The sequence below is a fragment of the Vidua chalybeata genome, chromosome 3 (genome assembly GCF_026979565.1).
Source record: "Vidua chalybeata isolate OUT-0048 chromosome 3, bVidCha1 merged haplotype, whole genome shotgun sequence".
In the NCBI taxonomy this organism is placed as follows: Eukaryota; Metazoa; Chordata; class Aves; order Passeriformes; family Viduidae; genus Vidua; species Vidua chalybeata.
The window spans coordinates 77,058,584-77,286,566 of record NC_071532.1 but is presented as its reverse complement, the minus strand read 5'-3'; the positions used below and the strand labels follow the sequence as shown (position 1 = coordinate 77,286,566).

At 40.5% G+C, this 227,983-nt stretch overlaps 5 protein-coding genes across 12 annotated transcripts; 3 read left to right on the top strand and 2 right to left on the bottom strand.

The window, feature by feature from the left end:
- Nucleotides 1-1,475: 1,475 nt before the first annotated feature.
- Nucleotides 1,476-85,055, top strand: ANKRD6 (ankyrin repeat domain 6). 7 transcript variants are annotated; one of them, XM_053939676.1, is made up of 18 exons: nt 1,476-1,600; nt 1,693-1,825; nt 42,238-42,373; nt 62,184-62,282; nt 64,657-64,995; nt 69,132-69,230; nt 69,740-69,838; nt 73,101-73,199; nt 74,119-74,217; nt 75,783-75,881; nt 76,118-76,195; nt 77,004-77,108; nt 77,365-77,502; nt 77,732-77,908; nt 79,867-80,019; nt 80,572-80,685; nt 82,413-82,755; nt 83,820-85,055. In XM_053939676.1, the coding sequence occupies exons 5-18, from the start codon at nt 64,702-64,704 to the stop codon at nt 84,377-84,379; spliced, it is 2,457 nt and encodes an 818-aa protein (XP_053795651.1). In that variant the 5' UTR covers nt 1,476-1,600; nt 1,693-1,825; nt 42,238-42,373; nt 62,184-62,282; nt 64,657-64,701; the 3' UTR covers nt 84,380-85,055. The 7 variants fall into 7 exon arrangements, with proteins under 7 accessions (XP_053795651.1, XP_053795649.1, XP_053795652.1 ...); XM_053939674.1 differs by having other exon boundaries at nt 42,232-42,373; XM_053939677.1 differs by lacking the exon at nt 64,657-64,995 and adding an exon at nt 53,466-53,722 and having other exon boundaries at nt 42,232-42,373.
- Nucleotides 85,056-87,932: 2,877 nt separating this feature from the next.
- Nucleotides 87,933-89,642, bottom strand: LYRM2 (LYR motif containing 2). The gene is made up of 3 exons (XM_053939682.1): nt 89,563-89,642; nt 89,276-89,416; nt 87,933-88,336 (listed from the first exon to the last, which is right to left on the bottom strand). Exons 1-3 carry the CDS (start codon nt 89,605-89,607, stop codon nt 88,256-88,258), a joined length of 267 nt encoding a protein of 88 aa, XP_053795657.1. The 5' UTR covers nt 89,608-89,642; the 3' UTR covers nt 87,933-88,255.
- A 121-nt stretch (nt 89,643-89,763) lies between these two features.
- MDN1 (midasin AAA ATPase 1) lies at nt 89,764-183,901 on the bottom strand. The gene is made up of 102 exons (XM_053939683.1): nt 183,800-183,901; nt 176,226-176,452; nt 174,485-174,709; nt 173,096-173,203; nt 172,824-173,016; nt 170,678-170,890; nt 169,358-169,489; nt 167,788-167,891; nt 165,948-166,062; nt 164,229-164,422; nt 163,144-163,225; nt 162,359-162,454; nt 161,212-161,324; nt 160,527-160,675; nt 160,374-160,434; nt 159,667-159,878; nt 158,075-158,178; nt 156,942-157,086; nt 156,138-156,234; nt 154,849-154,962; nt 154,073-154,220; nt 153,797-153,907; nt 152,833-152,984; nt 152,192-152,370; nt 151,612-151,820; nt 150,404-150,550; nt 149,516-149,657; nt 149,254-149,388; nt 149,039-149,177; nt 147,958-148,096; nt 147,734-147,864; nt 147,103-147,247; nt 145,869-145,998; nt 145,072-145,302; nt 144,151-144,348; nt 142,511-142,719; nt 141,854-141,976; nt 140,742-140,939; nt 140,543-140,650; nt 139,788-139,976; nt 138,914-139,003; nt 138,562-138,822; nt 138,150-138,420; nt 137,646-137,805; nt 137,231-137,347; nt 135,863-136,071; nt 135,378-135,523; nt 134,702-134,904; nt 133,365-133,585; nt 132,241-132,354; nt 131,321-131,453; nt 130,539-130,648; nt 129,755-129,888; nt 128,988-129,148; nt 128,534-128,654; nt 127,189-127,399; nt 126,816-127,047; nt 125,830-125,956; nt 124,745-124,915; nt 124,389-124,603; nt 123,908-124,289; nt 123,616-123,725; nt 121,835-122,531; nt 120,728-120,889; nt 119,768-120,041; nt 118,575-118,810; nt 117,830-117,925; nt 117,503-117,597; nt 116,705-116,829; nt 115,449-115,595; nt 115,064-115,173; nt 114,545-114,618; nt 114,158-114,353; nt 112,533-112,689; nt 112,231-112,377; nt 111,685-111,811; nt 110,687-110,792; nt 109,536-109,651; nt 108,025-108,504; nt 107,277-107,503; nt 106,778-106,924; nt 106,382-106,554; nt 105,852-106,013; nt 105,580-105,721; nt 105,171-105,308; nt 104,766-104,941; nt 104,361-104,504; nt 103,576-103,708; nt 102,629-102,957; nt 100,965-101,126; nt 100,488-100,589; nt 100,136-100,337; nt 99,528-99,698; nt 97,903-98,060; nt 96,343-96,432; nt 95,852-95,967; nt 95,051-95,225; nt 94,351-94,424; nt 94,146-94,260; nt 93,428-93,491; nt 92,080-92,222; nt 89,764-90,726 (listed from the first exon to the last, which is right to left on the bottom strand). The coding sequence occupies exons 1-102, from the start codon at nt 183,899-183,901 to the stop codon at nt 90,538-90,540; spliced, it is 16,725 nt and encodes a 5,574-aa protein (XP_053795658.1). The 3' UTR covers nt 89,764-90,537.
- A 412-nt stretch (nt 183,902-184,313) lies between these two features.
- CASP8AP2 (caspase 8 associated protein 2) lies at nt 184,314-204,876 on the top strand. 2 transcript variants are annotated; one of them, XM_053938162.1, is made up of 10 exons: nt 184,314-184,492; nt 185,818-185,893; nt 186,973-187,053; nt 188,822-188,922; nt 190,087-190,161; nt 191,355-191,470; nt 192,799-195,302; nt 196,292-199,214; nt 200,756-200,855; nt 202,169-204,876. In XM_053938162.1, exons 2-10 carry the CDS (start codon nt 185,845-185,847, stop codon nt 202,223-202,225), a joined length of 6,006 nt encoding a protein of 2,001 aa, XP_053794137.1. In that variant the 5' UTR covers nt 184,314-184,492; nt 185,818-185,844; the 3' UTR covers nt 202,226-204,876. The 2 variants fall into 2 exon arrangements, with proteins under 2 accessions (XP_053794137.1, XP_053794138.1); XM_053938163.1 differs by lacking the exon at nt 190,087-190,161.
- A 1,644-nt stretch (nt 204,877-206,520) lies between these two features.
- Nucleotides 206,521-213,347, top strand: GJA10 (gap junction protein alpha 10). Its single transcript, XM_053937523.1, has 4 exons — nt 206,521-207,736; nt 211,781-212,316; nt 212,416-212,629; nt 212,789-213,347. Exons 2-4 carry the CDS (start codon nt 211,797-211,799, stop codon nt 213,345-213,347), a joined length of 1,293 nt encoding a protein of 430 aa, XP_053793498.1. The 5' UTR covers nt 206,521-207,736; nt 211,781-211,796.
- Nucleotides 213,348-227,983: the final 14,636 nt, after the last annotated feature.

Genomic DNA, 227,983 nt, shown 5'->3' with positions numbered 1-227,983 from the left:
TGAAAAAGGCATAAATAGAATAGTCTGAAAAACATTCAAAAGAATATATTAGTGACGTAACTAGGAAGTTCCCGTGATACTTCAATGTTCAGTTTGTTTAGGGCATCAGTTCATTTAGGGCATCAGTTCATTTAGGGCATTTTGAGAATGCCTTCAAGCTAGAGAAACAGATCTCACAGCCTGTGAGATCAAGCATTGTATGGGGAACAGCTGCTTGTTTTCTGTTTTCTTATTCTTCTCCCAATCTGACTTTTATCATTTTACTCAGCCTACTCATACAAACTCCTTTTTGCTCTACCAGTGTCCAGATGGTCCTGTCCAACTTGCCTCCCTACCAGTTTGTGAATTACTGACATTCACCCATAATTGCCCACACAAACACATGACTTGGGTGAGCAGAAGGTCCCAGTGATATTGTGATGGCTGGAGGGGTGGGTGAGGCATTAAGCAGGCAGTCAGCTTTCAAGGTGTCCCTCTCTGACCTTCAGTTCAGACTTCAAAGCCCGTTGACTGGCTCCCTGCTGGAGGGAAGGGCATCTGGCCTGCCTGAAATTGGGGAAATTTTATTGTGTCCGGTTCTGGGCTCCTCGGTACAAGAGGGACATGTAGCTCCTATGGGTCCAGTGGAGGGCAACAAGGGTGATTGGGAGACTCTGTTATGAGGAAAGGCTGAGAGAGCTGAGCCTGGTTGCCAGAGATGTGACTGAAGGGAGACCCCATTACTGTGTATAAATATCTCAAGGGAGGTTACCAAGAAGATGGAGCCAGGCTCTTCTTGGTGGTCTCAATCACTCGGATATGAGGCAACAGGCAGAAACTGATGCATGGGAACTTATATACTGTGCAGATGACCACGCACTGGAACAGATTTCACAGAGACTGTGGAAGTTCCCTCACTGGAGGGTTGTCTGGACGCAGTCTTGTTCCACGTGCTTTGGGACAACGCTGGTAAACCAGGAGATTTGACCAAGCGAGCCGCTGTTCCCTTCCAACCTGACCCACTCTGACTCTGTGGTTTTGTAGTGCTTTTGCTCCCACGCAAATTATTATGAGCTTCCATAATTAAGCTGCAAAGGAGCTTCGGTCCAGGAGAGCGTCCAGCCCGCGTGGAGCCTCGCTCCGGCCAGAGCCCTGCGCTCCCGGGCTGCGGGGCCCGGGGCTCCGTCCCGCTGGGCGCTGCCCGCCCGCCGCGGCCGCTCGGTGTCGCCCTCGCAGCGGGCACGGCGGCGGCGGCGGCGGCGCCTCCCCCGGGGCAGCCCCGGCCCGGCGGCGGAGGCGCCGCTGGAGGGGCAGTGCCGAGCCCGGCCCGGCGGGAGCGGTGCCGCGGGGCAGCGCAGGTGAGCGCGGCGCCGAGCCGCGCCCCCGCCGCGGTTGCGTGTGGCTGCGGCGGGCCGGGGGAGCGCGGAGGGGCGGCGGGGGCCGGGCGGGGCGGGGTCGCTCCTGGAGGGACCGCACAGGTGATGGCGGAGGTGGCGGGGCTGTAGCTGGGGACGACAGCGGAGAAGCCAGTGCCCCGGACCGGAGTCGTGAAAGTGCTCCCTTCTTCTAGCCCGGGGAGGGACCCCCCTGTAGGGCAGAGACGGACCCGCCGGGATGCCACGTAGGTACAGGAGCCTGTGTCGACGTAGAGGTTCGATTGCAGGTGTGGGGGTGAAAACGAGGAGTCTTAACGCTCTTGTTTCAACTTTTAAGGCCGCGTCTGATGAGAAATGGAAATCTGGCTCAAAGTCATCTTTCCTGTTGTTGACATCACCTGAAAACTCCACTGGAAATATTTCCACTAGTTTGCTGCAAACATCGCTCCCCCCCGAGGTCTCAACACCTTGTGAGTACACACTGGCTGCTGGTAGAGCTCTGATTGTGGAAATCCTTGGCTACGGCATGTAATTGTTCTGCAGTGTTCTTATTATTGCAAGCATTAATAAAGAGCTTATCGTGCCCTGGGGTGTTGTATGTATTACAGCATAGACCGTGCTGTAGACTGTGCTCTGTTTTTTTTTAAAAGGCATGACCAGTATCTTCATATTTTTATAATTATATGTGAAGCGATTATTTGGGTTTCTGCTTGGTATTTCTGCAATGCACATGACCAAAAGGACATGTTGTCTGCTACTGAATACATTTTGTTCACAGGGAAAACATTGAGAGAGTTAGAAAGTAGCTTGCTGGTAGTTGGATCAGTGAATCTTTGCCCCATGAGTTGTTTAAATGAACTTAGAATGTCCTACCAATGTTAAAGGAGTAATTGGGAAGATCGGTAAGTCTGCCTCTGTCCAAAGACAGAAAAATTTAATCATGTCTTAACTCTTATGCAGCATTGGTTAGGCATGGATCAGATCCCCTGGTAGAACTGTTTGAGTCTATGGTTTATTCTGAGGAGAATGTTATTTACTTTCTTTCAAGGTGATGTGTCAGTCTGCACAGCTAGTTTTATAACAACTTATTTTGGCAGGCTCAAGTTTCAAGTATTGTGTAATCTTCATTCTCTAGATAGTTGGAAAACAAACTGTTTCTGGAGATGTGTGATTACATGTAAGAGCTGCAGTTGCATTGCAGACCACAAGACATGGTGTAATGACTGTCCTCCAGAACTTCATAACAATTTCCGAGCAGAAAATACTCAAAAATAGTTAATTAAACTGCATGTAGCAAAACCTGCAGCTGAGTGGCTACGTGAAGTATTTACATGCCGGTATGTAGATGATGTATGCCTGTTTGTCCATGAGGACCTATTAGTCTGCAAGGGTAAATGGGAATTGTGTAGCAGAAGTAGTAATGTCACTGCTTTTCTCCCTTTTTTTTTTGTTTGAAAATAAACTAATAAAATTTAAAAAGGGGTTTTGTGGTAGTATTCAGTTGGAAAGTTTTCACTTTCCCCTGCTCCTTAATATTTACCCAGACAGTGCTACCAACCTCATACAGGAGACTGGCTTTGAACACAAGAAATGAAATAGCCAGTAAATGATTGGTAAAAATAAAATGAAAACCTCCTGATCATGCAGGTGCTTTCCTTCAAGATTTTTTCACAGTGGTCTTTTCTTTTTTGAGGAACAGAAATTGTGAGAAGTTGTCTGCACTAATGGGGTTCCCATGTTGGCTGATACGATGTAGTTGCAGGGCATCTTGCCCTGTCACAGGTGGCATGTTCTGGAGATCGGATTATCAAATTTATCATGTTCTTGGACTAGGTGAGATGAATGATACCTTAGTAAATCAGGTGCTTGTAGGGTGTGGTGATGAGCAATTGAGCCTCAAGCTGCGTTTCTCCATGTGTCTTTAGCTTCACCTCTGTTTGACTTAGCCAGTGAGTCATTTTGTGATGTAAAAGAAAAAGACCTTACAGTCCCTTACTCACTAAGTCTGTATAACAGGATGAATACTGCTTATTCGTTTGGATAGGTGGTGTACCAATGAACATTTTTAAAGCACTTTCAGGTTCTTAAATTAATTACACTGACAACGGTATTTATTCTCATTAGTTTCAAATGTGCACTTTCTCTTTTTCCCTCAAGAGTTAGGACTTTGGATGAACTTGCAGCCAACTCACAGTTGTATCTTTTTTTAGAGATATATCAGTACAACAGGTCGCTGGTGGAAGTATTTTATTTAAAATCACAAATGAGGTGCCATATTTTATTGGAAGGATTGATCTAGGGAGATATTTGTCAAAGACATAAATTAGTTGTAATTGCTTTGGGCAAATAAAAATTTGAAATAAGTATTTTTAGTGACTTTTGTTTATTCAGGAATTAAATATGTAACTTCCTTAAAAATGATCCAGCCAAAAATAGAAGGTGCAGAGCTGCACTTCAGAAAGACCTTAATTCATAACAGCAAGGGGCTAATTTTCTTACCTGCCTCCTGTCCAGCTATTTTTGATCCCAAAAATCTCCAGAATAGTTTCTGAAGTACAATACTAGAAATATTCTTGCATACCATTGCTATTCTTGCATACTTGTGAACCCTTTAGAAACAGCTTAGTTACTTCTCACTTGGCTACTCTACTCCCTGTTAGCAGGTGCTGCTGAAGAATAGTTTGTTACAGTTCATTGACAGCAGTTGTGAGCATTGTGAAATCCTGAAATACCCCATGTCTTGCTGTGACCTGTCCCTGAATTATGTGTACTGGTCTCTTTCTAAACTTTTTCCACTCCTTTTGTTTGTATTTGGTTTATCTCATGCTGCCATTCAGAAGACTGCTAGATTTGTGAAGGCAGGTGTTCCGAATTTAGGAAGTCAGAATAAATGCGTAGAGTCCTTGCTTATTTGTTGCATAGCTTTCAAACACGAGTGTTGGGATGTTCCCCGTGACTGGGATGTTCTCTGTGTATTGCTTCCTTTGACAGGTTGTGCATGGCATGTTTTGTATTCAAAGTGCTGCTGGTTTGGCCAGACAGGTATTTTTCTTGTCGTCTGGAAAATACTGAGGTTGAGCTGGAGATGTGAAGGTGTTGAGAATGAAGCAGGAAGGATACTGTTGGTGTGCAGCAGTTTGATACCTAGTCAAGAATGCTATCAGAAAAACCAAATATGAAATGAGTGTCAATTTAGGACACGTTTTTGAGAGGTGTGTGATAAATGAAGCATTAAGGCTGCACAGGACTTTGAGGCTAAAAGCAATATTATAATAATAAGCAATATAGCTTATTACCACTAATCGTTAGTTGGGTATATCCTGTTGCCATAAATCAATCCCCATTGGATGGCCTAATGGACACAGTACAACAGCTTGAATTCTTGCATTATCCAGTTGTGGAGAGGTTGTCTTGCTAGCCTCACTGGTGTACTTCTGATGCAATATCAAATGCATAGGTAGCTCATGATATCATGCAGGGCTGCAGATTACTGGCTTGCTCTTGCACTGTTTTACTTTTGATCCTTTGGCAGTAATCCTGAAATTAAAGGTCCTTGGAATGAACAGGAAGATGCTTTCTACCAGCCAGCACTCTTGTCTTCCAGCTGTCTCCTCTGTGGCTCTCTCCTTCCCACTCTCCATACCCACTCCTGCTCCTCCAAACCCTAGGTGCATCTCAGCCAAGCCACAGCCATGAGGGGCAATCTGGCTAGGATTAGGGATGGGATTTGGGCACATCTGTGGCAAGTGGTGGATGCCAGCTAGATGGAGCATACTGGGGCTACAGGGTAGCTGGGGTGTGATGTGCTGAGTGTAGGTACCCTGGTGGGTTTGCCATAATCCTGAAGAAAAATTTATATACTCCTATGCCAAAAAAAGCCTAGGCTTTTTAATCTTATGTTGTGATCAAAAGCATTTGTGGAGTACTCTTCAAATCAATAAATCATACCTCCTTCAAATCCTGCATTTGAGCAAGCTGCTTCTAATAGCCTATCCCTTACTCTCTCATGATTTGTCACCTTCCCCAGCTAAGCACAATCCACTCTGTGAAGTGAACCACTGTAGATACAGGTTTTGTGTGCATGTCTTGGCATGCTGTTGGACAAAAGCATTTTCATTTGCATGATGAAAAATGCATTTGGAATTGATGGAAATGAGTTCCTTAAGGGTGTGCATCTTCATTGTGTCTGCATTGCAGTGGCATAATTTCCTTTTCCAGTTTGAGATGCCAATTGCTTTAAGCCAGTCAGGAATATTTTCTGTTGGTTTTAACAGCATCTGCAATGTGACATCTTAGGAAGAACTGTTGCTAGATCTATTATTGTGCCAATACCATTCTGAATTAAAGTGCCCTAAATTGTCTTGGTTGGGTCAGTCACTGAGGAAAAGTGCCAGCCTTATAAAATAAGAAAGCACCATGAATGTATGGTAATTATATATGAGCTTAATATTTGAATAACTTTTTAATAGTGGTCACAGTGAATCCTTTCAGGTATGTTTTACTTCTGTTCAGAGTTTGATGTCTGTCTGTGCAACAGATGCAGAAATTGCAGCTGGTTCAGAGTCCTGGGCGGGATGTGATCTTTTCACAGTATCACTGCTGTTGCAAGTAATTGCACTAATAATTGCCAGGCAGATCTGTTGCTTGACTCAGATTTTTAGTGGTTTGTAAAGCTTACATATGAGTAATTTTCCTTCATTTTCTGTCTGAGCACTTTTGGGATTTGACAATGTCTGGCTGAAGTATTTCAAGAGGATTATGGGGTGGAGGGAAGGGGGTGTGTCTTTCTTCTGGCTGCAGAATTATCTGCCTGACATCTACAGTTTTTCATTGATGTTATTGTTCTGGTTTGATTCCAGATTTTAAAAGTGCAGCACTGTCTTACCAGTTTGTTTTTTCCAGACTTTGCAGCAGCTTCTGTATTCTTGCAACTATGAGTTGTTCTTTTTTCCCAGCTTTTCTGTTAAATCCAGTCATACTCTTTCCATGTGCTCTTTTTTTCATTATTATTTTTAAGTTTATGGTGGTTTTTAATGTTTATTTTTAAGCTTATGGTGTAAGTATTGCTGTGAATGGCAGACTCAGGTGTGGAGTGAGCTTAAACATGAGTTTGAAGTATAGTATTTTATTAATGAACAGTCAACTACCAAGTTGGATTCTCTTCTTTCCCTGTAAGACTACACTTAATCAGTTTGGAGAAGCCAGGGTTTAAGAAATCCTGACCTGGCATGCACTGGGTGAGGCTGTCATCCATTTCACTTATTCCCTGGTGTCTTGACAGACAAGTGGAGGTGAGTAGCTTCATTACCAGCATGCCTGATAAAGCAGAACTGGATTTGGGGATGAATGAGGACAGCTCAGTAAAGAGAGGGTGTTAATGTTAGCTGTCTTAGTTGCTGCTAGCCTCAAAATAAGCAGGATGAAATTTAATTTATTTAAATTCTAATGATGTAAAGAGTTTTCAAAAACTTACCAAGTGACATAGATGTTTTTGGCATAGTTGGAATAACAGAGTGCCTAACATTAGCAGCTTCTCTGTGTGACCATTTTTACAAAGCATACTTTGGTTGAAGGCAGTGAGAGGTGGATTTCTCTTGCTGACTAGGACAGGACTGTCTGTCTGGGGAGATTTCTTTCAGCTCTTCCATTTCTGTAGCAAGGAGCTGAGCAAGTCCCATGGCTGCAGGAATGATGAGCCCAGTTTGGAGCTGTGGGTAAATGGTTTCATGGTCAGCCTGGCCAATTCTCATCTCTAAGTTGGCTGAGTTTCATTTGCAGGGAGATATGACATTTATTCTCTTTAATGCCTTTCACTCTTGTAGGGCATCCATATCAGTGACTCTGAGGAGAGAACACAAGTGAACTGGAAACAACCTGAGAAAATCAGAGAAGACAGCAAATGAGAAACACAGCTTGAAATTTGCTATTTGATAAGAAGAGCTATTTCTTCACTTGCTTTATGCTTGATATATTCTGGTTTAATCTGATGTCTTCTAGTATTTTTCCAACCTGATTTCCTTCTACTTAATTATCCTACCTTTGGTTGTCTTATATTCTCCTTCCTTGAAACTTTTCTAGTTTTGCTAAACCTTTTTAAAGAGGAGAAGGCCAGACTTAAAACTTCTAAGATGCAATTGAGTTTCTTAGATGATTGAATAAAGGTGGGTTTGGTTGTACTCTCTGCAGTAATAATTTTTTAGCACCCTTCCTGCTTTTTAACTGTGCTGATGCTTTCATAAGAACAGTCCACTGTCAATCCAGGATTTCATTCCTGAATTATCCCAAGCCCATCATTATGCATATGAAGTTGAGGTGTTTTTTCCCAGCACGAATACCAGACTGTGTTTAAATGGTATTGAAATCTACCAGCCATTTTTAACAGTTGTAATCTTTCCTTGTCCCCTTGTGATTCATTAGTGGGTATAATGAACACAATGTATGCTTAATGCAGATGGCTTTGGGGCTGCAGGCTTAGTGTCCTTCTCTTGGGAAGACTGACCTTGTACTGTTTATTTCCTGTCTGACTGGTTCTCTATACAGATGAGGCCTTTTCCTGTTATCCCATGACTGCCTAGTTTTATAATACTGGAACTTCTTTTGTGTTGTTTGTTTTTTTTTTTTTTTTCCCTATTAAGCAGCCTTCCTTCCTTTGGAGGGAATCTTTGGGGATTGGACATGAGTTACTGAGGAATAACTTGACATCAGTGTAACTGTGGTAACAGGCTATGTGTCCACTCACCACCAATGTGAAGTAGCTTAATTTAAACATCCATCTCGTGTCCAAACATCAACAGTCACATCCATCTAATCTATATTGCAATCATATCCCAGCTTGCTTCATAAAATTTTAAGTTTCAGTATTCTGTTTGGATTTAGTTTAGGTAAAGACAGCCCTGGTGTATTACGGTAACTCACTTCTCCTCATTCTTCCTACTTGTCAGAACAGGTTGACTGTTTCTATATTTAGCTCTGCTTTGTTTATTCATCCTTTCTCAATAAGAATTTTACACTTTGTTTACCTGGAAGCAAGATGGGTCCCAGTGGGAAAGTGAATGGCAGAATTAAAAGAGTGGTATGAATACTTGTACTAAGTGGCACACCATATCAATAAATCAAATTTGTAAGTATAAGCTCTGGTCCTTGGCAGAGTCTCTTCATAAAAAACCCGAATATTTTAAGAAATTGTTCCCAGATTCACAGTCTCCATACAAGAATAATTTAGGTTTAAAAAAGCAAACCCATTTTTTTTGCTGCCTCTTTTCTGTTCCCCTTATCTCTGCCCACCAACACATGGTTGAGAAATTTAAGAGCCAATTTCTGGGTTCCATATGCTCTCAGAGAATTTAACCTTTCATGTCTATAACTGCAGACATGCATATACAAATGAGGAGGATGTTGCTGCTTCATTTACTAGAACTGTGACAGTTTTGCTTCTTTTTGTTTGTAATCCTGAAAGTAGGATACTTGGCATGGGAGACAGAAACAGAAACTTACTCAAAATCAAGCATACAGAATTTCGATACATGTATTTACAGCTTTTAAGAATAATTTTTTTGAAAAGTTGTAGTAAAATGAATTTGCTTACATATTGTACATGGGTTTGTACATGCAGAAGTGTCTGAATATACTTACATGGGGTGAGCTGGTTTTGGTGAGCAGACACACCAAGAAAACAGGTAAGGGTGCATTCAGAAGAACTGAGCACAGCACTTGAAAGAAAAAACAAACCAACATTTTAAAAGTTTATTTGTTCTCCTCACAATTTGAAATTAAGACTCTCTCTTTGACTAGGCTGAAATAAGTGCTGAGCTACTCAGGAGGCTGTGGTGTAAAGCTAGTTTTGTCTGGGAGCCATTCTCAGTCTCTGCCAGACATGGAATAAAGAGTGTCAGTGAAACTGAGAACTTGCCCTGTGTTTCAGTCCTGTGTAACTCTCATGAAACACACGGATACTCTGCCTTAGTAGAAAAAGCACTAAATGTGTTTTTCAAGTAAGCTAAGCCAGGGAAGGTTGTCAGAGGAGAGTGCCACTATGATGGAATTTCTCAGCACACTAGTAAATATGTGCTACAGTGTTTCACATTAAGATGAAGGATTTTTCTGTCATTCTAGGGAGCTGTATTCTTGTCATCATCCCCAAAATACTGAGATTTTGGAAAGCATTAACTGTATAGGCAGTGTCTTAGTTTGATGGTTATTACACTGTAAATTTTAATATAGCAGCAAGCATCTGTTGTATGTCTGTCCTTTTTACCTGTAAAAAGCAAACTGACTTTCAGTTGATCAGTTGTCATGATTCAAATTTTGAGTATGGGTATCCATTCTTCTGCTAACAAAAGTTTTTCATGGTTTGTATATGTTAAGCTTAGCTCAAAATATATATGGTGTTTCAGGGAAAACAGAGTCAGGCAAAAGTGTAATGCAAAAGTTAGTAGATTTTACCAAGTACCATTTGAAAATCACTTCCCTTATGCTCTGCAAGTGGGATTTTCAGGCCTTGCTTAATTAAGGTTCAAGAATAAAGTGATACTGAAATAATGACTATTTTAAAAATTCCCATGATTTGTACTCAAATAACAGTATGGTCCACAGAGAGGTAAGAATCAACAAATTGTGTGTAGCAAAATAATGATTAATTTACTGTATTAAGTCTCAGAAGGGTAGAACTGAAAAACAAAACTTTCAACTAGTTTTTGCATTATTAGATAGTTTATAGATGGATGCTTATTATCCTGTTTTTTTTTTAATTGAATTTTATGTCATATTTTGTATCAGTAATGCTAGATCAAAACTTGATTTCTCTGCTTCTGTGGCTGATCTCATTCAGTTTGATGATTGTTTATGTGAATAAGACCCAAAGAATGTGGCTTTGTATGAAAAATATCCTCCCAGAGGGAGCTGTAGTAGGCTCACACTTAATATAAAGGGGAAAAAGACAGAAATGAATGTTTATGTTTCCTTGTCTTGTTGTACAATGATTTTCAGTGAAGTTTCATATTCTGTGAAATTAAATCTGTAGCCAAGATAATATGATCTTGGACAATTTTTATACTTCAGCATGCAAGTCTGTGCTGTTGAAACAATAGGCTGAGTGTTTTTAGGTGCAGATAGCCTGACTAAAATAACGTGTTGCCAAAGAAGTTGCAGTGCATTTTTGATAATGTTGAGCAGAGAGATAATTGTGAACTCTGCATGGTGTGTTACAGTCATGGGAGCAGTTAACATGATAAAGAAAACCTCAGCTTTCTCTCTGTTTACAAAACTGGCCTTTCTGGAAGGACTGGAAAACAAGAATACAAATATATAATCTGGTTGCATTCTTTTTCTACCCCTCCTTTTTGCCTCCCTGTGTTGAGCCAAAAATAAGTGAGGAGACTAACTGTAAGAAAACAGCACTAGAGTCAGTCCTCCTTTTGCTTAGTTTTCTCTTTCTGTTTTATACCCCACTGGGAGCTGGTGGTTGTGTGGCAACTGCAGCTCCCCTGATTAGGTGTGATTCAGTCCTGTAGTGCTGAGAGAGCAGAACTCTGCTGTTAACTCCTCCTTACTCACACTGCAGTACCTGCAAATCCAGAGATGGAGTAGCACAGTTCAGGAGTCAAGTTTGATCCCATCTGCACTGAAACACCAATGCGTGTTTCCACCATATTAGGCCATTGCTGTGATTGTAAGGTAATGAAGACATCCTTGACCTTTTCCCAGTTTAATTTTCCCATTTTATCTTCATTCTGTGCCACTTCTAAAAGTTCTGCATTGTTCCCCAATTTCATCTTCCCCCGTCTTTTGTCCTAGTACTTTTGTATCATTGATTAGAGAATTATCTGATTTTCTTTGATCTGTTCCTCATCCCCTACAAATCTGTTGTTTTGCTAGTTGTGGTCCTATCAGTGGTTAATAAGTGCTGAATCAACACTTAGAGCCCAAAAGAGATGTGAACAGAGCAAAAGGTTTTTTGACAATCCTTTAAGAAACAATTTGTGAGAGATTGGAAAAGGATATGTGTCCCTCTTCCATACCTTGCCAGGCCATCTTTATAGATCACATTGATTGTCGTGACACATTTTCTGAGGCTTTTTAAAGGCTTTATGTTCAGTATTTTCTTCCTCATCCTATCCTCTAGCTTTTACCTGTCTCAGTTTCCAATCTTATTTTTCCTGCTTTCACTTCAACTCTAGTACTGTTTTGGGTCTTGGGGCATGTTTTTCCATCTCTGCTTTCAACACTCTCTGTGTTCCAACATCAGTAGCTTATGGGCTTTTCAGGTTGTGCTTCTAGCTTTGCTAGGCTTCCAGTCCTTATCAGTGTGCTGGTTTTTGATAACAATGGTCCACTGCGTTCCTTGGTAGGAGTGATGGTTAAGGAATGTCTATTTATATCTTACTGGACAGGAACTGCCACCTCCTTGAGATTTTTATTGTGTTTTTCTTGTATGTTGTAAAAGTGAAAATGGAATCCCTTTCAAAAGGGCATCCTCAAATATAAGAGGCACAGGGGTGCTGAGCTTCATAAGTGTAGGGAAGGAGATGGCCATGAGGAAAATCCTGCCTGTTTCCAGGAATATGATGTCCCTCTAGCATGATCCTACTCTTCCCTGTTTCTCTGTCATCAGGTTTGGGATTTTTTTGCTTCTTATTTCTCTTTAGGACCTGGGCAGCCTTTGTGGGCAGAAAATGTAAAATGTTCTTCACGTCTTAACGCAATCTTGTACGAGCTGGCCTCTTGTAAAGTATGAAGGAGACTCATATATGCTGATATTTCAGAATATTCACTAACTATAAAGCAGATACACTGACCTGCATAATCCTTTTCAGTACTCAAAATAGACCAAAGCATCTGTTTTGACTGAAGACAAATAAAAAATCTAGGGAGACTGAAATGGATATAACAAATAGCATCATCCTCCATGGTTCCTGTTAGTGGCTGTCCAAGGAGGTGCTTGCACTAAGGGATCCTGACTTTACCAAGGTGCTGTAGGTAAGCCCATGTAGTGACACATTTCCAGGTTTTCCTTTCTTTCAGGCTGTGGGAAGTATCCACAAGCATTAAGAGGCTGAGTGTCTTTAAAGGCAGTTTCAGTTCCCAGAGAGATGGCTTCTACTGCTGGATTGCTCCTTTGGGTTCCTGCAGTGCCTGTGAGCACACAGGGGAAAGGAGGGGGATCAGGGAGCAGTGAGGGGGAGTGGGGGTCATTTGTGTTCACTTTGCACTCTCAGCTCTCTGTACTTGACACGAGTACAAATATTTCTGGATTATGAATCTGTGACTTCTTGTGCAAGCCATGAGGGCAGAGTCTGCACTGGGAGCTGAGGTTCTGTCCTACAGGAGGAGAAGCTTTCAAGAAATGCAGTCTCTGTAGCATAGTTTCTTGAAACACCTAAAATTATATTAGTGGTGATCCTTTTAATCTGTACAAAGAGCCTGCTGGTGAGGGAGATTTTTATTTTACCTGGTTGGGTATTGCATTTCAGTGCAGCAGATGGCATGTGTATGACAAGTGCCCTTTGGTAAGAGTAAACACAGCAAGAAATACACCCCAACCCCCTGGCACTTTCTTAGGCCTTTTATAACATCAAAGCACCCTTGTGCAATGCTCATTTCAGTCACCTGATGCAAGAGCCAAGGTTTTGTGATAGCTACTTTATTCTGTTGTTCCTATCTTAGTACAGCTGGCAAGATTCTCAAGATCCAGGGAAGAGCAATGTGATATTCAAGGTGAGATGTGTTAATTGAGCTGTAGCCTGAGCTGAGAGAGATTAACTTCAGTTGCTTGTCCTGGAATTATTTTGTGACAATGCATAGCTTTTTAAAATTAACTGAGATCCTAGTTTGCAATATAAGTAGGATAGGATGGAAACATGATTTTGTTTATTTTGGGATTGGTGGGGAGGCATTCCTCATTAATCAAATGCTGAGTTGAGACTATTGCTCTGCATGGCTTGCACAGAACAAATGAAGGAGGACATTTGGGAACTGGGCTGTTCAGTTGGGTTGGAACAAAAGAGCGCTGGGGTAGGGAATCACTTTTGTTATCTGACTGAGATTTCCACCAGTGAACTTCTGCATGGAGTGGGGAAAAGTCTTCTGTAGAACTTCCAAAGAAGCAAGTAATAAAGATAGCACAGAGGATGCCCTGATAGCAATGAGAGATCCTTCAGCTCCATGTCTGCCAGTGGTCGAGGCAAGAGGATCAGAATTTCCATAGTTTTGTTTGCATGACCTGTTTGGAGATTGCTCACAAACATTGCCTATACAGATACAGCTGTGAAGGGCAACTTGACCTCATTGTATTACAACTTTATAGGGGAATTTAGATTACTTTTTGCAGTTACTGTTTCTTATGGTAGCCTTCCTTCCAGAATAACTTAGGGAGAGTCTGTGTCTGTGTGAATCAAACTCTGTCCCTGACTATTGATAATGGTGAGTGCATTAAACATCAAAGTCTTTTTTCTGTGGGGAATCAAGTCCCTAGTCTGGTCCCCCAAGTCCAGAGCCTGCTTTATTGGTATGGCATATCCCTTTGGCCACCTTAGGTCAGCTGTCCTGGCCATGCTCCCTCCTGGCTTCTTGTCCCCCTCCTCACTGGTAAAGCAGGAGACACTGAAAGGGCCTGGACTCAGGGTAAGCACTGCTGAGCCACAACTAAAACATCAGTGTGATACCTACATTGTTCTCATACTAAATCCAAAACACAGCACTGAACCAGCTACTAAGAAAATTTGGGCAGGGCATGAAATGGACTGGTGCAGCTGAAGGCTTTGTGCAGATACTTCTTCAAACCAATGTCATTCACTCACTGCCAGGACTGTCTTCAGACTGTGTTTGCATACACTAAACTTATGCCTGGATTCTCGTTGTAGCATCTGAGTCAGCAAATGTGTCCTCTGTATTCAGCCCAGTATGTTTTAATGGAAAAAAAGTATTGTACCAAAACTGCTGCTGTCATTGTTGTGCAGTCTGTCCCAGCATGTGGCTTTTCTCAAGTGTAACTCTCCTTCTCACCCCAAAATCTACAATTGTGAAAGTCTTACTGGCCTGCCACCACATGAAAGAACCCAAGTGGCATTTTTAATGAGAATTGCTTCAGAATTCCTGGCTTGATTTATGAGGTAAAGAAAAAAATAATCACAGAAACATTATCCTCTTACCTGTTAAAATTTTTTTCTTCAACTTTATGGTGATAGAAGTGTAACTTTTTGCAAATGGAATACCCAAATGTTTACCTGTTTTCCACTTAGAAACATAGACTGTCTTTGCTTAAATGCAAGACAGTTTGAGAGAAAGGGAAGTGGAAAGGACTAGAGGTCTTTGTTCTAAGTTGTGGAATAAATAAACATTCAGGACCTCAGCAGTAGATGTTTGCTGAAAACTTTTCCCGTAACTTGTCTTTGAGAAATAAAGCTGAAAAGTTTTTTAGCAGTTTGCTGTACTGTTCTAAGGAGGTTTTTGTGACTTGTACAAAGCGAGACAAATATGGCAGCAGGTCTTTGCTTTTGGTTTCCTTTCATCAGCCCACCAGTATTAATGTATGCACTTCTTTCTTTTGGACAGAAAGAAGTCTATGTGACAGCCACAGAAATAAAGCAAGTACAATCATTCTGCACTATTTATGCATTCATAATCATAATTCATAAGCATGTTCACAGGTATAGAAATCCATTCCAACCCATGCTGAGGTCACCAGTTACAGTAGGTGCCCTAATTCTTATCAACATCTTCACTGCCTTTCATAAAGTGTCAAACCTATTCCCATTTATGGTGCACTTAGCCACTAGATGTAATTTCTCACTATTCAGTAACACCTCCCTCTCCTTTTTCCCTCCTCTAAAAAAAAAAAGAAAGCTTGACTCCCAACATTGCTCTCATGTCTTACAAATATGTGTGAAAGTCTGTGGCAAGAAGCTGACTCTGTTCCTCACCACTAGCCAGTCCTCTTCTGCTGCCTTGCATGCTTGTGTCTTCCAGCACTAATTCCTGTAATTCAGGTGCTGGAGGAGGTGTGTACTGTAGTTTTAAACACCCTTGAGTGCAAGTCGTGTGGGTCATTAGCATAGGCAAGTGCTATGAGAGAACACAGAGGCAAGGGGTACTGCTGGATATTTGGTTTCCCATGGCTTTTATTTAAAAAGGAAATTAAACATGAAAAACCGTAAGAAGTGAATGCTGTGGTGTAAACCTTAAAGAGGTTAAACAATTTAAACCTTAAACTGAGTATTTGCTGCTGTGTGGGAGACATGGCCTGTGTGGTGCACAGGACAAGCAGGGACTGGACAAGGCTCTGGAGAGGTAAGAGTGCACTTTTGTGTGGAAGCCATGACCTGGAACCCAAGAGCAGGCTCGCACCATCGGCAGAAACGCTTGACTAATTCTGGCAGTTCCTGCTCTCTCTCGGATTTGCTTTGCAGCTTTAGTGTTACGTTAACTCCTCCTTGGTGTTACATTAATCCAGGGCAAACAAGTTCCTTTGGTTTCTTGTTGCATTCCCAAACAAACACATTCATCAAAACTAGGATAACTTTCTGCACATACATCACTTTTACTGTGTTCTTTTGCATGCATTTACTCTGCACACAAGTCTGAAGAATATGTTCCAGGATTTTTGTTTCCTTGTTTTAATACCTATCTCTGTAAGTACTGTACTGAGGGCTTAGATCTCCAGGGAAGTTTGTTTACACTGCACTAGCAATGATCAGTTCACATGAGTTTAAATCCAAGGAATGAAACAATAACAACATAAATAATGGCATTATTATTATTATTATTATTATTATTATTATTATTATTATTATTTTGTCCCTTGTATGGTCCAGAGCAGAACTGTGTCTGAAAATGCAGAGAAAGTATTCTTTGAGAGGAGACTGGCACTCTTTTGCAAAGATTGCCCAGATGCCAGGTCCAGTACTGGAATAAGACATTTCTTGCCCATATTGGTTCTGCTGACTTTGTTTCAATCTCTTAAATTGTTTTTATAAGCTTTGAATCAGAGCAAGAAAGAGCAATATTCTTCTCATAAAAATGGTAGTAAAGCTTCCTGCTGCTTTTGAAGTGAATTTCTGTGTATCCTTATCCCAGCATGTCTGTCAGTAAACTAACATGGAGTCTAGCAAGAAGGAAACTTCTCAAATAGAACTTTTCCTAACCAGATGGAAATACAAATCTGTTATTCTCAATCTCCAAACCTTGTTTATGTAAGATCTCAGATGCCTTGTAAGAGAACAGCTACAAGTCTGTTGATGCAAAATTGCAAGTATTGTGTGTAAATAGTTTGTCAGTATTACTGGAGGTACCAAAACAGAAAAAGTAAAAAGAAAACTGCTTAGCAAGGGGATAGTCCTGCTCTGCTTGATGCTTCTGGCAGAAGTTGTGCTGTGTAGGACAGGAACAGGATCGATTTCAGACTCTTCATTTCTTTACCCTCTGCTGCTTCCTGCTGAACTACCTTTTTTTTTCCCCCAGTAGCCTGAAACACATTCCAGAAATGTCTGTGTGAGGTAAAAGAGTAAGAGTGCCAAGGCTACTGATGAATAAGAGACTTTGTGATGAATCTTGTAAAATTGGACCTTTTCATTCAGAGAATAGCTCTCAATTACTGAGTCTTTTGTTGCCTTCTTTTGAATTGCCAGGGAGGGGAGGAGATGTCAAGTGTTGTCCTGCAACACTTCCCTCTAGCATACCTGAATTACCAGAGGGGTGAATTGCTTTGACAGGGAGGGGGTGGGTGGGGGAAAATGCAGAGGAAGTTGACTCAGTTTGTTAAATCTGAAGATGCATCAATTGTATTACCTCACTTCTGAAACTACACAGTTTTGGGATATTTAATTTTATGTCAGAAGTTTGATTTTGAACTTGCTGATCCAAGCTGAGAGATGACAATGAAAACTTTCAGCTTTAAAATCACCACTTTTTAAGCAGATATTCACATCTTACTGACACCCAGTTCCTTGGAATAAATCTGTAAGATTAATTTTTTTTTCTATTCTAAACTGTTTTGCAATAATATTATTATTCTAAGATTTGGTTTATTTGTTGATACTTCAGCTTGGAGCTTCCTACAAGGAGAATTTGGATTGCATGTATATTTTATCCAGGCTATGTCAGAACCCCAAACATACATTCTTTTCCTGCGTAGGGTTTTCCTGTAGTAAGAGCTGGAGAACTATGGCAGTTTCTATCTTAACAAGGTGGTGTGCAGTGTGTGGTCAGGGCTGCAGCAGCTGTGTCCCAGGAGTGCACCTTGGTGAAGTTAACCCTCATACCTTAAATGGTAGCATCTGACTGCTAATAGACAATAGTAATATGTAAACTTAGATGTGTGAGCTGTCACTTCAAGAAGGGGCACTTGGTGCAATGGAGGAACTGCCTTCTAGTTCGACAGGAATCCTTCCTTGTGAAAGCTTGCAGTTAGCAGAATTGAGTCTCACAGACTTGTCTCCAAACCCTTAGTTCTTCATTTGGTCTGACAGGGTATCATACACATGTCTTTGAAATTAATCCATTCTTTGAAATTCCTGTGATGCTTCTTAGCTTAAACACCTTGAGAGAGAGAAGTGTCTTTAAACAGTTCCATATTTTCCCATATAATTATTGTAGGAGCTCCTGTTGTCTCCATTTGCAATGTTTCCTTCTCTCCCAAGCTGAAGTGGGCAGCTCTGCTGCAGCAAACACTGTAGCATCCTTTCAGCATTGCTGCCAGAGCCATCAGTTTCCAGCTTCAAGGGAGGTGCCCTGTCTCCACAGATACTTCCAGCTTTTCCTTGGCTGCTGGTGCATTGGCTTGGCAGCCACTCTTGTCCGGGAGAGCTTTTTAGAGACTCCAGTGCTTATTTTTGTATGGAAATCTTCTGGACACAATGTCTAACTCAGGAGGTAGGCAGCTGCTTTCCACACTGCACCAGGCTCTATGTTTCACTTCTTTATTGTGTACAAGGGCTTTGGCTTGGAAGCCTGTGCTTCCTCTCTGTGCTGCTTGTTCTTCTGAACAGTTGCAGCAGTCAGCATCCCTTCAGATCTCAGGGGGAGACCTTGGAATGCAGTGGCAAACATCCAAATGTTTTCAGTGTTGGGGGAATGCCCTGGCAGGGTGATTGTTGAGGATCACTGCAAGATAGCTAGATGGGGCTACTTCCCTCCATCACCAGGCAGGCAAGAAAAGAGAGAAACCAGAAGTGGGTACAAGTTTCAAGAGGAAGGCAGCCTCTTCTCCCTGTGCCTGTGAGGGAAGCACCCTGATAGCCCATGCCACCAGCTGCACCTGATGCAGAGCTGCACTGATGGCTCTTCCCTTCTCCCTGCAGTCTGAAGATATCAGATGGGCTCTCTGCTCTCCCTGATGGTTTTGTTGTGGTAGGGCACCCCACAAACACAGTCCTTCTGAAGAGCTTCCCACATTTATGGGGATAGAGCAGGCCAGCCAGACTCACACACCACAGAGGAGTGAGTAGTATATGATGAACTTGCTCCTGATTTCTAATGTGAAACCTTGCTCGCTGATGTACGGGGAAAAGACAAGCACATGCTTCTTTTAGAAATGCTTTCTGTGACCAGTTTTGTCCTCCACACTGCAAAAAATGGTATTAAGGGCATAAATAATTTTTAAGGGAATGAATCCTTTCATAAACCAACATTGCTGCTTTTGCCCACATAAGAAAATTCACTGTGGAGTCTGTTCTTCTAGCTGGGGAGCACAGCACTGACCCTTGCAGAAAATGAAGCTGTAGACACATGGTTCCCTGCAAGTGTGCTGAGATAGCCTTTTCTCTTGTGCCAGCAGGTGACAGTCTCCCCTCCCAGCAAAGGGACTTCATCAGTCTTAATTCTTTAACATTACTGTAAAAGTGAGGCTCTATTCTTAAGGCAAGATGGAAAAGCTGGTATCCTCAGTTTTCTTCAGAAATTTCCTTGGTTTTTTTTTTTTATGACCTCATAGAAGCTACTGATTCAAGTCAGAAAATACTGAATATTGTGAAAATTGCAATGTGTACTTGCCCAAGAGAATTTGTGGCTGTATATTACACTTTCTCCAGAATGGTGTGGAGAGGAGGAATTTTCTGTCCATTCTGAAGATTTGGGTGTTTGGTTTTGTAAACCAAAAAACTAGGTTGTTGCCTAGTGTTGTTGCTACGGATCTCCAAGATGTAGGGTCCAGGACTGAACATGTTTTGCAGGATGTTGCTCTCTCATCATTGCCCTGCTCTCTCTAACCCCAGCTTGCCACTTCCTCCTTCATTTAATGAAGACAAAGGGTTCTTTATTGTATAATAGTCAAAATGTAATATGATAGTGTTGCAGGAGAGCTGGTGGAATGGTACCAGGTGTTTGGTGTTTTCTGTTTCAGGGAGATCTGCAGCTGTAAGAATGGCTTCTGTCTTACTCAGTCCCTGTGCAAGAAAGGAAGGCAGGTTGAGAATATTTTGTGGTGTAGCACCATCTGTGCAGCCACGAGCCTTTCTGGGGGCTGCAAGTCGATGTGGATGGTATTTCTCACCACATGTGAGATGCTCTGAGTAGGCAAACCAAATAGATGTGAAAACCCATACAGAATCTCCAAAAGATCCAATTTTAAATCACATTTTTTCATGAGGGAAGTTTGGGCAGATCTGTTCTTGTATAAAGGCATTGGGATTGTTTTGTCCCTGGCCTCTTGTAGAAGAAGCAGCTGAGGTTTCCTTACAGAATGTGCTTTTAGTTAGCTGGTTCTGATCATCTGTCGTAGATATTCCTGCTGTTTCTGTTTTACTTTCTGTTGTGCTCCAGGTGAGCCAGCACATATTACAGTATTGTCTTTCCTGATGGGCATATGAATACAGCAGGACTGATAAATTGTTTCAGAACTGCTTCTTGAAAGACACATCCATCACTTCGTGGACAAATTCAATAACTAGAACATGCTTTCTTCATTTTTGAACATATGTCTCAGGAAATGTGTTATCCTATGTGTTATCCCACAAACACATTGTTCTTTGGAAGTACTACTGACTGTGCTTATTAATGCACAGTGAAAATCTCTTACAAAGAGAACTTGAATAGCCTGTATGGAAAAGTACCTTAATTCTCCTGTCTTTAAAGATTAGTTTCATTTTGCAGCTTCTCTCCCAACAACAAGTTTAAAATAAGATGCTTATTTATAAGTTGTCTTGGACAATTAAGCCATTGAGGCAGTCTCAAAATGAGTTAATAGCAGTAGCAGCCTCCTGTTCTCTCTGAGAAGGACATGTAACTTTTTCTTCTACTAAATTGTATATCAGAATTTAAAAAAGGTTTCTTGTAAATATTCCCTTGCTGAAGAAGTGTTCAACCCACCACTGGATCCAATTATATTCCCATATGAAACCATCCTTTGACCCACTAGTATCTTGTATTTTTTCTGGCAAGTAGAATACATACAACATAAGCCCTGAAACTGAATTCATACTAAAGTAATTGTACAAATTAATTTATTTTAGAAGTGGCAAAGTCTTTCCATATTCTCCCAGTATATATGCTGATTAATATTTTATAATCTCACTCATACCACATAATAGTTGGGTTTGGAATGGGATGCCTGGAGAGCTGTGGAAGCTGCACACTTCGTGTGCTGCAACAGTGCTTTCAAACCTGAAGGAAACTAAATCAGGTCCTCATGCACCACGCTTTCCTGATTGAAGAAACCACTTTTGGCTCAGTAGCTTTCAATTGTACTGCTGATCTCCCAACAGTAGTACACTGCTATTGATTTCACCTTGAGTAATCATTTCACTGCTGTCCTTACATCATTACCATGTTTTTGTCCTTCGCCCTTGACTGAGCTTTTGAGCAATGAGCATCTGGTGAAGGTGATGACAATGATGAAAATGTAACCATTGAGGAAAAAAAAGCTGCCAAGGACGTTTGCACCAAGAGGTTTGTGTTGGGTATTCAGCTTCATAGGTGAAGCAGCAAAATCTTGTCAGGAGGTCATTCATTTTGAGAGTAATTGGACAGGACGTTGCAGGTTTTCATCTCGTGTTCTGAAGAGTGGTCATGCTGGTCAAAATGTCAAGCTAGTAAAAAGTCATCTCTTGATTTTTCTTTTAAGAAGAGATCAGCCAGGTCTACAGCCTGTCCTGTGTGTTTCTTTACCTACTGTATGCTGACATCATTTGGATCTAGCTGCTGCTGAAATAAAAGGCCATTTTGCCACATGTGTTCACCTGCCTAAAAAGCTACCGTAAGCGGAGAAGAAAGAGAGAAATACTTTGATTCCATCTGTTAGGATGGACTAACTGCCAGGTTAGGAGGGCTGTTCAGACCCATGTGGGCATGTGAGAACTGAATAATTGTAATGTCCAGTTTCTTTTGCAGCCCCTCAAGGAAAGTGTTTGTGATTATTTGCTGTAAGATACAGATCAGAAGCAATGTGTGCATTAGGATTTGGGAACCATCGCATTATCCTAGTGTAAGAGGAGAAAAAAGAGCCTGGGTAAATTTCCACATGTTAAGGGGCACCTATTATCTGTAGCATAGATACCATGAACTATTTTAAAAAGGTACCTCTTGAAAGCAAATTGCTGAATTTCTCTTTTTAGTTGGTGGATGAGAAAGCCATTACCCTCTTGTACAGCTTTTGCTCCAGTATCCTGCATAGTCATTTTGCTGAGCAGTGGAAGGCACAGAAGGAAGGAGGGTCACTGCATGCTATGAAACCTCTCCTGCAGCCCTGCAGTAATAGGTTCCTTTTTTCTGGCCTGTGTAATACCTGACAGCTGCCCCTCGTGCCATGTTTGCACAAGGATCATTTCTGCAGTGTATTTGGCCCCAGTTTGTGCTCTGGCTGAATTAGACCAAGCCAAACCAATATATAACAGCTTTTTCTCCTGGTTGGATTGACCCTAGGAGTAAACCCTTCCCCGAGGCTATGTCTGGTTTTATATATGTGCTGGGTCAAGGTATTAACTGTTAGTCAAAGTTGCTGGCTTGTTCACTGTTCATTAAATATAAAGCAGACAAGCTAACACTGAATCGACTGCTCCAAAGCTGTGTTAATGTTTTCCTTCCTGACACAGGTGGGGACCTGACCTCTTTGCCTCTTACCAGTGGTTTTGTGTACAAGAAGCTTAACTTGTCTTTCAAATCTCGCTTGTCAGTAGAAACAGCTGTGTTATGAAATACGGAAGCTCATCTCATCAGTAAAGGAAAGTACTCTTTTGCCCTGTAACACAGTACATAACAGGGCAATGTGGAAGTGCAATCCCTCTGCCTAACAGAAATACATAAGTCAACTCTGAAACTCTACCTGATGTCATTTACTGACCCTTGGAGCCTTTCTCACCTTCTGAGCATATCCCCTAGGCAATTTGGGAGCTGCCCAGTGCATTAAACGACATCTGAGATGCTTTGTGTTCCCAAGCAGTGCAGCTGCTTTTGTGGATGCAGTGAGAGCTGTACTCCAGTTTATAACTCCTTTACCCTGTGGGGGTAACAGCAGCTTTTGATCCTGAGCACCTGCAGCTCTGAGATACTTCCAGCCTTGCCCCTTCACTTCTGTTCAGAGGTGATGGTACCACTCTGTAACTCAGCTGGTGGGTTGGGAGGATTCCCTACGGAGGTTGCATCTGCTCTGTAACTCCTCTACCCAGAGCAGCACGACTCCTTGTGACCGCTATGCTCTGCTTTTGTCACAGTGGTCCTTGCTGTGCCAGAAAGCATCCAAATGAGACCTTCCACCCTTCTTTGGCTTTCTCAGGGTACATGAATTGCATCCTTGAGAGCAGTAATAAATGTGAATTTGAATATTGCTTTTTAACTTTTGTCTTCCTTTCCCAGTGTTTCGATTAAGGCAAATTAAAAATTAATCACATAGCAGCCTGTATTCTAAGGTCATGCAAGTTAGCAGTTTGAATTCATTGAATATGATGGGGGCATAAAGATAAAATGAGAGGTTTCAGGGGGTCTTACAATACTAATTCTTTAGGGATGAGCAAAATAGCAGACTGAGATTTGCTAGATTCAGAGGGATCCTGGGATAATCAAACCATCCACAGGTCTGGAATCCTGTACAGTGAGATCCTAGATAAATATCCAGACATATAGACAATTAGATATTCCATTGTCATTTCTTTGTCAGTGCAAAAAATACCCGATTACCCAAATGGGGACAAAATGTCATGTACACTTTCATGAGTATGACCATATCTGCTCTAAGTATCCTCTGCTTACTTTAATTCTGGCTGGAGATTTGTGTCTGGTTTCACCCTCTGCAAGGTGGGATATTGGCACCACCAAGTACCTTTTTGAACAGCTAAATGAAATGTTACCTTTTTTGAAAAAAAAAATAGGCAGTCTTCTTAATAATAATAATAATAATAATAATAATAATAATAATAATAATAATAATAATGTATTTTTATAAAGTATCTTATGTAATTTTCTAAAATCAAAGCACGGGGCCTAAATAGCTGAGCTTCATTAAGCAGATGAAATGAAAAAAGAGAAGCATCTGGCAGAAGAATGGAGGGCAGTGTAAAAATAGAGGCATATGGTTGTTTGAGTAGCATTAGTAATTTCTGAAATTACATTGCCTATGAACCTCTGCTCCATTCAAAGTAGAAGACTGATCCAACAAAGCCAGTTTTCAGGACATTCACACAGTGTTCCTTTCTTCCTGAAAATAAGTGGCTGAAGCTTGGGGAAATCAGAGGTACCTTTTGGCCAGCAGAAATTTTTGCCACATGGATGATTTTATAATGTACCCTAAAAAAGTCTTCAGAAAACAAATCAGTGTTTTTTTTATTTTTATTTTTTTAATATGCTGTTTTCCTAAACATGTGCCCTGATTCATTGTGTAAAAGGATCCTGGAGAATATTCCTTAAATAAACACACCCCTTGTTTGTACATATTTATTTGTATAGACTGTATGAAGAGTCTGGCTTGCTTTGTGCTGGGCTGTGGAGATTTTGCTGTAACATGACTTAAAGGAAACAGGTATTTCAGAAACATTAAGGATTTTTCAAACTTTCAATCTTGAGTTAGAGTCCGTTTCAAACTTCTGTTGTAAACTCCTTGTTTCAGGGTGGTTTTTTTTTTGTTGGTTTATTTGGGGGTGTTTGTTTATTTTTGAATTCCTTTGTTTTTTCCTTCTCCTCCCTTACATCATTTCCCCCTACTCTCTACTGTCATTATGTTCCTTCTAAGAAATTTAGCTGGGTGTAGATGGTAGTCCATTCTTGCAGTACCACTGGTATGTCTCAGTAAATCTGGAATCAATGTCTCAAAAGCTTGTAAACCACAAGTGTAAGAAAATTAAATGATTCTCTCAACAGCACAGAGAAAGCCTCTGAGACTGGAATATAGATACATATTCTGGTCACATCACCGGACCGTGCTTCTTCTGTGTCTACTTGCTGTTTTGTCTGTCTGACCTTTTAATCTTTCTCATCCCATTGCTCTCCTAATTTGAGTCTTCTCAAACAGTCCAGGTTGCTTCAGGCCTGGCCACTCTGGAAGTGCTTTGGTGTACGTGTTCATCTGGCTCTCCATAATGCTTTCCATCATGGTTATAACATAGGCAGGACGCTGCTTCTTCTGGTATCATACATATGCTCAATAATAATATCGTGGGATATGGATATGCTGCTTATTAAGAAAGACTTCAGAGTGTATAACTGCTGTTGTCTATGGAGAATAGGGTCTTCAGGATTATTTCTGATTTATGTAATTGTGGACACCATTATATTTAGAGATTGAATGTTACCTGAAGTAGAGAAAGTCTTTTTGACAGTTTGTTGAAAATCCCCTGGTGTCTCTAACTGTACTGGACAAGTGATGTGGTGCAGCCAGTAGGGGATTATGCTAAATGGGAAATGCACATTTTGCTTTAATAGTCAAAGTGCAAGAACACCTTATTCCACTGTAAGAAGAAAGGCAATTGGCAGCTTGCTAAAGGAGGTTTTCATATTTTTGAGATTTTAATAGTGGTAAATACAATGCTCCTGTATGCTGAATGCTTCTAGTTGTGAAATAAAAGTCACACTAAAATGAGTTTTCCCACATAAAGGTGATTAAAATTTATTTCTGAAACGGAAAAGCTGTTTAGCTCTGTAGAAAGTGGTGAGACCTGTGCTGGTATGGAGTAAACACTGGAGAGGTTCAGCACTGGGACTGTTTCATCTCACTCAGTTTCCCATTAACAACTGCAAGTGCTCAGCTTTTCATGTACATTTTTAAAGTAATTTGGTTAGCAAAAATGAGATGATGTAGAAGTTGCTTCTCTCAGAAAACTCACTGGTGAGTTTTACTGTAGTTTAATATGGTCTAGTGGTCACATTCAAAGTGAATAAAGTAAGAAATATACATTATCAGTTTTCATACTTCATTTAGTCCTATTTTTGAGGTGAAGAGATTGGGGGGAACATGAGTAACTCTGATAAGTTCTTTATCAAGCTATGCTAAAATAATTAAACATGGGCTACTTTACAACAACATCACTTTATTTTTTATGTCAGTTTAATAAAGTTGGTTTTAAATCACAATCTAAGTCACACTGACGTATCTTATTCAATCAAAAGAGCCTTTGATTCTTCCTTTGCCTGCTAGAACCAACAGTTCTCTAGCCACTACTAACATGTCCAGCCTGAGAGGTACGTTTTGTCCTTCAGCACTGTATTCTTTATTTCCATTTAGGTTTTGGTTCACTGTGTCTAACAAGTGGTTTCCTCCAGTATTCCTGCTTAGTCAGTTCATTCCTATTTTTGCATTTTTAGAGTTGATTTTTCCTGTGTAAATGTGGAAGTTTGCACTTTATTGATTGCATCCTCTTTGTTCCTGACCATTTCTGCAATTTGAAATGACTTTGAAAAGTGACCTCTCTCTAAAGAACTTGAAACTTTCCCCATTCTGATGTTAGAGACAGATTTCACAAGTGTCATGTCTGTTTCCTTGATCCCAAATGGGACTGTTGAACAAAACTGGACCCAGCATATGCATATTAGGAGCCTATCAGAAATTTCAGGACAATTTAATAAAGAAACTTTCAGAGATGACTGCTGAGCTATTGATTTTCTACACCGCTGGGGCACCTAGCTTGCATCCATAGGTTGTATTTTCTTAGTTCATGTGTCAGTGTCAAAAGCCTTACTGAATTCAAGATACATACACTGCTCTTCTTTTTGCCTACTGAGAGGTTACCCTGTCAAAAAGGAATATTGCATCAGACATAATTTTTGATGATTTTTGTGCTGTTAGAGATTTTTTATATTACTTTCATTCTTGTATTCTACTTGTGGCTGCTTAACCATCTATTTCTGGGTGGTAAGGGCAGGGTGGCAGTTTGTAATTCTTTTAAGTTTTCTTCTTTTCACCTGACAATCTTCACCTTCCTTTGTAGAATTTGTCTATTTTCTCTCTTCTCAGCAAGTTTATAAATAAAAACCTAAACAGGTGTGGGACATTGGTTGAGCATTTTAATTGATAATATTTTCCAGAATGTCCTGACCTCCCCCTTATTTTCTCTTATGGGCTTTCCTAGGTATAACAAGACAAGGCAGGAAAATGAGCAGGTATATTGGCTTAGCTGGACCAAAAAGCTCCTCCTCCTGGCCTCACACAGTGGCCAGAAGTGTATGGCTAGGGGCGAGAAGGAAGGACAACTGTCTCTCCCTTGACTCCATATGATCCTTCAATATCTATATCATTCCTTTTCTGGCTAAGATGGGGTTGGGTAACAGTGACCTAAGCTTGATTTCCTAAATTCCATAAATGAATGTTTGTGCTAGTTTCTGAAGGTAAAACAGTTCTTTTGCTACAACGTAATTGTTGCTGGATATTTAAATAATAAATGCTTATATAGTCATCAGAACTTTCTGGTAATTTTTCCTGATGTTACCCTATGACTGCTGTAGCTGCACTGTTCTTTTATTCTAAACTGTGGCATGACTTTGGAAAGGGTACCTGGCCTAGGGAATTAAGGCACCTAGTTATATATTGTGTGAGAATTGAATGACTGTAGCACTATTTTGGGGATATGAACATGGTTGCTGGTTAAGCAGCATTGTTTATATTTTAAATGAAAACAGTAAGCAGCTTTTAGGGAAGAGTGATGAAAGAAGGAGACAGACTTTGATGAAACAATAGGAGAGAAATATAAGGTGCAGGATACGTTGGGTGAACATATTGAAATCATGGTGCTTTGAGCTGAAGAGCTGTAAATCTGTGTAAATTTTAGAGATTAGTCCTTGAGATGTGAGTGTTAGAGTTACTTGTGTGTTTTATGAAGCTGATGATTGGGCAGATTAGGCTCTGCAAACACCTCACCAGGTCTAGGAATCCAACCCAATGCTTTATTTGCTTGTATCTTGCTTTCATCTGTGAATGAAAGAAGAAAACTATATAATTTTATTTCAGTGTTGCTTGTAGCGAGTCTGAAAGGGTCTGCTGTTTCCCTTGGTTGCTTTACTTTTCATTTTAGCAGTGTTTCAAACACCACTGTCTTCTCTGGATGTGTTGGAGGTCTCCATGGAGAGCCAGCATGGTCAGGATGGGCAATATCCAGCTCTAGGCTGCAGACTGGTATGATGCAGGAAACACTTTGGCAATTGTACTGAAGTGATGCATCTTCCTGAACATAATCCAAAACAAAACAAAATAACAGAAAGAAATTTTCCTTTCCTTTGGCACTTTTGCTGTAATGCTTACTCTGACATCACCTTTCCAGTCATTCATGTGGCATTCCAGGAGAGGCAAGACATGAATTCTAATACAAGTAATAAACAGGAGCTTTCCTTCTCCTCAAATAAATATGTAATTTAATATTGCAGGGACAGAGGATATGTTTTCTTTGGCAGGTAATTTTTAAGAGTCTTCCACACAATTTTTATGCTAAAACACTTAAGTTCTGTTACAGAGGGACATCCTTGCTCAGGCAAGAAAGGCAATCTTGTCATTCTCCTTGGGTTTGAAACAAGTTAGAAAGTAGATGAGGGAGGGAGGTTTACAGAGGCTCTCCCAGATTCCACGAGCAGGGAAATGTTTTGCACTAGCAGTGCATTTGGATGGGCACAGAAGAGGCCTGTGCTGCTTCAGAGGAGGCAGGAACATCCTATAGGGAAGAGAGGAAAGCAGGCTCCCAGCTCAAGGGATGTGAAGGCAAGGCTGTGCCATGGAGCTGTGCTGACTCCTGTTTTCTGATGCTCTGTCTCTGTCCTGCATGAGCACCACCAGTCATGTGGGGACCAGTGCCAGAACAAAATGTGGCCTCATCTGAGTTGCTTACAGGTGAGGAATAAGTGTGTTGGCCCATAATGTTGTTTACTCTGTTTAAATTTGTTAATGCATAATAATGTGAGAATTTAGCAAGGAATCCCATTCCTCCCCACTTCCCTCTGCATTGAGGCTGCTGCTCGTATTGTTTCCTTTCTTCTTTTCCTTCTTTCTCTTTTAATGTTCACCAGAAATGTGGAATAATGGAGTTTTACACTGCTGCAGCAAGTGTAGCACCTGCCATGTGAAATCTCTCCTTTTCTCTTTGAGTGAAAGCTTTAAGCAACACTTCTCCCAGGCAGAGATTAAGGCCTTGGAATTCCTGTCTGGGGTGGACATTTGATTAATACAGGGTCCTTTTATTGTCACCCTGCCTTTCTGCTCTTCCTCATTAGAAATCAGTGACTCTTCCCCAATTCATTCATGACACAGAGAAAAGAATGTCTAATGATACATATGAATACAGAAAATATATGGCATGCATTCAGCTAGTAAAACGAGCTATTTTCCCACATGGGGAGGGGATTAGGCAGGGGGGCATTTGTCTCCTGCAGCTGCTGGTAGAAGCCTCTGACAGATGGCAGTGCAATATATATATATATATATATATAGATATAGATATAGATATAGATATAGATATATATAGATATAGATATTGATATATATGCACATGCATGTACGTGCACACACAAGTAGGAGAAAGAAACACAGTTGCTGTTCATAGGTAATTTTGTTTTGTGTTTGTTTCAGTGAAGGGATCTGGTGGCCTGGAGTTGTGGGGGGTTTTGCCTTTGAAGGCTGGAAATAGTTTTGCTCCTGCAAGCTGCTGTTTCCATTAGCACTTGACAGCACTGTTGGATGGGGGAGGATTTATTTGCTGGGGATTATCCAGGGAGGCACTCCAAGGAGGGGTGTGGGGGTGTGTTTTGGCCGCAGCATGGTGCTCTGGGGACATAATCCTTCCCGTAAGGAATTGCACAATTTACAGAGATAGAAATGGGTATGTTGATAGTCCTCTCTAACCCTTTTAGCCCTTATCTCCAAGGTTTTCTCCACTTTTTAGTGATGTAGTCCTTCCAGACACAGACAGGGTGAATATGTGCATCAGTTCACCTGGGATTAGGGTTCCACAAGTGCTTTTCTGCTGTCCTCTCCCTGCTGCCCCCGAGCTGAGCAGCTGCAGGTCATGCCAGGGCTGGTATCTGGGGCTTGCTGCAGTTCCCTTCAGCCTGGTTGGGAGCACAAGCACAAGATCTGTGGTGCAAAGCCAAACCAAAGCCAAGCTCTCTTGGACTCATGCTTATCCTGTGCCAGGGCAGTGTAGAGGCTGCTGATGCAAAGAGAGGTGGGAGTTGCCTGGAGGAGACGTTTCAGGTCCAGCTGTTACTGGAGGGGATTTGATGGGGAGCAGAAGCTTTCTTCTGAAATGGCAGGATGGTTATGAGCAGTCTCACTGTTGGTGAGACCAGTGTGGTCAGGGCTTGCCTTACCCCTGGAGCTTGGGGCTGCAGGGTTTGGAGCTGGCTACAGCCTAGCTATAGGGATACATGCCCAGAGCAAAGGTGCCCAGAGCAGCAGGGTTACCAGGTTCAGTGTGATAGGTGGTGTTACAGAACAGAAGGAGGAGGGGAAAATCACCGTAGGTATCTATAAATCATAATGCAGAGTGTAGAAAGTAATGTGAATAAAACCATAAATATATAAATATTTTTGATATATATAAATGTATCATATATATATATATATAATTGGTAAGGAAAGTTTTGCTTTGCTCACCTTCTTGGTCTCCATGCTCAGCCCTGGTGGTCTTGTAGTTATGTCATTCAAGTTTCTGACAGAAATAAGGATCAAAAAAAAAGCCCCCAGCAACTGTAGTTCAAGATGAGTTCAGGTGAAATGAACATGAATGAGGCAAATGTACTTGGACAGGTGCTTTGTGAGTGCTTTCTCAATGGAAGATACTTGTCTGTCCACTGCTGTGGAGGTTCTGCCTTCAAAGTGTACTGGATCCGCTCCAAACCATGAGGTGGCAGTGGCCAGAATGTGCCTTCCTTTATCTTTCAGTTGGTTTTACTTCTGTTTTTAATGTTTCAGCATAGTAATTATCCCAGCACCTCCCTGAGAAGCTTATTCTACTGCTGTATAAATTGACCTGGTTAATAACTGTTTCAGTAGTAATTTTTTTAATGCATTGTTACGTGGGTACCTGAAACTGTCAGCTTTCTTTGGTAGTGGTGCTACAGTTCAAGGACCCAGACCTAAGACCTCATAGAGGTGTTTCCACAAGCACCTGTTCACTTTGTTTATGGAGGTATGTCTCCAGCACAGAATGAGCTTCATTCGTGCAGCTCTGGCAAATGAGCTGTGACACACTCTTAGTGATGATGCTGCTGCAAGTAATCAGCTAGAGGTTACTTTCCTGAATGAAATGCATTTAAATGGCGGGGAAGGAGAAGACTCTGGTTTATTTAGATTGCTTTTCCCCATGATATTTGAATACTGCAGTATGTAATATGAACAGTTATATACAAAGATTTTTTTCTTCATACGATACCATAAATCAAGAGAGAGTTTTAAAAAACCCAAATTACTTTTACTGAACTTTGCCTTTTCCCCTGAAGAGCCCAGGAGCTTAGAGCTGAATGCTTCAAATGAACATATTGCTCTATTTATGCTGAATAAAACTGTAGATTTTTATGCTGGATAATGTATCTCTGAGGCAAATATCATCACCTGATTTAGAGTCAGCCCTCTTTGTTTATGTTTTCATTCCCAGATCAGTGCTAAAGGAATAGTTACAAAACTGTTCATCAGAGGTTTTAATAAACATATTTGAATAGTTGCAGAGCGATTAAGATGTAATAACATGTTTGAGATATGTTTGAGGAATAACCTAGTGCTATACTAGCTGTTACAGAGCAGCTGTGTGTTTCTTCTCCTTACCAAAGAGGTGATAAATTAGGGTGTTTCACTGTGCAAACTCCATCCTTTTTCTTAGGTTCAGCTTCCTTTAAATTGACAAGAATGGGAAAATAAATATGATGAAAATAGGTATAATCACTCAAAATTCTTCATTCAGAGTGCATGAATATAAATTGGGGGTGCATGAATATAAATTGGGGGCACAGGGGTCAGTTTGGAAAAACAGAACATAAATTTACTCTGTAGTCTGTTTGTAACAGGCTCAAATGGTACCTGTTTAAAAAGAGAGAGCCTCTGAAGGAGCTGAGGCAGCAATGGCAGCACTCGCTCGCTCGCTGGCTTGTGCATGCAGGCGTGTACGGCTGCTTGTTTTTCAGACAATTGTGCCAGCGCTGTAAGAGCTCTTGTTTGACACGCCACCACTTGAGTGCACTGAGACTGGGCTGCTTGTTTCATCCCAGCATCTGGTGAGATTAAGTATTAGTGCTGCTGTTTAATGAACAGTGTGTGGATGTGCATGAGTATTCGGGGTTGTTTTTGTTTCCTCTGGTTTGTAGCCGACGGAGCTGTAGGGATGAACAAAGCCTTCCAGGCTGCCTACTACACAGATTAATTTACAGCTGCCAGTTTATATTAGTTGTTCTATTTATTCTGCTTCAGTGCTTTTTTGAGGAAAGGAGTATTTCTTAGTCAATTGTCTGGCAAAGAGAAAGGAATTCAAGAAATGTGAAGCAAACAAATTCGCGGTAATTAGACAAGCTTTTGGCAGATGAACTGTTTGCTCCCTTTTCTTATGATATTATGTTACACGGAAGGACTGAAGTTTGAAAACAGAATTTAAGTTGACATCTGAACTTTGTCTTTACTCTCCTGTTCTCTGCGTTGGTGATGCCGAGGCTTGATGAATGGCAGCTATAACCACGTCTCTTGTCTGCCTACTTAACGTAGCCCTACAGCAGGTTTTGACAGGCAGAGCAGCTTATGTCTCTTGTCTCTGCAGCTTTTATGATGCTGTAGATTTATCAGGAACCTCTAATGCTCTTTTTTTTTTTTGTTTCCCTGTAACTCTCCTTCTCTCTGTCTCTGTTTGCACTGGGTCCTGTTGCTGTGTGCTGACCACCTGATGCAGCCAGGGACTGCTGCTCTTTCTGCTGGAGATGTCCAAAGCTGTGCACAGCCCTGCACGCCCTGAGAGGCAGCTCTGTGCATTAGGTGGTTATCAGTGAGGGCACAAGAGAAATAGCCGAGAGTTTATCCAAGAGCCTTATGGAAATGTCTGAATATTGATAAGGCAGACTGACTGATGTCTTGTCTGTTTTCTAAAATAATTGCTTTGGAGGACTCAAGTAGTTCAGAAGGGGATTAGCTGGTTTACTTAGAGCAGGATCAGGCACACTGGGGCATGTGCTCTTCTTCCCCACCCTCAGTGGAGCCAGTCATTTGTTGCCCAAATTACAGAGCGTAAGATCAGACTGGGCTAAATACAATCTGGAATGATCCTGCACGGAGGGTTCCTTCTCCTGCTTCCCTCTGCTGGGTTGCAGGGTGGGGAATAATGCATTGTTGGCCTCTTTGGAAATCAAGTGGAAGCTAGGAAGACAAGAGACACCCCAGGTGCTAAGAAGAGACCTGTGGGGAACCGGAGCTGCTGCTCTCAGGACCCCCCAGCATCAGGGGAGCTCATTCTCCACTGAGGTGTCCCTGATGAACTCTCAGCTCTGAGCGAAGGCAAGGAAGTGAAGTCTCTGTAATTCACTCGTAAACCTTGGCAGGTAGCAATTAGAGTATCTTGTGTGCTTGGATGAAAGTGTCTAATGAGAGATCTATCATTTACAGAGGCATATGTACATATATATTTTTTTCCTCATGCTTTTTTTTTTTTTTTCCTCCTGAGAAGGTGGTTTTGCACAACTATTTTGCTTGATAGTAGGTGATTAGTAGCAGGCATGACACCAGTACTGTGATCTTTGCTTTCTTCTGTCTTGATTGGACTTTGACTTCGGAGGTTGCAGGTGTCTGTGACGATGGTGCAGGTGTTTGCTGTGCAATGTGCAGCTTCATTTGAGAAATGCTTTCTAGTCCTCTTTTGATCTTTATCCTTTTGAAGGTCTTTGAATTGATTTGGAAATACCCTTTAATGAATGTTTTTCTTTTAACTGTTTCATATCAGATGTTTCAAGTATATGTGTGCTCCATCAATATGAATTTTATTTGTTGACTGTGTCAAAAGTTACTTGATATGTCCTATATGAAACATTTCAAAACCTTGTTAGCTAATCATGTTGTTTTTAAGATTGTGTAGCAAAGTGGAGCTGGTACTGGATTTCTTCAAAGTATACTTTGACATACAATGGGTACTTAGAGTTAAACATAAAATTAAAAAAAACCCTTCTAAATGCACCAAACCCCAAAACAATCAGTGAGTTATCAGAAAGCAAAATGTTACATGTGGATTTTTTTTCTTATAACAGTCTTTAAAGTGGTTCAGAATAATTATTACAACCCACTATTTTTCATCATTTTAATTGAAGTATCATTCCCTCTATAAACAGCTCTGCACAATATTGAGAAGTAGCAGTTGTATTGTATAAAAAATACACCAAACAATTCACTGCTTTTTAATACTTTTCTTTGTCCTGAATAGACATTTGTGAAAATATAGTACTTTTTGGTTACAAAGTAGGACTGTCAATTTTTACTGCAAAATTTATATTTTGTTGCAAGTGATTGTGTCTTTATTACCAGAGGTGCCAAGCTTTCACATTTTTATAATTACATGTAAAATTAGTTCTTAAAATTACATCAGTTCCTCCCAATGCCTCACTTACATGCCAGTTAAATCTGCTGCTCAAAAAAACTCTTAAGGAATCTTCTTTCTGGACATAAAATCTCAGGGCACGTTGGGTCATTTTCATAAGGTATGAAGCTGAGTGAAATGTTTCTTTTTTTTTCTGTTGCAGTTGTGGGAGGTTTTATTCCTGGGTTGAAATGGCAAAACATCAGTCCAGCCCATTTAGCTGCTGGTAGGGATTAGATGTTCAGAATTATTTGCTCTGTGGCTGGGGTGGGTTTACAAGTGTGCTGCTTTGCTTTGGTCACATCCAGTTCCTCTGCCATGGACTGCAGCTGGTGACAGCCTGGGTGGCTCTTGGCTGCTGCACTTCTCCTTCTTAATGACATGAGAGCCCAAATATGGGATACTCTTATGTAATATTTTCAGGCAGTATTTTCCTTCTTGATTTTGATACAAACAAGAAGACCAATCAAATGGTTTTTACCTTAATTTGTGGAAAAATATATGGACATTTAAATTGCTTTGCTATTAAATCACTGGTTTTTGTTTATGGAGTCACTTTCAGTAATTCCATATGGTTCTATTTTGTCAAGGAAAATTTATTTCTTGTTTTTTATCATATGCATTGTTTTATGTTACAGTTGAATAAAGAATCAAATTTCTTCATTACTACATGCCATACAGCAATCCTGAGTAGATGAGAGAGAACTAGAGTATATCTCAGTACCTGGCTTCTTTATTCCATGTAGTTTGTGCTGCTTTGGTAGGCATCTAAAATCATCACACTTGTTTTGATTATTATTAGAAGTGGAAAAGTCTGACAAAACTGCAGAGATACTTGGTTTGTTTTTTTTTTTCTCTTTCTCTTTCATTCTGCAAAAACATTTATCTGTTTTTTTCTATTACATCACCTAAGTCAACAGAGGCTTCATCCTTGTCTGTGTGTGAAAGGGAAATTGCCCTCCTGTGCAGATGAGCAGGGAACAGGAATCAGACAGTATCTCTGTTAAGCTTCTTTAAACGTTTAGTAAGAGTTTAGAGTAAAACCTTTGACAAATGTTGTGGTTGAAGACCTTCACATGAAATGATGGTATGGGTTTCCTGGTTTTCTTTCATGTGCATGAATGACTTAACAAAAATAATGGCTGTTGACTGTATTATAGAAATATATATTCAGAGTGTACATAATTAATAAGACCTTGAAAATAATTGGTGTGTATAAAAACTCACAGAACCCCACAAAAAGACTTTAAATTACATATATTATTTTCCTTTGAACATTTTCCTTTCAGCTCCTGACATTTTTTTTCTTTCCTTCTGCTGTTTCTATTGGAGCTTATTCTTAAGAGCACAAATAAAGCAGAAGGTGACTGGGATATTTTTAGGGTTTTTTAAAGATACCCAGGTTGTAGATATCCAGTTGTGTTAGCTGCTTTTGAACCTTTTGCCCTTTTTATTTGTGCCACAGATGGGAAGCAGGCAGTGTGCTGAGCAGGTATGCAGTCAGCAGCACAGCAGGTGTGCCTTCTGACAGACCTGCCTTGCCTGTCCACATGAACCTGTGCATCTGCTCTGAGCTAGGTTCTTATGCAAAGACTGGAAATGGTCAGTAGTGGCAGTACAGTGGGAACCACTGAATCCCATATTTGGGATTTCAATATCCAGAATTGAAATGGGACTAATCTAGTGCCCTCACAAACATACACAAAAAGTATGCTTTTAGTTTAAATTAGGTGAGGAAAAATAGTTCCTGTATTTGCTAATATATTTTAAACATGATTATTTGGAATGAATGTGAGAAAGTGAACAGGTCATTTTGCCAAGTCTTTCAGGTGTTAGTTGAAATATCAGACTACTCAAATTTGGACATTTGACTCTTAAACCAACCTGTCTGCCTGAGACTGTCTTTTAGGGAATGGAAAGAGGCATTTTTCCTCTGAAGGGATGTTTAGAATCTTCAAAATAAGTGCCTAGTGTAGACTGCCTTCTGTTTCTTTCTCCATAAGCATGCTGTGCAGTCATTGAAGAGAAAGGGTCTGGGCTACCTGTGGATATGTATCCCCAGTTCCTTGATTCTCCTGAAGGGTGGTGGTGAGGGAGAGAGGTGGGGCAGTGTGGCCAGCAGATTCTTCTGCAGGAAAAATCTAACAGCCTGTTCATTTGTTTGAATTAATTCCTACACATGGTGGTCCTAAAACTCCCCATCTTTAGAGAAAGCTAAGTGACATTTCATAGGCTGTCATTCTGTTATCTAAAGAGCTCTTCTGTTTTCATGTGGAGGGCACCTCATTCCCACGGTCATAGTGCTCCAGAGCCCTTTGTTCATCTTTGCCTCTCTTTTTGCCCCCTTTAGATGGAGGGGCATAAATCTCTTTGAAACATCCAGCTAAAATGTCAGGGTCCTTAACAAAACAGTGACATAGGTTCTTGTGCTCATCATGAAACTTTTAAACAGAGAACAAATAAATAGCCAGTGAGTTCATAAATGTAAAGATTTGTTTTCCTGCAAGAACCATAATGATTCTCTGGTGCCTGTGCCTTGCAACCTGTCACAATATCTGGTTTTAATGTGTGTGCCCTACAGTGGCTTTGCAGGTAGCTGAATTGTCCTTCCTTTGGCATCCCTAACTTTACATGGACTAAGTTCTATCTGCTTAAACTTCCCCTCTACTGTTTCTTCCCTTTTTCATTTGATTTTCTTCTGAAAAGCAGTAAAGAAACTAGCAAAAGAGAGGGAAGTAAGATATAATGGAGAAATGCCATAGTTCAGTTGAACCCATACTTGAAATAAGAGCTGTTCCTTTTACAATTCATATTTTGGAGTTGTATTGCAGGGTGGAAATCCCTGTTTACCTCAAAGAGCCTACATGGATTTTAATAACAAACACTGCACCTAGCAGAAAGAATTCTTCAGCATGCTGTGTTATAGATTGAGATCCACAGACTAAATATTCCAAGATCCAAAAAAGTAGCCTAGAGATTTAAAGCTGTTTGTAAATATGAACAATAATAAACCTTGTAGCTCTCTGGGTATCAGGAGTTGGAGTGAAATAATCAAAGTTAAGAGCAAATTCCCTGTGATATAATAAGGTCAAAGATCATACTTATTTTCTTCTTAAGGTTTTGCATATGTAAGGTTAGATATGGTGAAGGTGGCACCAGGAATGGCTTTGCTGCTTTAATGACACCAAAATGAATGGTGGTTAAAAGGTTCTGGGAATCCTGTAGCCTCAGATGGGAGCTAAGGGCTATAATGACAGTTCAGAAGAGTCTAGAAACAATCTTTAGCTCATTCTCTAAGAAGACAGAAGCCTTAACATAGCAAAATATTTTCTCTAAAGGATGGCTAGGTTATTGTTACATATGAGGTTTGCACCATCTAAGTAGAGGTGTGTGAAAATTAGAGGTAATATCCCTTTGTGGTCAGTGGAAGGGGCAAGAAAGCAGCTGGAATGCTCCTGTGCCTGCATTATAGTTGTTTGCCTTTCTCCATCCACGGTAGAAGGAAATTTAACTAAATCAAAACTTTTCCAATATTTAAGTTATCCAGCAAAGTGTATCCAGCATGTTGACTATTGCAAAGCTTTGTGAGGGACTTGTGGGTTCTGTGTTAACCTCCTGTTAAGAGAAAGAAATGGAGGGAGTGACTAATGTATTGCCTGTAAATAGTATAAAATAATGAGTGGGAGGAGCAGGGAATTGCAGAGAATTGGTTGAAGTCTCCAGGGTTTTGTCTTTCCCTTCCCCCTTGCACCTGGGTGGATCAATAGAAAGGGAGAGCAGTTGTGTAATGGCTTTTTTGCCCATCACTGTGTGCTGTTAGTTTGACACATGCAATTTACTTGGAAAAGCTTAAGTAGCCTTAATAACAGAAAGTCCCAGCAGAGCTGACACTAATGGTCTCCCCCGTTGTCAGTCTCAACAGAGAGATTAAGAACTGAATGAACAAAGAGACCCAATTACTGTCTCCCCCCTCTGGATGCTGCTGCATGAAAACAGGTGTGAGCTGTGGCTCTCTGCACAGACTCGGTCTCTCCGCCATGCCCTGGTGTGAGAGGGGTTTTTACTGTGCTCTCAGTTTACTGCCATTACTGAGGGCTGCTGCAACATCACCCAGTCCAGCTTTTTTTGCACTAAGAGTGAAGCCCAGTCATGCCCTGATAACGCACATTATTGAGCACCCTTCAGACATGCACCATCCAGTACACTGCGCTAAACCCAGCCCAGCTATGTCTACCATTTTTTCTACTCAGTGTTTCACAGCCAAATCATCTTTTCTTGGCCCAGGCTCTCAGGCAGGTAGCAGAGTGCAGCTCTGCAGGGTGTGCAGCCAGAGACAAACATGTCCCCACTGGACTGGACTTGCAGGAAGGTCTCAAAGGAAACAGAACATCTGTTTCTGCTTTTATCCAGAGCTTGGAGCAACTTGGTTAATAACAAAATATGAGCACTGTCTGTGAATGGCTACACACTACCCTTTATGAGTGTTGTTCCTCAAATATTAAGCACAGTGCCAGCTCTCTTTTGCCTCCCTTCACTAGGACAGGTTTGTGCAGTCAATCCAATATTCAGTTTAAAAAAATTGCTGCTGTGTGTGCTATAATTTTGTGTCTGTTTTTTTATGGCTAATATGTGGAAGGCTTTAATTGCAACTCATTCCTCAGTAAGGCTGGCCTTTTTTCAGGAATTTTTATCTTCTTCTGTTTCTCTAGCATGGCAGACCAAAGATTTCTCACCATTAGGAGATAAAAACATGTGTTTCAAGAGGACTCCAGGTGGGCTTTACCAACATAGGGTTTGATCGATGATGATGGACTGATTTTGAAAAATAATGTACCCCACCTTATTCAGTCTCAGTATTGAGGAAAAACATCATCTTTCAGTGAACAGCTGATTTTTGAAGATACTATCCTGTTGACAAACTGTTAAACCAAACCTGTCTCCCCTGGATTTAGAAGATTAAAACCTAGATAATAATTACAGCATCAGTATCAACATTGTCTAGCCTTGTCAGTCTTTGCTTTATAGCTCATTGTATTTTCCAACATCACTTAAAATACTTTGCCAAGTACACCAGGTGAATGGTGGAGCTCAACATATTTATATTTCAAAGGCAGTGAAATAGGTGCTTTGCATTTTATTAATTGACTGTAAGTATATGAACATTTAACTGATGTATATGAACATATTTCATTGATGGTTCTAGAGAGGAACAATTGCTCTTGTACAATATAATAACTAATATTTATGCTGCTAAAATATACCTAATATGCATGAAAAATAGAGGGTTTGGCTAAAACCAGGTTTGTACAGCTTTGTGTGTTTTTCTCTGTGCATACAGCATACAAAGGAGCACTGCACATCAAATGAATGCAATATTTAATCTAAAGTGAAATGCTTAACACTCATAGCAGCAGTTCAAAGATGAGGACAGCTTTATTAGTGTTTTAGAGTCACGCTTTCTTAAACTAGAATTCTTGTCTTACTGTGGATAATTAAAGTTTTGTTGTTGATCTCCAGCGATTAAATTGGCTCCCTTATATAGCACAGTTACAGTGTTGGTTCTTTAAGTGATTTGTGCATACATCAAAAATTGCAGGGAGGGGGAAAAAACTGTTAATAATCTTTATAAACAAAGACTTGCATGACTGATAAAAACAGAGGAGTATATAAACTTCCTATTCCTGCCGAAACAAAATTTGAAATACCGCCTCCTTAATGGACTGGAGCGCATTTTGGGAAATATCTCTGTATTCCTTAAATCATATGCACTAAGCAAATATGACAGTTTATAAAGAAGTACTAATTTATTATAAATATTTACTCTACAGCCCCAGTGATGTTTTTGACAGTATGGGCTTGTCCCTGGGAGATTCCCTTTTTTCTCCCTCCAGTTCTCTCTCAGTGTAGGAACTCAGCAATTGTTTTGAAGAGAATACTGGCAAAAGAAGCTTTTTCATTGCTTGTACTCTCTTCTCCTTTCTTAGAAGCCTTTCATTCTTCAGCAAAGGCAGAAGTTCTTTGCCTGCCCTCCTTTGCTAACCCTTCCACTTGCCCTGATGATCATGTACAATCTCATACCATTTCACTGCTTTTTCAGCTCTTATTATCCACCCTCATGTCTCATTCCTCTGGTTTTGCAAGCAGCATCTGAACCTATTCCATCATGAAAGAAGACCAGACCATCACCAATTACATTTGCTCTTCCAGATACCTTCTGCAATTCTCTTCTCCCCCTTACTGCTCAATGTGCTGTCAGTAGTTGTTGGTGGTACAGTGACTTTTCCAGTCCAGCTTTGCACATTTCATTCTGGGCAGTGTCTTTCCTGACCTCTTCCTCCTCAAAGGTTACAATGTGCGCTTCCTCCTCAGCCTCACATCAGCTGTCATCTCTTGGCAGTCTCTGATGTTCTTGAAATCCTGCCCATGCTTTTGTTCTCTGATCTCATCCAGGACATTGGGTAGCATGCCTGGGCTCTTAAACTGTTCACGGCATTGCTGCTGGATCCCTCCTGCACTCTCTGCCACTCTGTCCAATTGCTGCTGTTTGATTTTCCTCACAAATACAGAACAGGGATCTATTTCACCTTTTGGACCCTTTGAGTTTCAGATTGTGAGTAGTCTTTAACAAATAATGTGTAAATTAGGAGCATGTTACGTTAATTTCACACCGCAGATACTATTTGCCAGATAGACTATTTGTATTGATATGGAGTGACTTCTGTTAGCATGCAGTTTTCAAAGAGTACAGGTAAGAGATAAGATACCCAAGTGAAATCACACTAGCTGTGTCCCCAATGAACCTACTGAGGTGAACAGAATGACACAGCTAATCAAATTATCTTCAATTAGACTTAATTATGTTTTGCATGAATGTTTGTGGTTTGTTTTTGTTTGGTTTTGTTTGTTTGTTTTTTTTTAAGAACCTTCTATTTTTCCAGTTTGTACATGAAATTATAAGAGCACATAACCTATGGAACTTTTACCACCTCTGAAACATTTTAGGAACCTGATTTCAGAGTATACCATTTATTCCTAAACTGAAGTAGCATATAAGTTCACCCAAGCTGTAAGAAGGGATGATCTCTGCAGATGTCTGTCCAAGTTCCATTTCTTGATTCTCACTTTAGGGTTATGTCTTTTTGCACATCATCTTGAATGTGACTGTTGATAGTCTACCTGTAGTTTAAATACAGTTTATTTATTTGGTTATTTATATTTCAATTGGTATTTCCAATTAAAATGAAACAGCAAGGTATATTCACAGGTCAGTGACATTGTCATTGACAACATAGTCAGTAAAACAGTACCAAAAGGTCAAGTCACAGACATAACTAGTGCTTATTTTTCCAATGCCTGTATGGTTTTGTACTTAAACACATCTGCTTATCTGAATGTATTAGGAAAAAGGATAGCAAAAGCAGCTAAATTATGTGTTGATTTTAATTAGTAGGAAAGAGGGATGGTAAGGTCTTCCAACAGCATTTTCTAATTGAAGTCACTGAACTGGCATTTCAGCAATGATTTCTGCTTCAGAGATCAAGACAGGTTATTTATCCTTAGCAGTTTTCAGCTTTCTAAAGTTCATGCAGGCCAAGTGACTTCCATCATTCATGAACACTGTTGTGAACTTGTCCCTTTCCTGATTTTATTGATTTGTCACGTGGTTTCTGGGAAGAAATTAAGGTCTCTGTTGCATTTTCTTCATCCTTACAAAGCAGTGAGAGCTGCACAATTTTATTTTCAGAGGTCAGTTAGTGGGAGCCAAACTGGACAGCTGTGGTTGGAACTTGTTTATAATGGGAAGTGGGTGTATAAACCTCAGGAGGAAACGCCTGGGTTTGCCCAGGTGTATGCAGGCAGCTGAGTACTGCAGAAAACACTGGTATTAAATTTCTGTGTTTCTCTGTCTGCTGTGATTCTCCATTTATGATGTGTTTCTCCTCACCCAGGAGCAGTGTATACAGACTTGCTGTTGTTGTCAACACTGGAAAGACTGAAGCTGGCATCTCCATAGTCCTTCTCCAGAGGTTGCCTTGCAAGACACAGCTATAAAATGTTCATCAGAAAAAACTGAACTGTAGATCTTTAAGAGTGAGTAAAAAACAAATGCGACCTTTCCGAATTTTTGTCTAAAATGTATAAAAATAATGCCATGGATTTTGTGTTTTAGAAATACATTCCAGCTCGTGGGTAACTAGGGATTGTGAAGAGCTTGGGCTGAACCTGTGGCACTGGGTTATGGTATTTATGTTACACTGCTGTGTTCTTTGGGGTGTGTGGTTCCTTGCCTCCTCTGCTGTCCTTGTGCACCTCTGTTGAGCTCCGTTTTTGAGGACCAGTGGCTTGAGGAGTGTCAAACATGCCATGGAAATGGGATTTCCCTGAGGAGGAGGCTAGTTTAGCTAGCTTGAATTCTTCAAGATAAAGTCACAGACTGTCCCCCTAGGAAGCCCCATCCTCTGCGCAAGGAGGGGCTTTCCATGCACCAAAGTGTTTCATTGTTTCTGGAAAACAAGGCGCTCTCAGTGCTGGAGGACTAGCTGGTCTTGTGGGATCACTGACTAGGGCTTAGAAAATTAGACCCGAGAGTGTGATGTGATTTCTGAAGTCCATGCAGAAGATAGTTCATTACTGAGATTGGTACTTTCTGCACTGGTTCATTTTTGTATTTCTTTTCCAATCTGAGTGTTTTCCCATGGTAAGTTATAGTGCTTGCTTCAGATGATTACTCCAGCTCTTTGGTCCCACTGTCCTCAGCTTCCATGATGGACACCTCTGATTGAAGAGGTGAGTGAGTTATTTGAGAACTATGAACTGTCAGTGTCCAAGGAGAGTCTTTTCCCTCATAAAGCATCCCTCATTATCATGCTATCACCAGTGCACTTTCTGGTCTCACCAGAGATTTTTCCATTGAGATAATCCCTGCACAGCTGTCTACTGTCACCCTTGCAAGCCAACAAGAAAGCACGATCAGCTATGCTATCAGCATGAAGATATCTTCAAGTCACTAGCACAATAAGTAAAGCAACAAAAAATGTAATCTGGTGTGATGCATACAGCCCATAGAATGTGTCCAAAACACCTTATTTTTTTAGCTTTATTTTTAAAGTTATTTTTATCACCCAGACTTGTTTTTCTCAAAGATTTGACTTATTTAGGTACTTTGTATTGTGGGATGCTGCTAATGAAAGTAGTTGCTTTATTCCTGAGGGGACTGCGGCATGTTGTAAAACGGGATGTAACAATCCTTTAATAAAATACAAAAGGGTTTCCAGGTAGATACATTTTCTGTTGCTGCCTGAAATGTTTGTGCGTTTTGGTTCTGCAAGTTATTACTGCTTCTGCCCCTCCTGCTTGTGTAACTGCAGAGAAATGAGTGTTAAAACAGGACCATTGGGCTCGTCACACTCCATTGTGTTCTTCTTGGTGACCCCGGTTTATGAAAAATAGAAACAGCATTTAACCCTCAATTCACTAATGGGGTGGTGGGACAGAAAGGACCTCTAAGCAGTGTGGGAGGGTGGAATAGGGAGGAAATGCAGGAACTTCAAAAGGAGAAAAAATCCACAGGGATTTAGCTTCACTAGGTCCAAAATCAAGAGGATTAAACTCCACTGAGTTGAGTGGCAAAGCACTACACTGTAAGAATGGATCTCTGATTCCTGCAAGGCAGAGGATTATTGTTTAAGCTGCAGAAATAAATCTGAGAATTTGGAGTGTGCTGGGAAGTGAATTTGATCTGTCTGATGCAGTTGCAAGGAAAGGCAAAGCCCAGTTCCAGGGCTCTGGGATGCAGAAGTTGATCTGTAGAGGAGATCAGAGGGAATTATTAACTGTGTGGTCGTCATGACCTGAAGGGTTAACTGGCCTAAAGGACCGTGGGGGGGTTTCAGGGATTCTGTAGTACAGAAGTGCTCCCAGGGGAAGACCAGGAAAGTAACAGGCAGAGTCTCACATCAATGATGAGCCTTGTCACGAAGCTGGGAGTCAGCCAGACATCCCTAATGAGGGGCAAAGAGTTTGTCTAGAAGATCTTGTGGAAAGTTCGTGCGGGGAGCTCAACCTGTGTAGGAAAACCACAAGCAGCGCAGGAGATAAGCAGAGGATAAAGCTCCAGTTTGGGTAAGAAGTAAGTCCTTTCTATGGCACAGAGACTTTAGAGGGTGTACAACACAGTCACCTCAGCAGCCAAGAGGTGCTGTTAATTTCTGGTTTTCAGCTGGACTGGGAGAACCAGTAGATGATGATGATGATTTCTCACATCTCAGACCACTGTTTCCTGTTCTTGCAGTTGGAACAGCCAATGGCAGTTGTTGGACCTTATTTTCTCAGTATGTTTTCCCTTTTTTCCACCTTTCCCACTTCTTTCACCTTTTCAGATGATAAGTTCCTTGGTTTTCTACTTCTGGATGGTATCTCAGGATGCCTCTGGACACCCAGCTGCCCTTCAAAGATGCTGACTGCTCTTCTCAAGGATGCTGCTGTCCCCCAGGCTCACAGTCCAGCAGGCATTTCCTCCTTCAGCACACATATTCTGCTCAGTATTTGTCTCCTTGCAACCAGGTTGCACTTCAGGGCTGCTCACATCAAGAGCCCTCTGCAAATATTCTGTATAGTTTTGCGTACCAAGCCTCAAAAGAACTATGTCAGTGGATTAACGAGCAGATAGCTGGAATAAGTTATCTAGAGGGGAGTAGCAAAGAAACTCCAGTGTTTTATCTAGACAAGAAAGCAGTGGAAGAAATGGAAGAAGGGAAGGGGACAGGGTGATCTTCCATGCTTCATTGTGTTTGTCAAATATAGGAGATAAATATGAGGTATGATTTTGATAAACCAGCTTATTTTGTGGGGAAGAGAATGTTGTAATTGTCTGGGGTGCAGTACTGACAGTACTGAAATCTCTGTTCATTGCCCCAGTTTCTGTGCCTTTACATGCCTTCACATGGTAGTCCAGTCAAATTGCTGAGACTGCTGACAAATGCATCCTTTGATATGTGTTGGAATAATTTTGTCATTTATGAACATCTTTGCACTACAATTGGAGTAGAGACCTTCTGTGGGTGTCATGTGGGATCCTGCACAGCCAGGAAACAGCAGTTTTGGTAGCTGACTTGACCTGGCTACCAAAGCAGAATTGAGCCCATGGTCTCAAGAGGAAAAGCTTTGCCACCTTCAGCTGCTGCTGCAGGTGTAACCCAAAACACTGAGCACCACGGGAGGTGTGCAGCATGGAGTCTTTGTGTACTGCATCAGAAAGTCTTTGCTGTCTTTGTCCTAAACTCATGGATAGGATAAAGTCGCTGAACCTACACTTTTCTCTCCTTATTATGATCTCCTCAGAGGTGATTTAAATTTGCTCCCGAGTTCTTTCACGTCTTTTGCAAAGTCTGCTGAGGTCAGAGAGAGCCCTCTGGCAGACTCAGCAAGTTTGGGATCTTCCCTAAAGTGGTTCCCTGTGTGAATCAGATGCAGCTAATTTATCTCATCAATAATGTTTTTTTCTTGGGAGTTACAGCCAGTTTCTCAACAGCAGCACTGGGACATCAGTGCATGGGTTTAGGAAATGAGAATTACTGTCCTAGCTGTGCTGACTGGTGGGGTGATTCTGTGCAAAAAAATGTGACCTCCACGTCTGCTTCCCAGCTGTGTTCAGTTTCTCTCACTTGCTTGTTTTCCAGGGTATGCCAAATCCCTGGATATTTGTGCTTCCTCTTGCTGTTGCAGTACCCTGTGGTGGGAGGCAACCGGAAAAATTGTGATCTCTTGATGATCATGGTGTGCACCATAACAGGGGCACACAACTCTCTGGGGGTTGCAATGGTCATATTCAGCACTTCCATCCATGCTTGTCTGAGTACATCTTTCTCCCACCCTGGCCTCTCCATCCCTAAGATTTCATCCACTGGCTTTCAGCTTGAGCCTTGTTAAGCTTTTAATTGACACACTGCCTGCCAGACTCTTGCTCTCATGCCAGAAGGCAAGCAAAATTGAGGGATATTGTGCCAATATCCAAACATCTCATGTACTCGCTTTGTCTCCATGATTCAGTGCTGAGCTAGGTGGCTCTGGTTCACCTACCTCTCCACATCTCCCAGTGCTCTCCCAAGACATCAGCTGTGAGGGTACAGGAGGGGCTGCATCATCGCTGCTGGCAGCTCCTAACTCATGTTTTTCTTGAAGAGGAGGAACATCTCCAGTGCTCTTTTGCCAGCTGAAAAATATTTTGAAGCTGGTAAATGTGTTCTTTTCTTCTCTCCTGTATCAGCCAGAGCATTTCCTGATCACTGCCTGGCTCCACATCTTTAATAGTGTGTATAAAAGATAGGATCGAGCTCAAATAGGAGTTTGTGCCTTGATGCTGGTTGGCATTAGATTACTGTAGTGGTGTTTTCTGGCCTTGAAAAAAAAATCTGTAAGTGTAGGAATTAGTTTTTTCTTGAAATTTTCTGGAGTGTCTTTTGCAGTATTAACCTGGGTTACTGTTATATGCTGTCTGGGAGGGTGTGGGGCTGCTTGTGCTAGTAAGGAAAAGGGTTCAGGTCATACATGGGCAGGAGGAGACCTCTGCACCAGCACTCTGCCATGGCAGCAGCAGGGTCCCCAAACTGAATGACAGATACTGTCCATGCTGAACATAATCTGAACCCTTGCAGCAGAGGACATGCTTTGGGATCAGAAAAGGAAGAACAGCAGAGAAGGAGAGGGAGTTGGTTGTGGAAAGGGTTATGGCACTTTCTGCTCACAGTGAGTTCTTGCAGTCAATTTAATTGGGTCCTGCACAGAAGGTGACAGTGAGGGACAGTTCTCCCTTCCAGAAGCCCCACTGTGTGTGACAGTAACATAAAATCCCACTCTCCCATGAGCACAGCCATGTGTCTGCTTCGTTCCCAAGGTTAGGCTCTGGCACTTCTGTTAAACAGCAGTCAGCTGGAAAGATCTCCTAACTGGTTTTATGCAAATGGGAGCAGATATGTCATGCATGTGTGTTTGCACACTGGCACTGTCCCCTATCAAACAATAGATATTGTTTTGTCATGTAAATAGTGCTCAACTGACAGGGCTTTCTGGGAGTTGAGCTTGCTTGTACTGAGTGGTTTTGACATGTGTGTATGCAGGTGCTGAAAGAGTGGGGAGTAGCAAAGCTGTGGAACTTCAATGAGATAAGTCAAATAAAGCCCCCAAATCGTGTTATATAGAAAGTGGTAAGTATATAACTTGTGTGTTGCATAAGGGAGGTCAGGCTACACGGCAGAGAGGTAAAACAATTGTTCTTGTACAAGATTAGTTATGTCTGAGCAATGACTTGAAACTGCCTCTGATCTTCATCACTGGTCTCCTTGTGCCCGTGCCTCTCTCCAAGAGCATTCTGCCTGGCAGGTGCAGCTCTGGAGGCTGGTTTTGATGGTACCACGGCATAGCCTGAGAACTGCCAGGCAGCTGAGGATTTACACTGAGTGCAGCCAGCAGTGGAGGTGGACTGGACAAAGCAGCTGGGGAAGCTGTCGCTGTCTGTGCGCGTTGGTCACCAAGCAGGGCTGGCTGTCGGTCCGGCTGCAGGCGGCCACCTGCAGCGGAGCAGTGACATCAGTCAGTCTGCTCTGGTTGTGGTGGGAAGCCTGATGAGCAACTGTCATGCAGATGCTCCCTGGGAGGCTGCTAAATAGTCATTGTTGAAGTAATTACTAGCAACAAGTGGGGAAAAAAAAAAAAAGAAAAAAAACAGCTCAGAAAATGTTTTCAGATGTCCCAGACAGTGGTGATACTTAGGGTGATGAATCTGCAACTATCCGTATGAAAACTGAATGATTGTACTTGCCACAATAAAATATGTAATGAAAACAGTAAAATCCACTCCCACCCCTCCTCCCCGAGACTCAAAGTCTATGTAGATGCCCAGTTCAAAATGTTGGTTGGTATAAAACCTAACTCCAAAAATAGTATTGATGATGTTGTAAAGGAAAGAAGAAAAGTGTGAATCAAAAGGACATTGTTCTCGACCTGGTGGGGGGCTTTACTGTTTTCCAGATGAAGCTTCTGCTGGCTTTCACAATTACACCTTTGACTGATTTTTAATTGTCTTTTGGGGCAGGAAGGGGTGAGAGGCAGTGTCCTCCCTTTAGCAAAATACATATTTTTCCTGAATAGTTTATACTGGATCCATGATGAAACTAAAGAAAAGTCACTGAAAGGGAAGCAGTGCTGCATGTCTTGGACAAACCCTTTTAAAGTCAGCTGAAAGAAATGGCAGATATATCAGCATCCTGCAGTAAATGATAAATGAGTTCCAGGAAACCCACTCTTTCTAATGCAATAATCCACTCTGCTGAATAATGCTGTTATTCTAAAGTGAATACGATTTTAGTGTTTACGTCATATTTTATGTATGACAAACTGCTTTGCAAAAAGGCTGGACAAGAAAAAGAGCACTTTATAGATTTTATACTGTTATGTACTAATAAAAAAGGAACCCATTTTGCTGTGAGAGTCAAGCAAAGAAGAGATGAGCAGTAATTAGATGTAGGAAATTTTCTTAGAAAGACTATTATTATGAATTAGTAGCTTTTATCTACTCTCCCATAACAAAATGGTCAAGTTCCATATCTTAATATTGGGGTATTCCAAAATAATTTAGATTAATTTTATTCCATTGTTTATGTTGAATAAAATAAAGCTACGAGATGCTGAGATTTTTTTTCTTGGACCATAGGCTCCCCAGGGCAGTGGTCACAGCCCCAAGCCTGCCAGAGTTCAAGGAGTATTTGGACAATGCTCTCAGGCACATGGTGGGATTTTTGGGGCCATCTTGTGCAGAGCCAGGAGTTGGACTCAGTGATCTTTGTGGATCCCTTCCAACTCAGGAAATTCTGTTATTCTATGATTCTATTCAGCATAATTCTATTTTGTGATTCTATTCAGCATATTTTCTGGTGATAAACTAAAAAAGAGAATTTGGGATCCCTTGCAGAAAACTGTGGTTCCCTTCTTCTTTCTTTCCCCTTTCATCTTGTGCCTCAGCACACATGGAAACTTTGTGTTAGCTATATAAGCATTCTTTTATTCAAATACTAATTTAACTTAGTGATTGCATTGAGAATGACCTGTGCTCTGGCATGTCATCTTTGCCATTTAGCACAGGGAACTTCTTAAAATTGATTAGCTCATAGCTCCTAAATCTTTCATAGTTTTGGCTTTTTTCTCTTCCCTCAGCAAGGAAGCTGCTGGCTTTAACCCTTTGCATGAATTTAGGAGAGTCTATCGCTTAGCCTTTCAGTAGCTGTGATGTTTGATGTTTCCTGGACTGTCCTTTGGCTTTTGAAAATCATCATTCCTGTGCTTTTTTTGTCACTGACGTGCAAGCACTACGGCCACTGAAGCAGCCTGGCAGCAGTTTGGAGGGGAGGGAGCTGGGGAGGGGAAAAGAGCAGAGAGTGTTTTTTGCCAGCTATGCCAGTTGCACGGGAGAGAGGACAGAGCTGGGAGCTTTACAACCCTGCCACCGAGCAGCCAGCTGCCCACCCACAGGCTGCTGTGGCACCCCAGACAGACAGACAGACAGACAGACAGACATCTCCTAAGTGTCCGTGGGGCAGTGTGGCTCAGTGAGCTGAGCATAATCCGTGGGGATGCAGCTGGACCTCAGTGCCCGGGGATGGTGCCTCGCAGCTGCCGACTGGGAACACTAATCCACAGCCAGCCTGTCCTTTTCCACACTCCACCGATGGGGTGAGCACGTTCTCCTTGGAAGGGATTGACCCACAGCAAAGCAACTGAACCTGTGGCATCAAATCTGGCCGGTTTCCTTGGAGAGGCTTGGGAAGTAGGTGTTGCTTTCCCAGCCCGCCCCAGGTAAGTAATCTGATATTAAACAAAGAAGCACAGAGATGGCTGTTTTTCATTTACAAACATGTTAAAGCAAAATATTTTTTGTTGCTGTTGTTTTGAAGGCATAAGGTCTGAATATTCTCGTGTTCTGTGCCTCCCTTGAGCTTCTGGATCTTGGGGGTGATAATGAGGGATTTAATTCTGGGCAGCAGGTGCTGGCAGCAGGGATGCGATGCAGTGCCTGTAATCGTGTTGTCGGGTTCATTTTGCACCATCTGGGTGTGAAAGGAGTAGTCAAGCTTCTAATTGCAGTCCTTGGGCATCTGGTACCTTCCTCCTGCTGCTGGGGCTGCAGACGTGGTCAAGGAAAGACACTCTGTGTGTCTGAGGCACATAGAGAGTTAAAGCTGGGGGAGCGATGCCACTGCCAGTGTAGCCACTGGGCTGGGGATGGGTCCCTGGGGAGGGGAGTGAGAAGGCTGTTCCCACTTCCACTGTTCACCCATCACTTTTTTCTACCAGCTCAGGAGGAAAGGAAAGTTGGTCTTTCAGTTGTCTGGGCTTCCTGTTCTAAATGGATGCGCTTTTCAGAATTGCAGATAATCCCAGCTGAGGAGATGTAAAGCAGATGTGGGCACAGGGAATGTGACCTGTTGTTTGAGCAGGAGCCAGGCTCATGCTGTGACTGCCCTCTGGGAACAGGACCAACACCTGCTGGAGACCTGGGCAAAGTGGGAGATACCCCTAAAAGACCAATAGCAGAATCAGCTCCTTGCTGTGCTTTTATGTATGATCCAAGTGGTGGAAAAGGCAAGAAGGCAAACTCCATGATAGCAGTGATGTAGTCACAGTCCATCACTCCAGTGTGGCAGGGCATGGCAGGAGGAGGCTCATGATCTCAGTGTGCTGCAGTAATGGGAAAACAGTGTGAGAGAGGGAGAACAATTCAGCTAGGGAGTATGATTTCCAGCATTTACCTTGCATAGGTTATCCAGACTTTTCCAGCCCTACATTGTTGAGGTATTACTGTCTTTCTAGTGGTGTGGCTAAGATGTGATGAGCATCTGTGGTTTCTGCAAACTTGCTCAGAAATATCAGTGTATCAGGAAAATGTCTCCATTGAGACTGAGATTTTTGTAGTGAATATGCAAATCTGTCAGTGACAATGATGTCACTGCATTGTTTTGTTTTTGTTGGTTTTTTTTTTTTTTTTAATTTAAGAGGTAAGAAAACCAAGTAGGTTCTGACCAGAAATGTTTTAAGATGTCAGTGTATTGTACATGCCTCCAGCCAAAGCGTTGCAGCCAGCTTAGGGGTAAGGCTGGGGGCAAACAAGTGATGGCACAATTCACCTGGAAACTACCACTGCCCAGGCAGGGGCTGGCACAGAAACACACCATCCTCTGCCTGAAAATCTCCCTGTTGTAAGGTGTGCCCTGCACTGTGTACTGGTCACAGAGGGGAGCTGTGGGGTGTGCTCCTGGGTTGTGGCAGCTCCACTTTGGGATGTGATGGGAGAGTCAGGGATGTGTTGTGAGCAGGGAGCCGGGATCATTGGTAGGTGATGGGAGGTATGGAGGGAGGGTGGGTGTTCCGCTTGCTTTGGGAGCACCACTGGAAACCAAATACTTGAGTAGGTAAGACTGAAACTTGCATTGTTTGTCACAGATCAAATTACTAAGTGTAGGCCATTTGTGTTTCTTGGCACTTTTTAAATGGTTTCTACTATAATGTGTACAACACTCTGCCAGAGGAGCAGGGTATGATGTGCTAGTGAAGGACATGAGGGTTTTTTCTTCCATCTTCCCTATTTTCCATTTTACCAGGGTACAAACCGTGTCCATCACACTGAGGGTGTGGGTGAAGCCAGCCCAGTGGCACAGGGTACAGCACCACTCCTCTGTTGTCCTATGTTATGCTGACTTTGAGGCTGAGAAACTCTTTGTCTGGTTTCTCTAAATAAATGTGCAGCTATTTCCATGTTGCTCCAAACATGTTTGCACTTAGAAAGGAAGAGAAAGGTGAGGAAAAGCTAACTTGAATCTTTTACCTGGAAATAGTATTGCCTAATGCTTATACTTAGAAATCAAAAGTCAGTTACCTGGAGTTTTTACTGGCTTTGGCATAATTTTTATCGACCTCAGAGAAAGCCCTTTTCTATGCTTTCAAGGGCCTTTTTCTAAGATGCATGTAATATTCTTCTGCATATTGTTCACCTCAAAGGGTGTTATAAGAATTAAAGCTCATAAAACATTCTAAGATTTGTTAATACAAATCACCTTAGGAGTGCAAATTAAATTATGTTGCTGTCTACTACTAAAAATTAACCTACAGTTTTAGATATATCTGTTCTGAGATGGATTTAAAGGATAACATAAGGGTGAAAGACATTGTATTCCAGTATTGATCTCCAAGATCATCTGGACCCTGTACCTATTACTCTTCGACTGTGCAGAGTGTTGTGTACTGGTGGCTGTTAAGGAGCAGTGCAGTGATATTTCAAGAGAGGAGGACAGATAATTTGTAAATACACTGGATATCTTGAAGGTGTTTTTCCTGTACTGAAACAATTAAATACTAAAGTGAGAAAAGCACAAATAAAGCTGAAATCTTCCCAAACTGGGCAGGTTCTGGATCCCACAGCTCAAAGTGATCAGTGGATACATTTTCTGTAATTATAGCAGAAAACTCTTTTCAGCTCTGATGGCTCGTTGGATGGGTCAGTGAAGCCTGGGAAGACAAACATACAGTTTGCATGATGAGTGCTAAATCTGAATTGTTTCTGGGGTCAGTGGGGAATGATGTCAGCTTGCGGGGGAGAACATAATTTCTCAGTGACAACAAAGATGAGCAGGTTGTGATCTTTCCCAGCAGTGTCCTTGGGATGGTTCAGGGGAGGCTGTGAAGCATTTTATACTTGTGAGGGAACAGTCAGCTGCCTTTAATTGCTGAGTGCACTCAATCCTTCCAGGGCAGAGGTTTGTATATTTATATCAGCAGCCAGTAACTATAACCTATTCTTGTTCCTTTGGCCAGCAGTAGTTAACCCGTCCTTGGCTAATTAAAGACCGGGAAACCTGGTGGGGGGAGAGAGGATGAAAGGGGACCACACAAACAGAAGTTAGGCTGAAAGAGAGTTAAGCTCTCAGAAAGTTTAAGGATTTTTGTCCCAGCCAAGGGGAATGAGGGCACATTGAAAATGTGCTACTGTCTTCACCTTGTAACAGAAGTACAATGTCTTCAGGAGGTTCTGAGGAGTTTTTGTGATCCCCTCCCAAGCCAATGTGAAGATGAACGCTCAGGGAGGAGCTGCTGTGTTTCTGAAAGCTGGCTGACAGCAGTGCTGTTTTCTGATCCATAGGTCCAATGGATGGCATAGCAATAGCATCTCTGTCCAGGGAGCTGGAATCCTTCCTCGCCTGCCTGCACGCTGCTTGAACTGATCCCAAGCCTTTGTTTTTGGACTGAAGAAACCTGAAAACCTTTCTCTCCTAATTCATGAGCCAGCAGGATGTGGTCGCCGTGCTTTCGGAACGCCTGCTTGTAGCCGCCTACAAAGGCCAAGTGGAGAATGTGGTGCAGCTTATCAACAGGGGTGCCAAGGTAGCAGTTACCAAGGTAACGAGAGAAAAACGCTTTGCAAAAGCCCTGGGAACTAATGTAATGCTTCTAGACCATTGTCTGTGAAAATGCCCTCCTAGCTTCACCAATTTGAATGTGACTGAAGTTAGTGTTCAGATTTCCTTAAAGTTTGCACTTAATAGCTCACGCAAATTTGCAATATAGTGCACGTCTTGTGTTTATACCCTTTGCAGTGGGTGCAGCTGTGATGAACACTTAGCTCTTGCAAACAGTGTGTCGACAGAGGGGAGCAACATTTTTCAAAGCATGCATTGACTTCTGAATGCTGTGTGACCAGATGAATGGAGCGATTCATCACTGTCAAGTGAAGGCGGTTCAGGGCACCCATCTCCCTGGGTGAGGGGATGGGGAAAAGCCACCTCTTGTGGCAGGGTAAAGGGATGCAGAAAGTTTCTTGCTGCTGAAATCTCTTGGTGCAGCAGCCTCACTTACAGCCAACCTCTTCATTGATTTGTTTTATGTAGTCCCTCAGTCAGTTCCAAACTTGGGAGCTGCAAATTGTGTTGCCCATACCTTTGAGAAAAGTCAGAGTCAAAGGATTTCTGCTTAGATACAAGTGAGTTCAAACTGATATTCACCTATTCCTAATGCTCAACATGTTATAAATAATACTATCTTAGAAAAGATGAGATTTAATTGCCTGTTGCAGAGAAGGTTTGATCAGCAGAAAACCTTAAAAAGAACTAGGTAAGTCAAATCTTTAGAACTGTAACATAAAATGTGGGGTGTGCTGTTTTGATGAACTGTTGTTCTCCATTCTATCTACTTTTATTTGTGTTTCCATATTGGTTTTGAACATTACATATATATGGAAGTTCGTATTTACAGATAGAAAGCACATTGGATAAAAAGAGGAAAAGACAGAATGCTTATCTGTCAGTGACAGTTGTTTTCAGTCCCTTCACAGTGTTTGAGTTGTAGATAATACTTCTTTTGAAAGTTGGAGTGATCCAAGCACAACCGGTGTTTGTAAGTTTTGTTTGCCAAAATGAGTAGCCTCTTGCTGGTACATACAAGGCACAGATGTAATAAGCATGAACCGTCCCATGTAGACAGCTCTTGGGTTCTGTTGTCCAAGCAGCTCTGTAGCTGATGAACAACTCTTAAAGGTAGTCAGTAATAGACCAGGAAATACTGACTTAAACATACCTGAATGGCAGCTCAGGGTTTTGTGGTTGTGTTTGCTTTTGTTTGTTTGTTTTTTGTTTTTTTTTTTTTTTAAGATTATGAGCTTTGAGGCTGCTGAGGGACCTCTACTAATTACAATAAAAAACAAATAGTGTAAATTTGACTTTGAAATCCAAAATCAGGTTGATTTGATATATGCAGATTTCCTAGAGTTGACAAGCTTTTCTTTCCTATATGACATAGGTGGCTCCCTTGCTTTGTTGTTCTGCTCTGTGTGGAAAATCAAAGCAAAGCTCATTTGGCAGCAAAATTGTGGCCAGGTGCAAAGTGCTGGTGTTTCTGTGGAGCCATGTTCTTGCCAACCATGCTGGAGAGCTTTGAGCTCTGAGGCCATCCTTGTAGCTCACCAGGTACTACAGCACTGTAGTTACTCTTTCCTAGAAGTTGTGGGTCATCCCTGTGGAGCCCAGAGAGGGAAGATGACAAAAGCTGGCCCTCTTGTCCTTCTGGATGCATCCCAGCACACCGACAGACAGTACAGATGAGGTACTTGGGTAGCCTGGTGACAAGCCCTGCTCAGAAGAGATGAAGTCAGATCTGCAAGACTGTGGAGGAGTGCACACAGAGGAGCAGGGACTGTCTCAGAGCAGCAGGCAAGGCTGTATGTAAGGGGTGTTTGGAAGGCACACAGACTGTTACTCCTCCCACACTGTCAGGCAGAGAGGGCTGAGCTCAGTGCAAACCAAGAGCTGTAAGACCAACCTGGTGCTCTCACCAGAGCCCATCCATTCAAGCTCCATGATGTCCAGGTGTACACAGTGTGGGATTTGCATCTGGCTGTCACCCAGGCAGCCAGCTGCATAGGGAGAGCATGTGCATATTTGCCTATGGCTGTATAAACATACCCTGGAATAGCTTGGCTTGCTAATCTGATGACACACAAAGGCTGGAAGGAGAAAGATCTGTTTAAAGTAAAGCACAAGGTTGTCACAAGAGCAAGGATGTATAAATTAGACTCAAGTGTATTGAAACTGGAAATCTGGAGGGTTTTTTTAGCCATCGCCGCAACAGGTTCTTGTGCAGTCTTCTACTAAGCAGAACAAACACAAAAGAAGAACAACTTTCAGGACAGAGGTTCTTAATTTTATAGTGGAAATTAGATGGCAGAATTTTTGTAGTGCAGTTAAAGAGACCAAGCTTTCAGATAAATGGAAACCCAGAACCCTCTTCTCTCCCAAGATAAAACTCATTGCACAATGAAGCATAAAAAGAAATATATCCATGTGCCTGCCTTAGATCTGGTTTACCTGTATGTCTTCTGCTTTCATTAGTAGTTTTCAGTTTGTTCTGCCTAATTATAAATTACAGGGGTTTGCTTCCAAAAAAGAAAAAAAATGGATTTAGTGCTAGTCAACCAAACTTACTGCAGAATTCTCTGGGTTTTATTGGAAGAATATACATCGAGACAAAGCTCTTTGGAGAGAAAGAAAAAGTTCCCCCATCTCATCAGGCTTTAAATATCTTTCTGATCTGTATCTGTAGGCACAGACCAATTGTTGTGAATAACACAGCAGAGTCACAGATTAAAGTGTCCAGGATCTAGAGATAAATGCTAGAGTTCCTTATTCAAAAAGGATTAATTGAGCATAGCCCAAGAAAAATGAAGGATATTCTCTGTAGCAAACCAATTACTAGTAAACGCCTTGTAGCTGACTTGTCCAGTTCTGGTTTTGTCCTGTATGTAAGGTCATATGATGTGGTTAATTGTTGCTTCAGTAAACAACAATTCAGCTGCAAAGTAGTATTTCATTTTTGCCACTTTTGAGTAGATGATTTCAGAAAAAAAGAGGAAGAATGTGAAAGAAACAAAATCCAATGGAGAATACACATACATATGTCCAGGTGCTGACTTCAGCATTACGGTGAGGATGCACTTGGTTCATTTTGACAGCATTACTAGCAAGGCATCTGTGCACGTGAAGTTGGTATGGAAATGTGCATCTCCTCTGACTCCAGTGAGGGACCCTCAGGCTCATTCCAGATTTGGGGTCTTTTGAAATATGTAAAGAGGAGCTGATGGTGCTAGGTCACACAGCCCCAGGTGATGGCAATCTGACATCAGGGAGCCCACAGAGGGCTGGTGGCACTGTGTGGCACATGCATTGGGCACTCGTTGTGGTGCTGAACCTCTGCCACCAGCCACGTGGGGTTGTGGCCCAGGGCAGGTGTGGTGCTCAGCAGAGGCTTTGTGGCTTTGTTCTTCTCAAAGGGCACCTGCTTGACCAGGGTGCTCTGTCACTGTTCTGCCTGATGTGACAAAGAGATAATTTCCATTTTTACACCTTTTTGTCTGACATTCTTCACAGGTGTGAAATGTGTAGCTGATTCCCTTATGAAAAGGGCAAAAAATACCCTGAACAACCAGTCATACTTGCCAGCTGATCCTACAAGCAGGTACCCTTATCAAGTACTTTGGTGAATAAGCTGCAAAAACTGGAAAACTAAGAACTTAAGCCTTTTCTTCCAAGCAAGAAAGCTAGTCCCTTCTTTCAATTCTTTTTTAGAGCTCTCTTTCAGTGAAATTATTGACAGCTGCATCTTTGGCACAAAAGCCCTGGGACTTATTGCTGAGCTGATGTGCCTTGCTGTCCTCCCAGGATGTTGTTGTCCTTTTCCTGAGGGTATTGGGTTTGCATGGCCAGGTTTTGGTAGAGGGAAGGACTATGGGTGTACTTTCTGTGAGAAGCTGCCAAAAGCTTCCCCAGGTCTGGCAGAGCCACTGCCAGGTGGCCCCAAGATGGATGTGCTGCTGGTCAAGGCTTGGCCAGTCAGAAATGGTGGTAACCCCTCTGGGATAACATATTTAAGAAGGAAAAAAAAAAAAGTTACAGATAAGATGTAATTATAGCCAGGGAACAGCCGTGAGAATATGTGAGAGGAACAACTCTGCAGACACCAAGGTCAGTGGAGGAGGAGGTGCTTCAGATGGTGAAGCTGAGATTCCCCTGCAGCCAGTGGAGGCAGACCCATACTAGAGCAGAGGGATGCCTGAAAGACACCTGTGAATCCATGAGAAACTTGTGCTGGAGCAGGCTCCTGCACTGATCATACCTACAAAATTGAATTCTGCAGAGAATGGATGATCATTCAGAAAGAAAGCCCTAAAGAAATGCAAAAGGTAGTGCTTCTGTTTTCATTCAGTAATTGTTTGATTTAACTTCTGAAGTAGTTCATGTTATGAACACACCATATGGCAACACTTTTGTAATGCTGGGGTACTTCAAGTCTTAACTTCAGAGCATGTTGAGTTCTTTAAAGCAGCCTCTCTTTTTCTTCTTTTTTAAGCAAAGAGAGAAACAAAAAAACAAATGTGTTTTGGTGCTTTCACATTTTTGCACTCCTTCAGTTTGAAAAGCTATTTGTGTCTGTTTTAAACAATAAATAAAGATAAATTAAAAGGGACTAACAAACACTTAGGAACTTGCTGAATGCTTGTTGAGGTCAATGAGAAGCTTTCTGCTGACTTGAGTGAGCAGGTTATTCATGGAGAACAGTCCAACAAATTACCAGCATGAACAATGTGACAGGGCTTGGATTTTGCTTTCAGGCTTTCCAATAAAATGCAGACAGGCATGTTTTTTCTGAGTGCAGAATGGATGAATAAATAACAGTCCTTGTGCATCACAAGAGTAGGGTGAGATGGAGAACTGGATGTACCTGCAGAAAAGTACCTACACATACATAAACACAAGGACAGATCATGCTTATGGTGCTGAGCCCCCCGGTATGGGTTTGGTTGTGCAGTGCATGAACATTGGCAGCAGTGCTGGGAGGATTCTGCTTTAAGTGGTGTGTATCGACAGCTGCCCGTCAGTGTCTGGAAGTTAGAGTGCAGATTTAATGCAAACAAAAATCTACCCTTGCCTTTCACTGCTGAAGTTCGTGTGGCTGTTTGTAGTGCTTGGCTGTGACCCCATACACCCCGCAGCTACAGCAGTGTGCCACGGTGGCTGCAAGTTGCAGCCTTAGTCCAATAGGTCCCATTTATTTTGTCAATAAGTCCGTGACACAGGGCCATTTGTATGATTTGTTGCCTGATGAAGCAATTGTTTACATTTGAATAGAAGTCCAAATTGCTTTTTTTTTTACATATGAATGACTGCTTTATTGGTTCATTAATCCCAAGTTGTAGCAATGTCTCATTTGTATTTGTAATAACCCCCAAAACATTAACAGTTCATATTTGGCAAGGCTCACAAGCTTCTAAGTCAGTAATCTGCATGTGGAACAGTCCCTGGATTTGGTGTTGTGTCCTTGAAGTGAGCATCTAGGAGACACTCTGGTTTGTATGTTTTCTTTCCCCCCAGGTCCCTTGTGTGTATTCAGATAAACCCTCTCTTTACTGCTGCGTTGAGTGCAGAATGTCTTTCTGGAGGAGACACACAGAGACAGTTTTGTCTGTCTGCCTTCATCTCTCTGCACCCTATATATTTTGTGTAGGATGAATTGCTGTGAGAGAAAAACTTGGTGGGTTGGTGGTTTGACTTAAGGAAGGCAAGAGCAGCCCTGACTTGCTGGTGTGGCGTGGACTTGTTCAGTGTTTTTCTCCAAAGCTTGCTCTGCTCCAAATTTGTCATCACAGCATGAGGGGCACCCAAATTGCCTTGTCTCTTCCTCACAGTTTGTTCTGGATTGGTGTGTGTATGTACATCCATACCTGTGTGTATGTGTATTTGTGTGGGGATTTGGTGGTTTTCCAGGTGTTTGCATTACCTGCACTGGAACAAGTGTCCAGCTGTACCACCCATCTCTGCTCTCATTTTGATGTTGCTGGGAAGAAAAAGAAAATCTGGCATTGCTGGTTCTTGCAGGGTTGTGATTAATCTTGAGATGGTCAGTGCTCTTCCAAAAGCCTGAGCCTCTAATCAGTGTAATATGCTGGAATTGATCTTCCTTCCCAGTCTCCTTTCCTGGTTAGTGTCATAGTTTTTGTTTATAGTGTCCCTTTAAAGTAGGAAGAACTCAAGGACTGCATGTGTGCAGAAACTCTGGTTCCTGAAGGACTGTCTTTAGGGTTTTCCAGTAGGTGAGATGACTCTCAACCTATATTTCTGGATAGAGAATCTGAAACACATGAACACTCTGGAATAAAAATGATGCTTTAGTCTTCCAGCTCAACCTTGCCAGCAGGCATAGCTCATGTGACAATTGCCCAGGAAGGTGTATTTGGTGAGGAAAATATGTCCCTTGTATTCAAATAAACTCCTATTCTGCTTTCTTAGCTTACTTTTAACACAGTACCTTTAACTGCATGTCAGCATTTTTTGTAGTGGTTAGAGCTGGTTATCTTATCAGAAAGTTTCCCTGCTGGAAAATATATTCATGTTGTTGACGCTTTCCTTTTAAAGCACATGAGCTGGCTTCAGGTTGGGTTTGTTTGGAATTTTTCCTTCTCCATGCACAGATTGCTATAAATTGTTTTCATGGTGTATTAATAACCTTCCAGGAAGTGAGATAGATGCCTGGATTAGGTGATTAATTTATTGTCATTAAGGAATGTAGAAAGTCAGGACCTGTAAATCTGAATGTGCTGATTCACAGCACATATTCATAATCCAAACATACTGTTCATTGTTGGAAATGATTTGTCAGTTTGGTATTAAAAAAAAATTATTTTATTCTTTTTTTTCTCCTTTCTCTATTTCTTTTTATTCCTCTATTACCTGGGGATTTTATGCCCTCTGCTATTGAGCTAGCTGGAACAGCAGCATACCCCTGGCTCTTCTCCAGGCTGATGGAGAAGGAAGTGTGGTCAGTGCAGGTCAATGCCCTTCGATACAGGGACAGGATTTTAGGGACCTGTGGCCAGATAGAGCCAGAGGCACCCAGGCAGGAGGCTGGATGGTGTCCAGGGGCAGTGGTGACAACAAAAATGAGCCCTTCCCACGCCTTTAGCAGGACAAGAATGGAAGTTTCTCTCACGGGAGTGGACTGCTGCTGCCAGCAGGGGACAACATTCAGGTTTTGAGAGATCCATGTGTCGTAGTGTGAGTGAGGATTTTGTCCTCAGATCTGTCCCTTTAAGTCAATAATGTAGGACAATTGATCAACACTTTGTGTTTCTGAAGCACAGCACAACTAATCAGTAATGGCACAACAAACATTTTGCCCTCAGCCATTCTGTTGATTCCAACAGTGTTTTTCCTTTTTGCACTGAAAAGGCCAAGTTAACAAGGCATTACCAGGTATGTGGGTATGGGGTTTGCTGTATGAAAACAATCTTGTCTTGAGCTTGGTTTATTACATACTTGGAAGTAATTTTCTTAGTGAAGAAGTTGCTTAAAACCTCAGAGAGCCAGTGGTTGCCTTCAGTGTACTTCAAGCCACTAGTCAGACAGCTCTTGAAGTGTTTGCCCCTTCTGTGGTTGATGTGTTAGGGCTGTTTATGTTCCTTTGCAGGATAAATCATTGGGTGGAAAAATAGACAACAGCACTGATAGTGAAGATATATAATAAATACAGGTGAAGAGTCACGTGACTTTTAATGTGACCCTCACAAAATGCCTAGCAGAGAAAACAGCATTCTTTGGGAAGATACTTTGTGAATTTAGCAATTGTTGGAATCCTGTTTCATTTACTGCCATTAAATAACCTGCAGTGAACAGTTTTAGTGTTGTTGTTTCACAGATCTTAAGGTGTTTCACTCACTTTGAGATTTTACTGAGAGAGGGATAAAAATAAGTATGTCTAAAAAAAACTGGCAGATCTTTAGCAAAATGAAGTTGATTGTCATACACATGAAGTTCCTTGGAATGACTACATGCCTTCCATTCCTTTTCAGGGGAGCATCTGTCATGTGCAAGAGCTCAGTAATTCTTATCTCTGTTGCAAAGACAGTGCCCATTACAATATATGAATTAGCCAGTTATTGCAAGTTGGCTGTATAGAGGGAAGGTGAAAGTAGTTGATAGTTCCATGCTCCAGAGGGACAGAAACAAGAGAGTCATGAATTCTGCTTAGGCATGGACACAGAGCCAGATCTGAATCTGTAAGGAAGGACCCTTATATGAATATAGTATCCCTTCTGTAGAGTGTCATCAAGATAAACTGAAATGTTGCAGAAGGTGGAGGAGAAGTTTTCAGCTTTCACAAAACCAAGGTAAAGCCTTTGTCACAATAATACATGCCAGTTGCTACTATTGCAGGTGAGGTACAGACAGAAGAATGATGAAAAGGAGATGAAACTCTTATTTAACTACCATGCATAAAAATTCATCTTAAGGTATTATAATTTTCTTCTCATTCATAGCATGGCCGGACCCCCCTGCATCTTGCTGCCTACAAGGGTCATCTCCACGTTGTCCAGGTTTTGTTGAAGGCAGGTTGTGATCTGGATATTCAGGATGATGTAAGTAGATACAACCTTCTAACTTGGGGTGGAGGGGAAAAGGTGACTTGCAAATTACAGTAGACATTCACTTCTTTGAAGTAGGATTAAATGGAAACAAAACCTGTCTATTTTCTAGTTCAGAGATGGAACCTCTATTAGAGATGCAAAAGTGTATGGGAAACAATGTAAAATGTGGTGGTTTTCAGTGCATAGCTTAGTCCTCTTGTTCAAGCTGTGGAGCTTTATAAGAGCTCTGCTTGTGCCAGGCGGGTGCGAGAGTCGTCATCTGCTGCTTCTGGTAGAAATGCACTAGGAGTTCATTGTGGGAACCCGCTGGAGGACATCAGGTAGGGGACACAACCCATTTTTGGGTTTGCCTGAAGTGGGAGATGCTTTCTGAGTAGAGACATCCCTCAGCGTGCAGAACAGCTGCCCATAGCACAGTGCTGTGCCATGGGGAGATCATCCTGATGGCACTACCCTTCATGTGGGGGTGGTCACATCTCTGAGGTTCTTGTGTGGTGAGGCAGCAGCACAAAAGCCAGCTTTGAATTTAGCACACGGTAGTTTGTGTTCGTTTGGTAAAATACATAAGTTGCTGGAATTTCTTGGGTTTCTGTAAGAGTAGTTCTAATCTAGGACTGGGCTTTAAGGTGCTTTGGAGTGACAGGTAACGTGGTTTTCGTTCCCTCACTGGTGAAAATGTGTGTGTGCTGAAATGTGCAATAGCAGTTGAATAATCATGATTTCTTCAAATTAATTGCTAACTTTTAGCAATTAAAGACTTAAAGAAGTCACGCTGGATGAAGTTTGAAGTAGAGTTGCTTTTGTTCTCCCTGTAATATATAAGGTGGAGAGTCTTCAAAGGCCATAGAGGTCCAAGGGTGTTAGTAGTGGCACCTGTATGACTAGTAGAAGGACCCTGGAAATGTCTAGGTGCCTTTTAAAAATGCCTTTGGGCATTTGTTTGTGTCTAGAGAGTTAAAAGTCTATAGCAACTGGAAAACTGGTTTCTTTCTCTGCGTGAATAGCTGATTCCCTGGGAGACATGAGCAGTCTACCTGACGAGCTTGGCACTGGGGTACTGATGTGGCCAGGTTTCTGCAGGGAAATTTTTTTTTCCAGGAAGAAAATTTGTTCCTGCGCTCTTTATTCTTTCCCTTTGCCCATGTGTGAAATGGAGCAGATTTGCAAGTGCAATGGGAGAATCAGTTTATTCAGATGTATCCTGGCTATGCTTTTTTACTTCTCCCAGCAGAAATGGTTCATTAGGTATTTAAGACAAAATTGTAGATACTTTACGAACACAGCCAGTTTTCCTGAGAAAAGAAAACTGCTGCTTTAAGAAAGCAAGAGTTTCCACTGATTTGGTCAAATTGAGTTTCTGTGGAAACTGTTTTTTGAATAAGTCTGATTCATTTGTTTTAATCATCTCTTTTATTCATAAGTCTATGCTGTTTATTTGTAAATGTGATAGCCATGATAGAAAATCAGTAAATCAGTGTTTAGCATCATTTCAGTTCAGTGAAGAGTCTTGCACTTGTAGAAATACTCAGCTCATAGAAGACTTATTGTCGTATGAGCTTCTCAGGGGCTTTGTTCACAACAATTGGATACTGCTTCTAAATGTGATGATTAATATGGGCATTAAGAATATGCCCATATTAATATGCATACTGGATTCATAGATACTTTTTCTTTAAAATGTATTTTGATGTGTAGCTCTGTATTTAGTAGTAGTAGTAATTTGGTTGGGGTTGAGGAGAGCCTCAGGAGTTTCTGAAATTCAAAGGGTATGTTTGGATTTGTCTTGTAGAAGCAGAAGTCTAAAACTCCAAATGAAGATTTTTGCTTGCAATAGGTATTAACTAAACTATTTCTGCTTTCCTTTTACATAGGTCTTCAAAGAAGGTTCTCTGCTTTTGGCTTCTCTTTGTATAACTCATTTTTACAGTTTATGCCCCACAGAATATGTTTGTAGTCTCTTCTAGTTGCAATCTATTGATTATGCTTTCAGTCACTTTTACTGTGTGCAGTGAAGGCATCTTAGTTTCAAGTGTTGATTAACATCTGTATGTTTCATTGCTGTTTTCCAGGAATACAAATTTAGGTTCAGATATGAAAACACCTGTGAGAGTGGGGAGTATTATATTTAATTGAAAAGCAAATTATTTTGTTGATTTTGGTCTATGGCATTGTTGTGATAGCACACAAAAATCCAAAACGATGACCTACATTTTATTTTTTAAAATAACAAGAGAAACCTAAACACTTCATTTTTGAATTTTGATCAAATTCAAGAACAAGTTTTAATTTGCCAGATGATAAGCAGAAATTTAAAAGCTGCTAATTGTTGTGGAGAGATTAAAATGCTCCCTTTCATGTTCCACAGATATATTCCCTAAACACAGTAAGAGCCTTAAGAATTAGTTGAAGAATGACCTCCAGTGGCCTGGAGTGGGATTATTATGAATTTCAGCCGGTGGAGTCCAGCTCTGTAGAATATGCCACTCCAGGAGCTGACTCCTTCCTTCTCCCTGCCAATACTGACAACTCTTACTGGGATCCCAGTGCCATCTCTGAGTGGTCAATGAGTGTCCATACAGCACACACCTCAGAAATAGTCCAGGAGAAAATTGTCCCGGTGAAGGAAATCAAGGATGAAAAAAATAAGAGAAACCAGAAGAGAAAGGCTAGGAAGGAACCTAGAAGATCAGACAGAGAGAAGGAGGTCAGAACTCTTGTGCATCACCCTGCCCTGCGCCTGACGGCCGTGCCGGTGCATGCTGCGAACCCCTGGTGCGGCGCTGCGGCGTGGCCGAGCTCCCCATAGCGCTGCATGGCTGCATGGCCCGCTTGCGCTCCCTGCTCTGCATCCCCTCTCCTGCCCTGTCTGCACCCCTGGGAATCTAGCTGGGAAAACAAATTGATTTAAAGCAAAGGCTAAAGACCCGAAACTTCCTTTCTAGGAGCTCCAGTTTAAGAAGCAGAAAATTAGTTTCAAATGGAACAATAGCCCAGGGTTCATAATCATTTCTAGCTGAATGGAAATGTGCAAAGTGGCTTATTCCTGTGGTCCCATTTCATTTAGGCTGTAATTTGTTTTGTTCATGATTATTTTTCATGCCTTGATCACTTCTGCTGGTCATGCATCATCATTTATTGTGCAAGAATGAAGTACTTAACTGTGTATGTTAACTGCCTCTCTGTAGCAAAAGAGGAGAGCAGCAGAGAGACACTGAGAAACATGAGAGAATATTCAGTTCCCTTTGTGTACAGTTCCTTGAGGATATCCACATATGCTTGTATGCTCCTGCAAGTATGTAACACTTGGTTGTATTTTAACTTTAGAATATTTTGATACTTCTGCTGTGAATTTAGTGGGTTGATTTTATATTATATGGCTTTACAAGTGCTGTTCAGATTCACCAGTGTAGACCTTAGTGCCTTACTTCTATTAGAGCCTCACTTAAACCTTTTTGGCTTTGGGCCCACATCTGCATTTGGGCAGATTGTTGTTTCTGTCAAGGTCGTGTTTCTGTGACACAGCGCTGGAATTGTCTCTCTTCATTGCTACTGATCTGCAGTCTGTTCCTAAGACATAAATCCCTTGGAAACAGAATCATAAATTGTGCCCAACATAATAGTCTGGACGGTTAATACGCATTTACCGATGTAATTGCTCTCTGAGCCTCTGGAACAGACCCCTAATGCTTTGCTAAAGACAGAATTGTAGTGAGTACTTTCAGAGACATTTATTTCAGTAATTAATAAAAGGTACACAAGTCAGTGATTACACTGCCTGAAAATTCATGCTGTGAAAAAACCACAACTCATCTGTTTTCTTGGACTCCGTGAAAGGCAGGGCAGGGATTTGCTCCACTGCTGATTAGAAGGGAAGGCAGGTTAGAGTGCAGTGGTGCAGGCACTGTTATTTATAGGATGGCTGTGCTCTCCATGGCTGGGTTGCTCAGTGGCTGTCACACAGAAGCCATCACAACCTGGTGGTTCAGCTTCCACAGCACTTTAAGCAGTTTAAGGTAACTGTTTGTGCTGAGGTGTAAGGGAACAGTGGACCAGGTGCTGCCCTGTCCTTCTGGCTGAGGGGTCTGGTGGCAGTAAGGATGGACCCTCACCAGGACAATGATACGTGCCCTCTCTTCACTGGGAGGTGCCTCAGTTGGTGAAACAAGGTTTGAGATATCCTTTGACACTCCCTGTTACATGGATGAGGTGCTTACTTTGTCCAGTCGGGGTGGGGGTTGGACCTTACTCTGGATGCTCGTGTAGGGAAGATGTCACAACCAAAGCCCATACCTTGGGCAGGTGCCATTTGCAGGACTTGTGTCCCTTCACCTAGGTCCAGGGACCAGAATGTATTTTGGGACAAAGCTTAGACATGGCTGAAGCTGTCCCAGTGCTGCTCTGCACCCCAGTGTATGGCCCCCCAGGGCACGGGTTGGGATTACCAAGGGGGACCTGGTCTTACAGCAGTGAGGTGTGGAGCCCACTTTCCAAACAGACAAATGTGTTTGTGTAAAAATTAAATGAAATGCTGTTAGAAGTGGCTGTCATGTCAACAAAGCCCCGAAAGCTGAATAGTCTTTGACCTAATTGCAGTTACTGTGATGGGGACAGGAACAGCCTTGATTTAAACTGTCCTAGTAAGAAGATCCTTAATTACAAACCAAATCCCGTGCAATCCATTTCTGTCCCAAATTTGTCATCTCCACAGTAATTTTCACTACTGTAAAGCAATAGGAACCAATCATTTATTGTTCAGATTCCATCCACTGCAATGGCAGTTGCCATTTTGTTTTAGTCTGTTTTGTAGTATCTTCTGTGGATTTGCTGGTGCACCAATACCACTTGGCAGGGGTAGTTTGGCAGATTACTTTCCACTTCCTGATAGTGAGATAACATGATTTTTGCACTGTCCCACAGGACTCACTACTGCAGTAACAGTAGCTGTGCCATTATCAAAAATCAGATATAAAATTCTTTCTCAGTTTGTTGGTGAGCAGATTTCCATGTAGTCATAGCAACCAGCGACTATTTGACATTTGTACTTGTGAGATGGTATCATTTGGACATTTTCCATAACATTTTGGTTGTCTTTGAATTTGGAACAAATACATAAATTCAGAGCACTTGCCATGTTGTCAATTTTCCAATACTTTTTTTGTTTCCACCTCCTGGAAGCTTTATTGCCTTTGCTAAAATCCTTTAAAATACATTTCCAGTCGCAAGAACAAAAGTTAAAATACCTAACCTCTAGAAACAACAACAAAAAATAGATAGGCTTTTAAAAAGCACCTTCAACACAATTTTTTAAAATCAACTTCATTATTATAAGCCAATTTAATGATTTACCGGTAGGGATTACTGAAAGGTTGTGGTTGGCAATACTCAGTTTTTTATAGATTAATAACTATTTTGGTGTCATTAGCACAAAAGAACCCCACCAAGAGCAATTTTAAAGTCAGCTGCTAATTGCCTTTGAGAACAAATTGTTCAAATAAGCCAGTTATCTAAAGACTTGGACACTCTAGAATAAAAAATACAGAAATTCCTCTAATTTTAGTATTTAATATCATATGCTATTATCTGATAAAGAATTTTATCAGAGAAATTTTGTGTCTATTTAGGACTTGATTTCCTGCAAGATTTTTTAGGACATGTGACATATCTCTGTCCTGCATGTGTTTGTGGTGATCATCATCTAGACAAGCAGAAATGGATTGGATTCCAAATCTGTTTATTCATCCCAAACAAGTCTGTGTGCAGCTTTGAAGCCTGTCTCTGTTCCTGGATTCAGGCTGTGCTTTGGCATTGCTGGTTCAAAGCAGCTTCAAAGGAAAGCCAAGACCAGTTGTTGTGGCAGCAGTGGAGATAGTGCAGCTCATTTTCCATTGATCCGTGTCTTACATCCCTACACACCACTTCATAAATCCTTCTCTTGCCTCTCTTTTATCAGGTTCTTGCCAACATGTACATAAAAACATATAGGTAATCCCTGACGGGCAGGGACAGTGGTTTAACTTTACCTAGTCTTCAGTTTCTGGAAGGATTCTGGAAACTAACCTTGGGCTCTCTAGCTCAGCAAATGAGTTCAGCAGTTGTTAGAGAGGAGATAGATGAGCAGTCAGACAAGATGACCACATCAGCATAATTTCTTTTGGAAAGTTTGCCTTAAAGGAAATAAACTGATGTAGGAGACTTGCTTGTTGCTGCTACATGGTGAGTCAAAGAGAAATGAAAGTCACTTGGACCTCAAGATCACTCAGCTGCTCGAGTGAAGCATGTGGATGGTCCTGCAGTTGTGGTTCTCATCGAAAAGTTGCCTCCACTTTTAGCACTAATTGGTGAATTCATCAGAGGTGCTGAAGAAACCAATCTCATCTCATGCTCCTTATCCTAAGCAGGGCTGATGGAGCAATCAGAGCCAGAGCAGGAGAGCCTTATCCAGTTAGTGTAAGTCCTGGAGGATCATTATGATGAATTACGGCAGCCTGTAATTCCCTTTAGGTCCCTTCAGACACTGCTGACTATTAGACATGTAGAGCCAAATGTATCCAATTCACTGCTTTCTAATACTGCCATGTTTTTGGAATGCTTCAGCGCTGTATATGGGATTGTGATGACTTGCAAATTTCTATAAATGGTTTGTAGCTCTGATACTTTCAAAAACTTAATTAATCTTGGAAACTTTTATGGTAGCTGTTTAGGGGGACTGTTTCCAAAGGCAGCTTGGATTTAAAACAGTATGTGTGTCGAAGATGCAGCCCCTGTGTGTGTTGTCTGCATTTGCATTAAGTCAAAATGAGGTGGGAATTGTACCAATTACTAATTTGCTTCTTTTTGCAGGGTGACCAGACAGCACTGCACCGGGCTGCTGTTGTAGGGAACACCGATGTAATAGCAACTCTGATTCAAGAGGGCTGTGCTTTGGACAGACAAGACAAGGTAACAGACAAAACAAAAGCCCTGTGGAATGGCAGCTTTGGCACTCACTGATGTTAAGGTCTCAGAGAGAAAGTTAACAGTTTATACTCCTTAGTAAGTGTCTGATGCTTCGGGAGTAATTGGAGCAATTACATTGAAAAAAAAAGCTGTAGCATCTCTTTAATACAAATTACTGGTTTAGTTATGCTTCTGTATTAGGCTGATAGTTTTTGGTTTAAGAGTCTGTTCTCAGCTCATTAAGGGATGAATTAAAGGAATGTACAACCATACTACGCCCTACCTAAAGACTGCACAGTTCCCATGCTTATCCCAGAAACTTGAGAATCCCAGGCTGTAAGTTTAATTTAGGAGTAAATGTAACTAATTTCAAGTTCCAGATAAATAGCAATGTTTTTACCCTCTTATAAAAATAAAATAGAAAATAAGCTAGTAGGAAATGAAAATACTTTTAAAAGAGTAGGTTGGTTATACAGCCCCTAACATTCTCCTCTTGTGTGTGTGCTCCTCAGGATGGGAACACTGCTCTTCATGAAGCTTGTTGGCATGGATTCAGTCAGTCTGCCAAAGTGCTTGTTAAAGCAGGAGCCAATGTTCTCGCCAAGAACAAGGTGAGACCCATGGAGGAGGAGCTTTCAGTTCTGGTCTAAGGTGGCTGATTCTCAGAACTGGAGATTTCTGGCCATGGCATTTCTCAGCAGGTGGGGGGCCAGCTCTTAGTGGGATTTTTTTTTTTTCCTTTTTCTTTTCATTTATCACGCCTGGATGGTTCATCCACAGGCATTAGGAAATTCATATTTTGACAGCTGACGCAGGAGAAACTCAATAACACGTTGAATGATACATTAATTACAGCTGAGGAACACTGCCATTCCTGTGGAAATCTCCATGGTGCTCTAATTCATACTGAGGAGATTCATTGTGATTGGTGTGTTTTAAAATGGAAATGAATTGTACTAATAAGAAAAAGGTATTGAAAATCTGCTTTTTTTTTCCAGAAATTAAACAGCCAAAGGAATGTAAGCCACAGAGGGAAACAAAAAAAAGTGCCTTTTGTTACTAAGTTTTTCCTAATATATTAACATAGTCTCTTCCCAGAATCTTTTAATGAACCTGGATTATGTTCCTTTTGGTATTTATAATACCTTGAGAGCCATTTAGAGGAAAGAATAACAAAGTAAAGGGTTTAGTTCCACTCTAATTGTTATAACTGAGGGGCACTTCAATTCAGTAATTCAGAATTTAATGGAATAGTCCAGGAAATGGTGGCAGCAGGCCGTGGTGTGAGCAGAGTCAGGGTTTGGACAGCTGTGCTGCTGGGTTGGTCAGATCACACAGCTGGCACGGTGCCTTGCGTGACAGGAAGAGGGCTTTGGGATTGCTTTAGGGGATCTCTGAGCATTTTTGGTAAATGTGTCTCTAAAACAACAACTGAAAGGGGACTGGGAAAGAAGGGAGACAGCTGGTCAAAGTCTAAGATTCAGAGTAAAAAGGCATGCTGCTTGGGCATAGTGTTTCTGTATGTGCACGTGTGTATAGGCACTATAGAAGCATATATTTGTACAGTTGTGGTGACTTTGTGGTCTGCAATTTCATCATCTTCGATATTATTTTATGTGTATTTCTTCTTTTATATTATTTCAACTACACATTTTTACTTACTGTAACTGCTTCTGCTGTAATGTCCACCTAGATTTTTATCTGCTTTAGTGAACTTCCCATGCTTGACTGTAAGTCTTGTGAACCATTTTGCTCCTGTCCCTGGATACGCTTGTTTATGTATACACATACACTTCTGTATAAAGGTGTGGGCTTAAGATGCAAGTCTGGTTATCCTGCATGCTTGAGTGCTTCAGGGAATCAGAAGATTTAACTTACAATCTAGTTTATGTCAGCTGGAGGCAACCTCTCTGGGAAAGTATGTGCACAAAATAGCTCAGCAGGGTTGATGGCTGAAATATGACTGGCAAACTTAAATACTGCCTGAGCAGCTCCTGTGCTAGTCTTTGATGTCTTACCCTTTGCTTTTTACTCTTTGGGTGGTTTTTAATGGACAAGATATATTCTCAGGAGGTGCTGAAAAGTGTGGGAATCAGGCATGCTTGCACGTGCTTTTACCCCTTGTTTTCAAGAAAAATGAAGAGCTTAAGTCTACTTAATCCCAAAATGGTTTCTCTGTTCTCTCAGCTTTTTGTGTTACTGATGACAAGGCATTATCATTCTGACAGCTTTTCTGGCAGCCAAGGTTGAGTGCTGTGTGCAGGAGCATCCCACAGGCTGATGACTTACACCTGGTTATTGTGTGATTTTGGATGGATGGGACAGAGATATGGGCTGCTCGATTTGCCAAACTTGTGAAGCACCAGAAGATGGGAAGGATTTGACACTGTGTTTTGGGTAGCTGTATTCCTCCTGCACAGTAGTCGCCCTGGAGCTACAGTTTATTTTCATTTAAGTTGGCTTAATAAAACCTTTTCTGCTCTGATAGATCATCCAGTGAGAACAGTTGTAACCTTATTTTTAGATTCTTCATCAGTCTGTACATTTCAGTGAAGATTCCCTGACTGGTACAACTTGGAGCCTCTCTCCCTCTCAGAAGTTGGTGAGAGATTTGTCACCCCACGGGAGATGAGCCAGATGAGCCACTCTGTGAGCTCTGACCCTTGGCACTGTGAATTCTCCCAGAACTGAAGTCCTCACCTGCTGCACAGGACCTCTGCCTTCCCACCAGGGCCAGCTTGCCAAACAATAAATAATAATATATAATAAATAATAAATGATAAAGGCATTACAGAGGCTTTTCAGAGATAAACCTGGGAGGGAAAATATTTACACTTAAACACAATTTAGCTGAGAAGAGAAATGTTCATGTCTGCCACAGCTTAGAGGCTGACACACACTCATATTCAGGTCTATAATATGGAAGTGAAGACCTAAGACCACATCTAAGAGTTGGCTTTTGTAATTTAGAACCTGCAGCTTTGATCTGTGTCTTGAAAGCAAGGGGGACAAATCAAAGGACAAAATCAAGGTGAACAGGCAGTGTAGTAAGCCTGGTAAACCATTTTACCTGAGGTGATTTAATTCCTAGCTCCCAAGAGCCAAAAACCCTGAATGTTTTCAGACCAACAAAAACCAAATGCTGCCAGAAAAACTTGTCAGACCTATAAAATCGTTCACAGTGTTACAAAGACAATACACAAGTCAACATTTCTTTGTTTTCTGTCCACTTATGCACATTTTCTTCTTTGAGGAACCAGAGCATGTGATTCTCTGGGTTTTGGGTGACTTTTTGCCCTGCCTTCCCATCTTGGCTAGAGACTGGTGTGCCTCCTGAACATCAAAGCTTCTTGATAGCCTAAAATCCTGCCCAATGAGAGCACCTACAGACCCAGCCAGAGTTCAAGCTGGTTTGTATTACAATTGTAAGGAGACAGGCATTGTGACCCTGGTCTGCTCAATACCATGCAGCAGTCATGGCTGGGATCAAAGATCCCATGCCATGGCAGTTTGGTTTTTTGTGGCTGTGCATGAGGGAAACACAAGAATTACAGTTCTTCAAATTAAATATTTAACACAGCTGTTTGAGACTAATGAATGAGACAGTTTCTAGAGTTCTTTCTTCCTGTAAACAGATTTGACCAATGCAGATATCATTATACTGTCTTATTTCTGCCTTTATTATATCCCAAGAAAGCCATTGCCAGAATGGAGATTTCAGTCTCTGGGTTCATTCATCTCATATCTTTGGGAAAACAACAGTTTCCCACCCTTGGGTGGATCTTCTTGTGCAAAGATCTGTGAGGTTTTATATTTTAATGCTTATGTCCAATATCTAAATATGGCTTTTATATTTTCCTGTATTTCTCTAAGGCAGGTAACACACCTCTTCACCTGGCTTGCCAGAATAGCCATTCCCAGAGTACTCGTGTTTTGTTACTTGGAGGATCTCGAGCAGACCTCAAAAATAATGTGAGTTTTGGAAATAACATGTTCATTTTTGTGTGACTTTGTTTTAGGTATATTGCTTTAACTTGTAGAAATACTCAGAAAGGCTTTAAGCAATGATTTTTATTATAGATTATATTGGAAAAAAAAACATTATTCAACCATTGTATTCACCATGCACAGGAATGGTTTTGGTAGGATTGAGTGAAGCACTACCTGTACCCATCTCTTGAGCAAGGATAGAAGGAGCCAAATGGGGTTTTGCTGTTGCACAGACAGTGGTGAAAGGCTTCAGATCTGCAGATCATATATACTGTGTCCATCTGTCAAATGTGGTAGAATCAAGGTGGTTTCAGTTTCAGACAGCTTCCCTCCTATTTTAAAATGATTCTGGCATGATAGATAAAGAAAAAAAACAATATACGAAAGGAAGCCTGATATTTTTGCCCTGCTTGAAAACTAGATAATAAAGTGGGCAGAGAAATGGAAACCTGTGGGGTTTTGTGCATCTCCTAGGCTCAGCTGCACAAGTGCCACCCTTCATGGGAATGCTGCTCTGGCTGCCACTCATGTTTTCTACATTATGTGGAACTCTTAAGTTGAGATTCCAAATTGCATTGGGTTGTGGTTCAGAAGAACAGATTTAATGGGAAAATATAACTAACTCAGGATTTGTAGTGCCAGTAAAATAGCATTTTATTTTTCCAGTATTTCTCATCAGTGGTTAAAGAATTCATGCTCTCATCTTGCCTGACCCCAGCTCTTGCTAAACTTTCCCACCCATGATTTTGTACTGCAGAGAAGACAGCATTGCTGTTCTGTGGAGGTGTGTGGTGTTTACTGCTCTTTCTGATTTAATAGGATTATTTCATCCCTGAACATCATGACAAGTACAGGCTTTCTCACAGTGATTACATGCTCAGAGCTTTGTTTCTGTTTGCAGGCAGGAGATACCTGTCTGCATGTGGCTGCTCGTTATAATCACTTGCCCATCATTAGGGTGCTGCTCAGTGCTTTCTGTTCTGTCCATGAAAAGAACCAGGTCAGTGCATGAACCTCATTGTGATTCTGTGGCCTTTGCATATGGCCAGTTGTTGGGAAGAGGAATTCCTACCCAAGAAATCCTGCTTCCCTCTGTGTGTTCCACTGTGCCACCAAATGCCTAAGCTTTTAAGAATAGCCTTAAAGTAATGGCATATCAGTGGTTTATTATTTTGCCATCACATTTGCATTATTTCTTTAAAGCAGTGCTTACTTATGAGGTGATTTAATGATCTTATAGCCATTACAGAGACATTGTGAAGCACAACTCACTGACATTTAGATGCTACTAAAGTGCAAATTCTTCTGGAATACTTTTCTTTGCTGCATTTTGCAGTAGGGGGAATTAAGAGGACATAAAAGTGAAGAAAAAGCATGCTCTAAATTCAAAGCAATGATCAGTCTAGCCTAAGATTAATCATCCATAGTTGTTTTATAGGGAAGTAATTGATTGCTGTACCTATAGCATAGCCTAATTGGGTAGTAGAAGGGAATGAAATTAGTACATGAAAACGTTTTAAATCAGCTAAATAAATATATTATGTGGTGCTTAACCATGTTTTCTCATGTTCCTGGGAAATCTTCCATGTGTAGTTGAGGATCATAAAGATGTTTTCTGAACTGTACATTTAATGTTCTTTCTTTACTATGAGATATTATAGCAAACAAAATGGGTTTCAGCATGTTAAATTTACTATGTAATTTTATTTGGAAATGAGTTTTTAACTTGCAAAATGAGCTACTGAATATTAAAATCGACTGCTGTGAGCCTGGCCCAGAGAGACATCCCTTTCCCTCATTCCCCAGCACTACCTGAAGTATTCCATATTTGCCCATAGAATGATTTGATTTAGGAGTACACCTCATCTGAGTTAGCAACAGGCACTAGTCCTGAGGAAATCTAATTTTATGAAGATATACAAGACCAGGGGGACAGGAGTGCATTATACACACGTGTCCAGTCCCATTTGAATGGTCGCTGGCTCTGTTACCAGTGCCCAAATCTGATCACAGCTGTCTTCACCTCACTGCACCAGGACAAGGGCAGGGCAGTGTGTTAGTGCTGGACCCAGATTGCCTCCTGGCTCTGATCCAAAATCTGTTCTTCCTGAGGAAACCTGTGAAGGGCCTGCCAACCATCTCGCTGCCAGTACTCACCTGAGTATTTCTGAGTAATGTGATACATGACCACCTGCACTCCAAATAATCAAACCTAGGGAAAAAAAAAGAAGAGAAGGTTGTAGTGGGAAAACTTGTTCTACCCTCAGATGTCATATCCATTTACTGCAGGTAGAGCTGGGCTGTCTCCAAGCTGCATCATGTGTCACTTAGTTTAGATAAATCAGATCACCAGCGCCCCAGCTGCATTTCTCAAACCCAGACTGAAGTAGCTCTTTGCCCCCACTCAGTCATTTTTTATTGACCAGGCCTTATTTAAGCTTAGTTATTCCATCAGTAAGTGTAGGTTTTTCTCATCTCTGAGCATCTTTTAAGAAGGTGTGAATGCTGTAGGGTGAGACCCAAGGACTAGTGTCACAAGTTTGTTTTCTGCTTTCTGACTTGCAGGCAGGGGATACTGCACTCCATGTAGCTGCTGCTCTAAATCACAAGAAGGTGGTGAAGCTCTTGCTGGAGGCAGGGGCTGATGCATCCGTTGTCAACAATGTAAGCAGGACACAGAGTTTCTTTGGTATTTTATATTAATGTAGAGTCTCTTCAACATTCCTCATAGGCTTGGTAAAAACTACTTGGTTGTGAAGTGTTGAATTATATCTAGGTAAATTAATGCAATTAGTCACTTTACTCTTGTGCACAGAGTATATACTGAACTTGGTTGGAGAAATTTCATGTTTCCAGTAGCTTGTGTTTTGAAGAAAACGCTGTTTTCTTTTTTCTCTCAGGCAGGCCAGACCCCTCTAGAGGTTGCCAGACAGCACAATAACCCCGAGGTTGCACTCCTGCTCACTAAAGCATCACAGGTACATTACACATCTCTCCCCAACATACACATACACATGGAGCTAAGGCCACTTAATCCTGGGAGACTGCATCCCCTGCTCCTTGTCTTCTCTTGTGAAAGATTCCTACATTTCTGCTGGCATTGTGGGCTAGGCTCAGGTCTATTGACATAGAGCCTTTCAGCCCCGAAGGCGAGCAAGGTGTGCAGATTAAGCCTCAGCATGAAGTGCTGTCAGAGGTCTTTGTGTCCTGGCTGGCAGAGGGTGGAGCAGTCAGAGGCACTTGTTCCCTGCAGTGGCCCAGGGGTTAGAAAGTTGCCCGGTCTCCTGAAGCTCCTGAGTTGTGTCACTCTGCAGCCTGGCCTCAGGCATATCCCATCCCCAGAAGGGTGGTTAGCACTGGAGGATGCTTTGCAACGGGGACAAAATGTTTATGTCCTGTTTGGACTTTGCAGCTGTGTGTGAAATGCTGCAATACTCTTCAGGCCAGAAGGCAGGAGGGCACGAGACCAGGCACAATCCTTGCCCTCCTCCTCCTTGTCACCTCTGCATGGAAAGAGTTGGGCTTGGCTTGGGAACCAGCCCAAGGACAGCAGAGGAGGTGCTCACATTTCTAGGGGACAGCAGAGTGCCCCAACATACTGAACTCAGTGCTGGTGTGTTTTCACAGCCATAAACACCCACGTTGTTTAGCTCATCAGCGTCCATCTGGCAGTGTGCTCTCCTTTATCCGCTGCCTTTCAGACAAGGAAAAGGTCTTCTCTACTACTTGTCTCCTGTGGTAGGAAAGAGCATGACATCACTGAGTAACAGTGTGGTCTGTCTTCAGGTGTCACGTTTTCACCGTGGGAGAAGCCTGAGGAAGAAGAGAGAGAGACTGAAGGAGGAAAGGAGGGCTCAGTCAGTGCCACGGGATGAAGTAGCACAGAGCAAGGTAAAGCCTGGCATTGCCAGCTGGATCTGCTGTAAGGAGGGACAGTCAGGAAAACCCATTATGGACTCAGTCTATTTGGAGCCATCATTGTGCATGGCCCCAGCAGCTGCCCGAGGCAATCTGTCATGCTCTGCTGCTAAAGCATTTCCCCCTCACATGTGCAGAGCAGCTTAAAGCTGGGCAATCCAAGAGGCTCCTTTTCTCCTTTTCCCCATCTCTGCAACTGCTCTGAACTCCCTGTCTTTGCTTCAAGCAGGGCAGTGTCTCAGCTGCTGATGACACACCAAGCAGCGACCAGCCCCCAGAGAGGAAGAACAATCTGAAGGATAAACCCCGGTCAGCCTCACCAGATCCCAAAGGGAAAAGGAGCAAAAAGAAAAAGCCAAAGGAAAAGGTATCAGTAGATTTAAAACAGCAGAGAGAAAGAAGGGATAGCTGTTCAGAAGTAGTGTGGGTCCCTTTGGTGTGTTGGGGCAGCAGCCTCACCATGCTCCTGGGGCAGACATAGTTTTCAGATAAAAGTGATTTTTGCTGTAATTGTCACAATGGATTTGTCCCATTCCCACCAGGAATAGTTTACCAAGGTGCTCATAGAGGCAAAACATTGTGTGTATGTCATGCAGGTTTCAGCACTCTCGGACCCCATCTCCCCAGCCGACCAGCAGACACTCCCTCAGCCCCAGAAGAACGTGCCGAAGCGCAGAAGTAAACACCACTGCTCCTCTCCACCCCCTCCCCACGAGGTCCGAGCCTACCAGCTCTACACGCTCTACCGAGGAAAGGACGGGAAGGTGATGCAGGTGAGCCACTGCCCTCACAGAGGGAGACACTGGGAGCAGCCTGTGGAGCTGGGACACGGGTAATGGATAGAAAATATGCTCCACTAACTGCACTCTCAGGGGCATGAAACTGTGACTTGGGATTGGTTTTCCTTGCTTGGGCTTCAGCTGCATTTTGGCCTGAAGTCTGGCAAACAATAAGCTGTTTTTCTGCCTGCTAGAGAAGATATACTTAAGTAGTTTTGTCTGCAAAGATAAGGGGTAAACAGTGATTGGAAATGACATGAGAAACTTTCATTATATACTTTGGAACATTAAGAGTTCTGACAGGAGAAAGAAATTTTCCAAGGAAAAGCAGTGTGTGAGCACCAAAAGCTTACTACCTAAACCAAGAAGCTGAGTAAGCTCAATAGATTTTGTTCCAATTCTTTCTGGGTTTTGCAATGTGTCTTTGGATATTCTATGTTTACTGAGGGCAGGATTTCTATAAAAACTGGTAAACAAATAAACCTGGAGCTGCCAGGCCGCGTGCATTTATTCCAGTTTGAAGAATAGTATTTTAGTCACTTTATTACACAATTAATTACCAGGAGACATTTATAAGAAAGCATAAAAACAGTCATTAAGTTATCCTGTAGACACTGTAAACATCTGTATTGTTGTTTTCTTAATATTGCCCGCCTGTACTCCTGGAAGTTCTATCCTTTCATTTCCTTAGCTTGTCGCATCCATCCACCCACCCATCAGCTCTCATCAGTCCCTTCCTTAGTTCAGAATTTCAGCAGACTCTGAAGACCATTCAAGTCAGACTTCTAAGGTTTTACTGGCTGTTTACTGCTTTCCAGCCTCTCCATGTAATGTTTGAGAAATTTCCAGACAGGGGCACTATGGAATTATCCTATAGCAGACATCAGGAAGGCTGGGGAACCTTTCATACATTAAAGGGACAAAGGAGCAGAGAGTTGCAGAAGGACTTGGGGAGTAGAGAGGTGCAGAAAGCAGACAGGACTTGTATACAGATCTTATCTATTCAGAGACATTAGCTTAATAGAGCTAGACTCCCATACAGTATTTCCTGAAATACATGACACTCCTCTCTCCTTTTCTTTTTTGCTTGTCTGTCTTCTTTGATGCCCTGAGGCCATGAATAGCAAACATAATTTTTGAAGTAGCTGTACTTCTGAAGCTTTCTTTAGTACTCAGCAGACCACCCACCTGTCCCTGCCAAGGGAATAACCCCCAATTTATGAAACATTGCTGTGGGGCTAAAGAAGAGAGGGAGGCTCCTCTGCAGACAGATTCAGAGCAGCTGCTTTGGGTTACTGGCACAGCCCCTGAAGGAGCCACTTTCTGCCTTCAGGTTACAAAGGAAACTGATGAGGTTTAGCTGTCCTTGCTTAAGGGAGCCTTTTGTGACCATCTCCCTGAGATTTAAATGTGGTCAGTGCAGCTGCCCTTGCAGAGGGGCCAAGGGATGGTGTCACATGAGTCAAAGGCAGGCAGAGGAGTGCCCAGCACCTGAATGCCAGGAGGGTGAGGGCAAACAGAAGCAGCAAGGCCTTGCCATCCAGTACTGAAAAGGGACAGAGCACAGGATTGGCATTAGGTTAAAAAGCAAATGCACAGAACCCACACCCATCCACAAAATCAGATGTTTACAATTGAGAATTACAGCATTGAGACATGGGGTATAGGCCTGTGATGTGGTATTCCCTCAGCTAGCACACAGGGTCTGAGCTCAGTGCTGCTTGTAGCCCCAGTGAAATCAACACTGCTGTTTTAGGGTGTGTCCATACACATCAGATCAATCCCTGTGTAGGCTGTGCTTTTTAACTGACAGCCCATTTGCTGAGCTGCTGTCAGGAGGGTGAGATACACAACATGGGATAGAAGAACCCAAGACTGAAGGAGGCTGTGTTAATGTTCCAAGTGTGCTAAGAGGGTGTAGCAAGTAAATGTTTCATCATCACTCCTTTCAGGCACCCATAAATGGATGTCGTTGTGAGCCCCTGATAAATAAACTGGAGAATCAGCTGGAGGCAACAGTGGAAGAGATAAAAGCTGAGCTTGGGACTGTACAAGATAAAATGAATATTAAGCTGGGCCAGATGGAAAGCAAAACTCAACATCAAGTAAGAACATGACCTGAAGTTCTGCTTGCCTATGATTTAGAAACATATCCTAAACTTAAATAATATTTTCATTGTAATGATTAATTTTTTGCTTCTTGTGTTGTAAAAGCAAACCTGGACTCAAATACTCAAGTCCAGGGAACTGTGACATTCCACTGGGAACTGATACTGCAAACTAGGGTCTTGAGAAAAAACACATTTAATGTGTTAAGTGGCTTCTAGTGCTTCTTTGGACAACGAATCTTAAAGGCTTGAGCCATTAAGAGGGAAAGAAGGCTGGTCTATGACTGGTCATTTCATAATTGTCAAAATCCCTCTTGCTGAATTATGTATGCATTGAGATTCAAGATCCTCTCAATTACTTTTTAATTTAATAGTTATTCATTGGTAATTTTGTGATTGAGCCTCTTTGCAAGCTACATCTAATTGTAGTTGGCAGCATTTCTAGAAACAAAGACTGAAAGACAGACTGTACTCTGATTTACACGGTTCACAGATGGGAGTTTGGTTTCGAACATGATGATCTCAGCTGAATAGTGTTTTCCCCCACAGCTCCGAGTTTTGGACAAGCTCATGGCCGAGCGACTGTCGGCAGAGAGGACAGAGTGCCTTCACCGCCTGCAGCAGCACACGGAGCTGGAAAAGAGTGAGGGGGAGAAGAGGCAGGTAGGGCTTGAAACAGCTACTCCCTCTTAGTCCATCCCCTGGTAGGTCAGCTCAGTTTCATTCCAGCAGGCAGAAAATATCAGAGATGTGTCACATCTGTTAAAACAGGTAAAAGAGCTTCAAAGACCAAATTATTCCTACCCACCATCTTAGTCACTAAACCAAATTTATGAAGTTTTTGCATTAGAAATGAGGAATGTGAAATCCAGTCCCCCTGCTGTAGTTTAATTTGGTGCATCTCTAGTGTGGATCTACAACAGAATACCATTTTTCTAATGTAGTGATTTGCAGAAATTTCTAGCACTAAATTTTTCACAGTTGTGCTTTCAGCTTTTGCTTCATTAGAGGACATACCCAAATAGTAAAAAAGGCTAAGATCTGTGTTGTTCCTTTTCCTTCTCATCCGTTTGGTTGCAGGCCCTGGGAATCTCTCCCTTCTTCTCTATCTGATCTTTCCCCCACCATGTATTAAAAGGCTGAAGTTCTTTCCTCTGATGTTAGCAACATGGCACCATCTCCAAACTGTGTATTACTGCCAATAGGAAAGTACTTTTTTGTATGCTTGTTCAACCAGCACTACAAGAACAACTGCTCCCATGGAGATCCAGCTCTTGCCTTTCCAGCTTCTGCAAAAACTCACCATTTAAAACCTGCTGAGAAATTTGTGTTTCTCCACTCATACAGATGAATTTAAAATACAGTTCATTTTCTCATTATTGATATCCTTCCAAGAATTGAGAAATACACTTTGTGCTAGGAAAATGTCATGAGTGTTTGTAAGACCATTCCAAATCCATGTAAAAAGACTGACAGCTGTGATAATCCTTGCATAGGATACTGATCAAGATACTTGGGTCTAATGTCCACCAAACACTCTTCTCCAAAGAAAAGTACTTACCAAAATAAGGCAGCTTTGATTTTTATTTTATAAGAGATGTTAAGTCTTGTATTGGCTTCTGAACATCTAGACTTGTGTTCCATCTCCTTGTAATCTCCATTTAAGACACAAGATGCTGAAGATACATCACTGAACTGAATTAAGTGATGTCAGCTGTTCCTGCTCAGTTGGGTCTAATTGAAACATCTGAAAAAACAGAATTGGGCTTTACACACTGATTTTTATCCTTGTGCCTAGGAGGGCCTGACCTAAATTCATGATGTCATATGAACAACAAGGTGAAAAGAGCTATTCCTATTTTAAATTATTTAAATGCATCTGCAGCTGACACTTACTAAGCATCTGTGTAATCTGAAAGCTGTTACTGATTTATCATTTAGTGGGGGACTCACCTTTATGACTGAATGAACAGAGAAGCAGAGGTTGGTAATTGTATAAAGCCGTCCCCCATAAGAGTCTAATTTGAATTTCACTCTTAAAAAATGACCATGTGGCGTTCCTTGCACTTAGAAAGCACAATTGACTGTATGATTAAACAAGTCATCCCTGATAGAGTACACAGAGTTGAATTGGAAGTAGTATATTAATATCTAAGAGGTGGTAGCTTGGACTAAAGAGACTGCCTTTCACAAGCTAGTGCATAGTTCTCCACCTTTTTCGATCTGCAGTCCTTTAAATATTCCCAGTGGCAGCATGCACATCTGAACAGGGAGTCTAAGCCCACAGATACCCAGCTTGCTTCTCTTTGTCCCTGCCACATGTTCTCAGCAGCCCAGGAACCATAGGATCTCATCACTGGATTATGTAATTTACAGTCTCTTTCTGATAGATTTCCTTGGTTGATGAGCTGAAGACCTGGTGCTTGTTGAAGATTCAGAATCTGGAGCTCAAGCTTTCTGGAGATTCCAGGTCATCAAGACCAAAATCAACTTTGTCCACTTGTGAGTCTCTCACTGAGACCCTGGATACTGACAACCACCCCAACAGTGCCAAGGACTGTAAAGCCAACCAGCCCGTGCTGCAGTCAGAGGGCTCCCACCAGCATTCTTATATCACACTTCCAAATAGCCTCTTGGAAGATGGGGGAAGGAGCAGAGTCCAGATGCCAGAACAAAGCTTTGGGCAACACTTTTGCATTAAACAAGATGGAGCATTGGGTACAACCACATCAGGTACTTAGCTGTCATATCCCTTCAAGGGCAAGCTCATTAACTGTGGGGTACTTGTATTATTAATACTACATAATTCTGGTGGTGTGCTTTCCTCCCTCCATATGCCTAATGTCTTGGGATTTTAATGCACTTCAAGGCAGCCACTGGGAATATTTTAAGAGGTGGCTGGGTGGAATTCCACTGACTGTTCCTGATGCTTCTACTATGTCTTTGAAGCAAAAGTCCTTTGATGCTTTGAATAACTCTTGGCCTTGGAAGCTTATGAAGAAAAAAAAAAAAAATGTGCAGGATGGCCAGGTGTCCACAGCCAAGCAGAATGCTATCTGAGCTCTGGCTTTTGTAAAATACTATCTATAATTCCCCTAAACACTATGCAAAGTGAACAGGCATGGATACCCCATCAAATAAAAAGGCATATGAGAGATCTTATGGTGCTTGAGTGTGAGCTATTCTGCATTGGAACAGTTCAAAAGCATAGAAATGTATGACCTTTCCAAAATTACTGGGACTTCAAGTTTTGTAGAAGCAGGGAGTTCATAAATACCAGCAGACATAACCTACTTTGGAAATCTAAACTGATAGTTGTTACGTGTCCTTCTGATGAAGTCACAGAATCACTGAATGGTTTGGATTGAAAGGGACGCTAAAGATCATCTTGTTCCAACCCCCTTGCCATGGGTAGGGACACTTTCCACTGTACCAGGCTGCTCAGAGCCACATCCAGCCTGGCCTTGCACACTTCTGAGGATGGGGCAACCACACCTTCTCTGGGCAACCTGTGCCAGTGCCTCACAGTGAAGAATTTTTGGCTAATATTTATGTCCTTTGCCTGTTGTCCATCTGTAGCCCCACAGCTGCAATGCAGCACCTCTCTGCCTGGGCCAGCTTTTCTCCTTTAATGACTTTCTATTACCATCACCTGACTGTGAAGATGTGGTAAACTCCTGTAAGCCTGGACAAGGTACACACAAAACCCCATCATTCATCAAACAATGAGGTCTTCTGAGTGCTACAATAAGTGCCCAGAGCTTTTCTTAATACGCTGTCTATAATTTGTTCTATAGGTACAGAGCAACAGGTAGTAGCTGGTGGACCAGTTTCTTCTTCTGCCCCTGCTCAAGATGTCAGGCCAAAGGACAAAGCTGGGAGTGCCAGCACGTTCCACAGGTTCCAGCAGGAGCTGCCCTGCTCTGAGCTTTCGGGCGCCAAATTAAGACATGTTAAAGTTCAAGCTGCTTTGCAGCCAGTGACTGAACCTGCAAAGACTGAACCACAGAGCAGCTGCTTCATTGACAAAGGAACTCAGACGAAAAGGTCCAGCAAAAGTGGGCAGTCGAGGCACAAAGCTCTGCACCACACCGGGGCACAGCAGGGCCAGGAGCAGCAGCCCTCAGCCCCGCCTGCCCCTCCGCTCAGAGACACCTCCCAGGCCCTGGAGATAACCCAGTACTTCTTCGAGGCCGTTTCCACGCAGATGGAGAAGTGGTACGAGCGGAAGATAGAAGAAGCCCGGTGCCAAGCGAACCAGAGAGCGCAGCAGGACAAAGCTGCACTCAAGGAGCACATCAAATGCTTAGAAGAGGAGCTGAGCAAATTAAGGACTAAACTGCAGAAAGAGAGCTAGCACCTGCAGGCAGCTAACAAGCAACAGGACTCACTGTGGAACCTGCTGTATGGGAATTTGGAATATTGACAGATATTTGTAGTGCCTGTTTCATCCAAACACAACACTCTATTTCAGGAGTAGAAATAACTTTGGAAATTCCCTAACTGAGGAGAGTTCATATGCAAACTATATTGATAACAAAAAGATGCTGCAGATTAGATCCTTTCTTTGTTATTTCCAAGAGTCTGTCAATATTGCACTCTCAGTTTCCAGATGCTGCTTGAAACCAAACTGCATTAGTAACCAAAACTGCTTTCTGAAAAGGGAATTCCCTTACTTCCACACAGGACAGACTAGTGGGTTCTACTGTATGCCACATGTAAACATGTAGTGTTACCAGTACTGAAATAAATCCAGGATGTTTGAAAGTTTTTGACAGAATTACTTAGCAATGAAGGGCTATTGATTCTACTTTAGATACTCCCAGGGCCTCTCTCTAGTCAGTGGAGAGAAGCTAAAGAGCCCACTCCAGTTACAAGCCCAGGTAGCTGACAGATGCAGGCTTCCAGCTGGGAGAGGGCAGGCAACCCTGAAGGGAGGTGCTAAGGCAAATCATCCCATTAGGTACAGAGGCTTCAGCTACCACTTTGCTTTTCTCTTGGTTTTCCATTATTAAAACAAGTGCTAAATCTGATTTGTCTTTTTTTTTTTTTTTAATGGCGTCCTGCTTGCAGGGCTCCTTGTGGTCACAGTGTTGTTGGGGCTCTACTCCAGTAATCCGACTGAGAACTTTTGTTTAGGGCATGGATGGCAAGTATTTTACTCTAACTGTGGTCTATTCTTTAGGTTGAATGTTTATATAAATCTTTTTTTCCTTCAAGCAGGAAATGGCTGAATTGTCTACTATTGAAGAAGCTTGAAAAAGCCCTTTATCTAAGGAAGTGAAAGCTTGGCTCCCTATATTCAAATTTTATTTTTCTGCAGTCAGAATTTTTTCCCATGTACCTTGCCCAGACTGTCTACCTTTTTTCCTCTGAATGATTCCTCCTCTGTTTTTTCCCTTCTGTCTCTAAAAAGGAGACCAGGCCCTGATGACACTACAGGTTTTAGGACAAACAGTCCCACAAAACAACACTCAACATTTTAAAAGTGTTATCATTGTGTTTTGTTATAAAATCAGAACTTTCATTGACCAATGTTGTCCATGCTGACAGACTCCAAATAGTCTCAAGGCACTCTAACTATTGCATCTGCACCCCTTTAGGGTTTCCTCCTTACACGTCTGAGAAGGCTCCATCACATTCTGCTAGAAATGTAAGTTTACTTACTGGATTATAATAGAACTGTTCAAAATCAGTTCCAACACAGGATTGTACTGTTATGCCAAGGAGAAAAATACTTTTTTTCTGTACTAAGGAGCTCTGAAATCAATACAAAATACTTTACAGTGCTGAAGAATGCCATTCACTAATTAAGCTTTTGTCTTCTTAGCAGATGTATAAAGCAAAAGAAGTCATATTATATAACAATATTTTTAAAGTTGCTATTAATACACTATCATGAGAAGAGAAGTGTATCTGTGGGTGTGGAAATACTAGTTTTCTTGCCCTGACTTCTGTAGTCTAATATAGACACTTTGGTATGTTTACAGTTTTGTTTAAGCTACAGTAGGAATGCAGAAGCATGCTATTGAAGTTTTGTATCATCTGGATGAAGTTAATGTTTTGCCAAGCAATTAAAGTAAGTGTTGCTCAGAAACGTGTGGTGTAACATTTTCTAGCCACAGAAAATTGACACAGTCCCCTCACTTAACTCAGAAGGGGGAGCAGAAGATTGGACTTCAACTTCTAAGCTTTTTGTTTGTGGTTATAAAACACGAAAATGGAGTCTGCCATCTTGCAGAGGGAGGCTGCAGGGATTGAGTGCTGTCTATTAGCCAGTGCAGGTGCCCCTTTCAGAAGTTACAGGCGCAGGGCTGAGTTGTGCACAGATCACACACAGGCTCCTGAGCTTGCCCAAGCTCCAGGGAAAGGCTGTGGCTTTAGCTCTACTTCCCATACAGACCACACTGGACCACACTCCTAAGTCCAAGTAATTTAAGTAAATCCAAGTAATTACCAAGTAATCTGAGGCAGTAACCAGGCTGCAGGTTACTAATTTTAGAAGTTCTCTGAAGCCAGTGAGTGTATGGTAAAAGAAAGAAAAGTATTGCCTGTTAATTCCTTTCTATACTGCTCCCTTCTTCAAAACTTTGAAGGACTTTATAATATAAACAGGTGTGATCTACCTTCCTGTCTCTTCAGGTACATTTACTTACCCTCACAGGCTGTACTTGTACTCTTCAAGGCTTCTGGCTGGCAGTTTTATACTTGGCAAGCCCACAGAGCAGTGGACATGAAGGGCAGCAGCACTCAAGAGGCCAGCATCTGTCCAGGGCCCTGCCTGTCAATCCTAGCACTGGAGTACATGCCCACAAGCTGGAAATGTACAAACTGGGAGTCAGAGGGGTAATGCAGGCTCGGGGCTCCAAAAGGAAAGCACCATGGTGGGGCAGCAGGGTAAAGGCTCCTGAACAAGGAACAGAAATCCAAGCACTGGCTGAAGGGGAAGGGAAGCCGACTGTGGTAATGGCCAACACTGGTTATGGCTGTTCAGTCAAAATACCTTTGTAAGCAGCACTTAGTCTTAACACGAAAAATAAATCCCCAACACAAAAATGTTCTGTCGGTCTGCTCTACCAGAAAATGTTAATAAAATGTACATTTTTAATGAAGCATTTTTAGATACGTATTTTTCCACGGACTGATTGAAGCTCAGAGGCTTCAGTCTATACAGATCTGAACCATAGCTCCTGCTCTCAACTGGGGTCATTCCTCCTGTAGCCTGGAATTCTGTCCTGTCCCTTCCCTGGTGCCAGTGGTGATACCTATTTACTGGATTTGCTGCCAGTTTGTGCAGCTCAGCATCTCTGCAGAAAACCAGCTTGAAACAGGGGTGCTCCCCAAGGGAACTACAATAGCAGAGTGGGAGAGGGAGGAGTTCCTGCGTGTCTTGGAATCACAACCTAAAATAGTCAGGCATCGATTTACTGCTACCTGTCTAGTTATGTGGAGAAAATCCCCAGCTCGTGAAGGTATTTTTAAATTATATGGAAAAAAAAGATACACCACAGCTCAAGGAAAGTGAGAACAGTTGCAAGCTAACAATGAGAAGTGAAGTAGTGTAACATTTGAATAAACAAACCACAACTTTTGCAGTTAGTATTTTCTGCCTATAATTCTTCTTTACATATTGACTTTTAAATACTAGTTTGAAGGTACTTGGTAATAAACATCTCTGGGGCTAAAGTCTCCCATTTTCATAAATAAAGACCTTCCCTTTTAAGTTTTATTCAGCTACTATGGAAAATCAACATCTACACACAAAACATTTTTTTAATGTTTGTTCTGGGCCAGTTTATTTATCCCAAATTCTTTTTTTAATCAGAAATTTTGGTGAAAATCCTTGGCACAGTACATGAATTGTGAATATTACCAATTACAGCTACCACAGTAAAAAGCAGACAAAATAATCTGGCATATAGTTTTATTTTCCACTGCACTGGCATTAACACAGCTGTTGTAATTTTTGGTGCTTTCTGCTTTTCCTGCAGCACATGCTACATCATCCATGCAGTTCTTTAATGTCCTTTGTGTCCAAGTGATTTCCACTTCTGAGAGTAGCAAAACTGAGAAATGGATGGGGAAGGGGAAGAAACAGAACTCCCACTGTGGAAGATTCCTCCTTCAAACATTACCAGCTTGCCAGCAAAGCCTGCCATTGTAACCACATTCTGGAAAAAAACACTGTGCCTATTTGCAATAGATAAAAATTAAACTGTCAACAAAACGAAGATCAGGATTTTGCCAGCTTAAGTGTTCTCTGAAGTTCCTGGAGTTGCATGTTGCCTTGAGTAATCATCATCCTGATTGCATCCTGTAAAATAGAATGGAATCTAGTGAACTGTATGTCTGTACACAGTGTGGGTTTTACACAAGCATGCAGACTTTTAATGCATTAAAATACATACAACTCTTACTAGCACTACTGTAATTTACTTCTTTGTGTGACATAACACTGCTGTCTCTGAGATGGTTAAAAACCAGGTAAATAAATGGATTAATTTTCTCCAGTTCCTTAACAATGTACTTGGTTGTGGCTTTGTTTTAAAACTCAGTTTTTAACAGGATTCAACCCCCTAATAATGTTTTCTTTATGCCTGTGTGTGTACTGCCTTTGCAAGCCAGTAGTGAGAACAGCAGAGGAGCATTATGGAGATGGGTTTTACACAGCAGGTGCGGGCTTCTCTCAACATTATCTAAGGGCTCTAAGGCTTTGTCTGGATAGTTCAGCCACCAGTTCCTTGGGTGCTGGCTAGAAGAGGGAATGAACTAGGCAGCAGAGGACAGGAGATGTACAAGAAATGTGGAGGTTTCTGCATTTCACACTGGCTTCACATCCTTAACCATCCCATCTGATTGTATGCTGCTTGAATATAAGTGAAATTAAAGCAAAAAAAAAACAAATATATAAAAAGTTTGTGTTACTAAGTTTGTGTTAGTTACCATATATATATATATATATATATACACGGTTTTCCTGATCTATGATTTTAGTAAGTAGAGTATTTGTTGTTTAGGTTTTTAATTCCAGATTATTCTCTGGAAATTTGAGAAACATTACTGCCGCTAAGAGGGGGGATAATATTTAGAGATGCTGGATTATTTCTTCGCATAAATGAGGAAACAGTAACAGGGGACTTCTCACCAGTCTGGAAGCGACACCTACAAAACAAACCCCCGAGACACAGGACAGGACAGTGCGGTGACCGTGCCCGAGGGCAGGCGATCAGAGTGGCGGGTTCCCCATCCTCACCTCTTCTGTAGCATCCTTATTTCTCTTGAATTCCTCCCTGGCCCAGTCCTTTAAGTAGCGGCGATCCTGCTCAGCAGGGACCTCCCGGATAGCCCGCAGGATCTTGCGGTACAACTGAAGGACCTGCTGCCGCCTCAGGAACTGGCAAAGGAGAGAGGGAAGTCTGCCCGCTGCCCCAGGACAGTGCTGCGAGCTGCGCCCTCGGCGCTTTGCTTCGAGGGGTATTTAAACAACCACCGAGTTCCCCATCGTTTCCACAGGACGCCGCTCGCCCGATCCCCGCTCACCTGCTTGAGGGTGAGCGCGCCCGGGGGGAGCCTCCCCGCCGCCATGACGCGGCTCCGCCCCTGCCCCGCCACGGGGCCGCCCAGCCCGCCCCGCGCGGGCGGGGCCAAGGCCGCCATTTCCTGCGCCGCCGCAGCGTTCGCGGCCGCCGTGCGGCCCGCTCGGTTTGTTTAAACTTTGACCGATTCAAGGCGCAGACGTCGTAATTACAAAGAGCGGTACCTCTGTTTATTGGTATAGACGATACAAGATGCATAGCCTTTGCAATGAAAAATCACGTCCGTGCTCCGAGACACCGGATTTATGAAACATCCCCAACGCCTGCCTCGGACAGGGACAAACTTCACAGTGTAAAGTGGTAAGGCAGGGATCAGCATATGGCATGACTCAGAAAACTCCCTGCTGCTATAGTCAGGCAAAAATCGGCAATAATTAAAAAAGATGTGTTAAAACCGCAGAATAGTTTGAAGTACCTTTTTTTTTTTTTTGGTTGATTAAAACCATCTGCCTCTCCTGCTCCCCACTCTTTCCTTCCCAGAGGCACCTCCACACAGGTGCTGCTGAAAAAGGCTTTATTTGTAAGACACTTCAACTTCTAATGCAGAAATGCCTTCCCAGGAACAAGACTGGTTTTACTTACGGCAGGGAGGGAGCAGCAAGAATAGCATTACCTCTGTTAATATTACAAATTACTTTTTTTTTTTTTTTTAAGGTAATAAGTTATTACAAGAGAAGTTGAGAGAAGTTTTACGTTTCTTGTGGGAATAGCAGGAGACAGTCTCACCATTGCATAATTGTCCTCTGACACAAGTGGGAGGATGCACCCAAACCATTCTGTTCTTACAGTCTCTGCCCCAGGGCAGCTCCCGCAGGATAATTCCAGTTAGGAGGAGCTTTATGACCCCCCAATGAAATGCAGTTTCTTGTATTTCAGCAGTTCAGCAGCAGCAATCGGGTCCTGACCTTGTCCACAAAGTCTAAAGAGTGTCAGAGGCAGTCACCAGCTCAAACCACTGCCTGAGGGCATCGCTCAGAGTTTCTGGGAGCGCGTTCACATCTCTAAGGATCATGTAGAATGGGAATGGGAATTCCTCCATGTAAGATCTGATTTCAGGCAATTCTCCAGGTCCTTTGAATATAGGTACTTTAATGTCCAAAATAGAATCCTGTAAAAAAAGTGCTGACGTTACTACTAAATGACACACATATTCTGTGATCACTGATAGAATTTACCTTATTTTCTAAGTACTTATAATTCTTCCCTGTTAGATTAAAAGTTAATAAAATACTTCTAAGATTAAAAGCTTTAAGTGTTCAATGGTATATCAGAGCAGAAGCTGAACATTCATCAGTTAAATGCTTTTGCCCTTTTATATAAAAGTGTACTAATCCATTAATTATAGGTTAGAAGAGACTAAGCCTAAGCTTCTGCAACACCAAATTCTGTAAATAAATTCTGTCTTAGCATTTTATGATTTGAGTTTACCATTGGCACTTTAGTTTTATTAATTTGATGCCTTCCCAAGAGAGTCTGTAAGCTCTTTAGTGCTGAGTTCAACTCATATTTGTGCAGTGCTCTAACGGAAGATTCTTTGGCAGTTTCACAGTATTTCAACAAATACTACGAAGACAAAAATCAGATTAAACTCCAGATTTGTTTCTTGTAAAATAACTTCTTAGTTGCTCAGTGTAGTAGCTCAGAAATTAATAAACGTTATGGAAAATACCTTTTTTCCCCAGAAAATAAAGCTTATGAAAAACACCCAGAATTTTCGCTTGACACTACAGCCAAGTTTCATCAGAACCTTTCAGCTGTTTGTCAGCAGGAGAACTGTTAGTTTTTCAACACTAAATATAGCAGATGAGTTTTGTATGCAAAAATAAAGATGCAGGAAGTAAACACGAACCACAAAATTAGAGTCTTTACCACGTAATTCTCTATCAGGTTTATGTTTGCTCACTTACTGCACTACACAGCCTTCCTGAAACACTCCCATATATTTCAGCTTCCCATCCAAGGATATCTTTTCTTCTCCCATTACCAGATGCAGGACTCGGCTTTCCCAAGTGAGGCACTAAATAACTCTCACATACTCCCTTCTGTCTAATGTTTAATCTCATACTGGCTCCAGCTGTCATGTCAATTGGGGACTGCTGTCAGAAATTATCAAGTTGAATCAGAGCTGAGATGGAACAAAGCATCTCTCAAACTCCAAATCTGTCAACCTGCCAGCTGCTTCCCTGGTGGCCAAGAGCTACAAGCATTCTGTTTGAAGACGGGAGCTCTTAGCCTTTCTGTGGCATGGAAGTCGAGATTTTTTTTTTTTTTTAATACAAAAGATAAAAAGCACAGTAGGGAGAAATGGTAGATCTGACAGACGTGGAAAACTGCACTTGGGTTCAGTATCTCTGACCTCTACAAAAGATAAGGTAGCTGTATGGCACTATAAAAGACAAGAAAAAGATTTGTATCGCTTTCTCATTCACTGCAGTTGAATACTTCTCCCTTGTTCACTTACCCGGGAATTAGGGTTGTCCAACACTACGAAAATAACAAAGATATTGGCATTCCGAGCTGCTTGAACTGCTGCTGTCACCCGTTCCTTGCCTTCCAAGAAAAGGCCTCTTCCATCAGATACAATCAAAAGCAGCTGTGCTGTTTCTGAGCACAAAGAACATTTAAAATTCCAGTAAGTTCAGAGTAAAACGTTTAAAAGGCAAAAATCCCTATTTTGCTGTTTGACCTGTGGGTATAATGGAAAAAGGAGTATTCCTAAGGAAATTAACTCTTAATCAAATAGAATTCTGTCAAGTCAGTCCAGTTAGTCTGAAGTAAACCTCCTGAAACATCAGACATAGCACCAATGCTGGGTTCCCCAGCACCAACCATTTCTCAAGACATGTTACTTGACCAAAGTTGCCCCTAGAGTCAGATACATGCCTCTAGAGGTACATTCTAAGTTATGTATCTGTCATCCCTTAATTACACGTAAAATCACAGTAATTACAGTCAGGAATGTAAACCCCAATTGTTACAGAGGGATGCAGAACACACTTCTGCCCCAAATGTGACAGGGCTTTGTCTTTTTACAGGAAGAGGTGATGGATCCTACAGCCTTTTCTCTTGCCAGCTCCCTAATCCTAAGGAGCTGATTGCTGCTGCATCCCTGGCTAGTTTAACAGAACTGGATGCTGCTCCCCCTCAGAATATTGCGACACCGTGGCCACCCTGTGGCAAAGGAGCTGTGAATTATAAATCCCAGACTGTCCAGTTCTTGGAGTACTTCAACAACAAGAACTTACAGGTGCCACCACGACAAGCTTTTAACTATCACAGAGCAATCTTTTAGACTAACTATGGGGCAGACATGAGGCAAGCAGTTTTCCAGCTTTTCTTGGAAATTCAAGCAGCTCGTGACCTAAAGTTGCAGGACAGTGAAGGGCAGGTAGGAGGCAAATTCCCTCCTCAGAGCAGTGTGCTTCTGAATACCTAGAGACCTCAAGCTCTCAAGGAGGATAAGAAGTGTCTAGAGAGTCAGGGTCCTTAGGGAGCTGGACAATGCTCCAAGCTGGCACTGTCTATGCCTTAACACAGTCTGCAGTCAGGAGGTAAAGGGAGACACGTAAGGCGTGCCTTTTTAACAAGTCTTACACAAAATTTTAGTGAATTATTGACAAATATGAAGTAGGTGTCACCTGGGATTGAGCTAAATTTCAACCAAACATTGCTTTTAACAAAGCAAAAGCCAAAGCCCTAATGCAAGTGATGTTTCAGTCCTAGGAATCTTCCTGGCAGGATCCTAATTCAGGACTGTAGTGAGCATTCCACTGCCATGGCAACAAGCACAGTAACACAAAAAAACTCACCCGGATTAATATTTTGCGACAACTGCTGTGCTGCAGCAAACATATTTGCTGATGATTCTAGAAACTGCAGAGGAAATAGATAAGAAAATCAAATTATCTCATAATAAAAATAATAAACTTTAAAATATAAATATGTCTAAAGAACACCTTTCTCTATGTTAAATTCTAAGACAGTCTGACCACTTAACACAGATACAGTTCTTAGCATTTTCCTGTATTAACTCCTGCTTTAAATTTATTAAGTACTTTTGAACTAAACAATCTTCAGAGAGCCTTCAAACAGAATTTATTTTTTTCCCAGTACTAGCAAAGCCATCAACACAGTACGCTGCTAATGAGTGTACTGTGCTAATGAGAATAATGGCATCATTAAAAATATACATCTTATTTCTAAGTTGAACTTCTATGGCTTCAGCTTAAAACAAAAGTATCTGGTTTAATACTCCCCATTAAGAACATCAACAGTACCCAAAATAACTTTTTAGGTCTCAATACAGAGAAAGGTGAATGCTTAAAAGTGGTATACATCAGAACTAAAAGTGAGAACATGTGTTACAAAACTATGACCGTTTTATTTCTTTGTTATCTAACCTACTATCAGACTCTCAAATACAAAAAACGAGTAAGTGTTACAAAGTGATCATAAAACCGTGAAGCTGCTGATATCTTGTCTGGAAAAGATTAGCAAACCTGATGCCCTTGAGGCATTCTTGTGTACCTGGGCTATTTTTGTTTTCTTCTGCTGAAACTTGCAAAGACGCAATATCCGTGTCCCTGACTGGTCACTGAACTGCTCGTGGAACGGGTGCAGCAGCTGAACAGTCTCGCCAAAGCTTCAGAAAAGAGAAAATTACAGCATGAAACTGGTATTTACATTCTGCTCTGAAGTACTGAAGAAAAGTCAAGATTTCAAATAAACTCACCTACACACAGCAATTTGTCCCACTTCTAGAAGAGTCAGAGCGTTTCCAATAACTGCCAGGGATTCATATGCAAGCTATTAAAGAAAAAAGTTGCATCAAAAATAGCAAGGTCAATACTCAAAGTCCAGTATTAAATATGAAGAATTTTACTGAAATTATTTTTCATCATCTAGAAAGATAATTGAAGAGACTGCCTATCCTTTTGCCTGTCTTATGTAAGACAGACAGTGCAATAAAGATACACTAGTTCTGCTTGAGGGCTGCAGCTGATTGATTTAGACACACCACTTTAGGTAGGCTAATTAAAATAAATAAGTAACTGTTCAGAAGGAAACACACCATTTTAATTAATAAAAACTCTACAAGTGGGCTATGATGAATGGATATTTAGTGCTCCAATGAACTGCTAGGTAAGGAAGTTTTGACTTTTTGTAGACCACAAAAAGTAGTTTTACAGGGGATATGTACATCTCTAACAAACTTAACAGCTCATCCTTTCAGCTGGTTTTCAGTGGTCGTTTGTTAATAAATCTCTTAGGCATGAAGTGACAAGAGTTCAAGCTCATGGACTGGAAAAATAGGTGCTTTGGAATTAGCAGACTTTCCAGCAGCCACCAGCCCTGTGTGAAATAAGTCAGCAACTGCCATACACATCAATGACAGGTGGTTTCTCCACACTCCTCCCAAGGTTTTATTTTACCTGTTTAGAGTGATTGTCAATCATACTAGAGGAATCATCAATAGCCAGGCAAATCTGGTACTGTCGTTTGCTGGGCTTGGTCCTTCGCAGCCAGATCTTGTCTTTTCGGAACTGACTGGCAATGTACGGGATCACTTTGCGCATGTTCAGTCTCTTCCCAGTTCTGTAGTCTCCTCTGAAAGTCGAGAAAAAAGACATAGTGACGGGGGTTATCAGCAAGTATCTCATTCTGGAAATCCATAGCCTATGCAGCATATACATAAAATAATTTTTTTTAAATACAGCAAATCCAATATTAGTAGTTTTAATACTAATATTTCATTATAGATAAAAATATTGCCCACATTTTTAATGTAAGATAGATATTCATTGGTTTTAAAAGAAGTTTATATCTAGATACCTAAAATGGAAGGCACACTTTGAATTTACATTCCACCAGTTTGAAACAAGTCTGTATTTCTTTAAAAAATAATCCTTTAATGTTGTGAACAACGTAAACCATTTTGACATTTAACATAATCTTTGACTTAACTTCAAATGGTGATGTTCATTAATCACCTGTTGCACAGGAAAAAAAAATAAAGTAGGAGGCAATATCCTCAGGATGGGTGCCGACTACTATATCATATTTGCATTTCATAAAATAACCTGATGTTCCTATACAAGGAAATTGAAGGCATTTGCAAACGGGAATAACTACTGTAATGCAAGAACAATGTAAAGCTGCAGTTTTACAGAGGTTAAAGTGCCCCAAACCCATGAGTTTAAAGAAATCAGAAGCCTCAGAAAGACCCAACTTACTTCAACTTGGCAGCCTGAGTGGGTTCCAGGATGAGTCGCAGCTGTTCACAAAGCTGCTGTGATAGAGGAGCTGTCAGTACTAAATACTTCTGCCACAGCTGTGCTGCTTCCTTCTCCTACAACATCACACAAAGAAATTAAAGTGAATTATGAAAGAACAAAACAAGATGGGCAGCACTGTCTGAAGAAAGAAAGCAAACCTCAGTGCATGAAGGGGAAGGCAGTAACCAGCTAAAACTGAGGGTGTCTCACATGACAATCTGCATTCACATTCAAAACAAGATCTGAAACACCACCCTGCTTCAAGAATAATGTAGTATGTTTTTCAAAATAAGTTAAATGTAACAACATAAATAGTATCTCTATCATGTGATTTTGAGTATTTAGATTCTAGCTTGCTTGGATTCCTCAATGTTTTAGCAGTAAAAGAAGATGAAATAATGCAATGAAGGATTCTTATGACAGTTTTATGTTCAAATGAGGTCACAAACCTCCTCTGGAGTTCCAGGCTGTTGTGTCTGCCAAGCTTCCAATTGCCTTTCAAGTTCCTTTCTAAGCTCTTCAGGATCTCTAATGATGTGCTAGAAGTGGAGTTATGAGTTTTATGAGACAGGAAAATAAGTTTACACATCTGGTGATCCCCAAAGTATAGCAAACTATAAAGAAAGTAAAATGCATTGCTCTCATTCTTCTAAACAAAAAAAAAATACCCTAATACCTAAATTAAGATTCTAAATAGCCATGTTTTTTAATAGTTTCTATGTACATGAAGGATAAATACTCCCCACAAATATCTCCATATGTGATTTAATCAGTATAGAAACAAAGCTAGGAACATCTATGACACTGACACTGAATACAATAAAATACAAAATTTCAAGATAAATCAATGAAATGATCTTGACAAACACCAGACTTATTGACAGTATAATGGAGACCAAACTATTGAACACTACACCTAACTAGTATCTTTGAAAGCATAGTATAATTCACTTAATTATATTTTTTTACAAGCTTTGTTCAAACCACTTGAAGATTGAATGACATCATCCTCCTTAGCTGGCACCAAATATTATTTGATAAGGACACCCAAGCTTCCTGATACTTCTTTTACTCTCACTATGCTTTCAGTGACAGTCTCTGTCCCTGACTTACAAACCCCCAGTTTGGCCAAACAGCAATACATGGTCTGTATAACCTGCAGGCTTACAGACTAAGGAAAATAAGCCCATGACTCCAAACTCAAAAGTTCCAGTAACTTCTCACTGGTAACTTCTGTCCCACTGGTCACCTACTGCACATTTCAGGAAGGGAGAGAGAACAGACACGGAGGGGATGTCTCTCATCTTCCTTCTGCTGAAAGGTGAGAAGCTGCACTTTTCCCCCAGCTGCCTCTTTCCTGTCCCCTTTACATGGTGCTGCAAGAGCTCCCTCTCCTGTTCCACATTTTGCATGCCAATTGGAAAAAACCTACAAACCACAATTATTCTGACAACAGGAGAACACTTGCATTCAGCAGCCTTTTTCCAAAAAGCTGCAATACTTGGCATTAAGATAGAAATACCCAGTGCAGCTGGCACACAATCCTTTCTGTGTTATGCATAGAAACAGTAAAATAGGACCCTCCAAGTGTGTACTTAGGACACCATACTGTAAGAATGAAAGGCCAATCCTAAAAAAACCCAGACACTGAAAATATTTGTATTTTATCAACTGGTTATCCACCACCAACTGCTTCTATGCCATAGGTCTTTATGATAAAATGTGCTTTTTCACAGAAGTTTGCACTGGAAAACCATGTTACAGGAAGCTCTAGGATCTTCTAGGCCTTGGTATTTTTTGAATTGAGACATTCATAAAAAGCTCAAAAAGGTTCTACAATACCTACAATCAGCTGTTATGAAGAAGTACTCTATTAATGGATAATGACTGAATTGGCTGAAAAAAAGTAATTCTAGTCTTTTGCATTCACAGAGTTTCATTAACACAGCTCAAGTAAAACCATCTGTTTCTCCTGCTGTAGATGAAAGAAGACAGACTGGGTATCCTACCTGGGGAATGTCCATCAGAAACTGGTGGGCTGTGTGTATGGTCGAGTCCTTGCTTCTCTCTGGCTTCTCTTCAGCCACCTTTAGTAGTTTTTCTGGTGCAGAGTCATTGACATCCTCTGAGTCAAAAGTCTGGAGCTCTGGCTCCAAGTCACCTGGTCCTAGAACCACAAAACTAATTACTTAGTGGAGACTTTGTGGATCACACATAATACAAGAAACAATGTTGTATCTTGACTCTTTCACACAGCATCTCATAGGCTTTGTAGTGCAGCTGATACTTTCTTTCAAAATAAAATTAAACATTCTTGCCAAATTTTAAGACATTTAATTCTAGGAATGGGATGAATACATCTTGCAACTCACTGGAACAGAAAACCATGCATTTCCTAATGCAAATTATTTTTCTGTCTTATAAACTTCTTGCCAGATAAAGTAATAGTTAGCAGATATTTAACATCTGAGAGTTCCACTGGTGAAGTACATTTATTGACTCTCATAGCCTCTATGACAGAATGATAGGAGGTATAAAGTAATTTGAGAAGTCAGAAAATCATCATTAAAAATTGTAATCTTTGTTTATCTTTTATTCTCTGATTTTTAATAGAACAGTTTTCTATAAATCAAAAATCAATTTACAAATAAAGAAATGGACTAGAGAGTTTATTACTGTTTCTACTGTACTACAATGTTTAACAACTCATTTCTTAAAAATTATTCTAAAAGAGAAAAAAAAGACATTGTAGGACATGTTTCAAAGACTAGTTTTTCAGAACACAGAGTTAGAGAATCATGTGGAAAAACAAGTAGACTGATTACATGCACACCTCTACCACAAATAGAGAGTCTAGCAAGAGCTCTAAGTGATTAAAGCTCGAGGGAGTGGGAGGCAAGAATGTAGGCTTGTAAAACTCGTCTCCCCTCTCCAGCCATCCTTTGTGTTGTTCAAGAAGAAAACTGTACAAAATTCCAAGCTATGATGTCATTTACTTAGAGTAATCAAAATGACAATTTCTATTGCAATTGGCAAGAGATACTTCTACCTAGCTTTCTTTTTTTTTGAAGCTGGGGGGGATATGTGGCTGACAAGTCAGACCTATCTTGTCTACCAACTTCTTCTGTTAGCTGCTCAGTTTTGTTTCCACTTAAGAAAGAAGGCAGTGAGAGTTTGGTGCTACCTCACCAAATGTTGTTCAGACCAGCTCCTCTACTTCTTGCTGGTTTGTTTTTTTGGGGATTTTTTTTCCAGAAGTTATGCATAAAGCAGTTGAGTTATGTGGTGCTGATGGTGGTGACACTGGAATGCATTGTTAAATGCCAATTAATTAAGTGAATTGGCACTGTGTTGAACAGCAGGGAAGTGTTTGCTTTTTATTTCATCAAAGTGGTGGATAAAGATTAGAAATCATTAACTTGAAAGAAAGCAGCAAACCCCTCTGTCACTCAATCAATTTAGCAAAGGCTAATGCTGGTTACTAGGCAGAAGTAAGAATACTGCTGCAGAGAAATCAATTTAGAGCAGGCATATAGCCTTATAAAACATATCCACTATGCAAATCTAAATACTTACATATACATCTAAAGATCCATATCAGCATGCATTTAGAATGCTTTTCAAGTTAATGTACCTGGAGGTTTAGTGGCAGAAGACTTCTTTTTTTCTGGCTTCAGCTCTTCAGTGTCAACTGCTCTTAGATCCTCATCCTGCATTTCTGTTTCCATTGCTGCATCTTCACAGTCTCCTTCTTCCTTTTCTTCAGGAGGCATAATAGGTTTCTCTTGCTCCTTACTAGCTACATCTGCACAAAGACAACAATACTTGTCAAGAGGAAAGTGGAAGGAGAAGTAGTCATGTGAGTCAAGTGCATCATGAGGCCACTGTATATCAGTATCAGTGAACTTAAGAGATCTGAGGCTCAAACCCCTGTTCTGTCTTTCACTCTGCTGTGCTGTGTCATGTCAGTAAGCTATTGCCTTGATTAGCTGAAGCAAGATTTGAAGAGAATAGATTGTAAAGATAAAATCCATTTTTTAAGTCAAAATCAGTATTTTCAGAAGTGCTATTGTTAGTTTGAATCTGACTGCCAAAGAGTAGCATTTATTGTAGTGAAATGGTGTGGCACCTTTAACCAAAGCATAACTTTAAAAAGCAAACAGGGAAAACTACAGCAAATACAAGTGTTTCAGGATTTGATTCTGCAATGACAACTCTTTACCCCCAGAAATACCACTGTACCATATGTCTGTGCATCATAGTGTTCAGAGCCTTGTTTAATATGTTCAAATGCATCAGCCTCCTCCACGTTTTGTTTAGGCTGAATTGTATCCTGCTTTGCATCACTGCTGGATTCCATGGTTCTCAGTCGCTTGTGGATGCGTTCATTGTGATCTCCCATCGAGCGCTCATTGTCTGCCTGGCCAGGTTTCCTCTTGAAACTCTGGAAAGGAACACATTAACACCATGAACTTCAAGAGAGGTGTAACCCACCACTAATGAGAACAGTGCTCTAACAAGGAGAAACTGAGTCCTGACTATTTGCTGGTTAATATTAAGACATTTAAACAAAGATGTAAAATAAGAGATGAACCTGTGTATTTTTCATGCTTTGCTTCTGAGAAGCCATCCGGGCCATGCGTGTGGATTCATGGCCTTCTGACTGATTTGCACTTGAAGCTCCAGTTCCACTTTCCTGAAAGAAAAAAAATGAATTTCAAGTGTAACTAAAAATAGAAACTACTGTAAACAAACTACAGATGTTAAACTGCAATGCTTTGCTACATTCTGTTCTGTATGACCAATGGCTCATAATTGCAAGTATAATTCTTATGGATAGCAGACAAGCCACTTCTACAGTTCAACAATTATCCTAAACTTACCTTTATAGCACTGAAAATGCAGGGTATCTACATGGTCTTTAAGGTTTTTTTCAGTAAACTGATAACTGGTATAAACTAAGGTCTTATACACAGTTCTTAAAACCTATGGCAGCAGTTCCCTGATTTCAACTTGAAAACATATTCACAAATTTAGCATTTTTTAACTCAGACACTTCCATATAATTTACCTCTTTAGACTCATCTCTTTCTGATGCCTCTCCAGCCAGCTCAACAGCACTGTCACTCTGCAGATTTTCTTGCCCAGTCTGCCCTTGTGTTTCATGCTCCATTCTTTCCTCAGCCTCAGGGATCTCTTCATCCATCTCTGAATTATCTTTATCCTCCTCTTCCTGAAATAACATCAGATTATGTTAACATTCTAAAAAACATTGAGAACTGATAACTGTGTTATTGAAAAGTGCTTAAAGAAAATACAGTTACAAGACACAGTCAGGATGGCTTAACAAAGGGAAAGGCCTGTTTAACTGGATATGATGAGGTCACTGGCCTAGCAGATGAAGGGAAGGCAGTGGATGCAGTTTCTCTGGATTTTTAGTAAGGCTTTTGATAGTGTCCCTCACAGCATCCTTTTGGACAAGTTGTCCAGCTGTGGGATGAGTGGATTCACAGTGTGCTGGGTGGATTCTAGGGCTAAAATAGTTGTAGTGAATGGGATTTCATCTGGTGACAGTCACCATTGCTGTTCCTTGGGTTTCAGCTCCAGGACTAGTCCTGTTCAATGTATTTATCAATGAGCTGGATAAGGGAATTGAATGCTCCATTAGCAAGTTTGCTGATACAAGTTGGGAGGTGCTGTGGACTCTCTTGAAGGACAAAGGCCCCTTGCAAAGGAATTTGATTGATTGGGGTAGTGGACCATGATTAAGGGGATGAAATTTAACAGGTCCAAATGCTGGATTCTGCACGTAGGACAAAGTAACACTGGACTCAAGCATAGACTGGAAAGAGGAATGGTTGGAGAGCAGCCCTGCAAAGGGATCTGGGGATGCTGGCCCACAGCAGGCTCGGTGTGAGTGAGCCCTGAGCCCTGGCAGCCCAGAGGGCAATCCCCTTCCTGGGGTGCATCAAACCCAGGAACACCAGCTGCTCAAAAGAGGTGCTGAATCCGTTGTATTCAGCATTGGTGCAGCCTCACCTGAGTGCTGTGGGCAGTTCTGGGCCCCACAAGTTAAGAAGGATGTGAAGGTCCTTAAATGTGGCCAGAGGGCAACAAAGGTGGTGCAAAAGCTGGAAGCAATGTCCTATAAAGAGTGGCTAAGGAACTTGGGCTTGTCTAGTTTGGAGAGAAGGAGGCTGAAGGGTGGCCCCATTGCTCTCTGCAACTTCCTGAGGAAGGGACATAGAGAGGTGCTGAACTCTTCTCCCTGGTACCCAGTGACAGGATGCATGGGAATGGTCATTAGGACTTTACTATCACTTCTTTACTGAGAGGGTGGTCAAACACTGGAAAAGGCTTCCTACAGAGGTGGCCAATGCCCCAAAACTGTCACTGTTTAAGAGGCATTTGGGCAATGTGCTTAATATTATGCTTAAATTTTTGGTCAGCCCTGAAGTGGTCAGGCAGTTGGACGAGATGATCTCTGTAGGCCCCTTACAACTGAAATAGTCTGTTCCATTCTAACACAAGGCAGCAGGAGGAGGAGGCAGCAGGAACACAGATAGCAGAAACACATGTTTAATAAGCCTAGTTCTTGTTATCTTGATGAAGACTGTACTAACATTGTATCTATTCAATGTCAAATTTGTTGCAGAGTATCACAGAGCACATCCATTTCTTAAATCTTGTATAAGGCAATTAAAGAAATTCACACTTTTATTTATTACACTGTACCTGAGGTTGAAGGCCTTGGTCTTCATTAGGGATTCCCTTATCTTCAGAAGATTCATTTTTTTTCTCATCAGGTGGTTGTGACTCTTCTTCTTCTTCTTCTTCTTCTTCTGCATCCTCAGTGTTCCCTGCCTTTTCTTCTTGATCATGAGCATCTTTGTCTCCTTCATCTTCCTTCTCCTCTTTGTCTTCAGAAATGCCTTCTTCAGTTGCTTTTGCATCTTGATCATCTTTTTCTGTCTCACCAGTATCCTCTTCATTCTGGTCTTCTCTCTTCTCTGCCTCATTTAAATCTACAGGTTTCTCATCTATTTCAAAATCATTCTCTTCTTCTGGATTAAAAAAAAAAATCAGAAAGGTATATAAAACTTTCAGTGAAGAATAGAGACAGTGAATATTACAGATATTTGGAATAAAACTGCCCAGCCTATCAAAAACCCAGAAAATACTGAGTTCTGTACACAGAATCTGTGTTTTCTATAGCCAGATAATTCCTTTAAGTCACAGTTGATTTCTATCTAGCAGTACAGCAGGATGAATTCCTAGTAACTTCCTTTAACCTAATATTCCTGAGCGTCAACTGACTTTTAAGAGTACAAATATTTGAAGGTATGGTAGAAAAAAAATGAAACCACAAAAGCAACTGGACAATTAAATAAGGAGATTCCAGCCTAAGTTAGGCTGTATCACTTGGAAAACATGAGAAAGCATGCTCCACAGTGTGCATGAAAGGGAAGCAAAGGAAAATGTTGTGATGCTGACTTCTTGTCTGGCCTGCATTTGGTATGTTGGTATTTTGATGCACAAATGAATTTGCATCTTCTTGGTGGTTATACAGAATCCTACCACCATGTCTCTTCTTTCTGCAGACAAAAGGGTTCCTGATCTGATTGTCCCCCCAACTTCCATATGGCTTTCATCTAGGAATCTGTAGAGATTTTCAGCTGTACCTTCATCCTCCTCATCATCACTCTTCTCATTACTTTCCAGATTCAAATTATCAGGAAGGTCCAAAGGTTCAACTTCAGGCTCCTTTTCTTGCTGGCCATGATAAGGATCTACTTCATTCTCATCATACTCACGCTGTCAGCAAAAGAATGGGGGAAAAAATAACAGGCATGGATTAAGTGGGAGGATAGGCAAAGGTAAGAAACAAGATACTACTGTATTCTCTAGGACAAAGAAATACTGGATACAGTGTTACATTCTGATCAGTTAAAAGTGGATTTCCAGTGGTACACATACTCATGCATGAAGAGCAGAAACATTAATTTCAGCAAATGCATTTACATAAATTGGTGGTACTTACAACCAGCATGTTTTGTGTTCAAAAGCCAATTTTCCTAGCTGAAACACTCTACAGAGAATATGCACTCTTGGAGATGCTAAATGTACTCTTGCATACTAAGGTGTTTCTGTTGCTAAATACAGCAGAATTAGAGTTTAAAGCTTTGTCCATCAAACATCAATTCAGTGTAAAGCCTGTTTTGGCAACCATTACAGGTTCAGGGTACTGAAAAAAAAATCCTTTCTGGAATATGAATCAGAAAATGAATGTGTATTATAATGGATACAGTATGGTTTACTTTTATCTCGGAAATGAACTAACTTTTTTTTCAGGGCATTTCATGATTAAAAAAAAAAAAAAGCATTTAAAATTCTCAGAAACACATAGTATGAGCAACAGAGTGTGGTTTAACAGCAAGATACTCCATGTAGTCCAAATAATTTTTACCTCATCAATTTGTTCATGGATTTTCTCTTTATTTCCACTGTCCTCTTCCTGTTGCTCTTTTTCCTCATTCTTGGGAGGCTGTTTTTTATTATCCTTGTTTCCTGTCCCCAGATTGTCATCTTTTGCAACGAGCTCTGAATCCTCCTATTAATAAATCCAAAAGAAACTCAATTATTTTATCCTAAAAAAAAAAAAAAACCACAAAAAAAAAAAAAAAAACCACAAAAAAAAAAAAAACCACAAAAAAAACCCAACAAAAAAGACAACACTCAACTGAACTTACTCCCTGAAATTATCCCCTTCTAAGGCAAAGAGCTATGAGAGGCAATTCCCATTCTAGGTCACATTAAGTTAGCAGAGTTCAATTCCTTTGATACTTTTTTCTCCCACCCTGTTCCTTATTACCTCATCCATTCCTGGTCCAGTTTCTTCTGTTTTACTACTAGCATCTTCATCATCATCATCATCATCTTCATCATCCCCCCAGAGCCTTTCATCTAGTTTATCATCAGCTTCAGCATTATCAAGATTTCCCATCTGCTTATCCAGTTCCTCCTCTTCATCTGAATTTTCCTCATCTTCTGTGTACAGTTCAGAATGTGTTTCAGTACAGAAGAAAGAAAGCTAATGTTTTTGTTAACTTTAGAAGCAAATAAGCAATCATACTTTGAACCTTAATTTTATCACCCCATTCAGTTAATTGATATATGTTGAAAAGGACACACATGCACATGTTATAGGAAAGCTTCAACCATTACTGGACTGATCTATAACTTTTCTTGTAAGTTTGCCATAGTGGAAGAACCAAACCTTTTTTCTCCCGTTCTCCATCATGCATCTTTCCTTCAAAGTCTTCAGACATTTCAATTGCATTGTCTTCTCCTTCAATATCTGGTTTAGAATCTTGATCCTCTTTCTCCTTCTCTTCCCCTTTTTGAAAACTGTCTTCTATCTAAATCATTGGTAAAGCAAAAAATTACAATGGATCTTGCCTATATATTAAAAGCTTCACAAACACACACAAACATATTGTGATATTAAAAGTATCACAACAATATTTATAAACTGATATGCAAAGATAAAAGCCAACATAAATAGTAGACTGAAGATAATTTCATGTTTCTTTTTACCTAAGACATCCACATCATGGATTTCAAGAGCTTTTTCAGCTTTGCTTCAATTAAACATCAACCCCAATTAAAAGATCAACCCCAAACACTTGCCTGATCTTCACTTTCTATTTTGTCGCTCACATCCTTCTTGCCTTCTCCTTCTCCAATACCACCATCCTCATAGTCATGGAACTCTGTTGCTCCCTCTCCTGCTTCATCTTCAAGTAACTCTTTTGGCAGACAAAATCCCTGCAAAGGTGAACAGAAACTCAAAATCTTCCTCAGTAGCAAGTACATTTTTCAGCTTACTTTCTACTCAAGACTTTTATGCACTAACTATATGCTTGCCATATATCCACTGTTACCTCTAATAACTTACCTTCAGAGCAAGCTCTGTAAAAATGCTGGTTAGAACAGAAAGCAGTTTCCCAGTACTCCTGTGAGATGCCAGTGAAATGGTGAGGTAGAACAGGATGAGGTCTGAATATTTGCAGAGCATGGGCTTTAGACGCACCAGCAAATAGCAGCACTGGTTGAAGAACTACAGTTAAAACAAAAAACCAGCTGTCAGTCATTACTTGTACTCACTGACATGCTCCTCAGAGAGGCTCATGACAGTGACTGAAAACAGATGCTCAAAGCAGAAATACCAGCAGGTGAGTTTAGGTACAATTTCTAATGTTTCTGGAGCATTTTGTAGATTTTTCACAAAAACTCTGTCTTCTCACTACAGGAATGTCTGGCTTTTGCACTACAGAAGACTACTTTTATTTGTCCAGTTTCTCACATACTTCTAAGGCACTGGGCAAGAAGAAGCAATATTTAACCATATTTAACCAGCAAAGTAGTTACAATTCCAAATCTCTCAAGACTCCTAAGCCAAAAAATTCATGAAAATAAAAATTTTACCTTATGTTTATATGAAGTGCAGTCTTCCCTATAAGATTTCAGGATCTCCAGGAGTTCTGAAACACCTAAAATTGCCCTCTGCACATGTAAAGCCTCCAAATCAGCAGAAAGATCTTCATCCAAAAGTTTAGTTATATGTCCAGCTTTAATCACATCAAGTAAGGCTGCATCCTCTTTGTTTGAAACACATTTAAAAAATGGAGATCAAGTCAGGCATTTCTAAAAACGTTACAGCTAGCAATCTAGAAATAGCCACCCTACTGTTTAAATACACAATTTCTATTAAAATAGCAATTTCCTTGTGTATTGGTGACTCTGACACACACTATTTAAGAAATTAAGGTTTGCATGGTTTAAACTCTTCTGCTCCCCACTCAAGTATATTGACAAACTTACCATTTTCCTCCGAAGATTTTTCTTCCTCTTTCCCACCTTCCTGTTTTCTCTCTACCAAGCACTGAACAGCATACAGAACAGCACGGATAACAGTTTCCACTTTTGTTGAGAATTGCTCCACAAACTCTTCATCTGACTGCTGATTTCCTTTTGAACCATAACACAGGCAGTTTTACATGCTTGTAAACATCAGATTACAGGTTCCTATGTTTCCTTTATGCAAGGACAATGACAGCACTATGCAACTTTTACTACACAGTTCTACCAAAATCTCCTTGCTAATCCTGACCTACAACTACTACACAGGATCCATCACTAACAGAGATGGCAAAAAAATTATACTTCACAAATAAAGTCTGGAATAAATTTTACAAGTTTTAATTTCATGAAGTTTTTGGATATCAGAAGGAACACAGGGCCACCTTCAGCAATAACCAAACTGATAAATTCTTGTGTCTTTACCAACATTACAAATCAGGTGGACAAAAATGGTCCTTACCAATGCAATTTGACACGGAAGCAAGAAGCTGTGTTTTCCAGGCTGTGAAGTGTGAAGATGTATTATTAACTTCTTCTTGTATATACTTTAGGCTCTTGATTAGGGTCATCTGATTTGCAGCTTCCATGTCTTGCCCATTTGGAAGAAACAGGGACTCTATGCTTTGTAACTGGGCTGAGACTTCCAGCAAACAACTCACAGCTGATATGCAAACTTCAAAGTCTCTCCTGCAACAGAAATACCATAATACTAAAAGAAGAACAAACAGTCCAACTTAAGATTAAACCTTTTCTTGGACATGGATAAGGGAGAAGCAGCATACCTCCATCCTGAATTTATTAAATAAAAGATTTGACAAAAAGCTTATATTCACACTGTTTGGAGCAGGGAGAAAATTAGAAGATTGTTATTAAATAGGCTAAAAATGTATTTTAAAATGAAAATTTCTTCATTAAATTTATATTTTAAATTCACCTCATTAGCTAAGGAGCTATGGGGATAAAATCCTGAGAGACCAAAGACAAAGTAGGAAGCTGAGACAGAAATTTTTTTCACTTGTCAAGAGAGTGGGAGAAGACATACATTTCTTTAAAGAGTCAGGCACTGCATTTTGCAAAAAAAATGAACATGAAAATGTTTGAATAGCATCTGAACCCATTTTTCAATATATGCATAGGTGAAAATTTTCAAAATTACTTCACACATATTATGTGAACATAATGAAGAGATGTCCATGTGTAGAACTCACCAGGAATAAAAGGAGGTCTCACATGACTGTTGTCTTATTCTGTCCACCTCTGCTTTCATGGCCTTCACATGTGCTATCATTGCAGTCAATTGTGTAGCTACCTGCAGCCACAACTGATCCTTATTTCGCATCCTGCATCCAGGAGGCAATTGCTCAGCTGCTACTGGAGACAAGTGTTTTAGATCTGAGGGGATCAGGTCAGGTATTCCCGCAAGAACATTTCCCATTTCAGGGACTGGACCCTGAGGAACGTTGGGTTTGACATCGGTCCTTTCACTGTCGTTGCACCTGGCTGACTCTTCTTTTGGGCAGCACTGGATGAACCAAGAGAGCTCCTCGAGAACCATCACACACTGCATGCAAAGTTGCTGCAGTCTGTCTGTCCAGCGTTGAATACTGTCTTGAGGAGGAAATGCTGCATTGTATTCTCTGTCAGCAGTCAACCTAGAATCTATCTCTTGTATACAACTCAGGAGTTTCCTAGTTTAGAAGAAAGAAAGTGAAGTTATAACCACTGAGTTTTATGTTGTACTTCCTTTTTAAAAGCTCTACCTTTAACTAAATTAATTAAAAAAAAAATTAGATAATAACTTCTCCTGGAAAAACTAAAACAATCTTTTTTTTTTAAAAAAAAGGTTGGTTAATTAGTGATTTTTTCCCTCCCTGAATTATGAAATGCTACAAAGCCCTGGAAATCTGATTTGCTATGAAAGTCATAGTAATGCAGATAAATGTCCTGTAAGTTTTGTTGTTCCTGTGACTGTAAAGCTGAGCAGTTTGTTTAGTTGGGATTTTCTGTTTATTCTTTTTTTTTTTCAAGTTTCCTGGGGTTAGAATAAATTTTGCACCAGTAATCTCCAGTCCAGAATTCCTTCTCTGTACAAAGGTACTAGCTCCTAACCTGAATTCTACAAGTTTTATGGACTACAGTGTGCTAAGCACAAATATGCTCAACAAAGGTGGCATTTGCTAATTTTTGCTCCGATGACTAAAGCAATGAAATGAAAGATCACATAGAGTAAGAAAGATTCTTACACATGTTTCCTTTTACAGTTTTGACACAACATCCAGTATTGTCCCACCTTTCTAGAATTTTTCTTTGTAAGCTGTTGGTGCTTTATTTATTTTGGCTCAAAATATCATCCAGATAATTTATTTGCTCCAGGTCAAGCCAACAACTTGAATGTAAACAACATTAACTTAGGCCAATACCAAATGAGAGAGATATAACAACCTGTAAGTTTAATGGTTTAACTGTGTAATTAACTACAGAAATTAGTTCACATATATGCCTTACTTGTTCTACAAAATTATTTTGATTTTAAAATACTGGCTGCAGTGATAGGCTAAACTTAAATCTTTTCTATCTAGGCTTAATTGAGGGGAGGAGAAATATAGGGAAGCAGAGGAAAAAGTTGTTATTTTCTGCCTTATTTTCTGTCTTTCTTGAACTGATTTGCTCTCTGTCAAAACTTCTTTCCAACATTTCAGTGCTGGAAGATAGAAAATACCTGAGTAAGATCCACTGTTCCGTCACCGCAGTAAGAGATCGCCTCTGTCTCACGAGCATCTGCATGAGGTGTGCAGTGAACCCTTTGCAGCGTTCAATGCTGCCTAGTCCAATATCCTAAACAAAACAGAGACAGATAAAGAGGGAGGGAACAGTTAGATCAATGAGAAAACAGCAGACTCTGTGCCTCCATTTCACTGAGCAGGCTGAAAGATTATGGCTTAATTGAGCAAGTCTTAATATGCAGACTAGAGTTTCAACTACTAAAGCTTCTGCATCTTCCATATATCCTGCATACAAATTTGCCTTTCAAGTAACTTCTGCAACAGTCACTCACATTACATTTCACTCCACTGCAGCAATTCTTATCAGGAATTCGGTTCCAGTATTAAATCTACCTTACATAAAAAATGATTAAAAGCTGAAGAGTTACCAGCCTACATTCATGACCAATGCTACAACCATTCGTTTTAGTAGATATACTGACAATTACTTTCACTCTTTTCACTATAAGTGGTCACATCTTAAAGCTTGGAATAAATGGTCACAACACAGAGCAGTCACATTTCACATTCCACTATTTGTATCCAGTATCAGGTGTGACTTTGATAAGATCATGTTGTAAAACAAGAGGTAAAGCATAGTGAGAGGAAGAACATCTGGAAAAGGTGCTTTTTTTTTGAAATTCTGGAAAAGTGGTTCTGGTTTGGCAGAGCTCATTTGTCTGTTCTGCTGGTTTTAGACCAATCTTTAAAGGAAGAAATATATTAGCACTTTTTGTGCTGGACATAGACTCCCATTACGCCCAATCATAAACATCAACTGATTTCTTCAAGAACACTGAGTAACACTGGGATTATTTTCCTTACAAGTTTGGATTCAGCATTTCATGAGTTTCTTCATGCACAAAAATTAGGCAATTAGGGATCTGCTGGGATGAAAGACACTGCACATTGAACAGATCATTAACTTCTTTCCCTAAACTTATTTTGTCCCTACAAAAAGGGAAAGCTACGGAAGTGTCATATTCATTATCATATTACACAACACAGCATTATCTCCCATTACTTTTTTACTACTGGAAATTTCAGTCCAAGCTGGTAAAATGAAGTTAAGAGAACTAATATTCTGGTTTTACTTTGCTGGTTTTACCTTGGCAGGTGCTAACAAGGCTGTCTGGAGCCGAGAGTGACGTGCAAGTGACCGATAGAAGTACTTCTGGCATCCATCCCAGGCTGAAGAAATCTCTGCCAGCAACCTGGCAGAGCACAAGCAAGTATGGTATTAAAAAGTACCTCAGCATGCTGGAGCCACCAGGTCAGCTCTTCAGCACAACCATTTTGCCTGAAATTTGTTGTTTTGAAAATGCATCGATCTTGCAATTCTTCATTTTCTCTAAAAATATTCTAGTTTTAAGAATTAAAAACATTTAATTTAAAAAATAAATTCTAAGGAAACCCTAAGGCAATTGCAGCAAGATCTCTATTTTTGAATACCATTCAATGCTTTAGTAGTGATATTGTTTTTCTTCCCCTCCATGTAGCTAAATCCAGCTTCATACAGAAGCCTTTCTTTTCACCCTGATACATAAACTAAATGCTTACATCACAGGACAAAAACCAGCATGTCTCAATGACAAAAAAGCACTTGTTGACAGAAAAACAATTTAAAAAAAATCTGAAAAAACATCTTTGCCCTAGGAAAGCTTTTCCAGTAATGCCCACTTTGAAGTACATGTATTTTCTACTGAAATATCCCATTATTTAATGAAGACAAAACAATGAAGAAATCCCTGAAAATCATAGCTCACCTTCAATAAAATCATTAGCAGTTTACGCTCTAATGTACTGCTAGCAAAGCATCCCAGGCAAGGCTGGACAGTGGAGGGCTAACTGAAATCTAATTCATGGAAAGAATGAAACTGAGGGTACAGCTGGTAAAGTGCAAAAATAGAAAAAAAAAAAAGAAAAAACTCCCAAATCCTTGCTCAACTGTACATACCAAACTGAGATGTAATGGGAGGAAGGGAATATGCAAAATCCTAAATTAATTATTACCCAGAAATCCCAGTGTAAATCAACACGCCATAAATTCTATGTATTACAGCTGCAATTCACACAATCTGAGGGTAAGAAGTCCTGTGTACATACGTGGCATCCAGTTCATGGGTACAATCCACTGCAGCCAATGCACTACACAGGTCCAGTGGGCGGAGGTAGAGAACTTCCTGGCAGTCTTTTGAACGGGACCAAGAGAGACCTTTCCGGTACGACAGACCTGGAACAGTATTTCAGCACACATCCTTTGGTGCCCTCATTTCTTGTATGAAAAATGTCACTCACGCAGTTGGTAGTAAGACATCACATGTTCTTATTTGGACAAATCTTTGAACATGCTACAAGTTTTGTAATGTAAGAACACATTGTAGCTGTGCTATCTTGAGCTGAACATAGTTGAACAACACAGCTGAAGTAAGGCTAACATAAACCTGTGTACATTAAGGACTTTTCACTGTCCCGTGTCTTTTAAGAAAGCTGAGTTAGAGATAATTTTTAAGACATGAAAAGGCTGATGAATGAGGAGGGTAAAGGTGTTACCTTACATCAGATTATGGTGGGTTTAGATATATTGGCAAAGATAGTAAAATGCTCAAGAACTGTACTTTTAAACCAAGCCCATTTTTAGTGGAAGCTCACCTGTTTTAGCAAGGCTTTTAAAGAGATCTGACAAAGCCCGTTGCTTTTGCATCTGAATATGCTTTGCCTCTGATTTCTGCTTCTCCTTAGTTGCTGTCTGATCAAATGTTAAACTTTGCAGTTCAGCTACAGAAACAATAATACCACCTGTATAGAAGACAGCAGACAAAGGTATGAGATGGAAATTTTAATGTACACAAAGCAGCTCTAAGAAGACAATTACATATCTGCACTTTTTCCTGATTTGTTACATTTATGTTATAGAGGTCAACTCTGGTATGGAAATCACAAGAAAACCTAACCTGTGAACTGGTCGAGATTTTCCACCAGGTTTAAGAATGTATCATTTTCTGTAACTGCGGTACACATTTTCTTCATTTTCTTTGTCAGCTTAGACAGACAATACTGAAGAGATTCTGTATGAAATGTAATGACACCCTGACATTCTGGGAGTGCTCTCTGAAAAAAAATGGAAGAAAATGATACACAAATACTCAAAGCTCTCGTTTAATCCCTAGGAGTAAATCACTTTTAAAAGAGGGCTAAATTCTGCATTCATCTGAAACCCCAAAACATGTTCATGTGATTCTTTCATCAGTTCAGGAGCAACACTTGAGAAAAATCATAACACATGTATGTCAGGCAGACATTAGTTTTGAAAACAGTCCAGCAAATGAAAGATGCTGTGATCTTACTGTCTTAGGTATTTGTCATTACCTCTATGAAAAAGGTAATCACTGCTTCAGGTCAGCTTCCTCTGCCTTCCCAGTTTAAAGACATTAACCTAAACCACTAATATCCCCAGGGTGTCAGGTAAGAACACTCTTACTTACTTTCCAATAGACATGAATTTTGTTTTTAAAGAACAAAAAAAAACAGTGTGCAAGCAGAAATTATTAAATAACAGAATTAATTCCCCAGCATATTCAAAGATTTTCAATTTTTTTTCAATTTTAATTGTTTGAATGTATCTTCTTTAAGGAATGAATACAACATGGAACTTAAAAGGGTTATTTGTTTCACTTCTTGAACTATCAGTAAAAGGCTTACAAATCATTGACCAACAAACAAAACACTCAATCAAACACATTAGATTTGCATTAAATTTCCGCCTCCTTGCTATACCCTCCTGTACAGGACATGAGCAAGATCAGCCCTGCTCCTGGTCTGAAGAAACTGAACAAAGCTGAGGGTAACTCAGCATTTCCCACTCCCCACCAAATTCTGATGGGTTATGATTGTCTCCTTGCATCTTGTTAATAAAAACTAATAATATGAATAGGAATCTCTTTCAGGAAGAAAATTAGCTGACTTCCTCTCTGAGCTGGGCAAATTATTTAGAGACATACTAAACAGACTCTGTGGAGCAGGATTTACCATGCATCAGCTTGTCCAAGGCCAACGTTCAACAGTCCACAAACTGTCAGTCAACAGCAAACATATGACAATATAGTGCATTCCCTCTTCAGTATCCAAGCCAAAAGTGATTTAGTATTTAATCAGAGCTCATATACACACAAATCCTACAGCTACATCATTATTTGTTTGGGTCCTTGCTTAGGAAAAAAATGGGTAATAATAATTTCAACTCCCAGGCTATTTTACTTCACTAGTAGGGAAGTAACAAATTGCTGCAGACAATATGTAAGCAAATGGGAGATGAAATGTGTAACAGCCTCATCTCTGGGTATCAGAGCACAGACATAGTGCCAGATCAGTACAGACCATGCTTGTCACTCCATGCTGCATTCCCACCCATCTGCAGTGTTGCATAACACTGAACACAAGTAAGACCAAAAAAGTTTATGATCTATTCAACAGATCTGACACTTACATAAGATTTTCCTGCATAAATCGGTGAAAAGCAATGTACAGACAAGAATAGAGAAACTGTTCTTCCCACACTTAGAATAACTAATTCAGTCACCTTGGTAACATCTGTTCTAGCAGACAGAACCTTTCTCAATGTGTTGTTTAGCCTCTGAATTTTGGTTTCTTTGTCGTCAGATTCTTCTTGCTTTTGCATGCAGTCCAGCTGCTCTTCCTTACCAATTTCCACCAAGGCAGGCTGACATGGCTCATCCAGAACAACTTCAAACTTCTTCATGAATTTAAAGAGAGTTCTAATTACCAAATGAAAGCAAAGAAGTTACTGGGTTTTGTAATCCTGGAAATCTCTCAGCTGCTGGAAATAAATGTTTTCACTGTGTTATGAGCAGAAGAAAAATTTCTGCATTCAAATGTAATATCATAGAGCAATCAATCTAGAAGGAAGGTTTCAAAAGAGGGAGCTTTATTTTAAGTTCTGACTTACCTGCGTATTTTTTCAACTGATTGCTTTATAGCCCAGAAGCTGACATCATTCCACCTGGAAATCTTCACAAATTCCTATTAGGAAAATAAATTATCAATGGGATTACATATGTAAATGAAATTAAGTATTTCCACATCAAAGAGGATCTTTAAATCTAATCAGCTACGATGAACTGGTAGCCTTAAAATGCAAAGCACTTTAATAAGTGAGCAAATTATTGCACAGGCATCTTATACATATTTGCACTGCATAAAAAACTGCTGCATAGCTAGATGTTGTGAAATGAACAGGGACTTCATCCCTGGGTAGAAACCTTCATGGATAAATGGGACTGATCAAACATTAAAGCTTTCAATCAACCCCTCCCCCACCTCAAGAATTAATTCTTGCCAAAGAAAATGTTACGTTTAGTAGGGATTTCAGTGGCCAACAGAACTATTATAGACAAATTCAAATAATATCTGCCCCACTGTTCCTTTGATTAGACCAATACATTGTCTGAGCCAAGTTTCCTTTTACCTTAAGTTCCTTTTCTATGGGCTGACGAAGTTCAGTGATTTTGGCCTCAACACACTCTGAAAACTGCTTATAGTAATTGTATAGATTCCACAGGATGCTGCACAGAACATCTAGAAGGGAGAAGGGACAGATAATAACGATAATCATCATCATGATCCTTCTTTTACAAGAGGGCATTTTTCAGTATCATTACAATAAATACACCCCAGCTCTTTTTGGAATCTTAGCAACACCGAATGATGGGGTAAATTGGCCAACAGGAAAACAGTAACACAGCCCTATTGGCTTGTTTTTCTGAGCTCAGGGACCTGTTTGGAAAGTCTGGAACACTTGATTGCAAGATTGCTGTACAGATAACTCATCAGAGGTAATGCTAACAACTTACCCTTTTCTGCTACTTGAGGCATCAGCAAGACATGGCAGTGGAAAACCAACAGTACTTGGAGCCGTGCATGGAACTCTCCTAGAGTAGAGCCTTCAATGAAAGCCTGTAATGTGCTGACCAGTGTTTTCAGATCCATTTGCTCAGTTCCTGAACATTGCACCAGAAATTTAGAAAGAAAGTGAGAGAAAACAAACAAACAAAAAAAAATCTGCTTGAAAATTGTTGTTTGGTCTTTATAACTTTCAATTAAATATTGTGTTTCAATTAGGAAAAGTTCAAAACAGAATAGAAAGGGGCAGAGAGGGGAAGAATTCTGATTTAATAATAAGTAAAACTAACAAATGCCATGCTGGAAGAAAGGAAAGGGAACAAGAAGGCATTAAGATAGTGACTGAAAAGGTCAGTTATATGTTGAATTTCAGAATCCACTGAGTACTTTCAGAATACTTGCTATTCTCTATGAATGAATGGCTTTTTCAGTCATGATAAGCAACAGCACAAATAAGTCACTGCCAGTTCCTTAACTCCTCAAAGTCATGAGGACAGAAATAGATCAGAAGAATCTGGTAGAGAATACAGTGTCTTTAGAGTATTATCTGTGGAAGAAGACATGTTGTCCTCTTGGAGATGTAATATAACTGAAGGATCTGAAGCTCATCAAGTGCATTAAGTAGTCATGAGATTGGAAACTTGGCCTCAAGCCAGAGGATACTGCTTTCATCTTTACAATTCCATTAAATTTGGGGGAGGCAAGGAGCTGCCCCTCATTCCCCTATTTTATGTAACATGAACACATGCAGACAGATTTGCTAAGAACAGTATGGACCAAAACCTACTTACTCTAAGAATTCTTTAGGCTTTATACAGAATGTTAAAAGCAGTTCAGCTGGGATATGAATTATGCTTTCTGCAGCTAAAAAAATGAGGTGCCTTTTCCATTTGCAGATGGAGGCCTCCTACCCTCCAAATCTGTTTGAAATGTTTGTATATGCATGACATACAGCTATCACAATTCTATGTTCTGTTAAGAGGCTTTTTACAGACATCTTTTCTTTAGGCTCTATGAGACACAAGTGGTTTCAGAAATATATACAAGGTTCACTCCACATGGAAAACTCTATACAGTCATGGAATTTACTGTAGTACAAAGAACTATACCTGAAAGTGCATTGTCATATTCTGGCATTTAGGACCTTAATCATACATCCTTAGTAATACTAGAACTGCAGCCTATTTATTTTAAGGCAAGCACTTACCTTCTGTGTTTGCCTCTGTCTGTTCTTGAACATACTTCTCAATCATCTGATAGATTGAGAACCAGTGCTTTGTGGATTTCTCCACATGCTGCTTCATAATATTGTCCAAACTTACTGACCAGCAACTAGAAACAGTAAGAAAAGGGAGAGATAAATCAAAAATATCATGGGTACTTTGGGTTCAAAACAACCAAAATTTGTTTTCTGTTTCTATTAAACTAATGGAAAATTTAGCAGGATGAAAGAATCTGCACATAAGCTTAATATATACAATCAACTTTTGAGGATCACTGTTTTGCTCATATTATTAAATATGAGAGAAGAAAAGAAGAGAGGATAAAGCAAAATCCATCAGAGGCCAGTTCAAAAGTTTATTTTCTCAGAAACTGAGGTAGACTCGTGAATTCCTGATTGTGACATACTGTGGCTATAAAAATTTTACATGGTCTTACACAGGAGACTGGACAATAATTTTTAAGGACAATTTAATTATGGTTATTAAACAGACAAAACCCTGCAGGCTCAGGAAACCCTAGGATGAAAACATCAGACCACTAGTAAAATATTGTTTCTATTTCTCCTGAGGCAAATACATAGAGTCACCACAGCCTGGACATGCTCATTCTGATCCACTACAGCTCCTCATTGGTGGTCTCTTTCCCCCACGTATTTTCACCACGACAGATACACAGAAGCACGTTCCAAAATTAAGGCAATTCTGTATTGGAATGTGCCTCCATGTGGAGATGAAAGCTGACAGTATCTAAAGAAAAGCAGCAATGGAAGGACAATTCTTACTTCAACTCCAATCTACGCCACTGAATAATCAGTTGTGTGACCAGATCAAGATGCTTCCGCAGGGACAAGGCCCGACTAGCGTTCTCCTCCCAGTCCTAGGAAAGAAAAGTTCCCCTTTACACAAAGCCAGAAATTAGTCACTGCCTGGCAAAACTCATTGCATTACTCTGGGTTACTGGGTTCTTGCTCTTTAAACTCTCAGCAAGTTCACTTTCCCAAATCCTGACAAGCAGACAGCTTTTATGTACTGTGCTTGTAACATGGAACCAAATATAGGTAAAGAAATATAAAAGAGAAAAATGAACTTTCCCTTAGTCTTCTTCTTACCTGTGCTTTTGCAAGAAGAATTTCCAAGCCATTCAGAAACTTTGAGAGAGGACTAGAAAGTGGAAAACTCCGGATTCTGTCCATCACAACTAACAGCTGCAAAACAAAACCAAAAACATTCAGCCCTTAGTAACTGCACTTCAACAGAAAAAGCCATGAAATGGAGTTAATTTCTAGGAGCATAACTGACCCTCACAAGAGATAAGATTTTTTTTCTATTTTACACATTTTTAAATTGCTTTCTTAATTTAGTATAAGCTCACTAGGAGTTCAGTAAGGCCAACACACCTAGGGAAGGGAGCAAAAATGACCTAATGCAAAGAGTTCCTATGGAATCTGAATTTCTACATTACCCCAAGAAATGTAACCTGAAGACAACATACATGCCATAAGAGGGACTAAAAATAATTATTCCAAGGCATTATGAAAGAAAGAACTTCAGAAAAAAACTGAGTAGAAGCAGCAAAACCTCAGGGATCTTTGAGCTATGGCAGACTGAAGATAGCTTAAAACTCTAAGTTCTGACTTGGCAGAATTCCACTTAACATTTCATGATTAAAATTGAATGGCTATAATGCACACAGCAATACCTATACCTTTCATGAATAAACAGGTATGACTTCAAAACATCTGCATAAGTAATACAACATCTAGGCAAGCATATCAATGTGTATGCACAAATCTATAAACATATTCACACATAAATGCAATCCTAAAATGCTCCAGTTTGTTGAGGTGTTTTTACCTGCACAAGTACAGGATGCTCTGGCCACTCCTGCAGTAGCCCATTTATTTCTTTAGCAAAATTGTCAAGTACAGGTTGGCACTGTCGGACTTGCTGAATATTGGGGTGCTGATAGAAGTCATATGGGCCATCTTGCTGCAGCACAAGATCTGAAGTCACCTCCTCAAAAAAGGTGTTGTGAAGAAGAGTGCTCAGCAGAAGTTGGCTTCCCAAAAGACTGTCATTCATTTCAGCACCTAGGAAGCAAGTAAGGAAGACATCACACATGCTATTAGTTCTTCTTTTCAGTTGAATAGGTAAAGTTAGGTTTTTTTTTCCTCCTGTATTCCAATCCTTAGCGTGTTATCTTTTACAAGGATATAAGGCTATGACACTGGAACAACGAATGGAGAATGGAACATGAGACATACTTAGAGTTTATATTCTCTATTTTATCAGACTTTTCTATGAAAGTATGAGCATCGTAAAGACAGGCTGTAATCCTGTCAGAAGAACACAGTTCCTCTCTATAAAAATTTACATCAAAGAGATACTACCATAAAGCAAGGCTCTATGAAAAAGTAATCCAACACTCAAAAAAACTCCCACGTACATTACGGCTCAGGTGCAAACACAAAAATAAGGTACTGTAGAAACAACAGTCCTTATCTGCTTCATCTTGCCTTTATCAGATCAGAACTGAAATACATAGCTGTGCTTTAACAAGTGATGATTCTGAGTTCTCACACATTGTTTAGAAAATTTACACATCAAGTTTTTGCAAATTCAGGGTGGAAAAAAACCCCGTGATACTTTTTTTCTTTTTACTTTATAGACATAAGCTAAATTTAAAACAATTCTTTAATGAATTTCATTGCAAAATTTACTTCTGAGGAATTTCTTCAAGTGCTTTATCTTCCACAAAACTATGCAGATTCTGTGATCAAAATTTCACTCAGTAGTCAATAAATTTTTAAACTGTGTTGGTCTTCTGTATTACCGAAAGGAATCAAAAAAATGCAGAGAAGAATAAAAAAAATCAAAGCATTTCACAAGACAATTCTGAACATGGAACAAATTCTCTGTGAAAAGAATTTTCTGCTTTGTGCATTTTCCCCATAACAGGTGTGTTTCATGACCTGTAATGTGATTACTTTGAAACAAATCTTTACAAATCTAACCCAGCATATCTGAAATATTGCTAGCAGTCTTACCAATTAAAGGATAGAATTGTGACACCAGGCATGCACCAGTCTGATAGCAGGAAACAAATGTACTGAAATAATGCTTGGCTTGATGAGAAGGCAGACTCTGTTGATACCACAGGGATCGAGCAAAGTTTAAGCACAACTGCTGATGAACCTTCATTACTGTTTGCATAGAGCTCTTGGACAAAAGGGCTCTGTCAACTTTCAGCTGGTCTTCCACTGGATCTTCAGTTTCCATTTTTTCTTCTAGGCTTGGCTGAGCTGTGATATCTTCAAAGTCCTGCAAATTACATGATAACCAAAACTAAATTTTAATTTCTTCCTTTAATGCCTCCTCTCCCTATCTCCTCTTTTGCTTTTTTTTGGCATTACAACGACTTGCTAATGATTTGCAGCTGGTACCATACAGACAGACTGCCAGTCTGAAACTGAACACAGAACATTCCAGGGCGAAACTACAGCAGGCAAGAGTGCAGTACAGTGATCCCTGAGCTGCTGCCAACTAAACTCCTTTGCAGAAAAAGCACCAGCAGCTGTGTCTGCTGATAAACCACCTCAGCACTGTGTGGTTGCTTGAGGACCTGAACAGCTCTGTCCCAGCTGCTTTTTTTAATTGAGGAGATCAGCCTTCTCCACTCATAGTAGAACCTCAGATGACCTTACTTGCTAGATAAATAAAATTCCAGCTTCTTACAAGTAACTATATTATCATTAAGTTATATAATTTGGGATTATTCACCCAAATCACAGTACAGTTCAAGCCTGGAAATTAATCCCCACAACATTTTTCAACCAGAAGGTAAAATAAACCACAGGCACATAACTGAATACCTATCAAAATCTACCCCAATTTGGCTTTTGGTTGAAGGAAAAACTGCTTCATTCCTCATGTCATTTACAGCATTTATTTTCAGGAGCAACTTCAGATGTAAGTTTTGTTTTTCTTAAGAGAGTTACAGCTATTACCTTTTCATGAAAAGGAAATCTCCTCCTAAATTCTTCTTCTTCCTCTTCTTCCTCGCTCTGTCCTTTCCCATGACTCTTACTTCTGTATCTGTACAGGCTGCGTTCCATCGCCTCCTGCTCTTGGGCACGGCGCTCCTGTTCATCCCATTCATTTACAACCGCCTAAGGAAACACAAAGCAAGATGCTTCTACACAGTTTAACATCTAAAATCATCTCCTATTCCATCAGTGGGGCAGCATCTATTATGCTTGCCTTTTCCCTCCTCTGTGGTTTACAACAGTAGAAATCAAAGCCACCTAACATTTGTGAACTGCCCTCTTAACAAGCTAATGAGGAAAATGCAAAGACTTGACCAAGTTCTAGTCTCCTTTCTTAAACATTTAATAAAGAAACTCTCAACAAACTTTGCATTGGGGTGGGTTTTTTTTGTGTGTGTCCACATTTGGGTTTTGTTGTTTGGGGCTTTTCTTACATAAATAAAATCTTCGCTAATTATTACAGGCTATTGTTTCATGCCTTGATAAATTCAAACAAGTTAATCCAGTATAATAGATTATCTTTTACAATTAATTGGGAAAAATTAGAAGATTTTAAAGAACATCATACTAAGAATTATCAAGATAAGGATCTCTAAAGATCATCTAATCCAACCTCTCTGCCATGGGCAGGGACATCGTCCACTAGACCAGGTTGCTCAAAGCCCCATCCAATCACTCTCAAACACTTTCAGGGTTGCAGCATCCACAACTTCTATGGACAACCAGTTCCTGGATCTCACCATACACATTTCTAAACAATTATTTTCATACTCAATCTAGATTTACCCTCTCTCAGTTTAAAACTGCTATGCCTTGTTCTACAAGACTTCGTAAAAAGTCTCCTTCCCTCCTTTTTATAAACTGAAAAGCCACAACAAGGTCTCCTCAGAGACATCTCTTCCCCCAGCAGAACAACCCCAACTCTGTCAGCCTTTCTTCACAAGAGGGGTGGTTCCAGCCCTGTGATGTTTTCTGTGGCCCTCCTCTAGAGCTCTTTTAGCAGATCCACATCTTCCACAGGGGACAAGCTCAGAGCAAGGCTCCCAGTTATGGACATCCAGAGCTTACCCGACACAGATGTCTGAAGAGCTGCAGAGATTTCTGGTCCATTTCTCCTCTGGATAGTACATGGCATCGAAGATACAACAAAGCATTCACCAGGAGCTGCTCCAGAGTTGGGGAAGGCTGCTCAGCTCCCTCAGATCCTCCCTCAGAGTGCTTCAGAGAGAACTTTTTAAGTCCATTAAGTACCCCAACTGAATTCACTGAGCATAAAATTTCTGCCCGAGCAAAGTAAGTGGGAAAGGCACGGTCAACAGAAGGAAATGCCAACAAAGAAGTGAGGAGGTTGCTGAGATCAGCTGGGCACACAGAGCTCTGCAGCACTGCACTCGCTTCAGAAGCCACTAATCGCATGCCGTGCTGCAGCTGCAGGATGGCAGCTTGGAGGGGAATGATGGCATCAGGGAACACAGCATACTCCTCTGCCAGGTGTTTTCTAAACTGATGGTGTGATTGTTGCCATGATGCCTCTTCATTTAACAGGTTCTGTATAGCCTGCAGTGATTTAGGTCTCTCTCCACGGAGGAACTGCAGGAGGCGGGCTAGAAGGTCTTGGACTGAGGAAATCCGTGCTATGCTGCTGATGTACTGGTGAGCCTCCTGGTATAAGCAATCATACAGTGGAGCTGGAGGCCTGAAGGCCTTCCTTCTAGAAAGACTGCTTATTTGCTCCTTCAACCTTTGCATTCTTTCATGCAACAGCCTGTTAAGAAATGACATTGACCGGTTTAGACATGGAATATTTTTTATACGAACTCGTTTAAATAGATCTAACATAGCAGTTAGATACAGGAAAAGATTAATCAGAAAGTACTCTGCTATTTTGTGTGAAACAGCAAATAAGGAAAAAACAAGGGACAGCCTTTTAGCCCACAGGTGTAGATTTCCTCTCTCCCTGCCACTTCAACAAACTTCAAGTACTTTTTTCTTGCTACCTGACAGCTCTGTGAACATTAAGAAAAAAAATAATATCGTATTATCACAAGCAATTGGTAAAACTCAGCCATTCAGAACCTGCTTTCAATTATTATCATTCTCTTTAAGCAGAAGCATGGAACTACCAGATTGTCTATGTGTACAATAATGAAGTCAAAAATTCCTATTGAAAGTGGAAAATAATGAATTATAGACAGTTTTTATCTTCATGTACACAGAACAGACCTGGAAGGCTGCAGAAAGGAGAAAGCTCTCTTGGCTTAAAATTTCCTCCTGATAAAAAAGATGTACAAAAAGCCTCAAACAAAGTAACAGTGGCTACAGATTCTGAATTACAACAGTGTACTCTATGTGGTAAGAAATTTAAATCAGCCACAGCAACACAGGCAAAGGCTATTGCTAAAATATACATATATAGATTTCTCCCCAGTAATATCAGCTGAAGAACTTTGCAAAATAGCACTGGCACGTTTAATGGCCTTGAGAAACTACAGTGATAGATAATTCATCTCATTTCAACTGATTGATAATACTGTCACATTTTAAGGAAAGTACTGTAATTTAAATGTATGGCATTGTTTTTCTTCTGGGCACAGTTTCAACTTCATCAATATATGACGGCCACTGCTTTAATTGTTCTATTTTCAGCAGTACAAAGTGTAGACACAACTCCTTACTGCAAGTAAGGAGCACAGCTGCTTTTTTTCTACCACCTCAATATGTAGATTGATACTTTAAAACCAGCAATTAGTTTCTACAGAAAGAGAGAAAAATTGTAAAGCTTCAGAGCCTGAGCACACAAAGATGACATGTCCACTCTAAAAGAGGTGGGTTCAGTGCCTGGGTGTTACCTGATATGGGGATGAATATAGTTGCTGACTGTTTCATCTTCAATACTTTTTCCTGTATGCAGCTGGGATGAAAAATCATGTGTTTTCCATTCACACTCCAGCTGGTATAACTAAAAAGGAAAGAATAAACCATTCACAGCAATTCTGATTTTAGTAACCAAGGAGGTACATCAACTTCTTGGACATTAAAAGAAGTTCTAACTGTATAGTTTAAAAATCATGACCAAGCCAAACTCGTCTGCATTGATTTTATACATAACAAAGGTAAAAGCCAACTTGGCTTCATACTCACCTCTTCTTTTGAGTATTTGAGCTTGTATTCTCTTTTAACAGCTGGATCAAACCTGGTCTGTGGAATCCACATCTGGATCTGCACCAAGCCAATGCTCACCCAGAGGCTTCCTCGCCAAGCTGTCTCTGGTAACTCCTGAAGCCCTTCTCCATAGAACTGATGCAAGCAAGTGAGCAGAAGAAACAGGAATTCTTTAGGAAGTAATTCCTGATCAGTGATGCTTTCAAGTATCTTGAGAAGGTACTCATATGCAACAGGATCCTTGAGGTAGAGCTTCTCACAGCACTCCAAAAATTCTTCTTGAAGATCCATTGGAATCAGCTCTACCAGGGCAGAGAGCTGTCTGCCCAGCATTATTCCTTGCAGTCTAGCATCTGTGTGTCTGGAGAAAAAGGAATGAGAGAACATTTACACACAGTAAGCAACCTTCTGTAACATGCTTGATTTAAATAACATGTATGTGGAAGAGAGGTCTTAGTACCTAAAATCTGCTATTGAAGAGACAGCCAGGTTGGTCCACAGTACTGTGCTGACTTTGTGAAGCTGCTGTGCTCTCTCCATCCATTCTCCCAGTGTTACGTGGGATGATGACAAGACAGGAAGCCCACTCACATCCCACTGACTTGTCTTGCTGCTGCTAGTCAGAATTTCAAAGAAGCACTTTGAGAAAACAGCTCGGGTCAAAATGCCTGGGCCCTAAATCAAGAGATTAAGAGTTAGATTGTTCAGATGCAATTTGCTCTGACTATGCTAGAACTTACAATATTGCTTTAGAAAACTTGAATTAGTCAAAAGGAGCACTCAGCCTGGAGTTTGATTAGGTCAGAAGAGACAAACCTTCATAGACTGGTTCACGTGGGATTTAGAGAAGTTGTTTTCCTCTGTTGTAGGCAGTGGCCTCCAAGTCAACCAGTAATCTGGGTCTGTGGTGAAAGTACTGCTCCAAAAGGATGCTAACACAGCATTAACTAGCTGAGATGACAGAAGAGACACTTCTTCAGGGGATATCTAAGGAGAAACAAAAACCTAGAGGTGAGAATAATGTACAGGGAGCAAAAGAGAATTAAGCACACATATGTACAAAGAAAATATGATCGTTTTTCAGTAGGGATAGTACTACTGGATCTCTCCAAGATTCTTTCAAATTCACACAGCATTTGCTTGCATCTCCTCAATGAAGAGTAAACTTCCTGAGGTCAGCACTGTCTCCTGTCTGTGAAATATGCAGCATGTTTACAGAGCAAGTTGTTAGAATACAGCCTGTAGTCCATGACTCTGCAACCTTTTGTTACAATACACAATACAACTTTTGTTACAATACACAATACATGCAGAGGCATGAAACAGGTAAAGCCATCCAATACTCTGCTCTGAAGCATTTAAGGTGAACTTGTGTTTTACTGTGCTTTGTGGGAACACAACCACTGCATCATAAATATTAAGCAGAGTTATTAAATGTTCTACAGAAAATCTATTAAGTAGCTTTATTAGTCTGTTTGATTTGCAACAGAACTAAAAAAATTTAGAGGCATAGAAACAGAGGAAAGCATTTTTTCAGCATAAAATTACTTTTGAATACATAGATACAACCAGGCTGGTACCTGCCATCCAAACAATTTCCCCTTAGGTCACAGATGGATGTATGGAACAATACTACCAAACAAAATTGTACAAAACTGTTTTATTTAAGACTTTGTTGTCTTTTATCTTTCAAGATTGTGTTTTAATTACATTTTCTCAAGGCTCACAGTTAATAACCTTTCTTGTTAAAAGGAGGAACAGCTTTTGTCAGGCAGACATAGAAAAACTACATGTCAAAAATCTTAGTGATACACATATTTTGAAGAACCTTTGAAAACTTCAGGAAGATTAAATAAACTAAAGATCTGACTTAATTAAATTAAAATAAAACTTGTTCTTACTTCATTAAGGTGTAACAAGTGCCACAGTCCAGAGAGCTGGTGAGAAGCTGCTGGTGTCAACTTCAGAGAAAAAGCTATGAACTGAGCTAGATCTGAACAGACACTTAAGTCTTGACTGCAGTTCTTCCTGTAGCAGGCAAAAAAAAATACAAACTAAGCAGTGCTTAAGCAGGGCACATGAAATAAATCACCTGGATGTTGGAATTCCAACCATCAGAGTTCCAACTCTTGGATAGTAAAACAAATTAAGAATGGCAAGCAAAGTCACCAAAAGGTTAAAATGACAGTGTTTCAAATGTTGGGGAAGAACACACACTCAAATAATACTCAAAACACTTGAATCCTTCAAAGCTAACAAAATCTAAACACAAGAAAAAGAGAGAAAAGTGTAATCTCCTGTAGCTAGAAGCTCCATGTTGAGCAAAACACACAAAACATTTGGGGATAAACCATTTTCTAGTGTTATAGCTTTTGTGAAAAGTCAGAACATTGCTGAATTCAAGAGTGAACCAGTGATTCTAAGAGTCTTGTCACACAAAAAAATTACTTTCACTGAAATGCATAAATGAATAGCTTTCTTTTAAGGAATGGTAAAATAAAATAAATAAAACCAAATACACTTGGCCCCTTAAAACACCACTAACACTTCTTAAATTAATGTTGATTTAAACTATGATTCTATGTGTGTATAGTTTACACTAAAGGAAGCATGCATGCTAAACTACTTCCTTTGTTTCCAGGTCTAATTCAGTTTTCCTGCAGTAGCCCCCAGCAATACAATATAAACATCCCCTGTTGATTCCTGATACACACATATTTGTGTGCAGCACAGATATATAAGCACATACACACAGGTGTATATAAATTACAAATACATACATACAGGTTTACGTGCAGATGTAAAGCACCAAAGTTACAGCTTCTAGCTAGGGATTTGGAATATCACACAAGGAATATAGGAGTTCTTTCTCCAAACTTCTTCTTACCTTCTTCCACAAGCCTTGGCCACATAATCTGCTGTTAATTTGTACTGCCAGAGCACCCCTATGTATTCCATTGCAGGCCACAGCTGAACCTGACTGCAGAGCTGGTTTAGCAGGGCAGGGTCTAACTGCTTGGCAATGGTGTCTTCAGGAAGCCTTTCTTCTGAATAACTATATGTGACTCCTCCTGCTTTCAGCTGTGAATGCACAGCTTTCAAAAATATCTGTAGCTGACCTGTTTGACAGAATGAAAGAGGCACATAAATGCATGTACTATGCTTCTTGTCAGTGAACATTTAACATCCTTTCCATCTGTGTACAAAAGAATGGAGATGGCAGAAATCATCCTGCTGGGCTTTTCACAAGTGTCACCTACCCAGACTAACATCTTCTACATGATTGGCTCTTATTATCAGGCCATCAGCTTGCAGCAATGCTTTCTTCATCTTCACTCCTGTAGCAGCAATTTTCACACAGCACATTTTTTCCTGCCATCTACTTTCTCCACAGGCCAATCTTAGCTCCAAGATGTTCAGTGGTTTGCTGAGAGCTTTTAACTGGGAAAAACATTCCATGCCCAGTTTATCCTGCAAACATGAGATGGACAATTTGTTTCAGCAGTGCTAACAAAACCACAAACAAGATTTGGGGCTGCAGACAGAACTAAGATTTCAAATTCACGTGCACACAACTGAAGTACAAGTATATATAACCAGCCTGCAACAACAGCTTAAAAATAATCTTTTAGTAGCCTGACTCAATTCAGCAGGAAGACTGAAACTGAAACAGGTGGCTACAATTCCTCCTTGTCAAGTTAGGGTTTTTCCCCTTCATGAAGAACCTACATAAATCATGTAGACAAATAGTACTTCAACTGGGCAACTTATCTAAATCAAGGGCAATAAATACACAAAATGATAAAAAAATACCAGGAGCTACTGTCCCTTATAAGAAATTACAGTTTACAACTGCAATTTAAATACATTTGGAGGCTTAGATATATTAGATACATTTGGATGTCTAAATACATTTGGATCTTTACAAATTCTTAGTAAGCACTGAATGCTCTTCAGTGCATAAAGTCTCATAAAGTAACTATGTGCATTTTTTGATAGTTGAGAATCCTTGAGAGAGAAGGTCATAAAAACCTAGGTCTAAGTACCAGTGACCAACACAACTGCATATGACTACTTGTACACTCCTTTTAAACAGGGACTTGTATTCTTTAGAAAATTTACTGCATTTTTTTAAATTGAATTACAACAAATTCTGAAATATATGGAGAGCAAACTCCAAAACTGTCAAATTTAAGAGGCCTTGTTTTGGGAAGTCATAAGGCAGCCCCACCCTGTGCTGTATAAAAGGAAGTGCACAGGCTGTTCTAAATACACCTGTGTTCACTGAATAAGGAAGTGGCATATTGATATTCACAAGCCTCCAAAACACAGCAAGGAGTAATATTTTTATGCTCAGGCACTTGTTATTAAGTAAATATTTTCTATACATAGCATAATTAATAGTAGAAATGCTATATCTGGATAACTGATATATTTATCAAAAGATATGTACATTAACATGTGCTGAAATTCTCTTTTTAATCAATCTAAAAAACATAAAAGAATTGTGTTTTTGCTGTCCTGAAAAGCAAGTGCTGTAAATATATTAAAGCCTATCTGGCCATTGCTGGAAATATAAATCCCTTGCAAACATAATATTGATACCTTAAAAGGAAGGGGTCTTCCTAGAGACTTCTGTAGTATCTTCATATTGGCTGAAATACCAGCAGGATTGACCAAGCAGTTCTGAATCTGCTGTGAAACGGATTGAATTTCCCTGGAAATCCTTACAGAGGGAAAAATAAAAAAGGGGAGGGACAGATGGGAGAAAAAAAGCCCACAGTTAACAGAAGTTTGAGAAACGAGGCAAAAGGAAGTCTCTCTCTCATCCTTTCACTAAAGGGGTAAAAATTCTAGATGATCATTTGAGCAAGCAGAAACACAATGCTAGGAAACACAGATTTTGAAAATGAACCATGTTGTTATTTGCATCACTAATGGAACACGACTTGGGACACTAATCTAAACAGTGCTTAGCAGCTATAACACTACAGAAAAGAGTAATTTATACAGCCATTTAACAGAAACAAAACAAAAGCCACCAAACAAAGCTACTCACTTGTTCTGGTCTGATCCAATAAGCATCTGAGGAATTCTGTCAATCAGGTGTTTCATAACCCAGTGCCAGTGCAGAGCCAGGAGTGACAACCCTGGTGAATCCACTGTGACAGAGTCGGAGACGGCCCAGAACCGGTCCCGCCACAGTGAGCAGCACAAAACCTAGGAACCAGCCAGGGAGCTTACAGTGTTACCACTGCCACAGGTTACACAACACTTCCTACTTCAAGCAGGAGAAAAAGCAAACCCACTGTCACTTGTATTAATTTCAGAGTCCCACAATGTTTTGTATTTAGTGCTACACAACCAGAACTCAACTACAGGTTCTCTAAAAATACCATACCAGCGAGGGGAACTACAGCAGCCAAAACCAACAATCCCTGCACCAAGTCTACAATGTCAAGATTTCAGCAAAATTATATTTATGGTCTGAAAAGGGAGAGGGAGAAGTGAACCACTTCTGTGGCCTGCAGGTCAGATGTCCAGGTTCAGACATTCTTATCACAGCTAGAAATGGATACTCTGTGTATCATCAGTGGAGAGAAACAGGCACTCCTACAGCACAGTTCATGCCATCCTAAGCAAGAAGTAGAGGGCACAAATAGAGCCACTGAAACAAACATGATCATTTGCCTACTGTTAGGCATATTCTGAATACAAACAGAAGCACTGCACTTCATGTCATGGTCCCTGAAACTAAAAATAGTGTTCTGCACACAATCTCATTTCATCTAACTTCCATAAATGTACTGTGGAAAGTCTACTCACATCATGTGTGTCATCATCACTTAAGGCCACCTGAGTAGACTTCACCCAGTGAAGTGCAAATGCATCCCAAAGTTCAAAGAAAGCAGCAAGGTTGACCACGACTCCATGAGGAAGACAGTTGTAACTTCCTGGATCTGAGGTTTGGGGAAGAGGAAAAGAAAGGCAGAGACTGAATATTCCTGCCACATCACATGACACATATGGGTCAACTTCTGATCACTAGAACCTCTCTTATGATTGAAAAAAACCCCGCAACCTGAAAAGATCCAAGAAATGAAACAATAAATGTAGCCCTTCATTATTTTCACAATTCTGTTACCTCCATGCATTTTATATATATATTAAAAAACCAATCACTAGGATTCCCTGCTCAACTGCTTCTATGCAGCATGCTAACCTCATCACTAAATTTTACCCTTTGTTTCAGAAGTAAAACTTCCTACTTACATAAAACAAAAACACATCTGAAGAATTTGGTTATTCTTGTTAACTAAAGACAGAACGCTATTCCACTTTCTCTCCACTGTTATCCTAAAGTTTGGTTAATTAAGATAAAAATCATATTCACTGATTACCTCAGAGGCAGGACATAAACAGGGTAGCCTAAGGTATATCTAATTAAGGAATAATGTGTTAGATACCACACTAGTCCTCATTTGACTGCTTTACATTCACATATTCTTTCTTCGCATACCATGTTTAAAGTACACATTTCACAGCAATGCAAATTAACCATATTTCAAATTGACTACAGAACCAAAAGGAACAGCAAAAATCAACCCACTTTTGTGGAAATCTAGAGACATTCTTAAGACACTGTTTCTTGGCTTCTTGCTGGCAATCAAACTCTTCTCAAGGTAACTCCTCTTTTCTCGGTCAAGAAATAACACTGCCCTGAAGTAAAAATAAAGTTGTTATCAATCCAGTACTGTTTTAAACCTTGGCCTTATGAGAATGGTGAACTACAACATGGCATTTGAACCGCAAAGTGACAGAATATATTCAGTGTATTATGGAAGTATGAGGTGCAACACAACTAATTGCTTGAATATGGTTTCTGTAGAAGCAAGCTCACAAGGAGCAGATTCCTGACTTCACCAGGAAGGAAAAACCAGTGAGCTACTAAACAGATGCAACATCACAGCCTGTAGGATATGTAAGCAGTTGCTTTCTTACACTTTAACTTCAAAATCTGTGTCCTTTTTAATCTCATTAGGAAAAACAGTCAAAATCCAAAAACAGAACAACTATTTAAGTTTTGTCAGTGATCTCACACTGCTGCTTCTGCCTCTTTATTGCTTTATCCCACAGTTCTGATTTGTCCTTGAAGTACTGCAGCCTGTATGGAATGCTGGGAGCTCTGGTCCTATATTAAGTGATTGTGTTTAGCATGCATCTACAGAAAACAGAAGCAAAGAATTTAAATACCAGTATAAAAACCTGTGCTTGATATTTTACACCACACGTATCAAAACCTAAGATCACACTTGGCAGACATCTCAAGTGTTTACTCAGCACTGGTTACAGGCACTGGGCACTCTTTACAAGGGTTTTTTTGTAACCCACCGATTTGCTGCAGACTTCAAAAGCATAAGAAGCTGGTCTGTGTGTTCCATTTCTGTATCAAAGTTCATCGAATTTCTAATGATCTCCAAAAACTGCATATTCCATCTTGGGTCCAGAGGCATCACATGTTCATCTGGAAAGGCAGACAAGACAGGACAGCAGTGAAACATCACTCAGTTCTTTTCTTGGTCCCCCTGCCTAAGCCAGAACATTAGGGAAAGAAAGAAGCAGTCTAGGAGGAAGGCAGTCAAACTCTCCCACTCCAGATATCCAAACAGAAAAGCATGAAAGCTGACTGCAGGTTCTGTAAAATGGAACAGTGACAATTAAACAGGGGTTAGAGCTTAGAAACTCAAGTCTGGCTCACAGTCCAGGCAAGACACCCAGGATCATCCATAAATGTCCCAGTGTCACTGCATGCAGCTTTCATACACCTAACAAGCTTGGAAAAGAAGCCACAGGTCTGAGCTCCCCACAAAACACCAAAGGAAAATTACAGGCCAAGCCATGGGTTTCAGATGGGCTAACACAAATCCTGAGGAGAGAAAGACTAGGGTGCCTAAACCATCAAGTCAGAAAGGCAGTGAATATTTGAATCACTCTTCAGAACATCACTCTGAGCTGTAGGAATACATCTGAGTCACAGATACACAGCCAGGACTCATGGGCAGAGCACTCATCTCTAACTTGAATAGTATGAATGCATTTAATTGCCATATTTGCTGTTCTAGACAGCAAGAATGTTTGTATTTTTTGTCACCTCTTTTGTTTTGTTTGTTGTACTTTATTTTATGACAAAGGCAACATACATTTACAATTTAGCCTTTGTTTTGCTACATACATTTCCTAAGAAGGGTTGCAGTGTGTTCAGAGAACAAATAAAGGAAGCAATGTCTTACATCCATCTTTTTCAGGGGTACCTGTCATAGTTGGCTGTAGCAACTTGATCATGTTGCTGACTCCAGATGAGAGAGGACTGGCATAAAAACATCCAAGGGCTACAGCACCTGCTTCCAGCTGAATCCGCACTGAATCTGCAGGAGAGGAGGGGAGAACATGGGCATAAAAGAGTGTTTAGTACAAATCAAGAAAAATAGCTTCAACTGAGCCAGCACAAGCAGACTGAATCAAATCTGTGCATGCACTTTGGATATGCTGGTTGGTCATATTTTGTATTAGCTCCAAAAGGTCTTAAAAGCACCAGAATGTCACAGCTGAAGACATAAATCCTATAAGGAGTTCTAGTTGAGCTGGTGATACAACATGTATGCTATTAAAATATGGTTTGTAAAAATCCATGAATCTATACCTTCAAATCTTCCTCTCAATACATCTATTTTTTTTCTTTTTTGGGGGAGGTATTTTCTTTACAATAAGAAAAAAAAAAGAGCACACTTTTCATTAAAGTAATTTTTTACATATTTTCTACTTCACAGACCTATCTGCCTGAAAAAACAGTAAAATAAAGAGGAAGCAATTAATATAGGGACAGCATAGTCAGACTTCAGGCCATAGAAGAAAGCTAAATGTGTGAATTATTTGGACTAATGGCTGCCTAAATGCTCCATGAGTTTAATGCAACTAATTCTGTAATTAAGTGAATAGGTCATCTCAGCTATTATCCTGAGTGTTCAGAAAATCTCAGTTCTGCAGTTTCTTGGCTTTCTAAGCATTTGTATTTTAACACCAGATACACAGAAGGCATTTCACTGCTTTCACCATCACTTAAAAAATAGTGAAAAGGCATATTTGCTTATATAGATGAAAAACTGATCCAAAAATAACTAATTCAGAAGTAGCAGTAGTTACATACATGGTTGAATAATAAAGCATAATGTTTAGCCCAAATCTCCTTATTTCCCTAACATGCACAACCTGTTTCTGTCCCTCCCTGGAGCCTCCATGCCCCTGAATTAGTGTGGATAGTTGAGAGTCTTCATAACTCATGATTTGGAATGGTCTGGATGTTTTCATAGAAGACTTAGGATTTGCAAAAACATAACAATTCAGCCCTTAGACAAAACAAAGTTAAATGATTACATACCAAGCACCTGTGGCAGATTTTTGGCTAAGGAGTTAAGCCATTTAACCCTTAATTTCCAGTCTTGATTGGTTGCCTTTTCTATGAACAATTTCACTGAAGCCTGGAGAACTTCCATTTCGTCCAGCCAGTTTGCATCTATCTCAACAGCACTGAACTTGAGACTCTCAGGATTAGTGGACTGCATAACTTTCTTAAGATCTTGCAGAGTCACTGGTAATGTCCTGAAACAAAGAAGTACAGCAATCAAGGGCTCAAACTGCCAGGTCCAGGAAAAAAAATATTTTTCAAGTCAAGCTATGCAACCATCTTCAGGCATCAGTGCAGCAATGCAATGATCTTTCCTTCATTATTTGTTTTAAAACCAGTTTCCAACTTCAAATCAGTTGGCAGTGTCTACTATTAGGAGCTCACTGTTGCCAGAAATCCATGCACTATCCCAAGAGAATATGCACAGAATTTCACTGAGAAATTCTAATTGATTTGTGCACCAGAATGATATGCAAAGTTAAACTAAAAAAGACAAAGATAGGAAAAGAAGTGTCATTGAATAAAAAATAAACAACAAAACCAAACAAAAATAGCAAACAACACAGCATATTGCTAAGAGTTTACAATTTCAACTTTTTATTTTAGTACAAACTTCCACAGCTTGTGGTTTCACTGGAAGCAACCTACAGGACCTATCTGTATACCTATAGTCCAGAGTAGGTTATTAAGCAAAGAAGGCAGAAACAAAGTTTCTGCACCAGTGTTGTGAAAATTAACAGCTATATTGCACAAGAAATCATTAGAAAATTCTTTCATATGCCCCCTGCACAGGGGCCTCTGCTTCTTTCAGACAGCTCTGTCTGAAGAAGGAAAGTTGTGTTTTTACCTGAAGCTACTGGACCTAAAATTACTGATGAATAATTGATTACATGCAAACTGGAAATCCAGAGAATCATTGGTATACTTTAAACTAGTTCAATGCTCAGGTTTATTAAAGCTTAGAAGGAAACAGAAGGAAGAAATTTTGGGGCTCTTATTACCTACTAAACACAGTGTTTGCATTCACATTTTCAGCTAAACAACTCTCAAAATGAGTCAAATGCACTTATTGAAGATTAAGAAGTTAAGTATTTTGAATGTATTTGGAAGACTTAAGAATAAAGCAGTAAATAATTGAACTTTCATTGGTTGTATGGAAAGGTAACAGGAACACAGAGTATGACAATCTCAATCTCTACCTGCACAATTTGATGAAGACAGGATTTTGCAATAAGCAATGACATGTCATGAATAGTTCACATATATTGTTTCTCATTTACTAGACCAAAAAAAAAAAGTTTCCTGCCTACCTGCAATTTCTGAGGTTTAGCCTATGCAGACAATACATCAGGACCTGTCCATCACTCCGGACTGTGGAAAGGAGTGAGTCTTCAGCTGCAAACAGACCCGAAGGCAGGGAGTCTGGCCACAGTCCCACTGCTAGCAAGGACTCACCCCAGGTGTCAGGGGAAGCCAGAGAGGAAGCATGCCTCGTAACCAATTCTAACACAAGCTACAACAAACAACCAAAAAGCAGTTTAGAGTTACATTCAAACATATAACCTGTATTCAAGCACCATAGCTCAGAAAACTCTTTAATTACCTGTATTTATTATGAAATTATTATAGACCAAATCTTCTACAAACACCATATAACATACACAATAGAAGTACCAAAACATTCCTACCAGAAGGGAAATAACACACTGTGTAGTTTCAAACAGGAAGTGAATGTGTCTACAGATGACAGTGTGCACAGTGTTACAGGCTACAGATGCACCAGTATGAATATCCCAAAATCTCAGCTGAAGCTGTTACAAACTACAAGCCTCAGAGTCTAAACAGGATATTGTTTGCTTCATCTCTCCAAGAGCACCATCTTCATCAGTCTCTGTCTCAGGCACTTAAGAAACACTAGCCTCATGAAGTTACATTTTTCACTTATCTAGATGATCTAAGAAAAGCTTCCAAATGTAGGATTTTTACCTTTTGGTTAATCTGCAGTTGTTGTGAGCGGCCATAAACTTCCCAACAAGCTCTGTAAAAAGACTTTGCTAATCCAAAGCCTCTTTGTATTTGTTGCACAATTAATACAGCAGCCTGAAGCAAAGGTGACAAAGATGACACAGAACCTGAAAGATACACAGCAATTAGAGCGATACGAATATTTAGAAACTGTCAGCCCTTTAATCTGAAAAACACCACTTTAACACCACAACTTCCCAAGGTTAATAAGAAAATCTGACAAGACTGTAAATAACAGATGACCAGCTGAATAAGACACCAAACAGCTGTGATGACAAACTCAGCTGCAAAATACAACTTTTGCAAACCCTCTATTTTGCTGATTTTCACTTTGAATACACTGGCTTCCTGATAGCAAGGGACAATGTGCAAGTATCTGATGTCTCCTTACAAAGCACTGTAATGAGCCCATGTTGCTAAATAATAGTGAACAGATTTTTTTTTACCTGCTATTGCTGCCTTGGTTTCTGAATGCACAGCCAGAAGTGCATCATAGACACTATCTCCAACTAAACCCAAACCATGCAGGAGTAACTTCAAATCCAGACTGTCCAATATATTTCCATCATTCTCCCCAGGAATGTAAATTTCAATCCCACGATTCCGCATGGCTCTGGATATTTCCCCATGAACTGGATCCATAGAAAGAAAGAGCCTGTTGGATATCAGAAATGAATAATTCAGGTTGTAAGGGGCCTACAATCATCCATTTCAACTTCCTTAAATTCTTAAGATGTAACTTAGGTCCTTAAACTATCACTCTGGAACTACCAAATCTGCTTCTCCATTAAGTAAATTCATCTTCTTAAAAATGGGGACACAATATCTATAAAAATCCAGAGACAGCTACTGAATTTAAATGAGAAATCTGTATGAATAGTTATACTTTGCAATTAGACACAGATATTCCACATGGCTTCTAACTCCTCATTATCTGAGTTATGTCTGTTTTATCATTTGCCCACTTACAAAGTGGGCAATGATAAAATTTAGACTATGCCTCTGAGCTATAAAGATTTTTAGAAGTCTTAGCAAGAGCTTCAAATAAATCTGTGCTATTTAAAAACCGAAGTATCCAACATTCAAGTAGTTAATGCTATAAATAGACACCTCTTAAAAGCAAGGAGGAAAAAGGACTTCTGAGATACAATGTAGTGGAAACAGGTTTCTGAAAAATCAAGAATGTTTCCAATTCAGAGGAACCAGATCAGTCCAAATATCCTCATTATGAGTTTGTAACAGGTAGGAATGATACAGAATCCTGTTCCATTCTCCTCCCATCTTCCCCAGACTACTTCAGGTCTGAGAGAAGACTGTCTATTTGGGTGGTTTGCTGGGGCTTTTTAAAGTCCTGTCACTGCAGGAAACTCAAATTTATATATGGGATGGAAAAAGTTGGGAAGAAAGTTATTATGCCCATATACCAGCTTTCATAACCAGCATATCTCAAGGCTTCACCATCCTCAATGCATGTATCCTCAATTTCATCACAGTGAAACAGTGAAGTGCTGAAGTCCTAAATTAGAAATGCAAAATGAAGGCATAGGCACACTGCTATAAATTTTCCTGTGTAATAGTTTGTGTTGCAACAGGGATATAAAGCAAAGCCTCTTAAGCTTTCTTTTATATGCTCACCACAGTGTAGTTTTCTTCCCTGCTAGAGTGTGTCACTACACTACATGGCAAACTGAACAGCATTCAAAATATCAGAAGACTAGCTCACTGATGACATTTTTATGCTAAACTTGCTATTTGATAAAGGGGCAAAAAAAAAAAAAAAAAAAAAAGGAGAACCAAAAAGCAGAAATAAGTACCTGAAGTTTGGATGAGGAGCTATTGTAGGAATTGTGCCATCTATGACACCTCTCTCACTCATGGTCAGAACACCTCCTGGCTCTAGCAAAGCATTCAAGCGGTCCAGCACAGAAGGGCTACATTCAAAACAAATTCATATTGTCATAAAAAGGTACCAAATTGATCCCTTGCTGATCTGAAATCAAAACAGTACCACCCTTAAGCAAAACCCAAACAGCTAATTACTCTATAAGGTAACAGGAAAACTGTCAAGTGTGAAGCTGTCTGAGAAGGAATTTTTTTCCAGAAAATCTAACTTACTGCTCCTGTGTATTATCAAATGCAAAATATTCAGTTGTGAACCACTCAGTAAGAGGCAAAGTCAGTCAGGGAAGTCAAAGGGTTCACTGAAACAAGGCCACTACAATCTCTTACTTGCAGAAATTAACATTGTCCATTAGGAGCCAGTCTCCAGATTGCAGGGCCTGAACCAACATCCCATCTACCCACTCAAAAGTGCCATGGCTGTTGCAGTCGGCAGCCTGGGCGTGCTGCAGCTTGAAACGCCGGAACTCTTCTACCAGGTGAGCAAACTCTGAAAGGAAATACATCTTACACTGAGACTTACATTAATGCAGTAGCTTCCAGCACCATTCAAGAAAAATAGTAGTTATTTTGTTACTAGACATATATGCTTCCTACTTTTTAGGGGAACATAACAGCAGCTCTTCAGTAACCTCCCATAAGCAAAATCCACGTGAACAGAAAAGGTTTGCAAGCACAAAGAAATATAAAACAGATTGACACTTTACTCCCTAAACAGGTACTTTTCTGCATCACTTCTCCCCCATTAGATGAAATTTGGTGAGTATTGATGCCTTATTTTAAACAGTGATTAAAAAGAAAAAAAAAAAAAAGAAGGAAAACCAACATACATACCTGCCTTTGTGTAAGAATTTATTTTGTTGTTTAGTCGCTGGGTAAGTACAAGTATTCCCTCCAGTTTGCTCACTAATTCAGCTGTAACACCTCCACCTCCTTCCCCCAGGGATTTGGGTTTGTAATTCAGGATGAAATTGCTCCAAGCACGCAGCACGAGTTCAGCATCATCTGCAAAAAGTTCTGCCAGGAGCAGACTATCCCTTACGAGTGTGCTCACAGCACTCTCCACCTTTTCCAAGAGGCGCTGCCACGGCCTGTTGATATCAACCTGCAAACCGGCCATTAGGGAGTTAGCTCATGCACAACACCGTGGTGCCAAGGCTCCATTTACAAACACTGAACTCACAGCAGACTGGCCACTATTAGGTAGGAAGGAGAAATTCTGCCATATTACTAAAACAGTATTTACCTGCTCAAATCCACCCAGGAGTTCAGTTGTATCCATTGCGCTGTTCATCGCCATGATCTTCAGCCGATGGCCGGTGAGATGGGCCAACAGCTCCACCAGACTGGTTTTGCCAACAGCTGCTGGGCCCACCAGGATCACCATCCAGCTCATGTGCACACACTTCATTATAGACTCCAGGGACTGCAGTGAATGGTGCAGAAGTGAGAGAGTTCTGCCAGAATGAGGAATATAGCTGCCACGAGAAAGAACTGAATAACCGATCTGAAAGGGATGACAGACAGGCAAATGGAGTTTAGCTGTGCAAGGTGCTTCCCTCCCTATCTCGTCACAAAATCCCTTGTCAACAGCTTACCTGAACGTTATATGGATTGATGTGAAACTCCCTGGTTCCTGTATACACATCGGCCTCCTGGCCAAAAACGTCTCTGTATACAGAAATAACCTGGAACAGTTAAAACAGCAAAGAGAGACTTATCAGTTCAAGTTATCCAAAGATTCACTTCTAAAGGCTTACAGCTGAAGTAACTTCTCCTCTCAGCTCCACAGCTGTACAACAGTAACTAACACTGTAAATCACAAGCTCATTTAAGTCGAAGTGCAGCAAACAGTGTGAGTGTGAGCTGCCCACAGCAACCCTTTCATTTATCATGGTTTCCTGAGACATGAAATACTGTAAGCAATGTTTCTCTTTAACAAAATAGTGGGATAGAATTTACTTCATAAATAAGTTCTTTCTTTAGTAACACAGAAAAATATAACAATGTCACAAGAAGGGGACAGTAAACTCATGAGGAAATAGCCAGTCACATACAGCCAGTAACTTCAGTTTTACAATCTGACTTTCCAGTTTAATACCATTTAAATGGTGTGAAATTAAACAAAAGCACAGGATTTCTAAGCAAGAGAGGGATAAGTAGGTAGCAAACATTACTTAATGCAAATTCACGCAAGACTATTATGTGTTTTAATTTAAGTCTTTGTTATTCTACTTGCCTTCATTTACATCAGCTGTCTGCTTTTATATTAATTAAATTGATATTTCAAATAGCAAGGGGAGCAGGTATCTACAGCAAGTCCCAAAACTCCAAACAAACCTATTTTTCATTTTTAAGAGGTAAGTGTCTATGAATGAATTGCAAGGAATCTTCAAAGTGGAGATCTATACTTGGATTTCTATAAATATATCCTGGCCATCTGAAGAGAAAGGAAGAAGAACAATGGCTCACCTTTTCTTTGTCTTCTCTGGTTCTCATTCTTTCTCCATATACCAAAAACACATGCTGGCCTGGATCATAACATCCTGGTGACTGGTCAACAAGCATAAGCTGGCACCAGCGGAAAAGATCACGTAAGTTGAACTCCCAGGGTCCTCCTTTCTGTCCCCACTTTTTTTCAGCCATTACTTCTTTTTCAATCTGGAAAAAGAAAAATAGTAATTAAAAAATTTTTTTTTATTCTATCCACAAGCTGGTCTTCAAATATTTTTTTTAAATGTTGATTGAATTTCTGCCTTTGGCACTGCTTAGAAGACAAAGACAACTGAAAGAGGCGGTTGAATTTACTTTGCTGAAGATATGTTAGGAACTGAAGCTTGATTTAGTTTGTCTCTACTGTTTCTCTTAACACTCAGCTCAATTTTGCAGTTCACTCTTGCACTCTAATGAATGAATATGTAGTAAGATGTTGACACAAGAGATTTTACCTAAGGTCACAGAATACTACTTTCTCCTGTGTATATATGTTCTATCTTCTATGAAAAACAGTGCCTTGTCAAATATCAACAAAGCATCTGATTGTCATGGTACAAGAATTCAGGTTTAGCGGTGTTCTTTTCTTTCCTCTGTATATATTTCCATCCCTCTTTTTTTTACCCCTGCACTTCTCTATAAAAATGCTTGGAAATAAAACATTATACTTAATTTTTTTCTAATCTTACTGCATTCTGCCTACTTCTACAGAAAAGAAATTAAAATATGTTTACCTTGTTATTGAAAGCAACCATTTTAGCAATAATAGTTTTATCAATAGCAGGAAACAATGTATTCCCAATAAACTTCATATCTTCTGCTGACAGTGGATCAACATACACCTACAAAATCAAGAGAATTCAGAGTGTTTATAAAGGCAGAAACCTATAAGACAGGATCATGATGTAGTTGAAATCAAACAAGTAAGCTTGCCTGTGTAAATCTATTAAGAAAGGACTTGGGGAGACCCTTTCTTCCACCTCCTTGTCTGTACGGATTCTGGCATCCAAAAATCTTAGTCGTCTTGTGCTGTACATGAAAATTCATTCCCAATTCTGGAACATAAATCTCAGCTCTGTGGTCAAAGCACGCATTAAGCCCCTCTAACACAGACTGAGAAGCCAGATTCAACTGGAGGAAAGAAATAAAGATACAGTATTAATGCTCCACAAAACATTTTTGCATATGCTCTAGTCTAATAGTCTGAGATTTATAGAAGGTAAAATTCCATTTCATTGCTGTTCTAGAATTAACACAAGTTATTACCACCAGCTAGACTGGTATTATACTGGAGCAACTAACACTTCCTTATGTTCACTTGTTATTTGTACTATGTTTTTTCACTGTGATAACATAACAATTCTCCATTTTAAAACCTGCATTTTCAAGACTTTTTTCCTGAATTTATGTTCATACATTTGTGGCACTCAGAACATTCTGTTTGTTTGTTTGTTTAAATTAAGGCAGTCTCAGCTATTTAATTTCAGTGGTTGTTTGAAGTGGCATTCTTCTCAATAGTGGGGGGGGGTGGGGAAAGGAGGCATACAGGAGGCTAAAGAACTGAAGATTTTGCACTCTGCAGTAATTAGAATACATATTGCCAAGAAGGCAGATCTGTGCACACACATGCTTGAAAGCACTTGCTACATGGTACATGAAAAAACCTGCAGTGGCAGGAAAGCTTATACTGGCAAGATGGAACTCTTCCCCATCTCAATTAAATCAGTAACCAACACAGTATATTAGTCCCCAGAAGGACACCTTCTATTTCAGTGAAACTATATCCATAAAGAACACTTGTACCAAAACTTCTGTTGACATTCTTCCCTAAAAACTTTCAAATGTAAAATCAAACCTATCCTTGGTTTTCTGCAATAATTTAAGCTGGGATTCAATCCTTGTTCTCTTGTCTCAAGGAAGTCTAGACATCACTGCCTCCATGAAGGGAGGTCGTCAGCACTCAAAGCTATTTATTCCACAAGCCAAATCACCAAATCTGCTCTTCTAAAACATTCCACTTTATTTGTCCCCAGACCTGAATTTACCTCATCTAAGACAATCCAGTGTCCAGCCTTTAATGCTGCTAACAGCGGTCCATCACGCCAGGCAAATTCTCCTCCCTTCCCACCTTCAACAGGCAAGTCTGTCCCAAACAAGTCTGTCACATCCTTTGGGAGTAAAGAACAGAACAGGGGAGTTGAGGAATTACAAAATTTAACAGAAGTTCATAGACAGCATTTGTTAACTTTACTTAACATTTTCTCCCTTCCCTTTTAACACCTACACTTTAGATCTAATTAAAAATGTTCAGCAATTGCAAAATGCTGAAAGCTTTTCCATTATAGGACTCCAGTGACCAGGTGCAATATTTAACAACAAAAATTTAAATTGGGACAGAAAAGCTAAAAAGCCTTAATGCCTTTTTCTAGTAATGTTGCAGAAGCTAAGAAAAACACAGTAGACAAAGATATGCATGGCTTCACCTGAAAAGAACAGAAATATCTGGGAATTAGCATTCACTCACAGAAGCTTACTGCTGTCTGCTTCCCCCTCCCATTCAGTTTTGAGACCATTGAGACCAAGAAGGAAAAACTGACATTTCAGACACAGTGCCAAAGTTAAGGAGAACTGCACTTTAAAAGTTATACAAAGCTTCTACCCTGCCATAAACACCAAGTAATGAAGATAATATTTTATTCTACCGTTTGCTCAGACAGGTTGATTCGAACAAGACAGTTCCCTGAGGCTTTTGCCAGGGCAGCAACTAGGCTGGTCTTGCCCACTCCTGGTGAGCCCTCCAACAAAATAGGTTTGTTAAGTTGTAGGGCTCTTAACAGTCTTTGTGCATTCACTGCTGTAGTCCCAGCATTTAAAGCATAATCTGTCATGTTGTTCCTCTGGAGAACAGGGCCTAAAATCAAGGAAAGATAAACCAGAAAACAATTAAAGAATTAAAGAATGTTTATGCTGGAGGTGCTGACAGTGTGCCTCTGAATGAGCTTACTCTGTCTGTAAATTGCTGATCTCAGTACAGCAAGCAATGGAGATCCAGCTCGTGTGCTGTTTTTGGAGATGTGGCACATACACTTTGTTTGACCCATAGCTGCATCTCAGCCCATCTCCACATATTTATACTGAATTTTGCAAAACAAGCATATGGACGTAGGATTTATTTTGCCATGAAACCTCAATACCTCCTGGTTCATGACTTAAACTAGAGATCTATTCCTGAACAAACACAAATGTGTTCTTGCACTTCAGTCATGTGGATCTAAAACTCAGAAGCAGCTCTTGAAAAAATTTACACTGAGGGATACAGTCCAGTTATGCTCCAGATTAATCTGTTCCATACACTGCCAGCTTTGTGAAGGAACATCCTCTTAATTAAAAGTTTGCTTCTTCTTTACTGTTATTATGGCATACAGTAGAGAGAGAGAGCACAGTTTGTCTGCCAAATTCCAGCCAGTATAGCTCCTTGGACATCTCTCCCCCACATGTGTAATACTGCATTACTCATGTATACAAGATATTAATCACCAATGTATCCTACACAAACTGATACCTGTTTAGTAGGAAAGGGATCCAAAGAGATTCCTTTTGTGAACTAATCAGCAGAGGGGAACTAAGCAATTTACAAAAAAGCTTTACTTTGTACAATTTTATGCATGACTAAGACAATCCATGAATGCCAGGAAGTTCAAATATGAACAATTAATACAGCATTAGGAACACACAGGTCCACGTGCTGAAAACTAACCAGCTGAGTTAGAAAGCTCAGAGTCATCACTTTTTAGTCCTGTTGTGGTATTTTAAGGGTAAGAAGCAGTGTTTTGCTAGCTCCATTTGCATTTTTTTGTCCCATGAGGAACTGAAATGCAGATTTAATGATTTGGCCAAAATTGCAGCAAATATTTGAAAGCCTAGAGCAAGGCATGGCATTAACCTCCATTCTGTTCAGCTTTGTACTCAGGACCCCTGGTTTCCATGCTTTGCACAAGGGCCAGGATGGGCTGCAGCTTTAGTTAGTGGAAGTTAACAGGCATTCTGAGCATGCAGAAGTGACAGAAAATCACAACTCAAAAAAAGCTTTGTTACACCAAATGTCTATGAAAATTAGGCAATTAAGAAGTAATGAAAAAAGGGAATGAACAGATGTGTCTTAATAAATGTGACTGAATTGTAATCTATACACTTGGAGGCAGAAAAGGGATTTTTCTAAAGCTTAAGAACCAATAAATTGTTCTATGATGGTTCAGGTATCCTACTTAGATTTAGTGAATAACAAAACTACTGAAAATATAAATCACTGGATAAATGTCCACCCACTCCCACAGTCTCTTGCCTCTTGGAATAAAAAACGGGTGAATTCCCATGAAGTTGTCCATCCATACAAACTCTTTTTCCTTTGTTCTGTCATAAATCTTTAGTTCATTCTTCTGACAATCAGTCAGCTCAAAGAATTGACTCATTTTCTCACGTAAGAATGCCAGGCATTTCTCACGAGCTAATAAAGCCGTATCAGCTGAGCAGGAAGTTGTACCTGTAATTAGGAAAGTAAAGTGTGCTTCAAAACATAACTAGGCACATCCATCTTATGACAAGAAACTCATCTCTTCATGTGCATGCAGGTTTATATTTTATTTCAATGTTTTCAGTGCTTCCAGTACTATTTACCATGGACAGATTTTTCTGTGAGCAACAGAACTAAGGACACCGTATTTCCAACCCCCTTTCTTCTACTGTCACAATCAATCTGATCCCTTGCCATAGGCCCCCCAAGCCTTCTCTTCTGGCATTTCTTGTGCCTTCCACTTTTCCTCCTCTCCCTTACCTACTGTTTATCAGCTGGGCCAGCAGCCAAACACACAGATATGCATTCTCAGCTATGTGCATGGTGCAGGCCAGCACAGACAGACGCTGACACGTGCACTGGGGGATAGGGAGCATAGTATGTGCTCAAGTACTGTATCAGCTCACTAAAACCACATCAACTCAAAACACACAGGTTTTCTTAATTTGTATGCTAGCCTTTGTAATATTATTAATCCCTCTAATTTACTTTAGCTTGCTCTATTACTCAAACTCTTGTTACTGAAACACAGAAAAGGCACATGATATACAGAAGGTTGTCAAATGGAAGTGAAAACATCTCCTAGAAGAGACCCATGCTGCCCCAAAGCATTTTGTTTGCATTTGACTAAAAATATTAAAACAAATACACAGTTTCATATTTTTTCCTACCAAATGAGCACTGAAGACTTACCTGATCCTATTCCATCAATATACACCAAACATGCAGCATGGATAAAAGACATCCCTGGAGAAATGTTAAGGTGGCTGCATCCTTTGGCAGAACTCGACTCATCCTCTGCCATGACATTCATAAAATTAACCCAGGCCAAGATGTCTCGCACACTGAGAATACACTGGCGACCAAACTCTTGATTAGTCAGCCATTCAACAAAGTCCATCATGAGTTCTGCTATGTCTGCCCCTAAAAAAAAAATAATTAAAAAAACAAACAAAAAAACCCCATCAAATAAATTTGAGTTACCATTTTTTAGGTCACATCTACTACACTGTTGTAAAAACATCTTCAAAGTAGGTACAACTGCATGAGCAATGTGGATGGGTACTCTATATCCTAGAAACAGAATAAGAGAAGAGAAAGCTCCTGCCTGAGCTGTTGTTACAAATCCTTTTAAATTCAGGTAGCAAGACAGCATCAAGTGACTAATACTAATAGTGAAGCTGCTGGCGGAAAATGAAGTACCAGTTCTTTCAACACTCTATATTAAAACCAAGCTGGGACACTGAAGGGCTGGGGATAGTTCAACTACCTGGATGGTGAAGTAAACACAACCTTGAATTTACTTCTGGCTAGACATATAAGATATACAGTGAAGGAAGAAGGAAGTCTGGAATATATCACACTGTCTTCAGGGAGAAACGTAGCAGAAAAAGGGTGACAGTGGTGTAACAGGCTGAGGAAAGGTTGGCAGCCTCCAAACTCCTTATTTTCTTAGCAATATTTGAACACCAACACACAGAAATACCTACCCTCATGGTTTACTGCACCCAGAGACAGTCCTGGATGAAGATTGTGTTTTACAATCTGTATCAAATCATCGCGGCCATTGCTCTGTGGACACCATATTTCTGTAAATCTGTTGCGCAGCGCAGGGGAAAGCTGCAAACAAGCAGAGTGACAGATCAATTGAAGATTCTTTACAACATCTTCCCTAAAGGTCAGTTAACAACAGCCTTGTAGTCACTGTGCTTGTAAACAATAAATAAAATGAACAAGATAGATCTTTCCCTCTAATTTTGACAGAGACACTTTGTAAGAAAATCTTTGAAAGAAGGATTTTTAAGTCGTCTAGTAGTGGCATCAATGCAGGAAATGGGTGATATAGAAAGTTCAAAAGAATATGGGAAGAAACTAAGCTGGTTTGCAAGCACTAAAGCTCCACTTTATTTTAGGACACCAAGTATCAAACAACAGCTCTGTAATCTCCCTTTGCTTACAGAGGCAAACCACCACATGGAAATTTGCCTTCAATTACAACTCATTTCTCTAATTCCTCTCTTCCTTGGCTGAATTGGTCAAACAAAAATGAGTAGCACAAATGCAATCCAGAAGTAAATCCTGTTTAAACACATGGCTTCAATGAAGGGGAGGGGGGGGGGTCTCTACTTCAGAAACCACTTTAAATGGAGTACCCATCTTCTTTTGAGTAAAAGAGCTCCTGGTTCTTTTTTATAAACCTAGCTTCCAACACTGCTTAAAAGTTGTAGTGTTTTGTTGTCTTATGGGTGTTTTTAAACATGTTTTAAATTACTTAATTCTCAACTTCAGAAACAATTTTTTTTCATTTAATGAAAAAGCTTTTTTGGGATGTGATGTTCATTATTCACTAAGAAACACAAGATGACCATCACTTTCTGAATAGCATTAAGGAGAAAAATCTGATATGCAACTTTGCACTACCCCAGAGACCTGCATTTACTTGCTTCACAAGTCACAGTTCCTGTACTTGAATATTCTATATATCAAGCCTAACTAGAGTATTTTTAGAGGCCTGAAGCTTCCTTTGACATTTTGCTGAATATTCATTTACAGTGCCAAGTGGCAGAAAACAGATTCACCCCGATCCTCCTTTAGAGTGACAAAGCAGATGCCAACTAGAAAGCACGGGATGCCAGAATTGGCATGATGCATTTTGCATCAACCACTTAATGGTCAGTATGACCAGAAGATGCATGCTGTATTTCCAGATATTTTGGCATTTACCTCTTTTTTCCCAAAGTCCCCTCCTGGGTTCATGGTCGCAAGGATACGGAATTTCTTTCCTGCAACTAATAGCTCTACTTCATTCTCCTCATCATCTTGGCCACCTTTTTCAGCAAGTACCAATGTCTTTTCAGCTTCAAGAACACTAGAGAGAAGGTAAAAAAATATTGCTTAAATTTTGTTCCACACTTCAAAAGATCACTTAAAAATGAAAATCATATTAATTGGCCTGGATAAACTTACCTTTACCCAATATAATGGGTAACAGAAAAGACTAAAATGAGGGATACTGCTGCAAACAGATAATGAAGTTGAATTTATATTTTAGTTGTTCTGGGGGTTTTCTTTACACACATACGAAAGAGGGGAATAACTTGATTTTGTTCCTGGGATTTGACAAAATACATAATTTCAAGAACTCACTGGCAGGTGGAAAACATTACTCCTGCAGATGGTAAACTAGAGAGCTTACTTTCAAGTTTTATTTGTACCATTGTCCTTTTCAGCAAGAGAGCAGCTCACCTAAGCCAGGAAACAAAAGTGCCTAAAAGAAGTCAGATTTACCCCACCCATGTCTGGATAATGAACAGACACACTGAGGATGCTTTGTACTACTACATTTCAGACATACCTGTTGAGCCGCTCTAGCACAGAATCATCAGCTAAAGAAATCTCATCAAGGAGGAAAAAACCCTCCTCCTTCATTGCTAAAACAAGAGGTCCATCACACCACTCAAAGAGTCTAGAACCATCAGATTCCTCCTAAAAAAAATGGAAAAGAATGTGAGAAGTTGTAACTGCTACTTTTTTCTTCCATGGTGACACCACCCAAGGTATTAGTGGTGCAAGACAAACCTGCTCCTTGGACCTCTGCCTGACTGGTCGCAGCCCTCCCAGGAAGTCTGATGTCTCCATGTGCAGGTGGCAATTCACTGAGTACAGCTTCTGATTTGCTAATGCTGCAAAGATCTGACAAATGGTGGTTTTACCACACCTGCAAACAAGTAATTTAATTAAAAAGGATGAATTAAAAAAAGAAGCAAAACCAAACAATCCGCTCACTTTGGACAGGATTCACACTTTCATTGAAGAGCTATGAGGCAAAGGCCCAGCATGCAAATTTTCTTCTGCTCCTTTCCTTGAAAGAAATGTATGCAAAGTGAAGCCATTTTTGGCACAAGTGTTGCTGACTTGCACCAGAGGCCTTTAATTAAATTTAAATCAATAGCTGCATTGATGGATTTCTGCATGTTCAAAGTCAAATTTATTTCAGCTTGCCCTTACAGATACTCAACCAGCCTAACATTTCACTGAACTGGAAATGCCACATGTCTAGACCAAGCCTAAGTTTGAGGGAATAAACTGCTGAGTATCTAGTTTTCATTTACTACTCAAGTAAATTTTCCTTCTCTCTTTTCTTGCATTTTTCTTTCCTTCTCTTCCATAAAAATTTACTCTACAAATTTATAACCAGCCCAAGAGCAGACATGGAAGTATCTACTTCCATGACCTCCACTACAGCATATGAGGTGGAGAAATGGTAGCAAGACTGTATTCAAGCTCATAAAACATGCAAATTGAATGTGCTCTCTAAGAGAAAAATGTCACAACACCCCAAAAGCAGCCACTCCTGAGGCACAGTGAGATTCTACAGGGCACCCTGTAAGCTGGGGACAGAAGTCAGTTCACTTTTATTTTACTACTTTTATATAACTTCTATGTAGTTACACAATGCAGATATACCCATCAAAGATACAGGTTAAAAGAGATGCATCTGCTTCCTCTCAGAAAGGAACTGTGAAAAACAGCAGCTGCAAGTCTGCCATGAGACAGGCTCAAATGTCCCAGCCCAAAGCAGCACTGAAGCTCCCACAATCATTTTGTCTCCAGCTCAGCAGCTGGCGCAGCACTACCAAAAACATCATAAAAAGATTACCCAGTGTCTCCCACCAGCAGTACTGGTTCACCAAACTCCAGGGCTCGTCCCACCAACGTGGCAAGTCTCCTCATCCCTTGAGTCCAGACAACATGGCTAAAATCTCTGTCCATCACCGACATCCACGTGGAAGACTTAGCTGCACAACACAAAGCAATCCATCAGCTTCAGTCACATCTAGAGATCTACCAGTGAGACCCCTCTAGGAAACTCACCCAGTAGCTTTTTGACACTTTCCCCTGAGAAGAGAGACTCAGGATGTATTTTTTTCTTGAAGTGTTTTTCAATGACATTTTGAATAACATCCACCTCCTCCTGTTTCCTGACTCTGCCTGCCAGAAGCATAAAACCTACAAAACAGAGAAAGAGAGAAAGCAATTACTACCTGGGTAATCAGCAACAAAAATTCACACTTAAGAAATGGGGCTGGAAAGCAATTCTACAGACACTCAAAAAAGCTGGGGCAGCAGAGCTCACCATCATTTGCTAAGTGCTGAAGCCAGTCATAATCCTTCTGCAGCTGCTCTGCCAGCCTGTACCTTTCAGCCCAGCGGAACAGATCCCGCAGGGTAATGAATCCGTGCTTCCCAGCAAACACCGTCGAACCTCTGCGGTAAGACTGCCACAAGAACCAAAGTGAGCTACTTCTTCATCAACCTGTCCAAATACTTCAAGCAAAGCTAATCACCCCTCTCTGCAGTGACATTGCAACAATTGCAAACATTGCAAAAACAAAATTTTATGAACAACTACAAAAAAAAAGTCCAGTAGAATCACAACGTCTAAATATTAACTCCTTTTAGGCAGGTATTTGATAAGCACCAGGAATGAAATAATTTAGATAATAATAATTAAAAAAAACCCCTAAGAATAAAATAGGTACCTGGAATAAAACAAAATCCAGTTTGTGCTGCAGTAATTGCTTTTAAATACAAGGTAGTTTTACATACTAAGTGTCAAATGTCTGTTGAATATGGGAGTATCCAAACATATCCAAAATTGCTGCTTAAAACTAATACCAAATTTCACATGACCCAAAGACCTCTACAAATCCAATCCTGTGCTTTGGCTCCACAGCAAGGAGCCACATTAAATCCCAAGGTGTCTAGTTTTTTGGTTTGTTTTTTGGGTTTTTGGAGGTTTTTTTTTTGGCTCCTAGCTTTCTCTCAAATCTGACATCACCTTCCCTAGTCTTAGTCTTAACTACTGAAAATCAGTACCTTGGTGGGTTGTCTCAATGGTTTAGGATTTTAAATATCCTTCAGCCAACAATACCTCCCCCCCAAGGGAATTGCTATTACTTTGTGCATGTTATTTTGAAGTACCTTTGCATTTCTTATACTAAAAGAAAAAAGACTCTCATACTTGCAGGTCTAACATGACTTTGACAAGCTTGCTGCAGTAAGAAGGTGGCAAACTGCATCGCTTGTGCAGGATGGTTTCCAGTTCAGCACTTGGCAGTTCATCAAAATGCAGCTCCACAAAACGATTTCTGAAGGCTCTGGACAAAACCTAAAATATGAGACCACACCACTGTTTGAACTTTTTCCTTTGATATTGCTCATAGACCTTCCCCTACACATCCAAAGGAAATTAGGATAGTGTCATAGCATACAAATTAACACATACACATCAACATTGAAACAAAGCATAAGAGACAATCTGGATGAGGACAAAAGCTTTAAAATGGACTGAGTGTTTTAAGGGCATAGGCAGCTAAGCATTACAAAGCCACCAGCTCACTCTCCCTACAATGGGAGTATTGGAAGGGTAAAAGTGATAAAACTTTTAGGCTGAGACAGTTTCATAGGCAAAGCAAAAGGTGCATGTGCAAGCAAAGCAAAATTAGCAATTCATTCATCACATCAATAGGCAGCCATTCAGCCATCTCCAGGAAGTAAGGGCTTCATCACACACCAGAGTTACTTAGGGAAACAAACACTGAACTCCCCCTCTTCCTCCTTCTCCCCCCCAGTTTTGACTGATGAGCACAATATCATATGACATGGAACATCCCTTTGGGGTCAGCTGTGTCCCCTCACAGCTTCCCATGCACCCCCTACCTACTCCACAAGTAGGTGGGGCAGTGTGAGAAGTGGGGCATTGCTTGAATCTGTGCAAGCTTTGCCCAGCAATAATTAAGACATCCCTGTGCTATCAACACTGTTTTCATCACAAATCCAAAGCACAGCACCATACCAGTCATTATGAAGAAAAGTACCTATTCCAGTCAAAAACCAGTACAAAATGGACTTCGACAGCCTAAGCAGAATCTTTTTTCCAGTGCTCTTGGACAAGAAATGCTGATTCAGGTATAATATACATGAACTCGGGTTCACTAAATCACTTAAATCTCAACTGCCTAAAATTAATTAGAAATTCTGTATCCATGAAACAAGGAACTCACCTAAATAGAGCCCAGCTGTACTGACAGTCCACAGCCACCTCAACTCTCTCCCTTCTTGAGAGATTCATGATGCTACACATCAAAACATTTTCACATCACACTGTATGTATGAGAGAGATTAACTCCCTAAAGTCTTAGCTACCCAAAAGGAATAGAGCATACAGACCTTTCTGCCACCATAGAGACCTGGAGGGTTCTGTGTGGCAAACAGCATGAAGCGAGGGTGAGCTTTGACAACCTCCTGAGTCTCAGTAATGAACAGCTCTCTGTTATCATCCAACAAGCGGTTGAGAGCCTCCAGAACATCAGTGGGAGCCAAATTCAATTCATCTAGAACGATCCAGTAGCCCTTTCTCATTGCATCTATGAGAATGCCTTGGGGTGAACAGAAAAATTCCTAGTTAAAAATCTTATAACGCAAATCTAACAGAAGCATGCACTCAGATACTTTCAGCAACCCATTTCATTCAGGATGAGCACTGCTCCAGAAAATGAAGCAACAGTATTGTTTAAATTGTTGGCTTATCATCTTTAGGTCCCATGGGACGAACATGATGAGACAGATATGAACTTTTCAGAATTCATTGAAATTCACACAAGTGATTATCATTAAAGTGCAACTACTAACTTTATGACAGGTCATCTCTCCATTGTAACAAACCAGACAAGTTAATCAGAAAAGGAAAAAAAAATCTAGCCACTGAAATGAGACAAGAATTTGGAGTATATAGAACATGATAACTTACCTTCTTTAAATACCAACTTTCCAGAGGCATCTGATGTGTAACAGCCAATATATTCTTGGATATCAGTATGCTCATGGTTGTTAATCCTTACACAATGATTGCCAGTAGCAGCGGCCAACCAGCGAATTAAACTGGTTTTACCAACAGAGGTCTCTCCTTGAATCAGTACTGGATGAGTCCTAAAAGCCATGACCAAAATAGTGGGTTAGAAGCATGAGCCACGACTTTCTCACACACAAGATGTCAACATTGTTAAATCACACTATCAAAACACCATCACTTAACTCATTTGGGGTATCCAAGATCACACACTAACAGGGAAATGCAAATAACTTTACTCCCAAGTGACAACAGCTACCCATGAAGCTTTTCATGGCAGTGCAAAATAAACAGGTTATTCTAACCTAAATTTCTGGATCAGCATTTAAATAAAACTACATATGGCAGTAAGATGGTTTAAGGAAACAAGAAACACATGTATAAATTTCAAGTCACTCTATAATGAAAAGTTAACTGTAAAGTAGAAGGAAAATAGACATTATTCATCCAAACAATAAAGATTAGAAGGACACCAACAATTCAAGGCCTAAACAAACATATTTAACTTATTTTTTTTTTAACTAAAAAGTTGAAACACTTACCCTGCAGACACAACCCTGACAATGTCTTTCAGATTAAGCTTAACTGAAGGGGTGAGCACATAACTCTCATCTACTGTAGGTTCTTTGTCTCCAGCTGAAATCCAGTACCCTTCTATAAGTATAAAACTCCCTCCTTGAGGTTTTGGTATTTGCTAAGGAGACATGACAGAAATAACAGATTATACAGACAAGTTTCAATTTGCTAATGAAAACAACTACTGTTACACCACTGTTACATATTCTCTGAAGTAATTTTAAATTAATCCCTGAGCACTCCTGCAGTAAACACTGTCCCCTTGTCACAGAATGCAAATTACAGGAAAAACATTACCAGATTATTTCAGGGTCATGAAGCAGGAATCTTTGCCAGTTGCATGAAGATAAAAATGTCTCAAGAGTCTTAGCACTGGATTTTGAAGGGCATTTACAAGGAACTTTGCTTTAATCTTTTTTATTTATTTATGAACACTTTCCAGTATGAAAGGGCTTATTTTGAAAAAAATACCCATTTCTTTAACTGGCTTCCCCATCCCCCATGCAAACTCATGCTGGGTTCCCAGCACTAGTGACATTCTTCCTTTCCCATAAGAGACAAAGCACAGATGCTTCTTCATATCCATATGTTCTGTATTCAGAGTCTAAAAAAATAAAGCCTGAGAAAGCTCCTCCAAAGTCTGTGAAAGCTTTACAGTTGGAACCACTGCATTAAGCTGCCCACACTCCACAGTGCTTTAGTTGTTCAGGCTTCCATATTTTTTCAAATTAACAAATCAATCAGCTAACATATTCAAGCAAAGTAAAAAAAACTACAAAAGAATGGTATTAATTTTTTCCAGTTCTTAACTTTGTAAAATGAAAAACAGAACTGCAAGAACAAAATGTAGAGTAAAAAAAGGAGAGAAGACAACTCAAAATAAATTCTACTTTAAAAACTAGACAGGTCTTCATAATCTTAGTTACCTACCTGCTTGAGAAGGTTTTTGATGTTGCCAGAGACTATATGCTGGCATATTAGCTTTTGAACCACTGGGTGAGAACCTCTGTCAAGCTGTGTCAGGAAACTCAAACAGAAGCCCTAAGAGAAAGAATTATTTTCAGTGATAAACATGAAAAATAAGGAAAAAACATACAGATTAAAGAACCATTTCTGTTCAATACTGAACTTAGAGAAGATTATCCTTTACCCAAACAACCTCTGCAGTGTACACACACTGAAAGAAATGCCAGCACAGGTAATCACCTCATACAGGGAGCGTGCTATGCTGCCACATGGATTAGAGGCTGCAAATCTCAACGCCCTGCACAGGGTACGGAGACTGTAGTGAGGTCTGTGGCCAGTTCCATCCACCAACTTTGTTTCTGCTTCCTTTCTCACAGACAAATAAAAGCTGCAAAAATGAAGTTACATAGAGCTGTTACTGATCAGACCATTGCTCCAAGGAATGAAACCCCAAGTATGAACACTTCAGTTTATCCCCAACTGTTACTTTTCTTAAAAGCTCCAGGTTATGAAAGCCATGCCAAGCTCTGCCATCTGTACAGTCAGTGAAGCACAGCAACAGAGTATTTTTAGAGCCATATTTTTGACAGAGCTCGATATACAGAGAGTGACTATAAACTTCAACTATTCTAAACAGGAGATAGCTCACCTTACACTAGGGGAAAGAAAGGTAACTAGATAAACACACAAGACTTTCTTCAGAATTATCTACAGAAGCAAACCATTGTAGTCTCTCAGATGTGAAAGAGGACTGAAACAACAATGCTATTTAACTGGTGTCATCAAGAAAACAATTCTGAACTTAAAAAAAATAAAAATCTCCTTCCCACAAATACAGAAACCTGCAGAATTAAGAAGATGGATGTCTATACTCTTCTGTTTCCTAAAGCTATGCCAACTGCTGCATGGGGAGCATTATGGTGTTTCCCAAAGCAGTCTAACCACAGACTATTGTCACATATTTACATTTTGCGACTTATTTCATCAAGAATTTAAAAAGATTACAGTCAACTTACTTCACAATTCCTTGTACTGTATTTTTGTTCACATTCAAGCTTCTCAGATAATCCATTATAAGAATTTGCAAGTCTACTTCATTTCTCAATTCTTCTACATAAAGTTCAGTAAACCTGCAAGAATCAAATCAATCTGTAACACTTAAGACACCTGAGCACATTGAAAAATCATGTTGTACATAAATCTCATGGCATATAACATGTTAAATTTTTAAGTAAAAGAATACTGATTGTTAAAGCTACAGACCTATAGACTGTCAAACCTACAGACTCAAGAATCAGAGCAGTTGAAAAATATGGTATTACTAATACTTTCAAGTAATTTATCTGAATTAGTTTAACATCTTCGACTGAAAGTGAACAATGTGGCTTAAATTACGATTTTAAACAATTTGCAATAGATACTCAGGTGTTACAGCCTGAACAAAGTACTGACACAGCAGTAGCTATTTTTGACAAATAGAAATATAAGTTCGTTTAAATGTAGCAAGTTATGCCGATGCTGAAATCTTTTTTTTCTGTATTACACCCATTTTCTTTCCTTTCACTATTCTGCAAGAGAGCCAATAGTAATAAACCCTTCCTTTGCCACTAATAACTACAAATGACTAGTTACACATAGCTGGTGCATCTTGCCCAGTGTTTATGAATCTGGGAAGAGACTATACATGCAACTTTTGGCACTCATGAGGGAAATTGCATCAAGCAGGAGACATGTACATACAGAAACAGGTAGATGGTACTGAAGAATGGATTTGCCACAATTCCAATTGCCTTGCCACAGCTTATATGCTTTGAGAGCACACATCAAATATTTTGAGTATCACACATCTGTGCCACCATGCAAACCACCTTCCTTTTGAGTGAACAAGACTGGATATGCAGCTTTTTGCAGGGACCATCAACACTTCTGAGTTAAGAGAAAGGCTGCTAAGCAGACACTAAGCACTTACCTGTCTTTATTACTCCCATCAGGAACATAAACTGCTGCAGTAGCAGTCCCAGGTGCTGACAGCTTAAATGTGAAAAATAATCATTTCCTGCTCCCACTGACAACACTCTACACTACTGCTAGACCATTTGCTCATGGCTCAGTTACTTCACCAAAGTATTTTGCTGACTCTACTTCATGAAAAACCCTCACTATACATCTCTCACAGGTAGTAAATGTGAGTTCATACTTGCATCCTCAGGCCTCAGATAAAGCATTCTTCACTGGTCAACTCCTGAAACTAACGAAACTCTGAAAAAGACAGTGACTATTTTGTCCCAGAATCATTATTTCCTACCTGTTTCTTATTCCTAGAGGAAGATTTCTCTTTCCGACATCTGTAGCTGGATTCATGCACGCAAACAAGCGAAAATCAGGGTGGCGGACAAGAGGCTCTAAAGCAAAACAGAAATAAAAGACAAAGTTCATGATTAACACAGGATATTTGTATGTTAACTATGGTGTATTTGATCTAAGGCAACTTTCTATTGCTGCACTCCTACTCTTCCTTAAAAATGCCAGCATCAAAAATTTTCAGAGAATAGTCCTATGTGATTTTATCAGAAGTACCTGCATCTTCACAACAGCCACAGGCAAGTGAAACCCTGACATTTTTGTGTGTAGCAAGATGTTGTAACAACACAAAACATTTCAAAAATTATGAGCCCTAAACTTGGAACTCCTTTTGTCTCTTTTGGAATAATAGCCTGTGCTTCCCTCAGCCAGGAAGAAAATCCAGCCTGGGATGCTCACAGAACATTTGCCTCTCTCTGTAGCTCTCGAGAGTAGCATTCAGGAACTGCATTTTTTTTTTATCTTTACATCTGTAAAAGGAGTTAACTTTCTACACAGCAGCCCCTACAGTGCTGTTGAGAACACACCAGTGTTTTGGACATCTTGCAAAGAAGTACGAAATCTACTAAGAGCACATTGCTCTCTTGTGCACACATTCATTTTAATGGTAAATTATCTCAATTTATTTTAAGCTTCATAGGATAGGGAACTCAGCTGAACACCTGAAATAAAAAAATAAAAATACAGCATAAGCAAGCCCTGAAATAAAAAAATAAAAATACAGCATAAGCAAGCACAGAAATAGTACCTGTGTCTCCTCTGTCTAGTAACACCAGTGATCCAGATGATCCTTCCAATAAACCACTCAGGCACTCCAAAGTCTCTGCTGCAGCCAAGTTAATCTCATCCAATAAAACCCACTCTCCTTTTTTTACTGCTTGTGCCAGAGTACCCTAAAAGCAAGATCTATTTGTTAATCATGTTGCCAGGAATGAAGTGCCAACTGAAGAATTCAGATACTGGAATTACTTGGTGTGCAATCTACAGCTTGATTAGACAAATGGCAACTCCAGACCTTTTACAGCAGTAGCAGTTTTACTGATCTCTCTCAATAACAGCAATCACTTTGCCAGACACAGAAGTCAGACAGTTATCATACCATTGTATCAGTAGCCAGTTAGATTGGCTCAAATACAACAGATTTAAGATCACTTATTTGTGCAATCTACCACTGTGGTGCATATGCATCACTAACACCACATGTGAACAAAGTTAATCTGAAGAAATCCAAAAACACAAGCAGCATTATGCTCCTAAGGAATCTGTACCCTATTAATTAACGCTACATTAAGTCAGACATTCTCCAACTACTCAAAAATACATTTCTTTATAGAGGACTGGTCAACATCTCACACACTTTACATGAAATTTGAGAAAATATATTCAGATTATCAGGGTGACAGTAAACAAGCATAAATAAACATCATGGTTTCTCCTAATCTCACTTAATGTCATTAAAACATATTGTGGGTTTGAAACATTTAGAAAAATCACTTCTAGATAAACAGCACAGATTCTTAATATTAAATCCATCACAAGAATCCCTAGACAGAAGCAAGACCTACTGGAGACTGATCAAGAAGTTTTTTCTAATCTCCTGCAGTTGAAAAGAAGGTATGACATACAGATATTCTCATCATAGCAGCCCTAATTCCTGTTACACAGCACTGAATTAATGTGCCACCACAAACCAGTCTCCCACTGCCCATCTCACCACTGCTTCCTTGAATCTGCACACTTGATTTCACAGAGTTATCATGGCACACGTTTTACTTCACAGCAAGGTTCTTGCCAGGAAGCTACTTATATAATACTGATTGCAAAGTCTTTTAAATACTTCTCCTTATTCCTCCCAGCATCAAAATGCAAATATCTAAATACCTCAACAAATGCAAAGAGAAGGGCATTTTCTGTCATTTTCATCTGTTGATGAGCATGATTCAGTTTAAGACCAAATGCCTCCCACTTTTCCTTCAGTGGTAAGCCTGCAAGAAAAACAAATTTAAGTTTGTACCATCAGAACAATAGCACAAAAAATGTTTGACAACAGTTTTTTTAATCAAGTTGTTTCAAGCAGAGAGATACAAAAGTAAGCTTGAGCAACAAAAAAATTCAAGTCCTTCAGATGACACACCACAAATTAAAAAAAGAATTTAACTTTGTTTGGGTTTTGTGCATGTGTGGTTTTTTTGGTTTTTAAATTTAACTGTACCCATATGTCAATAGTGCTCAGATAATTTGCTATTCATTCCCAGATGAGGAACGAATACTTATATTGCACTTTGTTCCAGCATGACTGTTACTGTCTAATTTCCAGAGACAGAAAGAGGCATGTCAAAAAAATAAATCCAAATTTCTAACCCTTATGACAGAACAAATTAACAATGAACACTTCTGTATCAATAATTAACAGACTATTGCTTATCAGATACAACAATATTTACTATAGCACTGATTTCAGTTATTTGTTAAAATCACACACAACATCAAAATTCCTTAAGAAACTTTGCAAGTTACAGATTTCAGCTTGTCTTTATTTTAGGATTGTCATTTCTTGCAGTAAGTGCAAGAACTCTTTAAACTCTCTTTTTTTCTTCTTCTTCTTTTTTTTTTTTTTTTTTTTACATTTGTGGCCATTTGTTTTAGTATCTGCATATTCATAAGAACCAGTTAAAAGAAGAGTGGAGATAAAGCTCATAATTCCTTTTATTTAGCCCGAACTGAATGAAAGCTACAACTTCACTTTTTCTGCTGGTCTAGAACAAGAAAAAACTCCATGCAGGGCAAAGTATCAACATCGCCTCAGCCCCAAAATGGGTTGTGATGTATAAAACAAGAAAAACTTATTTGGAGACAAAACCACACTGGAACAAAATAAAGCACTAGGCAAGTCAGCATCACTAACAGAGAAACCAAGGCAAAAGCAAGATCTTAAAAATAATTCCTACCCTAAAACAGTTCTTACTTTGGGTTTGGTTCCGTTATTGTTGTTTTGCTTTGTTTTTTAAAAAGGACATGTTTGTGAGACATAAGCAGGTTCCAGGGCTGAAAGTAAGAATGCATTCACATAGGAGATTGACACACAAACAAGCAGGACTGCTCACCAGCGCAGCAAACAATTACTGAGTGGAGACCAGATGTCAAGGGTACCACAGGGCACCAATCTCCACCAATCTCCACACTCTCAGACATAGCTAACAGCAGAGATGAGTTAGAAAAAAAAAAACAAAACAAAACAAAACCCTGAAAGTTCTGAATGTCTTTTTGCAATGTTGACATTGCATTTCTCAAAACCAGAAAAAAAGATGTAATATAGGGGGAGGAAAAAAACCCTAAACTTCAAACAAACCCAAATTAAAAGAATAAAATTCACCAGTATTAACCTACCCTCTGCATGGTTTAGCACTAAACTAAAACTGGTTTTAGTTTTTTTAGTTTTACCATCAAACTGTTTGATCCATCTGAAGTCTTACCAGATGCATTTTCTTTTACTTCTTTATTAATAGCAGATTTATGAATATGTTGCATTAGTTTTAGCAGATCATGCCAACGTTTTTGTCTGTAGCAAGTCTGAATGTGTCCCAAGAATGTTTGATTTTTCTTCCTAGAGAATGTCTGAGAGAAGAGTTCTTCAAAACACTCTCGCAGAGGGAGCCAGATCAGCTTGTTATCCACAGGCTTGTAACTGAAGAGAAGCAAAAGAGTAATTACTTATGTGAGACAGAATCTCCCGTGAACTTAAAAAAGAAAACAAGTCCAAAACCAGTTACTTGAAAAAACAATAAGCTGCATGGATGAACCCTTGTTTCTGAAGTTTTTTACTAAACTAATGAACTAAATCGAATTGCACATATTTAAATGCACCTCATGAGGTGATTTTGTAAAGACAGGAACACTTTGATACACAAAATATTAGTAACACTAGCAAACAATCAGTCCAGTGAATATTACATCAGATTTATTGAACAGCTCAGCCACTTTGAGCTGGACATTGGGCTGTGTTTTTGAATTACTTCATCACACACAGCTCTGCACACAATTCAGTGAAACTGCTCTGCTCTTCAGCAAGGACAAGAAGGTTTCTGCATGTAAGCATGTTTATTAAGACATTTATCCTACTTTGTAACAGATACTGCCCATCTGTTCTGCAGAACAGACAAAACAGAGGTCAGTGACTCACCCCCCTAAGAGATCAGCCGTGTCACTTTGTTGGTTCATGTTGACAACCCTCAAACGGTGTCCTTGAAACAGAGATAAAAAGCACCATCAGCTTGTGGGTTTGTTCATTTGTTGTTTGTCACTATGTAAGTTACAATTTTCACACATTACTTACCTGTAATATGAGCTAGGTACTGGACCGCTGAGGTTTTGCCAGTTCCTGTTTCACCAACCAAGAGCACAGGCTCTCCTTTGACAACACACACTGCAAGCTGTTCAGTCAGTACTGCAGATGGCCGTGTGGCAGCAAAGGTATGTTTTACCCTGGAAAAATAAAGCAAGTACTCAAACTAAGATTTATCAAGGAGCTCATTTCAATTTTACCTTTATTATTTTTTTAATGGAGTGGTTTGATTTAGGATTTTTTTTAATATAGGTCTGAAAAGAAATAGTTCTAAGATACCCTCCTAAGATACTAATTTTTCTCAAGATGTAACCTAAAAATTCAGGGTTTCCACATAGCTTCCTGGCCAATGAAGTTACCAACACATACAAAAATCTCCCTCTATCAAGGTAGAGCCATTGAAATCTTTTTATAACAGCTGTGGATCCACACTCTTTTGAAGACACTCTAGTTCAAAGAAGCTGAAAATCTCCATGCTTTGGCTGCCAGAAGCATGATGCAGACGCTCTTAAAAATACACAAGGTAAAACTTAGATTGCAAGGGAAAGAGCTCTCACATTCCTTTCATTAGAATGAGAATAACCAACTTGCATTTTCCTTAACCCCTGTGACCTGCAGTCCATTCTATTCCACCACAAAATATTTCAATTCACGTGGAAACTACAGGATAATCTACCTTTGTACAGTGAGAGCCTGGCTCTGCTTCTTCACAAGGGTGACTCTTCCAACAGAGACTGCTTGCTCCCGTATTGAAATTTCCGGTTTATAGAGTTCACAGAAGAACTCCACCTGTGAAAAAAGCACCAGCATTTCCAATGCTAATGTTGCTTACATCACAGTAAAGAACACCCAGGCCATGCTACCAGTCTGATTTTGCAGCAAGTTAATTTTTAATGGTAAAATTCTGTATTTTGGAGGTTTTACATAATCATCACCTAAAATAGTGAAGGACCTCAGAAGTGTTTTTATCTGTACAAACAACTTTCAACTTAATAACTTAGTAATAGTCTTTGCCACTGTATTTCTACTTCATCTACTTTCATGGTAGCTCAACTACAGAAATTTGAACAGTTATTTTAACAATAAACAAACAACCTCCCTTGAAAAATCCCTCTGTGTGAACAAGGATATTTTGCCACTTGCAGGGAATAACACATTCCTGTAGTGAAATAATGTAAAGAAGGACAAAGAGAAAAACCCACAGAAGTTTCAGGGATCCATCTGTCAACTTAAAGTAACAATAGAAGGAATTTGCTTTGCATACTTCTAAAGTCAGAAATAGTTGAAAAGAGGTGATTTAGTTTAATTCTGTAATTTATAGAGCTCCAGAGAGGCAGCTGACCTTGTAAACAGTGAGTACAGAACAAGTAGCAGCAAAGATCATGTTTCTCTCTGATTTCTCTGTTCAAGCGATTAACACTCACTGTAAACCACCTAAGAAAAAACACATTCTTTGCTACTCTGTGCATCTAGTGGTATCATGTGCTTAGGCAGCTGTGCTGCTCCAGCTGTGAAATCCTTCTTTTGCATCATGAGGCCATTTGCTCTAAAACAGGTTGCCTGGAACTTTCAGAGAAAAATGAAATGCAGCTGAATATAAAATAGGAGGAAAAACAGAACCTGGGATGGAACAGAAAGAAAAAGAAAAAAAAAAAAAAAAAAAAAAAAAAAAAAAAAAAGAAACCCAAAAAAACCTGTTTGGGACAGAGAGGTGAGCATAATTTTAAATAAAAAATAGTGAAACGTATTTCAATTAATCATAGAAAAATTGCATGCTATATTATACTACCAATAAAGATCATGTTAATTGTAGCTCACCATACCTTTTTTTTTGAAATATTTAGGTAACTTCCAATAACTTTTGCCATTTTCTGTTTGCTCCCTTGGTTGGACAACATGGCTGTGAAACAGTCCAATGCCTGTCAAGGGGAAAACCAATTTCTTGAAAACTAGTTTTGTATGATTTTATCTGAAAAAGCACCATCTTAATCTAAAGGACCCCAAAACCAATTCAATCATTGTAAATAAAACTATTTCACTGTCCTCTGATTGAGTCAAACAATAGAGTTCAAGAAGATGCAATAAGAGCTTCTAAACTCTGCAATGTCACTACATTTGGTTTGTACCAAAAATAAAAACTTTTCAATGCCCAGCCACAAAAGCTGTTTTTAGACGAATGGACCAAAATTGAGATGGAAGTAACATTATAAGATCTCACATCTCAAAACTGCCTCTGACGGATGCACACCTAATAAATCCTCAACCTATACAGTAAACTGATGGATAGGTAAGTAGAAAAGTAGCCCCATATTACAAGAAAAAGAAAGGTCTCAGCCACATACAATCCCAGCCTATATCAGTTACAATTATTTTGCACCATGCGGTTTGTACGACAGCAGGAAATTCTTTTAGCACCTTACTGCAAACAACTTTCCTAGTAGCAACAAAAGCTTCTGATCAGAGATCACAAACATTCCAACTACAGTCCAATTGCTTCAAAACAAAACCAAACAAATTCCCATCTCACATTCCCAAAGAGAGCATTTAGTGAGACATCGCTAGAATTTGAGACCAATTGGATCCATTTCTGGATCAAGTCTTACCGCACCTCCTGAAAAATATTCACTGCTGTGGTTGAAGAATTACTGTCAAAGTTGTAAGCAATCCTGCTGCACCAATTCAATAGGTCTCTAAAAGGAAAAACCAAAAAGATTTGGTACAAACATGCCAAAATTCACAGCATCTTCTTTCATGTTCAACTTAAGTCACGATATCATCTTGTGGCACTTGAACGTGCAGTTGTTGTGCCAAGCTGTACATGGGAAGACACAAAGGATGATAATTCTGAGGTGTAGCTGAGCACAGACCAACATTGCTTATAAACAAATAATACACACTCCCATCAATTCATAAGGTAACTGTAAAACTCAAAGGTATTAAGGAATCCAGAAAGATATAAACCTCCCATTTTTCAAGATACAGATTCCTTATCCACAATATCTTCCAAGAAAAGGAAATTTTGTTTTAGAAAAAACAGACGTTCTTATGCTCCACAAAAATATCAGGTACTACCCACACCTAGTATTTACTAACTAATTCACAAAGCACTACTGGTTACAGAAATTCCAGGTGAGTAGAACTGACATTTGGTAGGAAAGGAAGAAATAATTCAGCATCAAACTACATTTCATCACAGAATTTCTGAAATTAATAGGACATTACAGATACAGTTACTTTAAGTAACCTTAAGTTATAATGCTGAGAGTGTTCAGCATGAAACAATCTAGATAATTACTCAGTTACTGAAAATGCTATCTTCTAGCTACTGAGAGAACATTATACAGCACCTTCCAGTTCTTAACTAGTACTGATATATTGTGTTAACAATAATTTAAGAATAAACTCATATGGCCTGACGCAAAGCACGGTATATGACAAAACCCACACGTTCCCCATGCCTCCCAAAAAGTAAGTATAGCAAATAAGAAGTTTAAATAATTCAGAATGAGTTCCTTTAAATTATATATTAATCATTATTTTAAAACAAAAAATGTATTTCCCAGTTTTTACAAAATTCATGTTTAATTATTCAAACTTTCAGCATTATTTCTAAAAAATAAGAAAAATAACAAAAATAAACCCTTCTATCTCTGTAGCTAGCTGACTTCCAGTAAACATGTAAGAAAAGACAACCTCAGAGATAGTTCTCGTCCTTCCAGATTTGGTTTCTTATGTTCAGATCTTGATTCTGATGCTGCTTCTGGCACGTGACTGGAGCCAGCAGCACTGTTTTCTGGTGTCTGATACTTGTCTCCAGCAAGGTCAATGAAAATGTCTAGCAAGTGATCTGTCACAAGAGCAAGGTTGGGGTATCTCCTTTGGAGGACCTGAAACCAGAAACAAGAAAAAAAAAGTGAAACAAAAAACACATCCACGCTGGAAAGAAACCAACAGCACCCCAGATTTTACTGGGAGATGCTTTAATAGATATGTTAGCTAGCAAGCTACATAAAACTGCTCTCTTGCAATCTCTTACCTGAAGAAAATAGAAATTATGACTACTATGATACTGATTTTGATGCCAAAACCGAACTTTTCCAGCTCAACTCAACTCCAATTCATTTAATACATTTGCACAAATACCAACAGGAAGAACAAAAAGTACATTCAATCCTATCTGAACCCAGACCATGACCAGTTTACAACTTCACAACTGCTAAGAGAAGTCCTTACCTCCCACCTTTTTTTTTTATGACTGAATTCATTTGAGCATTCAAATTGTCTATTCAGTGTGCAGACAAAGGCATGTTAAGGGGATAATTTTTATTTTCTAATTTCCTTTCAGCTAGGTTCTCTCCATTAAAGCTTGCTAACCAAAATATTGCTACTCAAAATTACTTTTCACAGATACAGGCCAGGAAAACTGGTCCTACCCTGCCAGACAGACTTTTAAGATTAACAAGAAGATGATGAACCTTTTCTCAATGCAAGGAAGTGGGTGTACTACTGTGGAATCTTAAGTGTTTCATTTATACATTTTTGTGACTTAAGCTACAAAGTTGCAGAAAAAGAATCTGGTGGTAAGAGACACAGCTAACACTCAAGTTTTGTTTTTTCATAAGGTTTTGATAGTCGTTCTTGCCCCATTCCTAACAATTAGCTGACAAATTACAAGAAAAGAAAAAAACCAGACAGATATTTAAGGCCACCTATAATTGCACTGGCTGCTGAACGAGACCAAAGGAGTGAATGAATTCTACTGAAAAAACTGTCTTCTCCATTCTAGAAAATTGAGAACTTTCTCATCAACTCTTCTACTAGATACTATTCACTACCTTTTCCCACAGCCAAGGTTCTTTTAGAATCAGATCCTGATTTGAGCCTTGTATCACAAGAAGAATCTCCAGAGAATTTGATTTTCATATGAGCCCTGGGCTGTTTTAATCTTCTGAAGAGGTACACAAAGCAAACACCTCCCAGAGATGCTAACAAAAGGAAGATGTTAATAGAAGCAGTTATTTTTAACTGATAACTGGCCAACTATTTTTCAGCTCAAAGCTTAGAACAAAAGCTTAGCCAAATTAGAATAAACTCAATTTGCTTTTTTGCTATTTCTCTCTGCTTTCAAGTCCCTGTGGGCTAATAAGCAGCAAAGTAACTTGAATCTTAGACCCACACAAAGCACAATTGTGTCTGTCAAGGCAAGTTCCAGGAATCTTTGTTCAATTCGCTTCAAATTTTCCTGGCAAACTGCTTGTTTACTTCAAAATTGGCAGCAGAAAGCTGAAATTGTAAGGGTCTGCTGTAGAACTTGAAGATAAAATAAGGATTCAATTAACTACTGAAAAACATTTATTACCCTAAGATGAAACAATTATTCACATGCCACAATAGAGCAACACACCCCCATACCTCCTTGAGCTCTCCTTTGCTCATGTTCTCCAGATGTATTTTGGTCCAGTACTTGTCCAGAAGAGCAGCATGGCTGCTTTGCTGCCTGTACCAACCTCCACCACAGCTGAATATCCTAAATCGAAAGAACAAGGAAGAAACACAGCATGTTGAGTGTGGCTGAAGAATTCAGCATTTTCAGTGCATTTCTGTGCATCAAAGAACATGTTACATATGACTGCTACAGCATAATGCAAGAGGCATAAATGACACTGTCACTGTACTGTCATGTACCCCACCTTGCCTATCCATGCTTTCCTAATTACTTGTTATCATTGTGTTTTTCTTCCTATATGCCAAAATCTCCATAGAGACACTTTCAGAAAGACTTAACTTACTGTCAGTTGTCTACTTGTACAAACAGAAGCAACATGTAAAATCTTTTGTAAAGGGAGAAACCTGACAGAAGTGGCCTGTGAAGTACCTTAAAGGATCTGTGATCTTACTGCAGAGATGCAGGAAAAGCATCTTCAGTCCTGTCCCCTCCACCATATTTCAAAATTATTCTTCCTCATCCTCCAGACTCAGCTCTTTCCATCGTACATTTCATTCCCTTTGTTCTTTTACTACAGAAATAACTATTCAGCCATGTGTTTTTACCCACTGTAGAATTATCCTTGCACATGCAAAACATTAGATTTGGGGTTGTGGTTTGGCTTTTGTTTTCTGGTGGGTTTTCATTAAATTTTTTCTTCTTTGTTGTATTGCATTGTGTTTGGTTTAAATTGTTAAATACCATTTCCCAGTTGAAAACTGCACCGGATTTACAGAATCTACTCTAACGAGCCTAATGAAAATTATAATTTTCTGCTATACAAACTGTTCACTGATGTGCTGGTTTTGGGAGAGATAGAGTTAAATTTCTTCACAGTAGCTGGTGTGGGGCTGTGTTTTGCATTTGTGACCCAAACTTCCCAAGCTGTGGGAAGAAGGAGGAAAGGTGAGGATGCTCAGAGTGATAGGGTTTGTCTCTTTGTTTCTGTGGAAAGCTTTTGCTTTATCTAAATTCTATTTCAACCCATGATTTTTCCCCACTTTGACTCTCCCAACTCTCTTCCCCATCCTGCTGCAGGGGAGTGAGCCAGCCCCTGTGTGGTGTTTAGTTGCTAACTGAGGTTAAACCATGACAACCATGCATAGAAATAAAAATTCTTAGGAAATAAGACAACCAAAGGAGCTGAATACAGAAGACTCAATTTCAGAAAAAATAGATCAGATAAACAAATTTATACAAGTAAGACAAAAGCAGGAAAAATTGTTAAAGGCTTTGAAATAAACTACAAAACATTTGAAAACCATGTAACTGCCATTCCCCATATAAAGCTTCTAACCTTTAACCTTGATATCATATTACATTTTCCTATACAAAAAGTCATTTTGACATCCCAGGCATGAGCCACTACTACAGTGAAACAATCAGGCAGAGTATACTGTATCTTCTTCTGGTTAGAAAACATTACAAACACCTATATTGATGCAAGACTTTCATAACTATCAATAATAAACCTTTTTCACACATTCCTGAGAGTGGTATTTTGTCTTGGTGATGGGTTGGTTTTGTAGGGTTCCTCCCAGCAAGGTTCATTTCTTCAGCCTTGCTGAAGCTATTTTTCTGTACAAAGATTGGGATTCACCCCAAAGCTGCTTTCAAGTGAAAAAAAAAATCACAGTTTCTATGACTTATATTGCTTGATAACTGAAAATTGGTAAAATAGTCCTATAAAAGTACCTTGTAAAAAGTACCTTGAGAACATGGGTATCCTATTTTTAAGTCCAATCTCATTTAAGTTTACAAACCTACCTCCTGGTTGCAAAAAATTGGAATCCTGGTGCTACTTTTAAACAGTCACCACGACCAGGAATCAGTAACTCTCTTTTCTCCAAAAGAGGGATCAGCACAGAGATCTAGAGAGAAAAAGAAAAATTATACAACTTTTTTTTGATGACACTAACAGACAGCACAACCATTCACACTTATTTCACACTTGAGATGCTGGAGCAATGCCACTGAGCACCATTACATTGCCAGCAACTGCTATTTCCAGAGATACACTTCCAAGTGATGCTAATAGGAATTGCAGAGTTCCCAGCAATTTTATCAGCAGTGGAAGTCAAAGGTGTAATGTTTACTTACCTTTTTTCTGCCCTTATTAAAATTTAATGATAAGACAATGGAAATGACAGCCTTTACACTGCAAGTCCAAATCAAAACGATTTATTTTTAAATTATCAAATTACTTATTAGACACATTCAGATCAGAAGCTTTATTTTGTTTATGTGCCTGAACAAAGATGATCTGTGTCTCAAGGATGCCATTCTCAACCATAAACCTTTTCCAGTGTATGCACTGCTACCCCAGGAGAGTGGTATCTATTTAAAGAATCTGCTTTTCCCTGGGGAAGCACAGTAATGGTGGTGGACAGAAAGAAGGGAGATATGACCACACCAACCCCCCAGCACAGAGGGAGGCACACAGAGATCCTTTGATATGGAGAAAGCAGACAGGATGCCTGCAGGGAGGACCTGAAGAAAGGGATTTGATGAATGCAGGATACTACTCAGGGTATGCTCATCATGAGTGCAGTGAGCTAAGTCCACAGAAGCAAATAAGTGCATGACCTCCTAGCAGTGAACTGTGTACATACAAGCTGTATTCATTAGCTTTCTTATCAATTTTCTATATCAGAAAGCCTAGAACCTAATAAACTAACTGACAGGTCATTGAGTCACACAAAGGACGTTTTATGGAAACATATATGAAAAGAAAAAACCAGCAGAATGTCCAGCAGGCCTATGCAGCAAAGCATCCCTATCATATCATTCTTGCAAATTACTTGTTTTCAGTAGTCATTACTTCAAGAGGTAAGGATGACTAACTAGTTGTTCTGGATCCAAAAAAGCAGGAAATCTGTTAAAACTTCTAATGCTTAGTCCAACAGCACATTTTTAATATGCAAGAAATGTGTAAGAAAAAATATGTGAAAAGGAAAAAAAAGCCCCACACAACAAAACACACAAAAATATCTTATTAACAGCACCAGCCTCATATATTGAAAATATTCTTTTATTGTGTTTAGGGCCACATTTGTTTTCAAACACAAAAACATTATTAAATAGACACATTATCAGTGTCAATTCCAGTTTTCAAAGTGAAATCTGTGATCAGTGTCAGGGTCACAACTACTCTGTAACAAAGACAAAAACTAATGAGGTGTGCAAACATGTGAACCAAAACAGGTGAATTTTTTTTAACCCCTTCTAGAGCAGCAGCATTTTCAGCATGCTGCTCCAGAAGTTGGTGATCAGACTCCCAAAATTGCCATCATGGGCATTAAAATCAGTACCTTAAAGCACACATAAAGCTACATACCACATCCAGAGGAGCATAATCAATATCCTCCAGAAGTATCCAGTGACCTTTGGTAACAGCTTGTGTCAAGGTGCCAGGCTGCCACACAAACTCCCCTGGAACATCTGTGCATCGATACATCCCCAGCAGCGTCTGTGACAGAAACAGTGGCACATCAGAGACCTGGGCACTGCCTCTCCAGAGCCAAGGATGGCAAATATGACCAAATTTGGGACAGAAGTGATACTTTCCCTCCACCTTACTAAACAATCTGTCTGGCAATCTGTGCCCAGCGTTGCACTTTTTTAATTAAGAAGAAGAGTTTCCCACCTCCGGTGGCAATTTAACTGAAACTGAACAATTAAAACAAACAGGTAATTGGAAGTAAATTTATGAGCTGTGCCACCCTAATATACAAGCAATCCAAAGTAAAAGAAAACTGTCTAGGGTCACACCAAACTTTAGCTTATGTTTCTGAGGAGTCTGTGACTAAGGTAGTAAACAGAACTATAAAGCAAGTTATTCAAAGGTAAAATCCAGTCAAAGCCTTGCTTTTCTCTCAAATTGTAAATTGTAATAAGCATTGCTTTAAAAATTGAGTTTGTGATTTTACTGCTACATATTTTATACCTTGAACTTCACCCCTTTTTCTTTAGTCTTGTATATGAGAAGATACAGTTTGTGAGATGATGAAACTAGGTGTTCCATGCAAGCAAAGAAGGTGCTTATGGATGCTAATAAAAACCTTCTGGTAGATACTAACCACCTTCAAAAACTAAAAATAAATTGTGCCAAACAACATTAGTCAAGCTCCAAAATTCTATATGCAAAACAAGAAATATATAAAATTATATACAGATAAAGATTAACCATTATTATGTAACTGCAAATCACCTCAACATTCCAGTATCTTACTTTATCTCACTTTTATCAAAGAAAAAGGCATCAGATTAAACTGACATTAGCTCACTTAATCAGAAATAAGTGTTCATACAACCTTTGGCACGAGAATCCTGCTTTTTCCAATACAAATCAATGTTTTTAAATAAAAAAAAAAAAAAACAACAACTCAGTTGAGCTCTTCTACATAGAAAAACTCTGAAAAAACAAAGTGAATGATACAGGTTTAGCTCAATTATGCAAAGAATTAAAGACCTACTGGAAAGTAAGAGTTCTTTTTCTTGTTTATTTATTCATTCTCACCAATATTAAGACCAGTACTAAAGAGTTGGCCACTGTAGGGTCTTTGAGTGAAAACATTGTATTATTAGAAAACTAGGTCCGTGCTTTAAGTTAAAGTTATATCTCATGATTCAAACATCAAACAAATCCATCAGTTACCTTACTATCAGTTTGATCTCCAAGCTGAACTTTCAAAATATGAGGAGGTTTTGCTCTTCCTGTAACAGCCGCTAAATATTCAATTAAAGAAGTTTTGCCACATCCTATTGGTCCTTCTAATAAAACAGGAGTCTGATATGCTACAGCAATAGCAAGGTTTTGAAGATTTGTGAAGGCAGATTCAACCAAAACAAAACTGCTGGTGTTATTTTCCTGTTCAAACATAAAATTTGGGTTACTACACTTGAAATTATTTTTCTTACATCTGTACCCCACAGAACAATAAGGAAAGTGACTCTAACAACAAGTAAAATTTTGGCCTGTAGATCTGCATATCAAATAAAATAAAGGAGTCTAAAGTTGTATTTATTAACAGGTATTAAAATAGATTTCATCCAAAACCTATTGTAGGTGAAACACTTAATGAAAAGTACACAACTTGATCCCAAGGGGAATTCACACTAAGTTGTCAGTACAGGCATAGTAACTATTCAGTCATAACTCATGTCAATCAAATACAATTTGCAATATGAGTGAAATTAAGTCATCAGAATGGATCCAAATCACAGGACAAATCAAATAGCAGTTGCAGTCAAATTATGCAAATATGAATATTAAATGATTGAATGTGAGTATTTACTTTTTTCTATAGAGGCTGAAGTAAAAGATCATTAAACTCAGTGAATGAAAGAAAAAAGGTATATTCAATAGCATTTTCATTTTATTTAAAATTAAATGAATCAGTTTATGGAATGGTAATTAATCAGTGCTACAGATTGTCTCCAAATATTCTGGCTCTTACAGTCACATATCTTTATATGGCATAAAAATTAGTGCTTTGTGCCAAAAGTCTCAGAGGAAAGAATTCAGGGCATAGAAACAAGTGTCTTGTATTTAAGTCTGACCTTTTTTCAGATACAGCCTGATGTACTTCTCTGGAAACAAGAGAACCTGCTTCCCCTCACAATTTGCTCCTATGTCTTCATCAGACCTCCTAAGCTGTCACTGGAACCTCCCTATTGTAACTGGAACTACACTGTGGACCAGATCAGTGGAATACCTGTGCCTATTAAAAAATAAAAGCATTCCTTTCAGGGAAGTTGTCACCTCCCTCAGAGATAAAGAATATTCTTTCAGTAATCCAGTTTATAGCATGGCCTGGCTTCAGCACAGCTGCAACAGCAGTGATGCTGCCATGGGAGTAAGAATCTTCTTAAACTGCTTTACAGTTTCCCCTGCTACAGTGAATTCCAAACCACTCTCTCACAATCCTATAAAAAATCCCAAAGGGCTAGAAAACAGTGAATTCAAGAACAGAAGCAGGGAGAAAAACAGGGTGGGGGAAGAGGAATTTGGAGGTAAAATAATCCTCTTTCCTTGCTTTGGCCGCTCAAACAATTCTGGACACTGGTACTCTTCATTCATTTCTTTGTCCTGTTATAGAGCACTGTTACAAAATTAAACAAAAGAACTCAGCTAAGAGCTAAAACTGGTACCTAAAGGAGAAAAACAGTCAGGAATACTGGCTGTAGCTACAAAGAGGGATCTGAACAGCTTAGGTTAAATAGCAATTTAGAAGAAAAAAGGTTAAATACTGTTTGTTTAAAAATGTTTATGCCTTCGATGGGCTTCCCAAAACTACAAGGCACTATAGTCTACATTACAGTAAATTCTTGCTCTCTTCCTTTTCCCTTTCTCTGCCTTCTGGAAGAGTTTAAACAGCAGCCTTGTTTTCTTTTCATAGAAGAACTGAGCATATGTTTGGAGAAAGGCTGCACAGCACAAAAACCCCTACATCATGCAGGTAAAAGCAGCTGTCCTAGATCCTGGCTTTAGTCAGCTATGGAGTCTCACCCCACCTGAGACTGAAGTTAGTATGTAAGGCTGAATATTCTTTTATAGTATGTTTGTACAAACTGCTACATGAAAGTAAAATGAACAGCATTACTGCTCCTTCACTCCACTGCAGAGCTTATTTGTGGCACCTGTATTATGCAACATTGGTTTACTGTACACACTGAGAAAGATAAAGATACACACATTACTCACAGTATCCCAATACCATCCAATCAGGAAATAAACTCATTTCACTGTATTTAGAACTTCCTAAAACAAAAATGTACTGATTTAACTGTGGATTACATACCTGCTCTTCAGAAACATGCTGTAGTCTAGGCAGCACAATGCCACAGACAGCTACTACACGTGCAGAGAGGTCGCTTGAGACAATGTGTCCCTGTGTATAGTGCAGTTCTTTCTCCTTTTGCCAAAATGAGGAGTCTGGATTGGCCAAAACTAAAGCTTGTTCCACATTCTGCAGCTGAGATTCTTCTAGCAACCTGTGAAACCCATGTTTATTAACTCAGCTGAAAGCCATCAAGAAAAACAAATAGTGTTCAAGATTTTAAAAGTCCTTACTTCAGTCTGAAATGTATCAGCTCCTCAGGATTGAATATCTTCTTCAGGAAAGATAATTTATGCTCATCGCTCATGCATGCAACCAGAGCAAGACAATTTGAAGTATACCTAAAAATTACATTTAGAACAAAATACGTCAAAACAGTTTTAAGGAATGTAGTTCGACAACTGTCAGTTGCATGCAAAAACATCAAGTTTGGAAAAACGTGCAGAAAACTTATTCATAGAAAATTATTTTAGCACTATGCTTCACATTCTTTCAGATAAAACAAATATCTCACAACTGAGGAAAGCAATTCTATCATGGCACAGTTTTAATTTATACACCAATTAGCTAACATTTCTCTGAAGTGAATTATCAGCAGAAATATAATAACGGAATGCACTTTCCTAAGTAAATGAAGGTTAACATAAGAGACAAGGAAAATGAAGTCATCTTGGCCCATTTTTTTTCTCCTACCATTTCCCTTCCAAAATTGCATTTCATGCTATTTCTAAAGTAAACATAATGCAATGAAATCAATTCTGAGTGCCTAGAAAAGTCAACTCCCAAGTCGTGACTACATAAAGCTGTCTTGCAAGAAAGGAACATTTAATATAAATCATAAACCAGTTCTCATTCATTATGATGCTGTTTTTAACTTCCAAGAACAAAGTTTTCAATTATTGTAATGGAGGGAAGGCAGAAGATTGTTTCAGGACAAATGTTTAAAAGTCAGCTCATTCACTTAAGACTATTAGTTGAACACCTGGTAAACCAATTCTAGTCAATGAATTACAAATTCTATCTCTTTTCCTGACACTAAGTAGGTCATTTTGAAGAGCTTCATAAATGACTGACAGATTTGACAACATTCTTGGTTCTGTTCTTCCTAAATTATACACCTTACTGAAATTATGTGCTACTAACACAGTTCTTAATTTATGTTCTAAAAAGCAAAGACTATTAAACATATTTTGTAAAATAAAAGGCACTATCAATACTAAATAAGGTAGAGCATATGATTAGGCTGAAGCCCTGAGGGCACACACCTAAAATAAAAATCTGACTAAAATCCCACATGAACCAAGACCAATATAAGGTGCAGCTTAACTAAGCTACATTTTACAGCCACTGAGAAATCTACACACAAACAATTGAAAAAATACTTTGGAAAGATTCTCTAAGACCATAGTTTTAAGCACTACTAAGTGCTAGCCTGAAATTCACTTTGTGATAGATCACTATAGCTTTCAAAAGGTCAGATGAGAAGTACAAGTACAGATATCATTGGTATGGATTCCTGGTATTACTTGAAGATGCTTTCTATTGCATATGAACACTGTTAATTACAGTTCAAGATATAGATACATCTATTCCATGAGGAAGATTTGGAGGTTTTAACTTACCAACGGACTAAAGTGTCATGACTCCTTAGGAGTGGAATACACACACTCCAGTCCCAGAGTTCCCGGAAAACGGATGGCTCCTTCTGTAAAAATCTGTAGGCGGCCTCCATGAGGTCCCGTAACTTCATCCGTCTGCGCCCGTATCGGACTGTGCTTGCATCCGAGCTCTCCAGGAAAAGCCTCTGGAAAACTGGTGATGTAGTTTTAAAGTATCTTAAAGCAAATCTTTACAAGAGAGTGAGAGAGAAAGAGATGGAACACAAACATGTAAGTCAGAAGAAAGAAAACCAGACATTAATAAAAATGTCAGGGCACAGGGCCTAAGACAGTAATTGACAGTACTAAGAACTAAGCCCTGTAATTAACTTCATCCACACATGGGAAAGACAACCAATTCAGCAATCAGCTGACAACAGACACTTCACCTTATTGAAAATCATTACTTAATTAGCAAGGAAAGGTACTGCCTTTGGTGAAAACTCTTTGATTGCTCTTGTTTACTGAAAAAGTAATACAGATTCCTACTTATGCAACTTTATATTCTACAAGCCTAGAGGTCTAATATTAAACTCAGAGATTTTGGTTTTGAACTATTTTCAAGCTGGTTTGCTTTTCTGTAGATCACAGGTGGAAGTCAAATTGCATCTTACAACACGATTTAATTAAAACAAACTGCGTTTGAGTCTTGTATTTACTTAATAATTATTTCTGTTCAAAACCCATTTGTGGGAGACAATTTAAATCCTGACACTACCTCTCTTCACCAGGGAACACTAACAAGCACATACTGCCCGGATGAAATGTTAACTGCAATGTTAATGGTTGATGACTCAAACAATTGCCCATTTGCAAAAGCAGCAGTGCTTTGCTGAGGATGTGCAGGGTCACAGCCCAGGGGCAGAGGGGGTGAGCACCCATCACCCAGGGCTACAAGCAAGGGTTTGGGCCACATCTGGAAGAGACCAGTAAGAAGCAAATCCTACATGGGATAATGCTTTTTATCATGACAATGTCCTCCCTTATGCAAGTGGCTCAGGTGTGAAAACTCCCCTCGAGGGAAATACCGGGACATTCACACTGAAGGCTTTCATCCCTTTCGATGGGGCATAACTGGCTCAGCAACGTTAGAGGCAGCTGTCCTGTCTGAGGAGGAGTCATGAATCAAAGATCCCCGAAGTGCCCCCAGGTTCACTTTTAGGAACTTCCATCAGAGAACTGGTCATGATCCACAGTGTTGCAACACAGTGTAAAACCCCCAGGGGAGGTACCTAGGCATTCCCACCTGAACATGAGTGTTTATTAACCCAACAAATTTTGTGTTCCATGGGCTTCCCCCACCTCCTGATGGATCAACACTTCGACCATCACTTGGACCAATGGCCACCGAAACTGCAACAACCGAGTCTCGCCGCTGGAACCGTGGGTAGTGAGATTTCTGTTCTTATCCTCTTTCTTTCTTTTCCCGTATATATTTTCTTAAGTGTTATTTTTTATGGTTATATATTGTTGTATTTCTACAGATAATAACAAAACGGCTACATATCTCCTTTCCATTGCAACCAAATTGTTCTAAAATAAACAACACCAGCATAAACACCAGTTCTAAAATATAAAAAATCCAGTCAGCCAGTGTCCTTCACTCTAATCCATCCCAACCCATTAACAAAAACCTGATTTACCCTGCCTCCAGGGGCAGGCTGTAACACTTCCTAAATTCAAACATTGACATCTCATTACTCACGGCATAACATCAGGGTGGTCAGCAACGAGCTTGCTCATTGCTACACAGAGCCTTTCATGCCGATCATGGTTGATTTGGCCACCAGCTTTGATAGCTTCTGCATTTCTTTCCAACAAATCCAGCAGGATGGGCCGAACTTGACGGCCGATCAATACAGTACATTCTTTATCCAGCAATAACTGCGCTAAAGTATTGAGGATGCATTGACGATCCTGCTGAGTCCAAACCTAAAGGAATGGGAAGTGAAAACAGGTTAAATGGAAAAGTATTTTGACTTTTAACTTCAGAAGTATTCATGCAGGAGTCAGAGTGAACTTTACAGGAACAAATAGTTCAAAACCAGAAGGGAGTCCAAAATCCCAAAGCAAGTACTCAATTGACACAGCTCTCAGTATTTAAAAAAAAAAAAATTATAATATAGAAGAAGTAAGATGCAGAATGATACACTAAACAGGAATTACAAAGTAGTCTCAAAATCCTAAATTATATTTTACAACTGAAAGATAAAGCAATTTGTATTTTTTTTTAAAGAAAAATATTGGGGAAATGTTGAAACAATTAATACATCTTCCTAGAATTTCCACTGATCTTAACAGCTTGGTCTCATGAGAGCCACAAAACATTTAAGACATTAAACTTAACATTTAAACTTGCTTCATGTTCACTATCTCTTTACAAAAAAGAAGCATTTAATCAGTCATGATCACAGCCTTATTTTCATAGTTCTGACAAGAATTACAGCAAGCAATGCTCTTAACAAGAAGCAGCTTGTATCTGCAGTTTTGAAGTTGAAATTCTTTTTCTTTTTATACTGTTATACAAAAATGGTCATTTAGTTCTTTAAAATACAAGGAAAACATATTCACATCTGCTAGAAGAAAGAAAAAACCCCAAACCAACACACCTTAATCTCACACCCCCCCCACCTAACCCCTCCAGCCCTCCTAACTTTGTTACTGACAAACAACCCACTTCTTGTGTCTTACCCTTAAATATCTCTCTTTGAGCTCATGTTACCACCCAAGCATCTCTCCACTTTCATCATGTTTAACACATAGTGCAGTACAAGTCATTTTGAAAATCAGGATTATGAATTTGCACTGTAGTGGTTTTGCTCTCAACTCAGATGTTCCATGCTCCCCTCCTGAGTGAACCCTTATCCTGTTCAATATGTTCCAATATTTCTTCATCAAAAGAAATATTCTGTAATTCAGGGGGACTTTTGTTTCAGCACCATATGCAGCCAATTCCTGCTTCTCCTAGGCTTTAGTTACTCTGGTAAGACCTGTTCCTGGTTTCACCATCTCAGGGATGGTTTCATTTTTACAAGAGTGCAGCTGTCCTTTGATTATACCACTGTCCACACCCTTCTAGAACACATGCAAACCTGTTCAAGTTCCTCAGTCTCCTGGATTTGAAAAGACATTCACCCCCATACAGCATTAAGAAGTCAGGGAAACTGAGGTATATCCACTACAAATATCAAAGCCATCACATCAATTGAAAGCTGTTTCTTACAGGCCTCATGTTTGCTTTTACAGAACATAAGTTTATCTGCCTCTCATTTATCACAGCAGCATCAGAAATAATTTTTAAAATGGAGCAAGGCCCTGCTCATTACAGGGAATCAGATTTTGAGTGGCAAAATGGCAAAATGACTAATAAGCTGTTCAAAGGCAGAATGGCTCAAAAGAACCAGAAATAAACTCCACTGGAAAAAACAAAAAGTACCTCCAAATTTCAAATCAATTACATCTTTGGCTACCCAAACAAGGCACATCAGGGTGCTTAATTTATTAACCAGAGCTTTGAATATCAAATAAAGCCAGTTGACAATAAAATAATAAATAATGTGATTGATTCAGTAAAATTCTGTATTTACACGTCTGCTGTCCAACAAATTCATGCCATTAGTGAGAGGAAGCAGTTTTTTAATCACTGTGCAGTACTCTTAGGACTTATAAAACTGCTCAAAAATCACAGTGGCAACATTTACATTTTACAAAGACTGTCTATCTGACTTCAGAGCCTAAATGAAAAATGTTAAGGAAAAGAAGAATACTGCAGAGAGGATTATTTTTAACTAAACATGGCTTTATGAAATAAATATGGCTTTCTCAACCAACAGCAATAGACAGCTGATCTGAAAGTGTTCAAGTCTGGGATAGTCAAATCTGCACATGGGCTTCCAAAGAGCTGCTTTAAGAAAGCATCATAAGCATCATAACACATACACACACATCTATTATTAAAGAGACACATGAAGCAGACACACAGCCAGGACTGAGACCTGGAGTCAGACAGATCCCAGTCACTGCTCCAGCAGCAGGACGCACATCTCCTTCCCACCTTACAGACTACATGTGCTCAGTGCACACAAGGTACAGAAATCTCTAATAATACCCAGCTTAACCCAAACCCTAAATTCACAAAGGAAAGGATCACAGCAAGGAGCAAGCTGGTACCACAAGAAATCCACATTTGCTCACGATGCACACGTTACACCAGACACAAATTTAACACTGGGATACTCCTAAAGAGTTGGGAGAGCATGAGGACCACACAGGAAATCTTCCTTCCCCTCCAACACAGGAACTCATGTTCTCATCTCTGTTCCCTCACACAACAGCTGTATGATTGTGCAGCAACCAACTTAGCAAGATGATCCAAATTAATCCTTCTTATAAAGTCTTGCACTGGGTGGGAAAGTTGAATGGATTTTCCTCTTACTAGGTTCAAGATAGGAGACGCAACACAAAGGTGTGGCTTGGCCTTGGGAAGCCACTCTTTGGCAGCTGTTCAGTTCAGCAAGATAAACCAAAACACGAGCCTGCACTCTTCCTACAACCCACACAGTTCAAGGGAAACAAAAAAAAAAAAAAAAGCAGGCATAATATGCAGTCTCACAAGCTGGAACTTCCTAAACCTCCTCTAGCACTTCTTTGACAGAGTTGGACAGATCTCTCTCTCACAAGAGAGGATGCAAGCAACAAGTTTCTTGTTGACTTTGTATCACTGACATAAAGTGTGCCAAAAATCACAGCTTTTCAACATGTAGCAGATGACGACACAGCCCAAGATGAAAGCCAAAGTGCAACATACCTTCCCTAATTTCTAATGCTACATGATGTAAAGTCTAACTAATCTTTCAAATAAAATGTTTGTCCTAGGTTGACTGTATGATGCTTTTATCCCCAATCGTCTGTTTTTTGTATGCTGAATAATAAGTTTTGCACCTTTAAGACTTGTTCCAGGAGTGAATGGAGGGAGAAGAAGAGCGGAGTTGGTTTTCAGAAACGGCACTCACTCCTCCACATTCCTGCTCCTGGACTGTGCTGTCTGTGGATGGACAGACAGCGAGACAGAGCTCTCCTTTGCTTTTAGTTAGTTTTAGCTAGCTGAGGCAAAGAAGTTCCCTGGACTGTGGTTTTTGCTTTTCTTTGGACCTGCTCAAACTGCTCTGGACTGAACACCCAGAGGAGCACCGGCAGCTCGCACCTGTGGCCCAGCGGGCCGGGCCTGGGCCCAGCGGCATTTCCAGCGCCAGAGGGACTGATCAGAGACGGAGTGAGCCGAGCTGCAGCCCAGGCAGGGGGGATTTTTTTTTTTTCTGAGTTTGTCTCTCTTTTAAAGCGGCAAGAAATTTCATTGTTTGATATTGTTTAGGTTTTCTTGTTTAATAAACAGTTTTTTCCACTTTTCTCCAGGGAAGTATTTTTCCCCTAACCAGTTGGGGGATGGGACTGTTGAATCTACCTTCTAGAGGAACCCCTTTAGGAATTCTCTCCCAAATTTACCTTGAACCAGGACAATGTTGAATTCACATTTTAGTACTAAAAAACTTCTGTCTTAGTTGCCAGAGCATCAGGACATTTTTCTGACAGAACATGGGTAACTGTGTGAATTTGAGACCACTAGGTCATCTCCTTTTTCCTACATTTATTAGTATAAAGGAATAAAGGCATGTCATGGTTGGACACTGGCGCAATGCCAGTGTCCCCATGAAAATGTACTTTTTCTAAATTAATGCTGTGAGATGTTATCAGGAACAGAGCAGAGCAGGCCTAAGCTTAATAACAAAGGAAAAAAACTTTATTAAACTACTACTAACACAGAAAACACATAAACTAAATCTAGGATGAAGATCTTTTAAACCACCTCTCTTCTTCCCAATTCCAAAAACACTTAGCCATGAAACATCACCTAGGATTCCTGATCAAATTACCACCCTTCAGGTAATCTATATTCAAACTATCAAGGGAGAGAGAAGTCTCTCTTGCACCACAGACCCCCCAGGAAACACAGCTGCCACCCTGTGTTTCCCTGTCACACATGGCAACCGCCCGGAAAAAAAAATCTGCCAGTGTGACACTCTCCATTCCATGTCACAGTGCTCTCACCACCGTGCATGGACAGACTGCTCGTAGGGCTCCTTTAAGGATGCTTTGCCACGGACCCAAAGATACAACAGTTCAGCTTCTCATCCTGGGACTACAGTCCCCCCCATCTTCCCCTGAGGCCGAGGAGTCCAAACAGGACTCATCTTCTTTCTGAAGACAGAGGGTATCACCATTCCCTCTTCAGCTTTCTTCGTTTCTCGCCATTCTTGTGCTGTCGAAGCTGAAGCAGGTCTCCCTGAGTCACTACTGCATCTCCCTAAAATGCAGTCTCTATTGCAGGAGATTCTAGTTTAGTCCATGACTAACAAGAAAAGTCTAGCCAAAAGCTACTTCATTATCTTTTCTTACCTAAATATTTCTTCTTCTACCATTTCAGGTCTTGGACTATCTCTCTTCCACTACAAATCAAGGAGGAGTAATACTTTTAAAAAGCCCTAATTTCCTGGAAAGGGTTAAAAGTTCAGACTCCTTGGACGGCTGATATCTCGGTCAGGTGTTCCGCCGCCTCCCACGCTGGACATCCCTCCCCCCCTTCTCTTTCTCCTCTGCCAGGAGATTTCCAGGTGCCGCCAGGCTCTCTGTCTCTTTCCCTCTTGGGGGGGGGGGAACAAAGGCATCTCCGCTTCTCTCTACCCTTCTGTCCAGGAGCTGGCTGGGTTCCAGACCCTCAGCCCCTCGGCCTACCTGGACAAGGCTACGTGGCTTCCCCTCCCCCACCCAGCCCGTAGCTGGGCAGGGGAGCGTCTGCACTTTCTGAGGACCAGAACCAAAAGAGAGAGTTCTCCTGGGAGTTCTTGCTTTTAACCCCCTGTGTTCTCAGAGGCGTGTTCATACTTTCAGTGGTCACTCCAGGTGCTACTATCCAAACCTGACCACTGATTGGTTTGACCCAACTTCCTGGAAAAAATTCACTTCCATGTCAAACCACAACAAGGCATTTCTCAACATCAAATTCTAAGACTGAAGGCTTCTAAATAAGAGCTTGGAATTATTATTAAAACAACTTTTACTGCTACATAGAAAAATGAAATGCAAAATGAAGGATGCCAACATAAACCACCTACAAATTAAAAAAGAAAAATCAAGAATGGGGCACTCATGAGCTTCTGTCCACTTAGGAAGGTTGCATAGTCTAAGTAGAAGAAATATCCAAAGCGGTCAGGTTCTTTGATACATATATTTCCACATAAGCACTGTGGTAGATGCAAAGGACAGAAACCAGTATGGGTGTTTTTGCATTAAAGTTCCATTCCTAGGAGTGTTTTAACCTTCTCAGTGATTAACTTCTCTGCTGAAATTACATTATCACAGGCATCCAAAATACATACATTTGCACAAAATTCACATTTGGAATTCTGTGCAGGAAGACTTTCTGGCAGACCTTTAGTAACTCAGAGCCAAAAGCACATTCCAGCAGTTTGTGGAGACCTATTGCTTCTACAGTTTGCTTAAAATATTCAAAAATGCAAACGTGGGGAACAAAGACTGGTTCAGAGAGCTTTTCATCCCATCTTCCTCATTAAGAGCACAGAAATTTGCTGTATCTTTGCAGAGTTCATGGTATATAAAAATACTTTACAGAAAAGGCTCTAATTCTGTTACATACCCAAGCACAGGGAACAAAACCTTCCATGACCACATGAACTGTGCCATAATATGAACCTCAGAAGACTGCTCCTCACTTAGCACTTGTGGGCAAGTTTCATTCATTTATGGAATACTGTTGAAGAAATAAGGTGCCAGAAAGACATAGCAAAGCTGTAGAGAAAAGAGAGCTCTACATTTCCAGAATGCATGCTTCCTAGGTTATACACAAAGCAGGAAATCAGGTATTACGTTTAGAGATGGAGTTTGTTTACTGGCAAGACAAGCATAAAATAATCCTAGAGCTGTAGCTTCCAAGCTTGAAAACAGCAAATGAGTTTTCAAAAGGATGTGCCATTGTTAAATAATGTGCTGTTCCAGGCTCCCTCTATACAATCACTCTTTAGGAATTTCCACTTAGCAAGGCTTTTAAACCACATCTCCAAATAGTCACGGAAAGGGAAAGGGCACAGTGTCGTTCCCAACCTCGGTGACTCCCTTCTGGTTCGCTGCTCCATCTGCCTGCTACAACTTGTATCCACATCGTCCCCCTTTCTATTTCTCAGCGGCTTCTCTCTCTTGAAAAGTAACTCTTCATCACTGCGTCGCACCAATTAGCTTCCACTCAGGACTGTATATTCATGTCAATTTTACTTTGATCCTGTGATTTGCAGCGACAGAAGAAAGAGCCATCTGTCTACCAACAAAGAACTTTGAGTATCAGTATGAAAGCCCAACCATAACTGAGACAGCAACTCAGGCTGAAAGCCAATATTCTGAAAAAAAAAACGATATTTCAGACTTTTCATCTTCAAACAACTGGGACATTTCCTAGACACTCAAAGAGAAACAGAGACTTTGAGCCCCAAAATGTGTACACGTCTGAGGGGCTTCAAAAGCTCTATTAATAAAACAATATCTGATGGGCTGACATCCTGTTACATGTCCTCAAGCATTTCAGAGAAAGAAGGGAGATCGGTCTTAACTCTTGAAGATGTGCTTCTCAGAGCTAAGGCAGCCTAAGTATGAAGGACCACGTTGTCAGCATCACTACAACCTGGAGACTGTGATTAAAAAAACCCTCAAAGCAAAGCCCAGAAAATCATGCCTTTTTTTATCCCACATGCTGTTTTAAGGTAATTAAAGAAGACACGCAAATTAGCAACAGGCTAAGGACTAGTTACTGTCTCAGTGCTTGATAACAAAATACCACCTCTTGCTGGAATCACCTTAGGGGGCATGGAACAGATTGAAGATTTAACTGCGGGGCGAGGCGCAATAGGAAGGGAACTAGGATACAGAAGAGCATCTTCTTCACGGGCTGCACCCGCGCATCCCCGAAAGGGGCGAGGACGGCAAGAAGCAGCACCAGGGAGAGAGCGGGGATTAGCTCCCGCCGGCTGCCCGAGGGCCAGGGGCGGCCCGGGGGGGTCAGGCACACCCAAAGCTGCCGGGAGGAGATGGCGGCACAGGGGAGGCAGAGCGGTGCGCGCCCTTCGTTCCGCGGCGGCCCCTGCGAGACCCTCCCGGGACGGAGCGAGAACGGGCGCGCAGGGACCGCCAGCGAGCGCCGCACCGCCCGCTCCTCACCTGCTTCGCCACGAATCTGCTCAACTCCACGCCGCTCTTCTCGTTCCTGCGCGCCACCAGCTGCAGCGGCTCGGCCAGGCGGAAGCGCAGCTCCGCCGCCATCCTGCTGCCGCTCGTCCCGCGGTGGCGGGAGGGGCGCGCAGCACGTGCGGCGGACGCGGCACCGCCAACTTCCGCTCTGCCGCCGTCACGGGAAGCGCGGCCGCCGCCCCGCCCCGCGACTTCCTCCCCTCCGCCGGACTACAGCTCCCGGCGTGCGCCGCGCCGCCCCTCCCCTCCCGCCGCGGGCGCCGTCCGGGAGCGCAACGAGGCTCCCCCCGCTGGCTCGGAGCGCTGGAACCCCGCGCGTGTGGGGCTGCGCTTGCCGCGCGCGTGGCCTCCCCTGCGCTCCGCTTCCCGGAGAGCCAGCTGCCGCTGCTGCCGCCGGACTCGCCCGCCCGCGAGCCCTTTAAATCTGGGTCAGGGAGGCGGCCGAGGGCGGGCGGTGACGGACGCGGCAGCGGGTGGCCCCGGCTCGGGCGGCAGGAGCGTTACGCCCCCGGCGGCAGCCGCTCGCGGAGGGCGAGCGCGGCTGTCGGGCGGTAACGATGTCCCTGCAGGGGTTTGGCAGCGGGATCGCCGACAGCAGCAGCCGCCGGGATTAAACCTCGGGCTTCTCGGGACCACCGCGGCAGCAGCGCGGAACGACACCAGGTAAGCACGCATGTGTCGTGCGTAGCAGCCCCGGGCGGCCTCCGGCGGCCGCGGCACGGGCCTACGTGAGCGGTGATTGCTACGAGCTCCGGGCCGGAGCAGGTGGGAGGCTCCGGCTCGTCCCGCCGGGAGCAGCGCGCGATTTCCCGCGCTCGGGGCCGGGCCGGGATGGGGCCCGCGGTCGGGAAGGGGCGAGGGGGCGGGGCCAAGGCGGAGGGGGCGGGGCGCGGCCGCCCCGCGCGCCTCACTTTGGCGCCAACCGCTCGTGGCCGGGGGCGGGGTTTGCCGGCGTCACGGCGGCGGATGTGCCGTGCGGACGCGGCCGTTGGCCGGCGCGGCGCCGGCCCCGCCCCCCGCGCCCGGCCTGCGGCGCCGGCGGCGGCCGCTGAGCGCTCCCGGCCCCGCGCGCGCCCCGCCGCGCCCCCCGCACCGCCCCGCGCCTCCGGCACAGCCTGCCCGCCCCGTACCACACCCCCGGGCACAGCCTGCCCCCCCGCCCCGCCCCGCGCCTCCGGCACAGCCTGCCCGCCCCGCACCGCACCCCCGGGCACAGCCTGCCCCCCCGCACCGCCCCGCGCCTCCGGCACAGCCTGCCCGCCCCGTACCACACCCCCGGGCACAGCCTGCCCCCCCGCCCCGCCCCGCGCCTCCGGCACAGCCTGCCCGCACCGCACCGCACCCCCGGGCACAGCCTGCCCCCCCGCACCGCCCCGCGCCTCCGGCACAGCCTGCCCGCATCGCCCCGCCGGCGCTCCTGCTCTGACCCCCGAGAGGTCCCGCGCTCTTCCGCCGGGGCGGGCGGGAGCCCCTTCCCGCGTGTGCAGGGAGGGTGCAGGCTGCGGAGCGAGTGAGGAAGGGCCTCTGCCTCTGAACGAGCTGCTCGGCGCTGCTCTGTGTCTTTGCCTTCCCCCCCGCCAGCTCCCCAGGTGTCAGACAACGGGAATTTGCTTTTAAATGGACAGTAGGGAAGAAACCAGAATTATCAAATCACTTTATTTTAACTGGGTAAGCTGCACATTTGGATAATCTTTTCATAGAATGCAATGCTGATTTTCACGTCAAAATTCCTTTGTAGGATCAATAAGTGACAGTTAAACATTTTCAGGATGCTTGTTCAAGTAACAGATAAATTTTTATGTTTCTTGAAAGCTCACTTTGTTACATTGATCCAAGAGTTTTCTTATTCTAGTGGTGGATTTTATTGAAGAACAAGGACCACAGGTAGCTCAGGTGTAATTTTTGTACTTCACGATGATGCTGCTTTCTGTTGCTGTTCTGAAATTGTCAGTTAATTGGTTCCCTTTGCTCTGATATTTTACTCGTAGATGGGGAAGCTGTAGGGAGTTTGTATCATGGCAGCAGATGAGGATGGACTGGGACTGTATGATATCCGCTACAGTGGTAAGAAGTGTTAGTTTTATTTTCTAGCTTGTGGGGAATTAATGAAAGCAGTCTTATGCAAATAAATAGGTCCAGGAAGAACTTACAAAACAACTCTGAAGTTGTGAAAAATACTGATGACCTTCAAATGTAATTAAATGGTTGTGGCACAATGTCATGCAAGCCCTATCCCATTAGTGAGTTTGTATTTAAAACCATACCTGTGTACTTTGGATTTCTGGAATGTTTTGAGGGGGTCTGGAACTGCTCTCCCCCCTGTCTTTCACAGTGCATAATTTAACCTTCAACTGTGTCTTAATGAAGCTTGCATTTGAGCAGTTAGGGGCACTGCTCCTTTGTTTGCTGTTTGTAAGAGACAATATGCTATCAACTGCCACAGTACCCATAATCAAGGTACTCTCTATTTCCAGCTCCACAGTTGGTTGATTTAACATATATTTGGGAGATTCCCAGCCTCTGAAGGACTGTGGGTATTGATGTTTTTCTTTATAGTTGTTGCAGAAATTGAGAGGTTCACATAGAGGAGACAAGAATGGTAAGAGGCATTGCAAAAAGACATGAAGAGAGACTGAGGAGATTTAGGTTAAAATAGATTTTCAGAACCAGTTAGTGTGTTAGTAGATGGCAATACTAAAGCAAATTGTTGGTATTATGATACAGACTGCTACAATGCTTTCTCTTTAGCAAGAAATCTTTCTTTTAACAGTAGTGATTTTATCATACCAAATATTTTTGTTGTTGAGTTGTATAAGTTTTGCATTTATGTGTATTCTAGAAAACAGTTTCAAAGTTAGAGCAAGTTTACTTAATTTATCATTTTAAAATCTATTTGCCATATAATTTGCTTTATGCACAGTTCTTGTAGTATTTACAAACTGATCTTACAAGACTGTCTTTGCTCCCTGGTGACTAATCTTTTCTCTACAGTAGTAGCAGTTTCCTGAATAAAATTCACATTTTACTGGTCTGTACTATTACTTCTACTGGTATAGGACTGCAGCTGCACTGACTTTATGGGAAAGGTAGAGTTTGCAGTTTACTGAATTATTACTTTGACTTTTTTTTCCCCATCGCTTTAGCTGAAGCTTCCCCCTTCAGGGAAGGAGATGAGAGCTCCGTGGATATTTATGATGGCTTGGACAGCAGTTTGTCAGTTTCTGGTAGGTTAATTGTGTCTCACTGCTTGGCTTGGCACATTACAGAGTCTCTGCTTCTTAGGCTGATTTCAAGTAAAACAGTACTTAGTTTTAAGTTTACATTTAGCTGGTGCAACCTATGCTTAAGCAAGCAACTTGTTTAAATTCAAGACATATATATTGGGCTGTATAAATGCAGCAGAGAATTCTTAAATCTATTAGCTGAATGAGTGAAAGATAGTTTTCCTCTGATATTGGCTATTTGAAGATAGTTGAGCATGTAAAGGGGTGCAGAAAACCTTAGCTATTTTATCTGTGCCTTGATAGTAGGACATTTTACCTTGGGAAAAAAACACCTTTATTTCATGGGTTTTTTTTGTGAGCTTTAGGATCAGATCCAAAAGGCACTGATCACTAAATCCCCAGTGAGAGATGCAGAACATACTTTTGATGTGATACAATAAATTCAGGATATCCTTTAAACCTTTTGTTACTTTCCAAATAATTTGACATGCTGTTACAGCATATGCTGAAGTCCATACAGCCAGGATACACAAAGCATCACCATACAATTTCAGAAGGCTTTAAGAATTTTCCTATACAGAGTAACACCATACCTCATCAGGAGGCTTCAGGCCTATACAGAGTAACATCGTGTCACTTCAGAAACCTTCAAGCATCTGCCCTTCTTGTTCTTTAGCCCAACCTTTTATACCCCTAATTGTTCATGCACTGCACCTGAGTGCCCTCTGTTCCCTTTGGTGATGCTCAGTGCACCTGGGCACTCCAGGGCTCATTGCTGTCAGTGCTGCTCACCTGCTTCTCACAGCTGCAGCCCATTGGGGATGAGGCTTGGCCACAGCCCCACTCCCAGTTACCACAAACTGTGTGCCTACAGCATGCTAATGTAAATTAATTTCCTCTTTTAACTTCTTTGCAAGTAACATCCAGCACATGTTCTTTTTTGTGAGCTTTAGAGTACCATTTAATGAAATGCTGTTTCTAGTATTTAAGCAATTATTTCTCTCCTGATGTTACTGCTGTGAGACCATTGAATTTTTATGAAGAATTGTACTATATCCTACAGACATAAAGCATCTATATATCTTTTTATCATTTTGCATTTTGTATTTCTTAAGTTCATATTTCTTATAGGGAGATGCATTGTTTGGTAAACATTAAAGATGCAAGGAGGAATAGCAGTGCAGTGAAAACATTTTATGTAGTCCAGTTTTGAGTGACCTTGGTTTTTTAAATTTGAAGAGAGGGCTGGTGAGATCTTTGCTCTATTACGCATAAGATGTTATTTATACATGCTTTTGTATTATGTTAATAGTACTTTTTGCATTATGATGTTGTCCACAGGATGGAAGCACAGCTTTCATAGCTGACTTCATTTATTTGTCTGCAAATGCATCTGTATTTCAGGGGTGTCATAAGCCAGGTCTTGTCAGTTAAGTGTATTTGGTAAACAGGATTTGAGGATTTGATTCCTGATTTGAGGAAAAAGCACTGTCATTAATTTGGGTGTTTCCGTGTTGGCTGGTCAGTTGGTTTTGATTGTTTGGGGTTTTTTTTGTTTCACTTTCACTTACAGATGCTTATTTCAAGAAATCTCTGTGCCTTATTGCAGCATGGTATGACATGAGCATGTAATAATTACTTTGTGTGTTGTTACTTTATAAGTACAAGAAGTAAAACCAAAATGCACAGACAGTATAGAACAGTGTACACAATGCAACATGGTTAGAAAAATAGCTTTTTCCTCATGTAATTGCCTTTCTTTATATAGACAATTTTGCTCCAAATACTACACCATCTAGAAGCGGCTTAAATTTATTTGATGAGATACTAATTGAAGAAGGGACTGCAAAGAAAGCATCCTATGACCAGGTGTGTATTAATATGGGAAAAAAAAACCTTCTGGTGTTTGGGGGGGGGGGTTCTCCAAATTTCCTTATGTAAAAAGTAAAGTACAGAAAATGTTGTCAGCATGCTCACATTGTAGGAAAAATAGGCTCTTTTTAAATAAGTAAAAACAAGAGTGTGCTAATAAAGTCTTAGAACAACAAGTTCATCTGAACAAGTGTATCTGTCACTCTGTTACATGATCTGTTCCCATTTCTCATGCTTTGCATGCAGTTCATTTATCAGCTGTGTTGTGGGAAAATGTATTGTGGTTTCTCTGTAGGCAAGGATCTGGTCAGACATCTGATACAAAGCTAGTCTTGACATTTCTCCCAAGAAGTTTTACCAGAGTAAAGCAGATAAATCTATGACCTGTCTTATATGTTGTTAAATTCTGTCCTTGAGACTGAAGGTGGCCATGCAGTAGGTAACTGCTTCTAGCAAATCAAGACAGCACTCACTTTAGCAGCATCACCAATCCTGGCCTATAAGACATATTTAAATGGCATGAAAGGGATGGCATCCACAGATGTTGTAGAATAAGTAGGAGTGAACCCTCCAGGACTCTAATGAGTGATGAAAATATCACTTTGCAAGTTTGAAAGTTGTTGACTCTTTGTTTGAATGGAAATTGTCCATTCTCCTGTGAAAACTTTGTTACTGTCTACCTCTAAAGAAGAGCTCATGCCAAATTTATTTTCCTTAACTTTGCGATCTCAGCAGGATTGTGTCCTTTGCAGTCTATTTTTGCAGTCCAAGTTTGTTTGTAGTAACTTTTTATTGTGTTTTCCCTTACCTGTTTTGTGTTACATGAGATCTGTTCAGAGTCTATTTGGCTCTCAGAACTCCTGCCCCTTAGTAGTTGTGTCTTTAATTTCACAATAATATGACTTCCTGTTATTCTTAACCTATTACTGTTAGGCAAGCACCCACAGATTTTCTCTGAGTATTTGTGTTGTTTTAGAGACCTGCATACCAATTGGAGCATATTGAAGCCTTTTGTTTCAATATGGTTTTCAAGAGTTTCTTTGGGGGGAAAGAACAGTGGTTTGTAATATACTTTAGTGTGTTAACTAACTATAGATCTAGAGAAGTAACTCTTCTGTATGACTAAGTCCACTTCTGTGCTGTGAATTCTCTCTTTGACAGTTGCAGGCAGAATATGGAAAATGTCAGCAGCAAATTAAAGAGTTGATGAAGAAATTTAAAGAAATACAGGCACAGGTATTGTAGTTCAAAGGGAAAGATTGTCAAGATCATGCAAAGTAAATGGAATATTGCTTTGAGAAAGCAATTTCATATGCTTTCCAGACTTGATCCATTGCATGGGTGGTTTGTAAAGCATCCCTGTAGATGTTAGGAGCTTGGGCTGCCTAGGATGGTTGGTGGGGATAGCCTACTGACAAGATCAGTGGGTAAATGAATGTTTCACAGTGTTGTGTGCAGTAGGACTTTATTTGGTTAAAAGCTATCTTCTGTCTTCCTGATTAGAAAGTAAATGTGTCAAATGAATAGTTACCAGAAAGGTATCCAGTACTCTTGTTTTTTTAATGCACTAGGGACAGGGCTGTAAAGGTACCTGAGCTGTCATTAGAACTGGAAACAGATGTCTGTGTTGCTTTGAGCATACTGCTATTCTGATAAGTCTGAACTGCTCTTCAGCTTCAGCTGGTGTTCCCTTGCTGTGCCATTCTGTAGAGCTGGATTATTTGGGGCAGTTCTGCAGTGTGCTCTACTGCATATTACACATGACTCCCAAAGGTTCTAAGGCTTGCAGTGGTAAGCAGCTGCTGCCCTGTGACACTTCTGTATTGTTTTCTGCAGAACTTCTCTGCCTTTCTGAGCAGGCTTTGCTGAGGACAATTACCAAGAGAAGGAACTATTTCTAGGATTGACAGGGTTCTAGAATATCATACCTAGAAATGTTAGAATGATAAAGCACCCAAAGTTGGTTTCGATACCTTGAAAGAAATACAGTTATCCTCTTTCTCTGAAAGTGCTTGAGAGCTACATCTCTCATTTGATGCAGTGACCAAGAAAGAAATAAATGAGTAAAAGAATGAAGCAAAGAGGTGAATTACCATTTTTTAGCTCACTTGTTTTATGGCATATTTCAGTTTTACTAAATTGTATGCTTGAAATGTTTGAAATAATTGCCAGGACCACAAACAGAAGCATAAATGTGAGTAATGTTTCTTAAAAAACAAAACCAGAACCACAAACTTCTTTGGATTTCAATAATTCTGATTTCTTTGAAAGGGTTTATATGTGTTTTACTGTCACTTTGCCAATGATGGGATGTTTTTCTAGTGGTTGTCTTGCACTGTTTTTCATTACATGGTTGGATATCCAAGCTAATTCTTGTTTTTTTCTCTCCCTCTCTCTCTTGCTGTCTGTTTTATATATATTGAAAATAGAATATCATTCTACAGAATGAAAACCAGGCTCTCAAAAAGAATATTTCAGCCCTTATCAAAACAGCAAGAGTGGAAATTAACCGTAAGGATGAAGAAATCAGTCATCTGCATCAAAGGTACAAATAGACAGTAGGACTGAAAAGATGCTTTTGGTCTGATCATGTCTATATACTTGTTTGAAATGTTTGTGTATATTTAAAAAAAATTAATGAAAAAAAACATTACTTAGTAAATTATTGTGTAGTTTAGAACCAGTACAATCAGAGGAAAACGGATCTCCTTTGCCTGATGAGGTCTTGGGATTCTGCTTAAGAAACCAAGGAGTCCAAGTGGTGACCATTTGCATGAATTTTTGTTTGTTCGTAACCCACTATTCCTTGTGGGTTATCTAACCATCTTGCATGTTTGAAAGCGTTATCTTACTAGTTTTGAAGCTGAATTGTGTCTGTTTTATGGCCTCAGATATGAATTCCATGGAACTTCTCAGACAACAACTGAGAAGAAATAGATTATATAATAGTTTTCCTGGCAAGATATGAAATCCCTGTCTCCAGTGGTGGGGGGTAACAACTAGAGAATTCTTGGTTATTTCTGTGTACCACTGATGTTACTGGAAGGAGTTGAAACAATGAAGTATGGATGGGAGAGTAGCTGACAGTAAGGTTTCTGAACCGTGTAAAACCAGAGCAGGGGTTTGGGATTCAGGACTCCTCCTTGTCACTCAGGTCACACATCATTGGTACGTTTGTATTTTGTTTTGACCATTTGATGTTTTCCTGCGCCAAAACATGTTGTAAAGAAAGTTTCTTTGAGATTCCTGTGCTAAAGGCTAGATGCATAGAAACTATGCAGGTTTCCTTGTAAATACAGAGAATTACCAGGCACAATTTGATTGAGATCAAGAGTTTTTGACATGTGTAGTTCTTTCAGCTCATCAGCTTTCACACAACAGCTGCCATTTGCACATCTTTGAGTACATTATTCTGAATTTTAAATTAAAGTCTTTGAAAAAGACTTATTTGTTTTAAATATTTGACACTATATACTTTACAAGTTCCACTGCAATATCATGTGATGGTGATGAAAGTTTGTGAACCAGGTATTTGATCTAGGTATTTTGGAGGCACCCATCATGGAAAATTGTGGGGAAATTGGCACCTTGAGATCTTCGAAACATGCCTTGTCTGCTGCATGATTTTTTTTTTCATAAATCTTGATTTTTCTTTAGATGAATTTCTTTTGGAAAATATATATATAAATTATATTCTTTTGTTTTGTGCTGATAGAAATTATTAAGTGTCTTTTTATAGCACCACCCTTTTTTTTCAGCTTGAAATTGAAAGTGTTAACAATTTTTACAGAAACATGGTTTCATGGCAGTTCAGCTTTAGTTATGTTTAAATAAATTTAAAAATAACGTAACTTTTTTTGTTTTTATAAACAGGCTATCAGAATTTCCCAACCATCGAAGTATTTTCACCAGAACATACCTTCCGGGATCGACCAAAACAAAAGATTCCAAATTCAGACCTTCTGATTTTGGTGACAATACGAAGGTGGAGCATAGAATGAAAAATGACTGTTCAAAAGATGCATACCACAGTTACTCATCTCACAACACGGACAGTGGGAAGTGTGGCACTGAAAAAACAAACACTCCACTTTTTCCGAGGTTCCCTCCCGAAGAGCTCTGCAGTGATGGTACTCACATGTGTGCACTGAGCTATGACCATACCTCCAACCATACCAGCAAGGATAACAGAAAGGAAAGAAAAGAAACTAAAAGTAATGAACAGCACAGCAGGGGAAATGTCAGCAAATACAAAAGAGAAGTACATCAGAGCACTGGAAATGATGGTGACAGTGAGGAGGGCAATTTGGATCCTCAACAGAAGCTGAAAACCCTCTCAGAGAAGGCTAGTAAAAATGAGTTGCAACAAAAAAGTCAGAGCATGAAACTCAAATGCAGTCCAAGTGTGGAAAGAAGAGTAGAAAAAGGTGCTTCTTCCTGGGAGAAACAGACAGCTGGTAAAGACAGATTTCAAACAAGAAGTGAATTGTATGCTGATGAGAGATTACAAAATGTATTAAAGAAAGACATTAAAACACATGATAAAGGTGAAAAACATGCTGGCCAAAAAAATAAACCGCATGAGAAGCTGCAAGACCAACCAAGGAGGCCTAGTAGGGGAAGCAGTCCACACTCCAAGAATGAACATTCAAAGAGTCTTCATGAATCACATAAATGTCGTGTGGAAGAGTCTAGAAAAGTAAAACACATTGACTGCAAGAAAGACAGGGGAACAGATGATCATACCTCTCGAGAAGGAAGGACTTCACCTTCTAATTCCAACAGCAGAGAGCATAAATATGCACGCTTGAAGGAAAGTAGTAGTAGACATGAATGGGAAACAGCACATTCCAAATCAGAAAGACACAGAACTGAAGAAAAAAGGAAAAGGGAAAGAGAGGATCAGGATGAAAATAGACATTCTAGAAATGAAAAAAAACTTGCAAAGGAATTTTCTCACCAATCTGTAAAAGACTCCAAGAAAGGTACACATATTACAAAAAGTGAGAGAAACAAATCCTGTAAGCTGGAAGAAACATCCAGAGTAGCAGATACTTTAAAAGATGATAAGGTACCCAAAACTAAAGGTAATCACACTGGGCCAAAAAGCAGAGACTTAAAACTTAGCTTTATGGAAAAGCTAAATTTAACTCTTTCTCCTAATAAGAAGCAATGTCTCTCTGCAATGAATGGACTTAAAACACCTTCCCAAAAGGCCACTGATGAGGGAAGTACCGAGCTCACACTGAAAGCAGAGCTCTTAGATTCTGCCCACCCTGTAGACTGTGGTCCCACAGAGCACAGTCATTCAGCACTACAAGTCCTGGACACTGCAGCTCAGAGCAACATGGAACCAGCACTGCCTGTTTCTGTCAGTTCTGAAAATGGAGCCTTGAAAGTAGCAGCAGCAGATCCAGCACAGTCTGAAGCGTTGCCAGCAGTCACAGCTGATGAACCAAGCTCAGAAGCCTTACCAGAAGAAGGGGGTCAGGTACAGCCCCAAGCCCTGCCAGAAGCAGCAAAGATGCTGGTTCCTGATGAGATGGAGGCTGAAATGCCTTCAGAAGCAGCAGAGGCTTGTGATCCAGTTGAATTGGAAGCCTCAGTAAAAACAGCAGCAATGACAGGTTTGAACCACCCTGAATGTTTGCCCCTGGAGGTGACAGGGAGTGTGTCAGAGTGTGAAGAGCTGTCTGTGACAGAGGGTGAGAGGCAGGATGATTATGTACCAGCAGCAGAAGTGGCACAACCTAAACCTGCAAATGCAAGTACAGGAGACCTTCTAGAGTCAGCAGCAGAGAAGAAAGAGGAAGATAAAACAGGGCTGGCTGCTAACGTAGAAAGCTCTGCAGATCAATGTGGCTCTCAAAATGTTGTCTTAGATGACTCAGAAGCCAGAAGTTCTGGTGACCTGGAATCCTCTGATATTGCAGATGATAGCAGTGAAACAAAACCGGACTCTTTAATGGAAGTAGTTAAGGATGATGATCACCTGGCTGCAGAAAATGTTGACTATCCCATTGAGGAAAAGAGTATCTGTGAAGTTAATATGAGTACATCTCACTCACTGGACAGAACTATAAGTGATAAGGATGAACCACTAGTTGACCAGAATGCCTGTGATCTGGGGCCAGACCTAACTGATAACAGTACTGCAACAGCATCTTCTCTCAGTGGTGAGATGCATCCTGTAACTAAAGAGAGAGAAACTAACCCAGTTGCTGTTGATGATGACAGCTCAATACTGAGTATTGATCTCAATCACTTGAGGTATATTCCAAAGGCAATCAGCCCACTGAACAGTCCAGTGCGTCCCTTGGCTAAAGCACTGAAGTTGGAAAGTCCCTGTAAAGGCCTTGGGAAGACTTACAACAAAGGTATTTGCATGTGTATATTCTAATTTATTTTCTACATAAAATTTAGAAGATCCACTCATGGAAAGCAGAAATTACTTCTTTTAACTGCTTTCTGAAAAATAGAAATCGTGTCTTCTTAAGCTGTGTATGTCCCAGTGGTCTTTTTTGTTAGTGGTGGCAGCATTTAATGTTGCAGCCAGGATTCCAGCCATTTGAATATTAGTTCTCTAAAACTGGAGTTGGTCACTATTGACAGAAAACTGGTTGAAATAAAAGTTTTGTATTAACTTCCTAAAAAAAATACATACACATTTCTTAATTGTGGCTAGTTTTGCATAGATCTCTTAAGGTTTTCTTTGAAATTGTGGAAGTTATGTAGGATTATATTCTTTCAAGTATTTGTGAATGTAAGTCTTCCTTCTAATGTCCTACTGCAATTAAAACAAAAAAAAAATCTTGGAAGTTTAGGTTTTGTACTACATAAGTGGCATTGAAATATGGTTTCTTACGTTTCAGAGCGTAACTCTGTACAGGATTATTAAAACGTTATTGGGTCATTTGTTCTTAATTTGTTTTAGTTTTGAAATTGTTAAAAGAAAAGCCAATTATTGTCTATAAATGTTAGTTCATAATGATGTGAGACTTATAAGTTAGCTGGTACAGTAATCAGGAAACTTGTTAAAGTAAATGGAAAGAAATTTGAAACTGATGAAAACTGCTATATTTCTGTCTTTTGAATTGATGCATTTGTGAGATAGTTCACATGTGTTTCATGAAATGTTGAGGCCCCTTAAAGCTCAAAATAAAGCTTTATTTGCCCTTTAAAGCTCAAAGAAATATATTAAGCAGCTGCTGAAGCAAACCACTCAAACTCATTATAGCTCAGGCTTCCTGAGTTCAAACAGTTCTGAATAATCAGTTTACAGAAGAGAATCTTGCACGCTTTTCTGAAAATACCTGTTTAAAATTGCATTCTTTGTGGTGATTAGCAAACTGTTTTCTTTTTATAGATTTAATGCCTGAAAGTACTGTTGTCATCTGTCCCTCAAAGAACTTGTCAAAGGAGGTAAACAAAGAAAATCAAAAGCCAGTTAGCATGTCTGATGAACACTTAGAGATGGAGTCTCGGCTAAGTATCTCTTCAGATGAATTAGAAGAAGGCGAAATCGTAAGTAGTGATGAAGATAAAGAAAGATCTAAACCAGAGAGAGGCTCTGAAAATACAAAGAAGTCAAGACCAAAAGCTTCTTCTGAGACACGAAATTTGACCAGCAGCCCACAGAATCAAAATAGCAAAACCGTGCACTGCAATGAAGATAATGGAAAATTTGTTTCTGTGCAAGTAAGCGCACAAAAGAACAGAGAGAGGCGCAAAAATCAAACCTTCAGATCTTCAAAGAATATGAAGAAAAACAAAACTGTGAGCATTGCTTGTCTTGAAAAAATAGTTCATGTTATTGTTGAACCTTCAAATATACAAGAGATCATGCAGATGCTCAGAGCTATACGAAAACAGATGAGGAAAAGTTATATGAAGTTCAAAGTACACTTCCCAGTTCAGCATTTTCACAGAATTATAGAATCTGGGATCATAAATTTTACAGCATTAATAAGATACTTGAACTTTTCCAAGATATGTGCATTAGGTGATACATTAAAATTGAACATCTGTGATATTATAGAGTCGAAACTTAAACAAGTTAAAAAGAATGCAATAGTGGACCGTCTTTTTGACCAGCAAGTATCAGATATGAAAAAACAGTTGTGGAAATTTGTAGATGAACAACTTGATTACTTATTTGAAAAGATAAGGAAAATTATAATAAAGCTATGTGATGTGGAAAGTGAGGGTGAGGAAGGGAAGTTTGAAAGAGCTGGAAAGCCAAACCACAAGATCAGTCATAAAAATGATGTGGAGAGTTCTAGAAAAAAGTCCCTGAAAGAAGGTTCTCAAAAGCCTGAAGAATATATTTCAAAACAAACTGTAGATTATGAACAATCTAACTGTCACCATGAGAAAAATAAGACAGGTGCTCCAAAAACTGCCTTTACAAAATGTCTTAATTCCATTGATAACACAAGAAATTCCCAAACAAAAGTTCACCTCTCTAAAGAGAATAATTTGCAAAGCACTCTTACTCCACTGAAGGGTGTTAAATTTGAGAAGGAAGGACTCCAGCTGTCCAGAGATGCTAACAAGTCTGATCTTAGTTATGAGCTTCTCACAGAACAGCAAGCGTCCAGTCTTACATTTAATCTAGTAAGTGATGCTCAAATGGGTGAAATTTTCAAAAGCTTATTACAAGGTTCTGATCTCTTGGAAAAAAATGGTGGCAGTATCAACAGAAACGACTGTGAATTCAGGACTCCAGAAAAACAGTTTTTAGACAGTCATAAATGCAGGGATAATACTGCTGAACTGGAGCCAGACATCACTCCAAAGGAGGCATGCATGGATTGTAAACTGGATGAGGATATTAGCTGGACTATTGTTTCACCTGTAAGAGCTCCCTCATTAGCATCTAGGCCTCAGATGCCTGTTGATCCAGATGTGCTGGATGAGAGCTGTATGTTTGAGGTTTCCACAAACTCAGCTTCATGCAAAGAAGATGAATGCAACTTACAGAAGACTAAATCGTGTATTTCTTCTATCCTCCTTGAAGATTTGGCTGTTTCCTTAACGATTCCATCTCCTTTGAAATCAGATGCTCACCTCAGCTTCCTAAAACCCGAGAATAATTCTAGCTCAGCTCCAGAGGGTGTTGTTAGCGCACATTACAGCGAAGATGCACTTCTTGGAGAGGAGGATGCCACTGAACAAGACATTCATTTGGCTTTAGAATCTGATAACTCAAGCAGTAAATCAAGTTGTTCATCATCGTGGACAAGTCGGCCTGTAGCTCCTGGTTTTCAGTGTCGCCCCAGCCTACCAATGCAAGCAGTAATCATGGAGAAATCCAATGATCATTTTATTGTAAAGATTCGGCGGGCAGTGCCATCTGCCTCACCAGCATCTGATCAGATGGCTCCGGTGAAGGAGGCACAGGCATCCTCAGCCAAGATTGGAAAAGGAGAAATGAGAACTGGAGGAAAAGAAAAGGACAGCCAGAGTGCCACTGTGAAAGAAACTGTCAAACCAGATGTGGTTAAAATGGATCACTTGCCTCACGTCAGCACTGAACGAGAACAAAATCCTGCCTTAGCTCAGCCTCTGAAGGAGTCACACAGTAGTATTGGAAAGGAAGAAACTACTGTAACCTGTAGAAAATCTTCAGACAAAGAGAGCCACAACACTGAAAGCCCAGATGAAGGCTCTGAGCACTCTGAGGCACAGAAATTGCAAGTATCTGAAAACATAAATGAAATGCATGTTAGATCTCAAGATTCTACTCCTGCTGGATGCAATATGAAGTCATGCATAACAGATGGTATTGTTAGTGAAACTTCATGTCATACAATGGAATCCAGAGCAGATAACGGGACTCAGGAAACTTCAACAGGAAACTCAGAAGTCAGTGATAAAAAGGAAGAACTGGAAGAGTGCTTTGATGCATCTGTAGACCTAACAGAAGAGCTTTCTAATAAGACTGTAGCAGGTGAATGTGATCTTGAAACAAAACCCAGTTCAAAGACTAGTGGAGGATGTCAGATAAGTATAGATGATAAAACTAATAAAAAGAGGAAAAAAGAGATTCTCAAAGAGAATTCCAATTCAAAAAGGCAGCGAAAAGGAACTGAATCAGGTGAGGGCAGCAATGAAGGTAATGTCAGGTTTGAAGATAGAAATTCATCACCCAAGCAATGTTCCAGTAAGAAGAATGACCTGCAGCAGAATAAAGACTCTACTCCTTTGGCTTCATCTCCATCATCACCTGGCCTCTATGCCAAAAACATCATTAAAAAGAAGGGAGAAGTAGTAGTTTCCTGGACAAGGTAATTTCTGATTTGATCTACTTAATTACTTTAGGGATTTTTAAAATTATGTGAAACACTGAAAAGAGGGAAGAAGAGGGTAGTTAGCTATTGACCAAAGTTATTTGGTAGCTCTACACCCTTGTCTAAAAAGGGGAATGGGAGCCTCCTTTTATCAATGCAGGATTGGTGAGGGAGATTGATGTCCATCACTTATCCACATCTCCCAAAGCAGGAGTCCTCTTGGCTTTTGTTTTGAAAGCTTGTGTGCCAGGGTAACAAGACCTATTGTCATCTACTCTATGTTCTTATTATTTCCCCTACCCGGTTTATTTTTTTTATCCAAAAATTCCAGCCAGGCTTGGTAGGGGGTGAAGATCCTTGGTGTTCCTGTGAGGCATTGGTGACTGGTGAAGAACAGCTAAAGATTTCCCCCTCTGAGGGAAGGCATGGTTTTGGGTCTGAGCTGCTCAATCTGTGGAAATGTACCAGTCAACCTTTCAACTCAATATATTCTGATTTGCAGGATGTGGGTGACAAAGGAGATGGCTGTCTGTGTCAATAATACATGCAAAATTATTGTGATGTATTCTTATTTTTAAGAAACTATAGTTGGCAGGTTTTGCTGTTCTTGCTATAACTTGATACAATGAACACTTTATAAAGGGGCTTCTAAAAGTTTCAGCACAGACTTTTCTGAACTATAGTTCAGATATAGTAAGTTTCTAGGAAGCATTTTAAAAGAAAATCAGTTCCTTCACAGAAAAAAGACAGCAAAAGCTAATGTGATTTTTTAATGTGCAAATCAACAAGGTAGAAAGAGACTTACAGTTTTATGTATGAATATGATCAAGTTTTCAGTTTCGCAGTTTTTGTTTCTTTGAACTTTTGTTTATCTTTTTTTTTTTTAAAAAGACATTTATTTAAATAACTAGTCAGTAATTTTTTCTTTGAAATTGAAGAAAATAAGTATAATTTGTTGAAGTATGATAGGTTCCAGCCAAATAAAATTGCTGTCTATACACATTTTGCCTAAATTCATTGATGAGACAAACAGGAAGTTGGTGATGCACTTCAGAATAGACTCCTGGTTTTTTTTATTCTCGTGTGAGCAGTAGATGTTCTCTGAGTATGTTTGTTACATTAAGCCACTTAGAGAAGTCAAACTTCAGTGGGCCTCAGGTGAAAGCTGCTGTTCAGCCATGCAAACTGAGGCTGGAACTGCTGTCCTCTGTTGAGTTTGAGTTCCTTTCAATTCAAGTTAAAATATCTGGTTTAGAACCTTAAAACTCTTGGACTTTAGTTTGGGGCTAGCTCTGTTCTAACAGTCCTGCTCTTCCTAGTAGGGGAACATAATCTCTACTACCACTTGTTTGTACTGACTCTGTTACTCTGGGCTGGTAGAAGAAAGGATCCTCCACAAATTTGTTGCTGCTGTTTGAACTCACGTTCTGTAGTTTGGAAATACTCTGAACTTTATATATACCTGTATGTGTTATTTTGTTTGTGTATGTGTACACAACTATATGTATTAATGTTTTAAAAATGCATTTTTGCTGTAGAAATGATGACCGAGAAATTTTACTGGAATGTCAGAGAAAAGGACCATCAAGCAAAACCTTTGTTTCCTTGGCCACTAGGCTGAACAAAAGCCCAAATCAGGTAGGTGATGATCATTCTTATATATACTACCAGCAGTATTCCTACATTTACAATTACACATGAACAAAAATCTTTGGAGATCTTCTACAAGTCTGTAGTTTTCTTTTCCTGAAAAAAAGAATCTTGAACTCTGCCAGTTGTTACTTCTTAAAAATACATATAGGGGTGTTATGGGGATTCCTCAGTACCTGTTCAATTGGTACATTGGAACTGCTCCACTCATAATCCTGGTACAACAGCATTGTTCTGTTGTTGGATCAGCACTTAAGTAAAGAAAGACAATTTTGAGAGGCCTGAAGCCTTTGGACACCTTTAATAAATTAGAAATATATTCAATTTAGAGCTGAGAAAAAATTATCATGATTGTGCAGAAAGGACATTTTTAATGAAGGTGTTTCTATTTTTCCTTTCACCTTTTAATGTAAAAGTTTCAAAAGACACAGGTACCAAATTAATGTAGAATATTCCCAGAGGTTTCCATCTAACTTTATACTTGAGTTGAATTGCTCTCTTAATATGTATCCTGCAAATCTAGAAAGGGAGAAACACATTTGACTCCATAGGAAAAGCTGCATGATTGGGATTTGTCTTTTAGGATATTGTGTTGCATGGTTCTAGAGTTTTTTGTGGTGTTTAGAAGCTGTTGGGGTGGCTGGTTAGATAAAATAATGTTATCTGTGCATTTATGCCTCTCTTCCAAGTTAGTTTGGTGGATCATCAATATGCTATAGCAATATGTATACAGCAATAAAAAGTAGTAGCTTAGAGCTGAATGAGGTCACTACTTCAGCTGCTGTAGCTATGTTCAGCAAAAAGGCTTTTTATTCTGATCTACAGACCAGTTATGTAAAATCCCTGGCAGGCAGATTACTCCATGATGAGCAAAAAATACCTGAAGCAACAATTGTGCAAGAGGGTAGGAAATAACCTATAAATGGTGCTTTTTGTGGAGTACAGTATAAGCTTTTGTCTTTACATTTGCATCTCACTCATGGTTATGTGTGGTAAATTCAAGGCTAATTGGCTTGAAGCCTTCATTTTTTCCTCCTCCTTGTAGGGAAACCTGTATTAAACCTGTGTTGGCTCTAGCTGTCTTTGATTAACCTGGAAGCTGTTTCAAATGTGAAAGGTATAGGACGACTTCCTAGATCCAGTTAATTTGTTAATTGTGCTCCTAAAATTCTCCGACTAAAATTTCTTCGAAGTAAATAGTGGTGGTCTTAAAAAAAACTTGATGTCAGATCAATCTGTCTTGGTAGGTATGGAAGTTGAGGGCCTTAATGATATATCTTCCTTTTTTTGTCCTCTCTTAGGTTTCAGAACGATTCAAGCAGTTAATGAAGCTGTTCAAGAAATCCAAGTGCAAGTAGACTCAAACCAAGTTGCTTCATGGTTACAGGGCTTAGCTGTGACCTGCAAGGATGGACTGGAGCCGGTGCATTCGTATTGGTGGGATTATGGGGAGGTATCCGAGTCAGAATACTGAGTTTGGTAAATCCAGTGCACTGTTAGTATTTACTTGTCTGAGTTTCCTCTGAACTCCTTTAACAGACTAACACAGAGGGAACTTCACAAACCGAGTGGCTAGGAAAGAAAGGGCTTTGACACTGCACATGGGGCAGTATCATTTCAATGGGGTCATCTCCTGTTAGTTAAAGGTGTTCTGTGGGTGGAGACAGGGGCAAGAGTGGGAGTGGTGGCTCTTGCTTCACTTGTCAGAAGTTCTGCATGTGCTGATCTCAAACTGTGATCTTAAAAAGTAAGAGTGCTTTGGAATCCAGTTGGTAGCCAATCCTGGAAACTGACAGGTAGGTCATCTTGGTGACTGTGGAACTTATTTTAAGAAGTGAGGTCTTTTTCTTTTAAAATAAGGCAGGGCAGTGATAGCAATGATTCCAAAAGTTGCTTATCTAGTAATTGAATTCTGTTGCTCAGGAATAGGTGGATCTTGCAGCTTGTTCTTAACAAACATTTGTGACAATTGTTTACTTACAAGAGATGTAAATCTAACAGAATCTGTTTTCAGAACAGTCAGAGTGCAGGGTGGTGTAAATGTTACTTTACATGAACGCTCCTCCGCAAAGGCCATTACGTTTTTCTGTTCCAAATTACATCTGTAGAAGGTACTTCATTTAGGTCTTCAACATAATCTACATTCTGGGTTTTTTTTTTAATTAAATATTGAGAAATGATTTTCTTTTAGAAATTAATTTAGAAACAGACCTTTACAGTTTCATAAAATGTGACTTTGTAGTTACTAACCAGAAGCAAAACTTTTCTATAAAAACAGGCAGTTTTTAAAAGCTTGTCAACTTGGCATGTTTTGACAGCAATTGCATCTATCTTTACAAATTGTTTAGTGCATTAGAAATTCATTATGTTCTATTTTTAAAAATCTGTTATAACTGTTTCCAGTTTTACTAGAACATACCTAAAGTATATATGTTTGTGTGTGTGTGTATTTACGCACACATCTCATACATAACTGCTGTTTTATCCCAAATTTCTTAAAAGGTTTTTGTTTTTTCTTCTCTCTGAGATGTTTCTCAGAGAGAAGAGATGTTTCTCATCCCTGGAAGTTGAAAGGGGTTTTGTTTAATGAATTCATTCATTTTTGAGGTTTTATTTTCTATGGAGGATTGGAATTGCTATAGTCTTTATTCAGTCAGAGCATCTGCTGAGTACAGTTATACTTCATTTAATAGCCCTCACCTAAGTGCATTGCCTTTCAACTTGGATTGAATTGGCTCTTTTTCAGAGTCCAGTGACCATTTCTTCAATGTCAGCATGTTTTTTGTTCTCTCTCCAACTAATGGGACAGACTTCTCTTTCTAATAAACCATCAGATAATTTGTCAGTGATGTTGTCACTGACCCCTTGGAGTATTGTACATGTGACCTATGGAACGGATTGTCATGCTGCCAAACAGTGCATTGTCCTTGTTTTAGGCAGTGCTCTGGAAACTGTTACAAGTAATGAGTTGACTGGGTGATGATGTCAGTTCTGGCAGTCTTCCATCTTTCGTGCTTGTTTCTGAAATGTTTGCTTTCAGTGATCAAATCCCACCTTCCGTGCTTTGCTGTCAGTGCCTGGTAATTTCAGTGGGGGATCGGTGCACCAACCCGTGCTTGTTCTTAACAAACGTTTGTGACAACTGTTAATTTGTTGGAGATTTAAATCTAACTGAAACTGTTTTCAGAATAGTCAGTTTGCAGAGAAGTCTTCATGTGTGTGGAAAAATCAGGCTCTCCGAAGAGTATTCTTTCAACCATATGCTAATAGATCAGCATGTGCACAGTACTGAGGGCACTGAGGGAAGTCACTTCTCTCCACTTAAGTGCTTCCTCTCTGCGTCAAAAAAAGGCAGGCAGTATTTTATTACAAAGTTGTTTATTCCTTGTCTGTGTTTACTTACTTTCATATCTGTATAGGTGATGGGGGCAGGGTTTGACTGTTTTGAATTTGACTTGGATTCTGTTTTTTATAAAGTGTGAAACTTGGTTAATGTTCTCTCTATTGTATCTATGTGTACAGGTTCCTATGTGGTCATGTAAAATATCTGATGTTTGTACATATATAAATATATGTATAAAAATAGAAAGAGCTTTGTTTAGCCAAAGATGATTTTTTAAAGTATATAAAACTACAGGTTTATTTTGTATAAACTGAATAGTTTGCTTACTGTAAGAGCAATACAAAAAATAAAACTCTAAAACTCACACACATGTTCTTGTTGAACAAAGGTTGGCTTGGAGTGGTTTTGTACCATTGTTTGTAATTTATTTCTCCAACAAAAATTTTGATACATATATGCCAAATGTACTGTATGTAATTCTACAGTCTACTTTGTGAAACCTCAGGTAAATCAAAATATTTTCTAGAACTGATGGTTAATGACTTGACAGCTACACATGCTGTGAAGCAGCATTAAAATTTACTTCTCTTAGTTTGTATAAGTGAGTAGCTATGTTGATGTTCTGGCCAATAAACATGGAAGTTGTCGGCTGCTGCTCTGCTGTAATTACTGCTCTGAGTACATACTGCTTATTTCTTAGTGAATGTGACTGGAATTGGAGAGTTTCACAAACTATGTAAAACCCTTAAGCCACTTATGAGACAGGACCTACAACTTCAGTCTTTTTTCTGGAAACAGGGAGTTATTGTTGAGTGAAATATTACAAAGGAGAAAGATCATTTTGTGTGCAAGACCTTTCACTGGAAGAGTGTAGCTTGTGGCCCTTTGAGAGTCTTATTCCAACTTGCTACTGGAGGATAGGTCTACTTCTGTCCAACACACATATTCTGTTTAATGGATGTGAGTATTCAAAATTTTTCCAGAGTTTAAACTCAGGGAGTGGGGTTCATGGAGATGTGCATGAAAGTAAAATCATGGGACATTGGGCATTGAATTTTGAGGGATTCTCTCTAAGGCAAAGTCTGTTGGCAGCTAAAGGTGTACCTACAACAGTTGTCTTAACTCGGGACAACTTAACTTCTCTTAGATGTCAATCCAGCAAAACATAGCTATTCCCATTAAGGCTTTCCTTTCATTGTATTCACTCTAAAACCAGATGCAGAATAATCTTTAGCAATTTGTCTTCATGAAGGGAAGCAGCAGTAATAAAGCATGCTGAGGAACAGTCTTAAGGATTTCTTAGAAGAATCTATGAAATCAGTTGAGGCATTTCAGGAGTAGAATTGGCTTTGCTAGGAAAGATGGATACCTCAGAGTTTCAGGGGTGGCTGGCTGGTTCCTGTGAAAGGTAACTAGCTCTGCAAGGAATGAGTTAGTACCAGTAGCAAGAGTAATGTTTGTAGTAAAATGGAAAAAGTTCAAGTGAAATGACTTTTTTAATAAGGTATTTCTAGATGGTGAGAGTACACTGTACCAGTTTAGTGGTTTAGGCTAAAGCTAAAATTCTGTTGTCCAGCTCACTATTCATATCCAATTTGTGATGAGTTTGGTGAGACAGCAGAAAGCATGTGCACTTTGAAGTGGTTTTGACCCTGTACCGTTAGCTTTGTTGTGATGTCAGAATTTAAGTATTAGTACAAGGAAATGCTGCTGTGTTATAAGATTGCTATTAGTTCCCACATATATCTTCTGTTTTTCAAATGTGTGAGTCCCTGACAAGAATATCAAAACCTGCAATGCTATAAAAAGTTTATTTGGGTCTAATACTAGAACTTATTTTGAGCTAGCTGGCACTTCTATTTTAGAATCAAACAATATCATGAGTTGGAAGAAACCTACAAGGATCCAACTCCTGGCCCTGCACAGGACAGCCCCAAGAATCCCATCATCTGCCTGAGAGTGTTGTCCAAGTGCTTCTTAACTCTGTCAGGCTTAGTGGCTGTGACCACTTCTCTGGGAAGGCAGTTCCAGTGCTCAGCCACCTTCTGAACAAAGAACCTTTTTCCAATATCCAAACCTCAAGTTTCCCTGACACAACTTCAGGCCATTTCCTTGCATCCTACCTCTGGACTCCACAGAGAAGAGATCAGCATCTGCCCCTCACGAAGTTGTAGATTGCAATGTGGTCTCATCCAGGCTGAACAGACCAAGTGACCTCAGCCAGCTTCCCTTCAAGGCCCTTCACCATCTCTGTTGCCCTCCTCTGGATGCTCTCTCCTATGGCTGAATGTCTTCCTTACACTGTGGTACCCAGAACTGCCCCCAGCACTCGAGGTGAGGCTGTCCCAGTGCAGAGCAGAGGGGACAATCCCCTCCCTTGCCAGCTGGCCATGCTGTAGCTGATGTCCCCCGGGACAGGAGCAGTGCCAGCTCCCGGCTGCCAGGGTGCTGCTGACTCGTGTTCAACTTGCACGGAGCAGGACCTTTCCTGTGGCTCTGCTTTCCAGCCTCATTGCTGAGTCTGCACCTACACCTGGGGTCACCCCATGCCAGGTGCAGAATCCTGCTGTCACACACAAGACAGAGTAAATGCCTCATTCTGCATTTGGATACTGGGGTTTATTGAATAACCACCAGGACCAGACCTTTTGCCCTCCTTGCTTGTGATCAGCTCCTGCCCCAGCACTGTGTTCCTTGGGTCTCTGCTTCCCAGCAGGGAGGTCTCTCCTGGTCCAGGAAGGTCAGGCACAAAGATGTGCTGGTTCCCACTGTGCTGCTTCTCACAGTTGCCTATTCCAGTCACCACTGGCCAAGGTCCCATCTCTGATCTGCAGGATATTTTCCCTCCCACCACATCCACACACAGCCTGCTGTCAGTTCACACTGTAAGCTGATTCTATCTATGGCAGGAGCTTATAGCAAGGGAGGCACCACAGATTCTTGCTTCTCCAAATGCAAACACCATCATCCCTGTACCCTCACCCTGCTTCCCTTTCATGCACAATTAATTACATGGTCCATTAACAAGCTTGTATGAGCAGTCCTTTAACAACATTAATTTTTCTGCTGCTAAAGCAAAAATGCAAAAAATTGTCCCTGACCAGCCCACTGTCACCTGCCCTGTCCCCTAAGAAAACTAAAACCTTAAACCAGGTTGCTCTGAGGGCAGAGTGAAGTAGGCAGCCTGTGGTTCTGGACCTGCCAAGGGGCAGGTGAGGTGGGACAGAAATGTGCTGGGCCCAGAATGAGCTGCTTCTGCAGTGAACAACTCTGACAGGATGGACACATCATAGGTGCTGCAGCTCTTGCTCTTTTCTCAAGTTTTCACAGCCAGGAGAGGTGAAGAGGGTGCTCCTGAGACACCTGGGCACTGTGGAAGGTGCTGGAGATGTCAGGTCAACATCTGATGAGGCAGCACAGAGGACCCAGGCCTGAGCCGATGATCTGAGCTGAAGCAGCAAGGAAAAGCTTTAGGGATTGGTGACCAGATTTGGAAAGAGACATGAAAATAAAATGGCAATGACAGGTATGTGAGACTATATGGATGAGAAAGGCCTGTGGAGGTCTGGGTGGTTTGGATGAATATTAATGCATCTCTCAGGGGTGAAAATTGTAGTCCTACAATTAAGGCATTTGTTTGTAATGTGTGCATAAACCATACATCTGCTGTATTAGGCTAGAGGAAAGGTGCTGCAGCCACCTCCTCTGCTGCAGGGCATATTCAAACAGGACTTTCAGGGACACAGGTACAGCTTGTGTGAGAGAGAAGGATGCAATGGTACATAAATCAGATCATTCCAAAGAAGAGGTGAGGCTATTGTCATTTGAGAACTGGCCACTGGTTTGTAGGAGCATCTTCAGGGAGAGGAGTCTGAAATAGAAATCATACATGTGCCTTATAAAAGGGAAGAAAAGGGCCAGAAGTTCCACAATGAGAGGAAAAAATGAGTATTTTGTATTTCCCTAAAATTTAGGCCTGGGCATGGGCAGGAGTAGGCAGTAGAAGGTCTTGGTATCAGCAACTCAGTTCTGGTGGCTCCAGTTTCTCACAAAATACCATTTTGACAACTCACCTTCCTTTTTTAAACCTTGTCTCTCACAGATATCAGTTCTGAATGGGCTTGAGGGTGGCTATTCAGCCCAGCTGATGAAAGGTTACTCTGCTGAATGCCTGTGTTTCTAACTTAAGACTGGAGTCTTAGTTCCTGTGGCCTCCATTTTCAAAGGCTCAGTCTAACACATCCTAAATTAACTCACCAGGCAACAGAGTATGAAATCGGACATGACCGATCGATCCTCGAGCATTGATCCAAAGCGAAACTAATGGAATGTAAAGAAAATGTAAGACTCTATTGTACTGTAAAGGCTGCCTATTTAACCACTTTACAAAATAAAATTTCATCTGGGAGCTGGGTGGAGGTGTCAAGTTCAAAGAACTGACTAAAACAAGGCATGGGGACTTCACAAACTGCTGCTGTACAGATTAAGCCTTGAGGGAATGGCTTTGTTAGATGCCACTGACTAAAATAATTGCATTATAATTTTGGCTAGAGGCACCATCCTATCATCCATCCTATCATCTGATGATTTTTAAACTGTGCATGAGTAGTTTAGACAGAGTGATCTTGGCATCTAGCTACATAGAACTGAGAAGCCCATTCAGTGTACCACATCTATGCTTGGGTGCTTGGGAAAAAGAAAAAAAAGGGGAAAAAAAAAGAAGATACCCTCAGACTCTCAAAGAGAGGTCTCTGAGAAATAACAACAAGCACTTCTGCATGCTCCTTCTGCAATGCTCTAAGACACTAACCAAGGGCTTTCTCCTAAGGTAAGTGGCAGAAAAATAATTCTTCCTAGGGCAGTATGGAGCAGGCAGCTGCCTGTCAGCCTTGAAGCAATGCAAATTAAAACCATGAGTATTTGCATCTTAACATTTAACTTCTGACAAGAAATTTAAAGTTTAATGCTGCTATTTCATACCTCAACTGATGTAAACGTGGCATGAATGTAACATAGAAGTGATTTGAATAGTGGCAAATGACAAAATTATTTTAAAAGAAGGAACAAAATAAAAAAATATAAAGGAACTTCCTCCAAGAGAAATGGTGGATTTCCATCTGTTTCTAACTGATTACATGCATGGATTTTTATTGTTTGAAATAACCATATAAAAATACTTGGGCAGACACAAAGTTAGATGGTGTAATGAGAAATGTCTCCGGTATGTACTTTCTATGCTAAAAATGTTATATATCTAGTCTACAATGCTAGATGAGGCATTGATAGATAGAATAGGCTGTACTACTAGAATTTCTAGTCTACTAGTAAACTGGAAATAATGATATAATTGATATTTAAGGTTCCTGTCTTACAGTAAACTGAAATTACTCTGCTACACAGAACTCAGTTAAGACGAGGGAAGGGGACAGAAATGTAAAAATTAGAAGCACATTGCTATGACAAGGTTGTGAAGTAGTTTGGGCTGATTTCTTAGAAATGCTGGCTTTTGTGGCTCTAAACTATCTTCTTTATTTTATACACAATATTGACTGTGTCATTATTTGTACTGCAGTTCTACCAGTGCAGAGCTGAGGGGAAGTGTCCTGGTATCAAGGGCTCACTTAAAGGGTGAATTATACCATTCCTACAATTTCATTTCCTCTGTTGGCTTTTATAATGCAAAGGTGAGGATAGAGTTATTTAAACACTGGTAGAAACAACTCAAGAAACAAAACTCTGTCGAGCCAGAGTGATATGTTTAGACACCTCCCTTGCCCCAAATAGTTGCATCCATTTTCTGTTCCAGGCAGTTTCTACCACCAGAGAATTTCATCTTTGAGATTAAAACATATTTATCCTTGAATTTACATTGTAGCATCACACTTAGGGTTTTGTGGTTTGGTTGGGGTTTTTTTGCTGAGTCAGTCAGTTTCAGTGAGGGATTAGCCATTTGCAAGGCAGCAAACATACCTAAAGCTCCTTTGCTTAACTGTTGTGTTGGACTACAATAATTATTGCTGACTTTCTGTTTTCCTCCTGTGTCTCATTGCAATGATATGCGTGGGAGGAAAGGAATGGGGAAACAAGATATTCTGGGTGCATAACAACACCTAAGACATTGCTTGACTAGATATGTTTACTTAGCCAGTTCCATGTGTGAAAATTCATATTTGCAGCCAACACAGTCCCAGAAACACAATAATAAAGTCTGTAGGATGCCTATGCTGAGAATAACGACTTCACTGCTGGTTACAACTGAGAATTTTTACTTGCAGCATGGATAAATGCAGCCTTGAAGCAAAACTGAACTACCTGGGATCATGTAATGAAGCAAGCCATATTAATAATGGTGATATCACCCAGCTATGCTATCATTTAAATATATACAAGATTTTGGGCACATCAACCAGCCACTTTCAAAAAAACGTAGAAATTGCACTTTACTAAAGGTTGTAGTTTAGTAAACTTTGGGATATTTTGAAAGTATTGTAGCATAAAAGAAATTCAAGTGCAAAACCTAAGGTAGATATGATCCCAGTTGCTTCAATAATTTATTGCCATATTAGCAGAAAAAGTTCCAAGGACACAGCACTAAACATGCAGTTGATTCACAAATAAACAGTCAAATATCTTACATTTCAATTCCCCACATTACCTGAAGCTCCAAAAGAGAGCTTCAAAAGAAGCAGCTGGTAAATCAAGCAGAACATAGACCAATTTGCTTGTGAATCAGTTTCTGGGATAGAAGCAGTTAAAAAGATTTTCACACACTCACTGTTAAAAACCTCCACATCACTCTGATTCCATTTTCTCATTTGTTAAAATTTATAATTAAGATGCAGCAAAACTTGATGCATAAAAATAAAGGTATTAACCCTAGGAGCACTCAGTTTATTGACATTATCCTATAACTGAGACTGCAAATGTACAGCTATGTGTAAATCAGCTATGTACTTGTAGTTTTAGGAAGCCAAGAAAGAAACTTGTGACTTGTTACCCGTGTAGATCAGAAAATATTGGATGGATGGCACTAAAATTGCTACTAACTTAGGGTAAAAAATGAAACTGTTTTTAAGTCACAGTTATAGGACACTTCTCAAAACTTTATAAAAAAAATTAAAGCCAAGAACATTATCTATTGTGGCAAAACTCTAGCAAATCCATAGTCAAAGTGGAATGGAGTGGGTGTAGAATTAAACTGTAGTTGGCAAATGATTTGCGAGGTGGGAAAAAAGTTGTCTTCATTTCTAGTGGGAAGAAAAGAATATAAAGCTATGGGCAGTTATGAAGTACTGTGGTTTACAGCTGAAATCAATATCTCTTAATCTTAAAATAATCTCACATTTGCATTTTTGACCAGTAGTCATAAAGTTTGAATTAATTTAAAGGCCCAGTAAGTAGAAAGTAATGATGAACTTCTAAGAGCTCTCCAGCTACCAGAAGAATGTATCTGAAACACATTTATTGAAATTAACAAAAAAACCCCAAAACTAAACAACAAAACTTAAAAATGTCCATTTCCAAAAGAAATTCATCATTACAGGAAAATAACTTTTTTTTGCCCCCCCAGAAATGAACTTCTGACAATGGGGGACTGGAACTTGTTGGGCAGCATCCTTGAAGAAGTGCACATCCACTCCACCATAGTTGGCAAAATCTGGCTCACAATCCTGTTCATATTCCGGATGCTGGTGCTGGGAGTGGCTGCTGAAGATGTCTGGGATGACGAGCAGTCCGAGTTCATCTGCAACACGGAGCAACCTGGCTGCAACAATATCTGTTACGACAAAGCCTTCCCCATTTCTTTGATCAGATACTGGGTACTGCAGATCATATTTGTCTCCTCCCCATCCTTAGTGTACATGGGCCACGCGCTCTACAGGCTCAGGGCGCTGGAGAAGGAGCGGCAGAACAGGAAAGCTCACTTGCGGGCTCAGCTCGAGGACCTGGAGCCCATGCTCGAGGAACACAGGCGAGTGGAGAGAGAACTGCGTAAGCTGGAGGAACAGAAGAAAGTGAATAAGGCACCCTTGAGAGGGTCCCTGCTGCGCACCTATGTCCTACATATCCTGACCCGGTCGGTGGTCGAAGTGGGCTTTATGATAGGTCAGTATCTTTTATACGGGTTTCACATGTCTCCCCTTTACAAATGCACTCGGCCCCCTTGCCCTAACACGGTGGATTGTTTTGTGTCCCGACCCACAGAGAAGACCATCTTTATGGTTTTCATGAACAGCATCGCCGCAGTCTCCCTCTTCCTCAACATCCTCGAAATCGCCCACCTGGGCATCAAGAAGATCCAGAAGAGCCTGTGCGGGCGGCCACTGTGGCCGGCGGGCCCGTCCGAGGAGGACCCCAGCGCGTACAACTCCAAGAAGAGCTCGGTGGTGCCTCCGCCGCCCTGCCTGGCCAGCAACGCGTCCCCGCCGCGCCCCGCGCCCGCGCCGCTCCCGCCGCCGCCGCCCGCGCCCGGCGCCCCCGCGCCGCCGCCGGCCCGGCAGCACCGCGGGCAGCTCCGGGGAACGCCGCCGCCGCGCCGCCGGCACCACGGACAGCACCAGCCGCCCTCGTCCAGCAGCGAGGAGGCGCCGCGGGCCGCCCCGGTGGGCGGCGGGGCGGGGGCGGCCGCCGCCGCCCGCCGGGCGCCCCGCAGGCACAGCCGGGTGAGCGCCTGCCGGGATCGGGATGAGGAGCGCGGCGACTCCCCGGACAGCGGGCACTGCCCCGGCACCCGCAAGTCCAGCTTCCTGTCCCGCGTCCTCACCGGGAGCCGGGCGGGCAGCGACAGCGAGAGCACCGCCTCCCGCGGCGGCTCCGGCCCCGGCCCCGGCCCCGGCTCCGGCTCCGGCTCGGAGGGGAAGCGCCGCGAGGAGGGCGCGCCCAGCCCGCCGCCCGCCGCCTCGGGACGCCGCGTGTCCATGGCAAGTAGCGCCCGGGACAGCCCGCGGGAGGGGGGCGGCGGGGGGCCTCGGCACCCTGTGCCGGCCCTGGGGAGGAGGGGGCGAGCCAGGGGGCAGAACGGCTCGGGCAGGACTTCCAACACAGCCCCAGCTCCTCGCGGCCCCCCGGACAAAGCCAAGCTCCCAAACGCTCGGCCTCCTTCTGCCGTGAAAGCAGGAATACCAGGGAATTACTGAGTCCCGAGAAGCTCTAAGTCACCGAATCCCAGCTTCTTTATACTCATTCCATCATCCCAATCAACTCAACGAGGATTGTCCCAGGGAAAACTTCTTCAGCTCCAGCCACTGTAAGAAAGAGAAGCTGAGAACGCATTGAGTTCAATGACACAACTTCCCTCAGTTTCAGGTTTGTCTCAGAGGTGACCTCCAAGTCAAATAATTGTTCAATGAATAAATCAAAATATCTACATGTAAAAACCCCCACCAAATAATTGCAATGCCAGAGCCAATGACTACAGAATTGCTTTTCCAGCAGCTCTTCCTTTTCTTTGGCTACATGTTCTAGGGTTGCTTACAGTCATAATGTTGACAAGATATAGTGCTTGTATTCAAGAGTCAACAAGGCTTTCTTAAAAGAGATTTGAATTCTGGTGGTCTTAGATCACAGGTTCGGTTCTTGGAGAGCATAGAGACCCCTTTACAATCGCTTGCAGTAGCAAGCCCATAAATACCTTTTTAAAGGGCATGTAATAAACAAGATTACTTCACACAATGCTCAAAGTCATAGATTCTGTTCAATTTTTTTTCCCTCACTCTTCCTAAACACCTCCCCCCCTGCTTTTTTTTCCCCTATGTATAAAACAAAAAAAGCCAACAAACTTCAAATCTTTTCTGGTAAGAAACACAAGGCACTGTTACACTGCTCATCCAAAAATTGTTTGTGAGTTCCAGTTTCCATGGGTTGCAGTTTCTACAGTAAGCCAGTCAGCATAAGCCATATTAATTTGTCACTTATGTGCAATTTAACCACTTCCCACTTCAATCTTTCTAATACAGGGAGAGGGCCTAGAGCCTAATCTGTTGATCTGCTGGCTTTTGATACTCAGATAGAAGGCTCTTTAAAAAGGTGAAGTGCAGAAAGTTATTCAAAGCAAGACAGAATTTCAGTAGCACTCTCTTGAGAACTCACAGAAGTTGCTTGGCAGCTTTTCCTATGTAATGATTCTACCTTCCAGGGGAGACCTTCAGAGAAATATAGTCAGTTTGCAAAACAATGTCATTACTCTTGAAAGTAACACTCTTCCAGCATGCTGTCTTTGGAGATCATTATGTACAGGACTTGTGCTAGCATTTTAAAATGTGACTGATGTAGATACGATACCTGGTGCTTCCTGCTTACAGCATGTAATATTTAAAAGTACATGGACTTCTTAATAGAACTGAGGCAAGGTTTTGGCAAATGCACTTTATTCTGGCACTGCTGCAGCATTTTTATGAATACTGATTTCAATACATAAATATCCAGGTGCATCATAAATATGTTGAACCTGGGCATTAAAACTTGAATACTCTTCCAGTCTGTATTCCTCAATTCCTATATTAAGTATTTAATTTGGTCAAAGGCACTCAGCATTGGTTTGATTTTTTTTTTAATATTGATTTCCAGAAGATGATAATCATGTATTAATGACAGAATCACAGAATTATATGGGTTGGAAGGAATCTTAAAGATCATCTAGTTCCAACCCTCGCCCTGTCAAGGGATGCCTTCCACTAGACCAGGTTGCCCAAAGACCCAAGGCCTGGCCTTGAACACTTCCAGGGATGGGGCATTCACAATTTCTCTGGGCAACCTGTTCCAGCAGCTCACCAAGCTCACAGTAAAGAATTTCTTCCTACTAAACCTACTCTCTTTCAGTTCAAAGCCATTCCCCCTTGTCCCATGCCCTTGCTAACAGTCCCTCTCCAGCTCTCTTGTTGGCTCCCTTTTACTTACTGGAAGGCCACTACCAGGTCACCTTGGAGTGTTCTCCAGGCTGAACAACCCCAACTTTCTCAGCCTTTCCTCACAGGAGAGGTAGTGTTTAGGTAAAAGAAAAATGTGTATAATTAGACTCAAAGTCTACTGATCATATTTTTTAAAAAAACAAGTACTTAAAAGTAGCTATATTAAAAAAAGTCCAAATGAAGCATGCAAAAACATAGCCTACTGCCATCCCTGTTTAACAGTGACTTGCAACAGTAATGCAGAGAAAGTACAGACACTTCTTAACATAACAGTGATTCCACATGCACAAACATACTCTAAACAGCCAAAATATAGTCTGTTCTTACCTGGATTTTACTAATCTAAGCTGGGTAGCCTAAGAGCAGAATTGACACTGTTCTTCAGTTTTCTCTGATGAATTTCCCAGACTATCATCTTTAGTTCCACACTGGTTCAAGCCTTTTCTTTTTCCCCCTCATCCACACCATTCTGCCAGAATACGTCTGTAGCATTCTTTGTATTAGGTTCGATGAGAGAGGTGTATCAACATTGAAAAGATCACTTTCTACAGCTCAATAACCATTCTAGCAGCCTCCAACCAAACACATACCCATCTTCTGTGCTAAGACAGCAGGACAGCTGCAGCTGCCCACAAACACCATAGTTTTCTTCCTAGCTGAAAGAAAACCTCAAAGTTACACAAAATCCATCCATCTGATACTGCAAGAGTCTTCAGACAAGCCAACTGCACCCTGTGAGTTGTGGCACTGAAAGCACCGAGCAAGTCTAAGGGTACAGTTTATGGATGCTTGACCTTCAACCAGCGATGAGCTTTTTTCTGACCAGTACTATCAATGCCGTTTCCACGACAAAACTGAATCTCTAACAAGCAAATAATAATCATTAGGGACAAATGAATGTGTTAAAAATTACTTCTCATTATGTATTGGACCAAACTATGAAGACCAGATGTTGGATAGTAATTGGCTGGGTCATATAACGGGATTTTTTTCATAAGTACAAAACTGCCTCTTTCAAAGAGAACAGGAAGTTTGTCTTAGGCCTTCCTCTTTGGAGGAAAGGTTATTTTGTACCCTTAGGAGAGAATGCATTTAATTCTTCACTGAAAGCCCCAATGAAACAGTGCAGTAGGATATTGATTACAAAATGCATGTCTGGCTATCAGGATTCCTCAGCTTTTGCAGACTTCAGTTCAAACCAGACCAGCTCTAGATCTAAAAAGGAAGAAATGCCCTTCCCATTGGTAGGATTTATACAGACTAACCATGTTAGGTCACAAACTAGAAGGCTATTTAAAACTTCCTTACCTGGAATTGTTGGAGATGAAGAGCCATTTTGTAATTTCACATCCAACTACAGTGTAAACCTCTGACAAAATATTTACATTTTGTAAAACTGTTTAGTTTTGCACCCAAACCACTCACTCTTCATGTTCTGTTCCATTTCTTTCATGTGGTATTATCCAAAGTTAATAACTATTCAGACCAGGAAGCTGAAGTGAGAGAGACAGAAAACCTAAAATACTTATTTGACTAAAGATCCATTGGGGAAAACAAAAGCTTTTTTTGAGCTACTGCTGGTCAAGCTTTAGGTTTATTAGATTCTGAAGACAGACCACCAAAACTGGACCTTCAAGCACATAGCAAAGCAAAAGTGGAGAATAAATGCATAATATGAGGGTTATTTCCAACTGATTTCATTCCACCTAAAAAAATTACAAGTGCATTGCTGACTATATGAATGAGATAATCTCAATAAAATGTTACAAAACTCTGCAGTGATGGGAATCCAGCAACTATGTACAGCTGAAGTCAGACTATCTGCAAGACTCAAAAACCTTGGTCCTGAGGATCGCAGTCAGCATGCTTTGAAGTGACAGAAAATAATTTGTTCACTGATAACTGTCTCCAAGCTAATAATTTCCAAGGCTCACTTAGAGGATGCATCTTAGAGAATAAACAGTATTTTATCTTCTAAGAGATATTGTGGGTACACACATAGTTCTGCCCTAAGGTTTGCATCTCTCACATTTTAACTTTTATTTAAGGGGAGATACAGCAATGGAGCAAAAGGGCATCTTCTGCATGGTCCCAGGCTGCCAGACTCCGTTAGGTGAAGCAGGTCTTAAATGGCAGTTTTTCACAAACAGCTGAGTGAAAAAAGCTTCACTGAATTTAGTATATCCATAATCATAGCTGACAGCCAGGAGGTGGATCCACAAAGGTGTGTAGGAATTATGCTGCTGTCCACAGGACTCTGCACATGAATTATATTATGAGAAAAAGACCTCATAATTTGCACCAGTCAGAGTCTTGACTGGTGGATAATACATGCTTAAGCCTGATAAGATTAATAGACTGATGGAGTTAAAGATCAGTTTATAACAAGTACAGATGCAACTTGTGCTCTAGTGAAAATAGGCAGGGCCAGGAATTACAGCCCGGAATAGGCACCTGGCTCTTGGAGCATTGCACTGAGGGGTATTGTCTCCCAGCAGCCACATGCAAGACTGTGTCAAGCCATTAAGACCATCAAATATCTCTCCTCTTATCTCTGGGGGCATGAAAAACAGACCTGAGCACTCCAAATGAACAATTAGAGAAGACAGCAGCTTTACTTCCAGAGGCGCCGTTCACCAGAATCAAGCACTCTTCCTCCTCACCCATTTTCTGCAAACCAGGGAACGACTGCAGAATGATCAGAAAGCTCAGCTGAGATGACCACAGCCTGACTTTCCATCTTCAGAGTGTCACAATGTCTCCCCAATTCAACAGCTGAATGCAATCATTTCTACAAAAGCTGGAGGCTGTCTGGTATTTCATTGCTAGCTGCATTTGAAGTCTTTGCTAGCTGTGTTTCCTGCCTTTCTAAAGCAGAGGATTCCATTTCCATACTACCTGAGCAGGATTTCCAGCATCAGTTCTTTTTGGTCTTTACCTAGATGACAGTTCTCTAAAGAATTCTATGGTGTGCTCTAAAACCTAGGAGTTTTAATTTGGTTAATTAGGATTGGCAGTATTTACACTAGATTGGCTACTCTCTTCACAAAGGCATCAACTTTCAGATTACTTGGAACTAATTATATTTGCAACCCATGCCTAAACCTGTATTAAGAGAACTACTGTGCTCATGCTCTTTCTAGAATACCCAAGGGTATTCCAAGAAGATGGGGGGCTTGACATTGTCTAATGTTTGTGTTTCTTCATGAAGCCATGATAAGTTCCTAAATCAAAAACCAAAACTGGAAATCATTAGAAGATCAATCATAAGACGATCTTAGCAACCAAAATTACTAGAGCATGGCTTTCATAATGAAATCTTAGGCATTTTAGGCACTCTAGACTTTTGGTTTTCAAGAAGTGCTGCATCTTCCCCATCCTCTCCTCCAGGGTGTCCTTTCACAGTGTCATTTTAATAAGTCTGTATTTTTGGCTACAAAGTAACCAATGTATCTTTAAAAGCAAGACTCCCTTCTTATGGTGAATGAAGGGAATAAAACTGACAGTGAAGCAGATGGTGACACTGATACTCTCAGATTGCACAATTAGTCTGAGATAGGGCTGCTGATTTTATTCTTTTGCAGAGAAGAAAGTCTCGGGCTGAAATCCTGGTTCTGTCAAAGTTGTGAAAATTTTACAATTCACCAGGTTTGGTTTCCCTCATTGCACTGCTCTTTTATTCCTCCATGCTGTTCAATTTTTTCCTACTTCTCAATTCTCCATTCAGCTTTGAGCCTCTTACCCACTGGGAAAACACTCCATAGTGAGCAGGATAGGGAAGAGAAAGCTGCTGTTCAGCATGAGTGCTTGTCATCTTCTTCAGAACAGGGCATGTTTACTCAACCTTTCAACAACGTGTAAGGAATAAATACCCACTCATTTAATTATCTGCTCACCTGCTCTTTCTTCTGGGGCTGCAACAGCTTGATAAGAGTGAATGTAAGTTGAAATAACAAATCTGATAACCATGGAGAAGTTATTTATACAGCTGAGCTCCACCAGGAAAATCTGCAGGTGAGGTAGGGCACTGGCAAAACCCTGTGTTCCTCTAGGATTTTTGAGAATCCTTAAAGGTATTCACATTTACACCTGCTGGTAACTACTGCTGGTTTTGTACAGTTTTTCAGTACACACCTATTAAAAAAAAATCCCACAGTACTTGTATTTTATTCTGCCCTGGAGGACTCAGAAGAAACTTGTGGTGATGACAGCAAGTGTACCAATTATCCTGCAAAAGCCACTTGGCCACCCAAAGGTAACCATTCACCACTTGCACAAACACAGAAAAACTTTGTGTGTCAGCAGCAGTTGAACACTAATTAACCCCTCTGAGGATCTGTGCAGCAACAAATAAGATGGAATTAAAAAGTGGAATTTGTTTAATTGAGTCCATCTTTGTAAGGTTTTAAAGAATTCAAAAATATACAAACCCCCTTACTAGGTACAGGAAAAGCTACTAGGGTGGGTTGACTGATTTCAAACAAATTACTAAATCACAGAATTATAGAATCAGGATGGTTTGGGTTTAAAAGGACCTTAAAGGTCATCTAGGTCCAACCCCCACACCCATGGGTCGGGACACCTTCCACTAAACCATGTTGCTTAAAGCCACATCCAACCTGGCCTTGAACACTTGCAGGGATGGCACATCCACAACAGCTCAGGGCAAACTTTTCCAGAGCTTCATCACCCTCACAGTAAAGAATTTCTTCCTAACACCCAATCGAAACCTACTCGCTTTCAGTTTGTCCTATCACATGTCCTTGCTAACAGTCCCTCTACAGCTTTGCTGTAAGCCCTCTTTAGGTACTGGAAGATGCTATAAGGGCTCCCTGAGGCCTTCTCTTCTGCAGGCTGAACAACCCTAACTCAGCCTGTCTTCACAGGACAGGTGTCCCAACCCCTCTGACCATCCTCATGGCCCTCCTCTGGACTTGCTCCAGCAGGTCCATGACATTCTTATATTGGGGTCCCAGAGCTGGATGCAACACTCCAGGTGAGGTCTCAGAGGAGCCGAGTAGAGAGGGAGAATCACCTCCCCCAACCCATTGTCACACCAATGTATTAATGTATTTATTTTGGTCTAAAATCAAGGTGTTTCCCCTCTTCCCACCCCACCATTAGCATTGAACAAAGCCCTGCAAGGTAAGTATGTTGTCAGCCAAGCACCAGATTCCCTTAACGATGTATGTGCTGGGGTTAATTACTATGATAGCATTTCTTTTCCTCCTTTAAGCCAATTGAGTTTAGTGCTTTCTTTCTCTTGTTATCTTTCAGAGCATGCTCCTAGAACTATCATCCATCATGAAAAAGTAAAGACATTCTAAGGAGAAGAAATAAACTAAGGGACTGAGTACAAACTGCCTTCAGCAGAGAGATGAGAAGCAGATTTTCTGTCGTAATGTTCCCCTCTCCCACTGCTATAATGCTAAATTGATAATGCAGTTTAAAAAAGCAAACACTTTATTCCTCCATTTCATGCCAATCCCAGCTATGCTGTACTCTGACTGCTGGTGTTACTGGGCAGCTCGCTCCACGACTCAAGATTTCTCTCATGTAGACTGAGCTGGATCTTGTCAGTGTGTGCTGCCACTGCAGAAATGGCCTTGTGTATTTGGGGAGCATTTTGGGATGTACAACTTATTGTGCATGCTAGTGGTGCTCATATCAGAAACCAGCCTGATCGACAGAACTTCAAGGTAGCCTAAGACCCAAGGTATCGACAAGAAAGGAATAGTTTGATTTGCAAGTAACCTGGAAGGCTACGTGGCCTCTATCTCTCCAGACTTCAGCAGCTGATGAATAAAAAGACAGAGGAAACACTCATGGAATCTGAAAGGACAGAAAATTAAAGAGAGAAAAAAACAGCTGAAGAATATCTGTGGCTTTTCTGCCTGTGCTAATGCAATCCTCAAACTCTGATTGAGCCTTTCCATGCTAATGTAGCCTCCACATAGCTAATGCTTTTGGTTTCAAAATTGAAACTAAGTGATACAGACAATTTACTTTAAGTACAAAACATCTACACTTTCCAGTTTACTGTTTGAGAAGATCACATTGTGGTCACGAAAATCTTATTTGCTTCACAGTCTCATTAATTCATACAGAAGAAGCAAAAGACAAGCAAAGACAAAAAGAGCTCATTTCATTTTGCTAGTACAGCCTAGCTCCAGAGGGCCGGCTTTCTGGGTTGTATGCAGCCCAAGGAAGCAGCTCTTACACTGGTGTACCTGGAAAATAAAGCACCTTCTGACTGTCCCTGATCCTGTTTCTAGCCCCACATACTTAAAGCTGCTTTTGTCAAGCTTATCACAGTTCACATTTGCTATCATCTCAGTAGGGAGTGATGCTTGGAACAAGTTTGTTTGCTATGCAGCTTTCCCTATGCATAAAAGTCCTCCATGACTTGACAACTCTAAGGCAAGGCTAGCAGAAAGCAGGACTGCAGGAAAAAAACTCAAGCATAAAGATTGTAGTGGTTTGTTTTTTTCAAGAGCACATGATTTACATTCATATTCTGCCTCACTAGAAACTCACTGACAATTTGCCTGTGCATTTATTCAGTATTTTAAAGCAAAAAAAAAAAAAAAAAAAAAGAAATATTTGAAATGGTGGCCATTAAATGCCAACAACTGAGGGATGGAGAAACAGCTTTGCTAACGTACTCTGTCTACTGCCAGGCTGTGTAGACATGGTGGGTACCTCTTCTGACAGATTTGATGGGGTGGGAAGCCTTCTTCATATATGCTCAACAGGAAGATGCTAAGGTTGGTGGCCAAGGGAACATGATCAATGGTCTTCTGTCTGGTGATAAAAAAGCCTGGGGACCTCCCTCTAGCAGCCTGACCTCCTCACCATGCCACAGAGTGTCATCCCAGCAAGTGTGTGGGCCAGGGCAGGACAACTGGTCATGCCTCCCTGTGTATCCTCCTGCCAAGCTGCTGAGCAGGCTCCCAGCTTGCATCCGACACAAGGAGAGAGGTGGTTGGTGTGGGACTCCCACAGCACAAGCACCTCCCTGCCAGACCCCATGTCCTGCTTGTGGTAAATGGCATCTAAAGCTGTTGGAATTTCTTCTTTCCTTTCTGGCTTTCCTGCTAATGGTCCATGGCACAAGTTTCCTCCTTCAGGAAGGAATACTACAGAGATTTTTGTAGCTATGGTTTTTTTTCTACACAAACCTCTCAGTTTCTCTCAGGTTTTCCTTAAAGGGGAAACAAACCTCAGCCTTCCAACAAGTACACTGGTGCTTTAGAAGACCAAAACAAAGACTGAGCAGAATTGCCTTAAGTCATGCACTAGGGGAAGGAGTATAGATGCAGCTTATTTGATCTTCCAAAAAAACTTATTTCATGTTTGCAACGGAACACTCCCGGCTGTTCCTGCAGATCAAAGGTAACTGGATCCCTGGATCAAAGACTGCTAGTGAATTAGCAGTGGGACCCCGTGAGTAGAAGTCTCTTCATCTGTCCAGAGAGTCACCGGGCAGTAACAACCGCTTCCAACCCACCCTCCTGCATCTCACCTACTACCCGCGCATTAAGCGAGCCGTGCAACGTCAATTTCAGAGTCAAGATGAGACGATTTACAATACATAATGATATGTCTTTATTTCATCAACAGAAATGGTGTCTAGACAAAATTCAGTTAACACTAGCAATTCAAATGAATGAAAAGGGTTGGGTGGTTTTTTTTCATTTTTGTTTTTTTTGCACAATACTGTATTTACAATGAGTAAATGACATTTTAAATTCATTAGTTCATAGCAATGCTTTCTTCCAAAAAGGTAAAAATTCTTAGTAACAGAGAGTAAGCATCAACAGCCACCTCATTTATTTATACAATAAAAATCACAAGAAACCACAGTCACCTAGAAAAAAAAAATAAAGACAAGCTTAAGAACTAGTACAATAAAATGATGCATTGAATTAAGTTACATTAATCGCATAGAATTTGTGTAAAAAGTATGTAGAAAAAACACCTGATGTAACCTGTTACAGTCATTGACCAGTTATGAGAGGTACAGAGGGTTATACAGGTAGATATGTGTGAAAACTGTCCATACTGTTTGACCTGGGGAGGAAGAGAAGAGGGGTTGCACCCCCTTGCATACACTGATAAAACCCTGTTTTGAATATGGCCTCTGAAGTTTGTAAGGCATATATAAGAGGTGCACTTGTAACCAACTGGTTCTGGAACAAACTCTTAGGGCATCCCCACCCTTGAAATCAAAGGTGATGCTTGCAACTTTGAGTAAACAGCCACACATCGAATATCACCAAAGTGTTTAGTATCATTGCTGCTGCTCTGAGGGATCCAGAGAGCTTCAGGTGGAGCAAAGGCAGCAGTGAGAACAGGACTGAAACCATGCACATTTCTCTCGGGTACATCACAGCTGTAGGGTACCAGCTGGGCAGGGGCAGGGGGTGCCAGCCACAACCCCCAGCACGGGGCAGCTGCTCCCTCCTCTGCCCACATCCTCAGGGCATGGGCTCCTCTGGCTGCAGGGATGAGCCCACCGTCCACTGCAGCCCCTGCCTGGCTCGCTCCAAAGCCGGGGGGGTCCTTTGGGTTCGTAGCCTGTGACCGTCTCTGCTTCTAAGCAATCAATGAAATCAAACGCTGCCAGTTCCCATTTCTATTTTGGGATGTTAGTTTCTTTCTGCATGCCCTTAATTAGCCAAAAGGGACAACAGTGGCACTGCATAAACCACACAGTGACTTTCACTTATGGCAAGGGCTCTGCCCACAGTCACTTAAGTTTGCACAAGAACAGGAGTCACCTAACTGGCTTTTTAGCAGTCGTTTAGTTGGGGTAATAAGCTTATAAAAAGATATTTTTAGCATTCCTTCCTGCCAAAAAGTGATTTTGTTTGGAAAAATGGCAATATTATTCATGTACTACCTTAAAATGCTCATCAATAATTGACTTCAATATAAATAATACCTATCTTGGTGGAGTGTAGGAAAATACTATACACTTAATCTTTGCAAGTAATGCCATTAAAATTTTGAGAGTAAAGGGAATAATTATTCTACAGACCACCACCAACAGATCTTTTAAATATACACACAGTATTTGAACATAGGCATATACACATATATTGTATTCTACAGCATCAGACCTGATGCCTGAGTCATAAAATACTCCAGGGAGTATTATAAATATACATATATGTATTATAAACAGGAAAATACACAAACACACACTCTGACTAGAATTATAGATGTATGTATACATACATACATACATACATACATACATACATGTATTTTATATATGGATGCAAAATTAACTTGTACTGTTTTGGCAGAGACAAAATTGAAATGAAGTCAAAATGTGTTGAGAAAATTTTTAACAGGAAAGAGAGCAGAAATTCTTTATGTTAATAGTTTGAGTTTCACCTCACTTCTCATAAAAATAAAACTGCTCCATACTTAGCAGAGCCCCTCCTTATGCAAAGCCGCTGCTCATACTGAGCTAAAACTTCTCAAGGCAGCCCTAAAATAGAGACTTTTAAAATGCTGTAGCCATGGGCTACAACATTCACCCAGAGGCACCTTCAAAAGCATCTCAGATCAGGGAAAAAAAAAAGGTGGAAGCAGCACTCCTTGTTGCAATGGTAACGGATGTCAAGTGGAGCAAAAAGTGAGCCTGTGGATCTGGCAAATGTCCACTTTGTCTCACTTCAAAAGTCTCTATGGGTCTCCTATTCTGCAAATGCACCCTTGCTCTCTCTTTGCCACCACAGCAGTGGATTACAAGAAACAGATGAGGATGTGGTGTTGATTCTGGAATTGTAATGCTTCACCATGCTTTCTCCTAGTGGATCAGTTTTCATTTTATTACAGGATTATAGTGATTCCAGCATGCAGATTTGTTTTATTTACTAGGCAATCATGAAGTTACATATTAAAAAAAATTAACAATATATCTAGGCATTTTAACTTCTATTTAAGCACTCTTTAGGATACAGACATGTTGAAGTGTCACACTCCAGATTAACAACCACAGTATCAGCATTAATCATTTCTCTGGCAGGAGTTAATCCATTTAGCAAAGTTACGTATCTCGTTCCCACTCTGCTTTTTAAAGAGAAGTAGCAGTTAGCATACTAATCACTGTGGCTTGCTTTTGCAGCACATTTTACTTCCTTGGGAAAAAAAATACAGGGATTAGATCCAAAAATATAGTGCATCTTAAAAGCAGCATATACCCTTAGAAACACATTTAATAAATTACTTGTACAATATATAAAATAATAGTTTTATACTGCAGCATCAAACTCTTGACGCCTGAGTCATCACGTTAGGAAGTCAGTGATATAAATACTGGGATCTCCTGATAATACAGCCAACGTTTTTGCTTTTGTTTTGCTTGTTTTCTGTTTTGTTTTCGCTCTTTTTTTTTTTTTAATTTATTTTTTCACTACCTTTTTGTTCCAGAATCAGCTTGCAATGAGCTTTAATTGTGTTCAAGGCACCCCCAGAGAACGCAGAGAAACAAACACATTATTATAGTGTAGTACTCACCTGACAAAGCATAGCAAGCCTAAATGAAATGAGGTTTCCTGGCAATACAAGTATAGCAATGGCAGAGGAAAAGGAGGACTAGATACAGACTGGACAGAGCTCCAAGGACTCACGTGCCCATGGGAGCAGAGCAGTGCTCAGCGGGGAGATGGGGTCTCACCATGCCATTCCCAAGCAACGCCCAGCAGAAGAGATGCTGCATGCATCCTCTTTGACAAACGCAAAGAGATTCTTAAGATCACAGTGACCACTGGCCAAACTCTTCGAATTCTGCAGTCAGATTTTTTTTCCCGCTCTTTCCAATGATGTTTTGTGGTCATTTGGTTTGACCTCGTGAGACAAGAATGGTTGGGTATGTAAACTGACGTCCAGGTCTGAAACTAATTCTCCCAGTATCTTCCTCTAAACGTTAGCCCAGTAACTGCTTTGAAAGCCACATGGTTCAAAATAGCAAAAAAACCTCAGAACAAAATAGAAACAAAAAACAACCACCACCACCACCAAAAAAACCCCACTGAAAAACCATGATACATGTAAATATAGGAAGCAATGACACAAAATCAGCCACTTCTAATGGGAAAGAATGAAATCAAACATCCAGAAGAGCTTGCAGAGGAGGGAAAGAGAGAGACGAGAGAAAGGTTGAGGAAGAGACACTTATTTGAGCAGTGGTTTTAAATATCAGTTCCCAAGGTAGAGGAAATCAAGGGACCCAGCACCAGTATGAGGCCAGGTCAAACCTAAGAGCTGCAGCACAATGGGTTGTGTGGGTGGGTTTTTTAAACCGTTGGAATGAGGTCAAGAGTACCAGTTGCACATGAGTTGTTAGTAGAGTAAATCTTCATGTCAGGAAGCAAGATAAAACTTGGTTTTATACTCATAAAACATTCTATCTATTCATATATATATAGGAGGTCACTTAAAAATAAAAAAGGCAACAGAAAAACATCTTTAAAATACTGTGTCAGTTGACCCTTCCCTCCCGCCCGCCCCCAGCCCCCCCAAAGTAGCTATGACTCTATAATGTGATTCACATTTAGTTTTAAATTCTAGCTTTCACCATGGTCTCATAGAAACAAAACTTCTCTGCGAAGCACAGAACTGCTTTGCAACGTCAACGAATTCAAAGGAAAATCAAATCCCACCCCCCACCAAAGAGCTTCTCAGTGAAGTTACCTGCAAAAGATGGTTGGGAGGGGGTTCAGATATTTTTAGGTTAAGCTCTTTTAAAAAGAAAGGACAACTCCTCCCCCTTTTTCAACCGTGTGAACTAGGAGTTTATGGCATTTGTATATTTTTGAACATTTAAAGGTAAGGATTTTGTACAGTAATGATTAATACCTAAACATAAATATTCTCCTACATTATATACTAGTTTTTCTTTGTACATGCGGGGAAAAAAAGTATTTTCAACAAACATGGCACATGCTATATGCAGTTCCTCCTCAGTAGCTTGGCTACAATTACAATAGTTTGCATGAGGAGGATAAAAGCAAGACTTTGTGGCGAGTGGGCGACAGTCCATGAGCACAGTCTGAAGATGGAAGAAGGTGGAGAGAGGGAGCTGATTCCTCCTCCAGGGTTCAAGATGCTGATCTACTTGAGTGCCTCAAAAAACCACCAGCACACACCTCTAGTGTAAACGTTAGCACAGAAGACCACATTATCACTTAGTGCTTCTGAGAAGCTGCTTCCCCACACTTTTTTTTTTTTAAACAGGTGTGAACAGCTGGTCTTTTTTTTTTTCAGTGAGAACAAACAATATCAGCCAATAAAGCACATGACAGTTGTCGTCGATAAAGCCACACAACCTGGCACACGTAGGGCAAAGAACCACAAAATAAAAACTCAGTACACTTAGAATAGTAATAATTATGAAAAAAAGCATTAGGAGGTTGTTCTTCTGTCTACACTGTACATACAGATGTTATGCTTGGAAAGCTGCTGTCTCACACAGTCATAACATGAGTCAACATTAAGATACAAGTCCAATACAGTTACAACTAAGCCAATTCACTGAGTAGTCTCCTTTGAGACAGCGCTCTTTTAGCTGCAGTTTGCGCTGAGGGCAATGCTGCAGGATGAGAGGATCCTGGAACACAACAATTTGATGGGTAAGTGACCAAATTGGGTGTTGGCAAACGTATGTTTTGCTCTTAGAGGATACAGTGCTAGCTGGACTTCCGTAAGGAAGCCAAAGTCAACAACTAGGGGTGTGATCCTGCAACTCTGCCTACCTAGGCAGGGTCACTGACTTCACCAGACCCACCTCTGCAACTTGGGTCTGGTGGGGAGAACAGGTAACGTCTGAGGACAGCTGAGGTCAGGCTCTG

Coding starts and splice junctions, on each gene's coding strand:
- ANKRD6 (XM_053939676.1), top strand. CDS start 64,702: ATGACCTCCAGTGGCCTGGAGTGGGATTATTATGAATTTCAGCCGGTG. Junction 73,200..74,118: donor GAGCAGACCTCAAAAATAAT/GTGAGTTTTGGA, acceptor TTCTGTTTGCAG/GCAGGAGATACCTGTCTGCA. Junction 76,196..77,003: donor TGCTCACTAAAGCATCACAG/GTACATTACACA, acceptor GTCTGTCTTCAG/GTGTCACGTTTTCACCGTGG.
- LYRM2 (XM_053939682.1), bottom strand. CDS start 89,607: ATGGCGGCGGGGAGGCTCCCCCCGGGCGCGCTCACCCTCAAGCAG. Junction 89,417..89,562: donor GCGCGCTCACCCTCAAGCAG/GTGAGCGGGGAT, acceptor CTCCTTTGCCAG/TTCCTGAGGCGGCAGCAGGT. Junction 88,337..89,275: donor ATAAGGATGCTACAGAAGAG/GTGAGGATGGGG, acceptor TCTATTTTACAG/GATGCAATCAGGATGATGAT.
- MDN1 (XM_053939683.1), bottom strand. CDS start 183,901: ATGGCGGCGGAGCTGCGCTTCCGCCTGGCCGAGCCGCTGCAGCTGGTG. Junction 115,596..116,704: donor GACAGAGGCAAACACAGAAG/GTAAGTGCTTGC, acceptor TGCAATGTTCAG/GAACTGAGCAAATGGATCTG. Junction 106,925..107,276: donor TTCCGTGTCAAATTGCATTG/GTAAGGACCATT, acceptor ATGGTTCAAAAG/GAAATCAGCAGTCAGATGAA.
- CASP8AP2 (XM_053938162.1), top strand. CDS start 185,845: ATGGCAGCAGATGAGGATGGACTGGGACTGTATGATATCCGCTACAGT. Junction 185,894..186,972: donor GTATGATATCCGCTACAGTG/GTAAGAAGTGTT, acceptor CCATCGCTTTAG/CTGAAGCTTCCCCCTTCAGG. Junction 188,923..190,086: donor AGAAAGCATCCTATGACCAG/GTGTGTATTAAT, acceptor TCTCTTTGACAG/TTGCAGGCAGAATATGGAAA.
- GJA10 (XM_053937523.1), top strand. CDS start 211,797: ATGGGGGACTGGAACTTGTTGGGCAGCATCCTTGAAGAAGTGCACATC. Junction 212,317..212,415: donor CGAAGTGGGCTTTATGATAG/GTCAGTATCTTT, acceptor CCCGACCCACAG/AGAAGACCATCTTTATGGTT. Junction 212,630..212,788: donor CCCTGCCTGGCCAGCAACGC/GTCCCCGCCGCG, acceptor CTCGTCCAGCAG/CGAGGAGGCGCCGCGGGCCG.